The sequence below is a fragment of the Pinus tabuliformis genome, chromosome 8, assembly GCF_031772625.1.
Source record: "Pinus tabuliformis cultivar Carrire ecotype Pingquan chromosome 8, CPIR1, whole genome shotgun sequence".
Lineage (NCBI taxonomy): Eukaryota > Viridiplantae > Streptophyta > Pinopsida > Pinales > Pinaceae > Pinus > Pinus tabuliformis.
The window spans coordinates 1,631,196,671-1,631,485,028 of NC_142294.1; the positions used below are offsets into that span (position 1 = coordinate 1,631,196,671).

Sequence of the window (288,358 nt, forward strand, 5' to 3'; positions counted from 1 at the left end):
TATCTGTTCCCACCCTAAGAAGGTTGTTCCAGAGAGATTTCATGGGTTCCAGCATTGTGTTATGCTATTCAACAACCCCCCCATTTATTGGTATAATATATAATATTCTATTAATAAATGGGGACCCATGATAAAATCCTTTAAAAATAAATTTAGCACTTAGACACTTTCTTTTAAACTTTTTGGAATAAAGCAAGATATTGAGTCAAAACCCTCTAAAATCTACCAATCCCTGCCTTTTTGCATACCATTGGACCAAGTGTGTCAAAAGCCTTATTGACAAGAAAAACTCACCAAAAATGATCAAAAGAATCACTGTGCTTAACTTAGATATCATTAGGCTTTTCATTTAAAACTAAGGCCTAAGGCATTTCCTATTAAAATAAATCATGTATCGCATATCGTCATTCACAAAGGGCACACTCTCACAAAGAATATTGAAACATGCGAAATGCGATATTGCGATGAGACAATCAACCTTATCGCATCGCATCAGAACACCTAAGAAAAGTCTGAAATCTTACGAATTGCGCGATGTTGTGAAATGCGATAAAGGCTCGAACCCGATGAAACCCAATATCATAAAATGATGATTAAGTCCGTGTGATGAAAAGCGCTTTATAAGGTAAATAGCTTTAAATAATAAAGAACACACCGCTTATCCCGCATCTCGCATCCTGCAGTAACTTAAGGAACTTTAAGAAAGTGCACAATCAAACATGCAAAATGTGATTTGCGACATTGCATCACAATCGAAAAATCGACATTCTCACAACTTAAGTCCACCACCTTCAAAGCCATCCTTCCCATTTTGCGATGCGATACATTAATGAGCAATAAAAGTAGCAATAAGGGACTATTAGTGGCTATTTAATATAGGTTAATGGCATTTATGATAAAAAGCGGCTCAACGTGATACAATATATTTTCATCTACATTTGATTAAAACTCCTTTCTTGTCACCTTTTTAGGTTATCTATATCATTCATTCTTATTGTCATTCTTACTTGTGTTTATCTAATAACTTTTGCTTTGCTCCATTTTAGGAAAAATCTACAGGGAGCATTGTTCAAAACAATGGGAAAGAAGGGAAAGGCAGTTGCGTCCGAGAAATAAAAAATGATTCCTCTTTTCTCCGATACTACGTGTAGCAGAGACGAAGGAACTACAACCTGGGAGGCTATGTACAATTTGTTAGAAGAAGAGAACCCAAGGCCACTGGAAACAAAGGCCACGACAGATTCCCAGGAGTCATTTGATGCCTCCTATTTCGAGACAGCATGCTCTTTCTTGCACCGCATAGCTGCACGACCAAAGATAATCCCATATACTGACAAGGTCATGTGGATAATTGACGAGGTGAATATTATAGACCGAAAATTCAGGAATCACATGTAAGAGGTCATAGCGTATTTCTCAGCAGACAACCTACAAATCATGTACCAGTTACTAGAGCCACAGAAGCTCTACAATAAACAGTTCCTTGAGAAATTTTCCAAGGAGAATGAAGACCCAGCAGACGTCACCCAAACCTAGACATCAAACGAAGGCAAGCTCAAACGAGATAAAACGGGTATGTACTCTACGACATCCATTTCTCCCACTTTTAGTTTCGCATCAGCAATGCTATGTAGATTGTTCGATAAACCCAATAGCACCAAGTTTTCCTTGGAATGGATCCCATTAATAGATGTAGCTGTGAATGCAACTATAATGAACTAGGCTCAAATTTTTCAGATAATTTAGGAAAGGCCATTATGGAATATAGAAGAAAAGAAGTCCCTCTTTAAGGGTTTATCCCCCTTTTTCATGAGTGCTTTTGTAATGGATTCAATTTGTTTTAGTTCTAAATTTCCCATTATGGGATGGAAGTGGATTGTTCAAGACCCGCTTCCTATCCATGTGTACCATAAGACTTTGTGGGAATCTCAATTTCACCCAAATTTTTCCAAAATTTGTCACGGAGTCATACTACCCATCTATAAGAAAAATACAATAGAACCGCCCCTAGGTTTTCTAAAGAGGCCGAAGTGGATATCTTGCCAGTAGCCAAATGGTTTGGGGATGAGACATTTACCTATATAAGAGTATTTGGGAGCATTGCTTTAGCGCATGTTCTCCCATATTATGTCCCCAACAAATTATTGGCCAGAGAAATAGCCTACCAAATAGCAGGGGAAGGTGGATTAGGCAGAGGGCTCAAAGAGTAGAAGAAGACCATTTGGCCTACATTTCCGTTGCAATGTGGTGCATTTGTGCTACATGATTTTGGACATGCATGCAAAGAAGCAGAGAATATTAAATCTCTAAAATTAGCTACATTTCGGGAAGGCAATTTGACCTGGACAACACTGCTAAGAATTTTACTACTATGGTGAAAGTAAAACCATTCACCCACGAAGGGGACCCCTTTGATGACCTCTTCCTACAGGCAGAAACATACTCATAAGTGTTGCATTTTGCATCAACACGTTTAACACCTAATGACCTTAGAGCTTTCCATGTGTATAGGGAGAAAATATTATTGAAGGTCCCATTGGACTTATCGCAAATAGAACCAATAAGGGAGCCAACTCCCAGCGTAAGCTTGGATGGCAACTCCAAAGAACACTCTGAAGGAGAAACCCAAGAGAGATCTATGCATGAGTCAGAGCACTCAAAGCAGCAATCTCAAAATGGGGGAGGACATACAAATAATGAGTTCGAAAAGGACACAATTAGAACTACAGAGGAAACAACCGAGAAAACTTCAGCAAAGAAACAAGCATAAATTGTCTCTGCATCAACTTAGATGGGAAAAAGCCCAATTATTGACTTGGAACATGAATGGGAATAGTTCCATAAGAAGCTTCACACAGATTCAAACCCTGAGCAAACATCTGAGATACAGACTCCTAAGCAAACCCAACACAAGTCAAATCTGGAAACATCAGAGGAAGGAGTTAAGGACATTCAGAATGTTGAAATCATTACTGTTAAGCCCACTTCAGAAATTGTTTTGAGAGTTGAAGAAATACCTCCACTGATTTATTTTATAGCCCAACCCACAAATTTGTAGTCAAGAGACAAAGGAAGAAAAGAAAGCTGGACAATGTAACTGTTACAAATTCCGAAAATGAACCAATGGACATTGTTTGGAAGGACTCGCCCATGGACCCATCTGAAAATCTCACAAAATTGTCGCAATACGCAAGATCCTATGCCACAACAACTATTGACAAAGTGACAGAGGTCCAAATGTTGCTTAAGGAAAAAGAACAAAGAATTTTGTTGCTAGAACAGAAATTAGCTCAGGAAAAATCCAATCAACAAGAAGAATTACAAATAGCCTAGCTCCAACAGGAATTTGAACAAATGAGGGTACAACATCAGGTCAGCCTGTTGAAAATAGCAATAAGAAATGGTAAAAATAGCATTGCTATAGATACCATTTCAGGATATATTCCAATTTTGATTTGTCCTTGAATCAAAATTGAGAATTAAAATTCGAATTTACTCTCACCAGTTGTTTGAAAAATAATTAATTAATTCATATTGAGTTAATTAGTTGGAGAAAATCAAACATGAAGTCTTTGTGAAGACATGCAACAGTTATCCGTTTGATTGAGGAAGTTATCCCTTAATTAAGGAGATAAGGATGAGTTGTATTTGAGTTGTAATTAGTTAGCTCAGTTAACTGAGTTAAGTCTAGTTAAATTAGTTCCAAACAGTTTGTGGAACTAATTGTGAGTTTAGTCAATTAATGCATGCATGCATGCAACTAGTGTTCTCCAGATAACTGAATATTCTCTCATAAATAACTCATGCATGTCAGTTCAGACAAAGACCCAGTTGAGATTAAAGGTAGGGATAGTGTACTATCAGTTTCTAGAATATTCCCATGTGAATATCTCTTGCATGCAGAAGGAATTCATTCCTTGAGGATTGCGCAGTTACTACAGAGGTCAGAGCAATGTGTGAGGTGATTATCACACAGGTTACAGCTGGAGGACCCAGGAGAAACTGCGTAAGGAAATAGGAGGCTTGGAGGATTGAAGGAAGGCATATGTGTTTTCTATTCTGTTTATGAGCAGCAATGAGGGATTGTACTGAGAGCTGGATAGCTTGAGAGCTAAAGCTTTGTGTAATCATGCGATATTTCCACTTGTATGATAATACAGATAGCGGGGTTTTTAGATGAGGCTTTCCCCAGAGTATTCTTCTGTGTCTCATGTGTGATTGAATCTTCTTCTCTTTTATATGTGTTCTGTTTGATCTCGCTCAAAATCGATTAAGCTTCCACAAGTTTGATTGTAGAAGTAGATTAAGTATTTTTCTTTAGTACATTGCATAATCAGTTTAATCTACGGTGAGAATTTATATAGAGCAGAAAGAGATGCGTGGATAAAAGCTATAACAGATAATTTTAAGGATAATACACAAATTGATGAGTTCATAAAGGAAGCACTCAGTCTTAACTCCCAATTAATGCAGCAGAAGGAAGTACTTTGCGAGAAGATTTTGTAGATAAGTCCTTACTGCGAAACTAGTGATAAGCTAACAAACCAAATTGTTGACATGAGACTTGAGTATGATGAAATCCATAAAAGGATTTCTGACTTTATCACTTGGCAAGAATTAGAGGATGGGAGGAACGTTGATCTACCGAAGCTAAAAGAATCTCACAAAGACATCCTTTTCACAGATTAGGATTCTCAGTTGAAGTAAACAGAGAGGGGAACAACAATAGCAGCAACAACAACGAACAACATAATTGAAGCCATCAATGAAAAACTGCATGTCGCCAACCTAGTTACATAATTTGTATTAGGATTTCTTCCAAATGTCAAATAGTTAGAGCAACAACGGACACAGGCAGCGCAAGAAAAGGAGGAGGTGATCAGATAGCTAAGCAGGCTGAGGTGCTTAAGAACCTCAACACAAAAGATGGTGCCAATGCTAACATACACTATATTTGTTGCGTAGTTAAAATATGTGATCGACCAACCGACTCAGCTCAAACCTATGACGAATATTTGCGGTCTCAGGTAACAAGTGCAAAGGAGTTAGCCATTTAGTTTATTTTTATTTTCACATAATTTGAGGAAGGTCATTTAAACCTCCTCAACTATTTTGTAATAATCTATTTTAGGACCTATAGTTTAGTATTTAAACCCCTTTCACGCATTTAGAGAGGGGTCCAACATTTTTATGAGAAACATTCTTCGAAACATTGCACTTCTGTACTTTTGAGGAGGTTCTGATGGAATGAATTGAACCAGATCTATTTTCTTTCAAATATCTAGCATACTCTACTGAAATGCACTTTTGTAATCTCAAAATGTGTTGTATTGATTGAGATTGGATTAATATTGTTGAAACACATAAGCGGGACTCATCATATATGGCACTTTTATCTTATGATCTTGTTTTATTTATGTATTAGGCAATACTTCTTCTTTAAATTGTTTTATGTGTGAAAGTCTAGAATTACAGTTTAGCATTATTGCACTTTTGTATGATGTTGGCTTTAACATTATTTTAAATACATGAACAATTTTATATGTGATATATCTTTCACAATAATTTTGTTTAACTATTTTTCGAAAACGATTATTGTTAAATGATTTCACTTCTTATTGCAGTTGAATGATCTATACTACCAATTGTTGTAGGACATCATTGTAGATCACATATTGTGCTTAATTCCCAAGTATATTTATAGCTAAATAGTGTTAAAATAGGATATATGCACGTGTTTATTAGTTAGATCAGATTACACTTATCTTAGCTATTCTCTCGTTACATCATATATCACCCCACCAACACTATCAAAATATATTCTGAGAAACTGGTCCCATTTTCCCCATTCGGAACCACTACACCAAACGGAAAAGGAGTTGCTAACCAAGGTCCGAACCGGGTGGTTTTCCCTCATGTTGTCGCAACGATTTTCGAGGCTCCAACACATTGACATCCACTTCATCCAGCCACGCAAAGGAGGAGACTATGTATTTTCTGGGTAGCCAAAAACACGGAGAAGTAGATTGAACTAGCTGGGAGGTCCATAGCTTGTAGGGAGTTCCAGGAGCTAGAAAGGTTGTTGGTTGAGGACATTTTCACTGAGTTTTGCATCCATCCAGTCAGGGATTACAACAATATGAATTTTTGGGCAAAGGGATTGCGCAGAGGCCTCTGGCAGAGAAATTCGTGGTGCTTAGGAGAGCATCCATCTGGGCCAAGGATCATCCGAGGAGAAAGGATTCAGTTATCATAGGTGAACCCATCATTCTAGGGGTGTTTTCATGTGGATTTGCAGTTTGTTTCCTGCAAGTCAAATTTGGCAGCAGTAGCTGGGGAGAAGCTCCAAGGAGGCCGAAAATCCAAATTCAAAACAAGAGAAATTCCCTTCTGGGTTTTGTCTAGGAAGTATAAGGCTAAAAGGATATAATTTTTTAGGTGGTTTTGGGGCACATTCCAGTAGGTTGAAGTTCAGCAAGACATAAGTTTTACTAGGACAACACAGTGCAAAGTGTTGCAGCAACTGGGCAGCCTTTAGCTCCATTATTCCATCACCTGGGTTTGGTCCAACTTGTCCTTGAGACAAGCCCAAGTGCACCATCTCATTTATATTGTACCTATGCTCTCAGATTTTATATATGGCTCAACAGTTCTAGATTTATAGTGTTTTATGGGTGTATAATGCATGTTTTTAATTTTATATTGCCGCACTGTTTATTTATCTAGAATATCACTTATATTCCTACTTAGGAACATTACAGTGGTACCAGAGTCTAGTTCTTGGCTCAGCTGTGGGGTTGGTTTCATATGAGAGGAGAAGATCGGGAAAACATCACTTACCGGAGGCAGAGGTATAGGAGCAGAGAAAGGGAGCTAGAAATTACACCAGATACGAATGAAAGAGGGAAAGAAGTGGCCGAAGAGGAGGAAATGGTAGAGCCCAAGAGCAGGGAGGATATGGCTTTTTAATAGCCTCTTGAGGGCTTTAAGTGACTTGGCCAAGGGGCAGAAATACATGCTAGAGGAGATCAAATCACAGAATAGAGACAAGGCCACACCTAGAGGGTTTTTGTGTGGAGAAACTCCCGGGGCTTCTCAGCCCTTTGATCACCCCTCACCAACAGTGTAGCGCCCTTCAATTAGTGTGCCAACTAGGGCTACACCACCCTCTTTCGTGCCAATGGCATAAATCAAACTAGCAAGGGAGGAAGACACTCCCCAGATGGGGGATTACTTCAGAGAGTGGCAGGTGATGGATGAAGATTTCAAAGAAGCCCTCTCTTTCAGATATTACTGCAAGCTCAAGCAGAGTGAGAGGAACAAGGAGTACGGAGGACAAGGGACCCAAAACTATGAGCTGCAGAGAACTATAGGGAGGATGTATTTCCCTACATTTGATGGCATTTCCAAGTGCATAACCATGGCTTGGGTTGAAAATATGGACACATACTTTCAACTCAACTGGATGATGGAGCAAGAAGCCATTAAGATGGTAGTGTTACACTTGGAGGGGGAAGCCCATGACTGGTGGTTTCATGGTCTGACCACTTTGGGGCATGCCTAGATAGTTTCTTATGAGGACTTCACTAGGAGGGTGGTGGAGTGATTTGATCAGAGGGATCTGGAGGCATCTTTCAGGGAGCTGACACAACTATGCCAAATAGGAAACCCAGAGGTCAGGAGGGTATACACCTTCATTGAGGGCTTGCTTGACCTATGTGTGGATTGGTGAAGTCACATAGACCCTCTATGCTACAGGAAGTAGTGGTGTGTGCCAGAGATTTATAGGGGGCCATCCCCAAGACCAGAGTGACATTTCCTGCATGGATCCCTTTTCCACAAAAGGGGCATGAGAATAGACCCCCACCATTGAGGACCACATAAGGGAGGGGGCAGCTAGATGAGGAGACACAGAGGGACCTCAAGAGGAGGAAGTTATGGTTCACATGCAGAGAGCCCTGGGCACCTGACCATAGGTGCACAGTGGATAGAGCACATTACATTAAGGTATTTTCATATAGTGACCAGGAGGACGAGGTGGAGCAAGATTGTGGTGGGACAGATGGAGAGATTCTGGGGGACAGAGGTCCACCACCACCACCTCCAAAGGGAGGGACATCTCTTGCCTGATCAGGAGGAGTCCTTGCTTCTTTATGTGGGATTCCTAAGTTTTTTACACTCGGGATCAAAGGTACGATACAAGGACAGAGGTGTCGGTACTGGTGGACAATGGGGCTACCCACAACTTCATAGATGTACAGCTAGTCCAGAGGAGGGGCCTCACCACAATAGAGTTTAAGGGGTTCTCTGTCCTAGTACCAGGTGACCATACCATCCAGTGTACCAGATATGTGCCCTCCTTGATAGTAGTTATGGGAAACTAATCGATGATGGACCACTTCTTTGTGGTTGATGTGCCAGACACCAACATGGTGATGGGTGTCGAGTGGTTGTATTCCCTTGGGCAAGTCATGATAGTTTGGAGGAAAACTGAGATGGAGTTCATGGGGCCAAATGGAAAACTAGTAGTCTTGTGAGGCATGCAGTCTTATTTGCCTCATACAATTTCGACCCACGAGATGGAGGCAGATCTTCGGCATGGGGAATTTGCATGGGTAGTCGAGTTGAGGATCTCAGAGGTTGGGTGACAGGCATAGTGTGGTGCAGGTAATTTCTCAATGTGGACACAAACAATTCCTTTAGCTCGAGAGAGCGGGTCTAGCCATAAACAAACAATCTATGGAAAATCTCCTTAAGCTAGAATCAAATAAGAGGGCCTACCTCTTAGAATGCCATTCCACTTGGTGATGAGCCTGCTTCCTCATTCCAACGAATTTTTGTTTCCTTCCTTCGAATACCTGAAACAAGCAAACAAAAAACAACAACAAACGTGATAGCATACAATATTGTATTCAGCCTACTTAATAGGTCAATGAACATTAAGCCATAAAGATGTAATATAACACTTCATGTAGGAAATCAATCAGTAGTTGTATTCATATAAATTCATAAAGAGATTACAACCAATGCCTTGACGTTGTTGGTCTCCTCGACGTATCCAGGTTCCCACACTTCTGCTAGCATCTCATGGATAGCCCCAACAATGGAAGTTTTAAGGCCTCTTCCCTTTAGTCTCAAACCAAACCAAACACACTATTCTCCCTCAAACATACACTAGAAAGCTACAAGTTGTAGATGTCTTGTTGATCATTCAAACTCACTCCAAAACTAGTTTAGTTTGGGAAAATAGAGGTTTATATAGCTTGGATGCAGGGGATATGGTTCCTCTTATCATGAGAGAAGGCCTTATCTCTTGGGTTTGTTCCATCTTAATAGGGGAAAGGAGCCCAAACTGACTTCCTCGGCTCCATCCAGCCCAACCATCTACTAGAATTCTGTTACAAAGCTTCTAGACCTGGAAGCTTCGACTCCATATTTAAAAAACTTTCCAAAAGAGGATCGACACGACTAGAAAATGGCTTAGTCACTCCGTACGATGCTAGTGCTAGTTTTAATCTCTGCAAAGTAGTGCAAGGAGGAAACTGGTCAGTAGTGTTGGTCTTATAAACTGAGGTAAAAGGAAGATTCTTGGGAAATGATGCAAAGGGGAATTATTTTTCTCATGAAGAGGGACATACTGGGAGTTTCTTGATGATGGGAAAGCATGTAGGGTTCACCGTAGAGGTCCTATAGGATCGTGATCGGTGAGCACAAGGACAGTGAAAAAATGTTGTGTAACAGATGCCCCCTAAAGCATGAAGGTTGAACTAGAGTGAGGGGTGAAATGATTTACAAGTAGATGCAGGGAACTAGAGTCCATTGTCGGAAAACCTACAAGCAAGCATACACATACATATCTGAAATCTGATGGTCATGCCTGATAAATATTAGAGGCTTATAGCATACATGAATCCATGGTATAGGCGCAACTATCCATCAAGAAAAAGATTATGAGCATGGATCCTCGCATGGACGCAACCATCCGACTAGAGAGATTATATGAAATAAATCCATGGCATGGGCACAACCATCCGTCTAAAGAATCATGTATATAGTCATGAATGACTCATTTCTCCTCACAACTTGGACTTTTGTGATCTAAGCCCAGGGTCTTGCGCTCCAAAACGACTCGATCAAGGTACAAATTCTAACATGTGAATAAATGTGTTGAAGTCGAACATGTTAGAAAGTCGCTTGATTACCATTCAATGATGTGAATCGTTAACAAGCACGAGAGAAACCACCAATAATGACAATGGATCTCAAGGTACCAACAACACAATTCACAGGGTGTGAATAAGGAACTGAAGTCGAACACCCATGAAATCATTCAATTGAAGGTTAATGATGAGAACCTCTCGTCGAGTGCGAAGAACTTGCCATTGAGGCATGCAAGCTCTAAGGTACTAGAAAGGAGTTTCTAGATCAACTTCTTGGATAATGAGCTGAAGTCGACAGGAAGCAATCCGCCGAAGGAAGGTCATAATGAATCTTTCATCATCGACACAAAATGGGAACATAATGAATGATAGTAATCCAAGATGATCAGACAAAGTACATGTAGGAAGACTTCTCTTAAACATATGGATGACAGGACTCTGGATGTTGGCAGCATTTGACATCATAGGATCAAAGGTCATGTTGGTGTGGTAGAGATAATATAAGAGGTTTAAAATGGATAACCCAAAAACCAGGGAGGCAAGTCACAGAGTGAGGATGTCACCAAACCCGACACGAAAAATAGATGAGGGTCAATGTTCAAGAGCGATAAGTTGCCTCAAGTGAATACAACTGATGAAATACTTCCAATTTTCCCTCACCATTTCTGGTGAGTACCCCAGTTTTGTTTTACACAAGCTTGACGAGGATAGCATATGCTTGTAATATAATTCCATCATAGTAAGATTAATGATCCCTAGGAAGCAGAGGCTCATGTTCATCATGGTGACAAATCTGATGTCATTTAATGTTTTAACGAGTCTGACAAATGTGTAACTCGGTATCTTTTTCATGTTTATAGAGTTTGAAAATACATGGAAAAGAAAAGTCCACATTGTCCCTTTTCGTACATTTGTGTCTCTCGAGCCCGAAAAGGTAAAAAACAATACTTGAGAGAACCGCTTGACCATTTCAGTCAAGGAGTACCTTTTTCGTAAACAGTTTATCCCAACCCGAAAAAGGGGTAAACGTATACTGGGTAAACGACGTTTCGCAGCCTTTAACGAGTTCAAAAATGACAAGGGCTCAGCAATATTTTTGTGTTTTAAGGGTCGGAAAAGAGTTGAAAGCAGACCCTCCATTTTTATTCTCTTTTCCGAGTCAAAAAGGGAAAAATAATCGGCAATCTTTTCATTTTTACGAGTCAGAAAATAGCTTAAAGGTGACTCGTCCTGGAGGAACGAGTGGTATAAAGGGTAGCAACTAGTTCCGGCAATGGAGGAACTGCTCAAAACATGTAATGGTCAAGAGGCTAGCTAATAAAACTACTCATTGTTGCGGTTCCTCAGGAAAGGAAAAAACAACCAAGTGAAAGCATATGATCGGCCAAAGAGATGGTGGCGATGGAATAAAACAACCAAAGATCATCTAGCATAAATCAACTAATTAAAACGGAAATCACGAGATGTAAATTGGGCATGGGTTCATGTTTACACAAGCTTGAAACAAAAAACTACGCTTGAGATAAGTTTGCATGCCCCCGGCATAATGACTCAATTCGAGGTACATGCCCCCCAAGATTCATTTCATTCAACTAGGTGAATGGAATGAAGGTTCACTTTCGAGATCCAAGAAAGACTCGACTGGGATTTTACAAGATCTTAATCAAAGACTCGATTTGGAGAAGGGAGGCGATTCATTTTTTAACGAGGTTGATACAGTAAAAGAACTATCCTCGAGACCCTTGTTTCATTTTTTAACGAGCTTGACACAAGACCAAGAACTATCCTCATGACATTTGCTCATTAACCATAAGAGAACATGGCTCCCAAGAGGGCTTCACTAGATGGAAGAACCACACTCTGGGAGGAATACATGTCATTTGGTACCAAAGACAGATCGGGTTCCAATGCCCCCATTACATAATGTATAATATCATTTGTGTGAACATCAGCAAATGCGGAGATGGAACGGGTAGCCACATAATTGACCTATGGAAGGGAAGGTACTGCTTGTAAATCAGAGCTGATAGGGGACGATGGTTGCAAATAAGGTGCCTAGTGACCAATGAACGACAATTGATCAATGGTCACAATTCTCCCTTCATGCGAAAAACAAACCATGCGGAAAAGTGAAGAAACCAGAGCTCCCATGACATAAATATAGTCGCATCCAAGGAGAATATTGAAATCTAAGGGACCTTCGACTACCATCATGTCTATATAGACAGTCTTTCCTCCCAAAGTAATAGGGAACTTCGGAAGGACCCCCAAGGGTTGATTGGTTCCTCTGTTAAAAGCCAACAGATTCTGGGTGACAGGCACAAGCTGTGGGGAGCCCAAAGCTTGCTAAGTAGTAGAAGACATGATGCTAACAAAAGCTCCTTCATCTATTATAGTGCCATGTACTACCATATTATAGGTTTGTATTGTGATCTGCAAAGGCACATAAGATGGGAGGCGGAAAGTATTCAATTGACTCCAATCAAAAGAGATGACAAAACTACTTGGTGGGGGTATCATATGATTTCCCCCATGCCCTGCAAGAATAGAAGAAAGACTCTCCTGAACAACTGGGACGGGAGGGTCACTCTTTGATTCATGAGAATCTGAGGAGATGAGAAGAACATGAGCAATATGATCACCACTCTCTTCAGGAACAGAGTGATCAACTGAAGGTGGAGACGATTCGACACTCTTTTCGGCCAATGGTTGGTCAGGAACAGACATAAGAGAGTCTTTCTTGGGAAAAGCAGGATGGGAAAGAGATCAATCCAAGTCAATCTCTTTACCAACTGGGAGAGGGTCAAAAGAAAGCCTCCAATAACCAAGAGGGAGTTGGGCTTGAGGGGCTGTAAGGTTTTCCAAAGATTTGGACGCTTTATCTATAAGAGGACAAAGGTGAAGAGGATGCTCTTCTTCACATAACCTACAGGGGAACCTAATTTTCCCTTTCTTCTTACCATCACTAGATGAGGTTGTAGCATCGACATGATCTTCAGAGGTTGATGGGGATGGTTAATCCAGATTTTGAGACCATACCTCTAAGACTCTGGGAATTCCAAGACAGACTCGAAGGAGATAGTCACCCTTACATAGCTTGCAAGGGAATCTAACCTTCCGTGGAGGATCGAAAGGTTTGTCTACAGGAGGTGCATTTAGAGTAGCAGTCACACGGTTGGCCTCTCGATTATCTGATTTCTTCTTCTTCGTCTTCTTATTATTCTTCTTACTCTCCTAGTTACTGGATTTCAAACTTTCACCAGGCGAAGTAGAAGGGGAAGATGAAGAAACATGGGAAGAAGGTGAGAGGTCAACCTTAGAATCAGCGTGATTTGGTTCAGATGAAGGAGATGGCTGGACAAGAGTTGGGACACTCGAGACCACCGAGGTCAAAAATAACCAGATAGGTAAACCAATGGCTAACCCAGGGAGGGGCAACGTTGCCATATAAGGAGCACCAACATTTCCAAAAGAAGGAAAAGGACCAAGATTCCCATCTGAGGGGAATCCTTGACTAGTAGACTCTGGAAATGTTGCCATTGGAAACGACCCTAAATAATCACTAAGGAAGATAACTTTAATGAGGAATATTTTGTTTGTAGTTAATTTTAAGACAGTGAAACAAAACTTTTCCTTTTCATATTTTAAGAGTCGAGAAAAGGACGAAAGGTGACTCTAGTCGCTTTCAGATTTAAAACGAGCTCGAAAGGACAAGCGCTCGGTGATATTTTAAATTTAAAGAGTCAAAAATACCAAAATGACTACTCAGGATAATCTAGGAAAAAGGGATTACCAGGTAACTGTGAACTGCAAAATACCACCCGGTGATCCGAAAAGTATAAGTAGGCAATCTCCGTGAATGCTATGTTCAGTGTATCACGTTTACAAGGTGGTAGACTCAGATTCCTATATATAAAGGATTGCAAACCTAGTGGGGTCTCCCTTTATATACGTGATCATACAGGGAGCACAAGTCCGTACTAGTGCTGTCTAATGCCAAAGAAAACGACAGCTGCTAGGTTTAAAAACACTGGAACACGTCTCTAGCCTATACCTCTAAATATAAGCGTTAGGTTTCAATGCTTCCTTAGGTTAATTCAATAGATTTTAATGGTTGATCTTGAATTAGGTTTCAATTACAAGGCCCTACTGCTGTCAACTGAAAAAACTCCTACATGCAGCTATATGAGAAAGGAAATCTTTGTCTTCGATGAAAGTTAACACTAATTGAGAGATAGAGAACACACAATCAATGCAATAATCAAAGAATAAAATCTTTCACTAATAAATCTCCAAAATGCAATGAATCTTCCTATTGAATGCACTTCAACTAGTCCTTTTAACAGTAAACAGAATTCATTTCTTTTCGAATATAAATGATGATGCATCTCTAGTCTTCAATGATGCTAGATAATGTAACATATTGATTCAACAAACTAGAATTATTTATTTTTCAATGGAATGATAACATGAATCTTTCACAAACACTTCAATGAATTTTTTTCAAAACAATCAACATCAATCAAATGGAAAGCACAAAAAGAGAATTCCTTCCAAACCAATGATGCAACGATTCAATCAAGAACAAGACGAGAAATGTAATCTATGCCCAAAAAGAGATGCTTAATCAAGAGAAGAACAAACAAAACTTTTCAAACTTGTTTAATTAAAATCAAAGCGATAAAAGGACTAAAAAACGAAAATGCATGGAGAAGCTAACCAACAACTTGACTTGCTGAGCACACAAATAGTTGAATGGATGACGACCTAGATTCCCTAGGGCCACAAACCATCCAAAGACTCAAAAAATAAAGTAAAAGAAGGAAAACCAAACAAGCACACAAACCAATCTAATGAAGCTTTCTAGTCAGGGAGAACACAGGAAGAACGAGCTAAGAGGCAGAAATTAAGAGGGAAAGACACACTGGTTATGATCCAGGAGCAAGGATAATTTTAGGGGCGAATGTTCACCCTTTGGCGAAATTAAGGGGTTTTAAATTTTTAGTGGGCGAATATTTTGTATCATAGTACATTTTTACAAATCACCTCAAATAGCCCACCTTATTTTAAGGGAGAGGGTAAAAAAGGTAAATTTAGCCCTTGAAATTAGGACTTACAACCTTCCATTCGCCCATTTTCAAGAATAGGTTTTATTTAAGTGAATCCGTTCGCCCATTTTCAAGAATAGGTTTTATTTAAGTGAATCCTATGGGCCAAATGCCATATTTATAAAAGAGGTATGGTAAATTAATAAAAATATAAATAAATGAGAGGTATGGTAAATAAATAAAACATTTTTTATATTTACTCCATAAGTCACCTTATATACATGTAACGGTGTAAACAAATAAAAATATAAGTAAAGTGGAGGTATGGTAAATAAATAAAATGTCTTTTTATACTTACTCAAATGGTATGGTAAATAAACAAAAATATAAATAAACTAGACGTATTGTAAATAAACAAAACCTCTTTTTATATTTAGTCCATAACCCTCGTTCTATTTATGAAGGATCAAGAAAGAGGTTTTATTTAAGTGAATCCTATGGGCCAAATACCATATTTGTAAAAGAGGTATGGTAAATTAATAAAAATATAAATAAACGAGAGGTATGGTAAACAAATAAAACATTTTTTTATATTTACTCCATAAGTCACCTTATATTTACGAACACTCAAAAAATGGGTTATATTTAGGTGAAACCTATGGCCAAAATACTATGGGACAAATACCATGGACTAGATTGTTATTAATACCATGCAAAAAACCATTATTAACCCTAATATTAGAATTAATAAAAATAAAAATGGCACATGGTATTGACCCATGGTATTCACCAAAATAGCACATGGTATTGACCCATGGTATTCACCAAAATAGCACATGGTATTGACCCATGGTATTCACCTGGAACGTAGCCTATTTAAATGGGGGAATTAAACCAGCATGTAGCCTATGCTAAGATTCACTAGGACTTTACAAACTTTTATTATTTAGTGAAAGACTTGCCAAGATCTTACAAGATTTTATAATTGAGTAAAATATTCGCCATGCCTGGTGAGAGATTCGCCAAAAAATTATATATACATATTATATTATTGATAAAATCGCCTTCCATTTTTCCTATATACCATGGAGATTCACCCATTTATTATATTTATAAATTTAGGGGGGGTTCTTAAAATTTTCCGTGTCCAGGAGAAACCCTGATCTTCACCTACAGGAATCAGCGCGACTGCCTAACGGACAATAAGCAATGATTGACACGACTAGCATTACTAGTCAGACGATAAATAGCGTTGATAGGCCTAATCAGTGCGACTGTTTGGCCAAAAAGAGCGTTGATCGAGGGATTCAAGAAAAAAATAAAAAATTTCAAAGGCCAAAACCAGACCTGCCACTGTAAATTTCAGACTCAGAGTAGTAAACTAGGCAAAGCAGAGAAAACTAAAGGGAAATGGTGATACTAGAAAAGTTCACACAAAACCATGAAATGACAATCGATCAAACAGAAGGATTGGCTCCCCAGCAGAGTCGCCAATTTGTGGTGCAGGTAAATTCTCAGTGCAGACACAAACAATTCCTCTAGCCCGAGAGAGTGGGTCTAGCCACAAACAAACAATCTATGGAAAATCTCCTTAAGCTAGAATCAAATAAGAGGGCCTACCTCTTAGAATGTTATTCTGCTTGGTGATGATCCTGCTTCCTCACTCCAGATACTTTCTGTTTCCCTCCTTCAAATCCCTAAAACAAGCAAAAAAAAAACAACAACAAACGTGATAGAATACAATATTTTATTCAGCCTACTTAATAGGTCAAGGAACATTAAGCCATAAAGATGTAAGATATCACTTCATGTAGGAAATCAATCAATAGTTGTATTCATATCAATTCAGAAAGAGATTACAACCAATGCCTTGACATTATTGGTCTCCTCCGATGTATCCGGGTTCCCACACTTCTTCTAGCATCTCATGGATAGCCCCAACATTGGAACTTTTAAGGTCTATTCCCTTTAGTCTCAAACTAAACCAAACCAAACACAGTATTCACCCTGAAACATACACTAGAAAGCTACAAGCTATAGATGTCTTGCTGATCATTCAAACTCGCTCCAAAACTAGTTTAGCTTGGGAAAAGAGAGGTTTATATAGCTTGGATAGAGGGGAGATGGTTCCTCTCATCATGGGAGAAGGCCTTGTCTCTTGGTTTTGTTCCATCTTAATAGGGGAAAGGAGCCCAAACTGACTTTCTCGACTCCATCCAGCCCAATCATCTACTAGACTTCCGTTAAGCTTCTAGACCTGGAAGCTTCGACTCCATATTTAAAAAACTTGCCAAAAGAGGATCGATGTGATTGGAAAATGGCTCAATTGCTCCATACGGTGCTAGTGCTAGTTTTAATCTCTACAAATCAGTGCGAGGAGGAAACTGGTCAGTGGCACCGGTCTTGTAAACTGGGGTAAAAGGAAGATTATTTGGAAATGATGCAAAGGGGAATTATTCTAATCATGAAGAGGGACATATTGGGAGTTTCTCCATGATGCGAAATCATGTAGGGTTCACTGTAGAGGTCCTCCAAGATCGTGGATGGGGAGTACAGGGGAAGTGACAAAATGTTGTGTAACACACAATCACCACTAGCAGACATACAAGCTCTACTGGAAAAGTACGCAATAGTGTTCAAAGACATTCCACTAGGGCAGCCACCAGTAAGAGGGTTTGAGCACACCATTGAGTTGGAGTCGAGTATACAAGCAATCATCACTACTCCTTACAGGCACCCCAAAGCCTCTAAGGATGAGATAAAGAAGGTCATTCAAGAGTTGCTTGCGTTGGGCCATATTAGGCGTAGTTCCAGTCCTTTCGCTTCTTCCGTAGTGCTGGTGAAGAAGAAGGATGGGACCCTCAGGATGTTGAAAATAGCAACAAGAAATGCTAAAAATAGAAATGTTATAAATAGAATTGCTATAGATAGCATTTCAGGTACCATTGTTGTCCTAACAACAAGAAATGATAAAAATAGAAATGCTAAAAATAGCATTACTATAATTAGCATTTCAAGATATATTCCAATTTTAATTAGTCCCTGAATTAAAATTGAGAATTAAAATTCGAATTTGGTCTCAATAGCTGTTTGAAAAATAATTATTTAATTCATCTTGATTTAATTAGTTGGAGAAAATCAAACATGAAGTCTTTGTGAAGACATGCAACAGTTATCCCTTTGATTGAGGAAGTTATCCCTTAATTAAGGAGATAAGGATGAGTTGTATTTGAGTTGTAATTAGTTAGCTCAATTAACTAAGTTAAGTCTAGTTAAATTAGTTCCAAACAGTTTGTGGAACTGATTGTGAGTTCAATGAGTTAATGCATGCATGCATGCAACTAGTGTTCTCCAGATAATTGAATATTCTCTCATAAATAACTCATGCATGTCAGTTCAGACAAAGACCCAGTTGAGATTAAAGACATGGACAATGTACTATCAGTTGGAGGAATTTTCGTATAAAGGAAACTCATCCATGCAGAAGGAATAAGATTCCTTCAGGATTGTGCAGTTATTTCAAAGGTTAGAGCAGTGTGCGAGGGATTATTACACACATGTAGTAGCTTGAGGACCCAGGAGAAACTACGTAAGGAAATAGGAGGCTTGGAGGACTGCAGGAAGGCATATGTGTTGTCTATTCTATCTATGAGCAGCAGTGAGGGATTGTACTGAGAGTTAGATAGCTTGTGAGCTAAAGCTTTATGTAATCCTGAGATATTTCCACTTCTATGATAATACAAATAGCAGGGTTTTTAGCTGAGGCTTTCCCCAGAGTATTCTTCTGTGTTTCATGTGTGATTGAATCTTCTTCTCTGTTATATGTGTTTTCTTTGATCTTGCTCAAAATCGATTAAGCTTCCACAAGTTTGATTGTAGAAGTAGATTAAGTATTTTGCTTTAGTATATTGCATAATCAGTTTAATCTACGGTGAAATTTCTACATGGTATCGGAGCAAAGGTGATCAAAGCAGAGAATGGTATACAAAGAAGGGAGAAGTTTGAAGTTTGAAGTTCTTGACTGTAGGTACAAAATCGATTTCTTATCACATCTCAAAGTTCACCAATGGCGTTCAATGGCTTGAGACTCAAGTATGCCTTGGATGGCAGATCAAATTACATAGCATGGAAGGATCGCATGGAAGCAGTATTAGAGGACAATGGTTTGAAGGACTTCATTGATCAAGAAGTCCCCAAGCCAACAGTAGCTAATGCCCAAGAATTGGCAGAATGGAAGAAATGTGTGGCGAGAGCGAGGAGGATTCTTTTGGAGGGAGTTCGAGACCATATTGTCTTGAGTCTCCATGGGAAGGAGACTCTGTTTTCAATGCGGAAGACATTGAAGGATATATATCAGAACAACAACAACCAGAGGAAGCTGGCGTCAAAGGACAAGCTTCAGAAAATCAAGTGTGAAGAGGGCGACACGATCTCTACATATATGAACAAGCTCACCACCTACAGAGATGAGCTTGGAAGTGTAGGAATCACGACAACCGATGATGATATGGTGAGTCTTGCTCTCCTCGGTCTTCCTAAGAGCTACCATAGCTACTAGGACTCAGTTAATGGAAGAGAGAAACTTCCAGATTGGGAATGACTGTGGTCAGATCTGATGCAAGAGGAGATCAGGAGGAGCACCAAAGATGGTTCTTCATCCAAGGAGGATGAAGAAAATTTCACCTTAGCGAGGCAAGGAAAGGGAAGGACAAGGGTTCTCATCCCAAATTGAGTTCTTCTCATGGTGGGAAGAAGATTGAAAAATCTAAAGTGAGATGCTTTAATTGTCATGAGGTGGGCCATCATGCAACTAATTGTCCATTGAAGAAATCCAAGAATGGATCCTTAGAAGGATCAGATGGTGAGGCACTGGCCTCACAGTTCGAATTGGATTTTACCCTCATCGCATGCATGGTTTCATCGATGATGGGTTGTGGCTGGTTTCTTGATAGTGGAACCTCATTCCACATGACTAGCAATAAGAGTTTTTCCAGTACCTTGGAGGAGAAAGACCTCCAGATGCACATAGAGATGGGTAATGACGAAAAGTATAGTGTTTTAGGAGTGGGCATGATTGCTTTTCAGAGGGAGCATGGAGCTCGCATCACCTTGACAGATGTGAAGTATGTGTCTGGACTGAAGAAGAACTTGGTATCTATCGCAATGTTGGAGGACAAAGGCTATGATGTAGTCTTCAGTAAGGGAAAGGTTTTCCTTAGACACATCACCACGAGACAGGTGAAGCAGATCGGTTCACGAGTCAAGAACCTATATGCTCTTGAGGTTCAAGATGCATGCAAATCCTTGAGGAGAGGCAAATGTTGGAGACTTAGTGGTTGATAGGGAAAGTACATTACCTCTCAACATGCACTGCCAGAAGAAGTCTCAGACAATTATGGAGGAGCCACAATTGGTGAAGCAATTTCAAGAGGTTGTGGAGAAGCCACAACTGGAGAAGCCGAGAGTTGACCAAGTGGAGGCATCCACTCATGCAGAGACCTCCAGTAGGGGGAAATTTCGAGCCATGTGGGTAGAGGGATCACATGCAGCCATACCTCTAGGTGTGAGGTGGGGCAATGTGAAGCGATAGTCTCAAGAAGGCTGAAATAGGGATAGGATCCTTGAGGTACCCAACCTCTTTTACTATACCTTGCTACGGGAGCCCCGACGAGGAGTAGCAGGACTGGCTAGGTGGGTAGAGATAGATGCGGATGCAGCGGCAGAGGGAGCTTTAGCATCAGAGGGTGTTTCTAGCCCAACAGGGAGGCCAGTTGGGAGATCAGTTACTTACTTCTCAGTAACTAAGTTGCAGTGCTGCAGTGCGTAGCACAATGCAACATGATGAGAGGAGGTGCAGTGCGGATGCAATGCTGGGAGAAAGGACCAGCAGCAGCACGGATGCAACAGGAGGAATCAGTGGGATCGATGCAGTCGGAGATCAAAGTGATAGAGGCTAGAGTAGTCAGATACTGAAGAGCACAGAGGTCCAGAGCTTTCAGTCGACAGAGGCAATAACAGTCAGAGACTTTGATGATAGGGGCATCATTCTGATTCAGGTTGTATATTTTTTGTTTCTGAGTTGTTGGAGCAACAACACTAGTGAGAAGTGTTGCATGCAGAACATTCCAAAGGTTCAGGATCGGGTTCGAGTTGAATGCCTTTCTTGTTGAGAGGGAGTGTTGAAAATAGCAACAAGAAATGCTATAAATAACATTGCTATAGATAGCATTTCAGGTACCAGTTTTGTCCTAGCAACAAGAAATGATAAAAATAGAAATGCTAAAAATAGCATTGCTATAAATAGCATTTCAGGATATATTCCAATTTTAATCAGTCCTTGAATTAAAATTCGAATTTGGCCTCAGCAGCTGTTTAAAAAATAATTAATTAATTCATCTTGAGTTAATTAGTTGGAGAAAATCAAACATGAAGTCTTTGTGAAGACATGCAACAGTTATCCCTTTGATTGAGGAAGTTATCCCTTAATTAAGGAGATAAGGATGAGTTGTATTTGAGTTGTAATTAGTTAGCTCAGCTAGTTTTGTAAGGTTAAACATGAGAATGGTTTGTCTCAAGTAACTATGCAATCCTCCAATGTATTTGAGCAAATTATCTTAAGAGGACAAATATATACCCAAAATCAAATATCTTTTTCTAAATTCCTAAGTATACCTTTGCATATTTTGACCTTTAGCTTTCCTAAAATTTTGCCAATCCATAATATATTTTTGCATGTATGCGAATGGATAAAATTGCCTTCTTATTGCAACAAAAAAATCATTCCAAGAGGATAAAAGCTTACCATGTTTCTTCATGTCCTCTTGAGTTTTGGCTTCCCACCAAATAAGTGTTGCACCTTCCAATCTAAGAGAAGCAAGCTGAATTTTGGTCTCATCATCCTTGATTCTTTGTATCCTGCAATACACTTCAATCTGACCAGCCTAATTATCTAATTTCTTAGCATCTACCTCTCCATCATACATAGGCAATTCAAACTTAATATTAATCTTTAACAAAGGAGTTTTACCATTTCCTTTTGGAGAATTTTGAGGTGTTTTTGAAAGTGTAGAAGATGTAGAAGATGAGGATGAATATGAGGATGAGGATGGAGGTGAAGGTGGTGGTTTGTCACCATTCCCTCCATTCAATTTTGGAGGTTTGTATCATTTTCCTCCATCTCCTTTTGGATGTTTTGACCTCTCTCCATATAACCTTGAATTGCTCTCTTCATAAAGAACCTTAACCATTTCAGACATCTCAAGTTTTTCTTAAATTTCTTTCATCTTCAGACATCCCTTTAGGGCCTTCTTCATGTGCCATAACTATTGAAGCTTGAGGTGTGTTTGTTCTCCTTGAAACAATTTGAGGTCTTGGCTCCACAAGCTCTCCTTCTCCTCTTTTAAGCTTCAACCTTGTAAGCATCATAAAAAAACTTGCAAACAAAATCAAACCTACACAGTAACTTGATTGCTCTGATACCCAAATGATCTGTTATTGAAAATTGAAGGTGATATACAAATTGCAAGTGAAATTTTATATGTGTTTTGGGTAATGGATCAAGTTACTAAACACACAAACAAGTGATTTTTAAACACAATTAATAGCCAAATAGAGACAATAAACCATTTTAGAAACACATAATAATAGAAAATGATAAAGGAGTTCATCCCTCTCCTGGGCTACACCTCCTGGTCTAGCTTCCAATGTAGGGCCTCTTCCATTGTGCTCAAAATATGTGTTTACATGAATTCTCAGTTTTCAAAATGCAAAAAAATGTCTCCAATGGATCCAGAACTGTCAAAAACCTCGATTTGTGTTCTTTCTGCACCTCATTTGGCCAAAAATTGAGAAATGTATTCCTGTTACAAGTTTTTCCCAAATTCTATGGTTAATCATCCTACAATTCGACCCAAATCTAGCTTAAGCGCCTCAAACCCAGAACTGGCGCGTAAATATGGCCTACAATCTTTCCCGACGGCTGAAATTATAGGACAATTAAACTGCCATTAATTCCCTATTCCAAAAATTTTGGTCATGTGGTTGCACATACGACCAAGTTGTAGGCCTTTATTCTCAAGGTCATGGGCTAAAGGCATGCCCCTTTTCCGCTACGACATGGTCTCATGGGTGCACATGTGCCCTGGGGTTGGCCCCCTTACACCTCTACGCACCTAGTTTCTTGGGTGTTATATGACCCTGAGGCTGGCCCCTTCTCCATTGTCGTGCGTATGGTCTTATGTTGGTCCCTTGTGACCTAGAGCTGGCCCCCCAATCTTTACGCCTCTGGTCATGGGCTTTGGCTCCGGTGTTGGGTTTTATGTGAGTGTCGAGACCTGTGGTCTGGGCTAAGCCCTAGCCCCAGGCCCCCTCTGCCATGGTCCCGTGGGTGTGGGGTGTGGCCAAGGGCTAAGGCTTAGCTTGGCCCTTCCCCCAAACATGCCTACCATAAGCTTTAAATATAGCCCATTTACCATATATGTTAAGTCTTATGCGATGACGTGTTGGTTAGGCCTTGTGTTGCATGGTTCTAGGTCGCGGGTTTGACTCCTATGGCTGATCAGCCTCAATAAGAAAATTTTGATGCAGTGTCTGGAGGCCACATGGCAACAAACCATTAGCCCACGTGGACCTCCTTCACTAGTCCACAAAAATGAACCTCTAACCAATAGAATCGTGCCATTCACAATCCAATCAACAAGAGACACTTGTCAACATACCATTGGCTGAATTGTACATAGTCATATGCCCTGTCACCTGCCTAGTTAGCGTACGAACTACTAACTGGGCATACCTGCAACCCAACTTTTAAAATTTTAGTTGTTTGGCAATTCGATCAGAACATGATATCGGTTTGAAGTGAAACGGGTTGTGTTGGATTCAAGTCGCTGAGATATACGCACTGGTACAAGTTTCGAGCATTTTTTAGCACTTTGAATTTTGAGCACTAAACTTAACCCTTGGATCAGAGCAACCCTTCTCTAATCTTGATTTCGCTATGTTGATCACATCAATTCAGGAAGACTTGGATTATTAGCTTGACTATATTTCTCTGCACTATGAGAAGAGACCCATCACATCCCTGAAATTGCACACCATTTCAACATTAAGGAACTGTAGCTTATAATTGCATTTGAATTGAATTACAGATTGGGAAGAATAGATGATAAAGTATTAGCAAAGACAAGAGAAAATGTTGATAATTATATGTATGCTATGAAGAATTGAGTATTTCCTACCCTCATGAAACAATCATGGAAATGCATTCGAATAAGTCCAGGTGCTACTCCATTGTTTTCCATGAATCCCTTTCTCACTGCCTGATGCACAATTGATTCCGCAGCTAGACCACTAGGAGGCATCATCATCATCATCCAAGCTTCTCATGTTTCGAATCGGAGAAAATGGGATGTCATCGCACAGAGGTGAAGGCATCGTGGACGCCATGGGATAAGAAGGTAAAATGATGAAAAAAATACGAGGGATGGGGATTAAAACCTTAGATTAAGGATAATAGCTGCAGAGCAGAGGGAAATGATAATGAGATGTATCGTTGAGCTACCTCCCAACGATAACCACGACCTGTCTCTACCATAAATTCAACAATCAATGCGGTGATGAATTCTGATATTCATTGTAAGCACAAGGTTGTGTCATTAAATTGTATAGAGGGAATCAACCTTATATTGTGAGTTGTTGCCATAATTTGGGGGCTTGAATAGTTGTGTTTCATGTGATCGATGCTATGGTGAGAATTGAAGGATATTGACTATAAATGACAACCTGTATCAATGTTTATTACTAACAATTTCAATTATTGACACATGGACGACCATTGTTGGTTTATGGTTATATCATTGTTAGTCACCCAAGTCAATTCCTTTTCACCTTTAGGTGAAATTGCTAGTTATACAAATATTTTAAGATACTACATATAAATATATTCCATTATTGTTCTCATACACAAAAAATTAGAAAAGTCTATATTATAAAATGTTATTTCTAATTTTAAAAACAATGCATTTTAAGAAAAATTACAAAAACATAAGTAAAAATGTTGTGTACATAGTTCACAAGGTTAGTTTAGTTAGTTATCATCAATATTATTGGTCATTTGGCTAGCTTTTGCACATATATATTTGATTAAAATCCCTTTAAATTAAACTAATTTATATTAACATATTTATTAGGAATACCATCCATGAAAGTGAACATACATCTTTTAAATTTCTATATATATATATATATATATATTAAAAGCTTGGTTGATTCTATATTATCCTTTAAATTAAATATACTAATTTATGAATCAATATTATTAAAATTAGAATTATATATATATGAGAAAAAATAAAAATAAACACATTTAAAAAGTATATTATTATGATTAAAAACAACATGAATTATTTAAAATGTTTATGTTAGTAAGTATGATATCTAAATAGTCTTCTTACACCCTATTTTTACATATATAGAAACATTAATAAGTAAGTTTCTAAATAGTCATTTTACACTCTTTTTATATATATAGAAGGATTAGTAAATAAGATATTTAGATAGTTTTCTTATACTCCTCTTCTTCTTTTTAATTTTTTTTTTTATTATATTATGTATATAAGGATTAGTAAATAAGATATTTAGACAGACTTCTTACACTATTTTATATATAGAAAAATAAAAATCAGACAACTAATGGCTTTTCAAAATAAATATTAAAATTAAAATTAAGTATTTTTACTATATCTATCCTTTAAAATAAACAACTATTTTTTTCTCATAAAAAATGATTACAGATAACTATTTTTTCTCATACACATTAGCTATAAAATTATTATACTGGATAGATTCCCAATTGATTAAAACATTTCTACAGTAAAAATGCATTATTTTACATCTTGAATTAAGCACACAAGTAATTCTTAACTAAAATTATAATCTTTGCTTTAGTAGTGTGAATGTATTCATTATTTATGATTTTAATTCCATGAATCCAATGTTCATATGAATTTTAATTTCTTTAAAACATATTAAATGTATTTTATCCATAAAAATGGACACACCAAAAGAAGCATGTCTTGTTATTATTATTTTATTTACATCTACATATTTAGTGTTTTCACTCACTATCAAACAATAGTGGAAAAATTAGTATTATATTGGATAACTATTAATGGAAATTGGAGATAGCAACAACGTTTCTTTCAATGTAAAGTCACTCTAGGGAAGTCGGCGTTGAAAATTGGAGATTGCAATAATAGAAGTTTAAGAGTGACACATGTTTGTGATAATTAATTTAATTAAATTCTAGATTGCATTTCCAAGAGTCCTAAACACATAACAACTCCATGATGAAGATATTTTGTATGCCATTTTTTATATTCAAAGCTTTACCAGTGTGAAAACTTAATATATAAACATTTGAGTTAGCGTGATAACTTTGCTTTTACTCTTTCCAAATTTCTGTTAGTTCAGTTCATAGTTCAATGAACCATCTTTTCAATATTATATGTATTTTTTTGTCATTGATATCAAATGTTTTTTAATGAGTTTATTATTTTTCAATTAAATTTATATATATATATATATATATTTCAAAATTATAAAAATGAATAGTTTAGAATTTATTAAAAGTGTAAAGATGAAAAATAAAATTTTAAAATTAAAGTTTTAATTAATTAAGAAGAATTATAATATCTTAATAATAATTTTAAAATTTCTTTTTATCGAGGTGATAGGTGACATGGTGATGGAGGTTTGGGGGCACCTCACCACCTCCCACAACATTTAGGAGGGAGTGGCATGGTTAATCCACCTTATGCATAACATATGCAAGTTATTTTTTATTCACTACGATGTTAAGACTTCCTCTGTCTTCTTGTCTTGGGAAGAGTGGCTCTGCTCTCCGAAACTTATGGTGTGCGTTGACTCCTTCCTCACCACTAGTGGGATTATTTTCTTGGTTGTCTGACAACGTTGGGTCTGTGCGCATAAGGAAGATTGTTGAGGCATGGCATGACCTTTGGCCTTTTCTTGAGATGGGGTCACTTGCCTCTGGACTAAAGTGGTAGTGACATGGGCTTATGCGCAAGCTCATTCAACTTATGCATCTATAGGGAAAAATTGCTTGCTTGGGATGCCAGATTTTGGACCAGAGCTGGAGTCTATGCACACAAAGACTTCACACCATGAGACCCTGTGGATTTCACTAGACTCAAAGGTTGAAGTTCTCTGCGGTGCCACCCTGCACTCAATGTATGCAATCTTTTCGGATTTGGTAATGTGGGCTAGTGTTATCAGGTTACAAATCTTTCTCTATTTCTCTACTAATTACAACTATTGCTCTGAGTTTTCATGGTACAAGTCTAGTGGTTTCATTTTAAGTTTTACGAGGATACATTGGGTAAGCACTTTGGTGTTTCCTGGAGAGAGGGTGACCCTACCTAGAGGTTCTCATTTGCATCCTTGGTTTATTGGTCTTTTCATTCTTGCTGGTTCGGGTTGCCCTGAATCTTCTGTATCTCCTCGCCTTCGATCTGTTTCGACCCTTTTAGTCTCACCTCCATCGGTCTAGGTTTGTTGTTGAACAATAGTATTTCCTGGTTTTTCTCCTTGTCATTGTACAATGCCCCAATAACGTATACGTAGTCACTGGAGAGATTATGGTAGAGGACAGTAAGACTAGGCACATGACCAAGCCCATGAAGTCATAACCATCTTTCACTCTACTACACCTCCTAACATTTGTGAAGAAATTCACTAGTTTGAAACCCTAAGTTACCACTAATGACCGTTAAGCATATTTCGTCTCTGAAATCCTAGACGAAGTAGCCAATTGGGTTACTGACCCTGGCCATACTAAGGGAAGATTGAACCAAAACCTAAATTCCATCACCCTCCATTGGTAGATTAAAAATATTTTGGGAAGGTCCTTGAACAATCAAGAGGGTGCCGCGATACTAACGCTCATGTTTAGCTAGCTTGGATGCTTGACTAGATCGCCTAGAAATTCATCTCCAATGTGAGCTTAAGCCTTCTGCTCCTACTAGTACAAGTGACCATGGACCTACTCTTATGACTTCGTCACACTCCTAATCACATGATATATCTTTATGTAGTTACTTTGCTTCTCTATGTAGTTTTGTTTCTGATATTTCTAGTAGTTTACAATAGAAAATACTTTATTAGTTTTACGTACTCTTAAATTGTTGACCAGGATAGTGTGCCCCATCACTCCCAGTAGCAGCTATATCCCCTCAGTAAGCGGTTTCCTCTCCCTAGCAGACATAGGAGAATAATCGATTAGCCCAGTTGGAATGACAATCATCGGAGCAACCCTTTGAATGGAAGCAAACGTAGCTGGGTCGGATCACCCCTCTATCTCTATATATAACGCATGCAGTCATTATTCATAACTCGGATCAGTACTTTCTTTCATGGGTGGGACATAGCTGGCAGGGCTTACTTAACCGAATACATGGAATTGGGATCTCTCTCGCATGCATATATCTCTATCAGGAAAGCAGCCTATCTATCTACTATCTTCAAACTTCTATTCTCGTTGGTAGGAGTGGAAAAAGAAGAAGAATAATTAGCGTAGCCGGCAGCAGGAGGAGCTGTACACGGAGCATCACATCTTTGTTACGCCTATTCATCGTCATCCCTATCTCCATCGTCCGAGCATCATTACTCACATCTTTGCCAGCGGGTGGATCCAAGGATCAGTTCGTTAGTGCGGTAGGTTCATTTCGTCATCATTTCGTGACCAACAAGATTTTCATAACGAATCAAAACACGTAACGATGCTTCGCGATTACATAACCAGTGAGACGATGGGGGATAAGCTTCATCGTCGAGAGGGGAACAACCCAGATCACCAGCTAAGGCCCCTAAATGACCGCTCAGTGATGAAGGAAGTACGAGTGCAAAGACAGCCAGGAGGTTTGCCTAGAAGCAGGCAACCTTGAAAGAGTGCGTAATAGCTCACTGATCGAGCGCTCGTGCGCCGAAGATGAACGGGACTAAGCGATCTGCCGAAGCTGTGGGATGTAAAAATACATCGGTAGGGGAGCATTCCGCCTCAGAGGGAAGCACCAGCGCGAGCAGGTGTGGACGAAGCGGAAGCGAGAATGTCGGCTCGTTCCAGTTGGAATGAATTATTGATAATTTTGAGGGTTGGATTTGATAGGAACAGAATCACGCTCTGTAGGATTTGAACCTACGACATCAGGTTTTGGAGACCTACGTTCTACCGAACTGAACTAAGAGCGCTTTCTTTAATATTCAGAGATGAAGGAAAAATACCTTTTGTTGATACTCTTAGAGCAAAACACTTTCGCATCTGATACGATTCAATTATTTTATGTTCCCGTCGAATCGATATCAAATGATCTTTCATTCCTTTCTTTCCATAGAAAAGAAGGGAAAGGTAGGGATGACAGGATTTGAACCTGCGACATTTTGTACCCTTGAGACAGATTGAGATCAACTACAGTATGAACCGTGATGCTTGGAATGATGTATTTTGAAAATTTGAGGTAATGAAAAATTAACTTACAAAATAATAATAATAATTTTCATTTATTAAGTAGAGTTTCGGCATAAATCACATGAAGAAAACCTTTGTCGACGCGTTTCGAACCAACTAGTGTGGTTCATCGTCAGGACAAGTTGAATGAACAGATCTCGCTCAACTTGTCCTGACGATGAACCACACTAGTTGGTTCGAAACACGTCGACAAAGGTTTTCTTCATGTGATTTACGTCGAAACTCTACTTAATAAATGCTATGGATCACAGAAGCCTCAATTCAATAATTTTCATATTTAATAATTTTGTTGGTATAATCTAATTATTATATGTTTTGGTTTTTTTATGTTGAAATTAGAGGATACAAATTTTGGTTATATTGAGATTTTCTTTTTCATTTAAAATGAGTTTTTGAATGGATAAATGGATTTAGTATCGTAAAAATCCACGGGGCACTTAAATTGAGATATTAAAAGAGTCAAACGTACAATTCCAACAAATCCCTAAAAAAGTTGGGGCAAATTTGACCGAATAATATAGCCGAAAAAGAGCCAAAACTTCTAATATTTAGACTATGCTATATAAGAAAGTTTGAATTTTATTCATTAATTAGTTTACTCTATTTACAACAAACATTAAATACAAACAATAATACATTAAATACAATATACATTGAAATATATATTATTACATCTTACAAGGCTCACATCAAATTATTTTGATCTAATTTGATTCCAATTTTAAGGTCACGACCAAGCCAAACACCAAATTAGTGTATGGCATCCCTTTGTTCATGGGAGAAAGCATACATACTCTAACACCCTCCTCTAACCTCTTAGGAAGAAACACACACCCACATATATATATGAGAGAGTATGTGTTTCCTCCTAAGAGGCCAGAGGAGGGGGTTAGAGTATGTATGACACACACATACACACACACACACATATTTATTTTTTCTATGTGGTTCATGAACCCTAGAGATCGGTGACCATTATGTTCATGGATTATTTGTACTAGTGTGGATCGCTGATTTTTTTCTTTTTTCAAACTAGGTTGAGTCGAGGCCATGACCAACCCCAATGTTGGATGGAAGAATGATCTATCCACCAACGGGATGTTATCACCAAGATTATGCAAAGCTCGGTCGAGCTTGGACACCCTTCGGGATAGTTTAATTCCCCCAAAGGTGACTCTGATCCTCAACCCCTCCTCATGATATTTGAACATATGACCTAGTGGGGACTAAACCCCACACAAACAAATTGGTCTAAACCTCATGGGTACTCTTAATATATATTATTTAAAGACATATTACAATCAATATATCAATATAAACTTGTAATAGCTTAGTCTGAACGTTCTATGGATTTTATTTCATGGGCATAAATCCTACCAAAAAATGTTGGAAAATTTGTTCAAATTGAGTGCTTAAGGGTTTTTTTAGACTTCAAATATATTTATGTATTAAAAATGCATTTTAAACAATGAAGAATAGAGATATGACCAAAATTTGTAAACAAAAGCATAAAACAATTCGACTTTATCATTTATAATTATTATTTAGCCTAGTCTAACTATTAAATGTTTTAGTTTTATTCATCAAAATCTCTTAATAGAATTTGTGGAAAGATCCTGACTTTTCATTTTTTTAAATGCATGAATGGATTCAACCCTACAACACTTTGATTGTGTATATTACATTGCTCAAATATACAATTCCAACAAATTTATACTAAATTTTTGATAAAATTAACAAGAAAATATGTCAATAAAATATCTAAATATTAGTATTTTAGACTACTATTTTTTTTTAACTCTATCTTCAATATAGATAACTAGCACAACCACATTAATGAATGTGGTTGATATACATAGGCATATATCAAGAATTGGCCGCTCCATAAACACCAAAGATTTTGTCTAAAAAGATAGAAATCCCATAAATCACAGATCATAATACATCAAAATAAAATTCAAAATTGTTAAATAAAAATATTGAAAATTCGTTTTGTATTATAATCTTAAATTTTAAACCATTCCTTTAAACATTAAAGATATTCTTATTTTTACATTAATTGTAAATTTTATCCACATAAATTTAATAAATTTATATTACAACTTCAATATCCATATCAACTAAGTTTTTGTTATGTTAACCATTAACATTCTTCTGTGCCTTTTATTGAGTCGGGAGGTTCATTGAGCCAAGAGGTTCATTCTATAGCCTAGTGTAAAAGTGATGTGTGATGTGTAAGTACATCTGTCCCTCTTAAAATAAAAATAAAATATTTTATAAATAGAAAAGCAATGTAATATATGTGTGTGTGTGTTAAAAGAGAATATTTTAATATTGTATAGAATAAAATATCCAATATGTGTTATGAAATAAAACATTTTAATGTGAATTAATATTGGCATATACTTAAAATATATTAATAACAAAAAAATCAATTTAATGTGCACTGATATCAATACACATGTTATGTAATCTCTATAACATTCAAAAATACAATTTAAACAATAAAAAATCACCTATTGTTTTTTGCACTCTAAAATAAGTTGCACGTAAAGAAATTTAATTCCTCTTTGCTCATGTTAGATCCATACTCAAGATGGATCTATACTAGTAATATAATCTACAAATGCAGATATAAACGTATACATAATTTAATCCCTCTTTGCTAATGTTAGATCCATACTTAAGATGGATCTATACTCGTAATATAATCTAAAAACACAAAGATATAAACTCAAGTCTACATCAAGGCTTTTGTCTGGAACAAAGGGAATCCCCATGGTGATGAAATTATGTCAATAATAAAAATATCCCGACATTCAAAAAATAAAGACACACGATGGTTTAAACTTACACAAAATGAAGACATCCACGAGATTGAACAACCTAAAAAACCGAGAAAATAATAACCTTAACTCATCTTCATATTCTTTTCAATGTCAAATCTTCTACTATGTTAGATATTCTTGTCGATATTGGAGCTAACAAACATTAAACAAAATGTAATGGGTAATGTATCAAATTTTTCATTTAAAAAAAACCTAAGCCCAACCAAGTCCAAGTGGAAATGCTAAGTCGAAATGGAAAACTGAAACGTTTAGGCATGGAAAACTGAGCGGAAAACGTACAAATAATTCAAAAAATATTTATTAAATATTGTAACACACAAGTTGATGTTCTTAAAAAATCTAAAGCTCCATTCACTTATATACGACCAAGAATATTCTCCTAAAGCTTAATCTTATCTTTTCATTTAAAAAAATTAAATTTAGCAAAATCTATATAAGAAGTTGATATAAGTACATTTATGTGCGTCATAAAGATAAAGCATTTCTCATTCTCATGTATATATATTAAAAAAATTACATTAAAAAAATATTTTTGTATTCAAGTTTTTGTGATCCATAATGAATTAAGGATAGTCTTTCAGTAGAAATTACATAAGATAAATTTTTGACCAATGCTTTTCGAACCAACCAGTGTGGTTCATCATCCAGATGAATAGGTAGACCATGGCAAAGGGTTAAATAGAGAGCAATGTAAAGACATAAAGCATCGGCCAAAATTTTTTCTTATGTAATTTCTACCAATTTTTTTTTTTAATTTAAAAATATTATTAATTTTAAAAACACCTCTCATATGTATTAAATAAAACATTTACATTATTTACCTTAAAAAATATTATTAACTTTAAACTTATATTATAAATTATATTTTCAAATTTAAATTTAAGCTTATATGATCGATACTTCCGTAATGTTTAACCATAGTTTCTTGATTGCCCTGCTGGAATAGGATATGCGTATATTCTTACATTTAGTTCCACGCAACATCGATTGATGACAAATTTACTCACCCCACCATGGGCGGTTTCTGGGAAGCTCCCAACTTCCTGCTTTCAATGAAGTCCGTTGATATCAGAGAATCCACAATACCCACTACGTCTTTATGTGGCCACTCAATGACATGCATTTAATTGTTTTATCATGGTCTCCAACTGTACAACTTTTGGCCAGTGGCAGGAAACTTCTCGTCCATTTCCTGTGCCGCTCAATTCATGTGATTGTGCACGGATCTCGCTGCATTATTTGTCGCCAGGCCCGCCATGGACGCTATAAGAATCGTCCCCATTTCACAACAAATCAAGCTCTAGCCCTCAGTCTGTGTTGAAGACGCAATTGGGGTTTCAATCAGGGCTTCAGCGTTTGACAATAATGGGGGGATTCGAGGATTTCCTGCCAATAATGGCTGAGAAGCTGGGAGAGCAGGATTTCATGGGGGAGTTGTGTAATGGGTTCCGTCTTCTAGCAGATCCCCAATCGCGTCTCATTACCCTGGAGAGCTTGAAAAAGAATTCGGCTCTGTTAGGGTTGGATTCGTTGACGGATTCAGAGCTGCGAGCGATGATGGACGAGGGGGATTCAGACGGCGACGGTGCTCTGAACGAAAATGAGTTCTGTGTTATGATGATCAGATTGAGCCCTTCTTTTATGGCGGAGGCCGAAAAATGGCTTCACAATGCCCTGGTAAATGAATTGGAAGAAACTCTAACCAACTGTAAAAAATGATTTGATGTATTTTATCTGTCTACTGGTAGTAATGTTATATCTTTAAGGGAATTTGAAAAATGAAAGCTGTAACTGTAATGCCAATATATCGTCATCTGTAATAACTCGTGGTTTTCATTTCATATCTGCTGTCTGTTATCTAATCTTATTCTCTATGCACACAGAAACATGCTTGTGTGTTCTCCATACACACAGAGACATGCTTGTCTCTAATGGGCGCTTGAAAATTCAAGCTAAACCCTAACAATTTTTCATGGATGTGATCTCAAATTCACTTATTTGGAATAAAATTTATTGCACCCAGAGAAGCAAGGTCACCTTATTCGGGTAAATTTTATTTCAGTGAGAGAAGCAAGGTCATTTAATTTGGGACAAATTTTTGGTATAATTTCACTGCACCAAGTATCACCTCTTTTGGAATACATTTATTATAAAAGGAGAGAAGCAAGAAAGTATCAGTTCTGTTAGCATAAATTTTATTATAACCAGAGACGCAAGGTGAAAGATATGGAATAGTCGTGTCACTTCTGTGGGTGACACTTTAAACTAAAGTGAGGAAGAGTTTCTTCTGTGGGTGACACTTTAAACTAAAGTGAGGAAGAGTTTATCCAGCTTTTTAAACGTCCAAACAGTAAAAAACTGATTAAAAAACAATTTAAACTAAAATGAGGAAGAGTTTATCCAGATTTTTAAACGTCCAAAACTGTAAAAAAATGATTAAAAACTGGTATAGTAATCCTTTTAAACACTGGATCTTTTAAACAACTATAACTTGCTTTCCTTTTATCCTAATCGTTTTCATTACCCTATAGATTCAAGTTTAACGTTGGAGCTATTTTAAGTACTTTTTGGCTTTTGGCTTGTATCATTGATAATTACTGAATCTTTTTTCTGTTTTTGGAAAATTTTGATACATAAACAAAATTAAATCTATAGATTGGAATTTACAGAGCCCAGCTGAATGCTTACAGTGAGCTTTGTTAGCTTGTCTATCTTTCTAAAGAGAAAAAAACCTACAATTTTTCTAGACATCTTATATAAAATTGAAGAACCAAAATTGGGTTGCCAGGCTTCCAGAGAGCATGACTGGTAGCCAAGAAAGCCAAGCAATTTTCTGCTTGTTTAGATCGGTGGCTATGGATTGTTAGTGGGTTCTTCCCAGCTTTAACTCCTTATGGGTGCTGTCTTTTTCTCCTATGATCAGGCCTTGAGCTATTACAGGAATTTGGTTCGAGGCTTTAGCCATGGAAATCGTTGCTCTCTCAGGTGCTCTAGTCTTTCTTCTACCATTTGTTTGTTTGCGGGACTAGGAAGAGGAGAGCAGTACTGATGTCGAGTGAAATGCCAATCATGGGATATGCTACTGAGAGCAAGGGACCCAAAGTGTTGCAGACCCTAAAACCAGCCTCGAGACTGGTATTCGAATTTCTTGATTCTTTCATTATACTTGTAAACCCTCCAAATAAGAGTTTCCATTGTTACCTTGAGAGATTCCATGTTTGTGATATACGTTCCCTGGTGGGCTTAATGTTGCTGATAAGCAAACTTGAAATTTCTAGTTCTCTTTGGAGGTTCTCAATATCCCTGTAGATTGCCAAACCTTCGAAGACTACTGCTTGGGGTATTATTCTTTAATCAATCCCTTCGACTAGATTCCAGGAAACTTTTCAGTGATGGGAGACTCAGAAGATTAGTCCGAGAATGTGAGAGAAGGCATGCAGACTGCAGGAAATGGATAAAGTTTGCATGTCTGAAATTTGCCTTGATCCTAGTGTTGACTCAGATTTGGTGCAGTGAATCGTGATCAGTTAACTCCAGTCTAAAAGTGCACAAAATCAGATCGATCACAGATTAGGGGTTACCTGGTGGCTTTTCCTTTGCTTCTGGGGGTTGGGTTCCCTTTTAATTTTAATTTGAGACTTATAAATCATATTTAAAAGCATTAGATATAAAGGGAACAAGGGAAATCCTTGTTTTCTCTATGTGTCTAAATGATTTTGTGCAGTTATACGCTGGAATTAAGTGCATCACAGCTTGAATTAAGTATAGATGGTCCAAGGCCTTACAATAAAAAACCACAAGCCTCATATTACAGCCATCTGAGACGAAAAATAGGGGAGAGAATTTTCCCATGGTTAAAACTGAATATTTTCAAAAGAGTGGTAGTACAATTATGGCTACTTTTTTCCAGAGGTCTGTGATCTGGTGCAGGTAAAAGTCAACAATTACTGAGAGTTGGTACAACCAAAAAACCAACTGATTAAGTCGCATCAGAGGCTGTCATTGTGTGAACTAAAAGGGCAGACCTGCTTGGTGGTGTGAATAAACTATTTGGCCCACTTGTTACACTTTATATTTCAGGTTACACTTTTATATGTTTATGAGTGTTATCCCTGTACATTTAATAATAAAAATTAAATTCATTTTTATTCTATTTCATTATAATAATGAACAAATAAGAATCTTAAAAATATAAAATTAAAATTGTTGGTTGCAGAGCCTGTACACATAATTTAACAGAACAATGGTACGAACATAAATATAATAGTGCACAAGAGTTTACACGATAAAACTTAAAACTTTGAAGATTTATTAAGGGAACATTCATGAGCAAGGCAAAAGTGGAAATATTACAATTAGGCATTTTACTCACAGCTTGGTCATCTCTTGGAATCATAAATGAAATAGGCATAAATAACTATCGTTTGGTTGATAACCAATTAGTTAAAATAACAGTAACAATATTTAATAGTAGTAAATTTAGTTTTTATGTTTTCTTTTAATTAATTGTTGTCATATTTTAACATTCTTTACCTTGATAACAATTTTCATAATACTAAGCTAGAATCCTATCACTTTTTCTACAAGTCGAGAAGCAAGACACCAATGTTGTTTCTCTATCAACATTGGTTTCATAAATATTTCTGCACAGTTTTCTCGAGTGTCGATCTTTGTAAGATCAACACCATGTCCATCAATTACTTGTCTTACAAAATGGTATTTTATATCCATATGCTTGGTCTTAATATGATAAGTTGAATTTGTAGCCAAATGTAGAGTGCTTTGACTATCGCAGAGTATAGTTATGTTGTCTGGCGTTATTCCAAGTTCACTTAGAAGACCCTGGAACCAAATTGCCTCTTTGCAAAACATGTTAGATGATAATGTACTTTGTCTCAGTGGTGGATAAAGCAATTGTTTCTTGAAGCTTTGACATCCAATTTATGGATTCCTTTGCAAGAGTCAAGACATCCTAAAGTAAACCTTCTCTTGTCCAAAATTACCTTCAAAATCCAAATCAATATATTTGCTGATATAATCTTTACAACTATTAAAGGTGTTACAATAATCATTGGTGCTTCTAAAATACCAAAGCACCCATTTCACTACATCCCAATGCTTTCTTCCCAGATTTGCCATGAATCTATTGACAACACCAACTGTGTATGAAATATCTGATCTAGTACAAACCATTGCATACATCATATTTCCTAGTACATTAGCATACGATACATGAAACATATAATGATTTTCTTCATTACTAGGACATAAGCCTGAAGAAAGCGTAAAATGGAAAGTAAAAGAGATATTAACCGGTTTCACTTTGTTCATCTTGAACTTCTCAAGTATTTTCTTTACATACTTCTGCTGTGAAAATCTAAGCTTACCATTTTTCCTGTCTGTGTATTTCAACACCCAAGATTTCTTTTGTAGCTCCTAAATCTTTCATATCAAATTTTCTAGCCATCGGAGCCTTCAACATGTTGTTTTTACTTGCAATGATCATATTGTCAACATAAAACACTAAGATAATGTATACCATTCAAACTTTTAAAGTACACACAATGATCATAGTTACTTCTAATATAATTTTGGCCCATCAAGAACGAATCAAACTTCCACTACTTGAAAGACTCCTTTTGGCCATACAATGATTTTTTGAGTGTGCAAACTAATCTTATGTTGCGATGTTGCACAAAACCTTCAGGTTGTTCCATATAAATCTCCTCATTCAAATATCCATGCAAGAACATTGTTTTAACATCTAATTGTGCTAACTCCAAATCAAGCAAAGCAACTAGTGCCAACACAATATAGACAGATACAAGTTTAAGAATTGGCAAAAAGATTTCATGGAAATCTATACCTTCCATTTGAGAGTAACCTTTTGTGACCAGTTTGGCCCTATACATTTTAATATTCCAATGACACCTCTTTTCAATTTGAAAAGCCATGTACGTCGAACAATCTTTCTACCTTTCGGGATTTCTACCAGATCCCAAGTTCTTTTTCTCTCCAAGGCATCTATTTCTTCTTTCATCTCTGCCAATCATTTGACATTATTGATATCATCCATTGGTTTTTGAAAACAAGAAGGCTCGCCATCATCGGTAACCAAAGCAACAAATGAAGTGAAATCAATGTACCTTTTAGGAGGTTTCCTTTCTCATGTAAATCTTCTCGATGTTGGTTTTGGACTTTCAACACTTTCTCGAATGTTTTCAATATCTACAACTTTATCATCAAAAGCTTCTTCTTGCTTCCATGTGTATGTAGATGGTCAACCTCAGTTTGAATTTTTTGATTTGGTGCTTGTTTTTGTACATGTTCCTATTTCAAAACGTCTTTTGCATGATTTGATTTATAAGAGAAGATTCATCAAATATCACATTTTCACTGATGACGATTTTGTGGACAATAGGATCCCACAACCTATATCCCTTAGCAACATCTTCACTACAAACAAATAAATATTCCTTAGATTTAAGGTCTAATTTAGAACATTGATTCTTAGGAATAAGAGCACACGCTTCACAAAAAAGAAATGAATAATCCAAGGAGTCTAAAGTTAGCAGGGATGGAGATGGAGAGGAGAACTTGGCCCTAGTCAATATGGCCAAGAAGGGCAAAGGGAAGGGTTCCAAGGGTAACAGTGAGAGGGTAACCTCTTAGCCAAGGAAGAAGAAGGACTTGAGCAAGCACAATTGCTTCATATGCCACAATAGTGGGCACTATGCATCATAGTGTCCGGAGAAGAAGGTGAAGGTGAAGTCGCAGCATATAACAACATCAGAAAAGGTTCAACTTGATGAGTTTGCAACAAAGTTCAAATAGGACTTCTCATTTATCCCCTATCAATCTACCAACAACATCACAAGGAGTACTTGGTACTTGGATAGTGGGGCATCACGTCATATAGAGGCATGATAGTTGTTTAGTAATTTGAAGGAAAAAGACTTAGATTTACATGTGGAATTTGGCAATGATGCCAAGTATGCAATAAACATGTTTGGAACCATTAAGTTCTAACTAGATTCAGGAGGGACATTGGAATCTAAGAACGTGATATTAGTACCAAGACTAAAGAAGAACTTGTTCTCAGTCTCAGTGATAGAGGACAAAGGATATGAGGTCATGTTCAAGAATGGGAAAGTGCTTATCTGTTTGGAGGAGTCTAGCCTAGACATAGCAGTGGTTATCGGGGTTAGAGAAAGAAACTTATACAGGTTAATGGGCAAACCTATTTGGGCTTCAGTACATGATAGTGACAACCTATGTGAGTTAGGGCACAAAAGGTTAGGACACTTGCACTACAAGGCATTATTGATCCTTAGGGAGATCGTCACTAGTCTCCTAGAGTTCAACATTGAGCAGCAGGGCATGTGCAAAGGGTGATGTGCACTTGGCAAGACTGCCAACGATGATTTTCCAAGCAATGAGAGTACGTCCAAGGTGATCTTGGACCCTGTTCATTTAGATGTATGTGAGTCAATGTTGGTGGTGTCAATGATCACAAATAGAAGACATGAGCTCATATTCAAGAATGGCAGGTGCTCATTTGTCTTGAGGAGTCTAACCCAGACACAACAGTGGTTATTAGGGTTAAAGAGAGAAACTTATACAAGTTAATGAACAAACCTATTTGGGCTTTGGTACATGGAAATGAAAACCTACGCAAGTTAGGGTGCAAGAAGTTGGGACACTTGCACTACTAATCATTATCGATCCTGGGGGAGATTGTCATTGTTCTCCTAAAGTTCAACATTGAGTAGCAAGGTGTGTGCAGAGGGTGGTGTGCACTTGACAAAAATGTCAAGGTTGATTTTCCTAGCAGTGAGAGTAAGTCCAAGGGGGGTCTTGGATCTCATTTGCTTAGATGTATGTGGGATGATATCAATGGAATTAGTACAAGGAGCGCAATACTATGTCACATTTCTTGATGGCTATTCTAGGAAAATCTAGACCTTCTTCATGAAGACCAAGGAGGAGGTATTCAATTAGTTCTGAGAGTTCAAGGCCTAGGTGGAGACCCAGACAAGCAAGAAGATCAAGGTCTGGAGGTTAGACAATGGGCGAGAGTATACCTCCAATGATTTAAAGGATTTTTCAAGGAGGTAGGGATCAAGAGGGAGATGATTGTCTCATACAACCCTTAATAGAGTGGGGTTATGGAGAGAGAATTAGTCCATCATTGATTTTTTCAAGGCTATGCTACAAGACCAAGAGTTGCCTATGTTTCTTTGGGCAGAGGTGTGTATATTGTAGTATATTTGTAGAACAAGAGTCTTCATGGGATATTGGGGGACAAGACTCTAGAGGAGGCATTCATTGGGGTGAAGCCAAAGATTGGGCACTTGAGGATCTTTGTTTTTCCAAATTAACCCATGTTCCTGTGGAGAAGAGGATGCAGTTGGAACCTTTAGGACATAAGGGTATTTTTTTTAGGTATAGTGGGACCTCAAAGGATTACAAGATCTTAATACCAATGCAGAGGAAGATGGGCAGAGATGTTATATTACAAGATGTGAAGCACTTGGTTTGACCTCATATGGAGTGCCTTATTCTTACTTAAAATATCACTAGTATAGCCTTAACACAACCTTGCATGGATTTGTCATTGAAAATAAGCCTATGCAAGTCATCTTCTTCATGATAATATTATAATAAAGCAAATAATCATCACTACTTCTGTCAAATGCAAGCTTGGAATCAAATAATTTATTCCACTACCATAGGATTTGAATCTTCTCTAACTTAGGTATTCCATGTTAAAAAATTTAGCTTTGGCATGAGCTTCTTACACAAGTTAGGTGTGATCATTTGAGAAGTAGTTCGAAACAAATTCTAGTAACCACTTACTAAGAAATAATACTATCTTGTAATTTCACTTAAATAAGTGAAAGCCAATTTCCAATATTCTCTTAGTCTTAGAAATCTAAATAAAATATTCCAGAGATTTTAGAATATTAGCGAGTTAGATTTGATCTAATCTTAGTCATCCACTTCATTGTTGATAAAAGGTGGTTGCTAGGATAAAGGAGATTAGTTGCTAAGACTTGGGAATCAATGGCTAGGATTGGGGATATTAGTGATCTTTCTCAAAGCATAAATAGAACAAGATGGAAAAGGTTGAAAACAAACATTTTATACACTAAGAAGACTCAAAATATCAAGAGAGATCAATTGAGTAGATTTAGATCACAAGAGAGGAGTCAAGGTCCAAAAGTACATCAAAGTACGGTATTGTAAAGTATTTAAAGTAGGGATATTTATCTAAGTGCATGCAGATTTAATTCGTTTTCATATATTGTACAACTGTTAGTTTGACATATGGAGGTTTCCCTGTAAGCTTGAAAGATTTAAATGAAAAAAAGATTTGAAGATGTAACTATTAATGTATCATCTTTATGCTTTTGCAACTCGTTTTTCAGCTATATGTGTCATTATGCTATTTAGAACTATTTAATTATGTGGTTAAATCAATGCAAATTTGATTTATTAACTAAGAGAACGTAGAACATCAATCACCTAGGGTTTATAAATTCACATGGTATTAGAGCATGGTCACTGATTGAAATTCTTAGGGACTTGCAGCAGTAAATCTACTATAGGGAGATGGCTAGTAGTAAGAGAATTTCAAAGTTCTGATTTTCAGATTTGGGAGTTTGTGCAACAAATCTCAAAGACGACATCAATGAGCCTTAGATTTGAGGATAGATTAGATGGTGCCTCCAATTACTTGTACTGCAAATCCAAGCTACTGATACTAGAAGAAAATCTCTGAGATATCATCGAGAAGGTAGTTACTCCACATATAGATCCACAACATTTGGAAACACATAACAAGAAGTGAAGGCCAAGTGGTTGATCTTAGATGTCATGAATGATCACTTGATTTCCTCACCTATCAAATAAGAAATAGAAAAGGAGATTCTCAATGCTTTGGTTAGCCTCAACTAAAGAGAGAACAAAAACAAAAAGAGGATATTGCGGAACAAGTTGAGATCCATAGAGATGATCATATCAAACATCGTTACTACTTTCCTGATGAAGATCGTCCAAGTGCATATCAACTTGCAGTAGTTAGGGAGAAGGTTTCATATGTAGAGTTGGTGAACATGGCAGTGAATGGATTCCTAGCGTCTTGGGAACCATTTATCAAAGGTATTTGTGCTCGTGAAAATATTCCTAATTTTGAAAGATTGTGGTTGAGAGGAAACTCAAATGGATTCAAAGGTCAACATGAATGGTGGTGGCAAAAACCTAGCCCTATTTTGTCAGGAGCAAAGGAAAAGCACCTAGTAAGGGTAAGGGAAAGAGTGGGGAGTCAACCTCAGAGATAGGAAAGGACTAGAATAAAATCAAGTGCTTCAATTTCATAATTTTGGACATTATACATAACAATGTCCAAAAAATAAGAAGACCGAAGGGAAGCAACAACAAAAGCAAGTAGTAGCCTTCACAAAAACTTAGATGAACAAGTTTGCTACCAAGTTTGAGAAAGATAATCCAAGGAGTCTAAAGCCATCAGGCACGAAGATGGAGAGGACAACATGGCCCTAGTCAATATGGACAAGAAGGGAAAAGGGAAGGTTTCCAAGGGTAACAATGAGGGTTTAACCTCTCAGCCAAGGAAGAAGAAAGACTTGAGCAAACCCAAGTGCTTCATTTTCCACAAGAGGGCACTATGCATCACAATGTCTAAAGAAGAAGAAGGGGAAGGAGAAGTCACGACAAATAGCAACATTAGAAAAGTTTCAACTTGATGACTTTGCAAAAAAGTTCGAGAAGGACTTCTCATTTGTCTCATGTCTATCTACCAACATCACAAGGAGTACTGGGTACTTGGATAGTAGGGCATCATGTCATATGACATAGGCACAATATTTGTTTAGAAATATGAAGGAAAGAGACGTAGGTTTACATGTGGAATTTGACAATGATGCCAAGTATGGAATAAATGTTCTTGGAACCATTAAGTACCAACTAGATTCAAGAGGGACATTTGAATCCAAGAACATGTTATTAGTACCAAGACTGAAGAAGAACTTGTTCTTAGTCTTAGTGATCGAGGACAGAGGACGTGAGGTCATGTTCAGGAATGGGAAAGTGCTTATTTGTCTAGAGGATTCTAGCCCAGACATAATAGTGGTTATCGGGGTTAGAGAAAGCAACTTATACAGGTTGATCGGAAAACGTGTTCGACCTTTAGTACAATCATAGTGACAACCTATGCGAGTTAGGGCACAAAAGGTTATGATACTTGCACTATAGGGAATAATCGATCTTGAGGGAGATTGTAAGTGATCTCTTAGAGTTCAACATTGAGCAACAGGGCATGTGTAGAGGGTGGTGTGCACTTGGAAAGAATTCCAAGGATGTTTTTCTAAGCACTAAGAGTAAGTCCAAGGTGATACGGGATCTCATTCATTCATATGTATGTGGGTTGATGTTAGTGGCATTGGAAATCGAGGACAAAGGATATGAGATCATATTTAAGAATGGTAGGTGTTCATTTGTCTAGAGGAGTCTAACCCAAAAACAACAATGGTTATTAGGGTTAGAGAGAGCAACTTATGCAAGTTGATGAACAAACCTATTTGGGATTTAGTACATGACAATGGCAACCTACGTGAGTTAGGGCACGAGAGTTTGGACACTTGCAATAGAAAGAATTATATATCTTGAGGGAGATTGTCACTATTCTCCTAAAGTTCAACATTGAGAAACAAGGCATGTGCAGAGGTTGGTGTGCACTTGGAAAGAATGCCATGGCTGCTTTTCCTAGCAGTGAGAGTATGTCTAAAGGGATCTTGGATCTCATTCATTCAAATATATGTGGGCCAATATCGATGGAATTAGTAAAAAAACACAATGCTATGTCATGTTTTTTTATGACTATCCCAGGAAAATCTAGATATTCTTCATGAAGACCAAGGATGAGGTCTTCAATCAGTTCTAAGAGTTCAAGGCCTAGGTGGAGAACCAGAGAGGAAAGAAGATCGAGGTCTGCAAGTTAGACAGTGGGGGGGAGTATACCTCCAACGACTTCAAGGAATTTTACAAGGAGGTAGGGATCAAGAGGGAGGTGATTGTCTCATACAACCCTCAACAAATGGGGTTATCAAGAAAGAATTAGTCCATTATCGATTTTTTAAAGGCTATGTTACATGACCAAGAGTTTCCGATGTTTCTTGGCGAAATGTTAATTTTTCGTTGTCCTATGATTATCATAATCACTTATTTCAATTGTTCTTCAATCAACAATCAATCTATCCAATGAATTCAATCTTCGAGTAACAATAAACAATTGTAGATCGAACGGTAAATCCAATGCACAATAGAAGACAACCAAGAACAAGTGAGACATGGTATTTGGTCAAAGACCAGGGAAAAACCCCACAAGGGGAAAACCCTTTTAAAATTCTTCTTCTATTAGATTGTCATCAAATGTCAACTGAGATACAATATTCCAATACATCAATATTGAGTCAAAGTCAAACCTTTGACTATCCAAAATTAAGTAATGAATATCCAATCCAATGATGAGCTCAAAAGTCAAATTTGGTCAACAAGTCAAATCTCCAATTTTGGTCAAAGTCAATAACAACAGCCCTAACTAGTCAATGGTCAAACCTCCTCCAAATTAGCTCGGTCAACAGTCAAAAGATGTGGCCTTCTTTGCTGGTCAAAGTTCATTCAAAACAGTGCCAAAACAATGCCTCTAAATCTAGTCAAAGTCAAACTTTGACCTATGAAAATCCTAGGTCTACAATTTTGGTCAATGCTGGTCAATGTGCCCTAAAAGAGTCTGTTCAACCTCCCAGTCAACTTGGCCTTCCAAACATATCAGAAAATTAGATTCAAAACAAGTCAAACCAAGCTCTCGAGTCCAAAAGTCAATGTTAGTCAAAGTCCCAAAACAAAAGATGATTTTCGGCCAACATAAAAGACTCTCTCTCCTTCGCATGTGTGAAAAGAACCTGCAATTTTAGAAGTCGTCGAACCAATCCAAGAGAATATGTGATGAGTTGATGATGCTCCAAAGTGATGTGACAAGAGGTCTATTTATATGTGTCTCAAGGGGTCGAATTAGCTTGCCTAGACCAACTTTTACTTTTGTGCACATGTGGGTTTCCCCTTAAAAATAATATTTTTCCTTGTCCAAATTAAATTCTTCCAAGGGATAGGAGGGGCTTCTTTAGATGAGGAAGACTTCCCAATGGAGGTAATTTGTCCCTAAGCTACCAAATTAACACTCCCTCTTAGCTAGGGAAAAATTTGGGACTACATCATAAGTCCCATCTCAAATGTCTCGACATCATCAACAAGTCATATCTCATCTATGCTCATCTTTGCTCATATTTATTCATCTCTACTCATCTGTTGAATACTCTCAAATCTAAATAAGAAGAATCATCATCATAGGGGAGCTTCAACTACCATGCTATATCCAATGACAATAGGCAAGATATCCCAACTTGTCATGATATACAAGGATCACACATCCTATTTCCTATTGATCTTCCCACCTTGACCCTAAAGAATCAAGTGTTAGAACACCTGCATCCTCTCACTTGGGGAGGATACCCAAATTACCAGAGGTAAGGATCACACACTGCCAAGTCTCTCCTCATCCATTGACCAGATGGATGGAAATCCCAACAAGCCCAGCTTGTGGGTAGGATGCATACTAAGGTATACTTTCTCAATGGTAGGGGAGGATTGCCCAACTTATCATAAATGACAAGGATCACATACACCCTACAATGATAATCAGTAGGATAGCCCAACTTGTCATAAATGACAAGGATCACACATCCTATTGTCTAAATATCCCTCAACCCCATGAGCTCTTATGGCTCAATTCCTCATCTGGGAGCTCAGACAAGGGGGAAGAGCATAGCTCAATGTCCTCAATCAGTTGTGATGCTTACCTAGAAGGGTCACACCCATCAGTGCAAGCTTCTCTTTGAAGACCAAGCACTTCCTTCTCGGCAAAGACTTGGTAAGCATATTTGGTATATGTTCATCTGTCGAAATGTGATGGAGTCTCACTACTCCTCTTTGTACCATATCTCAAATGCAGTTATACCTAATCTCAATATGCTTGGACTTGTCATGGAACACAATATTATCTTCCAATCAGATCACACTCTTTTTTTCGCAATATATCAACATCATATCCAAAACCTACTCAAAGAGATCGCCAAAGAGATTTCTCAACCATACTTCCTCACAATTAGCCATGCTAGAAGCAATGCATTCTGCCTCAGTTGTGCTTAAAGCAACAAACTTCTACTTCCTGCTCATCCAAGATATCATGGAAAAACCAAAACTAAAGGAACACCTTGATGTGCTCGTCCTATCAATAACATTTCCAGCCCAGTCAGCATCAGTGTAACCATGAAGTCTCACATCTTCGACAATATATCTCAAACCAAGATTAATTGTCTCATGTAAATATCTCAGCACATGCTCATCAGCAACCTCGTGTGCATGTAGAGGCTCAGTCATAAATTGGCTCAAAGTGTTTACTGCAAAACATATGTATGGTCGAGTCTTCACAAGGAACATCAGTTCCTCAATCAATTGTTGATACTTAGAGGAATTTTCCAAGTAAGGTCCAACAACTTCTCCACATAGCTTCTTGAAGTTCATCTCCATTGGTATGGCTATGGACTTGCATTTTACCATACCAAACATTTCCAGCAATTTCATAACATAATTCCTTTGTGAAAGGAAAATTTGACCAAGCCTTTTCTACACCTCTAAGCCTAGGAAATAGTGCATCAATCTGAGGTCTTTCATTTCAAATTCGAAGTCCAACTACCTCTTGCACTCGAGCATCAAAGGCTCAATACTTGTCAAGAACAAGTCATAAACATATAAAACCAAAATAAAGGGCATGCCTTGGACCACTTTGAAAGAGAGGTTCAGGTCAACATTGCTTCTCGTGAATCCAAGCTTCTTTAGGTAGCTATCAATACGACCATATCAAGCCCTAGGGTATTGCTTCAATCCATATAGATTTTTCTTAAGCTTGCACACAAATCTTTGTCCTATACTTCAAATCCTTGTGGTTGCTCAACATACACTTCTTCCTGGAGTATGCCATGTAGAAATGCAGTCTTCACATCTATCTGGTCAAGAGTCCATCCTTGACTAGTATCAAAGGCAACAATAGATCTTATGATATTGTAGTGGGCAACTTATGCCAAAATGTCATCATAATCTTCTACCTCTTTCTAGGAGAAACCTCTAGCCATGGACCTCGCCTTATATTTCTCGATGCTTCCGTCTGCTCCATGCTTGATCTTGTACAACCATTTAGAAGTCACAACAGACTTCCCTTTAGGTCTCTAAACTACTTCCCACACCTCATTCTTCACAATAGACTCATATTCTTTGACCATAGCATCTTTCCAAACTTGCTCTTTCACTGCTTCTTCAAAGGTGGGAGGCTCAACCTATATGATGGTGCTCATAGCTAAAACATAACTATGGTATTGCCATGGCTTCTTACTTTCTCTAAAGGTTCCTTTGGCAGTAGTATGTCTTTCAACGACCTGTAAGGTATCATGAAGCCATAATGGTCTCTTTTTGGTAGGAGGATCACATGGAGGATCCAAAGGGTCCATAGGTTCCATGGGATCATCAACAACAAGGTTCAGGCACAAAAGGACCTTCTAGTTGTTCCATGCCATCATCTTTATTCTCAACAAGATGAGGAGCAGGAGGAATGTCCCTTGCTTTTCCAAGGGCAACATCTTCATCAAAAGTCACATACCTTCTAAACTCAATATTTCTTTAACCAGGCACACATTAGAGAAATTTTGAGGTAAAAAATGGGCCTAAAAAAATGTACAACCAAAATAAAATCTATAAGAACCAATAGAATTGAAGATGATGATGTCGACCACGGGGAATGATTCACTATTTTTGGAGTAAAAAGACAAAATGAAAAAAAATTGAAAAAACTATCTTTTCAACTTGTGTTTTCAACTTATCTCCTTACGGTTTTACTCAAATTTAGAGCAAGAGCACTCGTTGGATGCAAAATTTAATTTTTCATCCTACGAGTACCCATGTTGAATACTTTTGATGGAGCCCACTATAGGAAAAATGAGAATGCATTAAAAACATGATTGCAAGCACATTTTTTTTCATTATTTCTAGTTTTTCCTATTGCAAGATCCATTGAAAGTATTCAAATGGGTACTCCTTGGATGTGAAATTAAATTATGCATCCATTGAGTGTTCTTGCTCAAAATTTGAGTAAAATCGTAGGAAGATAAGTTGAAAAAAAATATTTTTCCTTTTTTCACTCCAAAATTTGATGAGGTACTCTATTCTTATTTTGTTATTTCCACTATTATTTTATAATTTTCCTTAGGAGACCCATTTTAGACCTCAAAATTTCTCTAATGTACATTCTAAAAGTTTTAGAATTTTCATAATATCCAACAAACGTACATTTCTTTCTAGTGACTTCCAGCTTGTTCCTTTTGTCCTTTGACACATGAAAGTACATGGGACAGCCAAAGATCCTCAGATGTCCAACATTGGACTTCACACATGTGAACAATTATTCTGGGATCTTGTCACCCAAGGCTTGATGACAGGTCCTGTTTTGAACATAGATTACAATGTTTGCAATTTCACCCCACATAAATTCTGGCAACTTTTGATTATGCAACATGGCTCAGGAAACTTCCATGATGGTCTTGTTATTTCTTTTGAACACTCCATTTTGTTAAGGGTTGTAGGATACGATGGTCTCCTTCTTGATCCCAACTTTCTTGCAAAAGTGAATGAACTCATTTGAAGTGAATTCTCCAATATTATCAAAACTGAAGACCTTGATTCTTTTTCCTATTTGATTCTCTATTAGTGCCTTGAACTCCTGGAACATCTCAAATGCTTCGTCCTTGTGTTTCAAGAAGAATATCCATGTATTTCGGGAGAATTTATCCACAAAGGTTATGTAGTATAGGTAGCCACTAAGAGATTTCACCGGCATGGGTCCACATAAGTTAGAATGTATGAGTTGTATAATATCATTGGTCCTGGACCTGTTGGAAGGGAATGGCCCCTTCAACTTCTTTCCACTTGCACATCCTTGATATACTCCATCATGATTGGATTTAACTTCAGGAATTCCAGAAACCATCCTCCTTACTTTAGTCAGGGCTTCATAGTGAAGATGAGAAAACCTCCGGTTCCAGAGGGAAAGAGCCGAGCTAAGACTAATCCAATCCATATGTATGGGATTTCCTCCTGTGATCCAGAGGTCTGCACCTGTTTAGGTGATCCTTAGTAGCACCATTCTCTTCCCTAAATACACAACTTTAATTTAATCCATCCATCCATAGTCGAGCTATATTGGTCTTCCATTGACTCTATAGAGTCCAACTCCAGATCCCAAGGTGAATGCATCCCTCATGTGAGATTCCATAGGCCAAGTGAGGACCTTTCCTCTTATGAAGGAAAATCTCATCCCTTTGTCTTCCAAGGCAGATATAGATACAAGGTTCTTCTTCAATCTCGGTACATACATAACATCATGAAGATGATTTATTTCCCCATAATCCAAATGAAATGTAACAGAACCAAATCCCTTCATCAGATAAGTAGAGTTATCTCCAAGAATGATCTTCAAATTAGTCTCCCTCTCAACCAAGTTTGAGAGGACTTCACAATACCTAGTGAAGTGTCTAGAGGACCCACTATCTACCAACCAACTAACAAATGAATCCAAAGGGGAGGAGCTAGAAAGTGCAAAAATAAGAAAGTATTTATATTGAGTAGCGGTTACATTATTTCCATACCTTATGTTCATTCATCTCTTTTGAGGACGACAACCTTCATCATGATCATCAGGAGAATCTCTTATTTTATTATTGAACATGTTGTTGTTGAATCCACAATTGTTGTTGTATAACCTAGGAGCGTTTTCATTTTTTGAACATTCATTTGAAAGTGTCCATACCCATGGCACTTGAAACATTCAACTTTTTCCTTCTTAAATATTCTTTGAGCTTGGATGAGGTGTCATCATTCTTGAATTAAATGGTCTTCCTCTTTCTTTCTTCTTCTTGTCTTGACATCAAAGGTTGAGGGTTCTCCTTCTTCATGCTTTTCAATTCTCCCTCTAGAAATCATCCTGATCTCTTCTTGAGTGCACTTTCCAACCAATTCTTCAAATGTCAAAAACTTGTCATTGTTGCTTATAATGGTAAGAAATGTCTCCCAAATTGGAGGAAGACCTTGAAGTGCAACGAGTACCATCTCTCTATTAGACATGGATTCTCGAGTAGTTAGCAATTAATCCTTAAGTTGGAATATCCTCATGAAGTATGACTTCACAGTCTACCCCTTGTTCATTTTGTTGCCCTTGAGTTGATTCTTCAAGGAAAGAATGTGGTTCAAATTGTTGACCTCATACATCCCAATCAGTTTATCATAGATATCCTTCAACTTCCCCGATTTTGAAATGTAAGTAAGCAAATGATCCCTCAAAGAATCAATAATTATCTTCTTGGATTTGATCTCACCTTTCTTGTACTTGACCTTGGCAACAACATGAGCATTTTCAGGAGGCTCAGGTACTTTCCTTCCATATATTCCAAGACATCATTTTCATCCAAGGTCACCTCCAACCTAATCTTCCAAGCAACAAAATTTGATGAGTTATTCAGCTTCTCTCCCTCCTTGAAGTATAAGGTAGACATCTTGACCAAGTCAAATTAGCTTCTTCAAATCTTTGTAAAGGTGATTGATTGTATCTTGTCTCCTTGGGCTTGTCTTCACCTCAGCTCTGATACCATGTTAATTTTCCACTGTTTTATGCTTAACACAATCACTTATTTCAATTCTTCTTCAGTCAACAATTAATCTATTCAATAAATTCAATCTTTTAGTAATAATAAATAGTTGTAGATAGAATAGTAAATCCAATGCACAATAGAAGACAACCAAGAACAAGAGAGACACAATATTTGGTCAAAGAACAAGGAAAAACCCCACAAGGGGGAAAACCCTTTCAAAATTCTTCTTCTATTATATTTTCATCAAATGTTCAGCAGAGAGATGAAATATACCAATTCATCAATAATGAGTCAAAGTCAAACCTTCGATTGTCTAAAATCAACTAACCAATATCCAATCCAATGATGAGCTCAAAAGTCAAATTTGGTCAACAAGACAAATCTCCAATTCTATTCAAAGTAAACAACAACAACCCTAACTAGTCAATGGTCAATGGTCAAACCTCCTCCAAATTAGATCGGTCAACAGTCAAAATATTTGGTTTGTTGGTCAAAGTTTAGTCAAAACAGTCCCAAAACAGTGCCTCCAAATCTTGTCAAAGTCAAACTTTGACCTATAGAAACCCTAGGTTTGAAATTTCGGTTAACATTAGTCAATGTTCCCTGAAAGAGTTTGGTAAACCTCCCAGTCAATTCGACCTTCCAAATAGATTAGAAAATCATATTCAATCCAACTCAAACTAAGCTCCAAATCTAAAAGTCAACATTGGTCAAAGTTCCAAAACAGAAGATGAATTTAGGCCAACAAAAAATATTCTCTCTCTCCTTCGTAGGTTTGAAAAGAAACTGCAATTTCAAAAGTAGTCAGCCCAATCCAAGAGAAGATGTGATGAGTTTATGATGCTCTAAAGTGATGTGACAAGAAGTCTATTTATATGTGTGTGTCTCAAGAGGTCAAATTAGCTTTCCTAGGCTAACTTGCTTTTTTGTGCACATGTGGGTTTCATCTTAAAAATAATATTTTTCCTTGACCATATTAAATCCTTCCAAGGGATAGGAGGGGCTTCCTTGGATGAGGAAGACTTCCCAATGGAGGGAATCTGTCCTTGAGATTCCAATTTAATAGGAAAAGGTGTGTATATTGTGGTATATTTGCAGAACAAGGGTCCTCATGGGATATTGGGTCCTTGTGTGTCCCTTTGCTCACGCTAATGAATTACAATCCACATTTAGTTTATTTTTATGTTTACAACATATTCTCTCAGCCGACCATGGCCTCCATTTGGCGTTACAAAATCACAATTTTAACATTATAAAAATAGGGGTAAGGTGAGGGATGTTACAAACCCCACTTGCTTATAGGAACATCGTCCTTGGTGTTCTATAAATAGAGAATACAAACAAAATTGAGCTTTATAATTAGAGCTCTTACATCAATGATATCTTCCATGTCCTAAGTTCCCACTTTGAGCAACATTATTCATATTTCACAGTTTAATTAGCTGTAGACCATCTAGAATTCTAACACATTTTTTTCTGGTTGTTCATTGCTCCTCAAGGCTTTAACAGGGAACAAACTCAACTCATTTCTTCCTGGGACACACTCAATGTATTTATGATCCCATTGAGTATGCACATGATTCTTTGAAAACCAGTTCACTGGAGTTTCCTCTTCTGTGCAATCACACACCTTCCAAGATTAGGCTACCCCTTCTATTTATTTCCACTCCCTCAAGTGATTCATTCCTTGGTAAGGATTCCTCACACAGTAAGGTTCTTGATGGAGTCCCACAACCAAGGAATCCCTCTTGATTTCTCTGACAACATAACACATTTTTCACAACATATCTCATGGAAATCAACACATATCACAGGGTTCCAGTGTCATCACAATGGCCTAGTTCCTAAATTCTCCAGCTCCACTATGCTTCCATTGCACCACTCTGATATTGCTTGTAATCAACTTCATATATATTTGTTGGTTTTTTAAGTAGTTCACCTATATCATAAGCATCCAATTAGATTAATCATAAAAAATTAAATCAAATTAAATCACAATTTCAACAGAAAATTCTTTAAACCAATACTTATCTTCACAATTATTTTCTTCTTCCTTTATATGCATAGGTAATAAGTCCAACTTTGTAGGGATGGATCTTAAATGAGTTCAGCTAGGGTTGTTTTTAGTATGCGCAGGATCTATAGGATCGTCATCGTTGAGGGTGGGTTTGATCATGGCACTCTCGGAGGTCGCTTTCGTTGTTCTGATCTATTCAAATGGCATCCAAATGACTGGAGTTTCGAAAATTTGATTACTATATGTAAACAAATGATCTAGTGGGGTAGTTTGACGAGTGCAAAAGATCCCGCTATCATCGAGATAGATCGCACTTCAGACAGTGAGGATCTATCGACAACATCATTTTTTCTTGTTGGATCTGGGTTTTTCATGTCAATTGCAGGATCGAAGGCTCTACAATGGAGGAATTCGTCGGTATATCCTATAGATCTATTGCCAAGGGATGTGATTTGGAGCGCGTCAGTTGGATCGTGGAAGTCATGGGTGAAATTTATTCTAGAGGTCATGATAGTAGTATAGTATGATGCAAACCCTAGGTTGAGAAAATAGATTGGTGGGTACTGCAACTATAGAGAACACACGGTCTTTTGTTGATGTCCTGGTTTCAGACAAACCTTGATTGAAGACGGGGGATGGTGATTCTCAAAAAATCTTGGGTGAAAAACCTGGATCATCTCTCCATCAAATATATAGCAGATCACAACAAGTTAAAAACAAATGGGCTTCACTCAAATCCAGTGATTGGGAATCGAATGGATCATCTTTGGATCCCAGATGCTTATGGAGACAAGGAGGATCTTAGATCCTACTTAGTTTTGTATGGAATGTTTCCAAGTATGTCTACTCGGACCCCCACTCCACCTCTAAGAATATAGGCCACGTCAAAATAGAATTTTGATACTGGTCATCGAATCGTGGATCTATGAGCGGGAACCCATTTCCATTTTTTTATAAAATCCCTCGAAGGGAAATCTATTTCCATTGGGGTTTGGAACATGGAGCAGGTTCAATCTCTTAAGTAGAAGATTCACATATAGTTGGGTATTCCGACAAGTCTCCAGATCCTGTTTTATGTAGAAATTCCTTGTAGATTCAAACTGCTAATTATAATTTACTAAAATAATAGACTTGAATCTACTCTACTCATCAACAGAAACAATTAAATGATCGCAAAATCATGAAGCATACAATAGAAAGAATTCAATCAACACATTACATAATGATTTCCTGGGGAAATCCATGGTTAAAAACCCCTGCTATCTAAATATTGCATTAGTCAGAAAATATGAGAAGATTACAATGCTTTGCTCAAGCCCGAGCAACCTATGCACTATCTCTATCTCTCTCACTGCTTCCTAGACAAGCCTAGGCCAATACTTAACCAATTTCTCACTTTCCCAAGTTCTTATTTCCTTGCAATGTTTCCTTGAGAATTAGTCCCCTATTAATTAGGGAAATTCCTCAAAGGAATTGTGCAATCCATCATAGGCCTTCCTCTGATTGCATGCACCACTTGTACAATTTGGATGATTATACAACTAATAGTACACGATCCCTGAACTCCAATCTCAATTGGGTAGCTCTCAGATCTGACATGCATGACTTATTTATGAGTGAATCATCAATTAACTGGTTGATTACTGCAGGAAGCACCCCCTACTAGACCTCCCACTAATTCCTCCAACAGTTAGAACTAGTTTAATTGACTTTAACTTTTTTTTTCTAAGTAATATTGTTCTATTGATATGGTACAAAAAGAGGTTACAGAGAGGCTTGACTTCAAAGTTGTTGAGCATCAATCATCACCAAAAAATGAATCTGTTTGTTTTGGACTGCCCCAACATAGGGGAAACCAGTCCATTGAACCATAAAGACTGCCCCAACATAGGGGAAACCAGCCCATTGAACCAGAAAGAAAACCACACCTGGGTAAACATTGTTTTTCCAAAAAGACTGAGAGAGAAAATGCATGTCTAGAATAAAAAAAACAGGAGTCCTAAAAATACTGCCCAGATTTAGACACATCCACCTGGCAGAAAGCAGCAATAACTGGTTGCCACGCGTCAAGTCGGTGGATCCTCCGGGGCTGGTTCCTCCTCGATTCTACACGCAAATTGGTACCAGTCATCATCCGCGTTAGACATGCCACGTCCCTGAGTTGGTGGAGCCTCCTCAGCGCCACCTGTGCCCATCTGCGTTTCAGAAGTGTCGTTCGGTTTGCTTCCCGAAGCCTTCGTGCCATTATGCTTGTCGCTCTCAGTTGAAGGACCGCCAGCTATAGCCTTGCCATGCAGAGCCGCTCTGCCTTCGTTTTGTTGCCTATTGCCAGGAATGCTGATTCCTCGGCTGCCTGAAGCCTCCCTGCTCTGCTTGCCCTTGAGCCCAGACAGAGGAGCTTGCGGCTCAGACTCTTCCGCAAAGGAAATTGTTACAGTAGCAGTGATTATAGGCCGATTTAAGGTGCTGCGGAAACGGAACTGGGTGCTGTGGGGAGCAGGATAAGGTGGAAGAGGGAAATCCGCAGCGCGGACTACTACATCTCTCCCTTCAATGGCTTGGATTCTAGCATGACCCCTGCCACTTCTGGTATTTGGGTAGCGGCGAGAGGGAGAGTTGAGAGGATTGAGCGTATCAGTGGAGGAGTCAGGGGAACCGGTGGCAGAGCTGGTCGAAGCCGGCGTGCGGATGATGCCTCCGCGGGTTCCGCCGCGCCTGCTGCACATATGATGCCTAATGCGAGCCATAGCAGGATTATGAGTTAAGTTGACAGCAAAGGAATTGGAAGTATTTCGACGTGAAGAGTGAGCAGGAGAGGTCTGGGCCTGGTCTAAGATACAGTGGCTGGAGTGAGAGAAATGAAATCCGTTGCCAAGATCCAGGCAAGGAAGTAACCAGCATCGACTGCCGGTCACGGTGCGAATGCAAGGTTCAACAGTTTGCGGAGGGCAGACGCCTTGGAGCAAAGGAGGAATTGCATATCGTTCTGCAGGGGCCATGGCTATGAGGGAGATGAATGTGTCTCGGCTTTCGGATTCATTTATTGCCTTCTGCAATGTGTTATGAATTCGCTTGAGGTTGGTGCTGGGGACGATGCTGGTAGCCATATGGCTCTCCTGTCTGCCGGCCGACCATCTAATCACATTAATTAACAGGATTGACACCCGCATCCGGGTGCGTTTCTTCCTCATTTGCCCTTTCCTTTTGCACCAGATCATTGTAATCCTGCAGTTGAGGAGTGGTGGCTATAGTGTTAAGTGTTCCTACATGAAGAGTCTTTCCACTATCAATTCCGATGTTAGCTAAGAAATCTGCTACTTTGTTACCATTCCGACGAATGTGCTTAATGGTGACTGCTCTGTGAGTTAATAGCCACTGTTCAATCTGCTCCAACCGTTCCGCCAATCTCCAACTGCTACCAACTTTGTGTGATGGGGTTCCCTGTAATATCTGATTAACCATGTTAATAAGAATCTGAGAATCCCCTTCAATTATAAGTGGGAAGAAACCATGGCTCTGAGCAAGGAGAAGTCCTTGCCATAACCCTTCTAATTCAGCCGAGTTATTTGTATCCCAACCAATTGAACCCATAAAAGTTTGGAGAACATTGCCCTTGTGATTTCTGAAGATTCCTCCAAATCCTGCTTTACCTGGATTACCTTTAGATGCTCCGTCAAAGTTGAGTTGAACCATGTGTGGTGGAGGGGGAGTCCATCTGTCAGGTGTCACTCTTGGAGGAGAAATTTTACCTTGGTGTGCCTGCTTGTGGTTCCACTGGAGGTTCCAATTTACCCATATATTTTGTTCCTGTGGAGTGGAGGGGAAATCATCGTCAAGCCATGTTTGGAGCAGCAAGGTTTCTCGAAGGTTTTGACATATGTTATTCCATAGAACTTCTATAGGAGAGGAGTGGTCCTTGAAGATGCGACTATTTCTCTCTTTCCAGATAGTCCACATGAGAAAACCTGGTATGAGTTTCCATAAAGCATTTAACAGTTTGCTTTTGTAAGGACGGGTTGTCCAAGTGCGTATAGTGTTGGTGGAATCCTCCTTACTTCGTCCATCTCTTTGACATCTGAAGCTGACTTTGTCCCAAAGTCGGTTTGCCAACGGACATGAGTTTAGGAGATGCTCAGTGGTTTCTTCCTCCTGTTTACAGTTTGGGCACATGGAAGGTCCATGAAAGCTCCATTTCCATAGATTGTCCCAAGTAAGGATTTTGTTTTGGCAAAGCAACCAGAGGAAGGTGGATATTTTTGGCCAAATTGGGGGATCCCAAACTTTGTTCCAGAGATGATCCTTGACTGTATGGTTCCTTAGAATTATATGATAAGCTTCTTGTGACCTGAAGGTTCCTCTTGTTTCATAACCCATCTAATGATATCTTTCTTATCAGAGTAGCGTATTTTCCTGTATGAGAGTTTTGTTTCCAAACTATCTTTGATGGACTGTGTACCTTGCCTGAGAATGTGGTTTGAGCTTATCCATTGCCTGTATCCTTGGGTGTGAGTGGGCTTCCAAAGTTGATTTACCTTGATCATCGGTTGTTCTACCCAATCCTGTAGCTGGTGGGGAGTGATTAGGTCCTTCAATTTGGGTCTTTGCTGCCATGAATCCTCCCAAAACCTTGCATTATCTCCATTCCTGATTTCCCAGAAGCTGTGCTGTTGAATTAGATCTTTATGTTGTTTAGCTGCATTCCAGATTAGGGAACCTGGGCCAACATCTTTGAGCCAAATTAAATCATCTACTGGTCTATTATTGGCATATTTTGCTGTCCAGAGGATTGCCCAAGGAGTATGCGGGTCCGAGATCCATTTCCACCAGATGCATGCTCCCATGACCGCGTTGTTGTGTTGAGGATCACGTAACCCAGTGCCTCTAGAATTTTTCGGGAGGCAAACTATGTCCCACTTTACCAATGCCCATTTTCTCTTTTGTTTCATATTTCCCCATAAAAAAGCTCGTTGAAGATTTTTGATTGCTTTGAGAACCCATTTGGGTGCTGCCAGTACTGAAAAGAGGTAAAGTGGCATGGATTGTAACACTGCTTTGATTAAAACTAGACGGCTCGCCATGTTGAGAGCTCTGAAGGTCCAAGAAGAGATATGGGCTTCCAGTTTTTCTAAGAGCACCTTCCAGGATGAGTGATTTAAGGCAGAGGCCGTCATTGGAGCACCCAGGTATTTGGAGGGGAGAGCCGCAATCGAGAAGCCTAGGATTCTAGCAATGGAGGACTGGGTTATGGCAGGGGTGTGAAAGAAAAAGATTTGGGATTTAGCTTTGTTAATGTAAGCGCCAGAGGCGTCTGAAAAATCAGATAAAATGGTCTTTAATTTGAGGGCTTCCTGGACCGAGGGATGACCAAATAACATATTTTCATCCACGAATTGCTGATGGATGAAAGTAGGGGTGTTGGGAAGGGAAAGGCCTCGTAATTGCTAGGAATGAAGGGCATCTTTGATATATCGCCCAAGACCTTCCGCTATAATAACAAACAGAAAGGGTGAGAGTGGGTCACCTTGTCGGATGCCTCTGGATGGGTGAAAGGGGGTGGATGGGATACCGTTGACTAGAATTGAAAAGAAGGTAGAGGTAATAAGACTCATTACCCATCTAACCCATGGGGGGGTGAAGCCAAAGGCGAGCAACATTTTTTGAATATACTTCCAGCTTAAACTATCAAAAGCTTTTGAGAGATCGATTTTTAGGAGCATACCTGCCTTTTTGGACTACTTTAAGGAGTGAATGATCTCGTGAGTGAGAATAATGCCATCCGTGATCTTCCTTCCTTCCACATATCCTGATTTCTCCGGTGATATAAGTAATGGAAGCAGGGGTTTGAGGCGCGTGGCAATAACTTTGGAGACAATTTTATATATGACATTACATAATGCAATAGGTTGGAATTTGTCTGGAGTCTGACTGTGTTCCTCCTTAGGAATGAGGGTGATGAAGGTTGCGTTCAAAGATGGAAGCATCCATCTATTTGCCCTAGATTCCTCAACTACTTGCCATGCCTCCTCCTTGATTAGATCCCAGAAGTTGTGGAAGAAGTCGGATGTGAAGCCATCTGGTCCAGGTGCTTTTCCTACTTTGAGTTGTCGCATAGCTGTCTCCACTTCCTGTAAAGATATAGGCCTGAGAAGGATTTGATTGTGTTCCTCTGTTATGATCTTAGGAATATTCTTGGTGATTTTCTCTATAGCTGGTCGTCGATCATTCTGCGATTCCTGATGCACCATCCGAAAGTGGGTGAGGAGTTCCTGTTCTATATCCTCGTGTTTTTCCAGTTGTTCCCCTTGTCGATTCTGGATGTGAGTAATGTTGTTATGCATTCTCCTTTGGATAGTAGTGCGGTGGAAGAACTTTGTGTTGCGTTCGCCCTCTTTAAGCCATCTGATTCATGACTTTTGTTTCCAAAGTATTTCTGCCTGCTTTGCTCTTTCTGAGATTTGCGTTTGTAGGTGGCTTTCCTGTTCTGCTAGGGCTTCAGATCTGCCTTCAGCTATGATTCTCTGCTGTAATTTTTTCATTTCTTGATCAAGAGCACCTTGTGCTTGGAAGATATTGCCGAAGGTAAAGTGATTCCACTGTTTGATGTTTATCTTGAGATTTTTGAGTTTTTGCTGGAGCTGATACATTTTTGTGCCTTCCGATGGATTGAAGTTTTTCCAGACCACTGTAATCAGGTTGTGAAAGTCTGGATGAGTCAACCAGAAGGCTTCAAAGTGAAAGGGCCTGTGTGTATTGTTTCCCGGTCTTTGCCATTGAAGCATGATAGGCCAGTGATCTGAGCCAGAGAGCGGTAAGATTGAGGCCGAGAAGTCCCCTCCAAGATGGATTGCATTTTCGGAGAGCAGGAATCTATCCAATCAAGAGGCGATTTGATGAGCACCTGCTCGTTTGTTGTTCCATGTGTATACTCCATTGTTGAACGCCATATCTATGAGCCAGTTGTCTTGGATGAAATTTTTGAAGTGAGTGCTTTCATTGTCCAGCTTGACCCTTCCTCCTCTTTTTTCCTCCAATTTTGTTATCATGTTAAAATCTCCTCCTGTAATCCAAAGTGGATGGGATCTTTCTGAGTTGATCTGAGCTAAAGTATTCAGAATGTCTACCTTGTTTATTGCATCCTGGGGGAAGTAAACATTGGTTATGTGTCCATGTACGTTTGTCCCTATAATATGGAACGTGGCTTGAATAAAGTGCTTACTAGCATGAATGTTAGTAAGTGTTATGGCTCTTTCATCCCATACTATTGCTAGCCCTCCTGATGCTCCTATGGCATCCACTGCGACTTCTTTGCTGCCTGGCCATGCTTTGGCAAGGATCTGATCCAGTGTTGTAGAGTTACATTTGGTCTCCTGCAAGAAGAGTACTTGAGGTTTCTCCTATTGAAACATGTTTTTTATCAGTCTATATTTCCTGGGGCTGTTGAGCCCTCTAATGTTCCATGAAATGAGCTTCATGATACATGGTTGGGAAGGGGATTATAATACTTGGTAAGCTTGGAGTATCTTCTGGATTCCACCAGCATCTCTCCTATGCGGATGGTTCTTTGAAGATCTGTTTTCCTTCCTCGTTTCTTATTATCTTTGAAGATATTTCTTCCATCCCACTGACTTCCAGTTTGGATACCTAGCGATCTTTGCTTCTGTGCTCTTGAGAGAATGACTTCTAAGTTTTCCAGCTGCCTTTCTGGGATCTTGTCATATTCTTTTTTCTTACAGGCCTGTTCTAGTCCCAGTATATCCAGATCTCCAATGTCAAAGCTCTCCGGCTCCTCTTCCATGTGTTGAGTTTCTTCTTGCTCTACCTCTGTATCTTCTACAGTCGTGCGCTGTTGTTGCGTGCTATCTACCTCCATTCCTTGAACATTCCATTTTGGGGATTTACTGGGAGGGGGCGATTTGAGATCTGAGGATTGCATAGAAGTTTGGGCTTTTTTTGAGCTTGAGGGAGCGGGATGGGGGGTAGTCTTAGGAATGACTTCAGGGAGTTCCGGGTTTTCTAAGATGTTAACCTTCGGCTGGAGTAGGGTTTCAAAGCTGTTACTGGTTGATGGCATGGAGGTATTGGTAACAGGTTTTTTGGCAGATGAAGAGGGCTTTTTGTGGGTCTTTTTGCGATTGGAAACTTTGGTAAACCCATCCAAGTCAGGTTTTTCCATGGTGGGAGTGGTCGAGGATTTCAGATTAGAGGGACAATCTCAAAATAAATGGCCCAAGGCGTGGCATTTTCTACAACGGAATAGTACATGCTCATAATCTATTGACTGTATCCATTCGTAATCATCATGATAAAGGCTTACCGCATCTGGGAGAGCTTTGTTGAGGTGCATATATACACATATCCGCGCATAGGAGGTGTATCACTTGAGTTTCGTCTCCTTTGAAACTTCAATGAATGCGCCCAAACCATTCCCAATATCTTGCAGCGAATCTTCGTCACAGTACTTCAGAGGGAGGGAGTAAAGGTGAATCCACACTGGAGCCCAGCTCAGATCTTCTTTGTCTGGGTTGAAACGCTCAATCCAATCTTGCAGATACAGTCTTGCTGCATTGAAAAAATATGGTCCGCCATCCAGTACCCTGTTTCGGTCCTCCAAACAGTTGAAGATTGCAGTAAAGAAGCCCTTAGGCCCTAACTGCAGAGTAATGTGCCCTTTTGGTTTCCATTTGGCTGCTATCCAGCCATGCAATGCTTTCTCTGTGGGCCAAAAGCCTATGAACTTTCCAATCAATGCATGATCTTTCATATACTGGATTTGAGTGTTGATCCGATGACTTGGGAGCTCAATCTTAGGTCTGTCAACTGCTACAGGCTTGCAGGTCGCTGACGTTACTCTGGGTTCTTCATTTTTGTTAGTATTCTTTGGCGCATTTTCATGCTCTATTCCTATACTTTCCTGGTTGTCCTGCCTGACATTTTCTGTGTGTCGCAGAACATTTTCCGTATCAATGGGGGGAGGCTCCATATCCTCGCCCTGAGGGGGTTCCATCACTGGCGGACTATTCCTTGTCGTTCCATAATGAGCTTATGGATGGAGGATAATGGCCGGTGTCTGTAAAGGTCTGCCTTTTGCAGAACTGTAACAAACCCTAACCATGCATGAACCGCTCCAGCGCCCGATCCCCTTAACTAACTTTAACTTAGTTAAACTAAATTAGTTAATTACAACTCAAAATAAAGTCAATGAGGGCTCTTATAATGTAGGAGAAACTCGACATGACTCAAGTTAGACCCTCAACTCGAATTAACTGAGCCAACTAAGTCAAATTAACTTAGTTAACTAATACAAGTTGTCATGTGATGTGGAATTACAATTTTATTCCTAATTTAATTCAAGGATAAAATTAAATTAGGATTTTATTATTGCATTTTCAACACTCCCTCTCAAAAAGAAAGGGATTATCTACTACCCCGATCTTGCCTCTATGAAACTCGAATTTTCATCTTGACAATACCTTTGTCAAAATATTTGCATTAGAATGTACTCCAGCAACATGATTCTCCTCTACACATAATCTCGTAGATGGTGATAGCGGATGTCGATATGCTTGGATGGATCATGAAAAATTGGATTCTTAAAGAGTTTGATACAACTCTGGTTGTCACAGTAAATCACTATAGGATCCATTTGCTTACCAAATAACACAACAAGGATCTTCCTCATCCAGATAGCCTCACAAGCTGCTTGACTAGAAACCATGTACTCTACTTCTGTTGAACTAAGTCCAATTGATATATGCTTCCTGATGTATCTATTATCACTTAAGAATTCTAATTTCAAAACCGCTCACATTAGTTTGATGGTAAAAAAATTTGGTGCTAGTCTAGGTTTGAGTTTTTGTTTGCCTTAGAGTCTGAGTCTTAGGAGTCCACTATGCATCCTCATTCACCACTGGTCTCATAATTCACACAATTTCCATGTGTCAGCTTTGTTCAAAGGTTATTATGTGCTACAAAGCTCTTTAGGTGATTTCGTAGCGCATAAGTCAGTTTTAGGTGTTTTCGCAGCGCAACATGTTTCATGTGATTTCGTAGCGCAGAAACCCGGTCTAGGTGATTTTGTGCTGATCCATAGCAAATCTCACCCAGCTGTCATACTTATCAGAATCCGCTGTGTTTTAGGTCGTTAGGTGTCTTGGTACTGGCACATGTTGCAGTTGTTGCTGAGAAGGAGACAAAGGGTTCTGTTTACGATCTGAATGCATTTAATGGAAAGTTGCTTGCTGGCATCAATCAAAAGATTCAGTTATACAAATGGGAGCTCCGTGATGATGGTTCAAGAGAATTGCAGTCTAAATGTGGCCATCATGGGTACACTGCAGCAGCAGAGGCCATAATATTATTAATGTTAACAATACCCGGATTGGACCGCCTGGGAAAGGGCCTCAATGCGGTGGCCCGGAGCGCGTTGAAGCCATTGTTGACTGGGGTGCCCTTCTGCCTATTTCTATTGATGGATATCTACTAAGAATTCGAGACTCTTGCTCAAGAGAAGACCCAATGGCCATGAATTCATGCTTTAATTCTGATCTTCAGCAACAATGCAAATGCATCAAGGATATCTCACAGGCTTCATTATTTGAATTCTAGAATAGGCAATATCAGCGAGCGCGTTTTCTTTTCCTTACACAAGGAAGATTGCAATCACTGGCAGCATTTGAAATTACAAATTCGACTCCACTTAGTTTCAAACAAAAAGAGCAATGCAATAACTGCATCAGGCTTGCGTGCCTCAGGATACAGTTATCTTGACACGAATAGTCCAGTGGGTTCGATTATCTGTTTTATTTCAATGTGGTATTTTGACCTGTTTATGAAACACAATTAGAAGAACAAATCAGTGGATGTTGTTGGGCGCTAGGGCCTTTATAACAGGTGAAAATGTGAGCGGTTCCTTGTCATGGGAAGTGAGCTGCTGCCGAAATTGCATTTAAAAGGAGCGGCAGTAGAGACATTGTTTTGATTTTCAGCTTTGAAGATCCAGATGGAGAACAGTTATCAGCCACCTGAATTCTGCTTTCACCCGACGGATGAAGAATTGTTCACCCACTATCTGAAAAGAAAAGTATATGGGCGGCCTCAACCTTGCAGTGTCATTTCAGAGGTCAATCCATACGACTGCGAACCATGGGATTTGCCTGACAACTCATGCCTGAAAGGAAGAAATTTGAAAGGGTTTTTTTTTCAAGCCCCAAAAAGGCGGAATACCCTATTGGATCAAGGAAAGTTCGAGCGACCAAGCTGGGTTACTGAAAAGTCTCTCAAAAAACCGAACTATTGTTGCATCCTCTGAAGTTCTAGGGATTAAGAAGACGTTAGTTTTCTACAGAGGGCGTGTTCGCCATGGAGAAAGAACCAATTGGCAGATGCATGAGTACATTCTTGATGATTGCAACGATAGCAATTCAAATACTGTGCAGCAATCATATGTACTTTGTAAAGTCTTTGAGAAGAACATTAGCAGAAGATGTAAACGTTGTTCTGCTTCATCCTCTCAAGTGAACAAAACTGAATACCCTGATGGAGAACATGGTGAAATGGTTTCGTTGAATATACAGAATGTCACTCGAGCTACAAATGACTTCAACATTACACCAAATGGCATGCTTCTAGGGCAGGGTTCAGTTCTGAATGATGTTCTTGCTCTTAGAGGGCATTCAGAGGTCCCTGATAATGATGAGCTTCATACGTTCTTAATGACGCACATTGGTGATCCTGATGATCCACAACTGGATAAGGAAGAAAATGGACCAATAGAACAAGCTGCTTTCGCCAATCAGCCTCAGCAGTTTGTATGTAACAAAGATCCATTCTCAGAAGGTGCATGCTTCGATTTTATCAGTAAGGGTAAATGTGAAAGAAGTGCAGAGTGCAAGTTTCGCCATAGTTCAAATGATGGTAGGTGTAGTGATTTGCTTCCACCCGGCATATGCTTTGATTTTGTCAAAAAGGGTAGATGCGATAAAGGTGATGACGGCAGATTTAGCCATGATCTTGATGCTGGAAAGAAAAGGAGAAACACAGTGTCTAATACACATCAGCCCTGCTGGTTTTGCTTGTCAAGCCCTAATCTAGATACTCATCTTGTAGTGAATGTAGGGGACAATTTCTACTGCGCGCTAGCCAAGGGTCCATTAGTTGAAGAACATGTTTTGATAGTTTCCATTGAACATTTACCTTCTACTCTTTCCCTGCCTCCAGATGCAGATAGTGAATTACAGAGGCTTGCGCATACTCTTAAAAGATTTTTCAGGAAGCATGGAAATGCAATGATTGTATTTGAAAAGTAATTGAATCTAAGGATCGCTAATCATGCTCATTTACAGGTTGTTCCCATACCTTTGTCCAAAGCACCAGCTGTGTGAAGTGAATTTTTAAAGGCAGGGAAGAAGTTAGGATTTGAGTTTGATGTGATTAGACCTGGAGAGAATGATATTGATGTATGAATGTCATTGAAGAAAGTATTACATGGAGGAATGGGCTATTTCTTTGTGGAGCTCCCAGAGAGAACTATATTAGCACATCCTCTTGCACCTGAAGAGAAGATGCCTATACAACTTGGGCGTGAGGTACTAGCCAGATTCATACAGTTATATTTGGAACAGTCAATGGTGTTATTGGTGTCATTGCATCTCTTCCTCAGGAGAAATATCTGTTTCTTGAAAAGTTGCAAGCAAATCTTGTCAAAATGATCAAGGGAGTAAGGTGCTTAAGCCATGAACAGTGGCGATCATTTAGCTATGAAAGGAAGACTGTGTTTTTGAAATTACACAGCAGTTTCGTAGCGCGCTACGAAACTGCTGTAGCTGCATGTTACAATTCAGTTGATCAATTATGATTGACAAAGCGGCAAATCTTTTTGAAAGGTTTTGTCATCACACAGGTACATGAAAACGGTGGACAGCACATCAAGGACGTGGCAGTCTGCTCTATTTTGGGTAATTAAAGGATAAAGGCATGCTTCTTTGGATTCGAATATTTTGAGGCAAACCAAGGACCGACAAACAGGGGTAGTTTCCTATGTTTCAGGGCAATGGAAAAGATGTGTCATTGAAGATCAAACATGGAGCCTTGAAACATCCATTACAGCCAAACTAAAGGGGAGCAGATGTCAAAGAACGAGAACCATTGTAATCAAGGCTATTATTGGCATAACACGGTGTTAGAATCCTACTTGATTTAGATCTCTAAAAACTCCAGTCAACACTTTGTTGTATTTATTAAGTAGTTAGAGTTTAAGAGTTGTCAGTAATAGAAGTAGTTTTCGAATTCCCCTCATGCTGGAGGAGGAATCTCGATCAATTAGAATAAGAGCTCTATATATAGCTGAAACAACAATGTAATCAGGGTTGGAAAACTTTATAACAAAGCTTGTATTTGGCTTATGTAAGACTCATTTTCAGTAATATAATTTTGACTTTACTTCTCAGGATTCATGAAGGATTTCTTATGTTCAGAATATGTGATGTTGTCCTTTTCTTAATTCTTACAGTGGTATAGATGTATAATCACTCAGAATTCACTGAATGTGCTCTGATTTCCTGTATACATTTATAAACTGTGTGGTCCCATATGAGTTGATGTTCTGAATGTCTAAATGATGAATGCCCTAACTTCCATGTAAGGTTAAGTTCACTGTTATATTGAGGTGTTGTTGACTCCATAAGCCCAATGGATAGTTGTTTAATGTGTTTCCAGCATTCATATTTTTCACAGTTGTTCTATAAGAGTTAGCCATCTTATCTTTAATCAAAATCATTAATCCATCAAGAGAGAGCCCTCTCAGGTTGAGGAGGCTAGGCCTAAGCCTAAAGTAGGTTTGAAATAGTTACTTAGAGTCAACCTGACCAGCAGCCTATCAGGGTCTGATTTTGAGATAACAGTATCAATAATTTTTTGTTGAACCAATACTGAAGATTCCTCCTCATGTGCTCTTGTTGTTGGATGGACTCCCTGCCCAATCTGCATTTGTGAAGCCTTGCATCTTCACTCCCTCTGTGTATTTGTACCAAAGACCAAACTAAATGGTGCCTCTGAGGTATCTCGACACATGTTTATCTTCCTGCCAATAGAGTTTGGTTTGCTTCACCATTCCTTGACTAAGCTGGTTAATTGTAAAACATATGTCTGGTCGTGTGTTCACCAAATACATAAGCGAACCCACAAGATGCATGTAGATATTAGCCTCCACTACTTCACCTGAAGTAGCATCTTCCTTCCTCTAGTTCCATGCTAGAGGATTCTCCATGGGTTTGTTTATCTCCATATGGAACTTCTTCAATATCTCATTGGCATACTTTCCCTGAGAGACAAACAATTCCTCATCTCCTTGCCATACTTCCATACCAAGGAAATAATGCATGAGCCCCAAGTCCTTCATCTCGAATTTTCTTGCAAGATCCTCTTTGTAATATTTTACCAACTTCTCATCACCTGATAGAATTAAATCACCAACATATAATACTATAATCAACAATTTACCTTAAACCGCAATACGGTAAAGTTTCACATCTTATTCACTTTTGGTAAAGCCCAACCTGGTGAAATAGTTGTCAATCCTAGTGTACCAAGCACAGGGTGCTTGTTTTAGTCCATACAACACTCCCTTGAGTCTGCACACATGTGACTCTCTGTTAAAGGTCTCAAATCCTTTTGGACGCTCAAGGTACACCTCTTCCTCAATCACTCTGTTGAGGAATGATGTCTTCACATCCATATGATGTATCTTCCATCCCATCTACGTTGAAAGTGCTAGAATAGATCTCATTGAAGAGTACCTTGCTACTGGAGCAAAGATCTCCTTGTAATTAATTACCTCCACCTAAGAGAACCCTCTGGCCACAAATTTTGCCTTGTGTTTCTCCACACTTCCATATGTTGCTTGCTTTGCCTTATAAAGCCATATGAAACTCACCACTGACTTGTCTTCTAGTCTTGGGACCACTTTCCAAACACTTTTTCTGATAATGGATTCATACTCCTCTACCATGGCATCAACCCATACTGATTGTTGCACCGCTTCCTTGAACGAAGATGGCTCAATCTCTACACTCTCGCTCAACAGAGCCATGTAGCCAGTGTACCAATCTGATGACCTCCTATGCCTGCACTGTGATGTGGGTGCTCCCACATTCTCTCTAGCATCATGCATCAATTTGTCAACCTCTCTGGTGCGCTTCCTTCCATCTCTAGAAGTCTTTGCATGAGTGGGTGCTTCCACTCTCTGCTCCTTTGCATGTGGCTACTCCACATCATCATGAGGTTCTTCTTTTGGAGCTAAAATCTCCTCATCTCCATGCAACTGAAGCTCCCTCTCAAGGGAACATCTCATGGCCTTCTCTTCATTGAACTTCACATCTCTACGAACCACTATCATCCTATGAGATGGCAGGTACACCCGATAGTTGTGAGGTGTATCAGTGTACCCCACAAATATGCCCAACTCAGCTATTGGCTCTAGCTTTTTCCTTGCATCCTTGGTAACATGATAGTAAAATGATGAACCAAAGATCCTAAAGTGTGCCACATCTGGTTTCTTACCTGAAAAAGCTTCTTCTGGTGTACTCATCCCAAGAATTTGATGAGGACTCTTGTTTTGCACATATACGGTTGTGTTGTATGCTTCAGCCCATAAGTACAATGATAAGCCCTATTCATGTAACATTTCCCATGTAGTTCCCACAATATTTATTCTTATTGGGTGCTATTAACTCCCGTCGAATGCCTTCTGATGCACAAAAGTTCTTGAATTCATTCAACACATATTCTCTGTCGTTATCACTTCTGAGAGCCTTCACTTTCCTTGCAGTTTATTCTCAACAAGTGCTTTAAATTCAAAAAATTTGGAGAACGTCTGATCTTTCTTCTACATGAATAAAATCCAACACTTACGTGAGAAATCATCTACAAATATTACATAATCCCTGTGCTTGGTCATGGAGGCTGTCGAGAACAGTCCACACACATCTGAGTGAACTCTTTCAAGGATCACTTGTGGTCGACTGTCCTTATCGTGAAAGGTGGCTTTGGTGAACTTTCCCAATGTACACACTTTGCATGTATCTCTTTGCTCTATTGTACCCTTGGGAAGCCCTATAGAAATATGTTGTATGACCATCAAAGCTTTTTGGTGCAAGTGACCCAATCTTCTATGCCACAACTCACCGATGTCTCATCTCTACACCTTCTTTGCTTTTTTGCTCAAAGAAGCACAATCCTACATCCAATTTGTATAGGTTCTTCACCCGAACCCTGATCCACTTCACTTTCCATGAGGCTATGTGACGAAGGAAAGTCTTTCCTTTGATAAATATCACATTATAGCTAGGGTCTTCCAACATGGCAATTGAAGCCAAATTCTTCTTCAGACCTAGATCTTTTACTGTGAGAGGAGAATCAAATTCCCTTTGAAAAGTAACAATATCGATGTTGGTCACACTATACCTTCCATCATCTCCCATTTCGATGTGCATCTAGAGGTCCTTCTCCTCCAAGTCATTGAAGAATTATTTGTTTTTGATCATATGGAATGTAGCTCCACTATCCAGATACCACACACTACACAACACCGATACCATGCAAGCAATGAGGGTGAAATCTAACTCGAATTGTGAAGCAAGAGCTTCACCTGCCGCTCCTCCTTAGGGCTTATTTCTAATCTTCTTGTGTGGACACTTCATGGCATAGTGTCCAAACTCGTGACAATGAAAACATTTAATCTTCGACAAGCACTTCTTCTTTCTTACCTGACTGGAATCGGATTTGGAATGGGATGATTTCCATTTCCATTTCTTTTCCTTTCTAACTAAGGCATAGTTATCCTCATCATCATGCTTGGTTCAAGTTCCATCTGTGGTGCTCCGCTAAATCTCTTATTGCACCAAATCAGACCACAAACGCTCCCACTATGGTAGCTTCTCCCTCCCATTTACTGAATCCTGGTAGTTGTGTCAACTCTTGGGAAGGCCTAGAAGTGCTAGGCTGACCATATCATCTTCAACAATTGTAACACCAACACTTCTAAGCTCATCCCGACATTGGTGAACTTGGTCAAGTACTTTGGTATTGTGTCACCCTTCTCCATCTTGATTTTTTTGAGCTAGTCCTTCAGTGCCAGCTTCCTTTGGTCATTGTTGTTTTGAAACAGGTATGTCAAGGCCTTCCACATTGCATATGGAGTTTCCTTACCATGGAGGTTCGAGACAATATGATCTCGAATTCCTTCTAGGATATTCTTTCTCACCTTTGCAACACATTTTCTCCACTATGTTAGGTCTTGAGCGTTAGTTGGCTTAGGAATATCAGTGTCTATGAATTCCTTCAGCCCATTGTCTTCCAACACTACCTCCATTATGTCCTTTCAAGAAATATGTTTTGAACTACCCTCAAGGGCATATTCAAATCTCAATCCGTAGAACGACATCCTGCTGACTCTGAAGAATGATACTGCAAATTTGATTTCACCTGCAAAATACAAACTCTTATTCTCCTCTTCTAGAGTGATTTCTTCTCTGATACCATGTAGAAATTCCTTGTACATTCAAACTGCTAATTGTAATTTACTAAAACAATAGACTTGAATATACTCTAATCATCAACATAAATAATTAAACGATTGCGAAATAACGAAGCATACAAGAGAAAGAAATCAATCAACACATTACACAGTGATTTCCTAGGGAAAGCACAACTAAAAACCCCTACTATCTATATATTGCATTAGTCAAAAAATATGAGAAGATTACAATGCTTTGCTCAAGCCCGAGCACCCTGTGCACTATCTCTATCTGTCTCACTCCTTCCTAGATAAGCCTAGGCCAATACTTAACCAATATATCGCTTGCCCAAGTCCCTATTTCCTTGTGTTTTTTCCTTGGGAAATATACCATATTAATTAGGGAAATTCCTCAAAGGAATTGTGCAATCCATCATAGGCCTTCCTCTGACTGCATGCACCACCTGTACAATTCAAATGATTATACAATTGATATTACATTGTCCCTGAACTCCAATTTCAACTAGGTAACTCTCAGATTTGACATGCATGAGTTATTTATGAGTGAATCATTAGTTAACTGGTTGATAACTGCAGGAATCACCCCACTAATAGACCTCTCACTAGTTCCTCCAACATTTGGAACTAGTTTAAATGACTTTAACTCAATTAAACTGAATTAATTAATTATAACTCAAAATAAATTCAACCAGGGCTCTAAATGAGTCAAGTTAGACCCTCAACTCGAATTAACTAAACCAACTAAGTCAAATTAACTTAGTTAACTAATACAAGTTTTCATGTGATGTGGAATTACATTTTTATTCCTAATTTAATTCAAGGACAAAACTAAATTAGGATTTTCTTGTTGCATTTTCAATAATTTATGCGGGGAAAACATTGCAAGAGGACTCCAAGTTGCAGGACCATGGAATTGAACATGATTCAACCATTATGCTTAAAACGAGATTACTTGGAGGGTGTCCTAGATCTAGCTCCAAAGGTCCAATTTCTTTCAAGGATGTGGTGAAAGGAAGGACTGATTCACACAAAAATTCAGCTCATTCCCCCAATATCCTTGGTCCCTATATTGTGGAACATATGAACCAAGTGTCGGCTTTGAGAGTCAACTTGCCAGAGGTCAATGAGATATACTCTAATTTCCATGTAAGAGTAGTTATATGCAAATTTAACGAATTTTGGCCAAAGTCGAAGGACTTATATCAATGGATATTCTCCACATGGACTTAAAACTGTGATATTCACCTATGTTCTAGGGGACTCATTGTTGTCATATTTGACACAATAAAAGACATGGATTATGCCTTAAAAGAGGGATCATGGTTCTGGGGCAATGTCGATCTATTCATGATCCCATGTCTTCCAGGGTTGGATGCAAATACCATGTTGGTCTCTAAAATGTCGATATGGGTCTAGTTACATAATCCACCCTTGCACTTTTGGCATCACAAAGGGTTAGAAGGGATAGGGAATTCATTGGGGAAGTTCCTAAAGGTCGATGAAGATAGAGTCACAAAAGGAATTTTTACATTTTCCAGGATTTGTGTAGAGGTAGACCTTAGTAAGGGCTTACTTGATCACATTATTTTGGTTCATAATAATCTGTAGTGGTCCCAACCTCTAGATTTTGAAAACACGACATTCAGATGTCGTATATGTCTTCAAACTGGACATCTTCAAAACTCGTGTCCTTGAAAAGAAATACCCCAAAAGAAAAGGAGACAAGCCCAAAATCGAAAGGGATGGTAGTTCTCAGATTCACAGGAAGTCGAAGCAGAGGAGGAAGAAATCTTAGATGATATTACAAACATTGTTGAACAGAATAAATCTGAGGATATTATAAAGAAGAACGAGATAGAGCAGAATACTTCGTTAGTTCCAACTGTGTCCAAAGTGACAACACCTACAGATCAACAGTAGAAAATTGTGAAGTTTTCTCTTGAAAAGGAAGCAAGCAACACCAAAATATTTCATGCCTCAGAAAGTTCAGACTCCAATAAAGAAACTCTCGTAAATGTAGAAGAAAAACAAATGGTTATTATATCCTCCACTCCCAAATCTGAAGGTTGGCAAAAAGTGGAGAGAAAGAAAGGTAGAAAATGTTGGGTTGTGTTATATTCTTTCCACGACTAGCCCACATAGTTAACCAGGGGGTTAGAAGGGGGGCGGAGCCCCCACTTCGTTGCGCCGATTGCGTAGCAGGGGGAGTCACAGGGGTTTGAGGGGTGCAGGTAACCCCACTCTATGGGGTCTGGGGCAGCGCCACGGGAAATTTTGGTTTTGGACCCTATGTTAGGTTGGGCGGACCTACCTATGGTTTTGTGCACGATTTTCACACATGGTTTTGGACGCGATGGTTTTCGGTCCATGGTTTTGGACGCGATGTTTTTCAGTCCATGTTATTGGATGCTTCGGCATGTATAATATGTATTGTAACATTGAAAGGAACATAATGAAAAATCAAGCTGGTAGTCCCGGTTTTGGGATCTAGGGGAAAACCTCTGTGTATATGTGTTTTATGTGTTATGCTCTCGCATTGTTTATTTTCAGTGGTTTAGAAATTGTATGCAGGTAATTTCTGTATGGGGTTAAAACCTACATTTGGTATCAGAGTTGTTTTGGCTTCAAGGGGACGCCTTTCTTGCTGAGGGAATTCGCTCAGGCCTATGGTAGACCCTGTTTAGTGGGAGATCTGCGAGATCGATTCTGGTGGTGAAAGAAGATGGCGAGTAGTGGAAAGATAGAAATTGAGAAATTTAATGGTCAAAGTTTTGAGTTGTGGAAACTCAAGATGGAGGATCTGTTGGTGGATAAAGATCAGTGGATTGTGGTAGATCTGGGTACTAAACCAACGGGAGTGTCCGATGAAGAATGGAAGAAGTTGGATCGAAAGGAAAAGAGCACAATACAATTGTGTGTCTCAGATTCAGTATTATTGAATGTATCAGGGGAAGCTATGGCGAAGGCTTCGTGGAACAAGTTAGGGACTTTGTACCAATCTAAGTCTCTGGTGAATAAACTGTTCCTACGGAAAAAGGTGTATAACCTGAGGATGAAATATGGAGACTCGGTGACAGAGCATCTGAATGTGTTTAATAATGTGGTAAGTCAGTTATCGTCTGTTGATATCAAAATTTCAGATGAAGATAAGTGCATTAGTTTGTTGTGTTCTCTACTAGATTCGTGGGATAGTCTGGTTATTGCAATAGGTAGAAATGCAACTGCCTTGCAGTTTGATGAAATAGTCTCATCCTTGCTGACGAATGAGGTGAGACGGAAGAATATGGAGAGCTAGAATGGTGATTCCTTGTCTGTACAAGGACGGTCCCAGAATAGAAACAAAAATAAGTCATCGAGTGGGAGATTTAAATCTAGAGGGAGATCTAAATCTTCAGGAAAATCTGTAAAGGTGGTGTGCCGAAAATGCGGAAAGGATGGGCACTACAAAAGGGATTGTAAATGTAAAGCTCTCGACAAAGGAAAGAGATCTGATGATGCTCCTTTTGCAGAGGCGAAAACCCCCTCAAATGAAGGTGGGGATGTGTACTTGGCTTCTTCAAGTACACATGTAGATCATGAGGCATGGTTGATTGACTTAGGTGCATCTTTTCTCTTCACTCCCCATAGGGAGTGGTTCTACGAGTATGATAAATATGATGGTGGTGATGTCTTCTTAGGGGATGATAGGAAGGCTAGAATCTTTGGTCGCGAAAAAGTAAAGTTGAAGTTGCAAGGTGGAAGGGTTAGAACACTTCCGGGTGTCCTACATATTCTTGCATTGGCCAGAAATCTGATTTCTGTAAGCAAGTTGGATGATGCAGGTGTAAAAACAGTGTTCGATAAGGATATCTGCAAGATGGTTCGGGAAGAACTGGTATTGATGCGGGGAGTTTGGATTGGAACTCTGTACAAACTATAAGGTAGCACTATTGTTAATGGGTGCAATAGTTTTGTGGTTCCTGAAAGTGGAGCAGAAAATCTAGTGGTCTCTGGAGAGAAGACCATGCTGTGGCATCAAAGGCTTGGACATATTGGAGAGAAGGGCCTTCAAATACTTCATGGTAAAGGTATGGTAGAAGGTATGAGTAATAGCTCTTTGGATTTTGATTTCTGTGAAAATTGTGTATATGGGAAGCAAAATTGGGTGAGTTTCCCCTCTGGTGGTAAGAGGGCGAAACAGATATTAGAGCTTATGGACAATGATGTGTTTGGACCTATGAAGGTTCCATCACTGGGTAAGTCTATGTACTATGTATCATTTATATATGACTTCTCAATGAATACATGGATATATTTCCTTAAGAATAAATCTGAAGTCTTTAGCAGCTTTAAAGAATTTAAGGCTCTGGTGGAAAACCAGACAGAGAAGAAGATAAAGGTGTTGAGGGCAGATAACGGTGGAGGGTTTTGCAGTAAAGAAGTTGAAGAATTATGTAAGAAGTGTGGTATTGCACAACAGAAGACTACTCCATATACACCTCAGCAAAATGGAGGTGCAGAAAGAATGAACAAGATGTTGATGGAAAGGGAAAGAAGCATGCTCAGTGGTGCCAGGTTAGGACAGGAATTCTAGGCAGAGGCAGTGGAGACAGCATGTTACCTGGTCAACAGATCACCTTCATCAGTGTTGGAGGATAAGACTCCACAAGAGGTATGGACTGGTAAGAAACCATCTCTTCCACATCTGAGGGTATTTGGATGTGATGCATATGTACATGTTCCAAAGGAGAAACGAACCAAGTTGGATAGTAAATCTGAAAAGTGCATCTTTATTGGGTATAAGGATGGTTTAAAGGGTTATAAGCTTTGGAACCCAGTAACAAGGAAGGTTGTGTACAGTCGTGATGTGGTGTTCAGAGAGGTGAAAGATGTTATAAAACATGAAGTCCAACCAAAGGAACCTGAGAAGATAGAGTTTGATCTAAAGGAGGAAGAATCAGACTCTACAACAGAGGAGGAATCAGAAGATGAAGAGCTACAAACTCCAGGTGTGAGAAGATTAGTTTGAGAAAGAAGGCAGCCAGAAAGGTATAGTCCATATGCTTTCTATTCAAATTTTTCTTTATCTATTACTGATGATGATCCCAGAACTGTGAAGGAAGCAGTAGATTCAGAGGATGAAAAATTCTGGAAATAGACCATGGTTGATGAAATTGCATCTTTGCACAAAAATGAGGCTTGGGATTTGGTGGAGTTGCCGTTTGGAAGGAACCCATTGGCAGTAAATGGGTGTTCAAGAAGAAGACAAATGCAGAAGGAAAGGTGGAGAAATACAAAGCTTGGTTGGTAGCAAAAGGTTATTCCCAAGTGCCGGGAATTGATTTTGGTGATATTTTTTCTCCTGTTTCCAAGGTAACTTCTATTAGATTACTTTTATATGTTGTTGTTGCTTTTGATTTTGAGGTAGAACAGATGGATGTGAAGACAACATTTCTTCACGGGGATTAGGAAGAGGAGATCTACATGAAGCAACCTGAAGGCTTTGCGGTGAAGGGTAAGAAAGAACTGGTATGCAAGTTAAAGAAGTTGTTGTATGGGTTAAAACAGTCACCAAGGATGTGGTATCAGAAATTTGATACATTTATACGAGGACTTGGCTTCACCAGAAGAAAATCATATCACTTTGTGTATTTTAAATTAATTGGTGATCGTGTTATGTATCTGGTATTGTATGTGGATGATATGTTGCTGATTGGAAATGACAAAGAAATTACCCAGGATTTGAAGACCCATTTGTCCTCCAAATTCGATATGAAATTTCTTGGTGTTGCCAACTATATTTTGGGCATGGAAATTAAAAGAGATTAGACAAAGAGGAAGCTCTGGTTAAACCAGAGGAAGTATGTCGAGACAATATTGCAGAGGTTTAATATGCAGGATAGTAAACCTGTGAAGGTTCCTATTCTTGTAGGTGTAAAGTTATCTACTAAACAGTGTCCCAAGACACAAGAAGAGGAAGAGGACATGTCCCGTGTTCCATATGCAAGTGCAGTTGGTAGCCTGATGTATGCGATGGTCTGCACTAGACTAGACATTGCACATGTAGTGGGAGTATTGAACATGTTTATATCAAAACCAGGGAAGGAGCATTGGATAGCAGTGAAGCGGGTTTTCAAGTATTTGCGTGGCACTAGTGATTATGGTTTGTGCTACCAAGGAAGAGCAGGATTGGAAAGAGTGTTGGATATTCATGGCTTTGTTGATGCAGATTAGGCTAGAGATCTGGATCATAAAAGATCTACAAGTGGGTATGTGTTTAACTTATTTGGAGGTGCAGTTAATTGGATGAGTAAGAAACAATCTATAGTGGCACTATCAACTACAAAGGCAGAATACATGGCAGCCACTCATGCAAGCAATGAAGCAGTTTGGTTGCAGAGATTGTGTTCAAATATGGGGTTAGTACAGGGAGCTATAAGGATAGACTGTGACAGCCAAAGTGCAATTTTCTTGGCAAAGGACCCTGTATATCATTCAAAGACAAAGCACATTGATGTTCAGTATCACTTTGTGAGGGATATGATAGAAGACAAAAAGGTGTTGCTAGTAAAGGTGGACACTTTGAAGAATACTGTAGATGCATTGACAAAATTTGTGAGCTCTGAGAAGTTCTCTTGGTGTAGAGAAACAATGGGCATTGCAGGGCTGGATAAATGACTAAGCTCTCTTCTGGCCCCCTGTGGAAAGAAAACAACAAGTGGGAGAACGTTGGGTTGTGTTATATTTTTTCCACGACTAGCCCGTGTAGTTAACCGGGGGGTTAGAAGGGGGGCGAAGCCCCCCATTCGTTGCGCCGATTGCATAGCAAGGGAATCACAGGGTTTTGAGGGGTGTAGGTAACCCCACTCTATGGGGTTCGGGGCAGCGCCCCGGAAAATTTTGGTTTTGGACCCTATTTTAGGTTGGATGGACCTACCTATGCTTTTGTGCATGATTTTCGCACATGATTTTGGATGCGATGGTTTTCGGTCCATGGTTTTGGACGCGATGTTTTTCAGTCCATGGTATTGGATGCTTTAGCGTGTATAAATATGTATTGTAACATTAAAATGAACATAATGAAAAATCAAGCTGGTAGTCCCGATTTTGGGATCCATGGGAAAATCTCTGTGTATATGTGTTTTATGTGTTATGCTCTCGCATTGTTTATTTTCTGTGGTTTAGAAATCGTATGTAGGTAATTTCTGTACGGGGTTAAAACCTACAAAAAATAGTAGATTAGATGTTTATCTTTCTTGTGAGTTTTTTCATACACGGTTGTAGCACTCAAATGTTTGTTGAGTGATTAAACAACCAATATATTGATATTCTTTATGCATCTACAACATATAATTTTCACTCTTCTCTATAATGGAAATTACAACTTTTCCTGGGGGAAAAATAAGTCCAACTTTGTATTTATCAAACAAGTATAGCTATGTCTTTACTAAATAAGTCCAAATCTAGTCCAACTCTGTATTTATCGAACAAAACCCCTCGTGCTCACATCCCAATGAGCGTGGGGCATATTTCTTCTCCCACCAGTTACTCACCCCTTCAAGCCCAGGCAACCCCCATTCCGGGTACTCTACTTGTCCAGGGGTTTTCTTGTGTGGGCTCCTGTCAACTACTCACCTTTAAAGGCACATGAAACCCCCATTCTAGGTAGTCCACCTAACCAAAGGCTTTCCTACATATGCCTCCATTAGCTACTCACCTTTATGGGCCTAGGAAACCCCCATTCTATGTAGTCTACCTAGCCAAAGATTTCCTGGTTGGGGTAATAATTAGAGTCTGACATGCTCTATTGTAATGTGCATATAGTCTTATGGACAAGTAACGGTCTTGTGTGCTCCATTGCACTACTCATGGAGTCTTATAGTCAAGGTTGCAAAATAAAGTGTCAAGGTTTCCATGAGATAAATAAAGTGTCATAGGGTTGCAATGCCATCACAGAAATCTTCTTCCTAAGCTCAATGCTCCAACATTTCACCTGTGTCACAAAATTTAGTTTTCCATGAGATATGCTCAAAAATTTCAAATCAGAAATTTTAATTGCCCAAATTTGCTTCATTTAGAAGCTAGATCTCATAAGCGTGAGACTTGTAGTCATGTTTTTGGGATCCTTTTCAAGTGGTTTTATTCTATCAGTGGATTTTATCTCACACCCCATCCCAACACTCTACCTGCAATTTGATCCTTCAATTAACCAAATCATTGTCAGTATTCATACATACTTTTATTGCAAGGATTCTGTTGATGGTGCTGGACCTGCCAACATTCATGGGATCACCCCAGTATGATGTCCCAACTAGACCTCACACTGTTTGGTGTGGGAGTCCCATCTGGTATGATGGCTTGGTTTCCATTATATTAAGTGTTTTCCTTAAATCTTGCTTGTCAGCACATGAGAGCGGTCTACCTTGTCTTTGAACAATGAGGTTTGCATGCCTGATGAGTGCTAGTGTTACATGTGTCAAGCTTCCTTCACCATAGAGAGAGAGGGTGGGAGCGAGTCTCTAGCCAAAATGGAAGAAGTCCCAACTTTGTTAGAGACACACAACACAATGGGACATGCATAGCTTCCGAGGAGAAATCCACACGGATGTGGCAGTCGCAACACACAAGGGAAGATAACACGTACAACACCTAGCGTAACAGTCTGCGTGAGTGCGACGTTCAATATAACAAGTTTACGTGAAAGGTTCTGTCTGATGTTCGGGGAGGTAACCAACATGGGTAGGACAATGCTAATAACTTATACAACACATTTTCATAAATATATGTATTAGAACAACTGAATGAGATCAATTGTTTAACACAGGTTAAAGCAACATGTATTACAAGTGTTCAAGATAAATCTTACAAACAATGACAACGCATGCGTGAAAATGTGATGGCTTTTTATCAGGCTTCTGAATGAAGCGAAAGTTCCAAGACACATCGATACACCATACATCACTAACCCCGTAGGCGAGGCATTGGAGCCACTACTCGCTCCTCAAAGAAAAGATTACAGACTCTCAAGGCTATCTGGGAGGAGCCAAGGTGAAAAGTGATCTTCATGTACAAATGAGGGGTATTTATAGCCAAGGGTAAAACTGGCCCTTGTGACTGTTCAACTTCCCTCATGACTGTTTGAATTTCACGACTTTTCAACTCTACATGACTCTTCAGATTACAAGTGGGTCTCTTGGACTTCACGTTACATTACGTTGATTTACAATAGTATGGTCCACAATAGTGATGTGGCTGGTATGAATCATGACATGACTCGACACGACAGTGTTGGTATGTTCATGTTTGTGGTGGTGTGCATATCGAGTTGCAGTGCTGCTAAGTGATGGATGTCCTCTTGGTGTATCACTACTTCACCTCTACATGGCAAGGTATGCGGAGTCTTCGACGGTCGTCGGTGTTCGCTTGATGTTGCATGTGCACGTTTCTCCTTTGCTTGTACTTTGGCATGCTTGACATGCTTGTCCGTTCACGAAGTATTCTCCTCGCATGCATCGTCTGTTCGTGAGAAAATCTCCTCGCGTGCATTGTTTGTTCATTCGTTTGCAAACACATCTCCTTTCATGTAATCTCCTTGTCCATCCCATCTGTTGTCGTGTCATGTCTTATTCATGTACCTGTATCTGCAGTTTCCCATGACGAGACGACATCAAATCCATAAACCTCCTAGTCTACCATGATGCATGGTCATTTTCTTTCGGATGCAGGTGACCAGGAGAGAGGACAAGGTTATGATACTGCGCAAGGAAATTTTCAAGTTGGGATGCGGGCTCCAAGCGCTACTGGTGAAAATTGCACGGAAGTCATTGGGAGATTGAGATGGACAATCCGATTCCACTGTAACTGTCTGTGGGATCTAGCTCGGCTAGAGGGCATATCTGCGCAATTTTTGGAGGGAAGCTGTGCGGGCTGTAGGAGGGCCTTGGCAGCAAAAACTATGCAATTCCTTGAGGGATATGGTAGTGGGATGCGGGAGGCTTGGCAACAAAAACTGCACAATTCCTAGATGGAGCTGGTAGCGGGCTACGGGAGGCTTGGTAGCAAAAACTATGTAATTCCTAGAGGGAGCTGGCAATGGGTTGCGGGGTTGTTGGAGACAAAAGTTGTGTCATTGCTAGGAGGATGACATGTTGAACACCTTTGTGCAGTTTCTGAGCGGGATGCTGGTCAGTTGAGGGGCTTGCTCATGAAATCTGTGCAGTTTTCTAGGTGAGCAATCGGCCGCCTGACTGGGTCGCTGGCTAGAAAAACTGCACAAGTTTTTGAGGGAGACATGGACAGACACTGGGTGTCTGTCCAGCTTGTCTGGGCAGTTTTCTCAGTCAGCGGAGCGGGAAAGCTCTGCATCTTTTTTTGTGTAATTTTTAAGGGGAGTGAGTCCCAGGGTCACTGCCCGGTAAAACTCTCCGGTTGACCAGCTCGAGGGTTGGTTGATCAGCTTGCAGGCAGCGCAGATTGAAATGGCTTGTTGGACATTTCTGCACTGTTTTGGGGGACAGTCAATCAAGTCAATTGCAAGGTGGAGGTCCGGTTGTTAGAGGGTGATCTGGTCATCGAAAATTCAGAAAAATGACTAAGTGTGTGAGTGAGTGAATTTGTACATATGTGACGTTGCAAACACACACTCAACATGACTTGAAGACAAGAAGCCTCAAACCATCAAGACAAGATATGTTCAACATGACTGATCAATGGTGCGAGCGACAAGCACGACGCTTGTGATAGATCATTGAATGATCGTGACAATGCTTGAGCGACAGTGCATACAACTTCGTGTGTGAGTGCGACAAATGTTCACATAGCAAATACAACATGTACACACGAAGCGAGGACCTTGTGTATGACCAACACATGGCTGCAAGTGTGGTATTGAGACCAACATGCAAAAAGATGTTCGTTGAACGATCAATCCAGGAGGGTGAAAAGACTCAACCCACGGGGAGAGCCCGAGTGCTTGCAAACATCAAGTAAAAATCCAAGGGAGGATCCGAAATTGGATGCAGGCCAAAATTTTGGAGGGTGTTGCAGCCGCTACAACACTTGGCGACACACTGGTAGAATTCTAGCTTCTCTATTTTGGTTCATTGACAACACAGGGCCTTAGTCTTTCAGGGAGTATTGAATTGTTGTGCAGGTAACTTCGACTTTCCCACTTACCCCATGGACAGACATGGTTCATCTTTTTCCAACTTAGTCAAACACAACAAAAGTTTCAGCTTGATCATAGTGTTTCAAAATCGGGAAAGGTAGTTTGGCTCGCGAGTTAAAAAAATTCAGAGTATAAGTTTTCATCTTTGGTGTTGCTCCACTGCCAGCAGGCCTGGACAGTACCCTAACAGAGTCACGTAGGAACACATGCATTTATCCACCGCCAGCGAGCCTAGTCAGTGCCCCTGTGGAGTTGCATGCTTCACCTCTTTGCGTAGGAATCCTTTCTCTTCTTTCACCTTTGTATTTTTTAAAGAGGATTGTGCATAGGCACTTATTTATTTCTAGGGCGGAAGAGGGATCCCGGCTTATTGAGAGCAGAAGAGATTGTTCATTCGGAGAAGCATGTAAGACCTCTAACATAGATTTGCTCGTTAAGATTTCCCCTTCTCTGTTTCTACTAGTTGGATGAGCTTGAACACACATAGAAGAAGGTTGAGTACGGGCATGGGGTTTCCCAGTGTGGACACAGGTTCATGGATGGACCCAAGCTTAGCTCATAGACAGCTCATATTTCCTGTCAAGACCTCGTCGACCAAAGGTTAAACCAAGCATAGAGAAGACGGACACCTAACTAGCCAAGTGTTACAGTGTCACAAGACTCTTTAGATCTCGGCGACATACTCATTCAAAAGCCAGAACTCAGTGGAGGGCTGCACTTATTTACAAAACAAAAAATAGAAGGATACTAAGCAAACAAAACAGATGAAAGAGAAATAGCAGAGTGAAAGGACAACAAGAAAGAAAACAAACTAAACCAAGTCAGCAAGCAAACAAACATGCAAACTAGAAAGCAAAGATAAGCGAGAAAGCAAAAACTACTCCTACTCCTACGCTAATTGGTCGGGGTTACTTGAAATGAAATTTTCATTGAAGCCACCGTAGGTGTACCCGACTTACAATCACAAAGATACAAGCGATTAAAACAAATAAAAAATAGTGTGCAACAGAAAATACAAAAACTTGACAAACTTGCACATGAGAGAGAAGGTCTCACATGTGGGCAGAAAGATGTGTCACAACCACCCAACGCACATGCTTACCTTTTCGGTGACTATCGTTTTTTAACAAACCTTGGAGGCCTCTTGTGAGTGTGTGTTCTTCTGCACCAAGTTTCTTAGTGAGTGCGAGGAAGGACTAAAGCTTGTTACCTGCAACATGACTCGCCAAGTAATATTGTTCCAGCCATTCAGCGATTGGATCATAAAATTCGTGATGGTTGTTTTGAAAGACTCGTGATCTTTGAGAAGATGGATTCCTGATTCGAGAGAGGGGATCACGATGGGAATTTGGTACAGATAGATAGATATGATCATTCTCATTGGTCATGTTAAGATAGTGAGGACCTGCCATGGCCATCAGCGCAAGTCAAAGTGCCTTACGTGCTTGACAGAAGTCTGAGGAGAAAGATGTCACACGGTGAAGATCATGGTGCGCGAAGCGACTGCCATTGGATGTAATGTTGGGAAAATGATAAAATGGATAATAGCCACCCAAGATATAAGAAAAATCAGACCAGTTGGTTGAGATGCCAGCTTCCTAGTTTGACACAAACAAAGAAAAATTTTGAACAATATTGCGAACGCTCTGAATGAGGGAACCAAGTTCGTCGTGCACTAGATATGATAGAAAACCCACCTACAACTGGTGAAAAATTGTGCAGGCATCATGGTCATCACAAAAATGTAGAAAGGATGCCAACACTGTGAATGTGTGAAGCCAGTTGGGGTGTGGTGAAATGAGAGTAACTTGATTCACATGAGATGTTGTGCGCTCATCATCACATAGGGATATTGTTGATGTGATGAGCGGGCATATTTGATGTGCAAAATTTGCAAGAAGACCAAGGAGTTGATTATGAGAGAAAACACCCGATAAGTATGATTCCAGACAAAGATAGTCTTTGAGATGATCAACTTCATTGTTCCATGATTGAATGAGAGATGGACACTCCCAACCTGAATTGGATGTAAGAGAGGTGCATGAACACGGACATGTTGAAACAGACTCATGGATTCGATCATTAGCGAAAATTTGAAATTTTGAAATATCACACCCGGAATAGTAAATGTTTTTTACTTGAGGATCCACATCAAGTGAAACCATGCAGATAGATGGATTGTGCATGAGAAACAAGAACTGATTTGGTTTGGGGGGTTTACCAAAGTCGCGAGTTCCTAACATAACCATCAACGGACGTTGAAGTGCCTCGACTCCCTTGCATGTCCCAAAACTTTCCAGAATTGAAAAATTGCATTTTGAGATGTGAACCAGATTGTGCATGGCTTGAGGATGGCTGTTTTTGCTGATTTCAAAATTGCTCTTAGGATAACAACCATCTTTGTCACAAGCTTCATCAAAATTTTTAGCAAGTTGACTTGATGAGCTGTCTTCATGCAACACGCAAGATGATGACGAGTGGGAAGAGTCTTGTGCGTTGAGACTATTTTCATCGTGGAAAACCTCATTTCCTTGTGTCGATCGAGGAGATAACTTATAAGATGAAGAAACAAGAGAACGGGGAGAACCTCAGCCGCATGAAGATGCGCTGTGAATGGTAGGACACACGGGCAAGTGAGGTTCAAAGGAAGTTTCAATATGGACGTCTGCTTTGACCAGTGCGCATTCCAGATCTGAGTTAGAGTATACGTGAGAGAAAAAAAAAATCACATGATGTGCTTGGGTGTTCATCACAACATATGGAAGCATGGGAGTGATGATAACCCAAGGCTAGAGGTTGATCGGAAGAATTAACTATGCATGATGTTTCACCAAGATTCACGGATTGAGAATCGATCAAGAATGGAAGCTCAATGTTTTGATGTGAACTGTTTTCAAACATAGAAGAGGAATTGATTGTGTCTTCACCTTCCCGCTCCTCTGCCTGTATAATGAGACTTCCTTGCACATGACCGCAATTTGAGCCAGCAGCTTGAGAATCAAGAGGGTGCGCACAACTAGCTTGTGAAGCAGATGGTTCAAGTGAGTCATGGTACAAGGAGTCATGGCTTGTAAATGGTGGAGGATGAAAGAGATACAAATTAGACTCGAGACTTGGGTTACGAATGGTGATGTCCTCTTACAGAATGGAGGAATAAGTCTTCACCATAGGCTTTCTAAGCCATTCTAGAATTTCCTTCGTTGGAGCAAGAGATGGATGAGAAGATGGGTTGGGAACATGCTGTGTAGATTTCTTAGCCTTGCGACTGTTGCGAGGGGGTACCCGCTGCACAGATTTCTTACCTTTGCGGTAACTGCGAGGGGGCACCCTCTTCGAGACATGAGGGGTCTCGTGATCCGTAAGAGTCGAGGAAGAAGGGAAATCAGGAGGTTCACCGTTTCGAGAGATATGAGCCAAGTATTTCAACTCTTGGCTCATGAAGTCAAGGTCTACAAACCGTTCAGGAATTTCGTGATAGAGGTGAAGGAAGTGGGTAGAAAAGTCCTCAAATGACTCGCCAATCTTCATTCTTAAACAAGAGATTCTTTCATAGACATCTTGGTGGTTACACTTATCGAAGGCTTGATGAAGCTCCTTGAGGAGAGTGATAAGGGAATGGATGGAAGCAAGTGGCAGGGTTTGACACCACCGATTAGCATGAACTTGAAGGGTGAGGAAGAAAAGTATGAAGATAAGCTCATCACTATCGATTTCATGAGATTCACATAAATGAAAAAAATAAAAAATGTGCTTGGTTACAAACCTTTTTTCCTCACCATCAAACTTTAACAAGGACAAGTGGTCGAGAAGCTCATCGGGGATTGATAGTTTATTAAGGGAGAAATGAGAGAAACAGCCCGGGAGCATGAATATTGTATGACTCATTTGGTAAGAGATTTAAACCATATGTAATAGGCTCATCTTGTCATCTGGCCCTCCTTCTAGCACAAAAATGTTGACGGTGCTAGACCCACCAACATTCAGGGGATCACCCTAGTATGAAGTCTCAACTATACCTCACACCATTTGGTGTGGGAGTTCCATCCAGTATGATGGCCTGGTTGCCATTATCTTAAATGTTTTCCTTATCTCTTGCTTGTCAGCACATGAGAGTGGTCTGCTTTGTCTTCGAATAGCAAAGTCCGCGTGCTTGATGAGTGCTAGTGTTACTTGTGTCAAGGTTCTTTCACTGCAGAGAGAGAGGGTGAGAGTGAGTCTCCAATGAAAAGGGAGGAAGCCTCAACTCGGTCAGAGACACACAACACAATAGGACATGCACAGCTTCCGGAGGAGTAATCCACATGGATGCGGCAGTCACAACACACAAGGGAAGATAACACGTACAACACCAGCGGAACAATCCGTGCGAGTGCGACAGTCATTATAACAAGTTTACGTGAAAGGTTTTTTCTGATGTCTGGGGAGGTAACCAACATAGGCATGACAACATTAACAACTTATAAAACACATTTTGATAAATATATGTATTAGAACAATTGAATGAGTTCAATTGTTTAACACAGGTTAAAGCAACATGTATTACAAGTGTTCAAGATTAATCTTACAAACAGTGACAACACATGCGTGAAAATGTGATGGCCTGTTATTAAGCTTTTGAATTAAGAAAAAGTTCCAAGACACATCGATACACCATACATCACTAACCCTGTAGGTGGGGTGTTGGAGCCACTACTCGCTCCTCAAAGAAAATATTATAGACTCTCAAGGCTATGTGGGAGGAGCCAAGGTGAAAAGTCCTTTGCATGTACAAATGAGGGGTATTTATAGGCAAGGGTAAAACTGGCCCTTGTGACTGTTCAACTTCCCTCATGATTATTTGACTTTCATGACTTTTCAACTCTACATGAATCTTTAGATTACAAGTGGGTCTCTTGGACTTCCACATTACATTACATTGATTTACAACAATATGGTCCACAGTAGTGATGTGCCTGCCATGACTCATGACATGACAGTGCCGATATGTTCATGTTTTTGGTGGTGTGCATGTCGAGCTGTAGTTTTGTTGAGTAATGGATGCCCTCTTGGTGTATCATAGCTTCACCTCCGCATGGCAAGGTGTGTGGAATCTTTGACGGTCGTTGGTGTTCGCTTGATGTTTCATGTGCACTTTCCTCCTTTGCTTGTACTTTGGAATGCTTTACATGTTCATCTGTTCGTGAAGTATTCTCCTCGCATGCATCATATGTTCACGAGAAAATATCCTTGCATGCATTGTTTGTTTGTCTGTTTGTGAACAACTCTCCTTGCATGTACTCCTCTTGTTCATCCCATCTGTCGTCGTGTCATGTCTTATTCATGTACATGTATCTGCAGTCACTCATGATGAGACGACATCAAATCCATAAAGATCCTAGTCTACCATGATGCATGGTCATTCTCTTTCAGATGTAGGTGACTGAGAGAGGACAAGGCTATGAAACTGCGCAAGGCAAGTTTCAAGCTGGGATGCGGCCTCCGGGCACTGTTGGTGAAAATTGTGTAGAGGTCATTGGGAGAATGAGATGGACAATCCAGATCAACAGTGATTTTCCGTGGGATCTGGCTCGGGTGTAGGGCAGATCTGCACAATTTCTGGAGGGAAGCAATGCGGGATGCAAGAGAGCCTTGGTAGCAAAAACTACACAATTCCTGGAGGGAGTTGGCAGCGAGCTGCGGGAGGCTTGGCAACAAAAATTACGCAATTCCTGGAGGGAGTTGGCAATGGGTTGCGGGGTTGATGGAGACAAAAATTGCGCCATTGTTGGGAGGCTGACATGTTGAATACCTTTGTGTAGTTTCTGAGCTGAGCGGGATGCTGGGAAGTTAAGGGGCTTGCTCATGAAATCTTTGCAGTTTTCTAGATCAACAGCTGGTAGCCTGACTGGGTGGCTGGTTGGAAAAACTGTGCAATTTTTGAGGGAGACAGGGACAAACACTGGGTGTTTGTCTAGCCTGTCTGGGCAGTTTTCTCAGTCATCGGAGCGGGCAAGGTCTACAACTTTTTTTGCGCAATTTTTGTGGCGAGTGAGTTCTAGGGTCACTACCCGGTCAAACTCTCCAATTGACCAGCTAGAGGGTTGGTTGATTAGCTTGTGGGCAGTGCAGATCGAAATGGCTTGTTGGACACTTCTACGATGTTCTGGGTGACAGTCAGTCGAGTCAATTGCATGGTGGAGGTCCGACTATTAGAGGGTGATCTAGTCATCAGAACTTCAACAAAATTACTAAGTGTATGAGCAAGTGAGTTTTTGCATACGCAACATTGCAAACACACACTCAACATGACTTGTCGACAATACGCCTCAAACCATCATGACAACATATGCTCAACATGACTGACCAACGGTGTGAGCGACAAGCAAGATTCTTGTGATAGATCGTTGAATGACCGCGACGACGCTTGTGCGACAGTGCATACAACTTTGTGTGTGAGTGCGACGATGTTCACATAGAAAATACAACATGTACACACGAAGAGAGGACCTTGTGCATGACCAACACATGGCTGCAAGCATGGCATTGAGACCAACATGCAAAATGATGTTCATTGAACGGTCAATTCAGGAGGGCACAAAGACTCACACTAGCCCATGGGGTAAGCTCGAGTGCCTGCAAACATCAAGTAAAAGTCCAAGGGAGGCTCCGAAATTGGATGCGGGCCAAAATTTTGGAGGGTGTTGCAGCCATTGCAACAGATTCATAACATCCTAAAGTGATCTTATAATTATTGCACATATAGCGATTCTATCAGTCCTTCTAATTTTAATTAGATTGAAATGAAGCTATCACAACATCATATGTGTGCATAGCATTAATTACAAGCTTTTCATAATGCAATAGGACATTTATTTTCGTAAACAAATGAGTCACAAATGATAAATGCATATCTCTAAATTCATGAGCAGTCTAGTTCTCCATTTCATGTAGTGTGCATTACAAAAGTCATTGCAATCTTTTCACACTGAAGGTTTCCTGCCTTAACCATACCCTTTCCTAGGTAATTCATGAAAATCCACTTTTCTCGCGTATTCAACTTCTCTACCTTTGGGATGCCAAAGCACTACTAAAATAAAGGTGTACATACACCTTTAACCACTTGTTTATCTGGTTCTCTAATCCCGCAATAAAATAAACACACAAAATATCTATGCATGTATTGAATTCTTCCCTTATTCAATTACCTCAAATTCCATAAGAAAAACTCCTTCTTTCATATGATATATTTACAGTATATACCATTCATTATGAATGCATACATTCAAATTGGAATTACAAAATTATACAAAGACAATCATACTATGAAATCTTCATTTCATTAACATAATATGTACATACACCTACTCAGAACCTCTCTTTCCTCTCTATAGTTTGATTTCACATTCATTTGGCCACTCTCTTTTCCTCACACTTACTCTCTTTTTATTTCCCATGGGCTTATAATAGATAGGATTTAGAACTATCACAGATTATCTAAATCCTAAAATCACTCATAAATCACTCCACTAAACAGATTTTCTAACTCCTAAAATCACTCAAGCTATCCCTAGAATCACTCCATAAATCTCACATTCTTTCTATGATAATTAAATAAATTAATATCATTTACAATAATGAATTAGAATTACTTCTCCATGTCAAAAACCCCTTTGGAGCTTTTTCTCCAAATATCTTTGATAGTTTTGGGAGCGAGAATGCTCCTGCATTAGACTCCCAAAGTAGAAACATTTATGACCTCCTGGTCATAAGCCTTTAATGTAACAATTCTTTTGGATCCCAAAACTTGTATTGTAGCTTATCATCCATTGTTTTATGCTATTGTTCTACTCTTGCTATAGTTGTTTTCAATTCTCTTGGCCTCCAAATTCTATGTTGGAGTTGTTTGCTTGTCTTGTTGATGCACTCTTGTACAGTCACTTGCTTTTTTCTATTGAATGCCATTCTCACTTCAGCATGCCTTTTCGTAGGCATTTTTACCATCAACATTCTCATCTCATCAATCACTTATTCCAAACAATCCTCTTGTTGGTACATACTACTACCTCTTTGCTGAAATGTGTTGTTGTTATTGTCCACTAACTACTACATTTCCTCTTAATTTATGCCACCATTGTATGGCACTTTAAGTTGCTCCTCAAAATCAGTTGAGTTTGCAGAGCCTGTGTGATTTTCTTCACCTATATCTCCTGCCAACCATTTCTCTAAAAGCCTTATTTCTTCATCAAAATCCTTAAACATTAAATATGAATGTCCTACTTTGGTACATACTACTATCTCTTTGCTGAAATGTGTTGTTGTTATTGTCCACCAACTACTACATTTCCTCTTAATTTATGCCACCATTGTATGGCACTTTAAGTTTCTCGTCAAAATCAGTTGAGTTTGCAGAGTCTGTGTGATTTTCTTCACCTATAGATCCTGCCAACCATTCCTCTAAAAGCCTCATTTCTTCATCAAAATCCTTAAACATTAAATATGAATGTTCTAGTTTAGGTTTTATTTCATCTCTAAGAAATAATTTTTCTATTGTTTCTATAATTATCTCTTCATGTTCATCAACATTTCCTATGTCCACATTCTCATAATTAAATTTTAAATTAAAATTTACATCCGCTTTCTCAAATGTTGCAAACACATTCACTTCCTCTGAAAACATCCACTTGCTCTCCTCCTTCCAACCTCAATTGGAACTTGTAAAGTTTCTTTGCCACAATTCCTCAATAACTTCCTTTGTTCTTGGTTACATTCCTCCTGTTGTAATCATCCTCACCACTGCTACATGTAATTAACAATTTATTTTACAAGTTAGTTGAAAACATAAATACCATTTACCTCTTGTCCAAACCTCATTTGAACATGTTCTATTGTTGCAGTATTCTCATTCATTATTGACTCTATTGTTGCAGTCCTTCAATGTTCTTTCTCTCTTACGAACATAGCTCTACTTTCCTCCCTGTTGTATCTCTGAGATGATAATGATCGACCATCATGCTAGGGAATCTAAGATATTTGTTTTAGGGGGTTTTGTTTTAATTTTGGAGGACCAATGTATGAAATAGATATAAAACAGTCATACCTAACCTTTTGAATAGTATTAATATTTAAACAGAGGGCTGCTATTAAAATCCACACAGTGATATAGCTTGTTTAGTGATGAGAAGAAACTGAAAGATGATATGACTATTACAAGTTTCAAATAGAAAATTAAATAATCATAAGTAAGAAAACCTTCAAACAATGTTCAGAAAGTTTAATAGAATATGCCTAAGATTACAAAAGATGATGATGATTTTATGATTTAGAAGGAATCAAATAAACAAACAATTTATATAATTCATTCCCTTAAAGGTGATCACTTTAGAAGCTTATAGGAGTAAATTGAAACACAATTATTCCTACATGTTTATCTCTGTAAAACTTAAGAATATGAACAAAGAAAACTGTATTGATCAAAACTCAGAATCCTTTGCCTTTGTATTAATGATTCATAAAAGCCAAGTACATTTAATGCTTACAAATGTTTCTTTCAAGGTTGCAACCCTTAATAACTCATGGAAGGGAGTTATTTATACAATATTAGAGCTGAGAAAACATATTAAAGAAATTTACAAAAATAGATCAACACAAAATCAGGAATATAAACTGATAGTCGATCTGTCACTATTTTGGTGTTGAGCTGTTGATGACTATTCCTGGAAAAGCTGAAAATTGTTGAACTGTTGATGACCTGTTCCTAGAAACACTGAAAACTACTGAACTATTGATGATTTGTTCCTGGAAACACTGAATATTGTTTGATCCTCTTTTCAGTCAAGTAAATCAGTTAACTGTTCCCGACGTTTCTAATCTGGGATAGATAACTTAGTTACTCTTCGGTAAACTTCATCCATTTCTATATACTTAGTAAAAGTAGTTTTTACTGGAAATATATGTCTGATTTCATTTAGAATGAAAAAGGAATCTCTGAGTGCATTCATCACAACCTAAGCTGCATTGGTACCTACCTCTGTAAGCTTCGAACATAATCTCAATGGACATTAATTTGTCGCTTATCACAAGCATAGAGGGAAAACTCTTGCTGGTCAAGGGTTCTAACCTACTAAAAAAATTGAACCATGACATTAACGTTGTTGCATTTTTCCTCCAACTGAAGAATGAGGTTTTTCTTTGTGATGATTTTCTTCACTTCAAGTATGGTTGTTGTCTTGTCATTTATACCTAATTTGAGGTTTTTCTTTGTGATGATTTTCTTCACTTCAAGTATGGTTGTTGTCCTGTCATTTATACCTAATTCTTCAAGCTCATAGTTGTCTTTAGAATTCAAAAACTTGATTACCTCAGTGGCAACTTCTGGCATGTCCTCAATTTCCTTGGAGATAGTTTCAATAACTTCCTGAGCTTTCTCCAACATGTATTTTTTATCAAAGATTATCTTGATATAGGGCTAGATATCCTTGTCTGATTCAGTAATCTCTTCCCATAGAATCTCCTTTGCCAAACCTAGTTTGCTTCCAAGGTAAGATTATTTGATTTCCTTCTGCAAAACTTCAATTTGACATTTTGTCCTCCACAACTCGACTGCATGTGAACTATCTGCAACTGCTTTCATATGTTTTAATTCCTTCAGTTCATCCTGCAACTTCTTAATTTCAACTGTCTGAATGGACAGGTTTTGAACAGCTTCTGCAAGTTGTTCAACTCCTTCTGTTGTACCTATAGTTGGTGTTGTGCCTGAAGTAGAAACTCTAGTTATAGAGACTATTGAAAGAGGAACTACATCCATTGGAATTTGAGTCTTTTTCACAACTTCCTCTTTCTATTTGACCAATTTTTCCATTTGCTGCTCCATCTATTTTATTTGTAAATTTTTTTCCATGATGAGCTTCATCATGTCAAATTTCTGAGTCTCAGTTTCTTCACTCTCCTTGGTCATTGGGTCCTCAGAAGATGGCAGTTTGAGCTGCTTCCTTAATGCTGAGAGTTCAACATTTTTCTTCTTGACAAGTTCTTCTGCAACATTTATATTTGAGGGATCATATCCCATCTTTAGCACCAAATCTTCCAAAGATTTGATCTTGGTGTCCTTTGCCAATGAGGAAAATTTTTCCAACTTGAGTTGTGACTATGTATTGGCCAAGCTGGCCTACAACTTTGACAAACTCATCACAGTATGAGTTAAAGTGGAAGAAATCATCTGCCCAGTCTGTTTGTGCATCTCAATTTGATCAATTGGATGTACATCTTTTACATTAAACTCAAAGTAGGATTGCTTCTGATAATGTACAGGAGTCCTGGGTTGTGGAATTTGAGCTTGTAAGAAAGCCATTTGCATCTTACCCTTCTCAGAGTCAAAGATTGAAAGAAGTATAGCTTGAGAACTGGAAGAGTGTTTTCAGAATTGAGTATAAGTGTTTAGCTTCAATTCCTCATTCTTCTTTTTAATTTCACTGAAGACGTGGAAGATATCATCCTCTTTGTCCTTCTGACTGATTCCACTGGTCTAAATCACTTGATGTTCCTGAGAAGTAGTGGAATGAGTGGGGGACTGTGTATACTGTGTAAAAAGAAAAGTCTCCCCAAGTCCATCAAATGTTGTTTTCTGTGGCTCATTTTTTGCACTAACCTTCACAAAGATCCTAGGTCTCTTCTTTCTATGCACAATTCTAAAGCCCTAGCTTGATGCTTCAGTTGTAGGGGATGACTGTTCTTCCCTTCCTTGCTTGGTTGTCTTTTCCTGTGCAAGTGGAGTTTGTACATTTGAAGTAGAGACTACCTATTCTTCTGCTTCTTGAAGGGTGTTCTCCTTCCATTCTAACTGATTTTTGTACTGCTCTATTTCAGGCCTGGCTGTATGGTGGTATGCAGTAAATTTATTTTCAACCCTGAGTTTTGAAATTACTCCCATTGGGTCATAAGACCAAGTGAAGCTGAGACCAAACTTCATTTCCTTCAATAACCTGTCTACTTCTTCTCCTGTTGCTCTAGTGTTGCAAATGAAAGGACCAACCTGAGCCTTTAGCTTGAATTGTGATTTCTTCTTTGCAGCTACAAAATGTAATTCATCTTCATTTAACCTTTGCCTAATATATTCCAATGCAAAATTTCTAATAGGGAGGTACTTAGGAAGTTTGTAGGGTGGAATCTCATAGCCATAGACTCTGATTTCTGTATAGTTTTGGTAAAGATACCAATCTCCTATGGTGGCTTGATCAACCAGCTGCAATACTTTCACAATTTCCTCACTGATTCTTGGTACTGGAGTGTTGCTCATAAGATTAATAGTTGGATGAACAAACAATTCTATGAACTGTTTATATGTAAATTCTTCCTTCTCCTTCATTCCCATAGAAGTCCAAAATATCACTGATTGTTGGTTGCCTTCTTCATCTAGCTTCTATAAGGTGAATGGAAACTTGTCTCCCTAAAAATATGTAAAAAGATATACAAGTATTGAAGCATACTTGAATACTTCTTCAGTATTAAACTAGAAAAATTGTTCATGGATGGCTTCAACTAGAAATTGGCTAAAGTTATAGAGAACAATAGGTTTGGAATCAGCAGAAAAGATAGACAAGAAACCTAGGATGGATTCATTAACATATTGATCAGAATTGTAACCAAGCAAATAAGAAAGAATAGTGGTAATTTTCTTGGTTCTGTCTGGGAACATGGATGAATCATAGGGAGGGTTTCTTTTAGGAAGAGGGCTATCTACAACAAGGAAAAGTTCAAGAGTTTGAGACCTTTTAGTAAAATATAGCTTTTGATAGGCTTCTATCAGGCTTTCATGAGAAAAAGGATGGGTTGGTGCAATAGTTGGGGCCTACAACATCTGTTCAATAGACCAAGCATTGATAAAATAGAGGATTTCTCCTGTAGGTGAAATGATAGCTCTTTGACCAGAATCATAGGATTCGTGGCATTTCCTAACAAATTCAGGTGCTCTGTGTATCTGTGGGAAAATGTAGTGAGGAAGGTGGGAGTCCCAAAGTCCTATTTCATTTGTCTGATCAACTAGTTGGTCTTCCATCCAGCAGTAGATTTCATATAAATCAAATTGAGAGGAAGACTCAATGATTTTACAGTCTCTGTCGACCAGGGGAGTATGATGGAAGTCAACTTGTGGATGAATGAGGGGATTTGGGATTTCTGCAATTTCCTTTCCCTTAGGAGGCATTTTGTTAGGTGAATTGTAGGTTGAACTGGATGGAAATGGGAAGAATTGGTCTGAAACACAGTAATAACATAAAAACAGTATAACTGAAAATGGATTAGGTGGACCTGGATGTTGGCTTGGTTCTAGACAGAATTGAAAATTCAATTGAATGATGAATCTATCATTTAGGCTGCAAGCATGAAATCTCTAGTGATGAATTGAGTTTCAGAAATGTACTGTGTAACGGTTTTTGTGAAGGAACAGGGCTTATAATGAATAAAATGGAGCGGGGTTGTTTGATGAATGGCTAAATCCTCATTAATTATCCAACGAGACTGTTAAAATGGATCTATGGAGGATAAATTTGCGGGAGTGGCGAATTAAATGAATAACGGATAGACGACAGCTGATTGGACAGAGGAAGTGACTGGGAGCAGACATGGATGATGACGTAGGAGCGATGGTGAATGGTCGAATGAAAACCGCATTCGGGAGCAAGTTAGGGCGGTAAGTTGTTTCGGCATTTTAAGTCCCGAAAGACTAGGATGGAGGAAAAGTAGTTTTGGGGGGCGGTTTCCAAAACTTCCCAGTTCGGACCCCCCCCCCCCCCTGCCAATAAAGTTCAGATGGCGAATGAGGGCCGAAGAACAATGTAAGCTATCAGATCTTGGGAGAGTGTGCGGGATGAAAAATAAAATGAATGAGTTTTAACAACGCGAGGTGAAAGTGATGGTGGGGCCAAGATTTCTATCGGATGTGACATGTATGGGGTATTAGGGAATAAATGGATGAAGTTTGGATAAAAATAACATTGATACTTAGAATTTATGGTTCATAAAACCCATCACCATATGCACATATTTCCAATTTTATGTCTTAGGATAAAAATCCTTTCATGCTCCAATTGTATTTCATTTGTCCACCTACTCTTAACTCCTAACATTTTTCAATATTAGTTACCCGAGTGCACTTAGACTAGCAACTCAACATTTTTCTTTTAATGACTAATCTACTTCTATTCCTCATTGCTTCCATTGGCTCAAATTAAACTGTTGAGCCAATTTTATTTATTACCTATTGACAAACAATTTAAATCAAATCCAATCATGATTAAACTATACAATTGGATTCTATGGACTAGTGTGGCAATTAAACAATCTGCACACAACATTTTATTTGCAAAAATAAACTTTGACTAAGAGTAGTGGCATTTGGATTTGCAACACTTTCAGAATTTATTATTTTTTCTTTTCTCTCTAATCTAACATTTTTTATTTTTGCCTTCCTTTTTTAGGGCATCTATTCTAACATTTTATTTGATATGGACTCATTCATCAAAATATCCCTAACATTTTTTGATTCAATATTCTTTTTGTCCATATCCTAACTTAACATTTTTTGGAATGATTTTCATTTTTTTGACTAATTGATGCTAACTTACCAAAACCAAAAAAATGCTACAACACTCCCAAAATAGAAATTCTCTCCATATCCTAAAAAAATTCCAATATTCCTTCTAAAAAATTCATCCTATAATCATCAATCTTCAATTTCAAGATAAAATGAAAAGAAACCTGATTTTACTTCAATCATATTTTTCAAATATATTTTGTTGCATGCTCAGTTTCTTCTCTTTTCAAAGAGCTTATCTTGCTCATGTGCTATCTTTTTCACAGCTTCAAAGTTATGATCCACTATCACTCACTCCTTGGAGCTACTACTTGTTATATATATATATATATATATATATATATATTTCAAATCCCAAAATAGTAAGACCATATTCCTCACTTACCAACCTTCAATCAATTATTTCCAACTCTATGTCTTTGGGTGGAATTATCTCCATGCCTACAAATCCTTTATTTCAGCTTTAACATATTGTTCTAGCTCTGATACCACTTAATGCAAGAAAATCCACTTTTCCTTATTCTTCAACTTTTCCACCTCTAAGATGTCAATGTGGTGTATATATCAAGGCGTCCATACACCTTTAACCACTTCTTGATCTGGTTCTTTAATCAACAAAAAACCAAACACACAAAATATATGTATGTATTGAATTCTTCCCTTATTCAATTGCTTCAAATCTCATAACAAGAATTTCTTCTTTCATATGATAAACTTCCACTATCTACCATTCATTATGAATTCATACATTCAAATTGGAATTACATAATCATGCAGAGACAATCATATAATGAAAACTTCATTTCATTAACATAATATGTACATACACCTACTCAAAACCTATACTTCTTCTCTATGGACTGATTTCATATTCATTTTTTCATCCTTTTTTCCTTACACTTACTCTCTTTTTATTGCTCATAGGCTTACAATAGATGGAATTTAGAAACATCACATATTTTCCATATCCTAAAATCATTCCATCAATTACTCCACAAATTAGATTTTCTAACTCCTAAAACCACTCAAGCTATCCCTAGAATCACTTGATAAGTCTCCCATAATTTTTATGATAATTAAAGGAACTAACATTATTTACAATAATGAATTAGAATTACTTCTATATGTCGAAACCCCCTTCGGAGCTATCTCCAAAAATCTTTGATAGTTTTGGGAGCGAGAATGCTCCTACATCACCAAGCATCCATGCAAAGCATTCATTAATTTGAAACAACAAATATCAAATTTAGCTAAAAGGAATTCTTACCAAATTCCTTCTCTTTACCTTTTCACCTTGGTTTATTGTTTGCATTACTTACTTTCCTTACACTTGGGATTCAATTTTGCCTTTAGCATACATTTTGTTGCAATATTCAGCAGTCGCTGAGATGATCTCGACGTCACATTTTAGCCATAACTCTATCAATTCAATTGTTTATAAGTTTCAATGAACTTCATCAAGACATTTTAACTATGTATTTGATTCAAGCATGTCTTCATCCATGCTCCCGAACCTATGCATATTCAGTTTGACAAGCATGCGTCTTATATGCACACATTCCATGTTATTTATATGTTGTTGTTTTCAGGGTAAATTTCTAGTTGTTATTGTTTTCATTTATTCACACAATACATGTCATAAGCATAAGCGTAAGCACATTGATAATGGTAGTTAATAGCAAGAGGTTATTTTTATAAACTTTCCTAATGGATCCTCCAGGTGACATGGAATCCATTAAATGACTTCACTATGTTACTTAAAACATAGCAAGTAGTATATCATTCACACAATCATAATATTTATAAAAAAAATAAAAAGAAAAATGCATCACTTATATTCCTAATATGATGGTTCTAACTTCTCAATAAATGACTTTTTAAACAAAATGGGATCATTATATCATTTTCTTCTTTTTTATTATTCACATATTCATGAAAACTAGAAGATATATCAACCAAGCGTTATATTAGTCAAGGAAACTTGCTTATGCTATTTTCATGGCAGTCACATTGTTGTCCATTTTGTTTCTATGGACTCAGCCAGGCCCCCTTGGTTGATCCGTCATCCTCATCTGCCCTCTAATGCAATCTATTACATGCATAAAATTTAATCAAGGTCTTGAACTTCTAGTTCAGGGTTTCATTCAGCTTTTTGCCATGATTTCATTTATTTCCTTTCTCATACCCAACAAACCAACCAAATCCAAACCACAAAAAAAGAATGAAACGAAAAAATGGAAAACAAAGAAAAACCATGGAACCACATGATGAACAACACAAAGCAACATGGCCATGCTAAAAGTAAAAAAAAAAAAAATAGTTAGCCAAAAACACATGAAGAATTGCAAAACATCTTGATTCACAACACATCAAACATTCTATATTTACTTCAACAAGAGAACTAAACACATTAACACACACAAAATCTTAATCAGTGCCTTTTCCATGGCCTTCAACAACTTTAAAGTTCCAAAAGTCCTTCTAAATAGTTCAAGAGGATTTTTCAATATTTTTGAGAGCTTGTGGGGATGCTCCCTCTTCTCTCTTCCTATTTGAGTTACGTCTTTCAGTATTCTTAGTTGTTGGTTCTCATGACATTTAGAGTCTACATGGGCTATCCTTATTTTGTTGTTTGTTAGGACACTCAAATATCTCATATGTTTTTCTTCGTAGCCGCAACATATCAATGGAGTTATCGTCTTCCCAACCTTATGAGGTTTCTCTCTGATGTTGTCACTATGAAGCTCTTCTATATCTCCAGAGATTGATGCATGTTACACCAACCCTTGCATGTAAAGCAATTTTTGTCGCAAAATTGTGTTTAACTTTGCATGCTCTTCTTATTTTCTGATGAGTCTTTCATTCTCTACTTTGTTACTCTTCAACTCGGCCTTCAAGCTCTTGAGAGTATATACTCCATTAGGGGAACTTTCTTCTTCTTTATCACAATGAATTTGGCCCATACTATGCTTTTCCATACTGTTGTCAATTCCTCTATTTATTGTTGCAATGTTGTCTTCTTATGTGTTGTCACACACACATAGTTGTTAGTTATATCAAGCATAATCAAATTAATTTATTACCTTGTCATGTCAACACTAAGCATGTTGAACTAAAGCATGATGATCTATTGATGTTCACACATATAAAACCTATTTCAGTCACATATTCCAAGAAATAAAAAGGACATATAAGTATGCGTGTAACCATATCAACAATAGGTTTTAAATCAACATTTTACGAAGGTTAGTAGTCACGACATTCGACAAGTTTAAAGTTAGCCTATATATATTATCCAAAGGAAAAATCACAATTTTATTAATTTTGAAAAAAATTACATATTGTAGATGCTATAAAGCATATGCATAAAAACGCAAATCCTGGTAATCAAGATCCATAAAAAACTCATCAGAAAGTTACCCTACTCTACTCTTTCCTACCTTTCTTTTTTCCACTTTTCGCAAACCACTAGAGTTGGGCATGAATGATACAATAGTCATTTGATTTTATTTTACATTTGGGGTTTCTTTGTCAGAATCTGAACTTTCTGATACATGAGTTCGTTTGGTACCACTTACTTATTTTTTAGATGTAATCATCTCAATCTATTGTTGTTTGGCAGGTAGTGTAACTAATGCATATTTATGCTCGACCTCGTCCTTTTACGTAGTTTCCTGATATTTATGTAAATTGATGTTTGTGGCATTATCTGTGGGTTCTACTCCTAATTTTGCTTCCTAAGTTTCTGTAAATTGCCATCCTTTTGGCTTTTGCGTTTGTTCCTTTTTTCTATCTTTTTGAAGATGAGGACAAGCACTTTGAAGCATGGAAAATTTTAGGGGCTAATATTCACACGTGGGCTAATTTTCCATGGTTAAAAAAAAAAGATTCGCCAATTTCCAATTTTTTTAAAGATGATTCGCCCAAATTTTATGGTATAAAATTCTTTTACCTTAAAAATTGCCAAAATTGTACAAAGAATATATATAAAACTATTAGAAATTTTCATGTTTTTACAAATATATCAATACAAATTTTATAATTTGCAATTTAAGGACTAGTACGATTCACCAAGGTTTCTAAACTTGAAGACAAATTCTCATCCTTCAAATTTTCCCTGCTTTGAAGGTGACCAAGATGAAGACATGTACGACAACGAAAGGTCGTATTCTCATAATAAAGGAATTGGTACCACTGCTGATTTTTTTGAAGTAGCAGAATGCAATCAGGTAATCCTTTACTAAGGTCTACCTCTACACAGATTTTGGCAAAGGTGAAAATGCCCTTTGAGACTCGATCTGCATCTATATTTCCCCAGAGAATTCCCAATTTCTGCTAGAACTTTGTGATGCAAAAAATGCAATGGTAGATTATGTAACCTTACCCACACAGGCATTTTGGAGACCACCATGGTGTTTGCATCAAATTCTGGAAACCATGATGTTATGAATAGACCTGCATTTCCCCAAAACCAAGGTCCCTTGTTTAATGCATAATCCTTATCTTTTGTTGTATCAAACTTGACAATGAAAAAACCTCTAGAACATAAATGGATATCACAATTTTTTGTCCAAGTAGAATAAATCCATTGATGTAGTGCCTCTGATTTGGGTCAGAATCCATTGAATCTACATATAACTTCTCTAGTATGGAATTCATCATGAATCTCATTTACCTCAGGCAAGTTGATTTTCAAGGTTGGCACTTGGGTCATCTTCTCCACAATGTAGGGACTAGGAATAGTGGGAGACTGTTATGGTGATTTGTGTGGCTCTCCTTCCCCTTGACTACATCTTTGAACGAAGTTGGGCCTTTTGAGCTGGTTCCAGGACATCCTCCTAGAAGTCTCATATTAAGGATGATGGTTGAATTAGGACCAATGTCGTAATCCTGCAGCTTTTATTCCTCTTGCATAGCTTTCCCTATGTATATTAGATTTTGTAGGTTAGCTGGGATACCCATCTTTTCTTGAATATTTTGTTTGAGAGTTTTTATTCACTCCCAATTCCACACTCATACAAATTGATTTCCCTTCCAGTGTTCTGATAAAGATTTGGATCGAAGCTCGTTCATGTGGATCTGGTATTTGATCTTCAATATCCAGACTTTTATTAATCACCATTGATTAACACTCTCTGCCTGTCGTCACTTCTTGCTGTGAATCAAGGGCAATACCACACCCATCTCACGGCGCCCACAATATGTATACTACACCCCTAGAAAAACAATCATAGATCTGATGTTAAGGGGACCACTAATATTGTTTTGTATAACCCCTACGAGGATTTGGTAGGTGCGTCGAGTATAACTCATTCAGAGGTTTAGTGTCTATGTTTGAATGAAGCTATGTAGATCTGGTGATAATTTTTTTGCTCGAGGTCCCTTTCTTTAGTAAATCACAAGATCCAATGAGAGACAGTGAGATCAACATTTTTAGCCTGAGGAATGTTGTCTGGTAAAGACCCTCTGCCCACACCTGTCCGGATTGGTTGATGTTGCGCAGGGTAAGAATGCTCTGGGGTTATGTGGTAATGAAAACCCTCGCTTGGAACTTTCCAATACTTTGCAACTGTTCCAGCACATCCTCTGTGACATGCCAGGAATATTTAGTGTCTTCTTCAGAATTTGGAGCATCATTCTTTGTCGCTGCGATGAGGGTGGTAGAGGCAGAATCGTTAGGTTTTTTGCAATCCACATACCACTCAGAAAAATCCTACCACCGTGAGATCCTTGAATCCCCTTCGTGCTTTGTTTTCTTGACACTTTTTTTTGTGTGCTCCCTTGGATTTCTTACATACTTGACATCCAATCATATTTCGATCCTCTGAAAATAAAGGTGAGAGGGAAAATAATTCTCGTAGTCAAGGAAGTCCTGAGATATATCACCGCACTAGGTACCAAAAGTATTGTTTGAGACGGGGCCTTGCCTCTCCGCATCGAGAAATAGATGGTTGAAGATCTGTGAAGTCCTAGCCTCCTTTTCCATTCTCTCCCAAAATTTCAGAGCTCCCAAAAACCCAAATCCTTTGTTATATATATATATATATATATATATATAACAATTAGATTACTAGAATAAAGGCCCATCAAGTCCAAGTGTTGAACCATGCTCTAATACCATATTGTAACACCCTATCCCAACCCCTTGAACCATCCCAGATTGTAGGAGGTGTTACTTGGTGAATTGAATCGACCTCCAAGGTCAATTATGAAGATGGGGTCACAAAATTCCACTTTTTTGAAGTTGTTAAAACTCAAAACCAATGCCACCATTCTCGTTAAGAGATTTCCATTGATATAAGTTTTATCTCAATCTGAATCCCTATTTGGAATTTATACCCTCTTGATGTTTGACCCATCAATTAAGGGCACATCACCATTAAAATACAATGTGGCTCTTGTTTGGCCCATGTGGCACCACCACATCATCATCACATGGGTCCATGTCATCACAATACTTCCATGTGGCATCCAAGAGTAGTGCATGTGGTACCACTAAGTCAACATAATATGATTCCACATCATCGTGGGACCATTCGTGGCATTCACATGGCCATTGTCAAAACCCCAATGGCACTTTCCATGTCAACTCAGGTGCAAACCCCTTCAGGCTTCCCGTGTTTTGCAAGATTTTTCGTGTTATAAGAATTCTAGGACCATTTCCCAATTTTGTGGGGTCCATTGACCCACGTCACATTAGACTAGCCATCGTCCCACCACTTCCCATTTAATCATCTAAATGGAACAAAGTTTTTGGTGATGGGAAGTGAGTAGTGGATAAAATTCCAAACTGGAACCATGGTCAAGTTGGCCCCTTCCTATCACCGCCTCTCATTGAACTTACATCTACAAGCACTCTTTTGGGGGATGGGGTGAGTGGTGGTAAGGATCCACAATGAAACTATGGCTGGGTGGTGCAACTCCCGTCGACATGCCCGTCACATCATACCATTGCGTGGAGGTATCAATGGGGAGTGTTGGGTAGTGGCAAGGTTCTGCACTAAAACCTTCACTTAGTCGGCCAATTTCATTAGTTTCCAGTTATAAGGTTAACCATAATTCTAGTGGTGAGCGATGTTCAACACTGCCTCTATACAAATCCAATTACCTAAAGGCCAAGAACCTGATGGGCTCACTCTCAACACATATCATCATCAAGGTTTATTGGCTTGCTTATTTGTTTGAACCATTCAAGTGCCCCAAAGGATCGAAGGTCAAATGCCCAATGGCCCCACCCTCAATGTTATGAAACCAACTCACAAACAGATAGAAAAGATAGATCAACGCCTTCAAAATAGGCCTCTTCGAGGGGGCAACCTCCTTTACATTACACAAATGAATAATTATTCAATGATACAAATGAAAATACCTCCTTTCTATATATAGGAGTCTAAGGAGTCATAATGTAATCAAAGCCGACATAATAATAATAATGTAAGGGCACAACAATAATAATAGTGGGCTTCTATGGGGCATCATAATAACAATATGGGGACTACATGGGCACAAAAATATAATAAGGGGGTTGTACTAATAACAATAAGGGGTTACACTAGTAGTATAGGGACCTAACATGCCCTTCTCCTTCAAAAAGTGTTGTCCTCAACGCTTGAGTAGTTCTTGATGCTTCTCTCTAAAATTCTTGTCCTCCCATGTGGAATCTTCAGCGGGTAAGTTCTTCCACTTGAGATACTCTGAAATTGATCGATTTCGTAGCTATTGGGTTCTTGTTTCTGTGACTGCTCCAGGTTCCAATATGATTTTTTCTTCCTCGTCAAGTTCTGACAATATTGTTTGAATTGGGATCTTTTGCAACTTTTGAATGAGTGGCCACACTTCTTCATCCTTCTTCCATTCATCCCTTGCTTCGTTTATCCAATCTGGTTGGATAATATAAATAGCACAAAACAATGCTTCCACATCTTCATCCTTTGTTGAGAGTGCATCTGCAACAACATTTTGATTCCCTTTTTTGTAGATGATTTCAAATTCATAACCAACATATTTGTGACCCATTTTTTTATTCTTCTAAAGATAATCTTTGTTCTAAAAAGTATTTAAGACTATCATGATTCATTTTTACCTTGAAGTGTCTTCCCATTAGGCAAGGTCGCCATTTCTTAAGTGCATGTAGTATTGCCAACATTTCCTTCTCATAAATAGCTTGCTTGAGATGTAGCCGTAAAAATACCCAATCACCTACATCAAAACTTCTTTCACTGCAATGTTGATCTACCTGTTGTTTCATTCGATTCTTCACCAAAGTGGCGTTATCCTTTAAAATTTGGAAACATGTTGTTGATGCTCGATGTGATCTTTCACTACTTGAATTTTTTTCTTCTTGATATGTCCTTCTATCTTGAGAGTTTGAGGAGTGGTAATTTCTTCCAATGCATTACAAGATATGGTCGGATTCATTTCTTGATGCTCGATGTGATCTTTCACTTCTTGAACATTTTTCTTCTTAATATGTCCTTCTATCTTGATAGTTTGAGGAGTGGTAATTCCGGCCAATGCATTACAAGATATGGTAGGATTCATTTCTTCTTTCTCGATGTTATCTTTCACTTCTTGAACCTTTTTCTTCTTGATATGCCCTTCTATCTTGAGAGTTTGAGGAGTGGTAATTCTTGTCAATGCTTTACAAGATATGGTTGGATTCATTTCTTCTTTCTCTAGGGTTGGTTCCTGGTGTATATCCTCTCCTTTTGATGTTTCTTGATCCTTTTCTTCCTCCTCTTCATAATCTATGTAAAATAATTTCTTCTCGGCACACTTATGAACTTTAGTGTATCTTCTATCACAATTGTAACAAAGCCCTTTTTCTCTTTTTTCTTCCAATTTTTGTGGTGTCAACCTTGTAGGTTGTGAAGGCTAGGAGAAATAACACTTCCATCTTTATAGTTGTGAGGGGTAGACTTTCTTGTTGCCATAATTTTGCTTTCCACTTTTCTTGCCAACTTGAATGCCTTCTCTAATGAATCAGGTTCCCAAAGACGAACCTCATGTTGAATGTTATCCTTTAAAGTCCCCATGGAGACATCCATCCTCTGCTTCTCTGGAATATCATTTTCCCTTATATTCAATTTTTGAAATTACTGACTGTGCTCTGCCATTGAACACTTTTGTTTGATATTTATCAATTGGCTAAAGAAGGTGTTTCTCTTTGTATCCTCATAATGTGCTATCATTTCCTCCGTGAAAATTGACCACGTAACAGGTGGTTTACAAGAACAAAGCCCTTTATACCATAAAAAGTGATTCGTTTCTAAATATGAATATGCAATACGTACCTTTTGTAACAGTTGCAACTCATGTAGATCAAAATATTTCTCCATCTATAGTATCCAATTTACCGATTTTTGCCATCAAACTTCCTCATTGTAGAAATTCCCACTGTATATCAACAGATTATGCAATATACTAAAACACAATATAAGATCTACTTCTACAAACTTTGCGGAAGCTTAATCGAATTGAGCAAGATCAAGAGAACACATATAACTAAGAATGAGAAATAAATTACACATAACACAGAAGAAATAACCCGGGAAATCCTCAACCTAAAACCCCAATCTCTGTATTACCATACAAGTGGAAATATGTTCAAGTTACAAAAAGAATTATCTCTCAAGCTATCCTGCTCTCTCTGTAATCAAACAAAACTGCTCATAGATAGTCAAAGGTTCTCACAACCTTCTCCTATGCTCTCCAAGCCTCCTATTTCCTTGTGCAGTTTTCCTTGGGGTCTAGTGCTGCCACCTGTGTGAATTGGCCTCTTCACACACTCACTAACCTCTAATCTAACTGTGAAATCCTGAAGGAGATAAATCCTTCTACATGGATGAGATTCCTTTATAGGAAAAATTCATCCAATTGATAGTACATTGTCCCTCCTCTGATCTCAACTGGGTCTCTGACTGAACTGACATGCATGAGTTATTTATGAGAGAATATTCAGTTATCTGAAGTGAAGCAGTTACATGCATGCAAGCATTAACTAACTAAACTCACAATTAATTCAACAAACTGTTTGAATTAATCTAACTGGACTTGACTCAGTTAACTGAGCCAACTAATTACAACTCAATATTACAACTCATCCTTATCTCTTTAACTGATGGATAAATTCCTCAATTAATGGAGAAACTGTTGCATGTCCCCACATAGACTTCATGTTTGATTTTCCTTAACTAATTAACTCATGGTGAATTAATTAATTATTTTACAAACAGCTGCTAAGATCAAATTCGAATTTTACTTCACTATTTTAGTTCAGGGACTAACTAAAATAGGAATCTACCTCGAACTGCTATTTTTAGCAATGTTATTTATATCACTTCTATTTTTCATTCCTTGTTGCTATGTCCAACACTGGTACCCAAACTGCTATTTATAGCAGTTCTATTTTTAGCATTTCTTGTTGCCATTTTCAACACTCATATCACCTTTTCTTGATTTTAGAAGCTCGATCTTGAAATGACTGTAACTCTGTAATTTCAAATCTTCAAGTTTTGAAATTGTGTCTTGTAGTAGCCCTCTGAGTCCTCTTTCCAACCCCGCAAGTCTGATCAATATTGTATTCTGCAAGGAAGAGTTATGTTAAATCTCCCACAATGACCTGATTATAGACTAGTTCAGTAGAGTGAACTTGTACGAAGTTCCACGTGTCCCTATTTCAACCTTAGGACCTGAAATCGATATACAGACGACTACAGTTTGTCCTCTTTCTGCATCTTCTTACAAAATTTCAATCTAATGCTTAGAGAGAAAGTTATGACGATTTTCCCAAGGTCGCCAGTTTAGAATTTAATTCAGGAGTCTGCAAAAACCCTAAATTCCTCATATTATATCTCCAAAAGTATAGTGAGAAAAGATCTGAAATTTGGACCCGAGCTTCACCAAGATTTCGGATCAAATGGGTTTTAATTTTAGAGTCTGAACCTTCGTAGAAAAAAAGTTATAGCAAAACTTCCATGATGACCTGTTTGAGATGAAATTTTGGAGCTTGAAAAAACCCTAACTTCCTCAAATCATAGCTCTGAAAATATAGTGAGATAAGATTTGAAATTCAGACTTGAGGTTCAAACCAATTTCTTCTCAAATGGGTTTTTTTTTTTTAGCTTTTGAAACTTCGTAGCGAAAAAGTTATAGTGAAAATGCCACGATGATCTGTGTGGAGTAGCAAAACCCTAGAATCCAAAGCTCTGATACCAAATGTTATGAAACCAGCTCACAAAAAGATAGAAAAGATAGATCAACACCTTCAAAATAAGCCTCTTCTAGGGGGAAACCTCCTTTACATTACACAAATGAATAATTCTTCGCTGATACAAATGACAATACCTCCTTTCTATATTTAGGAGTCTAAGGGGTCATAATGTAATCAGAGCCGACATAACAATAATAATGTAAGGGCACAACAATAACAATAGTTGGCTTCTATGGGGCACAATAATAACAATATAGGGACTACATGGGCACAAAAATATAGTAAGGGGGTTGTACGAATAACAATAAGGGGTTACACTAGTAGTATAAGAACCTAACACTCAACACCTTTCGGCATCAGATTCTATCAACCTATTCTCTGCCTCATTTATTTGAATGCCTTAAAGGGATGAAATTCGAGCACCCAAAGGCATGTACCTTGAGTGTTATAGTCTAAGGCCACGGTCTTAGATTTTGAATATTAATGAGTGCAAATGACGAGATGGGAGATCATATTCACCATTTATAGAGATACTTTGTCCAAGGGTTGAAACGATGGCCCTCATAGCACCTTTCCATAACCAATAACAAACAACGATTTGATTTCTTCCTTCTTCAGAATTTAAAAAAAGCAACATGGTCCCAAAATCCAATACACACAAATTGTAAGCTGAATAGGAAAGTCTAATAGGAAGTCCAACTTCGCTGACTTTATGCAGACTGGTATACATGTCCAGGGAAATTTATTAACCAATTAACAAATAAGGGCTTATATCAACTTTATACCATATTATTTATGATATTAGTAATTATGAGCACAACCCAGGTGTTCATTCAATTCATAGTATGTAATTTATCTGCAATTTATGAATGGGAGAACAATAATCCAAGTATTCAAGGCTACTAATATTGTGTGAGGAGTTATAAATCCTCTAATAAAACAACATAAGTCCATTGAGTGCATATCATATTCCATTCATGAGGCATGCCACCCTAGTGAAAGAGAACAATACACATTATTAACATATCAACCATACACACAATATTGGACAACATAGTCCACAAATTTATGTATCACTCAACATATGACATAATCTGTAATTTTTTAGCTTTACAACAGAATTAAAAGTACTAGATATTCATATATCCATGGACATATCAGGCCATTGTCAACCATGGATACATATAGATTTAAGCATTCATTCATTAACCATACAGAAGCATATATCGACTTGTCATCACGTTAAGCATAACTCATCATTCATAAATCAAATGCACATAAACCATTCTACTTATCTAAGTTGAATAAGATGGAAATTGAAGGAGGGACTTAAACTCTCCACCCAATCATAGGCTAGCTACATTGCAATATTGCTTGTAGTTTACCACCCTCGATTTGGATCCAAAGTCTAAGGAGATGATTTCCAAAGAAAATCGCATCAAAGGTTGGGCCATGTACTCAGGAGGTGAATCCCATGGTTCGTGGGCCTTATCTACTATCGTTTGATAGTATGCACCACAACAACTCCCTCACTCTTCTAAGCTCAATCACAAGGTCTCAACCCCAAGGCCCGACTCAATTAAGTCATTCAGTTCATCTCCCTGAGCTCCTCCACTCCTCTGCAACCATTTTCTTTTGTCATCAAGTGCCTCCATGAGTCTCCCCTTTTTTATGCTTCCTCTTTTTTCACCCCATGAGGTCTCCTCGATGGTCACTCGAAGATGTTGTACTTATCTTCTGTCATGTTTCAAGAATTCAAGAAGATGTGGTTGTTTTCCCTCATCCACTCATATCTTTTCCATGTGTCAGGTGGTGGATTGATATGTGATGTCACTTCTGCTACCTTGAAGGTGAGGACGCCATAATCACTTCTCCATTCTCCCAATTCAATGTTTGTTAGGTATGGGCTTGCTCAAGACATGCAATAGGTGTAACCATAGGTAACCAACAGGCACATGACATGCAACCCCCCATCAAAACCTTAGATCCATGTGCCCCTTTGTTCAGGACAGCCAATTACAATTCACATTTAATTTATTTCTATATTTACAACATATTCTCTTGGGCAACCATGACCTCCATGTTGGTGTTACACATTCAAAATTTAACATTACGAAAATAGGGGTAAGGTGAGGGATGTTATATATATATATATATATATATATATATATATATGTTCATGTATCTATGGTTCAAATTTTAGACCTTCATTTGTTATAATTCTAGAGGTATGTTCTAAGGAAGTTAGGCTTCCTAAATGTTCATCAAACATGTTAGCTTGGAATTTTCACTATAAATTTTGTTCTAGGATGTTTCAAAATGTGAAATTTAGATGATACAAATAGAACATCCTCATGTACTTGATTAAAATTTCAAACCTCAGTTCATTATAATTTCAGAGATATGGTCTAAGGAAGTTATGCTTCTTAAATGCTCCTGAAATTTGCTTCAAACAAATCAGCTTGGTATTTTCGCTATAACTTTCTTTCTACGAGGTTTCAGAATTTGAAATTTGAAGGTGACAAAGGAGAGATCTCAAAGTGTCTATGGTAAAAATTGCAAAACTTGCAAAACTTGTTTTTCTACAATTTGAAGATATGATTTGAGGAAGTTATTATTCATGAATACTCATGAAACATGCTTCAAATAGGTTAGCTTGTCATTTTTGTTATCACTTTATTTCTAAGATGTCTCAGAACCTGAAATTTGGATGAGTCAAAGAAGATATCTCGAGGTACCTGTGGTAGAAATTTTAGAACCATATTTACCAAATTGGATACATGGCATGTTGTGAAAATTCGCTCTTGGGAAGAATCCAAAAGAAACAATTTTTGGGATAAGTATACTTGGTGAAGGAAGAAGAAGCATGTAGACCTGGTGAAGACATGAGCAACAATCAGACTTGGTGAAAGAATAAGCAACTAACAAACATTGTGAAGAAGCAAGAAGGCCCAGTGAAGTAGGTTGGTGCCTACAAATATTTGCACCAACAAAGATTGATGTCTCTTGTAGGTTGGTGCCTACAAAGAAGTAGAGGGATCAATGTCTCTTATAGGTTGGTTCCTACAAAGAAGATGGGGGATTGGTATCTCTTATAGATTAGTGCCTACCAAAGCAACAAAGGAGATTTGTATCTCCTAGAAATTTGCCTACAAATTAATGTAATAGTAAGTTGGTGCTTATAAGATTTTTCACATAAAAAAGTTTTATATTTTTCTCCTATAAAAATTTCTAGATATATTTTGTATTACTTATTTAATTTATAATATTAATATTTAATGACATTTCACTGATTTAAAGAAATAAAAATTATCATTATATTGATTCACAACCCAGCCCATCTCAGTAATTCCATCTCAATATAATTATGAATCCAACATAACTACCTCTAATACACACGTCATTTGATTCCCTATTAGTTCATAGGGTATAATTAATACTTATGAATAATGCATACCTCATTTGATTTCCTATTACATCATACACTATAATGAATACTTACGAATTTACACTAGGTACCATTAGAAAATACAAGAAAGTGTGCAAGATTTTTTCCACGAGATTTTCAAAAAAAAATGGGTAAGTAATTTAATCTTTGGATGAAGAAATCAACCTACTTGTAAAACAATACATAGAGATAAGAAATATTACTAAGCAAACACAACTAATTCATATAATATAATTATACATCAAAAGAGAAATATAGCTATAAAACAAAAACTCTATAATTATACGTCAAAAGAGAAATATTTCTGTAAAACAAAAACTCTAATAGGTTTTAAGTGATAATAACACCAATATCATTATTTTTTGTCAAGAATTATTTTAAAAAATAAAATAAAATGAATAATTTAGTGTTGATGTACATAAAATAAAAAATAAAATGAATAATTTGATGTCAATGTACATAATTTGTTTTTGTTTTTTAAAAGTTATTTTATTATATTCACTAAAAGTAAGTTATATTGTTTTTGTTTTTAGATTAAAAAGATTTAATTTCAAATTTTTTTAAATCATTTTTATTAATTTTATTAAAATTAAAAAAATAAATATTAAATTAAATATTTTGAAAATTAAAAATTATTTTTATTTTATTTTTTAAAATATAAATTACTTTTTCAATTAATTATTGTATATTAATGAACAATTTTCATTTAAAAAAAAATTAAGTATGGAAAAAAATAAAATATCAATTTTATGTAGTTTTTTAATAAAATTTTAAAAATTAAAATCATTAAAAATTAAAATTAAAATTAAACTCACACCATTCAACTTAACTTGATGCAGGCATGGATTTTGAGATTTAAAAATTTGGTAAGATTGAAATCATCTTCAGTGGATTGATCTGGTTTGCTTGTTTGATATGTTAAATATTTTTATTGACTTGTTACATTTTTCTATGTTACATATACTTCATAATAAAATTTCAATGTCCTTACTACAATCCTAGAATTTCCAAAATATGGAAATGTGTGATTTTTAATAATAATAATATTTTTTTATATATATTTTTTAATTTATTATAAATTAGTATTTAAATTTTAATAAATGTAAATATGGTAATGTGTGATTATTTAATAATAATAATAATAAGTTATTTTTAAAATTTATTATAAATTAATGTTTGGCTGATTAGTATAGATTTATATTTATTTTTAAATAGTAAAAGGATTAAATATTTTAAGTTGTAATTTTTTAATGTAAAATTTCATAAAAGATATTTGATTGTTATTATAAATTCTTAGTAAATTTAGTGGAACTATACTTATTCTTAATAATATTATTTATATTAATTTCACATTTTCATATATAAAAGTATTATTTTTTATAATTATTAAACTTTAATAATTACTTGATATTTGTTGAGTGTATAAAATAACAAAAAATTCAATCCATTAAATAAAAATATATATAACAATTTTGTTAAACCAAACATAACCTCAATATTATATATGATAAATACATATAACATTAGTAAATGTGGTGGATATAAGTCCAATATATAGTTACCAACTTTAACAATATCATATATTGCAACAAACACAAAGTGATTATATTACTAACCAGCATAGATCCATCTTAAATATAGATCTAATATAAGTAGAGAGGGATTCAATTTCTTCATGTGTAAATTTTTTTATGAGTCAACATTATTTAAATGTTTTGTATTGTTATTTAACTTTTTTTATTTTTAGATTTTTTTTAAGTTTTTGTTTTGGGAAACATGAGCAAAATTTCAACTTTGATGACAAACAGACAACATTACACATAATACTTGTAACTTAAAATACCCAATAAAATAATCCTTATAGAGTTGAGACTTTTGTGATCCATAACATGTTTGTGAGAATAATTTCGGCAAAATCACATAGAAAATCATTTGTCGACGTGTTTCAAACCAACCAGTGTTGTTTATCGTCAGAGCAGAACAAATCTGAGCGACAAGTTAAATAGGGAATGCAGGTCCTTCCAACAGCTATATTTGACCGGGCAACGGTTAAAACTGACTTCTAACGGCTAGATTTGACCAGAGACCATGTTAATAAGGATCAAGAGAAAGAGGCAAGGTTGTTAGTTTAACAAATCTTTTAAATAAATTATTGAAATAAATCTATATAATTATTGATATTATTAATACTAATTTTATTAATTTAAAATAATATTATTATAATTCTTATTATTAGTGTTAATATTATGGTAAATAATTCTATTAAGAATAATAAGTATATTAATATTAAAATTCCCAATCTTAGGGTAAACCTATATTAAAATTAAAGTGAGAAAAATATTTTTTTTAATAAATTAAAACACCAGGAATTATTATTTAATAAATTAAAGATAAAAACAGATTAAAGAAATTAAAAAATGATTTATATATTTTTTATATTATTTGTTAAATCATGTATTAAACCAACAATATTTTAAAATTATTAAATTTTGGTCATTTATAACTTAAAATTCGGAAATTCCTCGAATTCAATTCTAATATAAACCGCACTTTCAACCCAATAAATTTTGTATATATATTCTTAATTATTGAAATTTAATTTTCATAATAATAAAAAGTTTAAGACAAGGCAGGTGCCATTGGGCTAAAAGTGTTTCGACTTGAACGCACAAGCAAAAACAATTTAAGTATATAATCACATTATTTAAACATGTTTAATTATTTTAATCTAATATGTTATTATTTAATAATCTTAATAATTGAACATTAAAGTATTTTTTTAATATGTTTTAATAATGGTTTTAACTCATTTTTTTATGGTAATTTTGAATTTTTGTAACATTTAGTTGAGATTTTTTCAAAATATCAACTTTTATACTAAAATTAATAATATAGAAACATCTTATTATATATAAAAGGTGTAACAGGATGAAATTTGGAAAATAAATATAATATAAAGCGTTTTAATTTATTAAAGATGTTATATATATATATATATAAATAAATGATTTTAAAAAAATTATATTTAGTATTTTTAATTAACAATGTTTTTTTTCAAAAAATTGTATAAATACTTCATGTTAAAAAAATACTAGGAAAATTAATAAAACACATTTGTAATAGAGCTTCAAAAGAATATACAAAGTATATTCTTAAACATTGCTAAATGCTAAACAAGTCCTTAAACATTAATTTAGAATCATCCAATAACACTACCCTAATTATTAACAATAGTTTTATGCACAAGATCAATTTAAAAGTTGATTTGCTTCTCATTCCATTTAACATAGTTATAGAAGCAAATTTGCTACTCAACATAGTAATCTACCTAAAAAAACATGTTTAAAAATGGTTATAAATATAGACAATTTTCTACATAATAGTGATATTATTTTTAACCTAGTTACAATAACTTTTGCTATCAAATTTTTTTGCATAAGAAGCACGTACTAAGTAGCAATACTGCATATTACACTTGTTTTTTTTGCCTTTTTTAGATGTGATATAATAACTCCATTTTTTCATCACTTATTTTCATTTTTTGTATTTTGGTGATTCTAGGAAGAATTTGCTTTTAAGAAAGGGATGAGTAATGAATCATATGCCACTTTAAATTCCTTAATTCTTAAAAATTTAATTTAAAGTTTACCTTGAAGTTATAACGTTAATGTAGAAATTTCTTAAATTTACAAAATGTTTAAGAACTAAAAGAGAATTTCCCTTAATTTAACCCAAAAAAATTAGCGAAATTTTATCCAAATTGCCCAATTTTGTCAAATATGTAAATTTTCTTACATAAAGGGTGAAAAACCCCAATTTTCATTTCTATAATTGTAATGTTTATGTTTGTATATGATGAATACCTAATGCCCAAACAATCTAATATGTAAATATTGTATTATTGGAAAATGTTATGTCATTGATATTGTGTGGAAGAATTCCAACAACCATAGAAGTCCAAGAGACCTCTTGGAAGATAAAAAACAAGGGCTAGTGAAATGTATTAATATGTATATTATGTTAATGAAATGAACCTCATATGTAATCTAATTGTTGTTTATTTATGTGAGTGTTTTAACATGGTGTTAGAGCCACGAGTTGTGTGGCCTTCGGATTTGTAAACCATGAGTTTTTTAGTTCTCCTTTTGTAATTTGGGTTATCTTCATGGGAAATTGGTCGATTTGGTTTGGTCATTCATGCCTTTGTATCTATTTGTATCCCTAATGGTTCTAGCGAGATGCTTACAGGGTTTGAACTCATACAAGAATTGTTGAATGGTGAACCTTGTTAGTGGATTGAAAATAACCTTCCTTCCAAGCTACTGAGTGATATTGAGGGTGAAGAACAAGCTCTGGTTTTCTGAGGCCTGTCTACATGCCCTTCACAACTAGTGAGTGCTTGTTCATTTGCTTTGTGTAGGATCCTTGTTATGATTTAATGCCTCTGTCATTCTGATTTATGTGTTTCTCTATCTCATCATCATATCTATCAACACACTCGAGAGTTATGCCATTCTTTGCATGGTGTATAGAGACATGTCTGCTCACTGTGCTCCATGTAAAAATTCCTCTGAGGTTTGGTCTTCTCTCTGTCTGTCAGTAATCCTCTCTTATTTGTACCCATCTATGTGATTGTTGGTGAATCATGTTCACAACCTATTCTTTTGGTAGATGCTTGTATGTGTTTCTATTCATTAATAGTGTTGGACGTGTAGAAATTCCCATTGTAGATCACCTGATAATGCAATATACTAAAGCAAAATACTTGATCTACTTCTAAAAACAAACTTGCAGAAACTTAATTGATTTTGAGCAAGATCAAATAGAACACATATAACAGAGAATGAGAAATCAATCACACATGAACACAAAAGAATACTCTGGGGAAAGCCTCAGCTAAAAACCCTGATCTCTGTATTATCATACAAGTGGAATATGTCCTGATTACACAAAGCTTTAGATCACAAGCTATCCAGCTCTCAGTACAATCCCTCAATGTTACTCATAGACTGAATAGACACAACATATGCCATCCCTCAGTCCTCCAAGCCTCTTATTTCCTTACACAGTTTCTCTTGGGTCCTCTGGTTGCCACCTATGTGAATTCACCTCTCACACAACTCACCAAACTCAGAAGTAACTGCGCAATATCCAAGGAATGAATTCCTTCTGCATGCAAGAGATATCCTCAATGGAATATTCCTGCAACTGATAATACACTGTCCCATCATCTGATCTCAACTGGGTCTCTGACTGAACTGACATGCATGAGTTATTTATGAGAGAATATTCAGTTATTTGAAGTGTAGTAGTTACATGCATGCATGCATTAACTAATTGAACTCACAATCAGCTCCACAAATTGTTGGAACTAATCTAACTGGACTTAACTCAGTTAGCTGAGCTAACTAATTACAACTCAAAGTACAACTCATCCTAATGTCCTTAATCAAGGGATAACTTCCTCAATCAAAGGGGAAATTGTTGCATGTCTTCACATAGACTTCATGTTTGATTTTCTACAACTAATTAACTCAAGATGAATTAATTAATTATTTTTCAAACAGCTACTAAAATCAAATTCGAATTTTAATTTTCAATTTTAGTTCAGGGACTAACTAAAATTGCAATGTATCCCGAAATGCTATTTATAAGAGTGCTATTTTTAGCACTTCTATTTTTAGCATTTCTTGTTGCTATTTTCAACACTCTCTCTCAACAAGAAATGGATTATCAGTCACCCCAATCCTGTCTCCGTGGAACTCGAACTTGCATTTTGACAATGCCTTAGTCAAAATATCTTCATCCTGCTCCTCGGTCGAAACATACAGCAACAACATGATCCTCTTCACGACACAGTCTCAAAGATGATGATACTGAATATCGATGTGCTTGGACCTATCATGAAATACTAGATTCTGAGAGAGTTTGATACAACTCTGTTTATCACAATAAATCACAGTTGGATCCATCCTCTAACCAAACAATCCAACCAGAATTTTCCGCATCCAAATGGCCTCACATGTTGCCTGACTGGCAACCATGTATTCAGCATCTGCTGAGCTAAGTGCAACTAACCTCTGTTTCCTGTTGTACCAAGAAACCGTAGTTGAACCAAGGTTGAAAATTCCTCCTGAAGTGCTCTTCTGGTTTAATGGACTCCCTGCCCAATCTGCATCTGTGAAGCCCTGAAGCTTCACTCCCTCTGTCCGTTTGTACCACAATGCATACTGAGATGTGCCTCTGAGGTATCTCAGCACATGATTCACTGCCTTCCAAAACAGCTTGGTAGGTTGAACCATAGCTTGACTCAGTTGGTTCACCACAAAGCACAAATCTGGTCGTGTGTTCACTAGATACATCAATGAACCCACAAGATGTCAATAAACAGTAGCAACTACTACCTCACCTGAAGTAGCATCCTCCTTCCTCCAGTTACCAGCTAGAGGAGTCTGGATGGGCTTGCACTTCTCCATGTGGAATCGCCTGAGTATCTCATTGGCATACTTGCCTTGAGACACAAACACTTCCCCATCCTTCTGCCACACTTCCAAGCCTAGAAAGTAGTGCATAAGACCCATGTCTTTCATCTCGAACTCTCTTGAAACGTCCTCCTTGCAAGACTTGATCAACTGATCATCACCTGTCAATATCATATCATCAACATAAAGAACAATGATCAATGTCTTACCTTCTACCATGATGTGGTAAAGGTTCGCATCTGCTTCACCCTTTATGAAGCCCAACCCGGTGAAATAGCTGTCGATCCTAGTGTACCAAGCACGAGGTGCTTGCTTTAGCCCATACAAAGCCCTCTTAAGTCGACACACATGCGACTCACAATCGAAGGTCTCAAAACCTTATGGCTGCTCAATGTACACCTCTTCCTCAATCTTCCTATTGAGGAACATAGTCTTCACATCCATCTGATGGATCTTCCAACCCATCTAAGTTGATAGTGCCAACATCGATATGATAGATGAGTACCTTGCTACAGGAGCAAAAGTCTCATAATAGTCGATCCCCTTGACCTGTGAGAAACCATGGGCAACAAACTGCCATCAGCTGCTTGCTTTACCTTGTAAAGCCAACAGGAACTCACCACTGACTTGTCCTTCGGTCTTGGGACAACATCTCAAACACAGTTCTGAACAATGGAGTCATACTCCTCCACCATTTCATCAACCCAGACTGGTTGCTGCACTGCTTCCTCGAATGAAGAAGGTTCGGTCTCTACACACTCCCCAACCAGGGCCATGTAACCAGTGTACCGCTCGGGTGATCTCCTCTGTCTGCGCTGAGAGGATGGTTGTCCCACATTCTCTCTCACATCCATCACCAATTTGTCAGCTTCCCTTGAGCGTTTCCGTCCATCTCTGGAAGACTCTGCATGAGTGGATGTCTCCACTCCCAGATCCTCTGCATGCGGCTGCTCCGCATCAGTCTGAGGCTCCTCCTCCTTAGGAACTAAAAGTTCCTCCTCTGCATGCAATTTGAGCTCCCTCTCAAGTGATACTCGCATGGCTTTCTACTCGTCGAACTTCAGATCTCTGCGTGCCATTGTCCTCTAACTGGTAGGCAAGAACACTCGATAGTTGTCGGGTGTATTAGTGTACCCCACAAGTATCCGCAACTCAACTGTTGGATCTAGATTCTTCCGGGCATCTTTGGTCACATGGCAATAAACCGATGATCCAAAGATCTTGAAGTGACTCACATCTGGTCTCTTCCCATAGAAGGCCTCCATTAGTGTCTTCATCCCCAGTATATGATGCGGGCTTCTATTCTGCAAGTATACTGTTGTATTGCATGCCTCAACCCACAAATGAAGTGGTAGGCTTTGGTCATGCAGCATCGGCCAAGATGCTCCCACAATCAATCTGTTCTTCCTTTCGGCCACCCCATTCTGTTGTGGGTTATGGGGTGTCGTCAACTCCCGTTGAATTCCTTCTGTTGCACAGAAGTCCTTGAACTGTTGGGAGACATACTCTCCAACATTGTCGCTTCTTAAGGCCCTTATTTTCTTTCTAGATTCTTTCTCTTCCAAGGCTTTGAACTCACAAAACCTTGAGAAGGTTTGATCCTTCTTCTGCATAAAGTAGATCCAACATCTACGAGAAAAATCATCAATAAAAATAACATAGTACCTTTGTTTAGCGATGGAGGCTGCAGAGAATGGTCCACACACATCTGTATGAACTCGCTCCAGGATTTCTCCAGCTCTACTATCTCGATCCTGAAAGGAATATTTTGCATACTTACCCAAGGTACAACATTTGCATGTGTCCATTTGCTCCAGTTTTCCCTTGGTAAGTCCGGTAGAAATTTGTTGCATGATCTTCAAGGCCCCATGGTGCAAGTGGCCCAATCTTCTATGCCATAGCTCACCAACATCTTGGCTCTGCACCAACTTTGCTTTGGAACTCAATGCAGCACAGTCGTCTACCTCCAACTTGTAGAGATTCTTTACTCGAATCCCAATCCTCTTGGTCTGTCTAGTGCCGATATGCCTCAGGAATGCCTTTCCTTTACTAAAGACTACATCATAGCCTTTGTCTTCCAGCATAGCGATGGACACAAGGTTCTTCTTCAGACCCGGCACATACTTTACATCAGTCAGGGTGAGAGGAACTCCATGCTCCCTCTGAAACACAACCGTACCTTCACCTGAAACACAGTACTTTCCATCATCGCCCATCTTGATGCACATCTGGAGGTCCTTCTCCTCCAAGGTACTAAAACGATTCTTGTCGCCGATCATGTGGAATGAAGCTCCATTGTCTAGGTACCAAACACACCCCACCATCGATGAAACCATACATGCGATGAGGGTGAAATCTAATTCGAATGGTGAGGCCAGTGCCTCACCATCTGATCCCTTCGAGGATCCATTCTTGGATTTCTTCTGTGGACAATTTGTAGCATAATGGCCCACCTCATGACAATGAAAGCATCTCACTTTCGATTTAAAAATCTTCTTCCCACCATGGTAAGAACTGGATTTGGAATGGGACGCCTTCCCTTTCCCTTTCCTCGTCTTACTCGCTAAGACTAGATTTTCTTCATCATCTTGCTTTGATGAAGATCCATCTCTGGTGCTTCTCCTTATCTCCTCCTGCATCAGATCCAACCAAAGTCATTCCCAATCTGGCAATTTCTCTCTTCCATTTACCGAGTCTTGGTAGCTATGCCAGCTCTTAGGAAGACTGAGGAGAGCAAGACTCACCACGTCATCATCGGTTGTCATGATTCCTACACTTCCAAGCTCATCCCTGCAAGTGGTGAGCTTGTTCAGATATGTAGAGATCATGTCGCCATTTTCACACTTGATTTTTTGAATCTTGTCTTTCAGCGCCAACTTCCTCTAATCGATGTTGTTTTGATATAGATCCTTCAATGTTTTCCACATTGAAAACAGTGTCTCCTTCCCATGGAGACTCGAGACAATGTGGTCTCGAACTCCCTCTAGAAGAATCCTCCTCGCTCTAGCCACACATTTCTTCCATTCCGCCAATTCTTTGGCATTAGCAGCTGTTGGCTTAGGGACTTCTTGATCAATGAAGTCCTTCAAACCGTTGTCCTCTAATACCACTTCCATGCGATCCTTCCAGGCTATATAATTCGAGCTACCATCAAGGGCATACTCGAGTCTCAAACCGTTGAATGCCATTGGTGAAATTTGAGATGTGATAAGAATTCGAATTCTATAATCAGGAACTTCAAACTTCGAACTTCTCCCTTCTTTGTATATTGTTCTTCACTTTGATCACCTTTGCTCTGATACCATGTAGAAATTCCCACTGTATATCACCTGATAATGCAATATACTAAAGAAAAATACTTGATCTACTTCTACAAACAAACTTGCAGAAGCTTAATTGATTTTGAGCAAGATCAAATAGAACACATATAACAGAGAATGAGAAATCAATCACACATGAACATAGAAGAATACTCTGGGGAAAGCCTCAGCTAAAAACCCCGATCTCTGTATTATCATACAAGTGGAAATATGTCCGGATTACACAAAGCTTTAGCTCACAAGCTATCCAACTCTCAGTACAATCCCTCAATGTTACTCATAGACTGAATAGACACAACATATGCCATCCCTCAATCCTCCAAGCCTCTTATTTCCTTACGTAGTTTCTCTTGGGTCCTCTGGTTGCCACCTATGTGAACTCACCTCTCACACAACTCACCAAACTCAGAAGTAACTGCGCAATCTCCAAGGAATGAATTCCTTCTGCATGCAAGAGAAATCCTCAATGGAATATTCCTGCAACTGATAGTACGCTATCCCATCATCAGATCTCAACTGGGTCTCTGACTGAACTGACATGCATGAGTTATTTATGAGAGAATATTCAGTTATTTGAAGTGCAGTAATTACATGCATGCATGCATTAACTAACTGAACTCACAATCAGTTCCATAAACTGTTGGAACTAATCTAACTGGACTTAACTCAGTTAACTGAGCTAACTAATTACAACTCAAAGTACAACTCATCCTAATCTCCTTACTCAAGGGATAACTTCCTCAATCAAAGGGGAAACTGTTGCATGCCTTCACATACACTTCATGTTTGATTTTCTACAACTAATTAACTCAAGATGAATTAATTAATTATTTTTCAAACAGCTGCTAAAATCAAATTCGAATTTTAATTCTCAAATTTAGTTCAGGGACTAACTAAAATTGAAATGTATCCTGAAATGCTATTTATAGCAGTGCTATTATTAGCACTTCTATTTTTATCATTTCTTGTTGATATTTTCAACAGGACGCCTACCATCTTTTGTCTAATAAGGTTTCTGGTGTGACATTGGAAGAACCCATGGTTTCCAAGCATTTGTGATAGCAATTCGATAAAATTTTGGTTCAATGATGTGTTTTATTAGTTGAAAATGGTAAATATTTACGTCCAAGGCATGTGCATGTGGTTTTTTTTGCTTGTTCAGTTGGAAGAAAGTCTATCATTTGAGTGAGCTCATTACATAATTGATCTTTTTTTAGGTCCACAACCCAATAGGCACCATTAAATTGTGTTTTATCTACTTCTCCTATGGATCTACCATTGGATCAATGTTGTATTTCTCCTATAGCGGCAACAAGTCAATAGGACAAGATTACCTACGAGACTATTTTGAAGATTATGTATGACTGGACAGATTTTCGCTTACATTCACATGAAGTTCCACATGGATCTAGAAGTGGGCAATAATATGTAACTATTTTTCCAAATGTTGATGTTTCCAATAGATATTGGATTGTAAAACCTATGCCTGATTCATTAGACAAATAAGGTGATGTAATTACAAGTAGAACAATTATTCGGTTGCAAGACAAGAAAGATGGCTACACAGTAATTTAGATGCATCACCTATTTATAGCAATTTGGAGGTTAGTTGCCTTGGATGAGACAATAAGTCTGACAATGGAGATTGTTGGATGCTTGAGATTGAGGGCAAAGGGAAAGTATGGATTCAAGATAAAAAGATATGGTAGCAACATGTTGATATCGATAGCTATTTGTGCAATCATGATAAGAAGTACACTTAAATAGTTAATGGTCAGTAGGAGGTTTGCACCATTACAAGGAAACATCCAAAAAGTATATGGTAGTTGTTGCAGTGTATCTTCCAATTTTAAAGAAAAAATTAACAAGGATAATGCGAAAATATTTTTAGGCAATTCTATAGTTTTCTTAGTCATAAAATCTAGTTTTGGTGTTTATATTGTTAAAAGTCAAGCAGTGGGGTGATAAACTTAAGTATAAAGTGTTTTATGATGCCACATTATAAACTTACTTATAGACTTGTGTTTAAAAACTCGTTGGATGGGTTTCATATAACTCCTAGAAAATATTACAACAACAATGAACATAGGTTTCATCTAGAAGAATACACTTTCTTTGGCATCTAAGCTTTGATCCTTGCAAAAATGGCTTGAATTAATGAGTTATTAGAGCTATTGAACATTCTACTCTATTGTTGAAAATTCATTCAAAATCAACAAAGTCATCCTCATCGATATTTGAATTAGTTTACAAGATGCATAAGAGAATATTAATTTTCTTCAACTTGAATCATAGATGCAACAATATGAATTACAACAAAGGAATCAAAATTATAAACAAGTTTCTATTTAGAGCAATTCGCTATTTGAAATTTATTTCCATCAGTAGCCAACATTTAATGAAATTAGTGATGCCATTTCAAGAGTGGTTTAACATGAACATGAATAATTTCATCCCACACTTCCCAAGTCCATAATTAAACCTTGGAAAGAATTTATTAACAAGCAGCACAAAACTAGTCTCAGATATGAAAAAAATGTCTTTTCACATTCCGGTCTACTTCAAACCCATCTATTTTTAGAGGGTTTGGTTTCTTCAGGACAATTCATGATCCAAATTGGATCATTATATTTTTTTTCATCCATATTTATGAATTTGGAGTGGTAAAAAGTGGAGGAATCAGCTCACAGGACCGTTTCTACCAGCGGGACCCAGTTTGGCGAAACAAGGTCTGAAACCTATCGGGAGCATTTTGAGGAATCAAATGGCGTTTTTTGGGGGGTAAAACTTTTCCGCTTAAGTGAAAAAAAATCATGCTATTCTACACACAAAAATATTTCCAACGACACAAGAATTGCGTCAATCGGAGTCTGTATCCAAAAGTTATGCCACTCAGAAGTTGACCTTCCTGTTTTCACACCTATAGTTCGGGAGGATGCCGCGTCAACCCCCATTATTCATGGAAAAAGGGCTAGCCACGTGTTTTTGATGTATAAAACTCTAGAAGATTATATATTGTAACTCTAGATAAGAGTTAATGTAGTCAAACTTAACCACTAGTAGGCTATCGGCCTGTGTTATAACCGGGCCACTAGGAGGAAGAGGCATTCCATTCTTTCAAGAGCATTTTGATCCATAGTTGAGCAAAGATATCCAGGAGAGATAGGAGGTAGAGCACATAGAGAGGATCTGTGCACTATAGTAGAACATGGGCCACATACATTACTTCTTTGTATTTGCAACCATATTTCCAGATAGATAAAGAGAGTGAAGCGACCTCACCCTCCAGCTCAGTTTTCTCCTGAAAGGGTTTTCCAGAGAGCATATCTTGTGCATTATGTGTGTGTGAGCTTATTTTTGAGTTATCTACTTTTCTTCCTGATTTAATTTTACATGCATGCACTAATTTTAGTTAGTTTGACAGATCTAGAAGTTAAATAAAATTGTAATAGTGTAGAATCTCAGATTTTTAATATAATATAATCAGATCTGTTGTGATGAATTGTCCAGTGGAATATCCACAGTAGTTTACGGATCGTTTGTTTTTAGAGCTAGGTTTCTTTGGGTATTTTGTGAATCTTGCAGGGGTCTAGATCGGCAAGGCCGAAAATCGTAAAACCCTAATCATAGGCGACGAATCTGTAAACGAACCTCATGATCCTACAAAGGTGAGGTTTTCACAGCTTGAAGAATAAGTCGTGGATATAAACTGAAATATCAACCTCATCATGGCGGCCCTAACCAATAAGCTGGGGATATTTGGAAAGAAGTGGGTTTGAACGTAGAGGAACAAATCAGAAGAGGGATCGGGGGATCGGGAAGACGCAGAGAACCAGCCGAAGAAAGAACTCGGAAAATATCAACCTAGTTTGAGTGTCTTGAACCAAGCCCTATTTAAAGTGGAAGCAAAAGTCGATATCAAGACACAACATGACGAGTTCGGTGCTCTGAAGCTGAACCACTAGTTGCAGCAACTAGAAGTTTATTTCAATGTCCATTAGATCGAGGGAGAGCAGAAGATCTCATTCGCGCAGCTGAAATTGGAGGGCCATGCACTGACTTGGTGGGAGAGCCACACAAGAACCCTGAGGTTGGAGGGAGAACCTCCAACAACTAAGTGGGAGGATTTAAAAACCTTCATTAAGTCATAGTTTTATCCTGTTAGGTACGTGGAAGACCAATGGATCCGATGGCATTACTTCAGGCAAAATTCGGGCCAAAGCATGCAGGAGTACACCACAGAATTAAGAAAGATGGCTATAATGTTGAGTATCTCTCCAAAGAACCCATATGTACTCCTCAAGTATTTGGGGGTCTGCACCACCATCTGCGTGAGCAAGTGATGTTGTTCAATCCTAAAACGGTGGACGAGGCTTGTGTATAGGCACAATACCTGGAGAACATAGGCTTGAAAAGAGCACAATCAAGTGGATTGAAGCAAAAGGAGAAACAAGACGCTTCTAAGGATGGAAAGAATAAGAAAAAATGGGAAAGATAAAAATACGGCAGCCACAACACACTAGTGCAAAGATCCTAGCAACCACTGCAACATTGATGGCCATACAGAGGAGAAGTGTTGGAAATTGCATCCAGAGCTAAATTCGAAGAACAAGAAGAAAGATAATAAGAAGAAAAACCTCATGGCCACTGATTCGAGCAACCAAGTTGAAAGCAGCTCAGACGTATGAGAAGATCTTCTATACATCAATGTAGAAGGAGGTGAATCTGAGTAGCCTTCAGCAACAGGAAGAGAAAGAAATGACCAAACTCTTCCATGTAAAGATACAGGTCAAGAAGACGAAGATTGATGCTCTGTTTGACTCAGGATCACAGGTGAATCTCATTGTAGCTGATCCAGTCAAGAAGTTGGGCTTGGCATTTCATGATAATCCAAACCCATATCCATTGGGATGGGTACATAAGGATGCAGAGATTAAGGTAACAAAACAGTGCAAAATCAGATTTGTTATCAGTGTTGATTTTATTAATGAAGTAGATCTAGACGTGGTTCCCCTTAATGTATGTGGAGTCATGTTTGGGAGTCCTTACATGTACATGCGTGATGAAATATTCATGAGGAGAGCTAACCAATACCAACTCATCAAGGATGTAAAATCGTTCATCATCAACGCACACAAAGGCAAGTAAAACATTTCACCAGTAAGTGCCAACCAAGCCAAGAAATTGATCAGATCCAGCAAGAAGTATGTTTTATTGTTTTTAAGGGAAAATCAGTCTGTAGAGGATTCAATAAGAGGCAAGGCATCCCTAAAGGGGTTTACTAAGAAACAAAAAACAACAATTGGAGGAATTATTACAGGCATACAAGGATGTGTTTCGACAGCCCAAAGGGCTACCCCCTAAGAGAGAAGTGGAGCATGAGATCCAGCTATTTCCAGACTCCCCATTGCTAAATATTGGGTTGTACAAGAAATTTGTTATAGAAGCAAGTGAGGTGAAGAAACAGTTGCAGCAGCTGCTGGAACAGGGTGTCATTCGACCGAGTACATCACCATGTGGGTCACCCAGCATCATTGTTCCAAAGAAGGATGGGTCTTGGCAGATGTGTATAGATTACAGGGTGTTGAATAATTTCATGCTCAAGAATCGATACCCCCTGCCTAGGATAAAAGATATGTTAGATCAGTTGCAGCAAGAAAATTATTTCACCAAGCTAGACGTGAAGTCTAGATATCACCAGTTTTGAATCAAAGAAGAATATACATGGAAGACCACCTTCAAAACCAGGCAAGGTTTGTATGATTGGTTAGTAATGCCATTTGGCCTATGTAATGCACCAGCTACATTTATGAGATTAATGAATGATGTATTGCACCCTTTTATAGATTCATTTGTTATTGCATATTTAGATTATATAGTGGTATATAGTGTTACCTAAGAGGAGAATATTTCACATTTGGCGCAGGTGCTAGAAACATTGAAGAAGCACTAGCTGGTAGAAAATCTCAAGAAGCGTGAGTTTACGCAACAATCCTTGGTGTATTTGGGATATGTGATTGGTGGAGGAGAATTGAAGATAGATCCTTCCAAGATGGAGACCATCATGAAATGGTCGATTCCTACTAATGGTACTGAGGTTAGGAGTTTCATTGGAGCAGCACAGTACCTGAGGAAATTCGTAGCCTCATTTTTAGCGGTAGCAACACCGCTCCATGCCATAAAAAAAGTGGCAAGAGTTTCCAATGGGGAAAGGGGAAGCAGAAGGCTTTCAATGAGTTAAAGAAGAAAATCAGTGAAGCACTAGTTTGGAGTTTTGACATAATTATTGATAGTGCATAAATACGCTTTATAACATCGACATGATGCTTCATATTTTTTGGCTTAAGGATTGTTTGAATTCACAGAGATGGAAAATTAGGGTTTTAACTTGATGACTAATGATTTGACTTGATATATGATGATTTTCCTTGAGGGAGGTGTTATGCAAGCATAATAACCTTTAGTGACTAATATTGGTATTCAATAATGATTTTGTATTGGTATCATTGTCTTTGGCACAATGGTTGAAGTATAAATAGTTGTGATTCAGTATGAAGTAATCTCACAATGAATGGATGGGACTTGTATGACTCAATCTTGGTATATGCATGAAACGTGTATGATGTATCCTTGATGTATCCATTCATATTTAGTGGCAAAAAGTATTCATGTTATGATAATAAGGATGATTTGATAAAGTTAGATTGGATAATGCTTGGTAAATAAAAGGTTGTTGTAACTTGGTTTTTAGAGGTGAGCTCCTCCTGACATATGGTCTGAAAAGTTTGTCATAGGGATATTGGTAGAAACTTTTATGAATTTGATATTAGTTTTGATCTGGCGTCTAAGGCTTGATAAGCTGACTTAGTTAATTTGATTGCACAATATTTATTTGTGTAAGGTTGATCATATTGGTTTAGTCAAGTGTTATGTTTGCAGAAATCATAAAGTAAGCTCCCCAAGCCTGGTATGTATGCATTGATAGTTACCTAGTGAAGCCAGGAAGATGTGCCAATCTAAACCTCTAATTCAAAAGTGTTCCAAGGTATCACTTTGATTTTGGTTTTATATGTTGATGGTCTATTCTTGACAGGTAATGATCCTCTGATGATCAAAGTAACAGGTAGATGACTTCTGAAGTTCAAAATGAAGAATCATTGCATGATGAACTACTTTCTGAAGTTTGGAAAAGAAAGAAAAAATCTATATCATAAATCTATTGAAGAATTATTGGAAATTGGAAATACAAATCCTTGGACACTTTTATTGAATTATGCACAGATATATCTGGACCTCCCTTGGAAACCGAGAATTGATTGAAGAAATGATGTTTAGTGTGAGCACTCATCCGTGTATTCATATGTTTTGCATAAAATATGAGTCAATTCATGATTGATCCTCTTCATACACATTGACTTGTCGCGAAGCACACTTTGATATATTTGCATGGGATGATCAATTTTTGGGTCTAAGACATTCTTCCTGTGATATGTGACTACATGGATGCATTGATGTTGTTTGGGATTGCTATTGATAAGATTAGCACACTTGGGTGTTGCCTTAGTATGATATATCCCATGATATTTTTGGATGATAAGTTCATAGCTTTAACCACGACCGAGCTTGAATATGATGTTGTTGGCATAGCTCATTGTGAGGCAGGATGAAGAAGCTTTTTGAAGATTTATTTGAGCAGGTTTTGTATATTACAGGAATACATTGCAATAATAATGAGTAGGATCTGATTGCCATAGAATCTTGTATATTGTTGGGCCTGATATACCTTCATATATTGAGACAGTGTTGCTATGTGAGATAGTCTTAGTCTTGTGGTTGTTCCTCCTGTTAGAAAATCATAAAGGAAAAAATATTTTCTTTATGTTGATAACCACTTGTGATATTGTTATGCTCTTATTAACTTTCTTGAGTTCTTATTTCATCTTAGTTCATCAAGAAATTACCAATAATAATAACACAAAGATCAAAGACACCATATGTAGGCAGAAAGCTAGGGAAAAACCCTTATCTAGGGGTAAACCTAGTCAACATCTCTTCCTTAATAATTTCACGAGATGATCCAAGACTCCTTGACCTAGACGCAGACTTTCTCTGACTACCAAGTAATCCCTTCCCTTATTCTATAGATGATAACCCTGCAGTAACAGTACTTCAATCCAATAGTAGCCCAACAAAAAATTGACCTAGAAGAAACGTCGATCCAGCAGAATCTTTGACCTAGTAGAATCTTCAACCCAGTAGAAACTTTGACCTAGTAGTATCCCAGCAAAACTTTCACCTAGCAGTAACTTCAACCTTCCAAGAAATAGCCCAGTAAATCTACACGTGTGAGAGAGAGAGAAAACCCAGAAAATTTGATTTTCCTTCTCCAGCAAATCTTCTCCTTCTCTTGGAATTTCACACTTTTTCTACCTCCTTCTTTTGGATATCGAACTTGTGTGAGATGTTTCTTCCAAATGAATCAAACTACTTGTATATATACCCTTTTCTGGAGGTCCAATTACCCTTAGGTAGGCTGAATTGATAAGGTAAGGGCCAAATTGGTGTGGAGGTGAAAAATGACTAATTTTACTCAATTTTAATTATTTTTACATAATTCAAAATCCCAAGAGGGGTCTCATTAAATGGAAAATGACTCTAATGACTCAAGACAAAACATAGAAGTCCTCAATGGGGACTTTGACCTAAATCATGATGACCCAAGCATGAAACCCATGCTTTAACAAGTCATAATAATAATAATAATAATTTATTTTTCTTTCTTTTGATAAATACATTTATTTATGACTCAAATACAATTATGAAGACCGAACCTAGTTACATTCTTCAACACTCCCTCTTAACTAGGGAGGTATTCATACATACATATACAAGTACATGGAAGATCTCAAAACACATGAACCATGAAGAGTTTAGTAACTTATGGTGCCATGGACTAGATGCTTTACCAAGGCAATTTATTCGGGGGGACTAATATGAATAAAGCTTTCAACCTCTCTAGGTACCATTAGGCTTACTTGCTAACCATCAACCTAGGGAACAAGGTGCGTAATGCAAGGTTAGATCTATATGACCAACACTACCCTCCCTACCACTTCGGAAACTAGACATCAACATATATGTCAGTCATATGTCCTCCCAGGAATTTTACATACACAATGCCTCAATACATGAAATCTCTCTTTATCAAACATATCGATAACCTCAAACATGTTTTTCAAAAACTTCAAGAGATTTACCTAAACAAACACAACCCCAACCAGTAACAACCTTTAAAATACTCATGACTAAACACAAACCTTCGAGGTCTTTAGACATCTTGATGTTGCTTCACAATTTATCATAGTAAGGCTTAGAGGCTTCCCAACAAGTCTAGACAGAAGTTTCCTCAATCATATGGCTCCCTTTCTTACTTCTCATGCAACAACATATTCTTCAACCGGATCCTGCTTTCCTTCTTTCAACAGCACCTCAACATTCATTCTCCAATTTCTTCAAGGTATACATCATGACTATAATATGCCCTCCCTCTCAACTTGGGAGATATACTCTTTCCTTTATCCAGGCTCCCTCTTAAATTAGGGAGATCAATTTCTTTATATGACATTGGAGAATCTTTTATGGTTTCCATCCTTCTTATCAGAGTCATCTTGATAATCATTATTCATATAACTTCCTTCATCATGCTTTTCAATCAAATCAACTTTACTTACGAATATATTCAATCTCTTGAAGATTATGTACCTGCACAACTTAAACAACAAGTACATATATAGAGGCATGAAGTTAACTATATCATAATCATGGAAGCATTAGACTTTAGACATCAAATACCTAAACTTAGTTAGGTTCATAATAAACAAGAGACACATACTTTTTATACTTCAATTTCTTGCGAGGGTTTTGTCATAAACCCTAGACTTCATTATCAAGACTTCAAGAAACTCAATCAAGATAACAATCTTTATTATATCTATGGTCTCAATATTTATTCCAGAGACATGACATACTCTACTATAATATATTGCAAACCCTAGAAGCAATTCAAACATCTACAGTTCTACAATGCGCCCAACAACTTTAGAATTCATATGTTAGACTTCTACTAGGATTTAATGCAAACTCTAGATTTCATCTTCGAGATACTACACACATTCAAAGTTTTCAACTAAATGACCAACTTCTACTAGGGTTTCTTGTAATCCCTAGATTTTGTCATCATAACAGAAACAATATCATCACATCATATCCTAGAATATCAAACTTCTACTAGGGCTTAGTTGCAAACCCTAGAGTTTGCACTGTAAGCATCAACAATTTGGTTAGCACATATACATATCTAGAATAATGATGCACAATTAAATCATATATATAGGACAAAACCAATACACAAATATCAATACATTTAAATTCATACATATAATTATCGTGATTAGGTTGGCGTTTTGATCAGACAGACAAACATACACCTAGGGTTTCATTTCTAGGATCTTTACACTCAATACATAAGGGTTTTACTCATAAACCCTAATTTACCAAAACCTCAAGGTCTAGGAATGCATTATCATCCAACCCTAAAGTAATATGGTTTCCATAATAATACTAAAACTCCAAACATGACAATGTTAGAAAAGTTGGAAAGAAAAGAAAGAATTGAATTAACCAACACCTCGCAGGTGAGCAAGCTGCACATGGAGGTTGCAAAATTGGAGCATACACTCTCATGTTCAATTAATCAAATATGAGACAATAAATACATCTCAAAATAATAGGGAGATGAGAACAAACTCCTACAACCTAGGAATTGATCCTAACTTAAGGAGTTACGTTATAACCATGTAACCATTTATCCATTAATACAATATAATATTAATTATTTTCAACTCTTCCCCTTAATGGAGAAAGGATTATCCTGAATTCCTAACATCCCCCTAAACAATTCAAACTTCACTTTCCCAAGGGGCTCAGTAAAAATATCAGCCACATTGTCACATGTTTTACAGTATTCAATAAAAAATTCTTTTGACTGGACCTTTTCTCTAACAAAATGACTCTGAGTATCTATGTGTTTCGTGTTCTTATGAAACACTGGATTGTTCACCAACTTAATGGAACTCTGGTTGTCACAATTGATGATGGTCGCTTCTTTATGATCTTCTCCTGCATCATGGAGAAGCCTCCTCAACCAGATAGCTTCACATGTTGTTGTGCATAATGCTTGGTACTCGGCTTCAGCTGAAGATAAAGACACAGTGCTCTGATTTTTACTGCTCCATGCTATGAGCCCAGATCCAACACTGAATGCATAACCCGTGATAGATCATCGATCATCTAGGTTACCTGCCCAATCAAAGTCTGAAAAACCTACTAAAGTAACATCAAATGTATCAGTGTATAAAATTCCATAATCACTAGTACCATGAAGATACCTCAGTACACTTTTTGCTGCAACCCAATGAAATTCAAGAGGTTTAGACATAAAATGTCTTAGCATAGTAACAGAGTATGCTAAGTCTGGTCTATTTGTAGTCAGGTATATCAGACTACCAACTAGTTGCATGTACAAAGTGGCATCCACCTCCTTAGAGCCATCGTTACTCCATAATTTTAGGTTCTGCTGCAAAGGTACTGATGTTGTCTTACACTGTTCCATTCTGATCTTTTTGAGCAGCCCTCTGATGTACTTCCCTTGAGTAAGGAAATTATGCCTAGAGTCTCTCCACACTTCTAGACCTAGACAATAATGTAAACTTCTGACATATTTCATCGCAAAAAATTATGACATCTGCAATTTGATTTCTTTGATTAATAAATTTGCATTACTTGTTATAATCATGTCATCCACATACAAGGAAATCAAAATTATCTGCCCCTGTTCATCATACATGGTATATAGATTTGGATCATTCTTACTCCTATGAAAACCATGTTGTAAGAAAAATGAATCAATCTTCTCGTACCAAGACCTGAGTGCCTGTTTTAAACCATAAAGGGCCTTTTTCAATCTACAAACTAAATGCTCCTACCCTTGTTTAACAAACCCTTTAGGCTGCATTAAATAAACCTCTTCTTTTAAATCACCATTTAGAAATGCAGACTTAACATCTAACTGGTGTAGCTTCCACTGATGTTTTGTAGCTACAAAAATTAACATTCTAATAGTATTCAGTTTGGCTACCGGGGAAAAGGTTTCTTCATAGTCAATTCCCTCTTTCTGTGAATAACCCTTTGCTATCATTCTAGCTTTAAACGTTTCTATACTCCCATCTGCATTAAATTTAGTTTTGTAAAGCCACCTGCAACCTATGGGTATTTTTCTTTCAGGAAATTAAACTAGTTCCCAGGTATATTTCTAATAATAGATTCAAATTCTTCATTCATTGCGACCCTCAACTCATGAGATTGACTAGCTTCTTTATAATTTGTGGGCTCTCATTAGGGGACTTTTGAGGTCTAAAATGGGCCTCTTAGAAAAATGTACAACCAAAATGAACTTTATAAGAACCAACAGGATTCAAGATGATGATGTCAACCATGGGGGGTGATTCACCATTTTTGGAGTAAAAAAGTAAAAAGATTAAAAAATAATAAAATAATAAAACTACTTTTTCAACTCGTATTTTCAACTTATCTCCCTAAGGTTTTACTCAAATTTCAAGTGGGAGTACTCATTGAATGGAAAATTCAATTCCTAATCCAAAGAGTACCCATGTTGCATACTTTCGATGGACCCTGCTACACAAAAAATGAGAAATACATGAAAAAACATGATTGCAATCACATTTTTCATGTATTTCTCATTTTTTGTGTAGCACAGTCCATCGAAAGTATGCAACATGGGTATCCCTTGGATGAAGAATCAAATTATGCATCCAACAAGTGTTTCTTCTCGAAATTTGAGTACACCCATAGGGATATAAGTTGAAAATACGAGTTGAAAAAATAGTTTTTTATTTTTTCCCTCTAAAATTTGATGATGTCAACTAATCTTATTTTATTAATTTGACTATTATTTTATAATTTCCTTAGGAGGCCCATTTTAGACCTCAAAAATCCCCTAATGATAACATTTAAAATGTTTTACATTAAAGCATAGTCTTTCAATCTGGCTGGTAGTTGAGTCTGCCTACTTGATCTTCTCGGTAAGGGACTCACCTCAAATTTGTCTACTTCAGACCTTAGCAGGATCAATTTACTGATTGCATCACCTATCTCTTCTTCTTTCTACTGCTGTAGTTGTTGCAAGTCCTCACTGCTTTCTTCCATCAACAATGGAATGTGCCACTCTTCAAGGTTATTCTCCTTATTTCCTTCCTCAACCTAATCATGAAAGAGCACATCTCAACTTGCAAAAACTTTATGAGTCAAAGGATTAAACAACTTATAATCTTTATACTCGATGCAGTATCCTACAAGGATGTATTTCATGGACTTGGGATCTAACTTCTTCCTATCATCCTTGGGAATATGGGCAAAGGCTTTTGACCCAAAAACCCTTGAATGATTCATTGTAGGCTTATATCCATAAAATGATTCAAAATGAGTTTTAAAATTGAGACATTTAGTTGGACTCCTATTTTTCATGTATATTGCAGTGTTAATGGCTTCAGCCCAAAAACCATTAGATATACCCTTACCTTGAAGCATACTTCGTGCACACTCCACAAGGGTTATGTTCTTTCGTTATGCAACTCCATTTTGATGTGGAGTGTGAGGTACTGTGAACTGTTGAATAATCCCATGATTCTTGCAAAATTTCATGAACTCTCCCAATTTGTATTCTCCCCCTTGATTAGAGTGGAGAATATTAATGAATTTCCCTATCTGATTCTGCACCATATTATTGAATTCTTTAAAGCATTGAAATGTCTGAGTCTTATTTCTAATAAAATATACCCAAGAGAATCTAGTGCAATCGTTAGTAAAGATAGAAAATAATATGCACCACCTAGCGACCTAGTCTGCATAGGTCCGCATATATTTGTATGCACAAGCTCCATAATATCTCTTTTCTTCCTATCAGCATTCAAAGGAAACTCTTCCCTATGCATTTTCCCTAATGCACATCCATCACAATCTAAATGAACATTCTGAAAAGCAGGTAGTCAACCATACCTTTTCTTTGTAGCATCATGAGATCTTGTAGGTTAATATGATTGAATCTTTGATGCCAAATATTATTGTCTGTCAATATTGTTGAAGCCACAACTTGGTGTGCCATACTCTTGATGTTCAACCTATACATGCCTCCCACACGCACTCCTGATGCAATTGGTTCCTTCTTGTTTTCATTTATGACACAGTATGATCTGAATAATTTGACTTGCGGGTCTTGATCTGCCATCATTGAAACAAAGATCAAGTTCTTCTTGGTCCCAGGTACATACATCACATTTTTAATATATCTGATATTACCATCAGGCAACATCATCAGAATATCACCGTACCCCTTGATCTGATAACCTTTGTCATCACCTAGATATATGTTAGCTCCACAAGTAGTTTCTTCAAAATTTTCGAACCAATGCCTATTACCTGTCATATGTGATGACACGCCTGAATCTACAAACCATATTTCGACCTCATCCTCCTCAAGAGCTGAAAGAGCATAATCAGCTACGAATAATCGAAGATCATGACTGTGACCTTCATCAGCAAAGTTCCCTGTGTGCTTTCTCTGTTTATTTCTAGCCTCATCTTCCTGTTTCTTAAAACAAAACTTAGCTAAATGACCAGTTTTCCCACAGTAAAATCAATTTCATATTTGTTACCATTGTTACTTGGAGACATACCTCTAAATGGTCTCTTCTGAAAACTGCCACCGCCTTTCTGTCCCTGTGGTTGTTTCCCTTTGTATGGCTTCTTCTTCGCCATCAGAGCAAGATCGACACTCTGTGGTCTCAAATTTTGTCGTCGCTCTTCTTCTATATCAGGATTCTTGTTAGTTCTTCAAATTCAAGGGTTTTCTCCCTTGTAGACAAGCCTGTGATGAACATCTGGTATCCATCTGTCATTTCGTTCAATGTAATTGTGACAATATTAGAATTAGACACCTTCTCCCCGATGTCACCCAATCTGTCTTTTGCGTCCTTAACCCATGCAATGAATCCAATAACAAATTCATTCTCCTCCATCCTCATGGAAAACACCCTGCCTTTGAGCGATAAGACGCGATTGGTGTTCTGCGTCTGATAAAGGTTCTTGAGTGTATTCCATATCTCACTAGACGATTTACAGTCTCTGATATGTGGGATATGTTGTATTTAACAAACATCTTCAATAAGACTTTCGCCTTATTCTTCCTTTTATCCAAATCATGTATTTGTGTTGTCGTACCTCCTGCTGAAATGGTCGGCTTCTGCTCATCGTCGTTGACGATCGACCAAGCACTCGATCCCTCAAGCAATGTCTGTAGCTTGAATTTCCAATTGGTATAATTGGTCCCATCGAGTTTGTTAGTCTCATTGAGATAAGCTTCTATGAAATTGTTCATTTTCAACTGATCGGATTCCAAATCCCTCGATCTTCAGTCGATTCTAACCAAGTGAACAATTAAAAGCTACAGTAAAAAAAAAATCTCAAAACATACCAGAACCTTTGAATCGATCACAGATCTGTGTGATCTGCCACCAATCTACCCAATCTACCTCCAATCTAATCGACCTACCACAAATCTACCATGATCTTTGTGTTGGCATCTCAGATCTGCCACAAAATTGGCAAAATCTCAAGCTTAGAACCATAAAAAACACGCCATCACCCTTTCTGCCTGAAAAAACGTGATTTCTGGGGGCGATGAAGAAAATCACTCTAAGGAAAGGTCACATCATCGCGGGTTCTACCTTCATAACCACGATGATCATCGCTTCTGTCCGGCCAAAAACCGTGATGACCGCTTTGTGCTCAGGTGGAGGTACGCTGAGACTTGTGAGAAACTAAATTTCTCCGGTGAGTAAGGAATGTCACTCTAGACCACCTAGACTCTGAAAATGTGAGCACTGAGGCTCATATGTTTCCAATGGGGCGTTGTAGTCACGAAGGCTCTATAGCCATGAAGACTCTGTAGCCACTAGGGCTCTAATGTAGCTAATAAGGCTCTGCATGTAAATCAAGCTCACCGGATATAAGCTCTAATACCATGTTAGAAAAGCTAGAAAGAATTGAATTAACCAACAGCTCACAGGTGAGCAAGCTGCACCTGAAGGTTGCACAAACCGAAGTATACACTCTCATGTTCAATTAATCAAAGATGAGGTAATAAATATATCTAAAAAGAATAGGGAGGTGAGAACAAACTCCTACAACCTAGTAACTAATCCTAACTTACGGAGTTACATTACAACCATGTAACCATTTCTCCATTAATACAATATAATATTAACTATTTTCCACTGACAAAACCATCAAAACCCCAAACATCAAAAGAATAATATTTTCTAGATTTCATCAGTACCCCTAAGTAGACTAGGGTTTTTCACATTAGCGTATCCTTAGGTTAGGGTTTTACAGAGAACCTTTTAGGGTTCCACACACATAATTATTTTAATGAGGGTATATTTAATCTAATTATTAATCACCCAAACAACAATCTTTAAGATACATAGAAATTGTTAGTAATGTAGAGCAGATTCATTTAGAATGAATGAATATACCTTTATCACAAAGAGAGAAAAACTTATTATTTAAAACATACCTTTGAGTTTTTTTTCTAGACAAACCTTATAGGACATAAATTCCAATTCTTTGTCTTGTGATATCTCCTCCATAGCCCTTGAGCATATCAACAAGATTTTCCTAACCAAGGAAAATATGAAAAGAAATGTTATTAGCATCTAGTACAAACACATTTAGACAGGAAAAGGAAAATCAAATAAAAAATATAAGACAAGGGGTAAGATACTTATCTTTGGAAAAGTGGTGAGGGTTCCATCTTAATCCAATCTCGAGGGATACCTTTAACAAAACAACTCAACAATGTTTTTCCAAAGCCTCTTAAACCTATAAGTACTAAAAATCAAAATACAAAACAATTAAAAAACTTAGAGTAGAGGGACTTAGTAGTATAAGTCCTTTATTTCCGATTCTTCAGTTTTGTTCTTCTTTGGACATCCTTCTTCGACAACATTTTCTTGATCCCTATTTCTCTTTCTATTACTTGGATTCTCAGGAAAATCGCTTCTATAGTGACCCATCTTGTGACAATTGTAGCATTCAATTTTGGATAGGTATATCTTCTTTCTCGACCCTCTAGAATTCTTGAAGGTTCCTTTGTTCTTGTGATGAGCGAAATAGGCATTTGAAACTTTCTCCTCTTCATTCTCTTTGTTTCTCACTAATGAGATTCTGACTTCTTCTTAACTGCATGCATTCCATAATTGTTAGAATGTATGAGTTTCCTTCCAACTGTTGAGAACTGATGAAAACGCACTCCAAGATGTTGGTATTCCTAGAAGTGCAGTGATTACAAGCTCCTTTTCTGGTACTGTCTCATATATTTCCTAGAGTTCATCTCTGATTCTAGATATCCTTACAAATAAGGATGCCACAGTGTCTTCCTTTTTCATCTTTATAGATCTTAGTTCATTCTTCAGACTTGCAATTTGACCAAGATTCTTGATTATGAATAATTTGGATAATGCCTCATACATCTCTTGAGCAGAATCTATGTTGGATATATATAGGATGAGGTTATCCTTTATTCCATTCACCATTAGTGTCATGGTCAATTTCTATGTTTCTCTGAACTTTTCCCTTTCTACATCACTTGAATCATTTGTAGGCTTCTATACTTTTCCTTTGACTAAATCCAATATTTTATTCTTATAGAGGATGAGACCTGTCCTCTTTTTTCATGCCCTGTAATTGGATTCTCCTTCTAATTTGTATTATCCCTTCATTAAGTCATACATTGTTCTTGAAAATGATAGGCTTGACTTCTTATATGAACCTTTTCCTTGATGACCCTTTATTCAATATTCTTAAAACTCCTTATTCTCCTTTTAATAGAATTTAGAGCTACCTTTTTCCTTCTTCTTCACCTTAGCTCTGAAACCATGTTAGAAAATCAGAAATGCAAAAATATTTTATTTATGTTGATAATCACTTGTGATATTCTTATGTTCTTATTAACTTTAATGATTTCTTATTTTATCTTAGTTCATCATGCAATTACCAATAAAAATAACATGAATATCAAAGACACTAGATGTAGGCAGACAGCTAGGGAAAAACTCTTATCTAGGGGAAAAACCAGTCAACAAATCTTTCTTAATAATTTCACAAGATGATCCAAGACTCCTTGACCTATACGCAGACTTTCTCTGACCACCAAGTCATCCCTTCCCTTATTCTATATATGATAACTTTCCAGCAACAACTTCAACCTAGATGCAGCAATAGGGCTTCAACCCAGTAGTAGCCTAGTAAAGCTTTGACCCTGTAGTAGCCCAGCAAAAAAATTGACCCAACAAAAACTTTGATCCAGCAGAATCTTTGACCCAGTAGTACCCCAGCAAAAGTTTAACCCAGCAGTAACTTCAACCTTCCAGGAAATAGCCCAGTAAATCCACAGGTGTGAGAGAGAGAGACAACCGAGAAACTTCAATTTTCCTTCTCCAACAAATCTCCTCCTTCTCTTGTAATTTCACACTTTTTCTGCCTCCTTCTTTTGGATATCGAATTCGTGTGAGATGTTTCTTTCAAATGAATCAAACTTATTGTATATATACTCTTTTCTAGAGGTCGAATTACCCTTATGTAGGCCAACTTGATCAAGTAAGTGTTGACTTGGTGTGGAGGTGACAAATGGCTTATTTTAATCAATATTAATTCTTTTTACATGATTCAAAAGCCCAAGAGGGGTCTTATTAAATGGAAAATGACTCTAATGACTCAAGACAAAACCTAATCCTCAATGGGGAATTTGACCTAAAACATGAAGACCAAAGCATGAAACCCATGCTTTAACAAGTCATAATAATAATAATAATAATATATTATTTTTCTTTCTTTTGATAAATACATTTCATTATGACTCAAATACAATTATGAAGATCGAACCTAGTTACATTCTTTAACACCTCCATGAGAGGGAGGTTGAACAAGGTATCATTTTTCTGATATATATATATATATATATATATATATATATATATATATATATATATATATATATATAATGATTACTAGATATGAGCACAATGATATGTTTCTTATCTACAGAGAGTGAGACTAATTGAGAACATTGAGCCATCTCTTCCCCCCTGTCTGAGCTTCCAGGGTGAGGAATTGAGTTGGAGGACTCCTAGGGTTGAGGGAACTCTGGATAGTAGGTGTGTGTGATCCCTACTCTTGCGGTAGATTGGGTATCTCCCCTATTGTCACCCATAGGGTACGTGTGATCCTTGTCCATTTTCACAAGTCAGGTATCACCCCCTATATTAGCTTATGCAGAGTCTACCCGAGTTGGAATTATATTTGGATTTGTTGGGATTGTCCCTCCCCGTCTACTCAACAGGTTGAGGAGGATTGAGGATTGGGAATTGTCCCTCCCCATCTACCTCATTGACAAATTATATCCATGGGAAAAGATTCCTCTCTTCGAGAGGACCAAATTTTGACTATTGAAGCACTAAATTTGGACAAGGGAAAGTGCATTTTTTAATCAAATCCCACATGTGCATATTTGATCAGATCGACCCTAAAGCAATTGGACACCCTTGGAAGACTATAAATAAAAGTGACCTCAACCTAATTTGGATATCATCTTGGATCATTCTTCTATTTTCATATTTGGTTTGGCTTGCACAAGTCTAAGCAAGTTCACGGAGAATGGTTGGCACAAGTTTGAAATTGTAGGGTTGGTGGGTGTGCATCAAGGAAAGTGAAAAATTTAGGGGGAAGGGAATGTAACACCCTAGTTTTGATTCCCATAATATAAATGTATATTTGTGTATATGATGAATATTTGAGGGCTAAGTAATGAACAATTCCATATATAAATATTGTACATTGAAGGCTATAATAAAAAATACATCACATAATGCAAATAGAGAAGGAAAAAACATATAAGGGCCTATGATTCCACAAGAGAGGAAAGAGGGGATCATAGAAGGATCAAAAGGAAGCAAAGAGAAATAATATTGTTTTATCATAAGTCTAGTTCATTTAATTTAAATAATCATAGTTCATGTCAATATTGGGTTTAGTTTCCAAGTGAGATACGTCGGATTCTTAGGAAGACATGTGATCAGTTGTTAGAATGTACACATATTCCATGACCTTTGGTTGCGTAGAAGAGAATTGTCAATCATTTTTCTATAATGTTATTTTGGAGATCGTATGCCGCAACATGACTATAACAAAATGCCAAGCATAGTTGTTATGAAAAACATGAATAAATTATGCTTGTGTGCATGAGGAATATTGGCATTGAGAAAAATTAGTGACAACTAAGATTCCCTAGAGTTCACAACAGAGATATTTCTTGGCTAATTAATGTTAGAACCTAGGAGGGAAGTGGGATGATCCGAAAGACTATGTGATAGAGAGGAAGATCCCATTCCTTGGGTTATGCAAGTCAAAATGGAAAGAGAGTTGTTGGGTTTGAATTTTGAGAGAGTTATCATACTCTGATAACTAGGAAATTGGGTTGTGTGAGAGGATTAAAGGATTAGGATTAGCCATAGGAAATTGGGTTGTGTGAGAGGATTAAAGGAAATTGGGTCGTGCGAGAGGATTAGGATTATCCATAGCAAGATTTTATCGTTGTGGACTCATGGCCTCAACTCAAGGGTGGCCTTGTTGCAGAAAGATTACAAGAAAAAGAGAGCCTATGGTTGGATAGAGATTCCTTCATATGTATCCAATTGGTGATTGATTCAATAAATATAAGTGTTGGTGATTTATGTGTTTTTAATTGAATGAATGATTATGTCCACACAAGCATGCACTCATCCATATAATGGAAAGACAATGATGACAAAATGGTATCAAAGTTATTAGATGTGGAATTCAACTTAGGTAAATGGTTGACTATAATTTTACAAAGTGGTAACAAAGCAAGAGAATGGGAAATTTGCGATTTCAATAAGTACATCATATCCTAAGTGGTGTACATAGGGTAATGGGTACATTAAATAGGGAGGAAGCATGATGTCATGTATCACCCACATACCCCCACCACTTTAATCGCACAAAATTGAGCTAAATTTGATCAAAATTTGGTGATTTTTTTCCATTTTTAGAAGAAAACTAAAAAATCAAGGATGGAAGGAGGGGTTGATGCCCAATATCATTGCCACCCTTGTTGAATAATGTAGCTAGCGTCGGTATTCATAATTGTAATTGAGTCATTGAAAGTAGTATCAAGCCTATCCTATCTCAGCATATCTCCAAAGAACAATTTGCTTTTCTGGAGAATCGTCAAATTCACGAAGCCATAGGCATTGCACAAGAGGGCCTCCACTCCTTAAAAGTAAAAAAGTTGAAAGGCATGATCCTTAAGATAGACTTATCAAAGGCCTATGACAGGACCAGTTGGTTGTATATTCAAATGTTGCTAACACATTTAGGATTCCAAAATGCTTTCATTAATTGGATTATGTGTTGTATAACATCTATTTCTTTCAGCATTCTCATTAACGGATAGGCCACAAATTTATTTCATGTTGAACATGGTTTATGGAAAGGTTTCCCATTATCTCTGCTCTTATTTTTGTTAGTTATGGAAGGCCTTAGCAAATTGATTGCTGCTGAGAGGATTCAAGGGAGATTAAAAGGTGTAAAAATTGTGGATAATATTATTTTGACTCATTTGTTATTTGTAGATGATGTTCTTATATTTCTGAATGGAGTTATCAGTGACTATTCTTCCTTTAATAGCATCATTCAAATATTTTGTAAATCCATGGGTATGCAGACAAATCAGGAGAAATCTACGCTATCTGCAATAGGATGCTCTCATAATGAATTGATATATGCTCATAATCATTTCCCTTTTCGGCTTTTGGAGATCGAGGAAGGCTTAAAATATTTGGGATTCAGGCTTAAGCCTAACAATTATAAATAAACTAACTGGATGTGGCTCGTGGCAAAAATAGAAAGTCGGATAAATATATGGTATCAAAGATGGTTGTCAAGAGCGGGACAATTGGTGCTAGGCCATCCATGTTTGTTAGATGCCTTTAGCTTGGATCTCGAAATGAATTCTTCATAAAATCCAACAAATATGATGTTGACTCTTATGACGAGGTAAGAAGGAAGGTTGACTCTTTGCATGGGTCAAATGGGATCACATTGCACTACCCAAAAAATGGGGGGGATGGGGGATGAAAAATATTTTTTGTTTCTCTAAAGCATTGGCAGCCAAACTGGGTTGGCAGCTGATTAGCTCGGATAGTCTATGAACATAAGTAATGATTAGGAAATATATTAGCCCTCTATCTATTGAGGAATGGATTCATTTACCAGGATGGAGTAGTTCAATTGTTTCGATGATTTAGAGTACAATCTTAAATTCTTTTGGTTACATTAGAGTTGGATTGGCCTGGAGAGTAGGATCTAGAGTAAAGGTTCATATTGGAGTAGATGCATGGTATGGAAGTGGAAATGCACATATTCTCCCTCTAGAATTGGTACAATTTATGGCATATGAAGGGAAAATGACCCTTGATCAGCTTGCATATCGGGACAACTCAACAATATTTGGGCAAAAATGGTTATCTGCACAAGAGCTTCGAATTCCATATCATTGGCATTGGGTTTGGGTTCAATTTACGAATTCTCTATAGGCAGTGCATGTTCAAATACAGGACTGCAATGATGAGCTCATCTAGTCCTTGTCCCCCCATGGTAGATACGTCCCAAAATTGGGCTATCCATTTATATATGCAGATCATGAGCCTGAAAACTTCTCATGGTGGTGGCACCCATTATGGAAGCTCAAAGCCCCTGCAAAATCAAATATTTTCATGTGGTGCCTTTTGAAAAATAAAATCCCAATAGGAGACAATTTGAGGCATAGAGCTTTCTAGGGTCTGTCATGGTGTGTAATGTGCCAAAGTAGTGAAGAATTGGTAGATCACTTATTTCTTCAATGTTCTTTCTTTGCACAAGTTTGGAACCTGGTATATCAAACTTTGGCTATTAATATTAGATGGAAAGGAAATTCTCTCAACGAAGCATGGGAATCATGGTGGGATGTGGCTCAACCTATAAAACTCAGGAATCTCCCTCTTCTGATCTGCTCGGGAATATGGTTAGGTAGGAATCAAATAATTTTTCAGGAGATTCACAAGCCCAGGACCATTATCGGTACTCAATCGATGGCCATCTATAATATGATCCCTGAGGATGAACAAAGGCAGAAGACTCGAAATATCCGCTCATAAACTATAGACAAAGCAATCCCGTGGGCATATTTTGATGGTTCTGCACAACAAGATGGTTGTGGTGGAGGGGTTTTTCTATTCCTTAGTGAGGATCATTCCTTCAAAATGAAAATGGGACTTGGTAGGGGTACAAACAATTATGCAGAGCTAAACATTCTTAGGCTTTTGCTCCTTTTTTCTCTTGAGAAAGGTTGTCAGCAACTTCAAATCTTTGGTGATTCCAAAATCATTATAAACTGGTTCAATCAACTGTCAAATTGTCACGTGCACACACTCAGAAATCTGTTGGAAGAGGTTTTAACATTAAAATCACAATTTGACTTAGTGATTTGTCATCATATTTACAGGGAGAGAAATCAAGTTTTTGACAGTTTATCCAAAGAAGCAACGCAACAAGTATTTGGTACTTGGATGATCTCTGAACATAATGGAGATGATTTCTATCAATATTATCACCGACCATTTATCGAAAATCAAACTCAAGAGGCAGCATCTACATAAGTCATAACAACATAATATGGACACATTTTTGTATATTTTTTATTCTACAGATGATACTATGATGATGTTTTGGTTATGTATTTTCCTTGTATCTTTGTTTATGGACTGATACTGGTTCCATCATATTTATATTTTTTGGGTATGTTTATAGTGGTGTGATCATCCATGGTCACCCTTTTTGATATATGCTCCTTTGAAGCATCTACAACATGTAATTTTCAATATTATATATAATGAAAGTTACGATTTTTCCTTGGGTAAATTTTGTAATTGATTCATGATGTAATGTATTTGTCAAAAGAAAAGGAAAAGAAATTATATTACAAAAAAAAAATATTCTTCAAGCATGGGTTTCATGCTCTTCTATTTATTTATTTTCTAGGTCAAAATAACCCATTGAGTGCTCTAGGGTTTATGTCTTGAGTCAAAGTCTAAGTCATGATGTAAAGGACCCTCCTTGGGCTCATTGTTTCAAAGAAAGAAAGAAAGAAATAATTAAAAAATAAATATATATATATATATATATGTGTGTGTGTGTATATATATATATATATATATATATATATATATATATATATATATATATATATCATGTAATCCTCCATCAAGTCGGCTTTGCCTCTTATCAAGTCAGCCTCTTCAAATGTTCATTTCGGCCTATTTGTGGAGCTTCCAAAAACTATATATAGCAATACGTTTGACTCATTTTGGGATTGAAGCAAGAAGTTTCGATCTGTGATTACTCAGAAAAGAAAGGGATGTGAGGAAGCCTAAGAGTGGAGGAAATCTCAACAATAAAGAAGGACACTCAATAAGAAACTGAAATACTTATCTTACTATCACATTTCCATGTGATCTGAAATGTTGCAGACTTATTACAAGGGGACTAAAGGTTCATACTAATTGTAGGAGTCAAAAGTACTGGATGACAAAGAGCTTCGAGACCCTAGAACACCCATATTCTTAAAGGATTGTTTAACGTTGACTTGAATGAACCAAAAGATGACTCGTCTACATAAAATGTTGACTTGATGGATGGCGGTAATTTCTTTCATGGTCAAAAAGGTCTGGGACTGTCTCATTTTGATTTGGTTCTACAATTAGAAGAGTTTGACTCGGTTTTCCCCTTATTAGGGGTTTTTCCCTAGCTGAGTGCCTACATCTGGTGTCCATTTGTCTATGATGATGTTCATGTTCTGGTAGTTGTTTGATGATAAAGAAATAATAACAATAAGAAATAAGAATCTAAAATAACATAAAAAGCAACTATCAAATTTAAGAGAAATGTTATTAAATGAGCCTTAGCTATGTTTCCCTAGATATCTCAACATGGTATCAGAGCTAAGGTCAGTAAAGAAAGGAAGCTAGAAGATCACAATTTGAAGGATAGAGGGACTGATTACTCTAGTCCTCAAGGTCGAGCCCCTAAAAAGAAATCTGAGCTACAAAAAGGAACAACCTTTTGGGCACATTTATGAGACTTTACCTCTGTAAACTCATGGGGGCTTCATTGGCGGAGAAATACCATACCACATGGGTTCATATTGGGGGATATATATTGGGGGGAAAATGACATAATATATTGAGCATATAATAGGGGCTAAATTGTTTTTATATTGGAAAGTATAAAAAATAGAGCCCAAAGTTAATGAAAAATTATAAAGGAGAATTGTTATAGCATTATTCAGCACGCATGTAGTCATGATGTTTTTACGTGGCAATATAAATGTTCCAGCCTCAGGAACTAGAGCATATGTTTTCAGACACTTGTTCTTTCCACTATACTATAGGAATTATTTTATTCTTTTTCAGGCTTTAAATATGAAAAAGACAAAAAACTTATATATTCCAAAAAGAGCGAGAATGGGACATTTACTTCCATATTTGATGGCAGCAAGAGTTAGTTGTGTCGCCCTTGAACAAATCACTCAAAACAAGTCTTTCTTCCATTTGGGATGGGACTTAGTTTGACTTTAGGAGATCCATAACCTTGTTATTGAGTCAGTCCTCCTTCGGTTGGTTATCTCTTCCAATCATATGGAGATTTTGTTAATGCCTCCTGCATTGCAAACTTATACAAAGTTATTTTATGCTGCCATATAGTCATATATGAGTCGTGCTTTTGTTCAAGGGAAGTCAACCTATGTTGGTCATTCTGTGGTGTCTCTTGACTCATTTGCAGTCAGCCATACCAGATATGTTAGAGTTATCTTCAGTGTCACATCGGTTATTTGGTCCTTCGCTCGTGTTGGTTAAGAAGGTCCCTATTGACTTGTTGTTGGTGGGTATTCTCTTATCGACTCCAAAAAATTTCTCTGAGAGTAGGCCTAGAGCTGCACCTTGGCCCTATTTACATCATTGATAGGTGACCTTGTGCTCAACATCGATCAGTATCATGGGTCTTTGACTGAGTGTTTTCCCTTGTGTTCGATGTCATCTTACATTATCACACACTGGGATTCATGCAGTACCTTGGTTTCCATTTGACCCTATTGGTGGATTCCTCACCTCTATGTCAGATTTCATTATTGGTTGGTTTAGAGGGTTTATATCGTGCACTAGCCACATCTTTTGTACGTCGGAAATGTACTTCGGAATGGTTACTTCATCTCTTTTCATCTGAGTTCTTCCAAATTATTAGCCTGCGAGTTACACTCACGCTGGTTGATGTGGGATGCCTTAATTCCTTCCTTCCAGCAGATCTTTTCCCATCGAATCCAACTCATTTCTCTGGGAATAAGATCTAGAGTCCCTTTTTCAATACCTTAGGGTTTACAATCATTAGTGGCAGACTCCTTCGCTATCGACAGTGAGAATACATCAATGTCTCTTGATTGATAGATTATCTCAAGTGTTCAACTTCAACACATTTATTCACACTTGTTAGATTGTATTGGGGTACCTTGACTCTCATCATCATTATCGGTGAGTTGTCTCGCATTTGTTAACGATATACATCAATGATTGGTAATCAAATTATTTCGCACATGGTCGACTTCAACTCATTTATTCCCATCGTGTAGAAATGTACCATCTGTGGTTGGTGAAGACCTCGGGTTGTGTCAGCATCTTAGTTCGCTCATCAGTCCTATCAGCTTTTCTGTCAGTGCAGCCAGACACCCTTATATGTTGCAATTCATCTCAGCAACATTCTATATATTGACACCTGAGTTTTATGAAGTACCGTTATTCCACCTTTGACATGATACTATTTTGGGGATCAGTTATGCAGTATCAGTGATCAGAATTTCTCTAAGCACCATTGATCAATTCTTATACATGTGATATTGAGATATAACTCCGCTCTCCCCCTTTGTGGCTATGATCAGATGATTAACTATGTATTCTTCATCCTTGTTTGTACCCTTATGTATACATGATGGATCTGCTTTATAATTGATCAGTGAACATGCTTTATTGTCTCTAAGCATGGGTATGCCCTCCTCAGACATGAGTCTTCTTTTTTATTCCTTACACAAGTATTCAGCTCACCAGAATCTGGTGATCTCCTCTCAGGTTCTCAAATAATCTATTTGTGCATTTAATACGTTTTAGCAATCATGTATCCCTTTTGACCTCATAGATTAGGGGGCATCGTTTATAGCATTATTTAGCACTCTTGTAGTCATGATGTTTTTATATGGAATTAGGCAACCCTTTCCCATTAAGAATTGATCATATATTAAAAAACAATTTTTTAAATTCCATATGCAACTCTTCCCTTATAAAAGTGCATGTACACGCGAGTACCATAATATCGAACCCGCGTACATAATTTAAAATATGAATAAAAAATAATTTCCTATTTCTCGAGCAGGGTTTATAGGTTTCACCGAAAGCCCACCTACAAGAGTTCGTGGGCCTAACTAAATTAATTGATTTATGGTGGTATTTATACACCTCATGGGAAGGCCTAATTCATAAAGGAGATAGGATATCGACATTATAGCCCTTTTGTCCCCAGATCAAGTCTAATTTCCCCTATGCCACCTGCACTTCCAATCATAGGAAACCCTTGTTTCCTTGGAAATATGTTCATCTTCCATTATATGATATCCTTTCGCACATATTGAGGTGATATTTGAGGCTTTGTCTGGACAGATCCAGAGGAAGGTTCGTTGGTGTCATGGACGAATCAGGTTGTATTCTTCCACTCCTATTTATTGTTATCAATAAAACAAGATTTGTCTTGTTCCTGAAATGTTTTGATATCATGTTTCTATAATTCATGTCTAACATATTATGATTTATATATCTATACTTGATGATCTAACATGTCTAATATGCACATTCTTTGAAATATTTTCTATGTATTTGATCCTCTTGTTTGTGTTGCATGTATGAACATATTGGAGGAAGTAGAGGGTTTGGACTGTACGATATCTACATTAGACGTAGGACCTACGGGTATTCTTCCTAAACCCACTTTACTAGTTTCCATAATGTGATTTCTTGAATGAGTGCTTCTTGTTGATAATTTTCTTTCACTCTGTTAAGGTTGTCAACCCTTACCTCGAGGAGTTTTCTCCCATGAACAAGAATAAAAAATGTTAATGAAAAAATGGATACCTACAATATCTAGTGAAAGTAGGGGTTTTTTAAATTTGGAAGGTGTATTGGGTCTGTATTGGTAAGGGGTTAGATAATGTGAATTTTTAGGGGTATTTTCTAAGATGTAGTCAAATTAACGGTACTATTTAGTATTCCATGAATGCATGCGATATGTTAGAGGTTCATTGAGTGAAGCCCTTGTGTGTAAATTAGGCCACAGACCTACATAATGAAGGCCGCAGAACAGAACTTGAAAACCATAACAAGGAGCCGAATAACTTTTTGGAGATCTGAATAGCTAGGAGAATTTCAAGAAATAAATATTTAATAGAAAAGGAGAATTTTTTAAATCAACATTGAGCTTATGAATAAAAATTAAGATCTGAGTTTATCATAGAAATCTGAATTGTAAGGTCTTGTGCATAATACATAAGAATGACCAAATCATAAAAGGTTCACTTGTTGAAAGGACTAAGGAATGAATTTTTATAAAGGCACTCGTTAGCCTATTAGAAGGAAGCTACAGTCACCATAAGGACTATTGTCATCATTGAAAAGAGACATGTATACACAATAGGGAAGATTATGGCTCCATATACCAACAAAGAAAGTATCTAAGAAAACTAGTGCATATAGATATATATATATATAGGGAGGAAAAAACTTATAAGTGGAAAATAAGTCGACCTAGGAAGAAATCAAGCATAATATATTTACTCTAAGTGAATGCAATCTACCATAATAAGAATAATCTGTCTTGCATCAGCATATGAAAAAGCCTTGAAGATCTCATTAATGTCTTGACAAGTATAACATCAACCTATGGCCAATTCAGACAGTGATTCATCTAGATCCATATAATAGTTGTCATCACAAGATCTATGATATCCACCCATGTAATGCGAAGAGATTTTTACCTCAGCATCGACAAATCCATTGCAGCAGATTTATTCTGATCAGGAAGGACCAAGGTAAGCAGTCCTTTAGGTAAGTATAATTGTTTTTATTCATAAAATTATATAATCCTTATTATGAATTTGAAATCTCTTTAGTTCTAAGGTTTGTAATGTTGATTATTGTTGACATCCAAATTTTTGTAAACCCTAGTTAATAAACCCTAACCATATTCAAATTGTTCTCTAGCTTATTAATCTATAAGGTTTTTAGATAGTCTAGGGAGAAGTTTGAAACCCTTGTAAAGTATAATATTGAATTTTAAACCCTAGAATTAACATCTTGTAAGATAACTTAGGGTTTGGATTTTGTTTTCATAATCTTGTACTTGTATACTTTTGATACTTGTCAAGCAAATGTTGCAGGTAAGAGGATGTCCTTCATGAAGAAGATTCCACCCTCTTACAAAAGATAAGGATTTGGTCAATTTAATGTTCTTAAATTGCAAGCATAAATTATTGACCAGATTTGGTAAACTTATGAAGTAAAAGTGCACTATATATGCTAGAAGCCTTTCCTTTAGTTTCTAAGATGATGGTTATATTTGTTTTGGGATTTTCGTTGTTATCTAGGTTCCTATTAGATTAGAGTTAGATTTCTATAAATTAATAAGTGGAGGTTTATCTATTGTTAGACTAATATACCAGGTCATACCTATATTATCATTCTAAATCATCTTATGTTAATCATTCTACCATTATGAATCTATCCTAAATACCTTGCTGCTATGAAACAAAGTATTGAAATTCAAATGATTCTAAGAGCAAGAAAATGATCCTTCAAAAGTTATCTGCAAAGTATATACAAACTTTGATTCTAAAAAGCATGAAAGTAATCTTCTAATGCTGACTACAAAATATATTCAAGTTTTAATTCTAAAAGCATAAAAATATTGATTGTAATTAAGTGAAAAAACTTTGAAGAACTAAACCATTAAACGACTGTGAAGAAATGTAAGCGCAAACGAAATAACTGAAGTTATAACGAAATGATGAAATAAGGAAACAAGGAAACTAAACTAGAAAGAAATGCAATAACAGAAAGTGATAAAATGAAGTAAACTGAACCTCGACTGTCTGCAGGGGCCCTCCGCATACAGTAGGTGTAAATTGCGCTCACATATGCGTCAAATAACAGAAAGGTAACTTTAATTGAATATGAGAACAAAGGTATGTTTCACAATTCTTCATAAAGTTAACTATTACTTCCCTTCTATCCTTTACAACAAATACATGTTTATATATAAAATGTGTGCTCAACTATTTGAGACTTCTACGCCTACAGATATTTTAATCAATCCTTATTCAAATTCGAAACTTAATAGTAAAAGTTTTATCTCAACGATTTTCTATTTGGAAATAAAATCGGAGAAACATGATGCATTTGGATTTCTGTTGCTATGTGTTTGACCCGTGCCTTTGACCACACCACTGTGTGGTTCATTTAGTGAATTGGCTCGAACGAATAGGAGGAGATCCATGAGGGGATCGATCCTCAACCGCTCATGTGCTTCTTTCCTTTTTTGGCACACCAAAACCTCACAAACCATGGAGATAGGTGCATATTTGTAAAATAGTTGCAGAATCATGTTAATTATGTAGCCAATGCAATCTTTAACATAACAATAAGGCACATTAACGAATATGAAAAATAAGACATATGAGAGCTTTTACCTTATCAAAATCTATGATTTACTTCTTTTATTGAGTTGATAGCGATGATGAAAAAGAGGAAAATGGAGGAAAAAGGGTGTCAAAACAAAACAGTTATGGAACTCTACATTCCCCCACACTGAAGATTTTGTATGTCCTCATACAAAACAAAAAATTGATATCTTTGTTGAACTACTACATTTGCTTGGACACTTCTTCCAGTACATCTAACTTCATCCTTTTCACTTTCTTACCATTCATTGCCATCCTTGGTTTCCTCATAAGGATCCTGTATTTCAAGTTTATAACCTATCTCTTTAAAGCCCTATTTTTCTTCTTCAGTTTCTTTTTCTTCTTAAACCATAGAATTAGATGTAAAAGGAGGTTGTCACTCTTAGCTATTTGGATTTCATTTTGTTCTTTCAAGGCTTGATTTTCATTTTTAACGTACCTGTTTAATGTCTCCAGTTTGAATATTTCATATCTTAATACATTGATTACTGGAGGTTCTTGTGGTTCATTAAACTAGACTTCTTCTTCCTCTTGAATTGGAATTGATGTTCTGGTTGCATCCCTTTTCTCCACGGATTCAATATAATCATAAATCTCTTGTTTCACAGGATCAATCTTTGGTGTTCTTCGTCTTGGACTCTTAGGAGGTGAGGTGAAAGTTGGCGATGAAACCCTTGGTGATGAAACTCTTGGAGATCTTCTCAGAGAAATTCCTAAATCTTCTTCTGCTTCTGAGTCCTTTTCTGTTTCTTCATTGATATGCTCTATTCTCTTTGAGGGTAATTCTTTTGTTGAGTTGAGTCTGGTACTCCTTCTTAGACCTATGACAGGGGTCTTTTGAGTTTTCTTCCTTTCTGTTTTAGGCTTCTCTGTTTGAGGTGAAATCTTTGTCTCTTTACTGGCTTTCTTTCTTCTAACATTTCTTTTGTTTATTTTCTCTAAAACTTTTGCAAGAGGGATGTCATCCTCTGATAGTTCCTGCGATTGTTGTGGTTCTTGTTCCTGTGTCCTATCAATTTTTCTTTTCCTTCCCCTCTTAGGTTTGCTACTATTTGGTTTCCCATGAGTTTCTTCTTGAAAGTGATTCCTTACTAAAAAGCTTTCCCAATTATCACCTATGTTTTGGAGATGAGATTCAACAAGTATTTTGACTAGACCATGGTGATACATTGTATTATCTATGAACTGAATTCTCCTTTGAACATTCCCTGACATCTTTCTAAGACTATTCAGCAAGAAATATGGAAGATTTATCTCATTTTCTTCAAGAAAATTCATTAGCAGCCGAATATGATAGAAAAACATACATCCAAACCTTCCTTCGCAGGTAACAACAAATTTTGGATTGTAAGAAGCAAATTCCTCCAGTTACTTTTTAATGTCGTGCTTGGAATGCCCTTCTTGAAAATGGTGGTTTCCATGCTTAGTTTCTTCAGGAAAACCTTTCATCCTCTCTTTCAATACCTCTATTTTTGAACCATTTTTCTCCAATCCATGGCAGTCCAGTGACTTCAGCTATAAACAATTATGTCACTGTGAATTTGATGTCTCCTATCTCCACTTCGACTCCATCAAAAGCCCTAGCGAAGGATTTGGTCACTTTCTTATGGAAGCCATTGAATTTCTCTATAAATTTTAGCCACTGTGCCTTCTGCAACAAATATTTTGTCTGTGGATATCCCTCCAAAAATTTCTTCCCTATTGGTTATTTTCTAACTATCACTCCCACGGCTGAGAAGCTTCGTTTCAAAAACTGTTTTTTTTACAGGGTAGGACGACTTGGTATGGTTTTTAGAGCTGAAAGGTCAAGAGCGTGAGTGATGGAATAATGAGAGCGTAGGTAGTGAGGGTATAAGGGAGTGTGGCAAAATCTAATTGTTAAGATGATTCATGTTTATGATTTAGGTGATTGCTTCAACGGATCGGATGTGAGTTATGATGACCAGGAGAGAATGGAGGATTATACATGATTTGACATGAGACGATCAAATATTTTCAATAATGATTTTGATTTTTGGTAGTACCATGTCTTATAATTCATATGTGTAATGTTTTGATCCATGTTATTAAATTAAAGAAGTGCATACCTTTGAATTATTTGCTTGCTAACCTTTGGTTTCCTTTTTATGTTGTCTTCAGGTACTTTGTAGTGGAGGGAGTCAATCATTCCTTCAATTGTATCATCAGAAGTTTCTGTCAAATTGGTTGCAAAAAGTTATTAGAGCTGCAGAAAATCAATAATTTTGTAGCTATTTATTTTTTTTGAAAAGAAAGGGATAAAAGAAGATGGAATTCTAGAAAATGGGATACAAAGAAAATTTAAGATGCCAAGAATTCTTGGTTTTCACCTTGAATTTTCTGCATAAACATGCCAACAATTGTTGGTTTTCATGTTTATACACACATTATATATATATATATATATATATATATATATATATATATATAAGAAAATTTTAAGGCGGAGAAGAAGAATAATTATTATTGACCAACGTCAAAATCAAAGTTGTCCTGGAAATCTTTACAAATTCATCCTTTGTCATTGGCTTATGATAGATCCTGAATCGATGTCCATTCACTAAGAAAGGAAATTTTTCTTCATCAATAGTCCTAATTCTTACTACTCCATTATCAAAAACATTTTCAATCTCATAAGGCCCAAGCCAGTGATTTTGAAACTTTCCTTGGAAATTTTTTGAACTTTGAATCAAAGAGTAATGCCCAGTCTCTTGGCTGAAATTTTCTTTCTTTGTTGTATTTATCATGCCATCTAGATATCTGTTGCTAGACTAAACTAGTCTTCTGGATACCATCTTGTGTTATTTCATCAAGCTCGTTGATTTGTCCCATTCTTTGCTTTTGTGCTTTTGATAAGGGAAGTCCCAACTTGATAGTTGTCTTATAGGTTTGAATCTGGAACTCAATTGGAAATAGGACTTACTTCCCATAAACAAGTCCATAGGGAGTATGTCCTGTAGTGTTTCTCCATGTGGTACAGTAGACCCATAATCTTCTGGAATCTTTTCTACCCAATCCCTTCTGTGCAAGTGAACTGTTTGAGGATTGCTTCAATCACTTTGTTGGTAGACTCTACTTTTCCATTTGCTTGTGTATGGTATGGAGTAGATTTCTAATGCTTGATTTTATATTCTTCCACTATCTTTTGTACTACTCTAGATGTAAATTTCTTTCCTTGATTTGTTACAATTTCTCTTGGGACACCAAAATGAGTAAAAATATCCTCAAAAAGAAATGAAACTACAACATTTTCAGTAGCAAAAGAAAGTGCTTTAGCTTCTACCCATTTAGTAACATAATCAGTGCATGCAAGAATATATATTTTTGTTTTGAAGATGGATTAATTGGTACAAAAAATCCAAAGCCCATTTTTCAAAAGGTTCACTAAGTACCTGAGGTTGTAGTGGCATTTCATCTGAAGGAATAGGCTTCCCCATTCTTTGATAGCTATCACACCTCTTAACATATTCCTCGGCATCTTTAAAAAGGGAAGGTCAATAATATCCTAAGAGGACTTTGTAAGCAGTTCTTTTATCAGCAAAATGACCTCCACATGGTTCATCATGGCATTCTTTAAGTTGTTGAAAATTGGCAACAAGAAATTGCTAAAAATAGAAGTGCTAAAAATAGCACTGTTAAAAATAGCAGTTTGGGTATCAGTGTTGGATTGGGCAACAGGGAATGAAAAATGTAAGTGCTAAAAATAGAAGTTCTATTTTTAGCAGTTCTGGTTGGATTCCTATTTTTAGGCAGTCCCTGGTCTAAAATAGGAAGTAAAATTCGAATTTGGTCTTACCAACAGTTTGAATATTAATTAATTAATTCAGTTTGAGTTAATTAGTTAAGGAAAATCAAACTTGAAGTCTTTGTGAGAACATGCAATATTTTCTCCACTGATTAGGGAATGTGTCCTTGATTTTCTCCACTGATTGAGGAATTAAGGATGAGTTTTATATTGAGAGAATCAGTTGACTTAGTTTAACTTAGTGAAGTCCAGTTAGATTAATCTAACAGTTTGTTAAATTAATGAGATTTAGTTTGTTGATGCTTGCATGCATGTGACAACTGGTATTTTCAGATAACTGAGTATTCACTCATGGATAACTGATGCATGGAAATTCAAACAGAGACCCAGTTGAGATCAGATGAGGGACAGTGTACTATCAGATGCTAGGATATTCCTAGTTGATATTCCTTGCATGAGGAAGGAATCGTCTTCCTTCTATTACTGCGTAGTTGGACCTGAGGTGACAACAGGTATGATTTGGCCAATTCACACATGTTATGTAATTGGACCCCAATCAAAACTGCGCAAGGAAATAGGGGCTTGGAGGACTTGCGCAGCCTATATATACAGGCCTAGATAGTCCATGAGCTACATCATCAAAGTACATAGAAAGCAGGATAGATTTTGAGCTGATTCTTTTCATATGTTGTTGAGGATTTCCACTTGATTGATAATACAGAGATGGGGTTTTAGGCTGGTGCTTTCCCCAGGTTATATCTTCTGTGTTATGGTTGATTAATTCTCATTCTCAATTATATTTGTTCATGCTTGATGTTTCTCATGTTCAATTAAGCTTCTGCAAAGTTTATGGTAAATGTAGATCTAGTATTATGCTTTAGTACATTGCATATATTAGTTTGATCTGCAGGTGAAATTTCTACATGATATCAGTGAGCTAGCTTATTTGTAGAGAAAATTCTACATAAGTATCTCCAGTATTTCATCTTCTCTTACACACCTTCGGATGATGAGATCTGGTCCTGTCTTGTATAATTCTTCATTTATCCATGAATAAGATGCACTTGTTTGGATTATTCTTCTCTTTTATCTAGGAAACAAATAAGAGGGTAACTTCCCTGTAACTAAATAATTGGAAATATCTACAAACCAAGGTGATTTAGTAGATACTGCAAAAAGATATTCATCAGGAAATTTATCCTCTACAGGTGTATCATTGTTATTATTTTGAATTATAGATAAAAATTCAGCAATTGTGTTTTGTTTTCCAAGTCGGTCCAGAATGGTGATATTAAATTCTTGTAATAGTAATAGCCATCTTGTTACTCTACCATTAGTAACTGGTTTGTTCATTAAATATCTAATGGCATAATGGTCCGTATGAATGAAATTTTCATAGCCAATGATGTAATGTCTGAATTTATTAATGGCATGAATGACAGCTAAAAACTCCTTTTTAGTTACAGTATCATTTAGCTCTGCAAGAGTTAAATTTTTACTAGTATAACAAATGGCATAAGGAGTGAGATCTTTTTTTCCTAGCATATCTCCTAGAGTTGTGTCTGAAGCATCATTTGATATATGAAAATGTAATTTCCAATTAGGTCCTTTTAAGATAGGTGCTTTAGAGATCTTCTTTTTCAAAATTTCAAAAGCCTTTTGACAATCAAAGTTCCAACTGAATTCACAGTCTTTGGTGAGTAATTTGAAGAGTGGAGATGCAATCTTTGTGAAGTTTTCTATGAATCTTCTATAATATCCAGTAAAACCAAGAAAACTCCTAACATCTCTTTGACAACTTGGGATTGATAATTTGGAAATAATTTCTACTTTAGATGAGTCCACCTTAATTCCATTTCCTGAAATATGGTGACCTAAAACAATTCCTTCGTTAAACATCATAAAACATTTCTCATGACTTAATAAAATATTTTCTTATTTGCATCTTATGAGAACTTTTTCTAAATTTTCAAGTGCTTCTTCAAAAGAATTTCCATAAATTGTAAAATCATCCATATGCACTTCCACACAATCATGAATAAGATCATAGAAAAATCCTAGTACTGCTCTTTGGAATGTTGTTGGGGCATTGCATAATCCAAAAGAAAGTACTTCATAAGCATAAGTCTCCCATGGACAGGTGAATGTGGTTTTGTCTTGATCTTCATGTGCTACCTGAATTTGATTATACCCACTAAAACCATCCAAGAATGAGAAATACTTTTTTCCTACTAATGTATCTAAAACTTGATCTATGAACAGAAGTGGAAAATGATCTTTCAAAGTAGCTTTATTCAATTCCCTGTAATCAATGCATACTCTCCATTTTCTATTTTTCTTAGGAATGATTACTAGGGGTGAAACCCATTGACTGTCTGATATTGGATAAATGAAATTTACATTTAACAGTTTCTGCAATTCCTCTTTGACAATTTCTTTTAAATTTGGATTCATTCTTCTTTGTGGTTGTCGAACTGGTCTAGAATTTTCTTCAATATAAATATGATGCATGCAAGTTTTAGGATTAATTCCCTTCATATCAGTGTATTCCCATGCATATGCAGAAGATTGTTTTTGCAATATTTCTACCAATTTATTTTTTTATAATTATTCCAGGTTTTCATTGATATTCAAAATTTTCCCTGGAAGAATTTCTATTGAAGAGTTTCCAAAATTTTCCATATAATGTAAAGAAATTTGTCTAGATGATAGATATTCAATATTACATTGTTCTTGAAAATCCTGACTATTGTCACAATATAAAGAGGGTTCATTATTTTCTATTGAATTTAAAATTTGATCCTCTTCATTTATTTGTGCAATAGTGAAAATTGGTTGTATATCATTATCATCATTTATCCATTCTTCATTTTCTACTTCTATCATTGTTTTTGTAGGTGGGTACAATGTAAATTTCTTTGTCGAGCTTCCAACCGAGATAAACATGTCTACTGATCTACAACTAATAAAAGCATCGGCTGTAGCTAACCCTTCCTAAAATTAATGGATATCCTCCTAAATTATTCTTGGGTGTTAGAATCATGAAATCAACAGGATATTCCCAAGAATCTAAGGATACATATATATCTTCTAACACACCATTAGGTTTAATTACAGACATATCTGTTAATTGTAACAATGTTGGTGTGTATTGAAGATTAGGAAGCTTCAATTTATCCATAGTTTGTTTGTTCATTATGTTTATGGCTGCTCCTAGATCAATCGGTGTGTTTGGTATTTCAGTTCCATTGATGAGTGTTTTCACAATGGGGCTTCCTGGATCTAAATATTTTTGAATTGTAGTCTTCCCCATCATGATATCTACAATTCTTCTGACTAGTTGAATTCCTTTTATGTCTTTTCTTTTTCTTCTTGATTCTTGAGTACTCAATTCCTTAATTTCTTTTGCAAAAATCGGTACTTATTTTATTGCTTGTAATAAGGGAATTTTGATACAGACATTTTTCAATTCATCTAACATATCATAATCAAACAGTATAATTTGTTTGTCTACTCCTTTTTCGATTGTCAACCTTTCAGGAAAAGGTGGTCTTGAGATAGATATTGAAGGTTGTTCTATAATAGGAGTATTATTAGACTGTGTAGGATTTTTTTATGTTTCAATATTTTCTTTCTGAGGAAGGGAAATCTCTTCTTCAGAGTTATTATTATATTTTTGAGAATTATTTTCTGTTTCCTAAATAACAATAGATGGTTTCTTCCTTTCTAATACTCTACCAGACCTTAATTGAACATTATTTAGATCTAATGGAGTTATCATATAAGTTTGAGGATTTTGTCCTTCTAAGTTGTAAACAGGTTGTGGAATTGTATTGTTTGGATTTGGGAGTTGTTGAATGGGTAATTGATTTGATTTTTATGGAAATGGCAAAGAAAGTTGTGGATTTTCATTTTGAGTTTGAGCCTGAGGTCACTGGTTGGTTTTAGGGAAGTATTGTGGTGGAAAATTTGTATAAGGTGGCATATATTGTTGATATTGAGAATATCTTCCATAAGGATTTTTCCATCCTTGATTCCAAGATTGTGGTTGAGCCCAAGGCTGCCATGGCATAGGTGGATTCCAATTATTTTGTGAAGATTGTGCAAATTGTTGAGGATTAACCTTGAGTTTGATTTGTTTGAGGATTTTGCCATGGTCTTTTGGTAATAAAGTAAAGAGGGTCTACCCGATTTGGCATTCCTTCTTCACTAAACACAACCTTAAGACCTGGTATAGAAGGATATTTTTTTGTATTGTGATTTTCTGCACATATAACACAGGTTTCTATGATTTTTAAATCTAAAAGACATTCTCTCAAAGCATTTTTCTTTCTACGCGTAGGACAAAAGATGGATAATGCAACATTTTTGGCTTTCTGCTTGTTTTGTATTTTAAGGGTGTCAATTTGCTCATTGAGGCTCTCTAAAATATATGTTTTAAAGTTATCAAGCAAACTACCTATTTTTCACCTACTCATTGTACCGGTTGTAGATTTATTTACTCTTGATAAAAGAGGATCCCTTGGACTTTTCCATGTTCTTGCTTTACCTCTAGAAATGTGTACACATAGATCACAAATATCTGCAAATGGTAACTGGAAAATATCTCCTTTTCCCATTAGATTGAGAAGATCAATCCACTCATCTTTAATGGATTTGAGTAAGAGAGCTTTCAAAGTTTCCTCATCCAGATTATTCATTTTTCCCTTTTGATATTATAAACAAATATTTTGACAAAATCTTCAAGATTCTCATCTTCTTTTTGTACCATTTAGAAGACTACATCTTTAATGCTATGAGGCATACAATAATCCTTGTATTTCTCCAAGAATGCATCTTTCATTTGTGCCCATGTTCTTATAGAATTCATTCCTAAACTCATAAACCATTTTAATGTTGAACCCTTTAAGGTGGTAGGGAACAATTTTAGTTTTTGAGCATCATGCAGATAATCATATTTTTGGGTTGTGTTATATTCTAGGTGGTCGGACCTACCTATGGTTTTGTGCATGGATTTCGCACATGGTTTTGGGCACGATGGTTTTCAGTCCATGGTATTTTGTAGATTTGGTCAAGGGAACTACAGTTATGTTCTAATCCAAGATTAATGGATTGGGGTTTATGGATGCTTTGGCATGTATATATATGTATTGTAACATTGAAAGGAAAATAATGAAAAATTAGTCTGGTAGTCCAGGTTTTGGGATCTAGGGGAAAATCTCTGTGTATATTTTTTTATGTGTTATGCTCTCGCATTTGTTTATTTTCTGTTTTTTTAATTCGTATGCAGGTAATTTTTGTACGAGGTTAAAACCTACATTTGGTATCGGAGTTGTTTTGGCTTCAAGGGGACGCCTTTACTGCTGAGGGGTTTTGCTCGGGCTTGTGGTAGACCCTGTTCAGTAGGAGATTTGTGGGATCAATTATTGTGGTAAAAGAAGATGGCGAGCAGTGGAAAGATAGAGATTGAGAAATTTAATGGTCAGAGTTTTGAGTTGTGGAAACTCAAGATGGAGGATTTGTTGGTGGATAAAGATCAGTGGATCGCGGTAGATCTAGGTACTAAACCAACGGCAGTTTTCGATGAATACTAGAAGAAGTTGGATCGGAAGGAAAAAATCACAATACAATTGTGTGTCTCAAATTCATTATTGTTGAATGTATCAGGGGAAGCTACGACGAAGGCTTTGTGGGACAAGTTAGCGACTTTGTACCAATCTAAGTCTCTGGTGAATAAATTGTTCCTACGGAAAAAGTTGTATAACCTAAGGATGAAAGAAGGAAACTCGGTGATAGAGTATCTGAACGCATTTAATATTGTGGTAAGACAATTATTATCTATTGATATTAAAATTTCATATGAAGATACGTGCATCAATTTGTTGTGTTCTCTACCAGATTCGTGGGATAGTCTGGTTGTTGCAATAGGTAGTAATGCAACTACCTCGCAGTTTGATGAAATAGTCTCATCCTTGCTGATGGAGGAGATGAGACGGAAAAATATGGAAAGCCAAAATGGTGATGCATTGTCTATACGATGACGGTCCCAAAACATAAAAAAAATAAGTCCTCGAGTGGGAGATCTAAATCTAGAGAGAGATATAAATCTCCAAGAAAACCTGTAAAGGTGTGCTGGAAATGTGGAAAGGAAGGGCACTAGAAAAAGGACTGTAAATCTAAAGCTCCTGAGAAAGGAAAGGGATCTGATGGTGCTCCCTCTACAGAGGAAAAAACCACCTGAGATGAAGGTGGGGATGTGTGCTTGGCTTCTTCTTCAAGTACACATGTAGATCATGAGACATGGTTGATTGACTCAAGTGCATCCTTTCACTTCGCTCCCCATAAAGAGAAGTTCTGCGAGTATGAGAAATATGATGGTGGTGATGTCTTCTTAGGGGATGACAGGAAAGCTAGAATCGTTGGTCACGGAAAAGTCAAGTTGAAGTTTCAAGGTGGAAGGATTAGAACACTTCCGGGTGTTCTGCATATTCCTGCATTAGCCATAAATCTAATTTTTGTAAGCCAGATGGATGATGCAGGTGTAAAAACAGTGTTCGAGAAAGATACCTACAAGATGGTTCAGGGAGCATTGGTATTGATGTGGGGAGTTCGGATTGGAACTCTGTACAAGCTGCAAGGTAGCACTGCTATTGATGAGTGCAATAGTTCTTTGATTCCTGAAAGTGGAGCAGAAAATCTAGTGGTCTCTGGAGAAAATACCATGTTATGGCATCAAAGGCTTGGACATATTGGAGAAAATGGCCTTCGAACACTTCTTGGTAAAGGTATGGTAGAAGGTATGTCTAATAGTTCTCTGGATTTTGATTTCTGTGAAAAATTTGTATATGGGAAGCAGAATTGGGTGAGTTTCCTCTCTAGTGGTGAGAGGGCGAAACAGATATTAGAGCTTGTGCAGAATGATGTGTTTGGACCTGTTTCGGTTCCATCACTAGGCAAGTAAGTGTACTATGTATCATTTATAGATGACTTATTAAGGAATACATGGATATCTTTCCTCAAGAAGAAATCTAAAATCATTGATAGGTTTAAAGAATGTAAGGCTCTGGTGGAAAACCAGACATAGAAGAAGATAAAGGTGTTGAGGACAGATAGCGGTGGAGAGTTTTACAAGAAGGAATTTGAAGAGTTCTATAAGAAGTGTGGTATAGCATGGCATAAGACACTCCATACACACCTGAGAAAAATGGAGTTGCAGAAAGAATGAAGAAGACGTTGATGGAAAGGGCAACAAGCATGCTTAGCAGTGTCGGGTTAAGACAGGAATTTTGGGCAAAGGTGGTGGAGACTGCATGTTACCTAGTCAATAGATCACCTTCATCAGCGTTGGAGGATAAGACTCCACAAGAGGTATGGACTAGTAAAAAACCTTCTCTTTCATATCTGAGGGTATTTGGATGTGATGAATATGTACATGTTCCAAAGGAGAAAAGAACAAATTTGGATAGTAAATCTGAAAAGTGCATCTTTATTGGGTATAAGAATGGTTTAAAAGGTTATAAGCTTTGGAACCCAGTAACAAGGAAGGTTGTGTACAACCGAGATGTGGTGTTTAGAGAGGTGAAAGTGAAATTTTCTTAGCAAAGAATCCTGTGTATCATTCAAAGACAAAGCACATTAATGTTCAGTATCACTTTGCGAGAGATATGGTAGAAGAAAAAAAGGTGTTGTTCGTAAAGGTGGACACTTTGAAGAATATTGCAGATGCATTGACAAAGTTTGTGAGCACTGAGAAGTTCCCTTGGTGTAGAGAAACAATGGGCATTGGATCAATGACTAGGCTCTCATGTGGCCCCCTGTGGAAAGAAACAACAAGTGGGAGAATGTCGGGTTGTGTTATATTATTTCCATGACTAGCCCACGCGTGGGGGGGTTGTAGCTACCCTTGTATGTTGCGTCGGGCACTACCGGGGGGTCACATGGGGAGTGGCTATTAGGGGGTAAGCAGGGGGGCAGTAGCCCCCCTGCACGGGGTCCAGGGCAGTGGCTTGGGAAAAATATTTTGGACCCTATATTAGGTGGGCGGACCTACCTATGGTTTTGTGAATGGATTTCGCACATGGTTTTGGGCACAATGGTTTTCGGTCCATGGTATTTTATAGATCTAGTCAAGGGAACTACAGTTAGGTTCTAATCCAGGGTTAATGTATTGGGTTTATGGATGCTTCGGCATGTAAATATATGTATTGTAATATTGAAAGGAACATAATTAAAAATCAATCTGGTAGTCCCGGTTTTGGGATCCAGGAGAAAATCTTTGTGTATATTTGTTTTATGTGTTATGCTATTGCCATTGTTTTCTATTTTTAGAATTCATATGCAGGTAATTTTTGTACAGGGTTAAAACCTACACATATGATCTACATAATACTTCAAATTAAAAGAGAAATGCCTTTGGGTCTTCACTTCTTATTCCATGAAAATTATGGAGGATAGAAAGAAATATGTTTTTCATTGTTAATGTTGTATCCTAAGGATAGGGAATCCAAAAGGTTTTGAATCTCCTCTTCCTCTACCTCTACCACCTCCTCTTCCACCTCCTCTATTTCCTCCTCCTCCTCCTCCAATCCTATGTTGTTCACCATTGACATTGTGTACTTCTCCTTCTCCTTCTTCATCCATGATGGATTCCTCAGAATAAATATTCGATTCTACAACAGGATTATCTAGCTTTTCTTCTAGTTCTTCTGGTTCCTGTATCAATGGTTTGAAGTAAGTTTCTTCTTCTTCTTCTTCAATAGGAACTTCCAACTCTTGAGCTAGAAGTTGTTCTCCAGTTGAAGATAGGAAAATTATTCTTGTTCTTGGAGATGTAGGATCTACTTCAATTACAACTTCTGTTGATGAAGTTGGTGAACCTTCAGATTGGATTTCGGATCCCAACATTTCAGGAAGTCTATATTGGCCTACTATGGATGGAATTCGAGTTTGTTTGGGTGGTGTGGCACTACGTGGTCGTGGTGGAGTGAGTGATGATGTGGGAATTAAACTTCTTCCTCTACCTACAAACCTACCTCTAGAGTCTCTTTCCCTATGCATATCATGTTTTTATTGATTTTTTTTTAGACTTATATTTACACTTCCCCGCAACGGCGCCAAAACGTTTGGTCAATTTAATATTCTTAAATTGCAAGCATAAATTATCAATCGGAGTTGGTAAACTTATGAAGTGAAAGCGCACTATATATGCTAGGAGCCTTTCCTTTAGTTTGTGAGATGATGGTTATATTTGTTTTGGGATTTTCGTTGTTATCTAGGTTCCTATTATATTAGAGTTATATTTCTACAAATTAATAAGTGGAGGTTAAGCTATTGTTATACTCATCTACTAGTTCACACCTATATTAAGTATCATTCTAAATCATCTTATGTTAATCATTATACCATTATGAATCTATCCAAAACACCTTGCTGCTATAAAACAAAGTACTGAAATTCAAATGATTCTAAGAGCAATAATGCGATCCTTCAAAATTTGTCTGCAAAGTATATACAAACTCTAATTCTAAAAATCATTAAATTAATCTTCTAACACTGACTACAGAATATATAGAAGTTATAATTCTAAAAGCATAAAAATATTGACTCTAATTAAGTGAAAAAAACGTTGAAGAACTAAACCATTAAACGACTGTGAAGAAATGTAAGCACAAACGAAATAACGAAATGATAAATGAAATAACTGAGTTATAATGAAATGATGAAACAACGAAACAAGTAAACTAAACTAGAACGAAATGCAATAACAGAAAGCGATAAAATTAAATAAACTAAACCTCGACTATCTGCAAGGGCCCTCTGCATACAGTAGGTGTAAATCACGCTCACATACGCATCGAATAACAGAAAGGTAGCTTTAATTGAATATGAGAACAATGTTTTGTTTCACAATTCTTCATAAATATAACTATTACTTCCCTTCTATCCTTTACAGCGGATAGACGTTTATATATAAAATGTGTGCTCAACAGTTTGAGACTTTTATGCCTACAAGTCTTTTAATAAATCCTTATTGAAATTTTAAACTTAACAATAAAAGCGCTATCTCGACGATTTGCTATTTGGAAATAAAACTGGAGAAACATGATGCATTCGGACTTCTACTGCCACATGTTTGACCCCTGCCTTTAACCGTGCCACTGTGTGGTTCCTTTAGTGAATTGGCTCAAGTGAATAGGAGGAGATCCATGAGGGGATTGATCCTCAACCATTCATCTCAAGAACAACTACAAGGTTGAAGCATCAAGCCAAGAAGTCCCAAACACATCAAGGACAAGAAGGTATACCATCTACTATTCATCAAGGAAGACTACTAAATAAAAGCCTTTCGTATAAAGGCACCTTCAAGAAGATCAAGTCAAAATGGGACCTACATCAAGCTACACCATCTTCAAGGGAAGAAGAACTACGAGACAAGTCATCACTCTCCAAGCAGATCTCATCATCAAGCAAATCTATTTGAAGAAAGAAATTTGAAGAGCATCAAGATCCAAGAAGGCAAGCCATAAAGTCTTCAAAATAAAGTCTGCTACATCTCAAACTCTATCAAGTAAGTATATATGTCCCCTCCTAAACATAAATCGATGTCTTTTTGCAAGGAAAGCAACAAATTGTTTGGGACCACTAACTTCCTTGCATGGAAGAAGAGGATTTATTTACTTCTCAAAGAGAATGAACTTTAAACCTCATCAAAGGGAATACCACTATCCCTACTAAGGAAAAAAGCTCAAGCCTTAGCCAAGTACAATAAGGATGAGACAAGAGCTCAAAATATTATAATAGAATATATCAAAGACTCTCTCATTCCTTATGTCTCCAAATTTGAAACATCAAAATAAATCTATGATAAACTAATTAAGCTATTCTTGGTAAGCATGGCTGGAGAAGTGATATCTCTACGAAATGATTTGTACAATATGAATATATCAAAGGAAGGAATAGCTCCCTACTTCATGAATATCTTTGAGATGATATATCAACTTCAAGAACTAGGAGAAGCCATGTCTAACAAAGAAATGACAATTGTAGTACTCAATGCTCTATGTGAGGATTGGGGCAACTTCACATCAAGCATATATTCCAAGAAGGAATCCACCCCACTAAGTGATCTATGGTCTCTACGCAAGATAGAGGAAACTAGACTCAAAGCCAAGGATGGTGTGGGATCAAAGGAGCAAGCATTTGAGAAAGGGAAAATTTGGCAAATTTGGTCCACGAAGAACGAGCAATAGAGATATGTCCAAAGTCGAATGCTTTGGATGTCAAGCATATGGACACTACAAAAGGGATTGTCCCAAACTTAATAATGACAACAACAACAAGAGAAAAATAGAAGAAGCTTGCATAACTCAAGAAGTGAAAGAAGAAGGAAGATCCTATGACTCGGTCAACCTCTTTACTTAAGTCTTGTTTCAAAGTTTTGAGTAGCATAGGAGCATATAGAGATAGGATAGAATGCATGGTTAAGTAGCATCTTCTAGAATATAGGAGAATGGTATAGATATAGCTCAAGATATTCATGTAGAAGGAGCATACCTATTATAGGACCTCATCCACAATGAAAGAATAATTGATCATGATTAAAATCTTAGAAGGCCTCTATCATCAAAAGGAAGAAACATTTGCAGGATAAGGGTCTTCAAGATCCTCTTATAGAATATTCAAAATAAAGTTCATAAATAAGAGCGGATGTTTCATTGGGAGTCCCATTCATGGGATGCCAAAAAGAATGATATGCAGGCAAGAAAATATGAAGCAAGAAAGGCTACACCAATCAAGAAGAACCATCAAATGAAGCCAAGATGATCAAAGAAGAATCAAGATGAGGTATGTATGCATCAAATTTTAATTCATGTTATCATATATATTATTGGGTCTAGGAATATTTCTAAAGCATGATCAAGCATAAAAGGATCTCTTTCACCAATGACATGCTCGAAGGCATGTACTACAATGCAATGAAGGTCAACATGAAGAAGTGTTCCTATAAGGAGTACAAGGTGGTTGACTAATCAATTCAAAAAGAAGAAAATGAAGAAAGAGATCAAGCATGTGAAGAACACCATGGTCTCAAAGAATCACTATCTGACAAGATCCATTAAAGACATCTCCCGAAAAAGGAATGACAACTTTGACAAAAGAAGAAAAATATCAAGGGACCCTTGACACCTATGAAGGCCTTGGATATATTAAGGTACAGATAATTGATTCAACTCTACAAAGATGTCATGATTAAGAAGCCATCCAACAAAAGCATTATTCAATGTTGAATTAATATCAGGATGAATTCCTAAAGGGCTACTAAATCAAAGTATGGGAACAAGCAAGTACAACCAAGCATATATGTGACAAATATTTCGAGGCATAGTCGGGTGACAAAGGAGTATCCAAATGATGAACGATCCTCACATATATCAAGAAGGCAATTTTCCACAAAGGCAGCAATGACATCACGAAGTTAGGAAAGAAAGTGATCAATGGTCGGTGCCCTACCAAGAAGAAGTTCAAAAAAAGACTTCATGACATCAAAAGAAAGGAGATCAAGCAGTTGAAGGACCCACGAAGAAGAAGTTGTTGATGAATGGACAAGTCCCTAGCTAAGAGGGAGTTCTAACAAGTTCCCAATTACTATGATGCTATAACAGATGGATTTCCAATCCAGTTTCTCTTATGTGAATTCTTCAAGATTGAAAAATATCCAAAAACCTTGTAATGATTTATGAATACCTCCATAGTTAAGAGGGAGTGTTGAAGAAAGTGTAACTAGGTTCGTTCTTCATAAATTTACTTTTGATATTTGTATTTATACAAGAAAAGAAATATTATTTTTGTTCTATTTATCAATGAGTTTCTTGCTCATTGAAATAGGTATAACACATGTCAAAGTGCTATAGGTACGTCAAAGGGTCAAAATAAAATATTGAAGGCCCTTAAGGGCATGTTACACTATGTATACATTTGTATAAGAGTCAAAGATATCCCTCCAAGCAAAGTCACAAGTCCTCCATGCAACGACATCACCAAAAGAAGCTAATCCAAAGAAGAAAAATGAAGTTGGCCTCAAGTTAGCCTAAAGGAGGGACAAACCTCTATATATAGAGGTTGTCCACTCCTCCAACGACAAGTAATGATACCTCTGAAATCAGCAAGAAAAGGAAGACTGAAAAAGGGTGAATAAAGTCGAAGTAAAAGGAGCCTCTAGTGTAGCGAAGAAGGAGAAGACAAAACCGAAGTTTAGAGGGTTGTTCTAAGGGTAAATCACAGTCACACGTGTGAGAAAAGGAGGTCTCTCTGCGGTCATAACAGCAGCAACATAACAATCTCATATCTCTCATTTTTTGGGCTAGAAACTTAGGCCTATAAGGCCTCCCACTAGAGCGAAGAAGAGGCTCTCCCAAGCGAAGGTAAAAGGAGTCAAATATACAAGGAAACCTCCCACACGTGTGAGAAATTAGGGCTGCAGTGTTGTCATATCAAGTCTACAACTACACATCAAGAAGAAGCTCAGTTGGACAAGAGAAGGAAGGTATCTTCATAGGTGAAGGATCTCACTAAGTATCAAAGATAAGTATCTCTTCTATAGCTCACATAAACAAGGTATATCACTAGTTGTCAAAGGAAGAAGGAGGATGAAGTGTCAGGGAACAAAGTGCTAGAAGAAGGAGGACGAAGTGCGGGGAAACAAAGTGTCGGAAGAAGGAAGGACTTTTTATTGTGCTTGGAGGATATTCTTGTCAAGGGTCTAGGGTTTGGCATTGATCAATAAGAGAAATTTACGAAAGGGTTTTCCTCTCTAAGAGAGAGAGGTTTTTCCCTGATAGAGAGCCAATATCTTGTGTTCTTGTTTCTTGTGTTCTGGTAGCAGTTTGATGAAGTAAACACACATACAATAATAATAAGAGAAGAATATCAAGCTAACAAGTTAAATTGAAAAATTACTTCACAAATTGTTATCAAGTAAAGAAGAATCCTACTATATCTAATTTCCCTAGATTAATCAACACTATTATCACCATTCTATCAATTTGTTACAATGTCATATTGTGCTCATAATTCATTTCCTATCAACATGATCATTTATTTAGTCTATTAAAATAAGTAATCATGAATCACATTTTTAGTGAAGGATGATAGAATATCTTTCGAACCATTTCAATCATAGAGTAGAATTCTAATAATACGAAAGAATCTAAATTAAGGACATCATATCTAAAATTGGAGTAAAGAAACCTCAATTCCATTGCAATGAGATGCTAGTAACATTTATATGTCAACATATTCCAACTCTAGTGCATAACTAAACTTGCATTAAGCCACGCATCTACATGGGTACATCATTATTCCTTTAGAGCTCCATCACAACATACATGAAGTCTAGTTAATCTTGTTACATTTTCATTAACCCGTCCATGTTATCCACACATAATTCTCTATAATGTTTCAATGACATACATCTAGTCTCCATAAATCCATTATTTAAATAAACAATCCTCAACCTTAGAGTATTCCAACATTTTACTTCAAGGTTGATCTACACATTGAAGGTGTAGTGTTCTCACTATGAATCTTCCCCTACAAACCCCTCACAATTTATGTCATTTCATTTGGGAAACACCATGGCCATTTTTCCAATTGTCTCAATATTTTTATGTGTACATCCTCTTTTATGATATCTTCATAGCAATTACTCAAGATCTCATGAGAAGGGACCATGGTGATTTACTAGTTAAATCAAATCTAGAGGCTGAACTTTGCTTCAATTTCTATAAAATTAATAATATTGTTCATTATACAAAAAATATAATTGTAACCTTCCCAATGAACTCGGGATGGTTGAATTTGGATATTCTAGTCATTTATAATGGTTTCTATTAAGTTGAACTTTCCCTATTTTGGCACTTCCAATATACAAAATTTGCGTCAAGGACAATTTGATCAAATATCAAAACCTAGCCTATAATAAACATGGATATAAATTCCTAGATTTGTTCTCTAGAAAGTCATTCCAACAATTAGTCTTGTTCTCAAAGTAGATATCCAACCTAGCTTCAATGTCCTTCCAATATTGGTTGCTTGACACTTAAAAGAGTTGCTAGCTCTAATACCCTTCGAAAAGTTCTCAAAGTGTTCTTTTTTTCAACAAATTCTCTCAATTTCTTAAACTTGTTAAAAAGAAATTCCTATGGAAATTTTGCTCCATATATTCTATTTTCCTTTCTATGGTTGCTTTTTAGCTTCTAAAAATTTGATGAAGGCCCAAAGTGTGCTATAGTCCAATTTTGATGAAACTGGGTCAACTGAGGGTTCCAATGGGTTCCAATGGGCATTTTCCAACATCAAAATAACGAAACATTTTGTTAATGCATGGTTCCTTCATTAGCAAACTGACACTTTATTGAATTCGAGACTCTTGATTATTCCACAAATACACTATTCCACAAGCATGTCTCATTTACTAACAAGATGACACTTAGTCAAATTTGCGAGTGTGACCTATGTACTAATACAAAATTTCATCAATACACATTCTCTTTACTAATGAAAACATTTCATTGATACACATTCTCATTACCAATGAAATTACAGAGTCAAATTTGGGAAATTGACTATTTTTCTAGTGCATCATTATGCTAATAAGCATTTTATTCACTAGTGGAATCAGAATGAAGTTCAAGAATCCAACCATTCCTAACATTACAGCCACACATTCTACTAGCATGTGATTACCTTTACTAGCAAAATGGAACTTTGTTCATTCTACAAACATTGATTGTTAGCAATTTTTCCAATCTTGAAATTTGGTCAGTCCATCAATGCTAAAAATCAAACATTGAAACTACCATTGAAACTAAATTGTTCTCCTAACACCAAAAAACAACCATTGTGATGCTTCACTAACAAAATGAGATCTCGTAGACTTTTAGGAAGTTTATCATTTACTAGTGCATGGAAACCATGTCTCACCACCACCTTAGCAACAAAATGGAACATAATCGGGCATTAAGAAATTGATCTTTCTATTAGTGCAACAACTTAATCATTATATTGTCACTATAATCGATCATTCCACAAAAATTGCTTCTCTAGTAAAATGACAACCAATTTTCCACATTTGACTATATTGTTTCTTCAAAATGAAACAAGAATTAACCAAAATTTGTTTCTAGATAATTACAATACCATTGGCATTAAATTATTCCACTAGCATTATTACTATTCACTAACACATTAGATGTTTAGGAAATCAACCATTATGTTTAATATTCTCTTTGATTATTTTGCTAACATGACTTCCTTTAACTAGAAGGATGGCACTTATTTTCCTATCATTCTTACCCTATTGAAATGACACTTAACCATTTATGGAGGCCTCAAATATATCTTGTTTGATCACAGTAGAATGGCACTTAGCCATTTTTGGGAAATTAGTCACCCAGTTGATGTGGCTCTTAGTTATCAATGAAATGGCTCTTGGTTATTTCAACAACGAATTCCTCCCATCAACATAGAACAATAAATTATTATTTATCCTAACATGCAAGGTATTTTTTAATATATTAACAAATTATTTTCCCTCAAACATCACAATACCTTACTTGTATTATAAACACATCTTAACAGAGTTTAAGGTGATAAATTTGACAAAAAATTAGGTGCCCTACACAAATACAAGGGAATGGTTCGTGCATGCCCTCAAGGGTTTTGAGGGCCTTCAAATCAACCTAGAACCTTGAAAAATCCTAAAACGGCCTAGAACTATATCTTCTCTAGATTTTTTTCTTTATCAAATTCTGATGAGAATGAAGTTACTAGGTCATTTAGATAATGCATGCACTACGCCATCACACAACCCTTAGTTTCTTAATGGGTAACGAATTATTCTAACTCAAATAAACTACCTCAATAGATTCCGATCAAAATGGACTTTTCTTGATCATTTTGGATAATGCATGCACTACATTGTCACAGAACCCTTAATTTCTCAATAGATGGCAAGGTACTCTGACTCAACCAAACTACTCAATGCACTTTCAAAGCTCAAAAATTGAACATAAGCACAAGCTAATTACTAAGACAATGCATTCTAACATAGACACTACATAATTCATAGCTATGTAAAGTAAGTATCTGGTTTGAAAACAAGGGCATATAATACATCATGTGAAACTCAGCAAACAAACAATAAATTTAATACTTATTTTATACATAAATATAAACATGTTGAATCATTGCCAAAAAAACATTTACCACCCAATCATAGGCATTTTATTCAAATATCATCCCCAAGCAAGGATATGAGATGACAAAGGTAAAGCTACCTACAAGTTTACTTGGAACCTTAACCTACTAAGGGAAATGAGCAATTGAGCAACCAAGAACATTTCATGAATGCACATTAGCATGGATTCAATCATCTATGTTCACATATGCCTACGCAATTTATAAAATCCCAACAACATAAGTCTAGCCTCACATAGGTAAGAGCTTAGCACACATTTTTTAGCCTTTACTCAATATCATACTTTACCCTTCTACACCCAAGTTTGCCCAACAACTAGACTAATGTATGATTAGTAGAATCAAGTATGAGCCTAGCAATATTTCTACTCAATAACATACTTTTACACTTTTTCTACCAAGATTTCCCAACAACTAGACTTATGTACAATTAGTAGCCCTATTATGGCCATATTCATATAGAACCAATTACAAAACAAATGAAGGGATCTAGAGGGTTGAAAAGTAGGAAAGGAGAACCCTTACAGACTCCAAAGGAAAAACAATGGAGATAGGTACAGACCAACAACTAAAGGATCAAAGAGCGAGGAGGTAGAACCGTTATAGACATCAAGGAGAAATATGCCAATGGAGATACATAGAGAGTGAAATCGCATGCATAGGAGAGCATGGATTCATTCCATGGCCTTGTGTTAATGATGCATTTACTAATCGTGGAGGACAAGTTAGGTAAGTACAATATGCAAAGTGAGGTGTCCAAACATTTTATCCCTAGATTTTGGAGGATCTGTTAGGTAAGAGAAACTTGCACCAAAATAATTCTTGATTACTTCATTACTCAAGTTGACATGTATAAGTTACATCATTAATACAACACAAAATGCCTTTTATAAAATCCACAAGAATCAACACATAGACAAAAATATTTACATGATATTTACACATTTAAATGTATAAAATAGAGACTTAAAAATGTGATTTTGTAAATTGAAATTTCTTTTGTACAATTTTCATTTTGTCTTATATAATTTTCACTTTACACCCAAAAAAAAACAAATTTTTCTTTAAAAAAAACTAGTCTTTGGCACTTTTATGCTTATGAAACTTTTTTCATTTTAGCTCTCCTCTAATAAAAACCAATTTTTTCCTTCTTCAACACTTGCTTTAGCCTGTCCATACTTATTCTACTGAAACTTTTGTCATTTTAGTTATTTTCCTTTGTTTAAACATGTGCTTTTGAAACTTTTGTCTTTTAGATTTTTTGACTTTTTATAATTGTAATGTAAACTTTAGTTTTATCAATATATCTATTTATGAGAATTTTCTTTTTCACTTTTGCTTTGTTTAGGTCTTTTAGATTTTTTGACTCTTTATATCTATCATGTAAACTTTAATTTTATCTACATCTTTATATATGAAAATTTTCTTTTTCACTTTTGCTTTTTTTAGACATGCGCTCTTGAAACTTGTCCTTTAGATTTTTTGACTTTTTGTAACTGTCATGTAAACTTTAATTTTATCATATATTCATTTAAACTTTAAATTTATCTATATATTTATTTATGAAATTTTTCTTTTTCACTTTTATGGCTATCATGTAAACATTGTCTTTATCCATAATCATGCATTTTAACTTTTTGACTTTATGACTCATATAAAAACCTATTGTCTTTATCCATAATCATGCATTTTAACTTTTTGACTTTATGACTCATATAAAAACCTTTTTTTAATATTTTATAGATATTATGTAAACATTGCCTTTATCCATAACAATGTTTTTTAAGGTTTTGTTGTTTTAGCTTTTTCAATTTTATAACTTTTATGTAAATATTGTTTTTTTTAATTATTTGTATAGATGTCATAAAGCTATATTTTGCCCATAGATTCCATTTCTAAACTGTCTTTACCACTGTCATGTAAATTTATTTTTGTCCATAGGCTCCATTTCTAAACATTTGTCTTCTTGGCTTTGCTTTTTTTTACTTTTATTTCTAATTTCTTTGTCCATAAACTTCATTTCTAAATATTTGGCTTTTTGGCTTTTATGTCTGATTTATTTGTCCATAAACTCCATTTCTAAATTTTCGTCTTTATGGCTGTCATACAAAGCTTTACTTTTGTCCCTAGTCTTCATTTCTATAATTTTTGTCTTTTCAGCTTGGGTGTTTTTTTTTATTTTTATGGCTGATTTCTATGATTGTCATGTAAACTTTACTTTTGTCCATAGACTCTATACTAATGGTTTCTAAATTTTCGTCTTTTTTTCTTTTTTATTTTCCTTGTGCTTTTTAAATTTTTGTCTTTTGACTTTTATAGTTGTTCTCTAAATTTACCTTTTTAACCATCAGCCTAGATCCATCTTAACTCCAGATCTTCCAAGGGAAAAGAGAGATCAAATCTCTTAGGATGCAAACCTGTTTTAGAGTGAAAAGAGATTTAATGACTCTAGGCACTTGGTAGATTCAGAATTAGATTGGTTATTTAACAATAAAAATGATATTTAACATATAGAGGTGTAGATACTCTAGACTCTCTACCCTCTCTTTTAAGGGGAGGGCACCTTTTTAGGAGGAAAGAGATGTTCTTATCCATTAGGGAAGAAAAAACAACCTTAAAATCCAATCACATAAATGTCACATACCCAACCCCATATGGTAAATATATACATAAAAAAAATTTACGATAAGGTCACAACTCCATTATCGTTATAGTTCTTAGTTAGCATGGACCGATAGGGTCATGTATTATATTCACGAGCTGATAGTGTTTGTGTATGTTATATTTGTTAGACTTAATGTATCGCCCCACTCCATATGTGAAACACATCGTATAACCTAAGTGCTGCAGCATTTGGCATTCCGAGACAACTCTGACTGTCAGCACCGCTGGCACCATCCGCAGTGGACATATGGACGCGGCAATAAATTCCGCCGGCCTGTTCACGTGAAGGGGTGTGGTTCGGGGTTAGAGAATTCCCGCTTGTTTTTTTTTGCCGCCTCAATCGACGGTAAGGATGTTCCAGAATGGATCGGAGGGTGGAGATGCCCCCTCGACATCACTTCTGGAGGTTGATGCTATATAAACCTTCCTCTTCTCGACTCTTCGAGCTTTCCGGCATAACTCGGCGACTCTGCTGTTCTCCGCTCCACCCCGCCACAGTCAGTGGATTGATTGACGACTTTGCGCCGAGCGAACACCTACCCTCTCCGCCCAGCGCGCATCCTCATCGCCGAGCGTCCGTCCTGTGTTTTATAAACATCCGAAATGACTTCTGGTAAGTGTTGCAGTCGTTAACGTATGAGTTTGGTTCTATTAAGTTTATCGTTTTTCGGTTCTCTTGGTTTTTCCCTTAGGAAATCAGGACTAACGATTATCCTCTGCCGTTTAATGCATAATGCAGATGTCCGCCTCTGAGATTGACTCGGGCAGGGAGGTCCTCTTCAAGGTTATGGAATGCCGACGATTCAACAGGTGCGACCCTTCAGCTTTCTGTTTGTTGTATGTATTTTAATCCGGGTTAAAAATGTCCCTTTGTTTTTGTTCTTCTATCTGTCGGCAGAGGGTTACCCCTGCGCCTGACCGAAGCCCCAACCTTACTCTTCCATGGTTGGACGCAGATGGCGACGGGAGGTTCTTCATTGACCTGCTCCAATTCTTCTTGGTTTCGTGATATGGGTTCTAGAGAAACCCTAACGCTTCCAACGGTTCTGGGTTGGAAAGCTTCCAGTTTATGAGACTGTAGTTCAATCTTTGAATTGTTGTAGTTTTAAAACTGTGTATTGTATATGAATCTTGAGTTAAATTTCAAACACGACTCTTCTGGTTACATATGTTGGGTTCTAGACCCATTTGTTCTGGAACTGGACTGTTACAGCCTTGCGGCCGTATCTATTTTGACTTAAAACTCTGTATTTATATTTTCATATCAGTTGCGAGTCTCTTTCTTTGCTTTAAAAGAATTTGTATGGATTCTGTCATTTGAATACTGCCCAGATTCACAATATAGATCACCGTTCAGGTAATGTATTGATTATTCTTCTGGTGTTTTGGTAGAGGTTTACCTAGGTTTGTATACGCTTGTTCAGCAAGTCTTTTATTACATGTTTATGAGTAATTACGCATGCATCACGGTGAAATAGTTGTTTCGGTCGTTTCGACCCTATGCCTTCTGCATGTAAGTGAATGATTAATCATATATGATTATACCAACGAGTCTGGATGTTTAATCAGTTTCCTAACTCGTTATATATGTATCACTGTAACTCGTTCTAGATATATATCACTGTAACTCGTTATATATATGTCACTGTTTTTTTTTTTTTTAAGAGATAGCTCTTTGTGTAACAATTTAGTTGCTGCTCGGTCTTCTTTTAAATTTACTTAAATGATAACTCAATAAAGTTTTGATTCCTGCTCTTTGAGTTTTGTTTTCGGTTTTCCGGGTGTGCGGTCTTATTTCAGATATACTCCACCCATTTGAGTACTCACCATGCACAAAATGATTGCGGAGCTCATTCTATACCGCAGGAGCTACCCGGCTCTGAGGGTTATGTTTTATTCTTCTTTCTTGACCTACCTTATTCCCTGAGTTCAGTACAAATCTCGGGAAGATACTATTTCCGTGTATTAAGTTTTGGGTTAATGTTATTGTCGTTCCACACCGCTGTTCTACTATTGATAGCTTCTCTTAATATTGACAAAACCCTTCTTTTTTTAAAAACTACCCATGAAAACAGTTTTCTACCATCCTGTTCACAGTCGGGGTTTTAATCTTATCTTTGTTTCTGAGTGCGTTGACAACGAGGCAGTAACCTCTACCGCCAGGTTTCTGTCCCGCACTGTTCTTATCTCTTTTCCCTGTTCCGGGTACAAGTACTACAGTTTATCGTACCCAAGTCACAATCGTTTGCAGACCTCCTAGTGCAGCAATAGGTAGTAACATTTGTATTTTCAAGGAAACAATGTCTTATATAACACACAGATAACTTTCAGATGCTTTAAGGTTTAGTTTACTTACCTGGTCACCGCCAGTACTTTAATCCCTTAGTAAATCACCTGCAGATTCTATGCATAGCTTGTTTAACCGCCCATCCATGAGACTTGTCCTCCAGGACCAGAGTCTCCCCCCAAGCTTCCTCTTGCCGGATCACTATCCTCAGCAAGGTTGCACTTCGTGCTCGACTATCTAATCCTTACCAGACTTAGTCTTTTCGTGTTTTCTTTTCCTCTTTTCTCCCTCTGCCTGTCTCTACAGCCCAGAGTTTTGCCAACCCCCTTCCCTTTTCCCTGGAGACCCTTCCAGTTAGGGAAGGTGGTTATTTGCAGTTTTGATAACTGACTTTCTTTTTCCAATTCCCTCCCGGGAGTTGCCAATACTATCATAAGTATTTCTTTATTGGAATAATTATTCTTTTAGTGCACATATAAAATAGCAAGAAATACTACTAAGGTTTTTTTTTTAAACAAACAGTCTTCCATTGTTAACTTAATTCTGTCTTTTACCACAGTAAGATTTAAATATTTACACTTTTCCCGGGGTCATCACATCTCCCCCGCCTGAGATTGGACATCGTCCCGATGTCTGATGTTCTCAAACAGCCTCGGATAAGCTTGCTTAAGAAGTTCCTCATCTTCCCAAGTGGCCTCGTCAGGCCCATAGTGCTGCCACTGCACTTTAACTTGGGTAATAACTCGCTTCCGCAGCTGTACTTCTCTCCGGTCGAGAATGCTCAGCGGCTCGACCAGGACCTCTCCTTCCGGTTCGACCTGCAACCATCAACAGTACCAGTCATTTACCTTCAAAACACATTTCCAATTAGTTAATCTGAAATCAGTTCTTACCCGTATATCTTGCCATTTGATCACATGCTTAGGGTCGTAAATGTATTTTTTAAGCATGGAAACATGGAAGACATTATGAATTCTAATGTGGCTTGGCAGGGCGAGCTGGTAGGCTACCGGCCCAACTCTTGCCAAGACCTGGAAAGGTCCAAAATAGCGGGGTGCAAGTTTGGCGCAACCGCTCCATTGCAGGGTACTTTTCCTGGCTTGAATTCTTACGTAAACATGGTCGCCGACCTGGTACTCTTTAAACCTTCTTTTTCGATCTGCAAAGCTCTTTTGGCGGTCTTGGGCAGCCTTTAAATTAGTCCGCACCCTTTTTACCATGTCCTCCATTTCTTTGAGCATTTCTGGCCCCAATCTCAATTTGTCCTCTGGCCCACTCCAACTTGAGGGTGTACGGCATTTCCGTCCGTACAAGACCTCAAAGGGAGTCATTTTCAATGATGTGTGATATCCGTTGTTATAAGCGAATTCAACCAAATGTAAATATTCTTCCCATTGAGTCGGTTTCTGCATCACGCATGCTCTTAACATGTCTTCCACTATTTGGTTCACTCGTTCAGTCTGCCCATCGGTCTGGGGATGATAGGCTGTACTGAAATTCAGCTGTGTACCCAGTTCGGTAAACAATGCTTTCCAGAAGGTTGATGTGAATTTTACATCTCGATCGGATATTATTGTCTTCGGAAGCCCATGCAGTTTGAACACATTCTGCATAAAAATGTGTGCAATTTGCACAGCTCTATAGGTAGATTGCACTGGTATAAAGTGCGTTGCCTTACTTAATTTGTCTACTACGACCATGATAGAATCATTGTGCTTCTTTGTCCTAGGCAGCCCGGTTATGAAATCCATGGATATGATTTCCCATTTCCATTCTGGAATGGGCAAAGGTTGTAATAACCCTGCCGGATGTAAATGTTCTGCTTTGATCTGCTGACACTCCAAACACCGCGCTAAATATTCAGCTACATTCTTTTTCATTCCAGGCCAATAGTATTCTTTCCGAAGTGCAGTAAGCATCTTCTGGTATCCGGGATGACCTGCGTAGTGGCTGATATGAAACTCGTCCAAAACCAGATTTTTAAGACTGTCTTTATTAGGTACATACAACCTCTTTTTATAGAGCAGCATCCCATCCTCATCTATCTCATACCCCTGCTGATTTTCTTCGCTGGAAAGTTGTAACTGCTGTTTTATTTGCTGGTATTCGGCATCTTGATCTGCGGCTGTTTTTATCATTTCTTGCAAGGGATTCTTCCATTTCTTGGACGAAATTTCATATAAACATTGCACCTTCCGACTCAGTGCGTCAGCCACACGGTTTTCCCTTCCTTTCAAATGCTTAATATCAAAGTCAAATCCACTTAAGAAATCTGCCCAACGGGCTTGCCTTGAATTCAGGGTGGGCTGACTGAAGTAATTTGTCAAACTGTGATGATCTGTTAACAACAGAAATTTTCTTCCCAGAAGATAATGCCGCCACATTTTTAGTGCATGTATGACAGCTGCTAATTCTAAGTCGTAGGCAGAATATTTCTGCTCGTGCTCCTTTAGCTTTCTTGATTCATAGGCGATCACTTTCCCCTCTTGCATTAACACACCACCCACGCCTTCTCGGCTTGCATCGGTACATACCACGTAATCCTTATTAGGATCTGCTATACTCAAAATGGGAGCAGAGGTGAGCAAACGCTTAAGTTGCTCAAAGCTTTGCTGACATTCTGAAGTCCATTTGAAAGCCCTTCCTTTCTTTTGCAAGGAGGTAATAGGATATGCTACTCTTGAGAAGCCCTCCACAAATCTTCTATAATAACCGGCCAATCCCATGAAAGACCTGATATCTGCCACATCCTTAGGTACGGGCCATTCCATTATGGTCCTTATTTTTTCAGGGTCTACTGCAATCCCTTCCTTTGTGATTACATGACCTAAATACTGTATCTCCTCTTTGAAGAAATCACACTTGCTGAATTTAGCATACAGTTGGTGCTCTCGAAGAGTTTGCAGTACCGACCTGAGATGTTCCTCGTGCTCCTCCTTAGTACGGGAGTAAATCAGAATATCATCGATAAATATCAGTACAAATTTATCCAGAAATTTATGGAATACACTATTCATTAAACACATGAAAGTGGCAGGTGCATTAGTCAGCCCGAAAGGTAGCACTACAAACTCGTAGTGCCCATATCGTGTTCTGAAAGTTGTTTTTGCGATGTCCTCCTCCTTAATTCTAATCTGATGGTAACCTGATCGCAAATCGATCTTAGAAAATATTGTGGCACCCTTGACTTGATCAAAAAGTTCATCAATCCGAGGTAGGGGATATTTGTTTTTGATCGTGAGCTTGTTTAGCTGTCGGTAATCTATACACATTCGAAGGGTTCTATCTTTCTTCCTGACAAATAACACCGGGGCTCCCCATGGAGATACGCTGGGTCGAATATAATTTTTGTCTAGTAATTCCTGTAGTTGCATTTTTAATTCAGTCAACTCAAGTACACTCATTCTGTAAGGTGCTCGTGATACTGGTGCTGCCCCTGGAACCAACTCAATAGTGAAGTCTATATCCCTTTTTGGGGGTAGCCCAGGTATCTCTTCTGGAAATACATCTGTGAATTCTTTTATTATCGGAAGGTTGTCCAGCGTAACCGTTTTATCCTTGGAATCTGCATATCCTACCTGAATGGCATAAATCTGGCATCCTTTTCTGATACACTTAGCTAGCTGTGATGCAGTGATTGGCCGGACCTGCACTGGTCGTTTTATCCCTTGCATCACTTGTTCCTTTCCAAGGTCATCTTTGTAGCAAATGGTTTTTGTCTTGCAGTTTACTAATGCCCAGTGCTTCTCCAGCCAGTCCATGCCAATCAGAACATCGTATGAGCCAAGTGGAAGCACATTTAGATCTGCTACCACTGGCTGTCCTGCTAATGTTAGAGGGCAGCTATTAATCTTTGCCAACACTCGTCTTTTAGCCCCTGTAGCTAGCTGTACCAGCCATGAATTCTTGAATTTTTCAGGCTGTAACTTACATTGTTCTACTATTTTTGGGCTAATATAACTTAAAGTAGCTCCTGGATCAATTAGAACAGCTATAGAAAGGTCTGAAATTTTACCTTCAAATTCCACCATGGTGGGCTGGTACTCCGCCTGACGGTCGTCCAGGGCTGCGTTAATCCTAGGCACGCTGCGTCCCACATCACCAACGGTTGATGCCTCGTGAATCTGGGATATTTGATCGGTTCCCTTCCGTTGCGGGCAGTTTTTGACGTAGTGCGGTCCTCCACAACCCCAGCACTGTACTGGAGGTCTGGTTATTCCTTCGCTCTCCAGCTTGACAGGCTGTTCGCTCATTCTGGATTCGCCGGTTGTCTTGGACCTGAACGATCCTCTTTGTACAGTCCGGCTGCTCTGCCCTTTACTTCCACCCTTAACTCCACCGCTGCGACTTCCTTTACTGTTTCCAACAGTTTTACTACCCCTTTTTTCATTCCATTTCCTATTTGAAGCGTCCCCTTTCTGTTTGTTCTGCTGATAACAGATTCTGGCCTTGCGAATCGCTTCATCCATTGTCCTAGGATTGTCAAACTCAATCCTTTCTCGTATATACATGGGTAAACTACTAACAAATCTTTGCACCTTGGCTTTTTCTTCCTTAAGGTAGGGCACATAACGAAGCAGGGAGGTAAAACGATTAATAAACTCGTCCATAGTCTGTTGTCCCAACCGCAAATCGTGGAACTCCTTTGCCTTTTCATCATAAAAGCGCTCGGTCAAATATCTTTCTTTGAAGTATTTCTGAAACTTTTCCCATGTGATGGTTCGTTCGCTTACCCCCTTGACGATTTTGACCTCTTCCCACCACAGGGTTGCTTTCCCTTGTAATTGAAAGATGGCCAATCGTGCCTTCAGGTTATGGTCGTATTCATACAGCTGGAAATATTTGTTCATGTTAATTAGCCATGCTTCAGCCGCTTCCTCTTGTTCCCCATCAAAGTGTGGGGGCTTAATCTTCCGAAATTCTCCCTGTAACTCCACCCTTTGACGTTTTGAGGTCTGTTGTTCGGATGCATTATCAGATTGATCCTCTCTTTCTTCCGATTTTTCAGGTTCTGCTTGGTAATGTTGCTCCTCCGTCATTCTCTGCTGTTCTGCACTGGGATTGGCTAATGGCGGGTTCTGCCTTTCAGACAAGCTTCTTTAAAATTCTTTCTTGCTCCATTGTCAATCGCGCATTATCCTCTCGCAATCGAGCCATCTCATTTTTCAGTTCCTGGACTGTTTCCAATATCGCTAAATTTGTGCTCCGTGTCTCTTCGCCAAGCTGTACCCACAGCTCTGGGTTATCCTTAGGATTTTTTGCAGGTCCCTGGCCTACTATCGTTCTGTGCGGAGCACTGCCAGCTCTCTGCATAATTACTGCCGCTTATCTAGCGCCTCGTTGTTGTTCTTTTTTTTTTTTCCTAAAATAAAGTCAGTAAATATTCAACACTATTAGTTATTTGTACATCTTAGTACCCAAAAGGGAAAAAATGAAAAAAAAACAAATCGCTGTGTTTTCTTCCACAATTTAACATGTTAAGACTTGTCCCAGAGGTCACAGTATGAAAACCTCGGCTCTGATACCAATTTGTCACATACCCAAACTCATATGGTAAATATATACATAAAAAAATTTACGATAAGGTCACAACTCCATTATCGTTATAGTTCTTGGTTAGCATGGACCGATAGGGTCATGTATTATATTCACAGGCTGATAGTGTTTGTGTATGTTATATTTGTTAGACTTAATGTATCGCCCCACTTCATATGTGAAACACATCGTATAACCTAAGTGCTGCAGCATTTGGAATTCCGAGACAACTCTGACTGTCAGCACCGCTGGCACCATCCGCAGTGGACATATGGACACGGCAATAAATTCCGCCGGCCTGTTCACGTGAAGGGGTGTGGTTCAAGGTTAGAGAACTCCCGCTTGTTTTCTTTTGTGTTGCCGCCTCAACCGACGGTAAGGATGCTCCGGATTGAATCGGAGGGTGGAGATGCCCCCTCGACTTCACTTCTGGAAGTTGATGCTATATAAGACTACCCCTTCCCGACTCTTCGGGCTTTCCGGCATAACTCAGCGACTCTGCGGCTCTCTGCTCCACCCCGCCACAGTTGGTGGATTGTTTGACGATTTTGCGTCGAGTGAACTCCTACCCTCTCCGCCAGCGCGCATCCTCATCGCCGAGCTTCCGTCCTGTGTTTATAAATTTCCGAAATGACTTCTGGTAAGTGTTACAGTCGTTAATCGTATGAGTTTGGTTCTATTAAGTTTATCGTTTTTCGATTCTCTTGGTTATTCCTTTAGGAAATCAGAACTAACGATTATCCTCTGCCGTTTAATGCATAATGCAGATGTCCGCCTCTGAGATTGACTCGGCAGGGAGGTCCTCTTCAAGGTTATGGAATGCCGACGATTCGACAGGTGCGACCCTTCAGCGTTCTGTTTGTTGTATGTATTTTAATCCGGGTTAAAAATGTCCCTTTGTTTTGCTCTTCTATCTGTCGGCAGAGGGTTACCCCTGCGCCTGACCCAAGCCCCAACCTTACTCTTCCATGGTGGGACGCAGATGGTGACGGGAGGTTCTACATTGACCTACTCCAATTTTTCTTGGTTTCGTGATATGGGTTCTGGAGAAACCCTAACGCTTCCAACGGTTCTGGGTTGGAAAGCTTTCAGTTTATGAGACTGTAGTTCCATCTTTGATTTATTGTAGTTTTAAAACTGTGTATTGTATATAAATCTTGAGTTAAATTTCACACGTGACTCTTCTGGTTACATATGTTGGGATTCTAGGCCCATTTGTTTCTGGAACTGGACTGTTACAGCCTTGCGGCCGTTTCTATTTGACTTAAACTCTGTGTTTATATTTTCATATCAGTTGCGAGTATCTTACTTTGTTTTAAAAGGGTTTGTATGGATGTTGTCGTTCGAACACTGCCCAGATTCGCAATATAGATCTCCGTTCTGGAAATGTATTAATTGTTCTTCTGGTGTTTCGGTAGGGGTTTACCTAGGTTCTGTATACGCTTGTTCAGCAAGTCTTTTATTACATGTTTATGAGTAATTACGCATGCATCACGGTGAAATAGTTGTTTCGGTCGTTTCGACCCTATGCCTTCTGCATGTAAGTGAATGATTAATCATATATGATTATACCACCGAGTCTGGATGTTTAATCGGTTTCCTAACTCGTTATATATGTATCACTGTAACTCGTTCTATATATATATCACTGTAACTCGTTATATATATGTCACTATTTTTTATTTTTTTTAAAAGAGATAGCTCTTTGTGTAACAGTTTAGCTGCTGCTCGGTCTTCTTTTAAATTTACTTAAATGATAACTCAATAAAGTTTCGATTCCTGCTCTTTGAGTTTTGTTTTCGGTTTTTCCCGGGTGTGCGGTCTTATTTCAAATAAACTCCACCCATTTGAGTACTCACCATGCACAAAATGATTGCGGAGCTCATTCTATACCGCAGGAGCTACCCGGCTCTGAGGGTTATGTTTTAATCTTCTTTCTTCTTGACCTACCTTATTCCCTGAGTTCATACAAATCTTGGGAAGATACTATTTCCGTGTATTAAGTTTTGGTTAATGTTATTGTCGTTCCACAAACCGCTGTTCTAGTATTGATAGCTTCTCTTAATATTGACAAAACCCTTCTTTTTTTAAAACTACCCATGAAAAATTTTCTACCCTCCTGTTCACAGTCGGGGTTTTAATCTTATCTCTGTTTTCTGAATGCGTTAACAACGAGGTAGTAACCTCTACAGCCAGGTTTCTGTTCCGCACTGTTCTTATCTCTTTTCCCCTGTTCCGGGTACAAGTACTACAGTTTATCGTACCCAAGTCACAATCATTGCAGACCTCTTAGTGCAGCAATAATAACATTTGCATTTTCAGAGAAACAATGTCTTATATAACACAGATAACTTCAGATGCTTTAAGGTTTGGTGTACTTACCTGGTTACCGCCAGTACTTTAATCTCTTAGTAAATCATTTGCAGATTCTATGCATAGCTTGTTTAACCGCCCATCCATGAGACCTGTCCTCCGGGACCAGAGTCTCCCCCCAAGCTTCCTCTTGCCGGATCACTATCCTCAGCAAGGCTGCACTTCGTGCTCGACTATCTGATCCTTACCAGACTTAGTCTATTCGGGTTTTCTTTTCCTATTTTCTCCCTCTGCCTGTCTCTACAGCCCAGAGTTTTGCCAACCCCTTTCCCTTTTCCCTGGAGACCCTTCCAGTTAGGGAAGGTGGTTATTTGCAGTTTTGATAACTGACTTTCTTTTCTAATTCCCTCCCGGAGTTGCCAACACTATCATAAGTATTTCTTTATTGGAATAATTATTCTTTTAGTGCACACATAAAGTAGCAAGAAATACTACTAATGTTTTTTTTTTTTAAAACAAACAGTCTTCCATTGTTATCTTAATACTGTCTTTTACCACAGTAAGATTTAAATATTTACACTTTTCACGGGGTCATCACAATAAATCTCTATGCAGTTTCTTTTTAATATTGCAGAGTTTTAATATTTTAACTTTTTTCCATTATTTTTTCTATTATTGCTTAACCTTAACCATATTTATTTTTTATCTTTCAATTATGAACTTTGATAATAATTTTTTTATAAACCTTGATCATATTTTTCTCTTTCAATTATGAACCTTGATCATAATTTTTTTATAAACTTTGATCATAATTTTTTCTCTTTCAATTATGAACTTCCACCATAATTTTGTTTTCCTTTACATTCCAAACCTACCTTGACTATTTTTTTTCTCTTCTTAAGATGCAAACCTGTTTTAGAGTGAAAAAAGATTTGATCCCTCTAGGCACTTGGTATATTTAGAGTTAGATTGGTTATTTAACAGATAGAGGTGTAGATACTCTAGACTCTCTACCCTCTCTTTTAAGGGGAGGGCACCTTTTTAGGAGGAAAGAGATGTTCTTATCCATTAGGGAAAAAAACAACCTTAAAATCCAATCACATAAATCTCTATGCAGTTTCTTTTTAATATTGCAGAGTTTTAATATTTTAACTTTTTTACCTATTATTTTTTTCTATTATTGCTTAACCTTGACCATGTTTATTTTTTATCTTTCAATTACAAACCTTGATCATAATTTTTTATAAACCTTAATCATAATTTTTTCTCTTTCAATTATAAACTTCCACCATACTTTTGTTTTCCTTTACATTCCAAACTTACCTTAAATGTATTTTTTATCTTCACATTTTGAAGCTCAATATTCAAAACCTTAAACAGCTAACCTAAGCTCATAAAAATTTATTTTAGTATTCAAACTCTACCACCTTACCAAAAAATTTCCAACTCCTAACTATAATTTTTAAAATATTTAATTATATTTTTTAATATTTCAAACCATAACCACCTTAACCATAACCACCTTAACCATCTAAAGCTTAATATTCATGACTTAAAAACAAAATTTAAATTTTTCCAGATTATTTAAATTTTTCCCTACACAAATTTTTCCAGATTTCCCTACAATATTTAATGACATTTTTAATATTACAAAATGTAACCACCTTTACCAATAGTCTTTTTAACATTTTCTTTACAAATTACCACTTTACCATTTGTTTTACAAATTTTAACCTCCCTAACATTCTAACTCCTTAGGAAAAAAAATTCTAACTTCTTAGAAAAAAAATTAACTTTTTGACATTTTTTCAAGATTCTGAATCTTTTCTCCCTTACATTAATAATTTTTAACCTCCTCAACTAAATAATTAATAATTTTTAACCTCCTCAACTAAATAATTGAGTATTCAATACAACTTCAAGCTAAGATGCTTAGCTAAATAACGACAGATTCAATTCAACTTCAAGCTAAGATGTTGAGTATTTTCAGCCTAAACGATTATGTTAGAATTGTCTTGTTTTATGGTTCCGCTGCTCAGAAAACATTCTCAGAGTTGCTACCTTGATGACCCCAACCAAGTTGGAATTTTCTTGTTTTATGGTTCCGTTCTTTTACTTAGAAAACATTCTGAGTTGTTACTTTGATGACCCCAACCAAGTTAGCATTTATAGTTTAAAAATTTTTAAAATTCAAATTCAAATAATAAATAAGTTCAGTAAATTTCATAGGATCTTGGATAGATGGTGATATCAGGGTTCTGTTAAGGCGCTCTTTCATGTTAGATGTTATGTCACCGATTTAATTCCCTGCTTCCCATCGGAGTGATACATTGGACATGATGAAAATGTAACCCCATCAAACTTTAAAAAAGAAATGAATAACTTCAATGAAAAAAATTAAACACTAAAATTCATAATCAATAAAAATTATGTAAAATTCAAAAACTGAAGGATGAATGAGTCCAAAAAAGTGCTATGATGCTGTTGACACCTAATCCGAAACGGATGGGTGAACTGGACAGTCATCTAGAAGATGAACTGATCCGTTGTATTTATGTATATAAATATAAGTTAACTAATGAATAATATCAATCAGTTCTTTCCTCCACTCATTCTGGAGTTACCCTGGCCTGACATGGTATCAAAGCACAGGTCCCAGAAATAACTCCTGCCTCTGCCAGGTTTCTGCTGCCTCATGAAACCTCTGTCCTGAGAGACTGCGCATCCGTTTTCTCTGCGTGCCTCTGTCCTGGAGACTGCGAATTTTTTTATAAAACGTTTGCCTGAATTCGCTGCCCCTCTCTGCGCTGCCTCTGATCTGACATATCTGTCCATATGCCAACGCATCTGCCTGAATTGTCCTCTGTCTCTCTGCGCATTCATTTATGCCAACGCATCTGCCTGAAACGTTCTTTGCCTCTGTCGCTGCCCAGAGATTGAGCTTGGTCGAAACTTGGACGTGCTATGTTGAACAGTGAGACTGCAGTGTGCATTTTGCGTCAATTGTGTTCGAATATTGAAGACGTTCGGTAAGTGATTTAAATGATCAGAATCCATTAAGAAGCTCATAGCATTGAAGAAGATTGATAGTTGATTGAATGGCATGTATTCTGGAGTTCGAATTGTATGTGAAATCTGGAGTTCGAATGGCATGTATGTGAAATCTGAGTTCGAATTGTCGACTTGTGGAACGTTGGCTTGGCACCGTCCTTATGTATTGCACTCCCATTCTGGCTCATGAGTTTTAAACTCCTCTCTGTCGGCTCCCATACGCCGCTGAAACTTCCCATACATAGAACACTGCTCCCCATTGCCGCGTTCAACTCCAACTGTTCACCAGTTTGAAATTACCGTTTGGGGATATGCAACCATAAATCCCATACCAGGTTCTGTGTGAGCTATTTTTTATGGGCGTAAATTTCCGGTCTTGACTCGAAACGATGAAGTGTTCGTTACCAGTTGTCTCAGAGGCTCCCATCATGAACGTAAATCGTATCGTAATTAAATAGTTGCAATGCCTATATACACACACTCGAATACCACAGGCATCAACCCTTTTGCATGTATAGGAAATTAGAAATACGAAGGTACGGATTTTTCTCTGCGCCTTAGAAGCCTCAGAAGGAGTATCTAGATTCTATATGCAATGCTTGATTAAACCATATTGGAGTATTATAGAATCAATACAGTTTGAATGGTAAACAATGAAGAGATATTTGACAGCCAGATTAACTAATTTTGAAGTCAACTTCAAGGGGAAACTTTGTTTCGTTACTTGTTTACTGAGTGGCGTGTAAAAACGAGTTGTTGCCTGCAGGTAAGTTTACCATCATTAAAAATGAAAGGACAGTGTGCAGTATGGGGACCAATGCCTTAGGGACAAGTCTGTTGAAATTGTAAGGCCTCTAACGCAGAAGTGTAGGTTGCGGTGTTCGAATCCATCTCAATACCTCTGTGTTGTGCTTCATACATTGGCTTTGCCTTCAATTTTCGTGCGGGTTTTCCCCTGAGACGATGATGTAATTGCGTATGGATATGAATTTGTAAGCCATTATAAATACAGTTTTGAAAAAAGGACACCAACGCTGGGCGGTATATGTGCATTAACGCTGTGGTTATATTGACCAGGGTTTGAGTATTGTATGGTAATCAGTTTTGTGCTGTCGATATGTATTTGTGATGGCAGTTTGAGTATTGTATTATAAGCAGTTTTCAAAAGCATTCAAAGTCATATCAGTCAGAGCATTTTATATATCAAAGCATTTGTGAGAGGTGATATAGTGATATTGCACAGTTTTTTTATGTTTGGTAATGCTGTGATATAATATTTCAATGAAATTCTGATGCCTTCTGCCACATATTATAGGGATTTAAAGGCTGTAAAGTGAGGATTTTTTAGCAGAAGTAATTTTTATCAGCAAAATTATTTTTCTATCAGCAGAAATAATTTTTGTTACAGTATGCATTCAAGAGAAAGAGGAAGATATTTCAGAGGCAGGGGGGCAGACATTCTCAAGCAGAAAAGGCAGATCTGCATTGCATTCGCTGCAAACGAAATGGATCACATGATGCTTCTACATGCAAGCTACCATGGGACAAGGTTGAGCAGAGAAGAAACCAGCAGAAAGGTAAAACTGATGACACAGACAAAGGTAAAGCACCTGAATCCGCTCACTATATTGAGGCACAATGTAACATTGGAGTAAATGAAGACTTGTTTAATGCTTCACTTGCTTCTTCGAAAAATGACTGGTTGCTTGATTCAGGAGCAACCTGTCATATGACTCATAGGAAAGATTTTTTGAAGATTTCACTGATAATGTTGATGGAGCAGTATACTTTGCAGATCAGTCAAAAATCAAGCCATCAGGGCTTGGCACAATCAGGCTTAAACTGCCTGGTCTTCCAGACTTTCTTCTGGATCATGTTCTATATCTCCCACAGCTCAAGAGAAACTTGCTGTCCCTGGTCCACATCCGCCAGCAAGGTCACTCCATTCATATGTTTGATGGAAAGCTTGAGGTAAGAAAGGCATCTGACCATTCACTTGTCATGAGGGGTATAGAAGAAGAAAGACTTCTTAAACTGCAAGGAAGCTCTGCTCATGCACAACATTTTTCATATATTTCTCATCATGAAGAAGGTACACTTCCATCAAGTTTATTATGGCATGCTAGATTTGGACATTTAAACTATGATAGTCTCCGCTTGTTGAAGAAAAATGGTGTTGCTAGTTTGCCTACAATTCCTAGAAAACATAAACAATGTGATGCTTGCATTCTAGGAAAGCATAGCAAACAGTCTTTTCATGATTCACATTCAAGAGCACATAGGAAGCTTGAACTTATTCATTCAGATTTATGTGGTCCAATCCCTGTTCCTTCTGCAAATGGAAATAAATATATCATGACATTTATTGATGATTACACCAGAATGTGTTGGGTTTACTTATTTAAGAACAAATCTGATGCTTTTCAAACATTCAAGAATTTTCATAAGTGGATTGAAAATGATGCACAATCTCATATTGGGTCTATTCGCACTGATAATGGAAAAGAATATACATCAAATGAATTTGAACACTATCTTCGCCAACATGGGATTAAACATCAAACAACTGTGCCTTATAATCCTCAACAGAATGGTGTAGCTGAAAGAATGAACAGAACAATTTTGAATATGGTACGATCCATGCTTTTCTTCAAAAATGTAAAGACAATGTTTTGCGCTGATGCTGTTCTATGTGCTGCATATATAAAGAATAGATGTCCATCTAGTGCTATAAGAAACAAGACTCCTTATGAATTATGGTATGGACATGTTTCTTCGGTAAAACATCTCAGGATTTTTGGTTCCACCTGTTATGCTTTAATACAAAAGGTACATAGAAACAAACTTGGTGCTAGAAGTCGTAAGTGTATCTTCCTGGGGTATTCAAACACATCTAAAGCATACCGCCTCTATGATGAAGTAAATAAAAAGTTTGTTTTATCCAGAGATGTCATTTTTCTTGAATCATCCAAATCTGACAGTGTTGTTGAGCGGCAACTTGATCGCTTGGATAAATTCACAAAACCAAAATCATTTCAAGAGTTTGATAATCAGATTCCACATCTTGAAGGGGGGATTCCTATACTAGATCAACATGTGGAATCTTCTTCTGAAGAACAATCTCCCCTACATGACACTCCAACAACGGATGATGCTTTAAGTGATGTAATTGATAGAATTGGGAGACTTAATCTTGATTCAGTCCCAACTCAATCAACAGAGTAGCCTGGACCATCTCAGAAAGGTCCCCCAAAGTGGCTGACAAAGACACTTGAAAGTGTTCATCCTGATGAAATTGGAAAAACAGGAACCAGAAATACAAACCGACAAGATGGAGGTGATGTAGATAACTCTAATTCACCTGTTGATATGGATGTTACTTATGATTGTGAATTGAACTTGTCTACAGATTTTGAACCAACTTCCTTCAAAGAAGCTGCTACTCATGATGAATGGAAAGAAGCGATGCAGAAGGAGTATGATGCCCTCATAAAGAATGGCACTTGGAAGCTGGTTGATCCTCCATTTGGAACAAAACCAATTGGCTGCAAGTGGGTCTACAAGAACAAGTACAAAGTTGATGGCTCACTTGACAAGCACAAAGCTAGGCTTGTGGCAAAAGGTTTTGCACAGAAGGAAGGGGTCGATTATGAGGAAACTTTTGCTCCCACAGCAAAATGGGCCACCATCCGGACACTCTTTGCACTAGCTGCTCAGAACGGTTGGAAAGTCCATCAAATGGATGTAAAAACTGCATTCTTGAATGGAGATCTAAAAGAGAATGTTTTTATGTCCCAGCCTAAAGGATTCGCTGTGAAAGGACATGAACACAAAGTATGCAAACTTGTGAAGTCCTTGTATGGCCTCAAACAAGCACCACGAGCCTGGTATGAAAAACTAACTAAGCATCTTCTGAAACTCAACTTCAATCATTTTGATCTTGATGATGCAACTTTATTTGTCAAGAAAGTTGGCAAAACAGTTGTATATCTTGTGGTATATGTAGATGATCTTTTAATGACAGGGAACAATGAAAGCTATATTGCATCCATAAAGAAAGAATTAGGAAAAAAATTTGAAATGACTAATTTGGGCTATGTTCATTACTATCTTGGCATTGAAGTAACCCAACATCCAAAGTCCATATTTCTTTCTCAAAAGAAATACATTGGAGATTTGTTAAACAGATTTGGCATGACAGAGTGCAATCCCCTTTCTACTCCAATGGAACAAAACTTGAAGCTCACATCTATTGAAGGAAAGGAATTTGAGGATGCAACAAAGTATAGACAGCGTGTAGGAAGTCTCATCTACCTCACTACTACCAGACCAGAGATTTCATTTGCTGTTGGAATCCTCTCCAAGTTTATGCAAAAGCCTTGTGAGGGACATTGGTCTGCTGCAAAAAGAGTTCTAAGGTACTTGAAGGGAACTCAAGACCTTGGAATCAAGTATACACAGGTGGATGACTTCAACTTGATTGGATACTCTGATTCAGACTTCGATGGAGACAAAGAAACTGGGGTATCTACTTCAGGATATGCTATGAGTCTTGGATCGGGAGCTGTCTCCTGGAGATCACGCAAACAATCAGTACTAGCAGATTCCACAACAGAAGCAGAATATGTGGCAGCAGCTGAAGCAACGAAAGAAATTGTGTGGCTCAGGAAAATTCTTGAAGATTTGCAGGTAAAACAAATACAATCAACTCCACTCATGATTGATAACACATCTGCAATAAAGTTGGCCAAGAACCCAAAGTTCCATGATCGTACTAAGCACATCAATACTAAATATCATCTGATCTGACATCATGTTGAGGCCAAAACAATCCATCTCCGTCATTGTTCCACAAACGAGCAAATTGCAGACATCTTCACCAAAGCGCTTGGAAGAGAAAAGCTTGAAAGATTCAGAACGATGCTTGGACTCACCAACATCCCTTCAGATTAAGGGGGGGAATGTTGACACCTAATCCGAAACGGATGGGTGAACTGGACAGTCATCTAGAAGATGAACTGATCTGTTGTATTTATGTATATAAATATAAGTTAACTAATGAATAATATCAATCAGTTCTTTCCTCCGCTCATTCTGGAGTTACCTTGGCCTGACAGATGCAAACAGGTTTACCCAGTTAGTGTTTACATGTTGATTTACTTCTGATGTATGTAAAAAGCTATGTACCTAGAAGATTTACCATAGTAAGGGTTTTCATACTTTTGATGTTTGCTTCTGCCACATGCAGAAAGAAATGTTGCATGTAGCTTTACCCTAGTTACGGTTTACATACCGTTTGTTTTGCTTATGCTGTATGTAGAAAACAAGTGGGGCATCAATTGAGTTTCAAAGCTTTTATGCTCGTCGTCCTGAATATTTTCAATCTCTCTGTGAAAATGGAGCATGAGGAAAGACAAGAAAGAAAAATGGAGCATGAGGAAAGACAAAAAAGAAAAGTGGTTGTCGTGTTCAGTATATAATTTAAAGGTTTTTTTTAGGGCTTTCCATTTTTTTTTATCAAAAATGGAATCAAACAACTAATGAAATCTGCAACTGGTTAGAAATCTAAACAAAATCAAACATGTATTAAAAACTGAATGAAATCTACAACTGGTTAGGAAATCTAAACAAAATCAAACATGTATTAAAAACCTAAACTCGTCCCTGGGAAATGAAAGCAAAATATGCACCCCCGTTAATGAAATCAAAATAAAATCAAATTCCATGTGTTGGAAACACTGGGGGTGAATCAGTATTTCTTTTTAATTGTTATTTTTATCACCAAAACATTTATATATGGAACACAGAAATAGATCGTTGGAGTAAATGCTTTTATTAACACAAACCGTGCAATGAAATAGATACAATATATAAATGGTTGCAATCAGTTGCCAAGCACCAACTTGGTCTTTTGTGAGGCTCCAACCTCTAGAGCACCAACTCTGTTTTGCTAAGGCAATAGTTTTGCACTTAGGAGCACCAACTCCCAAGGATTCCAATCCTTTCAGTTTCGAGGCTCCAACCCCGTGTGCTCCAACCCTAACCTAGTATAAACTGTTTTTTTGTAGTTCTATGCTCCCAAGCCTACTGAGCTTCTGCTTCACTCTTGTTCTCCTGCTTCTCCTGCCTCTACCTGAACTTCGGCTTCCTCTCGCTCTAATTATATGCACACAAAAACCCTTTCCTTGTTTTTCCTATTTTATATGTCCCTGATGCCTCTGACTGTTGGTTTCCGCGTTCCGCTGGCTCTTCGGCTTCCTCAATGCTCGCTTCAGCTTCCTCTGCACTGGCTTGTCCTTTGGCTTCCCTCTTCTTCATGGCTTTGGCTTCCTCTGCGCTGGCTGGTCCTTCGACTTCCCGACTTTTCGGTTTCCTCTGCGCTGGCTTGTCCTTCAACTTCCCGGCTTTTCGGCTTCCTCTGTCTCTTTGTGTTCACCAACACTTTAGGGACACGTTGATTCAACATCAAGGACCGAAAATACTCATAGAAGACTATTTCACATTAAAAAACTGTAACAAAAGCCCTTTTTAATACTAATGTGCATCCAGCAGACTTTATTGTTTACGGAGAGATTTTATTGGAGGGATAGTACCAACGAGGAGGCCCCCCCTGCCACGTCACCATCGCAATCACAATCGGCTTTGTTCAGGTCCACTGAACTATCAAAACCCCAATTATAAGCTTTTTGGCCTAAAAAACCCCAGGGAACACAAACAATAAAATACACAAGAAATATATGAAAATCTCGACCAAAATGCTTAAGGGCGGACTTCAAAGAACTTTACACCCGCATCTATAACTGCTTCGGGTCCACCTTTGGTCGCTATCGCAAGCCCACCATCGATCTGCGGGATCCTCAATCCAGCGGTCGATATTCATTTTCAGGTGGCCCAGAAGTACAGAGGTTACCTACCCGAAGAAAGTGGTTTCTCTCTTTTCTCCGCCAGCCACGCGTCGCCCATTGTATGGGATTGGGCGGAGCCAGCCCAATACCATTTACCGCCTAAGGCTCGCCCAAAATCCCGCTTACGGAACTTAAGTACTATAGGGCCGCTTCTAAAAATCCTTTCGGGTCTGGTCTTTATCGCTTCGGGGCTTTTCCTTTGTATTTTGGTTTTTACACCGAAACCCACCAATACACAGAAAAACCTTTTATGCGCGGAACTTAAAATTTATAAATTCGGGTTTATAAAACCCATTGGGTCCGCCTGTGTAATCGCAATCGGCAGTAGCATGTGTTATTGGCCTCGCTCCTTTGCATCGCGGTGATGTGATATTGCAATCGTCGATCATCGCAATCACATGTCGCATGGCCCTAGGGGTCTTTCCCTTGCCTTGTGGCATCGCCGACGCGAATCCGCCGATATATATATATATTTGCCACCTCCGATAGTGTATTCCGAAATATACTCTCTTTTTCGCCTCCGATAGTGATATTGCATATATATATATGTGTGTGTGTGTGTGTGTGTGTGTGTGTGTGTGTGTGTGTGTGTTTTCGGCCTCTTTTAACTCTTCCGCCTCCTTTAACTCTTTTGTAGCATATATTGCTTCCGATAATGTATTCTTTGGCATACCTTGCTCCCGATATGGCTCCTCCTGAGCTCCGATAGCTCTATTTTGCTCCTTCGATAGGTTCTTCTTAGGCATATATGTATGACATATATATATTGCTCCTCTTGTAGCTCCGATAGCTCTACTTGGCTTCCTCTGACTCCTAGAATATTGCCACATTGACATCAATGACAATCTATGTCAACAATCTCCCACTTTGTTATTTATGGAAATATTCTTCTTCTCTCCCCCTTTGGCATCAATGGCAAAGGAATGCATACGGACTCCACCTGTCGAACTGCTCCCCATGTCCTGCAAAGTTTTTATGAATGAACTTAAGTGATGCTAAAGAGATAACCCCCATCTTTTGACGAAAATGTTCAAATGCTTCTCGAGGAAGAGGTTTTGTGAAAATATCAGCGATCTGTTCCTTGGTATTGATATATTCCAAGATGATGTTTTGTTCAGCTACTTGTTCACAAAGGAAATGATACTTGATTGGTATATGTTTGGTCTTTGAGTGCATCACTAGATTTTTTATGAGACTGATAGCACTTGTGTTACCACAATAGATGGTAATTGGTTGATTTGTACCTATGTTGACATCTTTTAGAGCTTCCTTCATCCATAGTATTTGAGTACAACAGTCCGCAGCAGCTATATACTCGGCTTCGACGATGGATAATGATATAGATGTCTATTTTTGTTGAGCCAAAATACTAAACAGTCTCCCAGAAAGAATGCATTTCCACTAGTACTTTTTCGATCATCTACACTTCCGGCCCAATCAGCGTCGGTGTATGCAGTTACAGTCAGTGTTGAGCTCTTAGGGTACCAAAGACCGAAATCGAGAGTTCCTTTCAGATATCTAAGAATTCTTTTTACAGCTAACAAATGGGATTGTTTAAGAGCATATTGAAATCTTCCCACCATTCCAATTACCTGCATTATGTCGGGTCTCGTAGCAGTTAAGTACAGAAGGGCTCCAATTATTGACCTGTAATGAGTTGCATCTACTCGAGGGGAGTCATCATTTTTGCTCAATTTGCAATTTGTGGTCATAGATGTGCTCATGGGTGCACAATCTTCCATTCCATATCTTTTAAGCATTTCTTTAAGATATTTGGCTTGAGATATAAACAATCCTGCTCTGGTTTGAGATACTTGTAGTCCAAGGAAGTGAGATAACTCTCCTATCATCGACATCTCGAACTCTTTTGACATGTTTTGAGAAAATTCATGGCTCATCTCATCATTATTTCTAGCAAAAATCAGATCATCAACATAAACAAGTGTGACTAGTAACTTACCTTCATCCGTATTTATGTAGATATTACTTCCTTCCACTCCCTTCTTGAAGCCTTGTTGTTGTAGATAGTGATCCAATCTTGCATACCAAGATCTAGGAGCTTGTTTCAATCCATATAATGCCTTTTTCAACTTACAGACTAAGTCTTTTCCTTCTATTAGATCAAACCCTTCTGGTTGCTCCATGTAGACTTCTTCCTTGAGTTCCCCATTCAGAAATGCTGATTTTACGTCCATTTGATAGATTTTGAATCCTTTTGAGCAAGCAAATGCCAAGAACATCCTGATAGCTTCCACACGAGCTACTGATGCAAATGTTTCTTCAAAGTCAATTCCTTCAATTTGTGAATAGCCTTTACAAACAAGCCTTGCCTTGTTTCTAATGACTTGTCCATCTTCATTCATTTTGTTTTTGAATACCCACTTGGTTCCTATAATGTTTTTGTCCTTTGGACGAGGTACCAGCTCCCATGTCTCATTCTTCTCAATTTGGGACATCTCTTCTTCCATGGCTTTTACCCAATGTGGATCTTTACTTGCTTGAGTATATGTTTCTGGATTTATCATGGATAGAAGAGCAATATCGTTTTTCTTTGGTGTACTCATCATCCTTCTTCGGGTTTGCATCCCTTCATCTCTATTGCCAATAATCTGCTCTTCTGGATGATATTTCTAGAGAAACTTCATCTTTGAAGGGGTATGAGGTGGTTCTTTTTCCTTGGCTTCTTCTTGATCTATTTCTTCTTTTTCAGGTTCTTCTTCTTCAATGAAAGGATCAACTTCGTGTTCTTCAATTTCTTCTTCTTGAAGGTCTTCATCAATCTTTACATCAATGCTTTCCACTATTTTCCTTAGTCGATTATTGTAGCACTTGTAGGCTTTGCTCCATGTAGAGTATCCAAGGAAGATCCCTTCATCAACCTGAGAATCAAACTTTCCTGGTGTGCCATCATTGATTTTTATGAAACACTTGCTTCCAAAGATCTTGAAGTACTTTACTGACATAAATCTTCCTTTCCAGAGTTCATAAGGAGTTTTTTTCATAATTTGGTCTTAATTAAGTTCGATTCAAGGTATAGACAATTGTCCCGACTGCTTCTCTCCAGAATTTTGGCTCCAAATCTACTGCTAATAGCATTGTTCTTGCCATTTCTTGAACTGTTCCGTTTCTTCTTTCAACTACCCCATTCTTCTGGGGTGTTGTGGCAGCAGAGAATTCTCTTTTAATTCCATGTATTTTACAGAACGCATTAAATTCTTTTGATGTGAATTCTCCCCCTCTATCTGTTCTGAGGCACTTAATCTTTGTGTCCTTTTCATTTTCTACAAAATCTTTAAGATTCTTAAAACACTCAAATGCTTCAGATTTATATTTTATAAAAAATATCCACATCATTCTAGTATAGTCATCAACAAATAAAACAAAGTACCTTTCTGCTTGGACTGCCTGATTTCTAGTTGGTCCACATAAATCAGCATGGATGATCTCCAAAGGCTTTGATGTAGAGAACTCCTTGGTCTTGTGGTTGGTTTTGGTTTGCTTTCCATGTTGACATGGACCACATATTCCTTGTTTTGGTTTGAATAACTTTGGAATGTCTCGTACAGCTTTAATCTTGCTGATATTTATCAAGTTCTCGAAGCTTGTATGTCCAAGTCGCTTGTGCCACAACCAACTTTCATCTGTTTGACTTAAGTAGCATTTATCTTATTGAATATTGTTCAGAATGTAAATGTTGTCTGGTGTTCCAACCCCTTTCGCCACAAGTTCCCCTGCGGAAGAGTTCCTTATTTCACAGTCTTTGGTGCTAAAGACAACATTATGTTCTTGATCACAGATTTGGCTAACACTCAGGAGGTTGTGTTTGAGCCCGTTTACTAGCAGAGCATTTTGAGCTTTTCCTTTTCCATTGATAAGAGTAACAGTGCATTTTCCAGCAATTCTGGCAGATCCACTTCCAAAGGATACATTTCCTTCCTTTTTGCTCAATGAGACAAACTTCCTTTTGTCCCCTGTCATGTGTTTGGAGCACCCACTATCCACAAACCAATGATTTTCATTGTTTTGAGCATATAGAGCCAGGCCACATTTATCCGTGTTGGGATTCTTATTGCTTGCTTTTCCTCTTTTGAATGGGCAATCTCGTTCATAGTGTCCATTATTGTAGCAAAATTAGCGAATCAGATCAAATTTGGTCAAGAGATCAAATGAATTGTAGGTCTTGATTTGTCCCTGCCTTTTGGGGCCATATGGTTTGATTACTTGATCCTTTAGTTTTGGTGTTTCATTCTTGCGAGCCATGCAATGTTTGGCTTGATGACCAAAGTTTTTACAATGGAAACAATGTCCAAGAAAGATAGTTTTGTACCTGTTGTAGTAGCCACGGTTTGAATTAACTTCCTTCCTTGGAATTACTCCCGCTTCATTCTTTGGATTTGAGATGGGCCTTTGATGGAATACTAATTTGTATCTATTGTAATATCCATGATTCGAATCCACAATCTTCTTTGGAGTGATTCTCTCTTCATTCTTTGGATCTGGGATGCACCTTTGATGAGATACTCTTTCTTCTTTTGGGTTGTTGGAAAGTGCATCGGCATAGCTTTTCGCACTATTCTTAGTGCTTGATGATTCTCCTTTAAAACCTATTCCAGATTTGTCATGTTGAGGTTTTTGAATTTTTAGGATAGTCTCAAGTATTTGAGAGCTTTTCCAACCCTTTTTAACTTGCTCCAATTCCTTCCTCAGAGATACTATTTCAGCTTCACATTCTTCACAAGTTTCTTCTTTTTCTTTTAGCTTTGTTTCCAAGAGATCTTCCCTTCTCTTTGTTTCCTCGTTTTCTACCTTGAGAGAAATGATTTTATTCCGTAATTTCTCATTTTCCTCAATGGCACTTATTAACAGCGCATCTACATTTCCTTCCAGCCTTGAGTCATCATCATTTGTAAATGCCATGAATAATGTTTCTTGGCTTTCAGCATGGTCACTTTGTTCATCTGATTTCTTTTTGATGACTACAAATTCATCTTCATCAGACTCATCTTGCTTAGAGAAAAGGTTCTTCTTATTAATCCCTTTCTTTTTGTATACCATTCTTTCATAATTTTCTTCATCATCACTATCATGCTTATGAGGACATTTTACAACATAATGACCTATTTTTCCACATTTGAAGCAGATAAGAGGGTAGTTACCTTTTAGCTTAAATCCTTTCTTCAGCTTTCGTACAAATTGTGCCAATTCAGATTCCACAATGGAGTCATCACTACAGTGATTCCTTTCTTTCCCCTTCTTTGATTTTGAAGCCTTGAATGTTGCATCTTTGGAGCTTGGGCCACCTTTTCTCATCTCATAGGCAATGAGGATTCCATGGAGTTCATCCATCTTGAGAGTATCTAGATCCTTTATTTCTTCTATGGCGCTTATTTTGGAGTCAAATCTGTCTGGAAGAGATCTTAAGACCTTTTGAACAATGGTATTTTCTTCAATCTTTTCGTCCAATCCTTTAAGAGAGTTGACCACTTCAGCTACTTGGAGAAAGTATGATGCAATATCTTCTTCATCTTCCATTTTCAGACTTTCAAATTACCTTCTATGAGTTTGAAGCTTTGCCTTCTTGACTTTTGAGTCCCCATCGTATAAGCTAATTAGCTTATCCCACATTTCTTTGCCAGAGTTACAATTCATGACTTTTGTAAACTCGGAATCAGTTATTCCACTAGTGATGGAGTTCAAGGCTTTGCATTTGCAATGTAGGCTTTCCTCTCGTCTTGATTTGTTGGAAGAGTGGAAGGAATTGGGTACTCATTTAGAATGAAATTCCAGACTTCATGTCCAAGGGACATTAAGTAGTAGGTCATTCTCCTTTTCCAGAAACCAAAATTGGTGTCGTCAAACAGAGGAGGTTTTCCTTACGCTTCTTGATTTCTCATCATGACTACAAATCCTTCTTCAAGCTATTAGGCTAATATGAAGAAGCCCGCTCTGATACCAATTGTTGGAAATACTAAGGGGGGGGGGGGGTGAATCAGTATTTCTTTTTAATTGTTCTTTTTATCACCAAAACATTTATATATGGAACACAGAAACAGATAGTTGGAATAAATGTTTTTATTAACACAAACAGTGGAATGAAATAGATACAATATATAAATGGTTGCAATCAGTTGCCAAGCACCAACTTGGTCTTTTGTGAGGCTCCAACCTCCAGAGCACCAACTCCCAAGGATTCCAATCATTTCAGTTCCGAGGCTCCAACCCCGTGGGCTCCAACCCTAACCTGGTATAAATTGTTTTGTTGTAGTTCTCTGCTCCCAAGCCTGCTGAGCTTCTGCTTCACTCCTGTTCTCCTACTTCTCCTGCCTCTCTTGCCTCTGCCTGAACTTCGGCTTCCTCTCGCTCTGATTATACGCACACAAAAACTCTTTCCTTGTTTTTCCTGTTTTATATGTTCTTGATGCCTCTGACTGTTGGTTTCCGCATTTCGCTAGCTCTTCAGCTTCCTCAACGCTCGCTTCAGCTTCCTCTGTGTTGGCTTGTCCTTTGGCTTTCCTCTTCTTCATCGCTTTGGCTTCCTCTGCGCTAGTTGGTCCTTCGGCTTCCCGGCTTTTTGGTTTCCTCTGCGTTGGCTTGTCCTTCGGCTTCCCAGCTTTTTGGCTTCCTTTGTCTCTTCGTGTTCACCAACACTTCAAGGACACGTTGATTCAACAGCAAGGACCGAAAAATACTCAAAGAAGACTGTTGCACATTAAAAAACTGTAACAGAGGCCCTTTTTAATAATAATGTGCATCCAGCGGACTTTATTGTTTACAGAGAGATTTTATTGGAGGGATAGTACCAACGAGGAGGCCCCACCTGCCACGTCACCATCGCAATCACAATCGGCTTTGTTCAGGTCTACTGAACTATCGGAACCCCAATTATAAGCTTTTTGGCCTAAAAAATCGCGGGCAACACAAATATTGAAATACACAGGAAATATATGAAAATCCCGACCAAAACGCTTAAGGGCGAACTTCAAAGAACTTTACACCCGCATCTATAACTGCTTCGGGTCTGCCTTTGGTCACTATCGCAAGCCCACCGTCGATCTGCGAGATCCTCAATCCAGCGGTCAATATTCATTTTTAGGTGGCCCAGAAGTACAAAGGTTACTTGCCCGAAGAAAGCGGTTTCTTTCTTTCCTCAGCCAGCCACGCATCGCCCATTGTATGGGATCGAGCGGAGCCAACCCAATACCATTTACCGCCCAAGGCCTGCCCGAAATCCTGTTTACGGAACTTAAGTACTATAGGACCGTTTCTATAAATCCTTTTGGGTCCGGTCTTTATCGCTTCGAGGCTTTTCCTTTGTATTTCGGTTTTTACACCGAAACCCGCCAATACACAGAAAAAACCCTTTATGCGCAGAACTTAAAATTTATAAAGTCGAGTTTATAAAACCCTCGGGTCCGCCTGTGTAATCGCAATCGGCAGTAGCATGTGTTATTAGCCCCACTCCTTTGCATCGCAGCGATGCGATATTGCGATCACCGATCATCGCAATCGCATGTCGCATGGCCCCGGGGGTCTTTCCCTTGCCTCGTGGCATCGCCGACGCCGATCCACCGATATATATGTATTTTCCACCTCCGATAGTGTATTTCGAAATATACACTCTTTTCTGCCTCCGATAGTGATATTGCATATATATATGTGTGTGTGTGTGTGTGTGTGTGTGTGTTTTCTGCCTCTTTTAACTCTTCCGCCTCCTTTAACTCTTTTGTGGCATATATTGCTCCCGATAGGGTATTCTTTGGCATACCTTGCTCCCGATATGGCTCCTCCTGAGCTCCGATAGTAGCTCTGTTTTGCTCCTCCGATAAGTTCTTCTTAGGCATATATATGTATGACATATATATTGCTCCTCCTGTAGCTCTGATAGCTCTGCTTGGCTTCCTCAAGCTCCTAGAATATTGTCATATTAACATCAATGACAATCTATGTCAACACCATGCTTTAAAATAAAATTAGAAATTAAAATTCAGCAGACAAATCCCAATGAGTGTATACATTTACTTTTGGTTTCAAAAACCAACATGTATGTTTCTATGTATATCCCTACCATATGTAATGTGTAACACATCTAATATTTAAAAAATGTGAACATTATACCTACACATCTTCCCCTACTGAACTACACATTTTTATTGCAATAATTATTATTTCAATTATTTATGTAATTTGCATAGTACCATTTTGTCAATAGAATCATTACAAAAAAAAATGCTTTAGCTCGTAACGCAAATTTCTGATTCGATGCAAATTAAACAAATCATTTGTTATAAAAATCCTATTCCAAATTGGATAAAAATATAGGCACTTATAATGGTAGTGATTTGGGTTGTGTTAATGATGAGATGTAGATGACTAGAATAGGAAGCATTTTAAAATGAAACTCATTAATTCTTAAATAATTAGTAAACTTAACTTTCCATTTCATGTTCAAGCACCAATTTGGAAAACATCATTAATAAGAAACCGAAAATTAATAAAATATAGAAAATAACATTAAAAAAATAATAATACATTTTAGTAAAAAGATACTCACATAACAAATCATATAGAAACACGAGACGAAATTATCAAACTAACATATTCCAACGTCAGCCTAGACGCTGAATATGAGAAACACGAGGAATATCTCTAAATACCCAAAAAGACGATATTATCAAATTAACATATTCCAAACTCAGCCTAGACGTTGAATATGACCATAATATTGATAAGATACAAAAATTCAATATTGCAATGTAGTGCAAGGCATTAGTCTCTTCATGACAAATTCTATGAAACCAACGTTCACACAAGTTTCTGATTCGACGCAAATCAAACAAATTTAAAGTATCATTTGTTTCACACAAATTTCTGATTCGATGCAAATCAAACAAATTTAAAAAATGATGAGATGTAGACGACCATAATAGGAAGCATTTTAAACAGAAACTAACTTAGTTTCTCATTAATTCTTAAATAACTAGTAAAAATATTTGCAACAGTTGTTTCATGAATGTGAGGAGCATTGCCTAAAATTTACAATATTCACATGTATTCTATGGCAAAGTGCCTCTATTTTTAGAGATAAAAACAACAAACCCATATGTCCAGCTTAAATGTTGGATTGGAGCTGCAAAAAGCTACCACATAAATTGTTTGCAGCTGCCAATGGAACCTTTAAATAAAACAAACCAGGCAGGAATAAAAACCTCAACGCCAATATCCTAAAAACATTTCAAAGCTGTCCCAGAACTAGAGGTGTGAGGATGGCCAAATTACAGAATTCAAAATAAGTTTAATAACATAAAATGGTAACAGGGTCCAGGCAAATTCTACTTATCATCAGCTCAGAGCCTAATTCTTTTTCTTTAAGCATCATACATACCTGGACACTGTCTGATGTCCCCCCAGGCAAGCGAATGTCCCCATTTAAAACCGTTTGATTAACAACTAGCAATCCTGATTCCGAATTAAACTTCCTGTCTTGTCTGTCCGCTGCCCACAAACCATGCAATTCTCATGAGTTGCATCCCAAACACAAGCACCCACCAGGCTACCAGACCTTTCATTCCTTCCATTAACCAAGTAGGTGCACCAAGATCTATTCCCAAGTCCAGGCCTCTTATCAGCTGCAGAAACCGGTAGGCCTCATACACAACAGGTACAATAAGCCAAACCGGTGATTTCCAGTGCCACATCAGCATCTCAGCTAACATTTGCACCGATAGTAGCATCAGGTAAGGTCCTAACATTGTGGCAAATGAGAGCAGGCAAACCTCTGGTTGGAGTACGCCGCTGTATGAAGCAGCCCATGCTAAGCAAGGAATGGCAAAACCCACCAGATTCAAAAGAAAATTCCAAAATTTATAACTAAAAGGGATTTTGAAATAAGAAACATTGCCCTTCCTGGAGCGTGCACAGTTATCAGCCATAAGAAAAAAGAAAGTTGCTCCGATGTTGAAAATACCATCAAGTCCTGTCAAAGAAAGGAGACTAGCCACGCTGGATCCCGATAATATTGAAGCAAACGGTAACCAGAGGGTAGGAATGACCCCTGTAGCAAGAAGCATCGAGGGAGCGAGCAGCCATAAAGGCCATTTAAGAGGCTGTACACCATAATTTTCTGCGTGATTCTCTTTTTTGCTTCCTTTCTCTGGCATATCTTCTGCTTCTTCTGTCACTGCAGTGTTTTCAATATTCATAGTACCGGCAAAATTACTACCATTTTTTGTCACCTCAGCTTCATTTTTGTACGCATCATAGACACTGTTCACTAATGCTTTGGGTACGCACTTCCGACTTTTGCTCTTCCATGTCAATGCCTGAAATGTATTGATGCTTTTGACACAATTTCTGCGGTTGATCTTAGACAATGAATCTAAGAACACTACTTTTTTGTTCCTCAAATAGAGCTGGGAATTAATGTGAAGTCCTGACCGATACACAATGGGAACTTGCTCAAGTTTTGTACTCCAAGCATATTCCATTCTTCCCTTTTTTCTCTACCTGGATCAATATACACGATGTTGTGAAATCAGCTCCTATAATTCAGGATTGGCAGAGGGGCATTTCAGGCATTTTAATGAATACCATACATATTTGCAAATAAATTGCATTAATATAGGCTGTCTGTTCCAGTAGATCATTAGGCATGTTAAGGGCCCAAAGAATTTGTCAAATGTTGTCCAGATATATATACTCCTAATGGAATGCCAAGCTAAATAAGTGGGATGTAGAATAAAAATAACTCAAATTGTTATTACACTACAGTTGCTTCTCCATATCTCACCAACTCCAGGTAAACAAAAATCCCACTACTAACAACATCGAAAGGCATCATTTGGAGGAATCAGCGTATGGCACATTTAGTGTTGTAAGCTGTAACTATCTCAGTATTAAGCATTATACTGACAAACTCACTTTAATATGCAGATTACCAGAAATGCAACCATTACTGAAGCATTAATTGCTAGCTAAAGCTATATTCCAATACATTTCTCAATTGATTGAGAAACAAGAGAAGTGAGGTGCACTCTATAGCCCAGTGTGGATGGGATCAAGATGTGTGATATCTACTAGTGTAACACATATAAAGTTAAACCAAAATTAAGAAAAAAAGGTTAGGTCCATAACAATAAAATGACAAAAAACAAGCCAGCCTTTTTTAATGTATGAATAAATATATACTAATAAAATAAGCAAGCATAGATCCATCTTAGGCCCGGTCTTTTAAGCACCGAGAGATTCATCCCGATTCATCCCTTGGTTTCATTTTGATCCCCTCAATGCCTAGTAGATCCAGGGTTAAGATGACATGTAGGTTAAGATGATGTGCTAGTATAAAATTTAAATACATTGCCTAATAGATCCAGGGTTAAGATGACATGTAGCCTTGTAGGTTAAGATGATGTGCTAGTATGCAATTTAAATACATCGCAACCATCCATTAGAAATTTGACAAATCCAAAGAAAGAAATAGAATAACAGCAGAAATCATAGAACAATAAGCTTATTTATTACATTCATTGGTATGCATGTGCAAGATAATCAGATAATCAAGTTTCAGCCCCTAATCCAGGGTTAAGATGATGTACTAGTACAAACACATCGCGACCATCCATTAAAAATTTGACAAATCTAAGGAAAGAAACAGAATAACGGCAGTAATCATAGAACAATAAGCTCATTTATTACATTCATCGGTATACATTAGCAAGATAATCAGACAATCAAGTTTCGGACCCTTTCAAAGGAGGTAAATCCATTGATTTATGCTAAATTCTCCTGCTCAAAAATAGAATATTTCAAGATACCAAGATAAATTGAAATAAACAAAAGAATTTCCTTCAACCTCACACTTAATTTCCCAGAGTAAATATTTAAAAGCATTTTCCTTTGTGATTAAATGTTCAGCTATAGGAATTTCCGATTATGAAAGCTGAGACTTCTTAAGAAATTTGCGATAACGCGACAAGAAAATTTTGAAAAGTAGTTCAAACTTTTTTTCTCTCTTTTGTAACGGCAAAGTAATTTCTAGTATTTAAACAATCAAAGACGAGATGTAGGGGGAAGTGAAACAAATTAATCTTATTGCAACAACAATTTAGCCATTTGATTCTAAAGTCAACATGGCAGCTTTTCTTGTGAAAAGTAAGGAAGACACAATAAATTTCAATTTTTTTCATTATTTTTGAATTTCTGCTAGTGACAACAGTGGCTATTCTTATGAATAACTGCATTAAAAACTGGCTTACGGATCACATATTTTTGGTGTCTCATTCATAAAAAGTTATATCTGCCAATCCTGATACTTCAGCACTAAAAACTGTTGTATAAGCTCCTCTTGAGATTCTTTTCATCATGAAATTCAAACATTGTTATATATCTGATCTACTCTGATGCTATTCGTGTAAAAGAATTCTTATTATTTTGGACCAATCATCAGGGACAGTCACAAAATTGTCAAATTTCGTTGGTCTCGGAATTATTAACGAGTTACTTGAATATGAGGTTGCAAACCATGCCCGTGGAAGTTTATGTTAACGAAACTGGTCCACATATTTTACGCTGTAACAGATGCAGTAGTGAGTAGCTATGTTGCCAGAGCATGGGAGTGGAGCAGAAGTGGAAGTGCCGGGAGCACCATTTTCCAAAAAACCTTGGGATGTGGAGCATCCAGGGAGTGTTTTTTCCAAAATAAAGAATGCCAAATTAGTTTCATAATATATGAAAACATACATATTTGAGCAGAAGCGGAAGTGCTGGGAGCACCATTTCCCAAAAAAACCAGGAGTTTTTTTCCAACATACACAATGCCAAATTAGTTGCATAATATATGAAAACATGCATATTTGTCCTACTCATAGATGAATACTATATTATTATGAAGTTACAAATATCATCCATTTTACAGTAATGATTTTAATATTTATTGTAACTTTGAAAGACAGCATTATGAATAATCCAGTGAATTTTGATGGAACTTCCTAATCCAAGCCTTAAAATATGGTAGTAAAAGCTTAACATTCTTAATCAATGACTTTGGGAGTGAAGGATACATTTTTGCTGAGGCCATGACAAGGGCTTGGTGCTCTTAATTAAATGCCAATCACATACCTCATACATGATAGAATCCAATGAAAATGCTGCAATCCCGCTGATTCTGAAATCCTGAAAGCTGTTAAGTCTACTGAAGTTTGAAAGGATATAAAATTCTACTTTCTCCATTGGAAGTCTAATGAGGTTGGAACCACTTTCAAACATGTTGAAACAATGCTCACATTTCCTCTATCTTTCCTTTTTATCCTTGATGGTAATGTTAAAAATTTAAGTAGAAGGATAAAAAAGAAATGTGAACATTACCATTAATTGCCAGCATTTTTTGTCAAACATACTCAAAAAACATAATCATGGTTCAATGTATCTAGGGAGCACCGGGGAGTGCCCAAGGAGCACATAGGGGGCATCCAAGGGGTGCCTAGGGAAACTGCTCCTTGCTCCAAGAGCATCCCAGGGGGCAACATGCTCCCCCATAGTGGTAGGGAACCCCAGAGCATGCTCCCAAATTTACGAAGCCACTCCCATGGGCAGTCCCTCCTAGAGCACAGTTCCAGAGGGAGCACTCCGAGCAACTTTGTCTCTAACATGCTCACATAATCATCATATTACATTAAATTTGCTTGTTCAAATATAAAAGCAAAATCTTCGAGCAAGCAAGACGTTTGCAACCCACTCCAAAACAAGGTCTTCAATCAATGTATAGAGGTAAATTATATCCAAAAAGATTGATGTATGTAACGTCACATCACCATCTTTTATTTTGACCATTGAATCACCAGCTAAATGAGAGACAATGTTGGCTAAAAAGTCAACCATTCCACCATTGACATAGAACTTGGCTTGTTCATCAAACTCACATCCTATACATTTTAGCGGTTCAACATATATAAGTCTACCTTTTGCTTCTTTGATGAATCACCATCTCATTACACTTCTTATTTTCACCCTCCCTAACGGTCTTCCTCAAGTCAAGATATTGACAAATAAAGCATAATAAATATGTTACCTTCTCATTTCTCTAGGTTCTGGGGTTGAGTAGCCAATTTCCAATTAGGAGTTTATTACCTGTGAACTTAGATGTACAGAGTGATGGACTTTTTATTATACATAGTATTAAATAATATACAATATCGATAAACTTAATTACATTAATTAAGCCCTAAAGGTCACAACCATTCAACATGACCCATCTCTTCAAGCACCATATAAAGACATCAATATATTCACCTGTATCATCATTCACTACATATATATGTTCATCTCTTCAAGCAACATATAAAGACATCAATATATTCACATGTATCATCATTCACTACATATATATGTTCATTGAGTTGTGGTCTACCGCTAACTTGAAATGGTTGTTTCAACTTTCAACCATAACCCAAATTCAAATCCTGGCCATTATGCTCCCCTATGTGGGGTTTGTCAAATGTGGCCACTGTTTATATCAAATATTATTAATGTAGTCATTGGAAGGATTATTGTATATTGTTGGCAAGATAACAACAAACCCTATTCTTCACTTAAGTGCTTGAGGGTGGGTCAAGCTTATTTTCTGAGTGTATCATTTATAACAGAACAATTTCATGTTTATATATATATATATAGATAGATAGATATATAGATACTCTTTTGAAATACAATTCCTTAGAAAACCCTCAAGCACTTCCCCTTATTCCAATGAAGGTACCTAGAGTAAACCAACCAGTTCCAATTTTGGCAACCTAACACGATGGAGACATTGAGTGAGGCCCACAATACCCATAAAGACATCTAGCTCAACAACTTGACCACGATTAGTAATTCAAAGCACTCAACCACGAGGGAAACCTGACCAGGCTATATAGAGAGAGAGAATCTTGTGAATACTTACACAGAGTCTCTTTATTTGTTATGCATCTGCATAATATCCTTCACGTTTATTACAAATGGTATTAGAGAGGTTCTTTACACAAACCAGGTGCTAAACTCTGAAATTTCATTCCCTATTGGCCAGATGTTGTAATGTAGCCCTAGTTCCCCCTAGGGTTTTAAAACCAAAATTCATATATAGCTGCGATCAGGAATAAATAAACAATATGTAAAATAATTCTTCAATTCTTCTATTGTAATTCAAAGATTCCACAACAGCAACTTCAACCCACCAAATAAATTTCAAATTGTTATTGAGTAGATCGAATCCAACCCAACATCACAAACAAGGTATATTCGATCCACAATAAAAAATATAATTTTGGGCAGTCTATATTATAACTATCACTTCCTTACCCTATGACATAATAATATTCCAAAAAAAAATGTCCCTAACCCGTGGGCCCTATGCTGGAACTTTCTAATGAACTTCAAGTCGAACGGTTGTGAGTTAAACCCTTGGTCGTCGAGGATGTCGCTGATTTGATTCAAAGCGGATTTTTATTTCAAATGCTAATAGACGCGGATTTCCACAGATCTCCCAAAGGAAATCGCAGACTCAATATGTCACGATTAACCGTTGTAACGCCTTAACAGCTCCGAATGTTTTCCTGTTTCCTATGCCTTTGACCAGAACATTAAATCCGTCCAATCTTCGCTAGTTCTGTGGCATCTATCCCGAAAACCACTCTATCTTTAGAGAACATCCGTCCTTGAGCCACACGGAATGGTCAAAAGAGTCGATCGATGCCTCACGTCCAAGGTCACGTTGTCTTAAACAATTTCGAGGCAAGTATAGGATTTCGTTGTTTCTTCAGAGGTTTCACTATGCCGACAGAATTCGCTACCCTGTCTTTGTACCCAAATCCAAGTGACAGGTAACCAAAAACCAAACCCTAAGGAACTCCATTGCCCAGCTCGAGATCACCTGATTCGTTCTTCCAATAGAGATTCGTTGTCACAAGTTTCGTTGTCCTCTTCAACCAAAAGTTTGCAAATCTTCCACACTGTAGTTCAGATCCTTTGCCCAAAACACAAAAGAAGAATGTGCTACCTCTCCAAGGTATCTTGTGCCCAAACAAAGGAAAAAAGAGGATCGTACTACCTACACAGAATTGACGGAAATGGAAATGTCAACTAAGGTGGAATCTTTCACCACCGAAATTGACAAGAGAGAGAAGAGGTCCAATGACCCTAATAGCAAATGCTCAAAAACAGAGGAAATAATCCACACTCGATGATCCAAAATGAATCCACACTCCCAACTTACCCAAAACTTGCCCATAATGGGGGATTTTTGGGGTTTTATCCCCTTTTTTGAAGGATTATAGCCTACAAGGACAGATAGGCTACTAAGTCCATTGGTCCTCAATTCGTTGAGGACATCACAGCCCCCCTTGCACGAAATTGCTTGTCCTCAAGCAATTGCAAATTTAGGTGCTGCAAAATCCGTTCTCCTTCCCATGTCGCGTCCTCCTCCTGTAAATTCTTCCATCTGATGAGGTACTCCGGAATTAACCTTCCCCTTAACTTCTTTTCTCGAACGGCCATGATCGTTTCTGGAATCAATTCCAATGGTCCTTCCTCATCTAATGGTGGCAGCTCAACATAAGTGGTGACATGCTGGCCTATAGCCTTCTTGAGCCACGATACATGAAATACATTGAGAATTTTTCTATCACTCAGTAGCTCCAACTCATACACCACTTCACCCAATCTTCGGAGAATTTTGTAAAGCCCATAAAACCTTGGCTTCAGCTTCTCTACCCCGCTCTTCTTGAGTGTAGACTGTCAATAAGGTTGCAATCACAGGAAAACAAGATCCACTAACTCAAAACTGCACTCTGTCCGGTGCTGGTCTTTGTCGATTTTGAATATTCTCCTTGAGTACCTTAAGAATGTCCTGACTCTCCTGTATCCAATCCTTGGCAAGAGGTGCCAACTCTTGCCTTGTTGTCTCTGAAGATTCTATCGATGAAGGAGGGTGCATCATACCCATATAGAGCCTTGACGGGTGTCATTCCAATGGATAAGTCGTAGGTGGTGTTGTAGCAATGCTCCCTAAGGTACGACCACTTGAACCATGCCTTCTGCTGACCTATCACATAGTTGCGCAAATACCCTTCAATCCATTTATTTACAATTTCTGTTTGGTCGTCAGTTTGCGGGTGATAGTTGGTGCTAGGGGTTAACTTAGTTCCAACTAGTCTGAAAAGTTCCTACCAAAATGCGCCCATGAATCTACTATCACGATCGCTAACTATGTTCTTCGGCAACCCATGTAATTTGAAGACTTCTTTGAAGAAGAGTTTTGCCACTTGCTTGGCTGAGTAATCTACTGAGATAGCAAAGAAGTGTGTGAATTTAGTCAACCTGTCCACCATGATGCATATGCAATCCTTTCCCTATGCTTTGGGTAATCCAATGATAAAATCCATCAATATGCTTTCCCATTTTTGTTCTAGAATGGGTAGAGGTTGGAGAAGACCTATGGGAGGTGTATGCTCAACCTTATTTTGTTGACATATCATGCATTCCCTGACGTATTTCATCACATCTTCCTTGAGTCCCTTCCACAAGAATCACTCTCGGATTTGTCGGTATGTCTTGAAGAACCCTTGGTGTCCAGCCGAAGGAATATCATGTGTAACCTTCATAATTTTCTCCTTAAGTGTAGATTCAGGGACCAAATATATCGTCTTTATAGTAAATGATGTCATCAACTATTTTGTACCTGTCATCCTGAATAATCATATTGAAACGCGTGCAAGCAAATTGGTTCTTAGCATATTCGACGGAGAAGTGCCCCTTCCAATCTTCCATGAGCTCAACGAGGGTGCAAGTCGTTGGTTTCCTGGAGAGTGCATCAACCACCACATTTTTCTTCCCTTTCACATATTCGATGTCAAAATTGTAAGCTTGAATTTTGCTTACCCATTTCTACTATCGTTCATTCAAGTCCCTTTGTCCCAAGAAATGTCACAGGCTATTGTGGTCTGTCCTGACTACGAACCTATTACCCACCAAATATTGTTTGAACTTTGCCAATGTGTGCATGATGGCCAACATTTCTTTGTCATATATGGAGTAAAGCCTTTCTGTATCTTCTAGCTTCCGACTTTTGAATGCAATTGGATGACCTTTTTGCATTAGGAAGGCTCCTAATTGTTGATAAATCTAGGGCATCGATAAATAGTTGATTTCTCTACTTATGATAATTGCTTGTGATAGTCTTTTTACTTCTTGAGTTATTATTGTGTTCTTTTCATCAAGACAATTATCAAATCATGAACAATAAAGAGACAAGAGACACAGTATATAGGCTTGTCAACCAGGGCCAAAACCTCTCACTCTTTGAGAGGAAAACCCAAACAAAATTCTTCTTATAGAACCTTCAATTGACAAATACCAAGACCATGACAAAGACCCTTGACACTAGAGTCCTCCCAAGACCAAGTCACTAGCCTCCTCTTCAACGTTGCTCTTCCTCTTCCTCTTCTCGACTTCCTTCAAATTCTTTGCCTCTTCTTATAGGTCTGCAACTCTACCACAGAAACCCTAGATGACTTTCACTCCTTGAATAGTCTCCTTAAGAGAGAGACTCGTTACACTTCTGCTCGGCTTCTTCTAGCGAAGTCTTCCACCCAAACAAGATCACCTCAATGTGGTTGCAATCCTCCGACCTTCTCTTGACACCTTCGGATCTGCTACCTTCGCATGTCCACAACGTTCTTTGTTATCCTTCCTTGCTTCGTTGATGTAGAGGCTTCTTTTAGTATGTTTCTCGCACTACTTCTTAGACTTGTTTGACCGAATTTCTTTACTCCAAATGAGGCTGAGTAAGGGTATATATACTTGTTTGTCCATGTCCATTATGCCAACATGACCTCTAGAGTAGGCTGACATGATCCCTTGGAGAAAGGCCAGCTTCATCTTCTAGATTTATCTCTTCGTTGAAGGCCAACTTGAGTAAGGGCTAGTGATAAAGTCTTGGAGGGTTACTTAAAAAGACAAGTATGACTCTTTACAATGTGTAACATGCATTCATTACATGACAATGACTCTTTAGACTTATGACTAGATGAAAATATCCCTAAGGGCTCTCAATGCGAGCCTCAACCAAAGATAAAATCTCACGCTCATGAAACCCATGTTGCAAGCATTACAATAATTTTATTTTTCTTCTTTACATCTCTTACATAAAATCACAATTACATGTCATTGTGAAGACCGAACTTACTTACACTTTCAACACTCCCTCTTAACTAGGGAGGTATTCATAATAGCACTTGGTCATTCTCAATCTAAAGAACTCATAAGAAGAATCGAATTGGTAACCCATTTGTATAGCATCATATCAACCAGCATTGTTATATAGCAAGGCCTTAACTAACAACTCTATCTCTCCACAAGATTTGAGCTCAATGTTGGCGATGTTGAAAATAATACTGAGAGGGGGGGGGTGAATCAGTATTATCAGATCAGTAAAACTTTTTCAATTTCATATTCAGAAACATATACACTACTTCAGTTAAGTGAACCCGCGTGTACACGCTGCTGTGTCTAAAGCAACTAGCGTATATCCAGAAATCTTATGATTCAGTTAGCTTATCTTCAGTAAATGCATCAGAACATTATTAACCATTTTAACAGGTGCAGTGTAACAGAACAGATCATCACACAAAAGCCACACACATGAACACCAAGATATAAGGTGGAAACCCAATGTGGGTGAAAACCACCTACTGCAAGTCGTCTCTATCTTTCTTTAATCAGAAACTTTAGTTTACAATCTTTTGTACTGGTGCAGCCTTATACCAGTACGCAGGCTGCAACCTGCAGAAGGCTACAACCTTCTCTCGTTTTCCAGACTCTCCTGGAAGGGAGCTCCAACCCCCTTTGCTCTTGTACTAGCTAAGATACTAGTACATAGGTGCTGGCCTACAATCTTCTTTCCTTCAGGTACCACTTTTCATCAATTTTCAAACTGAATACTCCTGAAGCACAACATTACAATCTGAAGACCACGATTCATTCACAAATCATTGAAGCACAAAACAACCAATACTAGCATCATCAATCTTTGAATTACTGAACCACTGAAACCCTGTCAACACCCAGTCACCAGAACACAGAGCAGACTACAGAACTCTGCAATAACAATCAGACCCAACTGCAACCCCAAAAATTAAGCTTCAAAAGATATACGCTACTTCAATGAAACAAACCCGCGTATACACGCGCTTTTACCGAAGCCAACATGCGTACAGATCTAAAAGTATTTTCTTAAAACTTTGCAGTTGTACCAGACATTAGTCATACCCAGAACATAACATTGCATCAGTATGCAGATCTAAAAATACGCATAAAAAGATAGTTCATTTCAAACAATTTGATCCCGATCTATCCTTAGATCTAGTCTTCCATCAACCGGTGTGATCCCTCCTTAGCTCAGATCAAGCAATGTATCATCAACCCAGAACCTGCATACTAGATCTCTTTCTTCATTAGATATTCAAGACTTTTCGATACGATTGCCTAATGATCTTCTTCTCCTTATATAGCCTTAGGCCCTTCACAATACCACGGTCCAAAACCATAGTAACACAATACCATCAACTTCAAAACTCGGGATCAACACGACTGTCGAGATACCTTGGTCCAAAAACATAGGCTCAAGTACCGAGGACTAATTACCACGGACCAAAAGAAAGCTTCTCGACATGTACGCTCTTTTCTGTTCATGAAACTGCGTGTATATGCGACTTCGTATATAGCGAGCCTGCGTATCCGCGACTTAGTATATAGCGTACCAGCGTGTATACGCAACTTGGGCTTAATGAACCTGCGTATATAAAATTTCTCTTCATTCTTGTAGTCTGGACTGAGATCTGCCTTCAAAGAGAGTTGCCATCAAGGACAACACCTGTACCATAGCGCCACACCTGTGCCAAAATGCCAACAGGCGAGAACAATGATTTATAGACACTCTCATCATTGTCTCTCCCGGAACATACCCCACCCGGGTTCTCAAGGTGTGTTCCATCAAGACTATTCTTATCTTGGATTCTCGAGTCCTCAAAGAATATCGGTCCTCTACGACTACTCTTATCTTGAATGCCCTATCTCATCCTCAAAGAGCATTAGATGCCAAATGATTACCCAATCCTCCATTCTGTCTTCCCAGGTGAAGACCAGAATGATGTGTCTATCTCTCCCTCTCAATTAGGGAGGACATATCTATTCCAATAAAAGGATGTACTCATTCCTACAGAAGGAATGTACCTAAGCTCCCTCTTGGCTTAGGAATTTCCAAGTTTCTTCCAAGTAAGAAACTTGTTTCCAAGCTCCCTCTTAATTAGGGACCTACAGCAGCTCTCCAAGTGGAAATGATGGGACAACCAGCTGCTTGAAGAACTCCTTCCTTTGATGTCATGAATTTCTTTGCCACAGAGTCTTCATCGTTTCGGACTTCTTCATAGGGTACAGACCATCCATCACTTTCATCCATGAATCAATCATGTCATCATTCCTTTCATCATAAAGTGAACCATAAGTCTACATCTGGCCTTGCTTCATGTTATGTTGCCTTCATCATGCTTTCTTCTTCGGAATGATCTTACATCCTTCTACATGGTCCTCTTGGAAGACATCCACAGTTCTTCCCTTTGGCAACCTTTCATAAGCCCATCCAAATACTAGTTCACAAATAAGAAATGGACACTTAAATCATAATTACCTTTGTGATGGTCTTTCATCATGACATCTTCCTGTAGGCATCAGCATCCAGCATACATGTTGACACATCTCCTAAAGATATGTATTGTCAAGGGTCTCTATCTTTTCCACACTTCTATCAAAGTCTTCATATCTTTCTGGGAGATATCATTGTCAAATCTTCTTGGACTTTCGAATGTTCCCTGCCTTTTCCATTGTTGCATGTTCTTCGATCTCTTCCTTCCTTTCTTCACATATTTGATTCCCATGAACTTCCAATTAGAGTTCCTCAATTGTAGTCATTCACCTCATACTCCATATTACGTTTATTTCATCTAGTAAATATGTGACCCATGCATTCCTGCACCCTTTGAGGAAGGAGCTTTTCTTTGATCATGGTTCTCAAAATAGAGCATTGATCCATGTTGCCTGGAACCATATGACATGACCCCCATAATATCAAATGTAAGCATTCATGCCTCATCTTTCCTTTGGGTCATCCACACTTCCTGCAGTAGCTTCCTTTGAATGAAGGAGCTTCATTCTGTTGACCTGCTTCTCTGTTATGTCATCATCATCCCATGAATTCCACAAGTTTGGAATTCTTGATGAAACACTTGTTTCTCCTCATGGTCAGAGATCCTTTCAATGAAGATTCCATCAAAGAATCTTGAGGATCTAAAGTATCCCCATCAACAGATGTTTCCTTTTGATAGATGTATGATGACCCTTTTCCTAGATGACTTCTTTCTTTTTCCATAAGTATCATTTGAGCTTTCAATGAGGTTTCCAAGAGCTATATCCTACATAGTTGACTGCCATAGGTTTTGTCCCAGACATCCTTCATGTTGCCAATGACACGAGCTTCTAATGCTTCTACCATGATGCCATACTCTAATATGATGCATCTTCACTTATTTTTAATGCTTCCTATCTATAATTTACACAACAGAAGAGTACCTTTTTAGTGAAGGAGATTATCTCAATCATAGTAGAGATCTCTCACTTCCTCCTTAGGCTTCTTCGTCCCATGTTCTTCCACCTCTTCGGTAATATGGGCTTCTTCCTTATTTCTCTTGTTATTGTCCCTTTTAAGTTTCGGACAATCTTTTCTATAGTGCCCATATTCTTGACATCCATAGCAGTGCACCTTAGCCATGTTCTTCTTTTTCTTCCGAGGACCAAATTTCCCCTTTCTTTTTGTCATAGTAGCATAAGCTTGATTTTGCTCATTAGATCCTACATCAGTTTTTGCCTTTAGTCTGGTTTCTTCGATCTTGCACAATGACCAATCTTGGAAAGGGGTGGCTAAACTTCCCATAAATACTTGAAGTTTCCCCTTTCCTCTGTAGTGTTTTTAATACTACAGTGGTCATTTCTTTGGCAAACATTATTTCACCCAGATCTTGAAGTTATCTCTTATTTATGAAATCCTCATAAATATGAGGTTATTTCCTCTTCTTTTGAGATCTTCAATTTGTCATATATTTATTTGGAACTATCTAATTTTGATACATATGGGATGAGAGAGTCTTTGATGGATTCTATGAGAATCCTCTGGGCCTTCACTTCCCCTTTCATGAATTTAGCAAGTGCTTGAGTATCTTCCTTGGGAGGTTGGGTTATTGACCCCTTGATGTGATCCATGACTTCATTCTCAAGAGGGTTTAGGTTGGTTCTTTTCTTCCATGCAAGAAAATTTGAAGTTCCAACTAATTTGTTGCTTTCCTTGCAAAAAGACATTTTGATAGATTCAGATGAAGTCATATATGAGTAGATGTTACATTCTTCACTTGCTTCCTTCTTAATCTTGATAGTGTATGGATAGTAGAAGACTACTCCATGAAAGATCATTTAATGAGAGAGAGCTTGCTTTACAAACCCTTTTGAAAATGATGACAATGTTCTTAAATCTAGCCTTCCTTAGTCTTTGAAATGCTTCCACTTCTAAGATGATGGATGAGTGATGATCTCATAAATGCAATCTAGGGTATTAGTCTTTCTTTCTGCTTCCTCCTTGATGATGATTCCAAGACTCTTGCTAAAGTAGATTTCTTCGATCTAGGGTCTCGATATGATGAAGATCTTGATCTCTCACTTGGTATTCTTTGTCTCGCTTTGATCCCTATCTTGACACTCAATCCTTGTGTATCTCCTTGATTAGATGCCCCTCCTTGACTTTAGCACCTTAGCTCTGAAACCATGTTGAGAAATCTAGGGCATCGATAGATAGTTGATTTCTCTACTTATGATAATTGTTTGTGATAGTCTTTTTACTTCTTGATTATGATCTTCTCTTCTTGAGTTATTATTGTGTTCTTTTCATCAAGACAATTATCAAATCATGAACAATAAAGAGACAAGAGACACAGTATATAGGTTGTTAGGTCCCTATACTACTAGTGTAACCCCTTATTGTTATTAGTGCAACCCCCTTATTATATTTGTTGTGCCCATGTAGTGCCAATATTGTTAGTATTCTTCCACATAGAAACCCACTATTGTTATTGTTGTGCCCCTACATTAATATTTGTTATGTCAGCTCTGATTATAGTATGACCCCTTAGACTCTTATATATAGAAAGGAGGTCTTGTCATTTTGTATCATCCAAGAATTGTTCATTTATGTAATGTAAAGGAGGTTGCCCCCTCGAAGAGGCTGATTCCTAAGGCGTTGATCTATCTTTTCTATCTTTTTGGGAGCTGGTTTCATAACATTTGGTATCAAAGCTTTGGATTCTAGGGTTTCGCTGCTCCAAACAAGTCATCGTGGCAATTTCAATATAACTTTTTCTCTGCAAAGTTCCAAAAGCTAAAAAAAACCCATTTGAGCTGAAATCGTTCTGAACCTCGGGTCCGAATTTCAAATCTTGTTTCGCTATATTTTCAGAGCTATGATCTGAGGAAGTTAGGGTTTGTGCAAGCTCCAGAATTCTATCTCAAACAGGTCACCGTGGAATTTTCGCTATAATTTATTTTCTATGAAAGTTTAGACTCTAAAATTAAAACCCATTTGAGCCGAAATCTTGGTGAAACTCGGGCCTGAATTTCAAATCTTGTTTCACTATATTTTCGAAGATACAGTCCAAGACATTTAGGGTTTTTGTAGGCTCCCGAATTACATCCCAAACAGGTGACCTTGGGAAAATCATCGTAACTTTCTCTCTAAGCTTCAGATTGAAATTTCATGAGAAGTTACAAAAAGAGAACGGACTGTAGTTTTCTGTGTAATGGTTTCAGGTCTTAAGGTCGAAACAGTGACATGTTGCACATCGTACAAGTTCGCTCTACTGAAAAAGTATATAATCAGCGCATCTTGGGAGATTGGGCATAACTCTTTCTTGGAGAATCCAATTTCGATCAGACTGGTGGCATTGGAAAGAGGACGCAAAGGGCTACCGTAGGTCGCAATTTCAGAATTTGGAGATTTGAAACTACAAAGTTACATTTGTTTCAAGATCGAACTCCTAAAAGCAAGAAAAAGAGATATGAGGAAGTTTGATGGCAAGGATCCGGTAACATGGATACTACAGATGGAGCAATATTTTGATCTACATGATGTGAAACTGTTACAAAAGGTACGTATTGCATCTTTATATTTAGAACCGAATCAGTTTGTATGGTATAGAGGGCTTTGTTCTCGTAAAGCACTTGTCACCTGGTCAATTTTCACGGAGGAAATGATAGCACATTATGAGGAGACAAAGAGCAACACCTTCTTTAGCCAATTGATAAATCTCAAACAAAAGGGTTCAATGGCAGAGCACATTGAGGAATTCCAAAAATTGAATATAAGGGTAAATGATATTCCAGAGAAGTAGAGGATTGATGTCTTCATAAGGACTTTAAAAGATAACATCCAACATGAGGTTCATCTTTGGGACCCTGATTCATTGGAGAAGGCATACAAGTTGGCATGAAAAGTGGAAAGAAAAATTATGGCAACTAGTCTACCACTCAACTATAAATATGGAAGTGTTGTTTCTCCTAGCTCTCCACAACCTACAAGGTTGACACCACAACAATTAGAAGGAAAAAGAGCAAAAGGGCTTTGTTACAATTGTGATAGCAAATACATTAAAGGTCATAAGTGAGCTGAGAAGAAATTATTTTACATAGATTGTGAAGAGGAGGAAGAAAAAGATCAAAAAACGTTAAAAGAAAAGGATATACACCAGGAACCAACCCTAGAGAAGAAATGAATCCGACCATATCTTGTACTACATTGGCAGGAATTGCCACTCAAACTCTCAAGATAGAAGGACATTATCAAGAAGAAGAAGGTTCAAGCAGTGAAATATCAGGAAGAAAAGGATCAAAAAACATCAAAAGAAAAGGATACTCACCAAGAACCAACCCCAGAGAAAGAAGAAATGAATCAGACCATATGTTGTAATGCATTGGCCGGACTTATGACTCCTCAAACTATCGAGATAGGAGGGCATATCAAGAAGAAAAAGGTAATAGTGTTGATTGATTCGGGCAGTACCCATATTTTTATTCATTCTAAGATAGCTAAGGAATTGAATTGTTTCCTATATCTAGCATCAGGGTGTCAAGTGATGGTTGCAAGTGGAGGAACCATAAATTGCTCTGGAAAGTGTCATAATATCAAGCTATCCATGGGAGAATATGTATTGAATAGCCCAATGCTTTCCATTTCAATGGGTGGTGTTGATGTTGTACTAGGAGTCCAATAGCTACAATCCTTGGGTACAATAGCTTTTAATTTTCAAAAAAAATTCATGAAATTTTCTTCAAAAAGAAAGGAAATTTAATTAACGAGTATCACAGGGAAACCAGGAAAGATAATCGGCTCTAACGGAATGAAAAAGCTTCTAAAGAAATAACAACAAGGCATAATTGCACAATTATGTTCGCTAAAAGTTCCTACATCGAAATCATCTATTTCTCTAGATCTCCAAAAAGTATTGGACAGTCATGCCAAGGTATTTGAGACTCCCAAAGACCTCCCACCTATTCGTGATCATGATCATGCTATCCATTTGATTCCAGGAAGTGCTCCACCAAACATCAAGGCTTACAGATATCCATATGCCCAAAGGAGTGAAATTGAATGTATGGTTGCAGAAATGTTAGAGGTGGGTATAATTATCCAACCAAATTCGATAAACGAAGCAAGGGATGAATGGAAAAATGACAAAGTAGGGTGGGAACTCGTTCAAAAGTTGCAGAAGATCCCAGTTCAAACAATATTGCCAGAACTTGACAAGGAAGGAAAAATCATATTGGAACCTGAAGCAGTCACAGAACCGAGAAATCAACAACTACGAAATGGATCAATTTCAGAATATCTCATCAAGTGGAAGAACTTACCCACTGAAGATTCCTCAAGGAAGGATGATAATTTTATACAGAAGCATCCAGAACTACTCAAGCGTTGAGGACAACACTTTTTGAAGGAGATGGGCATGTTAGGTCCCTATACTACTAGTGTAACCCCTTATTGTTATTAGTGCAACCCCCTTATTATTTTGTTGTGCCCATGTAGTACCCATATTGTTAGTATTGTGCCACATAGAAGCCCGATATTGTTATTGTTGTGCCCTTACATTATTAGTGTTATGTAGACTCTGATTATATTATGACCCCTTAGACTCCTATATATAGAAAGGAGGCCTTGTCATTTTGTATCATCCAAGAATTGTTCATTTATGTAATGTATAGGAGGTTTCCCCCTCAAAGACGCTGATTTCTAAGGCGTTGATCAATCTTTTCTATCTTTTTGTGAGCTTGTTTCATAACATAGGCTTGTCATCTAGGGCCAAAACCTCTCACTCTTTGAGAGGAAAACCCAAATGAAATTCTTCTTATAAAACCATCAATTGACAAATACCAATACCATGACAAAGACCCTTGACACTAGAGTCCTCCAAAGACCAAGCCACTAGCCTCCTCTTCAATGCTACTCTTCCACAAAAACCCTAGATGACTTTCGGTCCTTGAATAGTCTCCTTAAGAGAGAGACTCGTTACACTTCCACTCAGCTTCTTCTAGCGAAGTCTTCCACCCAAACAAGATCACCTCAATGTGGCTGCAATCCTTCGACCTTCTCTTGACACCTTTGGATCTGCTACCTTCACACATGAGAGGGTAAACTAGCCCAAAATAGTCCTTGCTATCCTTCCTTCTTGCTTCGTTGATGTAGAGGCTTCTTCTAGTATGTTTCTCACACTACATCTTAGACTTGCTTCACCGAATTTCTTTACTCCAAATGAGACCAGGTATGGGTATATATACTTGTTTGTCCATGTCCATTAGGCCAACATGACCTCTAGAGTAGGTCAACACGATCCCTTGGAAAAAGGCAGACTTCATCTTCTAGATTTATCTCTACGTTGAAGGCCGACTTGAGTGAGGGCTAGTGACAAGGTCTTGGAGGGTTACTTACAAAGACAAGTATGACTCTTTACAACGTGTAACATGCCTTCATTACATGGCAATGACTCTTTAGGCTTTTATGACTAGATGACAATATCCCTAAGGGCTCTTAACAGGAGCCTCAACTAAAAATAAAATCTCTTGCTCATGAAAGCCATGATGCAAGCATTACAATAATTTTATTTTTCTTCTTTACATCTCTTACATAAAATCACAATTACATGTCATTATGAAGACCGAAACTAGTTACACTTTTCAACTCTATTCCTTCTCTGGACGCATTGCACTCTAATATAAATGGTTCGCCAAAGTCAGCAAGGGCCAGTCCGTGACATGAGCTCATTATTTCTTTACGCTTGTTGAAGGCCTTGCCAGTTGCTTATGTCCACCTGAATCCACCCTTTTTTTACAAATTTGCCAAGGGCGCACTTAGCTGGGAAAACCCTTTAACGAACCACCGATAATAGCTACAGAGCCCAAGAAACCCTCGTAACTTAGGCCAATCCAGTACTTCCTAGATCTTCTCCTAGTGGACCTGTACCCTGTGCATTGATCATATGCCCTAAATAATGAATCTCTGCCAACCCTAACTCGTGTTTGGATGCTTTGGCATAAAGGGGCGATTCCTGCATGATGCTCAAAACTTGATCCATGTATCTCAAACAATTGTGCCACGTCTTACTATAAATGAGGAGGTCATCAAAGAATACCAACAAAAACTTTCTTAAATGCCTATTGAAAATGTTATTCATGCATGATTGGAAGGTGGCGGAGGCATTGGTTAGCCCAAATGGCATGAGCAGAAATTCAAAGTGTCCATAGTGGCAACAGAATGTTGTTTTGGGCACGTCTTCCTCCCGAACTCAAATTTGGTGGTACCTGGACCGTAGGTTGATCTTTGAGAGATATGTTGCTCCATGTAGCTCATCCAGTAATTCATCAATTCGAAAAATGGGGTACCTGTTTTTCATGGTCTTCTTATTAAGTGTCTGGTAGTCAATGCACATTCTCCATGTGCTCAAAATTTGATCCACGTATCTCAAACAATTGTGTCGCGTCTTACTGTAGATGAGGAGGTCATTAAAGAATACCAACAAATACTTTCTTAAATGCCTGTTGAAAATGCTATTCATGCATGATTGGAAGGTAGCAGGGACGTTGGTTAGCCCAAATGGCATGAGCAGAAATTCAAAGTGTCCATAGTGGCAACAGAATGTTGTTTTGGGCACATCTTCCTCCCGAACTCAAATTTGGTGGTACCCAGACCGTAGGTCGATCTTTGAGAGATATGCTGCTCCATGTAGCTCATCCAGTAATTCATCAATTCGAAAAATGAGTTACCTGTTTTTCATGGTCTTCTTATAAAGTCCCTGGTAGTCAATGCACATTTTCCATGTGCCATCCTTCTTTTTCACCAAAACCACAGATGATGTGAATGGGCTTCAGTTGGGTCGGATATGTCCCATAGCTAACAATTGTTGGATATTTTTTCTATCTAGTCTTCGGATGTCGGTACAGTGTGGTGATTATAGGCTTAGCTCCTTCCAACTCAATAGTATGCTCAAATCCTCTTTTAGGAGGCAATCCTGGAAGAAAATATATATACAAAAAATCTATTTACAAATTTTATAAAGGAAAGGATAGAAAAAATATTTACAATAATTATTTACAAAAAATAACTTGCAAGTAATTTACAACTCTAATGGCTCTTTAAATAGCAAATTATTCATTTGTAGCTCTTTAATTTAGACGAGTACATAAAATAAATGATTTTCCTCAAGCCCATATCTCAAAACCCTACAATATAAATCGTTAGACAAATCTTTTAAGGAAAATAGAGTGGGTTCTTCCACTTCAATGCTCAAGGGTGGGATAGTTTAGCAGAAAACGTCCCCTCACGCTTGAGATCTATTTCAAAAATATTTTCTACACAATTTAGAAGAATTTTGTTGGATCCACATGATATATGAAAAATACAATCGAAAGATGTTCCAGTAGTTTAACCGAAAACGATTAGCTATGTCCAATCCTATGGCATTCTTTAAATCCAATCACAAGTGCAAGATAGCTATACACCAATGATTTATAAAAGCGAATGAACATAACAAATGTAAGCAAAGTAGAAATTGAAAGCTCAGTGAAACAATATTACCATATTCACAGAAGAAAAACACCACAATAGTAAACCCCAAAGACTTTTTCTTTATTGTTCCAAAATAGAAAGAGCTTCAAGAGTTGATAGCTAGAGTAAGTGATCTGAAGATCAAAGATGTTACAATGAGGAGCCTCCAGCGCAATTTCTAGAAAAATAGAGAGATCTAGATCCCCCTCCAAGTGGAAAACGACTACGTCCAAGAAGTTGCACAATTTTGACTTATCTTGGAGAGCAACAGTTGCTAGATGCCTGATCCATGCCAAAATCAAATCTGGTCCTTTGATCTTAATGAAGAAATTCAAATTTCATAACAATTCCCTTTTTCCCTAGCCCAAAAAATATTATTTTGACCCTTTTTTCCTCAAAAAAATCACTTTTGACTTAACCACCTTGGTCCATAAGTTCAATTTTTGTTAAAAATTTGATTTTCCCTTGATGGATGACCTTGAAAATTTGACTTCTTTTGGACCCACGAATTTTCTTCAACCAACTAAACCCAGAGAAAATAATTTTCTTGAAAAAATAATTCTTTGATGGCCTAAAAGAATTCCTTGTGTGTTTTTCTACCTTGGAATTGAGTTTGTCAAATTTAATTCTTCTTCGGGAAAAACCACCTTCTTCAAAATTTCATTTTTCCACTTGGAGAGAATTTTATTTTCTCTCAATTTTAATTTTTTGATCATTTTCTAGCTAATTTTGTCGTTTTTTTGCAAGAAAACCAGAAATAAAAATAATTTGAGGGGAAAGACATAATTTCAACCCTCAAAGGTGTCTAAACACAAATTTGAGGTGTAGAGGTTCTAATTATGAGTACCCTACCCCCTTCAACTTTTACAATCATTTGATTTTACAATTTACATCCAAATTATTAAATTTCCTAACCAGTTGGAAATTTAATAATTAAAAATAGACACTTAGACTCAACCAAATTCTGCAAGACTCAAGACATGATCTAGTATGATGAAAATACATAGACTCGATACACTAGGACTCACTTAAGACATCACCATCGAGCCCCACCCTAGCTTTGGGGTATATTTGGGAGAAAAACTCTATTAATTATTTTGTGTTTAGAAACACAAAATAATTAACAAGGTTAAAAAACTCCCTAGAGTGAAACTCTTTAGCAAAAATTCTTAAGCTTACCTAGGTGTTTTACATGGCTTTATAGACATGTTAGAATCATTTTTACAATGGCCCACCAGGCTACAAAATTTGGATTTACAACTTTGATAAACTAATAAATGATGATGATGAATTTTGGACTTCTGACTGCTCGAACATGATAGAATTCCTTTGAAAAAATGTGTACTTCTATAGGGTGATTGACACGGAGTAGTCAACATGCCTGATGGACCTAGGATGACCCAATGCCCCCAAGCTAGCCTTGAAACTACTTTATGGGCATCATTTGTTCCAGAGCCCATGATGGAAAGTGCCATGTCACCCCTCTTGCTACCTTGAGGGTGATGTTGGGCACCATGGAGATGATGTGTTGGCATGGAGGCACTTTGGAGCCTTGCACTTAATCTAGGAGATACAACTTGGAGTATGGAGCACTCAATAACCTACATGACACCTTTTTATGGAATCTCGAGCTAATTTGGAGGATGATTTCATGCTTGAGGAGGACTTTATCCCATAAGTGTGGGCATTTATGGCACTTTTGTTATGTTTTTGAGCTATGAGGTTGGCTTTTAAGTTTAAACTTTCTTCTAGAACACAAATTAGACTTGTCAATAGGGCTTCATTAGTTGAATTATTGTAAAACTAGATAGGTTTCATATAAATAGATCCTCCCCTCGTTTCACCTTCTCATTATCACACATGAATTCTTTTCCTCTCTAAGAGAGCATGAACTAGTCTTTTTCGCTCATCTGGGAGACATGATCCTTCTTGGTGCAACTTGCTTGAGAATGTGAATTTCGGATGGAGACATTGTTCTGGGATTGAAACCAGTGACTTTTTTGTGCAGGATTTTGTAAGTTTATTGTCTTGACTCTTAATATCGATATTTTGCATGCTTTATGTTTAAAGTAGGGTTTCAATTATGCCACGACTGAATGTTTTATTATTGCTAAAATTTTGCTTCAATATTACATGAAAAATTGTCCCCTCTAAGGTCTATAGGGGAACTCTTAATGTGCAAACCCTATATTTAATTTCTCCCCTCACAGGGGTTTTTAGAAGTGGATGCCCTAGGCACCCCCCCTTACTCCATCAATATCCCTCCCTTGGATTTGTGTGCCATAAAGACTCCATTGAACCCTAGTAGGATAAGGCATTGGTACAAGAGTGTGTTGATCACCATAAAACTTAATAAAAATTATCTCCTTTACTCTCCCCTAGATGGCTAGGGAAGCCACCAAGGTCTTTAGAGCAGATTTATGCATAAAAATGTAATTTGAACGCATGTAGGTGGCTCATAATTAAGGAATTGTCTCTATAAATAGTCTAGGAACAAAATCTAGCATAGGGCATACCCTAGACCTCCTTAACAGGGTTGATGTCACCCCTTTATTGTTGTTTATGCATGCTTAACCATAGAATTATGAACACTAGTCTAAACTTAGCCTCTATTGGAAGCCCTTATTCCTTTATTGTTGCATATCATTTTTAGGCCTTTTCTAAGGTTGTTATATGACATTGAATCCCATATTATCGCACACCATCCAAACCCTAAATTATAGTATCCTATTTAGTGGTCTAGGCTAAGAGTACTTGAACCCTAGCATAGAAAACCTAGGCCATTTTTTGCCTTGCCAGTACTCTGTCCAACTTGAGACCTTTAAAACTCTTCACCTTGAGCCCTAGTATTAGAGTATCTTTATAGGTGATTTAGGGAAGCCTCCCTTGTGGTTTAAATCCCACTAAAGCGCAGGAAAAATGTTGTTGCAGTGGCAGTGGCAACCCTTTCCTTTTTTTCCATAAGGTCTAACCTTCCCCTGGTGAGGCTTTGCATTGGGCCTACTACATTTTGCAACAACAATTGGTATTTTTTGCCGTAACTTACTTTTATATCAGAACTAACACTCATTAATTAGCTCCTAACTCTCATTTTATTGTAGTGGTTATGCCCTAGTTTCTTGAGGCATTTATTCACTTATTGGGCACTAGTCTATCTAACCATATAGAGGTGTATGTTTGTTGAAGTGAATCATATTGTGCATTACAACAATACAATTTATAGGTTTGCTTCCATATATTAGGATACCCCCTGTGGCTTCAAGGAATTGGCCTAAAGTGAAGAGGAAATCATGCTAAGGTGATAGTGGTGCATTTCCCAAGCCTGCTTACCCCTATGGCATCATGTTGGGACTTTCATAAGGGTGTTAATTTGGTCAAGGTAACAAAATGCATTACAAGTCTTAGGTTCAAATACCACAATCGACTTCCTTTGGTCTTGCACTAGAAGGGTTGGTTGAGGGTGCTCCAAAAGGGATTGCGACATGCAACACTTATTCAACACAACGACAAGCCATTACGTGGAATGTGAGAAGAAAAGGATTTATGGACAAAGGAAAAAACGTCGTCAAGAACCCCTCACGCACCTGTTTTCGGGATTCACACACCCATTTTGAGGGTTCGACAAACCCATTTACACAAAAGAACCCAGCCCGAAGATACTAAGTAATGGGTTCTTATGGGAAGTATCAGGTTCGTCTAGGAAGTACCCGTTCCAGCACCCAATTCATGGGGACGAGAACCTGGAACAAGTTCGCGAACCCGTGCTTCACAAATGCCAAGGCAAGAAGGATTTTCCTAGAACGAGTCAAAGACCACTTTATCCCTCACCTGACTGGGAAGAAGAAAGCCAAAGAAATGCGAACTGCTATCATTAGTCTTTATCAGGGTTCGAACGAGGCCAGAAAGTCGGTACTAAAGGACAAGCTTAGGACCATTAAAATGTCCCATTCAGATTCAGTGGTTTCTTACCTTAACAAGTTTTCCAAAGTAAAGGAAGAGTTGGCTGGTGTGGGTGAGAGAGTTCCAAATAGGGATCTGGTAGATTTTGCTCTATTGCATTTCACCAAATCATGGCAAGCCTTCACGAATGGGATATGTGCCCGAGAAAACTTTCCAAATTGGGAGCCTTCGTTGGGTGACTGCATCCAGGAGGAGATTCGCAGACAAGCTCAAGTTGGATCTTCTGTTAAAAGCGAGGAAGATGAAGAAAATTTTGCTCCAACCAGCAAAGGGGCCAATTCCAAGGGCAAAAGAGCAATGGTGATTTGAGTTCTAAGGGAGAGAACAAGAAAAAGGATCTTAGCAAGATCAAGTATTTTTCATGCCACCAGTTTGGGCATTACGCTACCAAATGCCCCAATAAGAAGAAAGTGTCCAGGAAGGACCAAGTAGTAGCCTTTGCAAAGATAGATGAGTTTTCCTCTCATTTTGAGAAGGATTTCTCACTCATTACTTGTATGGCAAGTTCAATGGCCACCAGTTTATGGAATGTGGACCCAGACTCCAAGGTGCCAAAGCAGATTGGGGTTAGGCATAAGAGCATATATAGATTGCAGTTTGATACAGCCGCAGCACTGACTACCGAAGGAGGTTGTGACTCAAGCAGCGAGCTTGGAGAGTTGTGGCATAGGCGCATGGGGCATCTACACCATGGAGCACTAAAGATTCTTTACGAGATAGAAACGGGGCTACCATAATATAGCGTTGATCAACATGAGGACAAGTCATCTTTTCCTAGCAGAGAAGACAAGGCTAAGTGTATCTTGGACCTTGTTCATTCAAATGTATGTGTTCCTTTCTCTACAATATCCCTTAATGTGTACAAGTACTATGTCACCTTCATAGATGATCACTTGAGGATGACATAGATATTTTTCATGAGGAAGAAGGATGAGGTCCTCTCGAAGTTTCTGAAGGCCTTGACTGAAAACCAAACTAGCAAGAAGATTAAGGCGTTGAGGTCAGATAATGGTCGGGAGTACATCTCAAACGCATTAAGGACTTATGTGCCAAGGAGGGCATTGGGAGAGAGTTGATCACACCATATAATCCTTAGCTGAACGGGGTGGCAAAGCGCAAGAACAGGACCATGGTTGGAGCAGCCAAAGCCATGTTGCATGATCAAGGGCTGCCAAGTTCCTATGCGTTGAGGCATGCAATAAAGTAGTATTCTTGCAGAACCAACACCCACATGGAGTATTGGGTTGAGTTAAACCAGAGGAGGCATTTACAAGGAAGAAACCAAATGTGTCTCAATTTTGCATATTGGATAGCCTTGTATATTGCCATGTACCAGAGGAGAAACAGAAGACATTAGAGCCCACAGTAGAGAAGGGCGTCTCCGTGGGTTACAGCGAGACATCCAAGACGAACAAGGTGTACATTACAGCACACGTGAAGACTTTCATTAGGAGAGATGTGAAGTTTGAGGAGGATAGGGCTTTAAGAAAGTCCTTAGAGCGTGAGCAAACTACAATACAAGAGGAGCGGCAAGAGGCTTAACCAATACCTCAAACCACAGTTGTGCATGGGTAACACAAGGACGAGAAAGACACGTAAATGCAAGAGTGAGTGGGGCCTGCACAATTAATGACTCCTAGTATTGGGAGAAGGAGAGCGAGATGGCCAAATCAGTGGATCCAGGAGGCACAGGAGCAAGTTGGTGCTCCTAATACATAAGATTTCGACAGAGCAAGAAGCCACAAAGGTACACAGGATATATGGCACTTAGGGCAGAGTTACTGATAACGAGACTTCTACTTATTAGGAGGCAGCCACTCAACAAGTATGGAGAGATGTCATGGTGGAGGAGTATGCCTCCATAATGAAGAACGATGTCTGGGAGGTGGTTCCAAAGCTAGACAGGGAAAATCTATGGTAGGCTCTTGTTGGGTCTACAAGATCAAGCATGGAGGTAATGGCAGCATCAAGAAGTACAAGGCGAGATTCGTGACAAGAGAGAGTTGACTATGACAAGACCTTTGCCCCAGCTGCCAGGTATTTGTCTGTCAAGGAGGTTGCAGCTACTGTAGCACAGATAGGGTGGAAGATCCACTAGATAGACGTGAAGATAGCCTTCCTCAATGGGGCCTTTAAGGAGGAGATTTACATTGAGCAGCCAGAGAGATTCAAGACAGGCAGCGAAGATACACACGTATGCAGACTCAAGAGAGCTTAATATGGGCTCAAGCAGGCTCTGCAAACATGGTATGCTCAAATAGACAATTACCTTCAGGGATTGGGCTTCACCAAGAGTGAAGCGAACGCCAACCTCTACTACATTGTTGTTGGAGGTGAGCCGCTTATTCTAGTGCTATATGTGGACAACCTGATTTTGGTAGGCACAGATAAACTCATTCAGGAGTGCAAGAGAGATCTTGCAAGCAAGTTTGAGATGAAGGATATGGGGTTGATGCACTATTTCCTTGGGCTTGAGGTTTGGCAGGGTGATGGAGAGATCTTCATGGGATAGGGAAAGTACGCTCTGTAGATTTTGAGGAGATTTCACATGCAGGATGGCAGGCGCATGACCACACCTATAGTCACAAAATGGAGGAAGGTGGATACATCCAGATTGGAGCAAGTATATCCCACACTTTACTGCCAGGTGATTGGGTTGCCAATTTATTTGGTGAACAAGCAGCCGAACATATGCTTTGCAGTCAACTCTTTGGGCCAATGTTTGGTCGAGCCGACCAAAGTCATTGGGTTGTTGCAAAGCATGTGTTGAGATATCTCAAGGGGACAATAGAGCATGGATTGTGGTATAGACAGGTTGATAAGTTGAGGCTTGGGAGCTTCACTGATGCAAATTGGGAGCCACATACAAGGAGTGCACATCAGAGTGTGCGTTCAATGTTGGATCGGTAGTTGTTTCTTGGTTTAGCAAGCAGTAGAGATCAATTGCACTGAGTTCAACCGAGGCCGAGTACATGGCTGCTAGTTTGGCAGGGTGCAAAGCTATTTGGTTGAGGAAGCTTCTTATGGCCCTGTTCAGGACAAAGTTGGACACCCGACAGTGATACACTGTGACAATCTAAGTTGTATCAAGCTTTCTAAAAATCAGGTTTTTTACGATCGCTCTAAGCACATCAACATACGTTATCACCACATCAAAGATATTGTTCAAAGAGGTATCGTTACACTCCAATACGTACCCACAAAGGAGCAGACAACAGATATTCTAACCAAGGTTTTGCCAGGGACCAAATTTGTATACCTCAGAGAGAAGTTGGGCATAATGCTAAACACCTTCCTCTCTAAGAGGGAGTGTCGATTGGAGTAAAGAAGCAGTGTAATGCTTGTCGAAGTGCTAAGGCTAGCAAAAGAACATAGAAGACTGCCACTTTAGCATAATATTAATTTATTTAACTATTTCCTAAAGTTGGACTTAGGAAAAAGTAAAAGTTCCTAAGTTAATTTATGATTTAATCTCAGCCATTAATCATGATTTAATCTCAGTCATTGAGAAGGATATTAGGGTTGAGGTCGAAATTATAAGAGGAGATAGAGTGTGTTAGTGGCAACTCAATTGAGCACAAGCAATGTGTGTATTAGATCAACAAAGGAAGAGTTGACGGTTTCAGCAAATCACAGTGAAACAGGATCGATGAAGAAATCAAGTGAGTGTCAAGCTCTTACATCCCCAGCGTAGTCATACCATTTGCACGTGAGCGCAAGAGAGAGGATTTGTGCTCACGCATGTGCGCAGTTTATCTAATTTGCACAGGGATTTTGCAAATGTAATGTTCAAGAAGGGGGTCGATTCATCTTGGAGGATTGATCAGTTGTTCATGTGATAAAAGGAAAGTTTTTCCCTTGTTGTAATTCTCAAAAGAAAATCCGTTGTTGAAGAAAATAATAAATGACACACAATGTTGCAGGTTTTAACTTTTTCCCGTATTTGGGTTTCTTGTGCATATCTTGTGTTCTATATGTTGATGTGTTTGTCTTTTGATTTATTTTATGTTGTGCATGTTAGAAAACTCAGTGTGTGTGTGATTTAAGTTTCCAGAATATCAGTTGTTTATATTTCTGGGTTTTTACACCTAGAAAATTACAAATCAATTTACTAGGTTTTGAGGAAATCTAACACATGTTATCTTGTTCATCTACTACATCTTCCCTTATGGTATAATTTTCATCCATCTTAGATTTTGTTATCCACTCTTCCATGAGATTTAATATCTTATCATAATCAATTGGCACTGCATCTAGGTGTTGTCCTTTTGATTCAGGCTTCAGCATCTGCATTCTCTTTCTCTGTCACAAAGTTGCTAACTTTCTTTCCATATGCTAAGATCTTGCCTCTAGCCTTTTCATTTTTGCATACTTGATACAATTCTACATTTTTCTCTTCCTCTATGATAGTCTTTACTGGTTGTCCATCTTCATAACCTACATACACACAGGAATCCTTAGTTTCAAAATTTTGAGACTCCTTGGTCTCTATGGATGGCTCTAACATCTCTTCCTTATGTTGGTCTAAATCTTCCCAAAACTCCATGAGACTTTCATCAAGTCTCTCATCTTCTTCCTTATCTTCTCTGAGCATTGTTCCCTGCTCTGGTTCCATTTTCATGGATTTCTATGCATATGCAGCTCTACTAAGTTTTCCCTCTATTTAACCAGGACTTCAACCTATGTAGCAACTTTCTTGCACACAATTTCACAATAGGTCATTTAACTCTTTTTCTCAACTTCCAACCATAACTCTGGTTTCTTTTGTCTTCTTCCTCTTGTACCAAATCTATTAGAACACTAAGTCTCTCCTTCAAATCAACTATTTCTTTGTCCAATTCTTCGTCACTCATCTTCTTCCTGCCAACTACCTTGGCACTTTCTCTCATTTTGTTGCTACCTGTGTCATGCAGAAACACACATCCTTTCTTGTCCACACAATATCTTATCTACTTCAAGATCTTGTCCTACTCTGATACCAAAATGATGACAAAGTGCCACAATGGAAGCTCCACACAAATCTAAACTAAATAATGCAGCTACAAACAAAAAAACTGAAACAAATAATATTAATATTTAGAACTCAATTTTATTCATCAATAGTTGGAGTAGCAGTTCCATTTTGGTACAAAAAAACTTCACATTCACTTGTGGGCATGGCAGCAATGCAACAAAAGTATGTACAGCCTATTTGATTTTTTGAGATTAGACTAAATAGCAAGGGAGATAGAAATTATGACATGTTTTCCGCCAAAAATGTAACAGGAAATAACAGATCAACTTTACTGGAGGTCAACTGTCCCCACAGTGTTGTAAATCAGCCATGAACTTATCTATGTAAGAGCCTATAAGCGAAAGTGATTCTCACCTTATATCCCAATGAGCTAAAAATCAGTCTGAGATCTTACGCTAAAACAGTGCCATACAGAGAGCATGGCATGATCTAGGATATATCATCTGCAAAAGAAAGCACCGAAAATATTAATAAAATTATTAGATGATGAAAAGCATGAAAGGCCAAAAAGTTGCAAGGATGTAACAAGCATGCTGTAAATAATCAAGCAAAATTGATTGTTATTTTGCCATGTACAATGAGAATTGTCAAGTTTGCTGGATTTTCCTTGAAAATGCAATCTATAATAACTCTATCCCTACCAACTGTATTTTGATAGCATGCTTTGCCATTTTTCTAATTCTCTGTCATGAAATTTCCGGCCCTTGACATTTCTTACCTACTAAAAGACAGGAAATTTTTGGCACTTGACATTTCTTCTTTATTGAATTTCAGAAATATTCAAATGTCTAATAGCCAGTTATTTGTAAAAAATGCCCTGTATGTAAGTATTATTTTATCTAATAGTAAAGATAAATAAAGCATTTTCATTTAACAAAAAAAAACTAAACGACCAACTTAGATGTTAATTTCTTCTTTAGCAAATATAGAGCACTTTTTTCGTCCACCGAGCTACTAGATGGCCAATTGATATTGCATCGCATAAAAGAAGAATCCTAAATAACAATATATAGGATAAGAATGGAGAATTGGATATACCCCAAACACCATCAATAGAAAACGTTTCCATGCTGAAATGCATCCACTCGAGTTTCCATTTGGAAGTTTCAAGTACTTGTAATCTCCCCAATGTTAGAGAGAAGCTGTCATACAGAAAAGAAAGCAGTCACAAGAAATATTGAAAACAGGAGGTGTTTTGTCAAGGTGGAAGAAGATCAGAGTCTACATAATCTGCTATATTTTTCCCATTCTTAGAGTTTGTGTTTGGTATGCTGCATCTATAGATTTTTTGACATTAAAGATTCCTTCTACTGGTGACAAAATGTTATATACATCTCTTTAATACAAAGAAAAAAGAGGCAGGCCGTGCATACAGCCTCCACAGGCAGTAGAAAAAACTACGAAAACTAAAAAATGCGTGCTAGCTTATTCCAGAAAACCTTAACACAAAGTGCTGCTATAACCTAGTGTCCAAAATAGCAAAATGAACCAGAATGCATACAGCCTGATCATAAACACTGGTGTATCTATATCTAAACTGGGAGAATACATTTTAAAGGCACAGATCATATCCCTGCTTGCCAGAACCTCTGATTCTTAAAAACCAGCATTCTTACTTCTTCTTTTTTTATTAAATCCACCAAGTAAAACCTGATGAAATTCATTCTCCATTTTTTGTTTTTTATTCCTAGTTCTATACAACATCTGAGAGACTTGGAATCGTTTCTGAGCCATAAAAACACCTCTCTATAAATCTAGTAGGTCTGAAAGGAAACTAGAAAGGCACATGCCCCTCCAACCTACGAATGCAAACCCAGGTTTATACCCTTGGTTTATTGGACAGAAATAAGGATTACTTTGTTCCAGCCTTAGATATGTGCTCTTGTTTCACTGTTCTCTATCTTCTGAGCATGTTACTATGTTGGTTAAGTTCTTGCTCTTGTCCAGTCGCAAATAGGCTTGTTGAACTGATTATTTGTTTAACGTTTATTTAACCCTATGTTTTGGGAGCGGAGATAACAGATCTCAGATCATACATGATTTCCACAGCAGAATACAGAAACACGCCCTAACTAGCACTAATTCGCTATGTTTTCATAGAAGAGAGGCATTCGACGGCGTTCCGACTAGGGAACAAACTCAAACGTCGGAAAACTGTTCCAACAATTTTGGATTGAACCCTGTCATCCTGAATCTCCAAAGAAACCGAGCTACAGAAGGCAAAAAGAAAGCAGGGTAGAAAAGTGTACAAAACAACCAAACAATTTAATTTATAGAAAGCAGGCATTAAATTTGTAGACTAGCCGAAAGGGCTTGATCATCTGCTCTTACCATCGAAATCGCTTCTACAAAAGCCGTCCACGCCAAAAAGTATAAGAAGAATCAACGATAACAGTCGAAGAGAACAGGAAAAATATGCATAGAAGGGAGCCGAAGGATTCTGTAATTATACAGAAAATAAAATCTTCTTACAGACGCTGGAAAAAACTCGAATGTCCGAGACCGATCTTTAAATAACCTAAATGATCTCTTTCTTTGATCTCTTCTTTAACATCTGGCTACTGTACAGCCGTCAACTAATTTAGAACATACATCCAGCAAAGCCTAAAATCTCTGACAAGTGGCGCTACTTCCGTCCAATTTCTGATCCTTTCGTGAATCAGTATATCCCAGGTGCTCTCTCCCTATTGTGTACTCTATTACAACTTTGAATCTCGATCTTACAAAGAAAAGCTTTAAATAAATAAAACAGTACTGTTCACCAGTACGAATTCACTATAAACTTTTAAAATTGCAAATTTACCTCGAAGATGATAAGTGTAATCCATCTATAAATGCTTTGAATTAAGCTTTACATAAATGGAACAGTGACGCGTATTTGCACTAATGAGAGTACGAATCCGCGCATTCGTTCCGTTTTAGAGTACGATTCCGTTCTAAACCTTTAAAGCTTGCAAAATTCAATCCCACAATACTAATTTGAATCAATTTTACAAATAATTACAAAAGAAGCTGTACATGAAAAGCGACGCGTATTTTAACTATTCGCTAGTACGGATCTGTTCCAAACGTGAAAAATTTGCAAAACTACACCTGTTTTGATGTAAATATACGAAAATTGGCGTTATTTACCATTCAAATGGTCTCACTACTGTAGAACATGCTGATCCGTTGTATTACTGCGGCTGTTTTTATAAAGGAATGGACTTCGTAGCTTCACGAAATTGGACCGGCCTTTTTGTTTTAAAATTGAAATAGTTTGAGCTCGTTCTGCCCTGAGAATCTCCGTATTTGCTCATTCAAAGGACGGAACATGCAGACATTTCAGAAATCGAAAAACATAGTCTCGATTCGAGAAATATCTGAAACTTAATCGCTGAAATCCCTGCGCCAACCTGAACTGAGGTATCCAAGGCTTCGATCATTTCCATTCAATGTATCAGGAGGTTTTTGGCTTTTCTTTTAAAAGAGAATAGTTGTCCTCTATTATGTAACTCCAAACTCCCCACCTTCGGGCACCTTTCTGGAGGAACTATTTAAAAATATATATATATATATATATATATTTTTTTTATTTTTTTCATATAATTTTATCATTTATGGGCGGGGTCCATCACCATACGAGAAGGTGGAAGGTTATCATAATCAATCTTTGTGGGGTTCTCAAAATCCTACTCCTATGCTCAAGTCTAGTTTATCATGGGTGTCCAAGGCCAGATGTCACGGATGGTCAACAAAATACATAGTGCATCTCACTCGATGGTGCACAAAATACATTGGTACATCTCACTGAAAGGAATTTAATTTAGCATGCATACGAATGTATATTTATGGTTTGTTTTGGTTAATTGGTAATTAATTAGTGTGAGAGATATTGTAATAGTATATTTATTTATTTATTTTTAAAGTAAAGGGTTATATATATTTATATTAAAGAAAAGTGGGAGGGGATTTAATATTCTTACATTTTTATTGAGAAGTGTTTTTGGCGAAAATTTCATATTCATTTGTTCAGGCGTTTTGAATCAACAAATGTGGTTCAACAATTTGATCTGAGTTTCAACAATTGTATTTTTATCTTAGTAAATTGAAAGTTTACTAGTTTGTGTAGGATTGCACGAGTTTATACAAAAAAAAATCACAACTGTAAATTTTGCAGTAAGACCCTAGCAAAGGACCGAACTAGGCGCATAGACCAAAAAAACTTGTAGCTTGAGAGAAATCACCTGACACTGCATCCACCCTCGTCAAGTTCCCGTGGGCAACAAGTTCTATTACCACCAGAGAGAGAAGTGTTAGGGGCATGAGTTCCATTTGAATTGCCTTCTGCAGTGAGCAATGAAATGTCTAGAGCAGCAACCCAATCCGAGAGAAGGAGAATGTCCTTCTTTATATCATCCCATGCCTCCTTTGTTTCCATACAATGAGTGAGAATCTTTGTCTCCTTTGTAACAGCCCTGAATTAAAGTTTCATGTAATAAAGGCAAAATAAGACCAAGGTCATGGGACATATATTCCAAGTTGAATGGTGGGCAAAACATTATAATGGGCATCACTTGCGATGTATTAATGGCTATGGAAATTTGAAAAGACATTGATAAAGACAGAGGCAGTAAATGACATTTAATTATGAAAATAAAGGAAAATAGGAGAAAATGAAGGTGAAGAAACACAAATATGCATGCAAGGGAAATTAGAGGCAAAATGAAGGAAAATGAAAGAAAAAGGAGATATCAATGATAAAAAGGCATTAGAGAATCAGTTCATAGCTTTTGTTAGTTTTGGCTTTGGATCAGTTTTCAGAGATAGAGAGAGAGAAAGCGAAGGACTAGCAAAGGAAGATCAAGGATAAGCAAAGGAAAGCAAGGAGAAGGTTGGCTCAGTAACTTCAACAGGAAGATCTTGCAGGTAACAGGTTGCATGGGTGATTTCCTTGCTGGGATGTGAATGCATGGTACATGCATTTGTTTATTTGGTTCATTTGTTGTAGTTGCCATGGGTTTTGTCTAGTTTGATAGTGATTTCAGCCTTGACTTGCCATTTCTTAAATAGCCATGGTATGATCTAATTATTTCTTAGTTGAGCTTTGGATTGCCAAAAGGTTTTGGAATCGAGTGAGGTGGTCTCGGTAAAATCCCAAAGGTTTGGGGTGGGGATGGTTTTCTCCAGGACACCCTCGACAGGTGGGTGGAGATAGGAAAATTCCTCAAGGTATGGTTAAGGAATTTTGAGGCATCCAAACTTGGTTTGGTTTTGTGATCTTGGGACCGGTTTATGTGAGATCACGGTAACTTGAGGGTATAGGTGGTTTAACCTATGGATTCCTAGTTTGATTATGTATTGGTTTATCCCATGAGATCCCACATTCATGTTTATATGACATGAGGGTGATTGCTTGAAAGAAATATTTGGTTCAACCCAATCTATGGTGGGGTGGTACGTGGAAGTCCCTGACTTGGTTGGATTTTGCATAAGTTAACAGGAGATATTCTTCTAATATAATTAATGAGCACTTGTACTTGTTATTATGTGGATTTTATGGTTGATTTGTCATGGTTTCTATTCTGATTATATGTTGGTTATATGCATGGTTCTATGATGTGCTCTAGTTATGGCTATTATTCATGATTTGATAATTTATTGAATGGTTGATGAATGCATGGGCTAACAAGTGTTGTTGCAGCTAGTTTGAGAGAGCATTGAGCCTTCTTAGTGATTCTCAGATGAGGTTCAAAAGTTTATGATCAAATATGCATTCATGACTTGTAGCTTTCATGTTTACCATATGTTTGACGAAATGTCTATCATGTACTAGGCATGTTTTGGTCAAGATCTTGTTCAAGTTTTGGATGGTTAGCCTTGTTGTCGTGTTACTTATGATTTTGAGAAGTTACAGGTAGTTTTGGGCAGTGGTATGGAGGCTTTCTTGAAAAAGTGGCGTAGATCTCACGACTACATCCACAGTACATGGGATTTTTTGTCATAATTGCACGCAACAAGGTCTATGGTGCGGTTGGAGCCTCCCAACCGCATGCATGAAGTGTTAGGGGTGCGATCGGGGAGTTTCTCTTGTGAAAAAGAGTTCCATCTCATGGATTGATCACTTAGGGTGGTTTGCAGGCTCCTGAGTGGTCAGTAGTCCTAAGGAAGGTCAGTAAGTTGTCGATCTATAGGCCCCACTTCCATCATTGGAACTTGGAGGTCGGGTCATGTCATAGTAGCACTCAGTTTAAATTTACCTTGGAGAGCTTATAAAAGAGGGTAAATGTGGGAGGGGCTGTTACAAATTGGTATTAGAGCTTCCAAGTTCAAACACTTGGACTAGATGAGCTATATGTGATTGTTATAGATGCATGTCAGTTGTATGCATGCATTGCAATGACTATGGTTGTCATGTATATAGTCCGTGTTACATTTGTGTTATCATACATGATGTTGATATGTTGATGTCATTATGTATATATACATGTAGATCGTGTTATTCCTCACTGATTTGTGTAGATGAGATAGTCTCCACTGAACTTCATTAAGGTATGGTTTGATCATGTTTATATTCGGTTTATCTAACATGGTATACTTGCAGGAAGAAGAAGATCATAGATTATGAGAAGAATGGTGGATTACAATTCACGTGACTCTCCCAACAGATCAGTTAAGTGACAAAGAGTTGAATATTCTCTTGGTATAGCAGATACATTGAGAAGTTTGAAGGCATAAATCAAAAGTTGCAAGGCAAATAATAACAAGTTGATTGAGACATGGGAAATGTTTGCCAAAGCTCAAGAAAAGCAATTCGAGGTTAATGCAATGATCCTCCAGAGCCTATCAGATTTGCAGAGACGGGGACAGTTAAGGATTAGTCGTGGACAGGAGGAAAGGACTAATGGGGGATATGGTAACAGGCCTTGATCAGGATATAAGTTGGACAAAGATGATATAGTCAGAGGTGGCAGACGGTTGGATACACCTAACAAGAGAGGTGGTGCTTATGAGTTCTATTCTAGTTCTTGTTTAGAGAGACATCATCGTCATCACTGCCATCATCCTTATAGGAGTGAGAAACAGTATTTGTCATAAGAGTTTAAGAAAGTTAAGCCTCCCATGTTTGATGGAGAGATGAAGAAATCAGAGGATATATAAGCATGGACACTTGGGATGAATAATTTCTTTGGGTTACATGATCATTCAGAGAACATGAAAGCCAAGATATTGATCTTCAGTCTCAAAGGAAAAAGAAGATATATGGTGGGAATATGTGAAGTGTGTCAGAGGCATCAAGTTAGAAGAATTAAGTTGGCATGAGTTTAAAAGACTCTTCAGAAAGAAGTACTTGTCTGAGAGATATTATGATAGAAAGGCCAAATAATTCTATGAGTTGAAGATGGGTTCCATGACAGATGAAGAGTACACGACCAAGTTTTTTGAGTTCTTGAGGTATGTGCCTTATCTCAAGGATGAGAAGACAAAGGTCCAAAGGTTCATCAGTGGATTTCCATTAGCATTCAGGGGCCGGATTGAGTATAATGAACCTCAGTCATTGGAGGAAGTCATCGGTAAATTGAAGCATTGTTATGAGAAGTCAAAGCGTAAGTCTAAGACTAAGCGTGATTGGAAAGGGAATGGGAAGGCTAAAGGAAAATGGTCTCAGAAGCGAGGAAGACCTCAAGATGCAGGTGAGAAAGAAAACATGTCTCCTTGCAAGAAGTTTAATGCAGCTGAGAAAGGACATGGATCTTAGTCTGGAGAGCAACAGAATAAAGGTAGTGGTAGAGATCCGTTGTAGTGTTGGATTTGTTGCAAGGATCATCGAAAGAAGGATTGTCGATTGTATCAAGGTGGCAGACCTAAGATCTACAGTGCTCAAGAAGCACAAACAGTTGGAGATGTTGGGCAGAGAATTCATCGGATTTATGCAACACTTGGTAACAGGCAAGCAAGGTGGATCATCACACATCCATTGTTAAGATGGAAGGTAAACTTTGTGATTGAGTTGTTTCCATTTTGATTGATCTTGGATCTAATTATAGTTATGTTAGTCCTTATCTAGTGGATAAGTGTGTCTTGAATAAAGAAGTGCATGAAGAGTCTTGGTTGGTGCAATTGGCTACAAGGACCAAGAAAAGAGTTCATCATTAGGTGAGAGCTTGTGCATTTGAGTTGAATGGTATGCCTATATAAGCACATCTAAATGTGCTTCCTTTGGGATCATATAGTATGCTTTTGGGCATGGATTGGTTGTTTACTCACAGGACCAAGATAGATTGCTATGAGAATGTTATTGAGTGTCTGGATAATGATGCAAAGAAGAGAATCTTGTAGGGAAAGAAGAGGCCTACATCATTGAGAATGATTACAACTATGTAGGCAAAGCGCAGTTGCAGGAAAGGGTGTGTATTGTTTGCAGCGCATGTTTCTAGTGACAAAGGGAAATATGTTGAGGATGATGAAGTCCTTAAGATGTATCATGTTTTGTAATTGTTTTGGGACATGTTTCCTACGAATATTTCAGAGTTACCACCTCATAGGGAAGTGGATTTCTCTATTGAGTTGGTACCAGGAGCAACACTGGCATCAAAGACACCTTACAAGATGAGTACTCCAGAGTTGGTGGAACTGAAGTTGTAGCTTAAGGAAATGTTTAATAAGGGATACATAAGGCCAAGTGTGTCGCCTTGGAGTGCACCAGTGTTGTTTGTACAAATGAAGGATGGTAATCTCAAATTGTGCATTGATTATAAGCAGTTGAACAAGGTGACTATCAAGAACAAGATCCATTGTCACATATTGATGATTTGTTCAATCAGTTGCAGGGAGCAAAAGTGTTTTCAAAGATTGATTTGGGATAAGGATATCATCAAGTGCACATCAAAGAAGAAGATATCTACAAGATTGCATCATGTACCAAGTATGGGCATTATGAATTCATGGTGGTTCCTTTTGGTCTTACTAACGCTTCTGTCACCTTTATGTTTTTTATGAACAAGGTGTTGTTCCCTTATTTGGACAAGTTTGTGATAGTGTTCATTGATGATATATTGATATATTCTAAGATGAGGAGGAGCATACAGAGCACCTGGAAGCAGTGTTGAGATTGTTGAGAGAGCAGCAGTTGTATGCCAATCTTAGCAAATGCAGTTTCTTTCAGTCTCAGATTCATTACTTGGGGCGTGTTGTTTCCAAGGAAGGTATAGGAGTGACCCAGAAAAGACTAAAGTTATCATGAATGGCCAACTCATAGGAATGTGGATGAGGTCAGATAATTCATGGGACTAGCAAGTTATTGCAGGAGGTTAATCAGGAACTTCTCACAAATTGCTTATCCTATTACATCATTACAGAGAAAAGGGAAGAAGTTTGAATGGACTAAGGAATGTGAAACTATATTTGATCAATTAAAGCATTTGCTTACAAATGCTTCAGTTTTGAATATTGTAAATCTCGATAAAAAGTTTATACTTTGTACAAATGCTTGGAAGAAAGGACTTGGTGGAGTCATGATGCAGGAAGGACATGTGGTATGCTATGAGTCAAGGAGGCTAAATGAACATGAACAGATCTATGTGATTCATGATCTTGAGTTGGAAGATATCATTCATGCCTTGAAGATGTGGAGGCATTATCTTCTTGGAAGGAGGTTTATTTTGATGAGTGATCTATAACAACATCCGAGGTAAATGTGCATATAAAAAAACACAATAGGAACATAAATACAATAAACATATCAGCCATCAAAATCCATATATACATCAGTACATTTGCACATGAAAATCAAGGGAATGGATTTTTCATTAGTAAATGCAATGAACCAATCGGAGATGGGACTACCACGTTCCACCCAACCATAGATTGGATGAGCCAAGTCTCTCTTCAGCGAATCACCCCCATGCCATATTCCAAGCATGAATGTGTGATCTCATAAAACACATCAATCAAAACTCATCCAGGGCTTCCAGAGGCCACCCACCTCAACCCATCAAACAGTGATTCCACCTCGCGGTCGGACATCAAAAAAATCCATCATCAGATTGATCTCCATCCAAGCCTTCCAGGGTTTATAGAGCGTTTGTCCAACCAAGGCTTCCAAAATTAGTAACTCAACCCACAAATTATACAGGGCTTCCAGAGCGTTTGTCCAACCAAGGCTTCCAGGACTAGTAACTCAACCCGGCAAGGGTTTCTCGAGCGTTTGTCCAACCAGGGCTTCTAGGACTAGTAACTCAACCCAAGCTATTACAGGGCTTCAAGATCGTTTGTTCAACCAGAGCTTCCAAGACTAATAACTCAACCCAAGCTAAGGAAACATGAGAACCAAAAAAAACAAAGCAATGAAAGTAAACCCATAATCACCATGGCTATCCGGGAAATGGCAAGGCTAGGCAATCCACTGTCGATCCAAGCAATCCTCCATGCCAATAATAGATCACAACCAAGAAACCACATGCATGTGCCATGCATGTCAAAACTAGTGAATAAATCATACATGCAACTCGATACCTGCAAGCAAATATGATGTAGTTGTTGATGCCGATGCCTTCTTGCGCTTTCATGTTCTTCCTTTACCTTCTTGCTCTAAGAATCCAAGTAAGCCACACCCTCCAAGAGTGTTCCAAGAAAACTCTAAGTCTCCAAGAGCATGAGAGAGAGAATAATGAGAGAGCTCCAAAGCTAAATGAACTAAGTCTTGCCCATTGAGCCTCATAAGCCTTTTTATCAATCAGGCTCTATTTTCTTCATTTTCCATTATTTTCCTTCAATTTCCTCCTCACATGCAACATGTGACCTTTCACCTGCTTTTTCTCCTAATTTCCATTATTTCCCTTCATTTTCCTCCTCACATGCAAACTATGACCTTTCACCTACTTTTCTCCTAATTTCCATTATTTTCATAAATAAATGTGCCAAAATACCTTTTTGCCTCTTTATTGCCTTTGCTAATTTCCTTAGCCATAAACAACCAAATGAACACCCCCTAGGATGTCATGCCCACCATTCAGCTTGGAATATGTGTCCCAGTCATTCGTGGTTATTGTTTTCAACATTTATTACATGGAATTTCACCAAGGCTATTACAGAACCCTCCCCCTTGGGGGAACACCGTCCTCGGTGTTCAATCACACATATACCTCAGCAACCTGCTGAAAGAAGACATACTGCTCATGGAGCTTTATAACCCAGCTCGATGCAGTATTTACAATGAAAGATCTGCTCAAGACATAACATCATAACGACATGACAACACACTGCATAGTGGAGCTTTATAATACAGTTCATTACGGTATTTATAATTATCATCCTGCTTAAGAAAATTCATATGACATCATAACATCATGATAACATAACCACATGATAGCATAATAACATAACACCCATACCGCATAGTGGAGCTTTATAACACAGCTCGTTACAGTATTTACATCCATACACAGGTGTACATATAACAACATCATCAAAATATATTACCAAATCATATGCCAAATCATATACCAAACATATAGCATATATTAAAACATCATAAGGCATATATCAAAACATCATATAGCATGTATCAACCAACATAAAGCACATATTAAATCATCATAAAGCATATATCAACCATCATAAAGCATATATCAATCACCATAAAGCATATACTAAACCAACATAAATCAAATACTAAACCATCATAAATCAACTACCAAACCACCATAAGTAACCACCAAACCACCATATCAAGTTGCTAATTCTTGTAGTTGATTTAAACTATCCAACCGAGCATGTTCATGATTCCTGTACCATGCACATAGCTTTCATTAGTGTTAAAATAAATTAAAATAAAATCACATCATACCTCATTGGTAGCTCGTCAATACAGTACATTTGCAATCATGCTCACTTCTTGTCACAACAGTCAAACTAGCATATTTGACCAAGTCAACATGTATAAAATTATCACATCAGGTTAACTCAAACATAACCATCATAGATCAACATCATAAATCACATGTAATCAACATAAACCATAATCATAGATCACATATCATAAATCACATGCATAGTAAAACTTAAATAATATACCGATACTTATCCTTTCATCAATCTTTACTTCTGCCTTTGTTCTTTTGTATAGACACTGGATCGGTTTCCACACCCAACAAACACCCATTGCCTTCTCCTCTACCAAGACATAGACACATAGTGTGCATCACACACATACAACCACACAACATACCACACCATGCAATAGATGCATTTACAACTGACATACAACACATACACCTACATCTAGTGTATACAATACAATGCTTCCATCTATACCCAATGTGAAATACCACCGAATGGATGTACCTACACAGAGTACCACACAACGAGTACACATGCCGCAATACCATGACTACATGACGCACATACATAATACCACATTCCCTCAACACAACATCGATGACATGCACACAATACCATACATACACCAGTACCATATGTACAACATGTACACAGTACCACCTATACATTGCACCAACTGCACAACATGTTCACAACATCACATGTACATGGCGCCACCTGCACAACGTGTACACAACGCCACATGTACACTACACCACTGTACAATGCGTACACAATACCACATGTACACAGTACCACACACACGACATGTACACAACACCACATGTACACAGTACCACACACACGACATGTACACAACACCACATGTACACAGCGCCACATGCACGACATGTACATAACACCACATGCACACAGCGCCACTTGTATAATATGTACACAGCACCACACGCACACAACACCACTTGTACAATCATGCACACCACACCATATGTACATAGTACCAATGTACCACATGCACACAACACCACTTGTACATAGCACTACATATCCAACACGTACATAGCATCATCTATACACAGCACTGCATATCCAACATGCGCATAACACCATATGCACACAACACCGCATATCCATCATGCACACAGTACAATATGTACACAATACCGCATATCCAACATGTACATAGCACCATCTATACCCAATATTGAATATGTAACATTCATACAACACTATTTATACCATCTTGTACATAACACTGCATAAACAACATGTACACACACTATATATACACAACACCGCATGTGCACACATCATATATGAAACATGTACAACATATATAGTATATGCACAATTGTAGTACCACACATCCAAAACCACGCTGTCCTTACCAAGAAACCTTGCTTCGGTATCTCATCCATCCTTATCCTAGCATGTCGCAAACCACACTACTTTCACTTTGTTGATGTACCCTTCAACATTACCTGTCATAACATAAACATAGGCATAATACAAGTATACAATATCAATTCATATCCACATGATACTGACCTCGTATATTTGTCATGACTACTCTTCTTAATTGATTCCTCATAGACCAGGAACCTCTTCATGTCGTTCTCCTGCATAAGCAATCATTCCTCCACAAGAATGATCCATGACAACCTTGTCAGACAGTAACATAGATACATGGATACATACATACATATATAAACGTTATCATAAAACAATCATGATCCTATCAGACAACGACATACATACATACATGTATACATATATAAACTTCAACATAATCATGATCATAAAATAATTACCCTATAACATAAGGTCTAGGTTAAGAGAACTTCCTTATTCATGCACATGCATTGACAACAATAGTTCCCAACATAGCCAAAGCATATGACACCTCTGATCCATTTACTTTACCTTTTCTGGTTACATTCTTATGTCTGCACTGCTACTGTCCATTTACCACAATGGACCCAACTAGTCCAACCGACTGTCATAGCCTTACCTTCTGCTGCGCTTACTCATGCACAAAGCTTCATCTGGGTCTTATATCATTGGTTAGGTACCACACATCTCTCCCAATTTCCATCAACTTTCCTCTTTCCCAACCAATTCCCAAGACTCAAAATGTAAAAGGCAAGACAAGAAACAAACAAGAAGAAGACCATAAAAACCAAGCAACACGACTCCGCAAACAAAGTGGTATGGCCATACACTAGACATAAACAAAGCCGCAAATCAGGCTCAACAATGCATAAAAGACCAAAAGTACAAGACTAACAACAAACACCATGTCTCAATCCCCATGCTTCCCAGGGAAGCTCAACCCGTGCCTTCTTCAAGATTTCATGGCAACCTCTCTTGCCATGCAACTCCCTAAATCATGCTCACACATGTCAATCACATGTTCAAAAATATCAAGACAATCATATTTATCAATTTGAAATCAACTTTTACAAATAATCATGTCATAATCCATAGTCATTAGACATAATGCTACAACTATTAACTACATTCAAGTACATATCAATTGTATCAACACATACATGTTAGTACATTCATCTTAAAACAAAATAATTTGAACACCTACTCATATTAATCAATTCATCAATCATTCAACCACTTGCAAACATACCATGTTAAATAAATCAACTAGGCACCAAACACTCAAACACCGAATAGACATCATAATCAAACAACCAATTACCAAATATACGACATAAGAAAACTCATTACTTAATGTATATCAGGGGAGGCTATCTTGTCTACACAATAAAGCTAGGTTAGCATGATACAACTTTACAACACATCATCTCAAGCACACATAAGATCGTGATATCCATTACAATATCTAATTAACATGTTCACATCATAAACTCATACACAATTATCATTCACACATATGCAAAGACAATCTAGATTAGTATGACACCATATCAAAAATATGTCGGCTCATACCTGAATATTGCAACCATAACCATCTGCATAGGCCAAACTAGGTTAGCACAATACATATAACATCAAGATCTTCAATGCAATGAACATAACCATCACGCATATGACCAATCCAAATTATAACATCAATGTCTAAATGAAATAACCCTAATCATCAAGTTATTAGCATATAACAACAATAAGCTATATATCATGATCATCAACAACATAAAACCGAATCATCAAGTTAACTGTCATATAACAATCAACAAGTTAACTTATAACATACTCATCAACAACATATAGCATAATCATCATGTTATCTAATATAAAACAACAATAGCAATGCATACACCTACAAGTTACTATCATTCTTGACTATCAGACACATGTGCATATAACTATACTAATCAACCAACATCTATCATGAATGTAACCATAACATCAAAAGACATGTACATAAACCTAATGCATATAAAATCCTTAACTTACATACTTGCATGTCGAACATACAATACCTGTATGACAATCTTCTCTTACCCCAAAGTCCAATGTTGCAACCTCATTATAATGATCTGCATCTCCTACTCTATCTCAGCCAACAGATTAGCATCATAACATCCAATAGCACCATAATGACCTAAATTGCATACAATTACTTCACAAGGCATGTTTTACCTACTATGCATGCATAATCATAACCAAGACCATACATGCATAACAACTGCATATACACACATAAAAAAATGAGTACAAAACCATAAACGCATCATTCTAGCTAGAGTCCATTTATCAATGCATGACCATATAAAGTACACAAGCCTTGACCTCATGCATGACAACAACCATTACTCCATTGTACACATTGCCACATGCAACCAACAATATGCATAAGCAATGCCAAATCCACTACACCTACACATAAACACATGTAGTTGAACATAAGGGATCAATTCTTGTAATCAACCTACAAGACTGATGCATGTAATGAAAATATTCAGAAATGTAACCTAACATAGAAGGATGTAAGTAGGTATCATGAAATCAACATGTAAGCCACATATAATTCATACAAAGTCAGTCACATGTTCCAAAAATCAAGACATTGTGTCTATTAATTTAAAATTAGCTTTCATTAATACTAACAACCTATAAGCATACCCCCTTACTATCCATGGTCCACACTAAGGTAGAAGGAGGAAGCTACTATAACGACCCGATCTCCGATGTCCAATTATGGAAATGGGATCTCCAAAACTCTACTAAATTTAACCGCACTTGAAAAGAAATTGATTTTTATTCCTCCTACATTTGTATGAGATTAAGTCAAAACATTGCACTTATTCCACTTGTAACATAATAACTAAAAACATGCCACTTTTTGATCTGAATTTAAACAGGAACACAAAAAATTACAAATATAGCCATACATATAGAGATGCAGCAGAAATAATACTTCATTTCATTACTGTAAAATACTAAAATATGCTTAAAAACAGAAATGGAAATAACCTAGCTAGGGTGATGGTAGCTTATCTCTGAGAAGAGATGTGGTGGCTACATACCTCTGAATTGTGTTACAATGAGGCTTGAAGGCCTATTTGTTGTTGAGAAACAATGGAAAACCCTAAACATCCAAAACCTAACCCTAGGAGATGAAATGTCAAACTGTGGGCCCCGTTTCGGGTAAATTGGTACATCAACTTCTTGGGGTTGTAACTTTGGCATACGATCTCCATTTAACGTGCATAATAACTCGTTAGAAAGATCTATCTGAGGACTACAACTTTGAGAATAGAAACACCAGTCCATGGACTCATGTTGCTCCCAGATTTCCCAAAAAACGTCGTTTAGGGCCTCAAAACAGCTCCGAAAGTTCAGTTCTCGAAAAACTACTAAAAATAGTAAATTGTGCTACAATTAAGGAAACTGAAATATTAAAAGAGATAGTTGTGGGGGTCGAAGTGGGATAGGTGGGTGGGCACCAACATCCACCTGGATCATTCCTCCCCCCTTAGGAAGCAATGGTCCCCATTGTGTTGAGTTCCTCCATTTGCTGAACTCGGTCCTTGGTGAGTTGTTCTGCAATCTCTGATGTGTCCAGTAAGGGTGGGAAGCATGGTAGAGGGCGGTCCACATTGAACACTTGGTGCAAGCGAAGGAATGGGGAAATGTTGTGCTCCAAAGCATTGTTTCCCACAACCTTGGTATGGGCTCTTGTAAGGTGTTCTTTTTGCATGTGCAACCAGACTTTGTCGCCCACTTGAAACTTGTGTGGTATCTATCGCTGATCATGTCGCTGCTTGTACTTGGCATTTCCCAGAATGGAGTGACGATAGGTTGGCCCGTTGGGTAGAGGTGCTCCAGAAGTCAGATTGGACGGATGCTTGACCTGACAATGCAATGGTGAGGAGAATATGTTCATGTCTGCTTTCATGACTGTATCCATCTGCCGCTGCAGCTGCGTGGAGGAACCTTTCGCGGGGGTCATGGATGTGGCGATGATCTTCCCCTTACTTTGGGAGCGAACTAGACAGAAAATGAATTTCCTAGTGTGGGAGATGAGGTTGCTGCATTTCTTAGTAGTGATAAAAGAGGTGGTGGTAGGTGGGGCTACCTCCAGTATCTTGTATAATGAATTACCCAAAGAAATAATAACAGTGTGAGGACTTGACTCATACACAGCATGTCACCTCCACAAGTATGTTTGGCCTAATAATACATCACAAACATCCATAGGTGCAACATTACACAATACCTCGTATGTGAAGGGCTTGATGCTGTAGGGAAGGCAACACTGCTGGCGAACTCGTAGATCTCGTCCTTGGTGAAGCCACCCGATGTTATATGGTTGCAGGTGTGGTATGGTCAATAGTCCCAGCCACTTCACAACCTCTGTTGAAATGAGGTTCTTTTGGCTCCCACTGTCAATAATGAATTGCAGCGGCGAACCCTTCACCCACATCTGTGAGTGGAAAAGACGCTTCTCCTCCTCTGGATCTTCGGGCTCATTCTTCTAGATCTTAGTGGTGGCAACAGTGGCACTTAGCTCCGCGTCAATGATCTGCTTCCCTTTGTCATTCCCCTTGTCGGGTTCTGACTCAGGGTCAGAACATGCATCTGATTCAGAATCCTTCAACTCGGCCACCAATGACTGCTTGGTCCGACACTCACTTGTGTTGTGAGTGGGGCTCTTATGGAACTCACACCACTTTCCTGTGTCCTTCTTTGACTTCGTGTTGTTGTTCTTTTCTTGCGGCTTCGACGGGTTGTCTTGGGTCACCCCGCCTTGGCTTTATCCTTTGTTCTTCGGATTCACAGATCCAAAGTCTCGCTTCTTTTTTTTAAACTTCTGCTCGATTTTGACAGCGTATCGGTACGTCGTGCCGAGCGAGGAGATGTTCAGGAACTCCATCTCGTCTTGGATGTATCTCTGTAGGCAACCATGTTATTTGAGTACCAAATGTAGCTCAAAATCTTTGATACCCAACTTTGTGCGAAGGGTATGGAAAATATTCGTAAACTCCTGCACGTCTTGGTCCCTTCCCTGCCGCAGTGTGGTCCACTTTATGTATTGATCCTCATAGCTTCCAACAGGGTAGTACTACTCCTTGATGGCAGTCTGGAATGAATTCCAAGTGGGTGCGGCTAAAAATAGTGAGGTCGTACTTTCATCCTTCTTCTCGTAGTAGGTTTCCCACCAGTCCTTGACGTGGGGGGCAACTTTGAGAAGAGCAAAAGTAATCTTTTCCCAACCAGAAAAATCATGAATAGAAAAATACCCTTCTAGCAGATTTAACCATTTATCTACAACATCTGCATCTATCTGACCCTTAAATATGGGAATGTCAAAGTTAACTTGTACCTTAAAGGGTGTGGCATTTCCAGAGTAGCTGCTGGAAGTAGATGTGTCGCCCTTGGGTAGTCGCTGAAGGATCTAGGCAAAGTTGTCCATCATCACGTTCCTTTGTCACTCGAGGGATTCTTCGAGCAAGATTTTGATAAGATCTCCTGCCCCCTCGTCTTTCTTTTCATCCGCCATGGGAGGCCGTCGAGATTTGCGAGGCTGGTCTTGCAAAGGTTCAACCAGTTCAAGCCCTAACTCCTTATATCCCGACCTCATTAGGGACATGCAAAGAAAAATAGAGAAAAAGCAGTCCGCTCTGATACCACTGATCCAGATTTAAATAGGAACGCGACAAATTACAGATATAACCATACATATAGAGATGCAGCAGAAATAATACTTCAGTTCATTACTGTAAAATACTGAAATATGCTTACAAACAGAAGTGGAAATAAACTAGCTAGGGCGATGGGAGCTTATCTCTGAGAAGAGATGTGGCGGCTACATGCCTTTGAACTTGTTACAATGAGGCTCGAAGGCCTATTTATTGTTGAGAAACAATGGAAAACCCTAAACATCCAAAAAGCTAACGATAGGAGATGAAACGCCAAACTGTGGGCCCCATTTCAGGTAAATTGGTACATCAACTTCTCGGGGTCGTAACTTTGGCATACGATCTCTGTTTGATGCGCAAAATAGCTCGTTAGAAAGATCTATGCTAGGACTACAACTTTGGGAAGAGAAACATTGATCCACGGACCCATGTTGCTCCCAAATTTCCCAAAAAACGTCGTTTAGGGCCTCAAAATGGCTACGGAAGTTCAGGACCTAAAAACTGCTAAAAATAGTAAATTGTGCTACAATTAAGGAAACTGAAAAACTAAAAGAGACAGTTGTGAGGGTCCAAGTGGGACAGGTGGGTGGCCACCAACATCCACTTGGATCACTTTTCCATTTCCTTACATGCAACTTTTCAAATTCCTTGCATGCAACCTTTCAAATTCCCTACATGCAACTCTTCAAATTATTTGAATGCAAATAGGCATAGATAAGCTACATCCATATTATCATACTACAATACTATCCCATCCAAGAAAAAATAACATTTTCTTCAAACAATTACCATACTTTTACATTTTCCACAAACAACGACTATACTATTACATTTGCATGTAAGCATTTATTCAAACACTTTACATGCAAACTAATATAGAAAACTATTTGCATACAAGTAAGAATATATCAACTACAGAAATACTACTACACATCAATACTATCCCCAACCATAAACAACATACTCATTGGGGCATTTTATCAAATAGTTTGTATGCAATTAATCTTTGAACCATTTAAGCATTTCTTCAAACACTTTGCATGCAAACTAATATAGTGAGTGATTCAATGCATATATCCTAAACTGTAGTAGTAAAAGTTATGGAAACTGAACCATATGATCAATGGATTTATCCCTCACTATGGTTCAAGTTTCAGCTTCTGATATTTCATAGATGAAAAGTTATAATAAAAATACCAACACAATCCTATTTGGTGCACAATTCTAGGAGTATCCAGAAAGCTCGAATTCTGCTGGTCATATCTCCTAAAATATAGCGAATAAATGTCTAAAATTTTTATCACAATATCAGTGGGATTTCCCCTCATTGTGGACAAAATTTCAGCTCCTAAGAGTGCCCAGAATAAAAGTTATAACAAAAATGTTAGCGTGACCTGTTTGAGACCTGATTTTAGGAGTAGTAAGAAGGCTCGACTCCCTCTGCTCATATCTCCTAAAATATTGTAACCCAATATCTGAGATTTCTACCACATAATAATTGGTATTTCCCCTCAATGTGGATTATTTTTCAGCTTCTGAAAGCCTACATAAGAAAAGTTATTGCAGAAATTCCAACATGACTTGTTTAAAGGGGCATTCAGGAAGGTCATCTTCCTTAGATCATAATTCCTAAAGTATTATGAACCAATATCTGAAATTTTTACCACATTCTCATTGGGATTTACCTTCAATATGGACAAATTTTCGACTTCTAATATTCCACACAAGAAAAGTTATAACAGATATGACAGAAAGGTCTAAAATTTAACCTTTGTTCTTCATTTTACCTATGATTGAGCCCATCCAATCCAAGTGTTCGAACCATGCTCTGATGCCACTCTGTAACAACCTATAGGGTAAATGTGCATATAAAAAAACATAATAGGAACATAAATACAATAAACATATCAGCCATCAAAATCCATATATACATCAGTACATTTGCACATGAAAATCAAGGGAATGGATTTTTCATTAGTAAATGCAATGAACCAACCGAAGATGGGACTACCACGTTCCACCCGACCATAGATTGGCTGAGCCAAGCCTCTCTTCAGCCAATCACCCCTGTGCCATATTCCAAGCATGAATGTGGGATCTCATAAAACACATCAATCAAAACTCATACAGGGCTTCCAGAGGCCACCCACCTCAACCCATCAAACAGTGATTCCACCTCACGGTCGGACATCACTAAAAACCACCATCAGATTGGTCTCCATCCAAGCCTTCCAGGGCTTCCAGAGCATTTGTCCAACCAAGGCTTCCAGAACTAGTAACTCAACCCATAGCTTATATAGGGCTTCCAGAGTGTTTGTCCAACTAAGGCTTCTAGGACTAGTAAATCAACTCGCCAAGGGCTTCTAGAGCGTTTGTCCAACCAGGGCTTCCAAGACTAGTAACTGATCTAGGAGGATTCCGTTGATTCAGTTGCACAGGTGTTCAAGTGTCGTCGTTAGTGTTCAGTGTCATCGTCAATTCAGTTCAGCTTTGACAGTTAGACGGTGTTGGTTATGGATCAGGTTGTTCAAGTAATGTTATGATTTTTATGGCGTTTAGTTGATATGGGTTTGTACCTGGGTGTCGACTTGTGTTCATTAACAGTTCCATGAGGATTGGTCGACGACATGTGTTTTTTCATTCATCTTCGTAGGATTTGAGTTTTCGTTCACTCGCGGGTTTTGTTTTCGATGGGTTCATCATTATGTGACAAATGTCGCTAATGTCGCTTGTGACATTTGGGGACAAATGGGTTTTTCTCTATTTTGATGTAAAGTCCTAAAACCCTAATCTAAGTCCTAAACCTAAACCTAAATCTATACATCATGTATTGAAAACATTACAAATTCAAACTATATCTAAACCTAATCCTAAAGTCCTAAACACCTTTGGATATATCATAAAAACCTATGCCTAAGTCCTAATCCTAACCTACCAAACCATCACATTATTAAACAACATGAAACCTAACTAATACACCCTCGGCCTATTCACATTACAAATAATGTAATACACAATCCCTAACCGCAACCGCAGTGAGACTGTTAACCATGTGAATAAGCCAGAGGCGGAGTAAACCGCAATCACTGAATTGTCAGTTGGAAACAGCGTTGGAACTGTCAGTAGATACCATCAGCATGTGAATAGTCAGGTGTATAGACCATCGGGGTTTGTAACCACAGCTAGTTGACCATGTCAGAGTTTTCACCGTAGCTTTGACATGTGAACATATTGAAACCGTCGAAGTTAATAACGGGGTTAGGTGGTAATCATCAGGATTTCGGAACCGCAGCGGGGTGGACACATGCAACCGTTAGCGCGAGGGTAGCTAGAACCGCAGGGGCAGACCACGGAGGTGGTAGCCTGTGGTTAGACCGCGGCTGGTCACACGCAACCACCAAACCGCCTTCGCCCGGTTAGCTAAACACCAGTGGTCAAGTTATTATCCAATGTATTTTTGGGTTTTTATTAAACATTTGTTAAAACAAACTTGTAATGTCACTAGGTGACACACCTAAAACCCTAAATCGTACCCTCAAAGTCAGTTAATGCATCCCAAGTTAAGCAACAATGGTTATGATGCATCTAACCATTGTATAAATGTACATTTGTGGACTTTTGAAGAGTTAGTGAGGATTTTGAGTGTTTTTGGAACTTATCATTCAAAGGCTGAGACAGAGAGGCGGTCGGTGTTCTGATCATATCTTGGGCATCTAGAGTTGGATTTGGAATTCGTAAGCAATGTTAGAAAGATAGTTCAGAAATTCCTGGTTACAAAGGTAAGAATTGCCTATGTGCAAGTTTAGTATGATAGAATCATTGTGTAATCAACTCCTTCTTTTCATTCCTAATAAAAATGGTCGCCCATCTTGAAAGCGGACTCGGAGACGTAGTCCATTAGGGACGAACTCCGTCATCAATCTTGTTGTCTGGTATCGCTGTGTTTTTACTGTTTTCACTTCTGTTATGCATCTATCTTGTGTTTAATCAGTTGTCATAAAGTCTTCTTCTCAAGTAGTTTTCCTCGATTTCCATGCTTTCAGTTAACATTCAAATCATAAATGGCTAATCACTTCTACATCAGTTTTAGTTTATGATCATTTTAGATCATATAATTTGGTATCAGAGCAGGTTGCATTTGTAGAATTTGTCATTGAATGTTAACCAGGTCAAAGTCGCAACGAGGAGAAGGAATCCTTGAGCAGATTGATCCAGAGATTGGAAATCGATGAGTCGATCATAAATCAACCATATTAGGATTCGATGTAGGTGAAAACACTGAAACTAAGATGAGTGAAGAATAGTTTCAGCAAGCATTCTTGACTATGTAGCAGATGTTGGGATAACTGTACGAAGACAAGAAGGTGAGAGATGCAGCTTCTTCTTTAAAGGCATCAAAGAAGGACAAAGGTAAAGGGAAGACTGATAAGCCACCTTCACCTCCACCATCTCCATCATCATCATCATCTTCTTCTTCTTCCAGTGCAGAATCTGAAACGGAAAAGAAACCTAAGAAAACATCTATTTTGAAACTTGATGTTAAATTTGAGTTACCTGTTTATGATGGCGAAATGAATCCTGAAAAGCTAGATAATTGGATTAAGCAGTTAGAAGTGTATTGTCACATTCAGAACATTTCTAGCGATAAAACTAAAATTCAGTGAGCTACACTTAGAATGGGGGGAATAGCTTTAATCTGGTGGGAAATTAAAACTCAGATAGATGTAAAGCATAAAGGAAAAGTCATCTCATCATGGTCTAAGTTTTTAAAAGCTCTTAGGAAACAATTCTATCCTTTAGGATACATGCAACAAGTTGTTATTGATTGGCAGCATTTGAGGCAAGGTAAAGGGCAGAGTGTTCAGGAGTTTACTCAGGAGTTCAGAAAGAAAGCATTGGTGCTTGGTATTTCATTGGATACACGTGAAACTTTGTTAAAATACATCGGCAGTTTACATTCATATTTGCAGCATACATTATTGATGTTTAATCCTAATGATTTTGATGAAGTGTGTGTTCAGGCCATACATATTGAATCAAGTGGCAGACCATTCAAGTTTTCATCGCAGTCATCCAAAGAGTTGGAAATCAAAGATTCCAGTGACAGTAAGGGGAAGAACATTTCAAAGAGAAAGAAATCAGCGATCGTTCAGAAGGAAAGACCTACTTGTTCTCATTGCCATAGAATCGGTCATGATGAATCTAAGTGCTGGAAACTTCATCCAGAACTTAAGCCCAAAAATTTCCTTAAGGAGAAGGATGAAAAGAAGTCCATTGCAGAAGTACAGCAAGATCTAGGTTCAGATTTAGGTGATGAAAGGAGGATAACCGCCATGGTTACGATAGGTAAAACTTCTGACACTGGTTCAAGTTCGAAAACTATTGCATCTTCATCAAACACAAATCCTTCAAATGAGGATAAAAGAGTTGAATTGTTTAACATGAGGATAACTTCTAAGCATACAAAGATAGATCTAATGTTTGACAGTGGATCACAGGCGAATTTAATCTTTGAATATTTAGTTAAAAGTTTGGGTTTGGAAACACGAAATCATCCAAGACCTTACCCATTAGGATGGCTAAATAAATAAACTCAGATAAAAGTCACCAAACAATGTCCATTAAGATTTTCCATTACAGCTAATTACATTGATGAAGTGGAATTAGATGTGGTTCCAGTAGACATATGTGGAGTTGTCTTAGGAAGTCCTTATCTTTATGATCGTGATGGTCTATTTTACAGGAGAGAACATAAATATCACCTTAAGAAAGACGGGGTTGAATTTATTGTGAGGGCACATCAAAGTAAAAATCACTTGAATTTAGTTAATGTTAATCAGATGAAGAAATTAATAAGTTCAAAGAAGAGATTTGTAATCATGTGTATGAAAGGACAACATAATAATCGACATGATGGTTGTTTAAGTTATGAGACTCAGCTTAAAGATGGTTTAATTAAAGAGATAGAAACTTGTTCAGTTCTACGTAAAACCAAACATCTTATTCCTAAGCAGTGATTACAACATGAGTTACAGTGTGTGCCTAAAGCTCCTCTTCTTAATGTCAGAATGAATCAATTCAGTTTAAGTTTGGAACATAACAGTTACAGGGATACGGGTTAGCATTAGGGAAAGTCAGTGTTCAATTTCTCTTGTATTGTGTCACCATTTCATGTTTTAAACAATTTGGAAACCTCTTTTCAAGTGGATAGGAAACCTATTTATTTTCATATCCAAGCCTTTTCTAAAGCAGTATCAAAATGTCTAAGAGAAACTTATGCATTAGGGGAAAGTGCTAATCAATGGAAACATCATTTAATGAATGAAGAAAAAGTTATTCAAACAAATCAATAGCTAAATCAATACTTTCAAAGACAAACTAAGTTGCAGCAAATTTCACCTTGTAGTTGGATAGGTTCATTGCAACAAGTTCACTTAGTAAACAGGAAGCAGGAAAGTATTATTAATCAAGTAGTTGGTTTGATGTCCAAAGTATATTTCATTGTCTCTTTATTCTGAAAAATAGATTGTTTATACATGTTGTTGGTATTAAACAACATCCCGTAGAGACTATTTTCAAAGATCATGAATCAATAACTCATGGTTCTTCGTGGAAAGAAATCAATTGCCATGTTCATAACAAGTTGTTTTCCCATCGTCGCAAGTTGTTCATATTGCAGATGGATGAAATAGGTCATCGACTCGAAAAGTACCATGGTCAACATCATCAGGGTCATCACTTGCAGGTGATTGATCGAATGTATTGGTACATCGTTAGGTCAAGGTGGAAAGAGAGGGAGTTCTACCCTCATCGACTATTTGTTTAGTCAAACTTTTGTGGTCCAAAAGCTTTCAAGTGGAGAGGAATTATCCAGGAGGATTCTGTTAATTTAGTTGCATAGGCACGTTCAAGTGTCATCGTCAGTGTTCAGTGTCGTCGTCAAATTAGTTCATCTTCGACAGTTCGACAGTGTTGGTTATGGATCAGGTTGTTCAGGTAATGTTATGGTTTATATGGCGTTCAGTTGATATGGGTTTGTACCTGGCTACTTGTGTTCATCGACAGTTCCGCCAGGATTGGTCAATGACATGTGTTTTTTCATTCACCTTCGCAGGATTTAGGTTGTCGTTCACTCGCAGGTTTTGTTGTCGACAGGTTCATCGTCATGTGACAAATGTCGCTAATGTTGCTTGTGACATTTGGGGACAAATGGGTTTTTCTCTATTTTGATGTAATGTCCTAAAACACTAATCTAAGTCCTAAACCTAAACCTAAATCTATACATCATGTATTGAAAACATTACAAATTCAAACTATATCTAAACCTAATCCTAAATTCCTAAACACCTTTGGATATATCATAAAAAAGTTATGCCTAAGTCCTAATCCTAACCTACCAAACCATCGCATTGTTAAACAACGTGAAACCTAACTAATACACCCTCAGCCTATTCACATTACAAATAATGTAATACACAGTCCCTAACCACAACCGCAACGGGACTGTTAACCATGTGAATGAGCTAGAGGTGGAGTAAACCGCAGTCACTAAACTGTCAGCTAGAAATCGTGTCGGAACCATCAGCATGTGAACAGTCAGGTGTATAGATCGCCGGGGTTTGTAACCACAGGCAGTTGACCGCGTCAGAGTTTTCACCGCAGCTTTGACATGTGAACATATTGAAACCGATGGAGTTAACATCGGGGTTAGGTGGTAACCGTCGCGACTTCGGAACCGCAGCATGGTGGACACATGCAACCATTAGTGCGAGGGTAGCCGAAACCACTGGGGTAGATCGCGGAGGTGGCAGCCTGCGGTTAGACCGCGGCTGGTCACACACAACCACCAAACCGCCTCTACCCGTTTAGCTGACCACCAGCAGTCAAGTTCTTATCCAATGTATTTTTGGGTTATTCTAATGTTATTTTGGGTTTTTATTAAACATCTGTTAAAACAAACTTGTAATGTCACTAAGTGACACACCTAAAACCCTAAATCGTACCCCCAAAGTTAGCTGATGCATCCCAAACTGAGTAACAGTGGTTATGATGCATCTAACCACTGTATAAATGTACATTTGCAGAATTTTGAAGAGTTAGTGAGGATTTTGAGTGTTTTTTGAACTTATCATTCAGAGGCTGAGATAGAGAGGCGGTCGGTGTTTTGATCATATCTTGGGCATTCAGAGTCTGATTTTGAATCTGTAAGCGGCGTTGGAAAGTTGGTTCAGAGAGCTTCCTAGTTACAAAGGTCATAATTTCCTATGTGCAAGTTCAGTCTCACAGAATCACTATGTAATCAACTCCTTCTTTTCATTCCTAATAAAAACGGTCGCCCATCTTGAAAGCAGACCCAGAGACGTAGTCCATCAGGGACGAACTCTGTCATCAATCTTGATGTTTGGTATAACTATGTTTTTACAGTATATTGCTTCATTTCTTATGCATCTAATGGTTTAATTTCCGTCGCATATCCTTCTTCATTGCTTATGTCTTCTCACTTAACGCACCTTTGTTTCATTCAATTCATTAATCGACACTAATAACTTCTGCTTAAGTTTTAATATATGACTGATCAGATCAGTAACTCAACCCAAGCTGGTACAGGGCTTCCAGAGCGTTTGTTCAACCAGGGCTTCTAGGACTAATAACTCAACCCACGCTGTTACAGGGCTTCCACAACGTTTGTTCAACCAGGGCTTCCAGGATTAATAACTCAACCCAAGCTAAGGAAACGCGAGAACCAACAAAAACAAAGCAATAAAAGTAAACCCACAATCACCATGGTTATCCAGGAAATTGAAAGGCTAGGAAATCCATTGCATATCCAGGCAATCCTCCATGCCAATAATATATCACAACAAAGAAACCACATGCATGTGCCATGCATGTCAAAATTAGTGAATAAATCATACATGCAACTCGATACCTGCAAGAAAATCTAATGTAGTTGTTGATGCCGATGCCTTCTTGCGCTTTCATGTTCTTCCTTTACCTTCTTTCTCCAAGAATCCAAGTATGCCACACCCTCCAAGAGTGTTCCAAGAAAACCCTAAGTCTCCAAGAGTATGAGAGAGAGAGAGAGAGAGAGAGAGAGAGAGAGAGAGAGAATAATGAGAGAGTTCCAAAGCTAAACAGACTAAGTCTTGCCCACTGATCCTCATAAGACTTTTTATTAATCAGGCCTCTATTTTCTTCATTTTCCATTATTTTCCTTCAATTTCCTCCTCACATGCAACCTGTGACCTTTCACCTACTTTTTCTCCTAATTTCCATTATTTTCCTTCATTTTCCTCCTCACATGCAACCTCTGACCTTTCACCTACTTTTCTCCTAATTTCCATTATTTTCATAAATAAATGTGCCAAAATACCTTTTTGCCTCTTTAATGCCTTAGCCATTGCCTTTACCAATTTCCTTAGCCATAAACAACCAAATGAACACCCCCCTAGGATGTCCTGCCCACCATTTAGCTTGGAATACGTGTCCCAGTCATCCGTGGTTATTGTTTTTAACATTTATTATATGGAATTTTCACCAGGGCTGTTCCATGATCATAATGGACTTAGGTACTTGTTTGACCAATTGTTGATGCCTGGAAATGTCTTGGCTCAACACGTGAGAAATTGCCCAGTCAAAGTCCCAATTAGACTATTTTCCATTGTGATGGAAATCCTGACTGGTTCAAATGGGTTTCCAGTTACCCGTGTCCTAAAACTAGCCTAAGTTAACCTAGCCTAAATAGTATGTATAATATGCACAAGGACAACCTTTGATTTGTTTATGAGTGGTAATTATCAAGATTAACAAACTGAAGGGAAAAATGAGTCATCTGTATGATATCATTTGGGTGAGATGATCCTTTATGGTTTGACTGAAACAAGGGCTTAGTCTAGCCACTGTGAGGCTTGCTCCTACATAAGGAGACTTAAAGAATAAAATAATCAAATGCAACTAGTTTTATGATGCAAAATAACATAAAAGGAAACCTATCTTGACTAAGCACAAGATAGCCTCGTCCCTAGTCAAGAGCTAAAGTGTTCTAATAGGAAGGGGAAGAACTGTGTTTGATCTTAGGATGAAGGTTCACTCGCAAATCCCAAAGCAATTTGTAGATCTACGAATGTCTTTAGCACAAACATAAATAAAACAACCCTGATAGAAAACTACAAAGATGACTTTATTTACATACCTGAGATCAATTATAAAATGAGTTAATTATAAATTTTATATAAGCAAAGAGAATAATCTTCTCCACTCGATACAAGGCAACACTAAAAATAATTTGTAAAGATAAATAAATAATTATCTATCTTACAAACAAATCTCATTTAACTCATTTTTTATGATACAAATAACAAGACTAACGTTTCTATTCATTTCATATATATAAGCAAAAGCCATTTTTCAAAAATATTAAATTCCATATAATAATATATATGGATATACTATTATATAAAGAAAATATCATTTAACATGTATACGAGAGCAATTATATATATCAATATGTATTATATATAATATTTATATTATATATAATATATATATTATAAGTTAATCACAACATAACATATTAAAATGCAATAACAGACATGGCATTTACATGGAGTATATATTAAAACATTAGACAAAAAAGATATTAAAATTCTTCTCCATATACAAAATGCATATAAATATGCAAAACAGAGATACCATAGCTACGTTAAATCATGACTATGCAGAAATAGAGGCGTGCCATGGATGAGAGAACGTCATCTATGTGCCCTCAACAAGCCAATCTGAACCTTAGCAAGCCAATCTGAACCTCAGAAATCAATCTGAACTCTCTAGCAAGTCAATTCGAGATATAAAAGATATAAAAGATCGACATGGCACCTATATTATAACTGAAACAACCAAGACACCAATAGATGGACCTAACTTGTGCAATTTGAAGTGGTGGAATAGGTGGGATTCATTGAGTTGGACTCAAGTTATCTCTTTCCTTGAAAGGTTATACTTTATCACTTGGAAAAAAGAGAAATATTCCCCCTAGACGAAAATTAGCATAGAAAACCGAACCACACCAAACTAGGAAGCAAAAGGAATCAAAATGTGTGACAAGAGTAAAAATTCAACCAAAAATGATAAAGCAAAATTATAAGCCAAACACATTTAGAATTCTCATAAGACAAGATGAAATAAGAGTTTAACATAAAAAGTTGATGTGAAATAATGTTTATGTCATGATAAAATTATCTTTGTCTTGTGGGATATTAATAAATTTGGCTTCTTATTGAAAAACCCTAAGGCAATTATGTTGACAAATTTTAATTAAGATGAGTTTCCTTGCTTAGTGGATTGATATTGTAAATTCCTCGTAATCTTACACATTTATAAACAAGTAATGATGAAGGCTTACAGGTGTGTATTGTTAATCATCATAAGCAAGAAACATGTTTCATTATGATCAGTTAAAAAGAAAATATAACTGCTTTGAAAAAAGAAAAATAATCTAAAAGAATCTTTGAAAAAAGAAAAATAATCTAAAAGAATCTAAACTGATTTTGTTCTTATTATACGCACTATATACAAATTTGCATAAGTAAAAATTGATCAAGTGTATGTAGATTTCCAATGTAGCCATCACATCAATTTTGTCCCTGCAATTAGAGATATGACATGCATTAGTAAACGCATTAGAACAAAACTATAAGAAATAAAAACACAACTATGTACATATAACCTCAAAAAGTTATAAAAAATCGTTATATGTATAACATACTTCCCTTGAAAGAATTCCTCTAAGAAAATTTCAAAAGGATCATAAAAGTAAGGTTGAACACGTAATACCTCTTGAAGGTCATTCTAAGAAGGAGAATATGACAAGCTTAGTTGAGATGATATACCTTTAGATGTCGAAGCCTGTTGACAAATGTTAGTAGTATATATGTGATTATCTATTCTAATGCTATTGAAATTCGAAGGAGAATTGGAAGACCTAACATTAGGAAGATAAGGAAAAGATCTTTTATCATGACAAGCTTCAATAGGATAATTAATATGAAAATCATTGGAAACTTGATAGTTGTGTACATCAATATATAAAACATTATGTTTATCTACAGGAAAATGTGAAACAATAGAAGATGAATCTATTAACATATTTAAATCAAGGTCTCTTTGTGACGAAGGTATTTCAACAATATCATCATCAAAATATGTATCATATATGACCTCCCTTTCCTGAAATTGATGTAATTGGTCTGAGTCAAAAGAATCAACAAAAGGAAAGAAAGGTGATTGAAAATTATCAAGAATGGGTAAAGAGTCCTTCTCACATGAAATATGGTCCTCAAAAAAGATTGAACCTGTTGAAGGCAGGTTTTTGTTAGAAAGACCTATAAAATTACTATGGTTTGTACTATGATATGTGAAAAGGTATGGGTACAAAAAAAAATGAACTCTAGAGTATATCATGTTATGCACATCCATATGATTTTCCTCATCATGGATATGATGAAAAGTGTGGAGTGAAGATGGATCTTCTGTTAAAATTGAGTTTTCCTTCAAAGGAGGGTTATTACAATGTTCATTATTCAAATTCCTACTGAAATTGTCTGAGATTGATCAAAATGTTCAACAAGATTAAGAAATACATCAAGAGCATCTTGTTCTTCTGTTTTAGTTCTATTATATTTACTAGAAGCAACAAGAAATCGGAAACATTATAATAAATCATCTTTAGAAGGAAGATCTTTGAGGGGAATCTAAAACAGAGAGATTTATATATTATAAAACTCACCAAAAGATTCATTTCTTTGCATTGTAAGAGTTCCTATATCTAAAAATAACTTGTCATATTCATAAAATTGATGTGCTGAAAGGAATGTTTCAACAAAGTGTTCCCTAGAATGTATAGATTTATCTAGAAGTGAAGTATACCACCCTCTAATCCGACCTTTAAATGTGAGAGTGAATAACCTGTAGATCTCATTATCACAAGTGATATTAAAGGAATTGCATTTGACTAAAAATTGCGAAACATGATGTACAGGTGTCACACCACTCTCATTGTCATATGATGGTCTAATTAGGAACAAGATAGGTTAGGTTTATTGAGAAAGCCTCTAGTAGGTTCAGGTGTACTAAATGCATGACCCAAAGGATGACCCATGATTTAAAAGATAAAATTCCACACAGATAGAAATCTATGGCCCTCCTTCTAGCGCCAAAAATGTTGATGCCTGGAAATGTCCTGGCTCAACACGTGAGAAATTGCCCAGTCAGTCCCAATTAGACACTTTTCCGTTGTGATGGAAATGCTTACTGGTTCAAATGGGTTTCCAGTTACCCGTGTCCTAAAACTAGCCTAAGTAAACCTAGCCTAAATAATATTTACAGTATGCACAAGGACAACCTTCAATTTGTTTGTGAGTGGTAATTATCAAGATTAACAGACTGAAGGTAAAAATGAGTCATCTGTATGATATTGTTTGGGTGAGATGATCCTTTATGGTTTGACTGAAATAAGGGCTCACTCTAGCCATTGTGAGGCTTGCTCCTACGTAAGGAGACTTGAAGAATAAAATAATCAAATTCAACTAGTTTTATGATGCAAAAGAACATAAAATGAAACCTATCTTGACTAAGCAGAAGATAAATTTGTCCCTAGTCAAGAGATAAAGTGTTCTAATAGGAAGGGGAGGAACTGTGTTTGATTTTAGGATGGAGGTTCAATTGCAAATTCCAAAGCAATTTGTAGATCTATGAATGTATTTAGCACAAACATAAATAAAACAACCCCAATATAAAACTACAAGATGAATTTATTTACATACCTGAGATCAATTATAAAATGAGTTGATTATAAATTTTATATAAACAGAAAGAATAATCTTCTTCACTCACTACAAGAAAACATTAAGAATAATTTGTAAACATAAATAAATGATTATCTATCTTACCAACAAATCCTATTTAACTCAATTTTTATTAGTCCCTGCCGGGGACTATAAGCGATCGATAGATCGCTGACTTTGGGTTGACCGCGGCGATTTTTGCAAATATTTGGGATTTTTCCTAAGTCGAATTAAGGTTTACGGGGCGGAAAGGGTTGGGGGTCTTATTATGCGCTTCGCATGGTTCGAGGCGAATGGCACGTGGCGCGCGTGAGGGGCACGTGGTTGCATGCGGTCTGGTGGTGTGATCGGCGGCCAGGTGTCCGTCCTCGAGATGCTGGAACGTTCGGCTTGTGTTTTACTGTGTTCGCGGCATTTGGGTTGGTATTGTTACTTGCTTGTGTAGCTCTGCAGTCTGTGCGATGTTTGGTCTGCGGTAGAGTTCCTGCCTGCCCGGGTATTGTTACTTGCAGTCTGTGCGATTTTTCGTCTGCGGTGGAGTTCCTGCCTGCTCGGTGTGGCTTTGGTGAGTTCGGCTACTGTGTGGCCTGCATGCAAGAGTCGATGGTTATAAGTTAATGGGATTCTGGTTGAATACTGAGGGTTTGTCTTCTGGTTAGATACTGAGGGTTTCTCTTACGTGCATGCAAAAGTCCATGGTTAGTTGAACATTATAAGTTAATGGCATTCTGGTTGAATACTGAGGGTTTGTCTTAGCTGTGGTCGGCATGCGCTATGGTGGTCTCATCTGCGGGCAGCTGTTCCTGCTCGACATGCTGGAAAGTTCGGCTTGGGTTTTACTGTCTTCGCGGCCTTTGGGTTGGTATTGTTACTTGCTTGTTTAGCTCTGCAGTCTGTGCGATTTTTCGTCTGCGGTGGAGTTCCTGCCTGCTCAGGTATTGTTAGTTGCTTGTTTAGCTCTGCAGTCTGTGCGATTTTTCGTCTGCGGTGGGGTTCCTGTCTGCTCGGTGTGACTTTGGTAAGTTCGGCTACTGTATGGCATTCTGGTTAAATACTGAGGGTTTCTGTTACCTGCATGCAAGAGTCCATTGCTATTTGGGTTTTACCCTGTTCGCGGCCTTTGGGTTATTATGGTTACTTGGTTGTTTAGTTGCGCGGTCTGTGCGATTTTTCCTTTCTATTTGTTCTATTGTTTGCGGTGAAAACACAATGCGGTTCCTTTTTGCTGTGTTAGCTGCATGCAAGAGTCCATGGTTATTTGAGCATTATAAGTTAATGGCATTCTAGTTGAATACTGAGGGTTTGTCTTAGCTGCATGGGTTTCATGCAAATTTGGGTAAATGTCGGCGTGAAGCTATGATTCTTAGTTGTATTGTTTAGAGGTTAAGTCTTGCTACTGCATTATAAGTTAATGGCATTTGGATTATTATTGTGAATACTGAGGGTTTGTCTTCTGGTTGAATACTGAGGTTTTGTCTTACATGCATGCAAGTGTCCATGGTTATTTGAGCATTATAAGTTAATGGCATTCTGGTTGAATACTGAGGGTTTGTCCATGGGTTGACGGACGCGATTTTTGCAAATATTTGGCATTTTTCCTAAGTCGAACTAACGTTTACAGGGCGGAAAGGGTTGGGGGTCTTATTACGCGCTTCGCATGGTTCGAGGCGAATGGCACGTGGCGCGCGTGAGGGGCACGTGGTTGCATGCGGTCTGGTGGTCTGATCGGCGGCCAGGTGTCCGTCCTCGAGATGCTGGTATGTTCGGCTTGTGTTTTACTGTCTTCGCGGCATTTGGGTTGGTATTGCTACTTGCTTGTTTAGCTTTGCAGTCTGTGCGATGTTTGGTCTGTGGTAAATGTCTGCGTGAAGCTATGATTGTTAGTTGTATTGTTTAAAGGTTAAGTTCGGCTACTGCATTATAAGTTAATGGCATTTGGATTATTATTAGTCCCTGCCGGGGACTATAAGCGATCGATAGATCGCTGACTTTGGGTTGACCGCGGCGATTTTTGCAAATATTTGGGATTTTTCCTAAGTCGAATTAAGGTTTACGGGGCGGAATAAGTTAATGGCATTTGGATTATTATTGTGAATACTGAGGGTTTGTCTTGTGGTTGAATACTGAGGTTTTGTCTTACGTGCATGCAAGTGTCCATGGTTATTTGAGCATTATAAGTTAATGGCATTCTGGTTGAATACTGAGGGTTTGTCTTAGCTGTGGTCGGCATGCGCTGTGGTGGTCTCATCGGCGGCTAGCTGTTGCTCCTCGAGATGCTGGAAAGTTCGGCTTGGGTTTTAGTGTCTTCGCGGCCTTTGGGTTTTATTGTCTTCGCAGCCTTTGGATTGGTATTGTTAGTTGCTTGTTTAGCTTTGCAGTCTGTGCGATTTTTCGTCTGCGGTGGAGTTCCTGCCTGCTCGGATATTGTTCCTTGCTTGTTTAGCTCTGCAGTCTGTGCAATTTTTTGTCTGCACTGGGGTTCCTGCCTGCTGGGTGTGGCTTTCGTAAGTTCGGGTACTGTATGGCATTCTGGTTAAATACTGAGGATTTCTGTTACCTGCATGCAAGAGTTCATGGTTATTTGGCTTTTATCCTGTTCGCGGCCTTTGGGTTGTTATTGTTACTTGGTTCTTTAGCTCTGCGGTCTGTGCGATTTTTCTTTTCTATTTGTTGTGTTGTCTGCGCTGAAAACACAATGCGGTTCCTGCCTGCTCTGAGGATTGCTGTTACCTGCATGCAAGAGTCCATGGTTATTTGAGCATTATAAGTTAATGGCATTCTGGTTGAATACTGAGGGCTTGTCTTAGCTGCATGGATTTTATGGAAATTTCGGTAAATGTCTGCGTGGAGCTGTGATTCTTAGTTGTATTGTTTACAGGTTAAGTTCGGCTACTGCATTATAAGTTAATGGCATTTGGATTATTATTGTTGCTTGGTTGTTTAGTTCTGCGGTCTCTGCGATTTTTCCTTTGTATTTGTTGTATTGTCTGCGGTGAAAACACAATGCGGTTCCTGGCTGCTCGGTTAACTCTATCGCAAACGTTTGGTTGCGGTTCTGTTGTTCCAGGTGCAGCTTGTATCGCTCGACTGTGTGCTGTCGCTTTGGTAAGTTCAGCTACTGCATTATAAGTTAATGGCATTCTGGTTAAATACTGAGGGTTTCTGTTACTTGGATGCAAGAGTCCATGGTTATTTCAGCATTATAAGTTAATGGCATTCTGGTTGAATACTGAGGGTTTGTCTTAGTTGCATGGGTTTTATGGAAATTTGGGTAAATGTCTGCGTGAAGCTATGATTCTTGGTTGTATTGTTTAGAGGTTAAGTTCGGCTACTGCATTATAAGTTAATGGCATTCTGGTTAAATAGTGAGGGTTTCTGTTACCTGCATGCAACAGTCCATGGTTATTTGAGCATTATAAGTTAATGGCATTCTGGTTGAATACTGAGGATTTTGTGTGCAGACTTCGTTAACCAATTTCGTCATTTGCACATTTTGTCATGGTACTGGCATAGGCTGCGTTGTGCATGCATATGGTCTAGACGAGAAGGAATTCGAACGCTCGGCTTCGTTGCAGGTATGGTGTTATTCTACTAATTTCTTTTTGTAGGGGTTTAATTTTTGCATTGTGTAGGTTTACGATCCAGTTACTCTAGGTTTATAGTGCAGTTACTCCGTGATCCCTGTTGGGGACTATATGCGATTGATAGATCGCTGACTTTGGGTTGACCGATGCGGTTGCTGACTGCCGTGATACTCTGGGTTTCTGTTACCTGCATAGGTTTTATGGAAAATTCTGTAAATGTGGGTTTCAGCCACGATGTGACTTCGTTATCATTTGACCCGAGTGGACCTGGGCGAAGCTATGGTTCTTGGTACAGATTGAGTCGCAGTCTTTTGTAGTTTGAACTGTCTTTGCACATGAAGATCTAAATAAATTGGGGATTTTGAACTGTTTGAAATGTTAAAATATTGAAGATTGCAGTCTGTTTTGTAACTGCACAGTTTCCTATCTTAGACGTGTATTCAACGTTTTTCGCTCGTATAATTTATGTATATGTTTACTTTGGTCCATAATGTTTGTTGAAGTTTGCAATTCTGTTATGGATGTATGAATATTCGACTCTGATATTACTCCTAGAACGGAAGGTTGCTTTGTTAACAACTTTGTTAAGTTTATTTAGTTAGTGTTAAGTTCATTTGCTTTGTTAAGAAGTGCTGAATTGAAGGTTTGCTATATTGGTACTAGATGTTGTTCGTTTGCTGTTGCTTATATATTGGATGAAAAGTTTCGTTTGCAAAAATTATAAGCTTTTCTGTGATACTGAGGGTTTCTCTTACCTGCATGGGTTTTATGGAAATTCCCGTAAATGTCAGTTTCGAGCACCATGTGACTTCCTTGTCATTTGGGCCGAGATGACCTAGGTGAAGTTGTGGTTCTTGGTACAGGCTCTATTGTGCATGAATATGGTCTAGACGATAAGCAATTTGAATAGTCGGCTTTGTTCCAGGTACGCTGTTATTCGACTAATTGCTTTTTGTCAATTTTTCTATTAATTGCTTTTTGTGAATTTGTTAGGCTTTTAATTTTTGCATTGTGTAGGTTTATGGTTCAGTTACTCTAGATTTATAGTCGAGTTACTCTGTGATTGTTTTAAAAAACATAGATATTTACGCTGTATTCAGTCATTTATATCTTTTCTGTCATTCAATTATACTGGAATTCAAATCTGAAATTGTCATTGTTTATTCTGTGTTTACATTAATATTAATATTAATATTGTCAATTGTTATAATCATAACAACAATATTATTTGAGATGATCCCAACAAGTAGAAGTTGAGTAATGCATGCAACTAGCTCCGTATAATGATGAATCAAGACATTTTGTCTATTTAAACCTTAGATTAAAATGTCATGTTAGCTAGTTATAACCAGATTGGTTCTCATATGATGTTCAACTATCTTATTCTGCTCAGAGAGAAAAAATTATTTTATTATGAAAACAAAATTACATTTATTACATATGTTCCTGCATTTCACAGATATCCTTAAGCATAGGAAGTGATAAAAGTATTGCTGGGAACATATCTTGTTTCATAAACAGTTTCCAAAAATGTCAATATGACAGCCCTATCATAGTCATTCTAACATATATCGCAGCTTTGAAGCGAGTTTTATCTCATAAGAAATTAGCTGCTAGATATGTCCATAAACAGTCCCATAAAAAAATATAGATATAGAGATATGCTTAAGCATAGGAAGTGATAAAAGTATGGCTAAGAAGATATGTTGCTTCATAACCAGTTTTCAAAAATGTCAATATGACAGCCCTGTCATGGTCATTCTGACATACATCAGAGATTTGAAACCAGTTTTGTCTCATGAAGAATCAGGTCCTAGATATGTTCATAAACAGTGGCATAAAAAATTATACATATAGATATTGACATTTAAAAGACATTCCATCAGCTCTCCTTCCACTCTCTGTTGAATGAGCCAAGCTCATGCTACCAAGTGTAATCTTGCTTTTGACAATCCATCAGTTTCCATGTTCCTGTCTTTGTAAACATGTTCAAACATAATGTGTTAAATACTCTGTTTAAGCAAGTCGAATCTCCTGAAATATAGGTTGAAGTTTATAATTATCCAATCAATTTGTTCCATTCATCGAATTCACCACAATTTGTGAATCATCAAAGATCTGTAATTTTTGGGCATCTTCTTTCACATGCGACAATTGCCAACAGTCTTGGGACAATTTGCTTAGGCAGATTGTTGCTGTGTTTGCCAAACCTGCGCTTTGAATATATTACATGTTCATCATTTATATGGATCATACCTGCAGTGTCCCATAATGATGGATCTTCTTGAGAAGCGTTATGGAATTATGCTTATGCAGTACTCGTATCTGGTTCTCAATGCCTTGTTTGGGTTCCTTGATCCTTGAATTCTGTTTAGATCCATATAGTATAACCATATCCAAATGCCATTAACTTATAATGCAGTAGCCGAACTTAACCTCTAAACAATACAACTAAGAATCATAGCTTCACGCAGACATTTACCGCAGACCAAACATCGCACAGACTGCAGAGCTAAATAAGCAAGTAACAATACCAACCCAAATGCCGCGAAGACAGTAAAACACAAGCCGAACATTCCAGCATCTCGAGGACGGACACCTGGCCGCCGATCAGACCACCAGACCGCATGCAACCACGTGCCCCTCACGCGCGCCGTGTGCCATTCGCCTCGAACCATGCAAAGCGCGTAATAAGACCCCCAACCCTTTCCGCCCCGTAAACCTTAGTTCGACTTAAATGAATACTTCAAAAATTTCAATTGCATCTCAAGTTGCATTAAGCATGAAGTAATGATATTGATAAAGGAAAATATCATTATCCTTGAACATACCCATTTTGAAGACTGCTTTGTAGAAGCATTGTTTGCAAAAATAAAAGTTGACAGATTAGAAATTGCAATACTCAATATATATGCATTGCCACATGCAAACCTAAACAATATCCTCAACGTCATTGCAAAATCCTTATACCAGTTAGATCTAAACAATATCATAGTTATACTAGGGGACTTCAATATTCATATGGTGCATTGCAATCAAAAAACAAAGCAGCTAGAAACTTACATGCAAAACTACAATCTTCATTTCCTAGTTGACAAAACTAATAGCATGCACAAATCATTGATTGACCATGTTTGGGAAAATCTAGGCAATATAAAGTATAGAATTTTCGTTTTGGATGCATATTGGTCTGACCATGATATAATATCTCTTCTCCTTGACCTATGGTATACACATGAAACAGTTTACAAAATTCCAAATTTTGACATTTTTGCAATATCTCATTGCTTTTACCATATCTATTTTACTAAAGCATACTACAATATCTTTTTGCGGTAAACGAACTGATAACAACATACATACTATGCATTCTATTCTACATTTACATATATGGCGTTCTGTATTGATCAATGCAACTTATGCCAGGGACAGCCTTTTCAATTAATCAACAGAACTATCCTATCATAAATTTGCAGATATGACCTCATCTATTTATGCATGCAGATTCTGCTAGTAAAACCCTTTTCAATTGAACAGAACGACCAAGAAAAAAGAACAACAACATGCAACATAAACAAACACAGTATATTCTTTTTGCCTTTCCTTTTCTATGGATCTTGTCTTCTTGTTCAAGTTTTACTTTTATATGTTCTTTTGACTTGTACTAAATATGTCTTGCTATTCTATAACATAGCATAAAACTTGAAAAAGGAAATGAAACAATTGAAGAAATAGAATGCATAAGCCAATTAGAAAGCGCAAACGAACCACTTGCTTTGCAAAGGTATGTCTATCAGAACTACACAAAAATGGTAATTTGTATTTAGAATATTAATGTCTACTATATATGCATTCTATTTTTATTTTTACATATGTATGGTTCTATGGTTTTAATGTTCTTGTTCAGTTTTTACCTCTAGTTTGCACTAAATATATGTTACTATTCTATAACATAGCCTAAATCTTCAGAGACGAAACGAAACAATTGAAGAAATAGAATCCATAACGCAATTAGAAAGGGCAAGCCAACCACTTGTTTTGCAAAGGTATGTCTATGACAACTATACAAATATGCTAATTTGTATTTAGAATAATAATGTTCAGCAAGGTATGTCTATGACAACTATACAAATATGCCAATTTGTATTTAGAATGTTAATGTTTAGTATATATCCATTCTATCTTTACATATGTATGGTTCTATGGTTTTAATGTTCCTTGTTAACTGTTTACTTCTATATGCTCTTTGAAATTGAACTAAATATATGTTCCTATTCTATAACATAGCATAAATCCTGAAAAAGGAAAACAAACAACTGAAGAAATAGACCACATAACTCAATTAGGAAAGGCAAACCAACCACTTGCTTTGAAAAGGTATGTATGGCAACTATACAAATATGCTATTTACTATTTAAAATATTAAAGTTTACTATATATATCTCCTCTTTTTACATATCTATATTTAAATGTATATATGTCAGATTAGGCCACCAAACCCCCCTGAAGCTTCTCAACGCCAAAGTGTTTCCCAAAGAACGATGTCCCTTTTTCAACAAAATTGCCAATGCAAACATTGGTAGTTTTGTTGAAAAAGGGACATCGTTCTTTGGGAAACACTTTGGCGTTGAGAAGCTTCAGGGGAGTTTGGTGGCGTATCGATGACAGTCATGTTCAGTTTTTGCTAACTTCATTAATATTTTTTGCAAAGCTGTACAAGACAATTGCAAAAGCCAACTCTGGTAAGCAATTGCAAATGATGGAAGAAATAATAGATGTTGACAATTAGAAATTCAGATTGCAATGCATTTTGCCTGAGAACATTGATATTGTATTAAAAAGAAATGCTCTTTTTAGACTAAATGCATTTTCATACACTGTAGGAGATTGTCTATTTGACTCGTTCGAAATGCTTCTACATTTTCGTTATACTTCAAATGAATTGCGAAATGGGTTAATAGACCACTTTCTTTTTTGCTTAAAGAACAATGACGTTGAAGCAATACAGTCATATCAATATGAACTAGCACCTGAGTTCCTATACGAGTTACATGGTGTTAATGATATTGGTACATATCTTCATAAAATGCGTTATTCTGCATCTACAAATATAAAGGAGTCTGAACGAGGTTTATGGGGTGATACCTTTTGCATACGTTGGTTAGCTAAATGGCTAGATATATCAATTGCATTAATGTTGGAAACCACTTTTATATCAGTTTGAATCTTCTGCTGCATTGTTGACGTTCTGTTTTACTTGGTGGTGCATCAGAAGAAAAACAGCTTCAATCAGGGTAAAAGGAGGCTCAAGTTAACGTGAATCTGAAGTTTGATCGCAGATACAATTCTGTAACCAGGAATAGCATTGCATACGATAAAACACCTTTCAGCAGCTTGATCTTATTTTGAAATTGTGTTGTTCCCTGCTCACATAAGGCAAGTGCAATCTGCAACTATTTGATGCTTCTTTCTGTTTGCAAGTATTTCAGGTTTTTTTTGCAAATACCTTATCCAGACATCTTTGTTTTATTTATGGGTCAAGATATTATTAGATGCAAAATTCAGTTGAGATGTTTTAGGTTACACTTCCATGTTATTTCAGTCTTGCATAATTTGAGTACTGTTTTGACTCAACTAGTTTATTTACAAGACAATTGCAAAAGCCAACACTGGTAAGCAATTGCAAATGATGGAAGAAATAATAGATGTTGACAATTAGAAATTCAGATTGCAATGCATTTTGCCTGAGAACATTGATATTGTATTAAAAAGAAATGGTCTTTTTAGACTAAATGCATTTTCATATACTGTAGGAGATTGTCTATTTGACTCGTTCGAAATGCTTCTACATTTTCGTTATACTTCAAATGAATTGCGAAATGGGTTAATAGACCACTTTCTTTTTTGCTTAAAGAACAATGACGTGGAAGCAATACAGTCATATCAATATGAACTAGCACCTGAGTTCCTATACGAGTTACATGGTGTTAATGATATTGGTACATATCTTCATAAAATGCGTTATTCTGCATCTACAAATATAAAGGAGTCTGAACGAGGTTTATGGGGTGATACCTTTTGCATACATTGGTTAGCTAAATGGCTAGATATATCAATTGCATTAATGTTGGAAACCACTTTTATATCAGTTTGAATCTTTTGCTGCATTGTTGACGTTCTGTTTTACTTGGTGGTGCATCAGAAGAAAAACAGCTTCAATCAGGGTAAAAGGAGGCTCAAGTTAACGTGAATATGAAGTTTGATCGCAGATACAATTCTGTAACCAGCAATAGCATTGCATACGATAAAACACCTTTCAGCAGCTTGATCTTATTTTGAAATTGTGTTGTTCCCTGCTCACATAAGGCAAGTGCAATCTGCAACTATTTGATGCTTCTTTCTGTTTGCAAGTATTTCAGGTTTTTTTTGCAAATACCTTATCCAGACATCTTTGTTTTATTTATGGGTCAAGATATTATTAGATGCAAAATTGAGTTGAAATGTTTTAGGTTACACTTCCATGTTATTTCAGTCTTGCATAATTTGAGTACTGTTTTGACTCAACTAGTTTATTTGCATGAGCAAGTGCAGTTGATCATATAAAGTGCAACTCGTCACAGAGCATCATGATGATGTTACATGTGTTTATCCTTTCCCAAATATTTCTGTTAGCTTACGTAAGTTGTCAAATTTTTCCATCGCATGGAGCACCGCATCAAATTCTGTTGGATTCAGATATAGATAGAAATGACTTTTTTGCAATTCTTTATCTTCTAAAACAGAACCGCTCAGAGTTCAACGTGAAAGTACGTTTATTTTCTGCTTCACTTGCTTTTACATATATGTCTCTAAAACTTTGCTACGTGTTAGTCTGGATTCTGTGTGCATTCTGTTTTAGTTTAATTGCATTCATTTGACTCGAGAATAAAAAAAGAAAGATCATGACACATAGTTATTTAGAAATAATAAATAGAATGATGCAAGCTTTTAAAATAAGCATGATAAAGAATGTCCAAGCAGTAAGTTTACCTCAACCCATTTCATTTTTTATATCATTTGAAGTGCACTTCAGACACAGTGTTGTCTATGCAGAAGCTACCTTTGGAGTACTTCGGCAAGGGGACTTAAAACTTTTTATGAAACCCGTGCCTAAAATTTCTAGTCGGTTCTTTGCATTTAATTGCCTACATCCTCAGCATTGTGCAATACTTTCAGCCAATGTCTCTATTAGACCTGATTGAAAAGCACATGCTACAGGCCTTGTTCCAAAAGTTTATGGCTTTGTAGCCTCACACTTTTGATCTCTCCTTCTGCATTCTCATGTTTAGCTAGTTACCGTGAATCTGAAGTTTGATCGCAGATACAGTTCTGTAAACAGTAATAGGATTGCATATGATAAAGTACGTTTCAGCAACTTGATCTTATTTTGAAATTGTGTTGTCTAATTGGCAGGGATGCTGTACTGACTTCTGATATGAGGCACACAACAACTGCCAATATTAGAATATTACAAAGAGAACAGCTTCCTCGGTGTGCTTTCGAAACTGATCAATTGGTTGAGGTATGTACAATACTCACTTTCTAATAAATTGTTTTTGCAAATCAAAACAAATCTCGTCAACATTGCAAACCTGCAACAAGCCATCTTAGGCATGTGTTTTAGTCTTATATAGCTTTAGTCAACAAAGCAACCTTCCGTTCTAGGAGTAATATCAAAGTCGAATATCCATAGATCCATAACAGAATTACAAACTTAAAAAAACATTATGCACCAAAGTAAACATACACATAAATTATACAACCGAAAAACCTTGAATACACTCCATAGCTTGACTCAGGTCGTCTCGTTCCAAATGCCGGTCGAAACCGACATTTACAAAAATTTCCATAAAACCCATGTAGCTAAGACAAGTCCACAGCATCACAGCCGGCAGAAACCGCATTGTGTTTTCACCGCAGACAATACAACAAATACAAACGAAAAATCGCAAAGATTGCAGAGCTAAACAACCAAGTAACAATAATAACCCAAAGGGCGCGAACACGGTCCGATTCATACCAACGTTACACAACGGCTTGGGAGTCGCCGGACCACATGCCCTTCACCTCCAACGATGCAAGGCCCCCAATAACACCCCAAAACCTTTCCACCCCCAAAACCAACCTTTCCAACCTCCAAAACCTTGGTTCGACTTAGCTTATATCGCTCATAAAAGCCATGCAGGTAAGAGAAACCCTCAGTATTTAACCAGAATGCCATTAACTTATAATGCTCAAATAGCCATGGACTCTTGAGGGAAACGAAGAGACAATACTGCTGGACCTACAAAGCAGGCAAGACTGCACAGTTAAACAACCAAGTAACAATAATAACCCAAAGGGCGCGAACACGGTAGAACCCAAGTCGAGTAGCTTTCCAGGATCTCGACGAGGGACAGTTGTCCGCCCACAAGACCACCACAGACGAAAAATCGCACAGACTGCAGAGCTAAACAAGCAAGTAACAATATCCGAGCAACCAGGAACTCCACCACAGACGAAAAATCACACAGACTGCAGAGCTAAACAAGCAAGTAACAATACCAACCCAAAGGCCGCGAAGACAGTAAAACCCAAAGGCCACGAAGACAGTAAAACCCAAGCCGAACTTTCCAGCATCTCGAGGAGGAACAGCTGGCTGCCAATCAGACCACCACAGCGCATGCCGACCACAGCTAAGACAAACCCTCAGTATTCAACCACAATGCCATTAACTTATAATGCTCAAATAACCATGGACTCTTGCATGCTCAAATAACAAGCTCAATTGTTGATGCCTTGCTATGAACAAACTTTATTTACTGATCATGTTTTCTTTGTATGGTCAGATTTCTCATGCCAAAGTTAATCTTCTTCAAGTTAGACCAGGAAAATCTGAATCACTGATTCAAATTTCAGGCAATCCACACCAAACAAGTGCACCAATTTTGTATGCAGTTCTTGATCTCCCTCCGACATTTTCCAACATTTGCCAACAATTTGTCTACTGTCGCTCTGTTGCTACTTTTTGATTTTGATTTCTTAGAACAAAAGCAGATTCCTTGATTCAATTAAATTTCTACTTAAGATAATTAACCATAAATCTGTCTGCAAACACGAACCCCTGCAGTACTAACGACATGCTTTGTTTCAAAATTCAGTCAAATCGCAATATAAACAGTATTGGCAATTTCTCTGAGTTTGAGGACCCAATTCTTTGTCAACAGACTTCTGCCAGATTTGAAAGGTACACAACATTTGCAAAATTTTGTCAATTGCTACTATCATACTGCTTTTGCTGATCAGTATTTCTGTACTAATGTCCTTGGCATTGTATATCACCTTTGGCAGTGTGACAGCAGCTGGTCAGCTTATCACAAAAACTACAGTTGAAGTTGTAACATCTGAACGCACAGTTGCAGCCATTCTAGGAAAGTCTGGAAATGATCTTGTTAAAATTCAGCAGTTAAGCTAGTATAAAGAAGCATAAATATCTGCAAATTCCATGGGATCCCCTTCAACTGAAATTTTTGAAACATGCAGACTTGGAATGAAGTGCTGTCATTGCTGACAAAATGACATTGTATTGACAGAATGGCAAAATGTTACAACACAAATCCTATGTTCTTAAATGATCATCTTGTATCTGAACATTCATCTAGTCGAATGTTGCATTAATTATTAGTTAATAAAAATTGGCATTGGCAGTTTTTATTTTGTCTGTATGGCTCTTGATTCATTATGCTAATGTTTAATGCATTAATTATTAGTTAATAAAAATTGCATTGGCAGTTTTTATTTTGTCTCTATGGCTCTTGATTCATTATGCTAATGTTTAATTAAATTTCAATATCTCTGGTCCAATATTTTTTCATTATGCTAATGTTTAATGCATTAATTATTAGTTAATAAAAATTGCATTGGCAGTTTTTATTTTGTCTATGGCTCTTGATTCATTATGCTAATGTTTAATTAAATTTCAATATTTCTGATCTAATATAAAAATATTATTATTATTTATTTTTATTTAATTGTAATATCACACTCTATCTTGCATTGTTTAAATAAATAATGCATTTTATGATTTAAATTACCCATATAATATTAAATACTGCTTATCCATTCATATTTAATTACAACTATTAAACTATTTATAGTTTTAACTAAGTATAAATTTCCTATAATATTTTTATTATTCAGTATTCATAATGGAAAGATTACACTTCCAATCACAAAGAAATAAAATTCCTTGAATAAAAAGATTCCCACATTGAAATGAACTGTTATCTATTTTTTATTTAAAACAGTATTAATTGAATATGACTTTCATAATTTATAACATGTAATATCATTTCTCCCAGTTGTATTAACCTGCAATAATTAGCTTATGGCAAGGCAAGCCTTTCTTGTCACCAGGTATAAAGTTTAATAACATAATAACTTTTAAAAAATCACGCTGTCAAAACATTATTTCTAACTAATAAAGAGTAATTTGAAGTGTCAAAACATTATTTCTAACTAATAAATAGTTTCTAACTAATAAATATAGTAATTTGAAGTGTCAAAACATTATTTCTAACTAATAAATAGAGTAATTTGAAGTGGTATAGTCAATCTCCATTCTTTTATTATTTTCAATTATCCCAAATTTCGTCATTCTATATGTCATCATATCTCCTATGCTTATGTTATGCCAAATAAATGAATTATATTAAACTATACTCCCTAATTAAGATAATCACAAAATAGAAAAACAACTATGTTTAATGGCATCTGTTTATCTGTGATGTAAGTGCCTTCATTATACTTTGAAAAAATTTCAATAAAAAAACTAACTTGCTTAAATGGAACATAGATATTGCAGAAAGCAACACTATACAACACCAAAAGATAATGAATTTTTTCTTGCAGGTCATGATCAATTTACATTTCAACTCGTAGAGTTTAAATGTTTTTTTAATTTTAATCTGTTTATTTTAGTTTTTAATTTATAAAATAAACTTATCAAAATTACTTTGCTATTGTACTTAGATACTATATTTACTAACCCAAAACTATAAAAAAGACCAAAAGTCATGTCCTTTTGCATCACAACAAATTACTAATTAAATGCAACAAATTACTAATTAGAAATTAGATGCAGGGTTTATTTTCTTTGCTAATTAGTAATTGGACAAATTTAAAGTTCACACTAAAGTTATATAAACAATATTTTTAAATAAATATATCTTTTGTTCTTTTGACCATGGAATAATTCCCCAATCATTGACATTAACCCGAATGGAATCACTTATGTCCAAACATGTTACTAGATATATAATCTTTCAATTATGGGTTCAAGACTCCATAATTTTTAAATGCTTAAGTTCTTCTTTGACTTTCGACAATCATTTATCTAAATATTGAACACTCTCCACCACGGATTTAATTAACAAATTTATATTCATAATAATGTTTATTTGCTCATTATCATTTTATGAATATTTCCATAATATTCAAATGTAAAAAAATAACAAAATTCTATCTTTTATGCACCATGAATTCATTATTATGCATTTAAATATATTTTATACCCCATGCTTATTAAAATACATAACTTACTTTAACACTCTCTAATTCTTCATACATTATAATGCATTATTATTACCTTATATAGTTTTTTCCCGTCAAGGTTTCCATGATTCACTCTTAAATTTTATTACATTTTAATTATTAATCTAAACATTTTCTAAATCATGACACATTGGAAAATTACGTCTAAAACTAATCTTACATTTATCACAATTCTTACTTAACAAACGCAAAGTTCATTATATTTCACTCTTTGCATAAAGTCAAAAAGTCCATACAACAATTCGCTATCCAATTCACTAAATCTTAATACAAATAATCATGCCTACAACACACTAGTAATGCAAACCAGCTCTGATGATAATGCAAATTAAACACATATTAAATCTCATAATAATAACTCACCAAACTCTTCTATTAACCGGCAAGAACTAGCGCCACAACAGTGGCTCCTTGTTAAACAAATAACAAGATTATCATTTATGTTCATTTCTTTTGTATAAACAAAATCCGTTTTTCAAAAATATTAAATGCCATATAATAATATATATATCAATATACTATTATATAAAGACAATATCATTTAACATGTATATGAGAGCAATTGGAGGCTCACAAACATCATGTGGTTTCACATGCTAACTATGTTCAAATCGACAACGTTATGGCATATTATGCATGGCAACTAATAATGAAAGGCATAACCGAAATGGCCTACTCTTTGGTCGCATTTTCTTATGACAAATGTCAACATAATGTGAAAATGTGTTAAGAAACCCTAGGGCTTTCGTTAAGTTTAGTGATATGTTTTGAGGACCTTCCATTGTTTTATATGCATGTAATATATACTGACATAGTTTTATGTGGATTCAATCATCATGTTGTGTGTAAGTAACACATGTGTGCCACTTTTATTAAAATTAGTATTCCACACTAACGTGTTTATGTCTTTTGTCCATATGGGTATTGTGAGGAAGGTTCACTTACATTGGCATATCGTGACAAGGGATTTGGTTATACCCTTTAATATTTGAGTGTCATGAAATATTAAAAGAAAAAACAAAATCATGAATATAATATTTACAATGTTCATGATATATGTATAAATAAGTTTGTACAAATAATGAATTTATATGTTATTTATAATCAAAGTAAAAATGATTTTATGTATAAGCGATGTAAAATGAATTTTTAATATAACTAATTAATGTTACACTCTTTTGTTAATGTAGATATGCTAAGGAATGTGACGAAAACCAATAACTTGATTAATATGCGAATGTGACGTCATGTACCAATAAGGTCAACTGGTGAAATCAAATGTTAAATGTGAGGAAATGTGTTAAAATAGGAGTAGTGACACAAATGTCGTTCATGTGAGAATAAGATCTAAAAGTGGAAAATGACATTTTAACGCATACGAAATCAAGACCCAAAAGAAAAACAAAATGAGAAGTAATTCGATCAAATAAAAGCAAAAAGGTCCCCATTTATTGTAAAAAACACCAAGCCAAAATGGGGGTTGTTGCGGCGACAACACCAACCTAATTTGAATGTCAAGCAAGCTAGATGATTGGCTACCCTCAGTGAGTTTGACTTTGAGATCAAGTACATCAAGGACAAGGAGAAAATGGTTGCAAATTCTCTCAGTAGGAGAGTACAGGTGAATCATATTTCAGTTGTGTTCTCTTATGGGACAAATTTACATGAGCGGATCTTGCATGCAGGGCAGCATGATGACAAGTACCAACAGCTAAAGCAGAGGTTGCAGCAGCAGGATGAAGGTGATAGAGAGGAGGAGTATCACCTCATGGAAAATGGCTTGGTTAGATTCAATAACATGGTTTATGTGTTAGATAGCAGTGAGCTCAAGAAGCTTATCTTGAGGGAGTTTCATCTCAAATTGTATTCAGGTCACTCGTGATATCATAAGACATTGACAATTGTTAAGAAGTTTTGTCATTGGTTGAATCTGAAGAAACAGGTGGCTGAGTTTGTCGTTAGATGTTTGGACTCTCGGCAGGTGAAAGATGAGTGTAAGCACTCAGCTGGTCTATTACAGCGTATTTGGATTCCAAAATGGAAATGGGAGGACATTTACATGGACTTCATTACAGGTTTGTCGAGGACACCGAGACAACAGGATTCCATCATGGTTGTGATTGATAGGTTGAGTAAGGTAGCTCACTTCATTGTAGTGAAGTTTACAAATTCAGCTAGTGAGGTAGCTTAGATCTTCATCAAGGAGATAGTAAGGTTGCATGGTGTTCCCAAGAATATCATATCAGACAGAGATGCTAAGTTCACTTCCAGGTTTTGGAAGGATTTGTTTGCAGGCTTGGGGACATAGTTATCTGTTAGTACAACTTATCATCCGCATATAGATGGACAAAGAGGGAGGTCAACATGATTCTTGAGGACATGTTGAGGATGTAGGTCATGCATAAACAAAGGAAATGGGAAGAGTATCTTCCACTGGTGGAGTTTTCATATAATAATGGGTATTAGGATTCCTTAAGGATAGTCCATTTGAGGCTCTTTACAGGTGGAATTGTAATACTCTTATCACCTGGAGTGATCCAATGAACAAGGTGTTGATTGTACCGAATATGTTGGCTGAGATGGAGCAGGAGAGGCAGGTTATTAAGAGGAATTTGAAGGCATTACAAAATAGGCAAAAGAGGTATTCAGATCAGCACAAAGCATTCAAGGAGTTTCAGGTTGGGGAGCATGTGTACTTGCACATCAAGGCCAAGAAGAGCTCCTTGAGGATTGGATAATGTGTCAAGATGGCACCTCGATATTGTGGGCCTTTTGAGATCCTTGAGAGGATTGGACCAGTGGCCTACATACTTGCACTGTCACCAATAGTGAAATTCCATGATGTTTTCCATGTTTCATTGCTTAAGAGATATGTGTAGTATGTTGATCATGTGATTGATTGGTCTATAATGCATGTGGAACCAAAGGGAGAGTTCTAGCCAAAGCCACATTTCATCCTATAGCGTAACAACTCATGCTCTGGAACCGAGCAATAGAGTAAGTTAAAGTGCAATGGAAGCACTTTGGGCTTGGTCAAGCTACATGGGAGATGGTTGATCAGATGTGGATTTTGTATCATTCATTATTTGTTGGTTCAATCAAATGAAAATTGGTATATATGTGTGTGTGTGTGTATCAAAATGAGTTGTGTTATAAAGCTCCAATAAGCGGCATGTTTGTTTTGTTTTTAGCGGGATGTCATTTTAAATGCTACATCGAGCTATGTTATAAAGCTCCAGCGGTAGTATGTTTTGTTTTCAGTGGTTTTCTAGTCATAGGTGTCATAAAACACCGAGGACGGTGTTCCACCAAGGAGGAGGCGTTTGTAACGTCCCCGGGTTAAAGTTTCATGTAATAAAGGATAATAAAGACAAAATAAGAGCAAGGTCATGGGACACATATTCCAAGATGAATGGTGGGAAAAACATTATAGTGGGCATCACTTGTGATTTATTAATGACTAGAAATTTGCAAAGGCATTGGAAAAGGCAAAGAGACAATTAATGACATTTAATTATGAAAATGAAGGAAAATAGGATAAAAGGAAGGTAAAGAGACATAAATGTGCATGCAAGGGAAATTAGAGGGAAAATGAAGGAAAATGAAATAAAAACGGGACATCATTAATAAAAAGACATCAGAGAATCAATTCATAGCTTTTGTCAGATTTGGATTTGGATTAATTTTCAGAGAGAGAGAGAGAGAGAGCTCCAAGAGGAAAGAGCAAGCAAGTAAGCAGAGGAAAGCAAAGGACTAGCAAAGGTAGGCCAAGGACAAGCAAAGGAATGTGAAGGAAAGCAAGGAGAAGGTTGGATTGACAGATTCAATAAGGAGATCTTCCATGTAACATGTTGTGTGTGTTATTTCCTTGTTGAGATGTGAATGCATGGTACATGCATTTGTTGTCGTTGGCATGGGTTTTGCCTGGTTTGACATTGGTTTCAACCTTGCCTTGTAATTTCCTGGATAGTCATGGTGTGACGGGATTCATTCTTGGTTGAGCTTTGGATTGCTGAAAGGTTTTGGAACTGGGTGAGGTGGTCTCAGGAAAATCCCAAGGGTTGGGGGTGGACATGGTTTTCGTTGGGAAGCCCTTAACAGGTGGGTGGAGACAGAAAAAATCCTCAAGGTATGGTGAAGGAATTCTGAGGCATCCAAGCTTGGTTTGGTCTTGTGATCTCAGGGTTGGTTTATGTGAGATCACGGTAGCTTGAGGTGGAGGTGGTTTAACCTCTAGATTCCCTGTTTGATTAATATGTCTTGGTTTGTCCCATGATATCCCACATTAATGCTTGGAATATGGCATGGGGTGATTGACTGAAAGAAAGATTTGGTTTAGCCTAATCTATGATCGGGTGGCATGTGGAAGCCCCTAACTTCGTTGACTTTTGCATAAGTTAATATGATCTATTATTTTAATGTAATTAATGAGCACTTGTACTTGTTATTATGTGGATTCTATGGTTGATTTGTCACGATTTATATTCTGGTTATATGCTCGTTGTAAACATGGTTCTATGATGTGATCGAGTTATGGCTCTTATTCATGATTTGATAGTTTTCTGAATGATTGATGAATGCATGGGCTAACAAGTGTTGTTGCAACTCTTTTGAGAGGGCATTGAGCCATCTTAGTGATTCTTAGATGAGGTTCAAAAGTTTATGATCAGATATGCATTCATGACTTGTAGCTTTCATGTTTACCATATGTTTGATGAAATGTTTATCATGTACTAGGCATGTTCTGGTTAGGGTCTTTTTCAAGTTTGGGATGGTTAGCCTTGTTGTCATGTTACTTGTGATTTTAGAAAATTACAAGTAGTTTTGGGCAGTGGTATAGAGGCTTGCCTGAAAAAGTGGTGTAGATCTCACAACCGCATGCACAAAACAAGGCATTTTTGGTCATAACTGCACGCAGCCAGGCCTATGGGTGTGGTTGGAGCCTCCCAAATGCATGCATGTAGTGTTATGGGTGTGGTTGGGGAGTTTCTCTTGTGCAAAAGAGTTCTAACTCAGGGATTGATCACTTGGGGTGGGTTTTAGTATCTTGAGTGGTCTGTAGTCTCCAAAGGAGGTCAATAAGTTTTCGGTTTTTAGGCCCCACTTCCATCATTGGAACTTGGGGGTCGGGTTGTGTCATAGTAGCATTCAACTCACATTTACCCTTAAGAGCT

The 288,358-nt window shown here is 37.6% G+C and overlaps 1 protein-coding gene, 1 non-coding gene and 2 pseudogenes across 5 annotated transcripts; 2 read left to right on the forward strand and 2 right to left on the reverse strand.

Moving 5' to 3' along the window:
• Window positions 1–29,399: 29,399 nt before the first annotated feature.
• TRNAW-CCA (transfer RNA tryptophan (anticodon CCA)) lies at window positions 29,400–29,473 on the reverse strand. The gene has a single exon. It is a non-coding gene; the product is annotated as a tRNA-Trp (tRNA).
• A 4,310-nt stretch (window positions 29,474–33,783) lies between these two features.
• Window positions 33,784–34,440, forward strand: LOC149242383 (calcium-binding protein KIC pseudogene; annotated as a pseudogene).
• A 31,497-nt stretch (window positions 34,441–65,937) lies between these two features.
• LOC149242384 (stromal cell-derived factor 2-like protein) lies at window positions 65,938–176,984 on the forward strand (annotated as a pseudogene).
• A 27,951-nt stretch (window positions 176,985–204,935) lies between these two features.
• Window positions 204,936–238,677, reverse strand: LOC149242385 (cytochrome P450 family protein). Of its 4 annotated transcripts, none has more exons than XM_089374228.1 (4): window positions 238,320–238,642; window positions 236,226–236,329; window positions 235,542–235,630; window positions 204,936–206,505 (listed from the first exon to the last, which is right to left on the reverse strand). In XM_089374228.1, exon 4 carries the CDS (start codon window positions 206,484–206,486, stop codon window positions 205,470–205,472), a length of 1,017 nt encoding a protein of 338 aa, XP_089230354.1. In that variant the 5' UTR covers window positions 206,487–206,505; window positions 235,542–235,630; window positions 236,226–236,329; window positions 238,320–238,642; the 3' UTR covers window positions 204,936–205,469. The 4 variants fall into 4 exon arrangements, 3 of the variants coding, with proteins under 3 accessions (XP_089230354.1, XP_089230353.1, XP_089230355.1); XM_089374227.1 differs by lacking the exon at window positions 238,320–238,642 and adding an exon at window positions 237,519–237,909; XR_016246633.1 differs by lacking the exon at window positions 204,936–206,505 and adding an exon at window positions 237,519–238,137 and having other exon boundaries at window positions 235,540–235,630; window positions 238,320–238,677.
• Between the last annotated feature and the right edge of the window lie 49,681 nt (window positions 238,678–288,358).

Excerpts from the sequence above, each read along its gene's own strand:
- LOC149242385 (XM_089374228.1), bottom strand. The coding sequence starts at position 206,486 with ATGGAATATGCTTGGAGTACAAAACTTGAGCAAGTTCCCATTGTGTAT.